The following is a 288,358-nucleotide window of genomic DNA, read 5'->3' on the forward strand; positions in this document are numbered from 1 at the left end:
TGGTTGAAAGACCTCAATGTGAGACAGGAGTCCATCAAAATCCTAAAGGAGAACACAGGCAGCAACCTCTTCGACCTCAGCCGCAGCAACTTCTTCCTAGAAACATCGCCAAAGGCAAGGGAAGCAAGGGCAAAAATGAACTATTGGGACTTCATCAAGATAAAAAGCTTTTGCAAAGCAAAGGAAACAGTCAACAAAACCAAAAGACAACCGACAGAATGGGAGAAGATATTTGCAAATGACATATTAGATAAAGGGCTAGTATCCAAAATCTATAAAGAACTTATCAAACTCAACACCGGAAGAACAAAGAATCCAATCAAGAAATGGGCAGAAGACATGAAAAGACATTTTTTCCAAAGAAGACATCCAAATGGCCAACAGACACATGAAAAAGTGCTCAATATCGCTCAGCATCAGGAAAATCCAAATCAAAACCTCAATGAGATACCACCTCACACCAGTCAGAATGGCTAAAATTAACAAGTCAGGAAATGACAGATGTTGGCGGAGATGCGGAGAAAGGGGAACCCTCCTACACTGTTGGTGGGAATGCAAGCTGGTGCAGCCGCTCTGGAAAACAGTATGGAGGTTCCTCAAAAAGTTGAAAATAGAGCTACCATATGATCCAGCAATTGCACTACTGGGTATTTACCCCAAAGATACAAAAGTAGGGATCTGAAAGGGTACGTGAACCCCAATGTTTATAGCAGCAATGTCCACAATAGCCAAACTATGGAAAGAGCCAAGATGTCCATCGACAGATGAATGGATAAAGAAGAGGTGGTATATATATACAATGGAATATTATGCAGCCATCAAAAGGAACGAGATCTTGCCATTTGCAACGACATGGATGGAACTGAAGGGTATTATGCAGAGCGAAATAAGTCAAACAGAGAAAGACATGTATCATATGACCTCACTGATATGAGGAATTCTTAATCTCAGGAAACAAACTGAGGGTTGCTGGAGTCGGGTATGGGGTGGGAGGGATGGGGTGACTGGGTAATAGACACTGGGGAGGGTATGTGCTCTGGTAAGCACTGTGAATTGTGCAAGACTGTTGAATCTCAGATCTGTACCTCTGAAACAAATAATGCAATATATATTAAGGAAAAAAAAAAAGAAGAAGATAGCAGGAGGGGAAAAATGAAGGGGGGGAAATCAGAGGGGTAGATAATCATGAGAGAGGATGGACTCTGAAAAACAAACTGAGGGTTCTAGAGGGGAGGGGGTTGGGAGGATGGGTTAGCCTGGTGATGGGTATTGAGGAGGGCACGTTCTGCATGGAGCACTGGGTGTTATGCACAAACAATGAATCATGGAACACTACATCTAAAACTAATGATGTAATGTATGGGGATTAACATAACAATAAAAAAATTTAAAAAAAAAAAGAAATAAATAAAATCTTTTAAAAAAATCATTTTTTTCTTTCTCTGCTCCAGTGTAGATAGTTTCTATTGCTATGTCTTCAAAACCACTGAATTTTTTTAAGGGGAAGGAATAGTTTAATTAATACTATGCAGTGTATTTTTGATCATGATTTTCATATAATTAGTGCATTTTATTTTGAGATAAGTATTTTTTTTATATCTAGAAGTTCTGTTTGGGCCTTCTTTGTATTTTTCCATTTCTCTTCTCATTATTTTCATGCTTTTCTTTACATCCTTGAGAATATTCATAATATTTAATTATTTATTATACCTGTTTTACAGTACTTATCTGATAATTCCATCATCTCTATTATTTCTTGGAATGCTTTCATTGATTAAGTTTTGTTCTTGGCTATGGGTTATATTTTCCTGTTTCACTGCATGCCTAGTAAATTGTGGTTGAATGTTAGGTATTTTGGATTTTTACTTTTTTTTTTTTTTTACATTTTTGAGTCCTAGATTTTGTGTTATTTCTTTAAAGAGTTCTGCACTTTGTTCTGGCATATTGGTAAGTTATTTACATCAGTTTTATCCATTTAGACTCCTTTTAAGCTTTTGAGTTAGGTCTTTTTTTTTTTTTCCCCTTTTGAATCAGATCTTGAAAGCAACTTTACTTCAGGGCTAATTTAGTCACTCTACCAAATCATGACTGAGGCCTCTAACAGATACTCCTTGCATTATGAAATCTCTACATTCTGGCTGGTGAGAATGCACATTATTCCCATCTCTGTGTGACCTCTAGAAATAATCTGTTTACCGTTTCCTGGTGGCTCTTTTCTTGGCCTCATGGAGTTTGGCCACCACTGAGGCATACGGCAGAACTCAGCAAATGACTCAGGTACAATGCTCTGCAGAATTCTGGAATTCTTTATGTGTACAGTTCCCTCTTCAGCATTCTGATTCACAAATTTCAGCCACCTCAGCTTTCTGGAACCATAATCTCTGCCTCCTCCACTCAATTGGACTAGTTGGCTCTGCTTCAGTTTCCTCTCTCTTCACTGGAATTGCACCCAACACTTCACCTTGTATCCTATTTATTGGAATTTAATCCTGTTAAAACACCTACATGCAAAAAAGGCTGGGAAATGTAGTTTTTATTCTGGGTGGCCCTAGCTCAGCTAAAAATCAGGAGTCCTGTTATTGAGAAACAAAAGAAAAACAGATACTAACAGATTAACAGCAATCTTTAACATAAAAATCTTCTACCACCAAGTGAAAATAAGTAGTATTTTACCTTTTGCAAAAGTAGAATATTTCTTTTTCCAGAAGTCTATTTATTTTCATTAACAGATTGTTGGGTATGACATCCAGTTCAGATAAAGCTAATGGATTCCATTTTGAAATCCCTGAGTTGTAAAATCTTAAGAATATGAAAGAATTCAAGATTCTCTTAAATCAGACACAAATTACATTTTAGTTAAAGTAGTATTCTATCAAGTTCAGGTATCTTTAGAGTTAAAGGAAAATACATCAACGTATCATAGAAGAGAAGGAAATGCAAAAACTATTCAACCTGGATAGAAGTTGGGAGTTTATCTGAGTTCACAGATACTATGTAATAAGTGTTTGGAAGACCAATATCTTTATAAGCTTTGCATCCCATGACATAGTAAATCTTAAAAAGGACTCAATAATCAACAAAAAGACTCATAAAAGAATATCTGCAACAACTTTATTCATAATAGCCAAAACCTGGAAATTGTCCAGGATCCATCCACAGGTGAATCAATAAACTGATGCGTGTATACAATGGTACCTGCATGCTCAGCAATAAAAAGAAACAAACCACTGAGATGTGCAATGATAGGGATGTATCGCAAAAGCATTATCCTGGATGAAAGATGCCTTCTGTAAAATAGTACATGCTGGAAAATTTCACTAATATAAAGTTCTAGAAAATGTGCAACTACTCTATGGTGGAAAAAAGACAGAAGTGGGTTGTCTCTGTGAGTGGAGGCAGGGATTGAATGTGTTGGGGCACCAGGAAACTTTCAAGGGTTATGATAACATTTTATATCTTAATAATAGTTTTGATTATATAAGTGTAATCATTTCTCAAAATTCAGTGATTATATACTTAAAATTTGTGCACTTGATTGATTATAAAAGTTACATCACTGCACCAATATTGAATTCTAATTAATGTTACACCTGCTGAAGTATTTAGGGGAAATTCATCGATGTCTACAATTTACATTAAAATTTACCAGTACAAAAATGGATTGATTGATGGATAGAGACATGGTTAAAAGATAAGTATAGAATAAAACAAGCATAGTAAAATGTTAATAGTAGAATCTTCATGGTTACATGAATGCTCACTGTACAAGTCTTTTAGTTCTGCACTGTGTTTGAAAATTTTTATAATATGTTGGGAGGAAAAATGAGTATGGAGTGTAGCTTTGAGGTAAACATTTAGCTGGAATTTTTAACAAAAATAATTTCAGTTAACCAGGATTGTATTTGTCTTCTTTAGAGTGTATGAATGTTTTAAGCTTAGAAAAAAGCATATAAAGTTTTAAATAATCAAAATTACAGTGTTAGCATTTCCAGATTGAAAATATTCTGTTGTATTTTGTATTTAATATTGATGTAATGTCTAGGAGAATTTGATCTAATAAAATGACAACCTTGAAACTCCAATTTAAAATATGTAGTTAAGTAAATAAGAAAGACTTCTGATTTTAAACTAAAATCTCAGTAAGTTTAGCTTAGTATTGGAAATTTATGATGTATAAGAGTTAAGTGCTCCATCAGATTTTGTTGTTGTTGTCAGGACGATTGAAATACATATACTTTAAAACAAAATTAAACATGTCAAATTTATAAATGCAATTTGAAGTCTGAATATTTAAACACTGTAACTAAATCTATAAACATAACCAAACTGAATTCAAAAATACCTTCAAAGTTACTAATAAAATTTGCTAGACTTATAAGTAGAATAAGATTTATAAATGAGTTTAAAGTCCATGAAATTGCATAAGAAAAACTTATTTTAAGTGTGTCAAAAAGCTCATTTCTATTGGAAAAAACCTCACCTCCAAAATATTTTTCAAGGACTATTTTGTCTCACAGAGGTAGGCTGAAGGTAGTTAGCTTTTCAGTAGATTTCTGATAGCTTATAAAAGATATCAACCCAACCCCCAACAAGGCAATCTTTTAAAGTCCATTGCCTATATTTAATAAGCAAGATATTCCAGGACTTTCATGAGGAGTTTAACAACATAGCTAACCTCAAAATCACTGCTACTCAATGTTATCAAAAGTTCAGGAAGAGCAGTAATATTTACTAGGGGTTGCCAGAAGAATATGTAGTTTCTCCTGTCTTAGAGGGACCCTCTCTAGGATTAAGACAGACCATCAGAAGGCTGACCTTCATTCTTCCCTCTCTACTCATTTAGTATCATAGAACTCCTTTTAATAGACTCATTTTTGAGATTATGGCATCCACTTGCATATATGTGCATTGTGAGGAGCAAATCTATGACATTTGGTGTTGGATACAATTTTCTTGATCTAACCAAGGACCACATCCATGGTGTCATGCAGGCTTTCCTTGCCCAGGGACCCATGGGAGAAAATTCTTTGGGGACATAGAACTGGGAATAGTTGAGTCTTGACCCTGTAAGTGTTTTATGAATCAGGTAAATAGTCACATCTCCTCTTTGTGTTGGCTGCTAGAAAGTTCAGAGTCACATCCATGGTCTTCTGAAAACTGTGCTAATCTTTGTAGAACTGGCCCATCTATTGTAGAATGATCTCCTTTCTTTTTTTTTTTTTTTTCAGATTTTATTTATTTATTCATGAGAGACAGAGAGAGATGCAGAGGGAGAAGCAGGCTCCCAAGGAGCAGAGAGCCTGATGCGGGACTCGATCCCAGGACCCTGGGATCATGACCTGAGCCGAAGGCAGACGCTTAACCATCTGAGCCACCCAGGCGCCCAGAATGATCTCCTTTCATTTTATTTTACTTCCTGATGCTTATTTTTATTTCACTAGATCACTTTCATTTGTTTTTATCTTGTTCTGTCTTAATGCATTAATAGGTATAAACAATTACATTTTCTATAAGTCTCTCCAAATCATTCTTAGAACAAATAATAGAATCAACAAAATCCTAAAATTCATTAGCAAGAGGAAAATTTTAAAACCAAAGAGAAGAAATGCAGATTATATGAAGACAGAGGGTCCAAAGATGGTTAAAAGTGGATGAAGATCACCCAGGCACCCCATCCCTCCCACCTCCCACCACTCCAGCAACCCTCAGTTTGTTTCCTGAGATAAGAATTCCTTATATCAGTGAGATCAGATGATACATCTTTCTCTGATTGACTTATTTTGCTCCTCCAGTTCCATCCACATCATTGCAAATGGCAAGATTTCATTCCTTTTGATGGCTGCATAATATTCCATTGTATATATATACCACCTCTTCTTTATCCATCCATCTGTCGATGGACATCTTGGCTCTTTCCATACTTTGGCTATTGTGGACATTGCTGCTATAAACATTGGGGTGCACATACCCCTTTGGATCACTACATTTGTATCTTTGGGGTAAATACCCAGTAGTGCAATTGCTCGGTCGTAGGGTAGCTCTATTTTCAACTTTTTGAGGAACCTCCATACTGTTTTCCAGAGTGGCTGCACCAGCTTGCAGTCCCACCAACAGTGTAGGAGGGTTCCCCTTTCTCCACATCCCCGCCAACATCTGTCGTTTCCTGACTTGTTAATTTTAGCCATTCTGACTGGTGTGAGGTGGTACCTCATTGAGGTTTTGATTTGGATTTCCCTGATGCCGAGCAATGTTGAGCACTTTTTCATGTGTCTGATGGCCATTTGGATGTCTTCTTTGGAAAAATGTCTGTTCATGTCTTCTGCCCATTTCTTGATTGGATTATTTGTTCTTTGGGTGTTGAATATTGGCTGGGTGATAGACATTGGGGAGAGTATGTGCTATGGTGAGCGCTGTGAATTGTGTGAGACTGTTGAATCACAGACCTGTACCTCTGAAACAAATAATACATTATATGTTAAAAAAAAAAAAAAAAAGAAAATAGTAGGAAGGGAAAAATGAAGGGGGGCAATCGGAGGGGGAGACAAACCATGAGAGACTATGGACTCTGAGAAACAAACTGAGAGTTCTAGAGGGAAGGGGGGTGGGGGGATAGGTGAGCCTGGTGATGGGTATTAAAGAGGGCACATATTGAATGGAGCACTGGATGTTTTATGCAGACAATGAATCATGGAACACTACATCAAAAACTAATGATGTAATGTATGGTGAGTAAGATAACATAATAAAAAAAGAAATAAAAAAAAGAAGGCTAGCAAAAAAAAAAAAGATGAAGAAACCCATAAAAATGGGTTGATTCATTGAAAATAAATTAGGAAGATGCCTTGTTTCTAATTGTTTTCTGGAAACGGGTTGGAAGCTGAAAGTTTGAGGAGGCAGGAAATATGTGGAGATTCTATAAACCTCTCTTCTTTGACACAATAACCACTTCTCATTATTCTGTGCACATGTCATGTTTCAAAATGTCAACAGAAATGCCAATTTTTTATTTTCTGGTGTTTGAGGAACAGGGCACCTTTATTCTAAGTTCTATCTGTTGCTATGAAGTTTATTTTCTCTCTCTCTGTATCTCTTTTAATGAATGTATATGTACCATATTTATTTGTATTGTTTCCTTTGTCTTCCTGTCCTTTACCCTTTCAAAATTTGAGATGTATGTGATTTTTTTCTCTCTTTAATGTATAATTCTTCCTTGACAGGGAGCTTCAGGCAGTTATCTGAAGGCTACTAAGCACAGGTGAGAATTTATGTATGAACCTGTTTCCTGAAAACAAAGGGAAGTGTGTTGAAGTCCTTCTCACATTTCTTGAGTTGTCCTTACCAAGTTTTCAGAAACTTGGCGGAAGAGGAGGGACCATGATCCAGTTTGCCATAGGTTTAGACCCCTCCAGTTCAGTGGTTGCAGAATGTGGTTCAGGATCCCCTTGGCATCAGAATCACTGGGCTGCATGTGACAAAAGCATATGGCTTTCGGCCTTGAAATCCCAATCTCTAGGAACTTGGCCTGGTAATCTCCATTTTAATAAGCTCCCCAGGTGATTCATACCCAAAGTCAAGTTTGAGGACTCCTACTCTAGATTTATCCATCAACAGAGGCCACAAGAAAATGACCTATGTAATAGAATTCTGTTCTAAAATCTATTCTCCTCAACTATGGATAAGGTAACTTCTTTTAAATGTAAAAGTTATATAAGTAATTACAGAATGGGATTTTAACTAGTTGAAGTTGAGAGAGATAGAGAGAACACTGAAGGGATTTCAAAAATACTTTGCACTTGATCATTCATTTGGAATGTCTTTCTATACTAAATCAATTGTTGTTAATTTTGACTTCACATCAGCTTTTTTAAATGCTATTGCCTAGGGCACACTCCAGAACCGTCTATTTGGAATCTCTGAGGGTGGGACCCAGATATTCGTACTCCATGAGTATGAGTTAGCTAGCTAAAGACCATGGTGAAGATTATTGTCAAGATTGCAGAGGCAAATCTAATTATTAAGAAGAAATTGGGTCTGAGAACAACATACGAGGAGCAAAAATTTATTGAATTGGAGATCCTGGTCTATCTCCTATACTATAATCTCCATCATCATCTCCAAAATATCTTTTTCCATCTATATACCTTTTCAAACTCCAATTTTCTGAGACTCTTAAGGCAGATTTTATAGCTCATTAAGATATCCTAATTTCCCAAGGTCATAATCACACCAGAAAGAGATTTTATGATTTTCATGAATAACCATATCCTCATCCAGTTATATTCCTATCACAGAAATACACACACACACATATATATATACACACACATACACACACACACACACACAAACACACACATATATATATTTTTTTTTTTTTTTCTTAGTTCACTATACCCACTTTAGCAGACAAAATTCAAATCCACTGCAGGAGGCTCGGGCGATGTGTCAGATGGGTAAGATTCCTGTCAAGGATCTAATGACCTTAACGAGCTCAACAGTATAAAACTTGAGTGGGCGAGGATTCAGCACAGAATGCCCAAGTAGCTCTTTTCTCCTGGTGTCAGGATGTCACAGCATTATAGCTGAGCTGTGGCTCGATTAATTGATTCAGAACGATTCCTGTTGAGCAATTGTCTTCACTAAAGGAATGTCAATGCAAGCTGCTAGCAACTGTCACTTTATATCAAATATGAATTATGCTGTACAATGGGTTCAGGTGCTCATATAAATTGACTGTCATAAAATCCTTGTGTGTGATAATTCAGTGAAATCATCTCGTTCAGCTGATGAAAACAAAGGAGCAGAATAGTGACAAGGGAACGGAGGTGATAACCTCCCCACTGCTGACAAGAAAAATAATGTCTAAAGACTGCTACTCATTTATTGCTCACTCAGCTTGGTAATTAGCAGCCCCTCCCCACCCCTGCCAAATATTCTTGGGCATAGTGAAGATGTAATGAGAAAAGACACACACACACACACACAAAATCACGTACTTTAGGTGTGAAGTGATTACAATCAATTATCAATTGTATCAAAATAGATATCAAGACGTAATATTGACCCAGCAATCTTCACTTCTAGGAACTTACCCCAAGCAGCTAATACCACAAGTGCAAAAAGTCATATGCACAAGACTCTTCCTTATAACATTGTTTAGATTAGGAAAAACTGTGAAACAACATAAAAGTTCATAGCAAAGGGTTGTGTATAGGCCATGTGTCTAACGATACTAGGAAAATATTAAAAATTATCGTGACCATCCACAAATGTATTAACATGGAATGATGTCCAATACTGACTACAAAGAAAGGTTATAGAACAGTATGAATAGTTGTGCTATATTTACATAAAACTACACGCATATATCTACGTGTGTATATAAGACTGGGAAATGCCTGGAAGAATGTTCATTGAAATTTTAATAATAATTTCTCTGAATGATAAGATCTAGGGTAATTTTTACTTTCTTCATTGTACTTTTCCATGTTGTTTGAGTTTTTACAATGAACATTCAGCAATTTTGCAAAAATAATAAAGCTATTTAAAAAGAAAAGAGCATGATAAACTATATGTGAGTACAAACGAGGCCGAGGAATTTGAAAGAGTGCTTATGATTACACCTCCATTCAGAGACAATAATGATGATGATAGGTGAATTGCATAATAATCATGTCTGATAGCAAAAACATTAATTTACAATTTATAGAGAGTAGTAATATGCACTCTGCACCATTAAAAAACAATAGTAATTCATGGACTTGAAACTGAAATTAAATAAGCAATCATGAAAGCAACTTGCTAGCAGATCACACTGGGGACAATTGGGCCATTTTTGTGAGAGAAATAATACCTGACACCTGAGAAGGGCAAGGTTGGAGTAATGAGCCTGGTTTCACACAGTTCAGGAAAGTTTATCTCTGCCAAGGAAAAGCTTTCTGGAAGAAACAAATGTGAGAGGTGAATTGAAAAGTGTGAGGGAGACAGCTTGCTGCAGAGGAAGTCAAATAGAATATTTCATAGAGCCCAAAGGAAGGAAGAAGAATATTTTTGCCTCTGGATTTCCGAAGAAGAAATGTGAAATGTGTCTGTATTCTGTCGTTGTTGGCAAAGTCTGCAGCCGAGCTCTGTCAGGCAGTCATACTTCCCCTAAGATGCCTTGGCAGGTTCTTTGTGTAGAAACTACTGTGGGAGAGAGCATCCTCAAAAAAATCACAGAAGCACATCCTTTGGGAGGTTCATGTTATCTCTTTTCAGACCACTGAGATGGGACTGAATGCACTAAGGGAATGTCTTGTGCTAGGGTATAATGGTCTTACAGAAAAGCCGAGTCCTTGTCCACCAAATGGGGTTACTTCGAGGTTGTCAAGCAGTTCTCTTTCCAGAAGAATCCCCGGGCAGTCCTATCAGCTAGAACCTGAAATTCCTTTAAATAGTCATTTCTTTTTGTGGGTGTGATTGCATTTCTCGACAAAGGTCAGCCAAACAGCTATTTATCACTCAGCAATGACTCATCATAGGTTCCATGATCAGAAAATAGAATACCTAGAGACTGGGATGTAATAAATATATTTAATGAGGTTGAATGCCCGTAGCCAAACTCTTTGGGGTGTTACCTGGCTAAGCGCATTGCGGAGCTACCATGGCAGGTAGGTATAGCCAAGACTGGTTTTTAAAAAATATGTACTTTTTAATATATAAAATGTATTTTTAAATTTGATACATATATAATGCAAGTTTGCTCAGATGTTGAAGACAGACAAATTACTTTAGCATCTCATAACCAGGCACAACACTTATCTCAGTTTGTAGCTATTTCTTTTGTATATTATTATAGTTGTGATCATGTATTCTCTGCCCTCCCCTCCAGGTAATGAGTTCCAAGAGGGTGCTCCCAGCAGCACCTGGCCCAATGCCTGGCCCATAGCAAGTGCTCAGTGATATTCAGTGAGTCATAGTGAACAGGACCCCAGGCAAAGACCAAATAAATATTCAAAAAGGAGGAGGAGTTGAGAGAAAGAATTTGGTGGAAAGAAGCATCTCAGGGTAGTAACCTACTTTACAATTTTGTCTTGGGTTTAAACTACACAACAGACATATATATCATCCTGGGGTTTTCAAGACCACAGTCACTTTCTCTGCGTGCATTGCTTCTAGTTTTTCCAGCTGTGCACATTCGACACAACAATTACCCTTCTGCTATGAAAAACCAGTGAATTCACTTTACAGAGTAGAATTCCAAAAGGTCAAAGTCACGGAAAATATGCATCAGTTCAACAACGGTGAGACATAACTTTCCTTTTAGACCTTTATTAGCTATGTATCATCTTTGAAAACATTCCTTTTCCTTCCTTCCTTCCTTCCTTCCTTCCTTCCTTCCTTCCTTCTTTCCTTCCTTCCTTCCAAATCTTGTTACATTATTTAACAGTTTCCTTCCTGTATCTCAATAACACAGGTATCAATTTTTTGACACTGTGCATCCTCCATCAGTACCAGAAAATAAATATTCCTATACCTAGCATATCTTTATTCCCTGCTATATTATGGGTAAAATGATGCAGGGAGGGGTGGTAAGGGAGCTATCAAGATGTTTACTTTATCATTAGTCACCCTTCCCAAAATACAGGGAGTTATTTATTTAACAAATATTTACTGATTGCGTACTATGTGCCGGGACCCGGCTCTTGACACTGAAAACACTGCTGGGGACCAACCAAAGTCCCTGAGTGCTAACATTCCAATCCACTCAGAGCTAGTTTTCTCAGGATTGAGGTTCATTTCTTATATAAAAGTTTGTTCAAATGTGAAAAGTACAACAATCTCTTTGGCATGGTGCAACTGGATCTTATTTACATTTTCCAATTCAGAGATTAAAACAATAAAACGAGCCCCTGTCGTCATCAACTAAGTTACTAAGTTACTTGTCACCATGCTCTGGACAGGAGACCCATTTTTTTAACCCAAAGATGGGTGAGAACAGGATTTGTAGTGACTCTTCACAGCCTTTTAGTGGAGAGCAACTCAGGATGCCCTGTTTCCAGAGCCAATGGTGGAGAGGAGGCTGCCGACGTTCTAGTTCCAGGGATGCTGTCGATAGGAGAAAAGGAGACATAGGTAACATTGCTTCTTTTAAAATCCTCACTCTTACCTGCGGAGTTTATCCTGAGATTGTAAAACCGGGGAAAAGAACAAATTGCTCTAAGTGTCTATCATCTGCCATCCCTCATTCCCTTTCACAGCTTTCAAAAGGAAAAGGAGGACTTAATATTTATGGCCTCAATATTCTCCATCCCTGGCTTTTAGGTTTGAGCTCCCCCAGAACGAGACCCTGAGAAAAGTCATTGAGTTCAAATGGTTAATTGGGGAGGTGCTCCCAGGACACACGGTCAAGGGAGTGAGACTTTGAGCTAGGAAAGGAGAAGCCAGCCAGCGCCCAGGCACCTCCCGGTTACCTCCCAGTTACCCCCAACCTGGAGACCTGGTGCTCTGACCGGGGAGGGAGCTAGGTATTCACACGCTGTGGGGGAAGGTCTTCCAGCTCTGTAGGAACAGGCCTGCCCTTCCTCACAATGGAAGGCATGGTCTCTTTTTCTTCCCCTCAGACGGGGCTGGCTGATGACTTGCTTTTACCAATAGAAGGTGACAGAAGTGAGTTTGGGCAAGTCCTGAGCCAGTAGGAGATCCAGAAACCTCCATTCCATTTCCATGCTTGCTAAGGAAGCCGACTGCCGTTCTGGAAACAATCTAGGCTCATCCACTAGATAGTGAGCCATGTGTGAAGAGGAAGAGGCCACTTGGGGGAGTATCCAAGTGCCAAACACATGAAGGGGGTCTTCCTGGGCCTCAGAGCCCTCTAGCTGGGGGCTGAAGGCAGCTCAGCAAGTGACCCAGTGTAGACCTAGAGACTGCCCACCTGCGCCCTGCCCGAATTTCTTACCTCCAGAATCATGAGAATTAACCAAAAAATGTATTCTTTCACCAAGTGGCTGGGCATGGGTGCAGGAAGCATAGCTTTCTGAAACATACACTAAGTTCAGTGGGTCACTGGTTGAGAGTTGTTCCCGGCCCTTCTGGCCTGTTTCATAAGTGGACTTAGAGAAAGCCCCAGGAAAAGAAATACAGGTTCTGTGGCCTAGGGATGCTGGGCTAGTGTGTGCTAAGGTCACAAAGGTCCAGGAATGTGAGTAGGGCGCCGACAGTCTCTGCTACACCCGGACACTCTCCCTTCCGGGCATCCCAACATTCTGGCAAACTGGGTCTTTTACCTTTCCTCCCAATCCAGAGATCTCCCCTGCTTCTGTTGTCAACACTTATTCCTTCCAATTGGCCGGCTGTGATTTCAGTGTTCCAGGCAAACTCTTGCTTCCCTGGAGATTAAGATCTACCTCCTCCTTACACCTGATCCCCGAGGCTTCTAAGCTCCACATTCCTTTCCCCAGACACTGAAACTGTCTATGTTAATCGGCTTAAGGAAGAATAAATCCTAACTCAGCAGAAAGTTGTGTATTAGGTAATGTGGAATGTGAGTTTGTGCTTTTGTGTGTGTGTGCACTTGTGTGTGTGTGCACTTGTGTGTGTGTGTGTATGTGTGTGTTGTATGTGTGTTGACAAAGCAAAGAATTACAAAGAAAAAGATACACACTCTTCTCTCAAGAAGTTCAAAGGTTTAAAAGAGACTGACTTCCAATCAGGAAACAGTTACCATCCAGCAACATCGTCAAGATCAAGTCCTTCTACAAACGTGCTGGCCTACTGGATAAAAGTAATGCTCCACCTCAGATGGAATGCCGGTTATTTTCCTTGTTTTTCTATCGGTAGCAATGAGGTCACGCAGAGGCCCCGGTCTCTCTCCTCGTTGCCCGGGTAATCAAAAGCATGTAATTAAAAGCTGGCTGGCAACAGCAATGAATGTGATTCTGTGACCCAAGAACACTTTTTTCCTAAGCAAAGCTCATTAGGCCACATTAAATTCACAATAGGTTTAAATTCACAAAGTGTACACTGGAATGATCCTAAGCGGAGGGTTTTAAGCAGAGTTCCTCCTAGGACGGAGGGGGCTTAAGACCTGTTTTTGTTTTTTCTTTTTTAATGTGAGGAACCTGAGTAGAGATTGGGTTTTCTAACACACAATGCAGAAAACCCGGTGGGGGTCCTACTATATGAGGCTGGTGGCTGGGAGGAGAGAGAACGGTGAGAAATGGGTTGGCTCAACAAGACCTAGATTGGAAATGCCTTATTGTTGGATTCCATTCTTGTCTAGAAGGCAAAGCCAAGTTGAGTTAATTTAGTATTTTCTATCACCCGAACAGGTGGTTCAGGTCCCTGGATCAACGGATGGGATATATGTGATTTAAAACAAAGCCAAACAAAAACAAAAACAGAGGACTTGTCCATTCACCTCTGTCACTGAGACAGGAACCTCCATATTTCCCTTTTCAAGAATAAAATTACAGAGGGAAAGAAGCTATGCCAATTCCACATAGATTTTAAGAAGTAGACCCAGACTCTTCGGTTGTGACCAGGCTTTGGAGCGTCTCCCTAAACTCTCTCCAAAATGCTTGGAGAATGAAAGCCCACAAGTGGCCTCTGGAGTTTTCCCAGATGCCAGATGTTTGCCCGGAGGGCAAAAGCGGAGGCAGGCCAGTGGGCCGAGCAGACCCAGCAGCCTGCGAGCTCTCAAAACCGGGACAGCAAGAACCCAACCTGCAAGGGACAATGGTGGATTGCTCATGGAAGCCAGCAGATAGGGCTCAGACCCTCCAGGGAATGATCCTGCTTGACTTGGGGCAAGTTTTTAAAACCCTTTCAAACCTGTACGTTTCCAGCTGAATGAAGAGGACCATAATAGGATCCGCCCTGCAGAGGCATCCACAAAATACTTTTGCACAGCGCCTGTGCTCTTGCAAGCTGTCCTCGAATGCTAACCGTTAGTATGGTCATCATCAGCAGTCTGCACAAGAAGTGCGAGGGGTCCCTGACATGATGTGCTCTCAGGGATGCTGGGAAATGTCCCCACATGCCGAGATTTTTCCCACTCAGCCCTCCTTGATGCCTGAAGTCTCTTCTTAGAGAACTTCTCCAGTTTCTTAAAAATTGTTCTTTCTTAAAAATGCAACTTAGCAGCTCTGAGAGTAGCTTGTAATGCCTCCTCACCCCATGAATGTATTGTGTGCCAAGACACACCCCATCCTGAACTAAGTGTCCTGAGTTCCTCGGGCTCACATACTTCACTGGTAGGGTGTGTGCGCACGCACGGTTTTGAGGGGGGCGACAAACTCCCAGTATATTCTGGTGCAGAACACGATATCATGCGGAGGTGCTTCACCCGTGTGTGCAAAAAACGGGGCTTTAGGAGTTCTTTGAGTCTCCTGAAATTAGATGCACAGTTGTGGTGAATTTGTATGCTTTGGGGCTAGGAGATCCATAGCTTTCATGGATTCTCAAAGGGCTTAATGATTAAAGAACTGTTGGAAACGGCAATTTGGAACCAGCCCTCCCAGCCACCTTCAAGTACGGTGATCCGCCGGGGGTCTGGGGAGACCTCAGAGTGTGTTCCAGCTGTCGAGGGTGGATGCGTGGACAGCCAGATAACCTCCAGGGCCCTGGGTGCTCTGGTGTATCAGTGTGACTGAGCAGATGGGTTGAGAGCCAAACCCAACCCTGTTGACTCACAGCTTGCTTCTGGAAGCTGCCTTGGAGTGAGCATGCAGATCAAGGTTCTAGTAAATTTCTCATCATGGGGAGGGCTTGGCCTGGGGGGGACAGTGAAACCTCAGGGCTCGTAGCCTTGCTATAAACCCGGGCCTCAGGGGTGCTGAGAGCTAGGGGAGGGGGGCACACTCGGGGTTCCTTAAAGTTTCTTTCAGTCCTAAAGTGAAATCATTCTAATGATTCCGCATTGAGTATTTCTCCCTCCCTGAAGCTTATATAATTTGGGGATAGAGCTGCCAAGTAAAATACAGGACTCTCAGTTAAATGTGAGTTTCAGGAAAACAATGAATAATTTTTTTGTATATATATATCATCTATATATATATACATATATACACATACATATACATGTATATATATCTTAACTACTTCAAGGGACATACATATACTTTGTAATTATTTACTGTTAACTTGAAATTCACATTTAGCTGGGAGTCCTGTATTTTTTTTTTATTTTTTATTTTTTTGCTAAATCTGGTATAATGGGCTGAATTGTGTCTTCTCAAAATTCATACGTTGACGTTCTAACCCCCTGAGGCTTCAGAATGTGACTTTATTGGAGGTAGGGTCCTTAAAGAGGTAATTCGGTTAAAATGGGGTCATTTGTTGGGCCCCCATCCAATACAACTGGTGTCCTTACAAGACAGAACACGTACAGATGGAAGACCATGTGAAGACACAAGGAGAAGACAGGCCTCCACAAGCCAAGGAGAGGGGCCTCAGAAGAAGCTAGCCTTGAGCTTGGACTTCCAGCCTCCAGGAGCATAAGCAAATCAATGTCTGTTGTTTGAGCCACGCGGTCTGTGGTATGTTATGGCTGCCCAAGCTGACGAATACATCGGGCAACCAACCATATTTGGAGAACACTCTAAATAAAAGAGCACAAAATTATAAATACAGAATTAAGCCCAAGTGTGAATACTTATTAGAATAAGAAAAGAGATCACAGCAAATTACTAGAGACGTGAAGATTTGAGTTCCTTTTAGGCAACTGGAATGTCCGATGGTTCCTGGAACTCACCGAGACCCCCCCGATGGGAGAGGCTCTCAAGCCTAAGCTTTCTTAGTACCCCAGTCCATTTAAATCTGCCCGGATGTTTACCCTGACCTCTTCTAAAGCTCTCTCTGTTTACTTCCCTGGTTTCGCTCGCTTTCACAGCAACCTCTCAAATTACACAATGGGGTATTTTTGGAGCTCTGTCCCTCCTTTTATTGTTTAGTTTCTTATCTCTCTTCTGAGGGTAAGAGTTTTAGCTCTTTGATTTCGTGTAGAAATGGATCTTAATAATGTTTATAAAACAGCATAAGTTTTTTCACATTAGAGCTATTTTTAACACATCATATTATTATTTTAATTACATGGGTAGCTTTGGTAATTTCATTTTCTACATTTTATGAAGTCTGGAAAGAGAAACATGGAATAATGTAATTTTCTTTTACATAAGGAACTCTTACAGAAACATTTAATTTTGGCTGTAGCTGACAGATTTATAAAGATATGAGTGTATATAAATACATATGTGCATGTATATATTTCATATCTTTCTGAATGCCACACAGAATTATCCTAAAGTGCAACTAATTACACCAACTTGATTGCCCAGTGGGAAATCAGTTAAGTTAGACAAAATTGTTCTGTCACAACCATGTATAAAAATTCTTTGTGGATAAAATGTATGTATATTTAAAATATCATATAGGAAGGGTCCATAGAAAGCATTTCTTTTTCATTTTGAATTTAAAAACACTAGGTTCAATCTTTTTTAATTGAAAGAAAGTGTTTTTGAGCATTATTGTGTAGATTTCACATTAGTATGGCAGGCAATGACTTTGAGCTTGAAAATCTTAAATCTCTCCCTAATAGGGCTAAAAATTGGCTTAAATGCAACATGATAGAAAAAAGTATGGGGCATCTGGGTGGCTCAGTCAGTTGAGCACCGGGCTCTTGGTTTCAGCTCAGGTCATGATCTCAGGGTCATGGGATCAAGCCCCAGGTGGGGACTCCACACTCAGCAGGGAGTCTGCTTGAGATTCTCTCTCCCTCTCTCTCTGCCCCTCCTCTCACACCTGTGCAAACTCTCTCTTAAATAAATAAATAAATAAATAAATAAATAAATAAATAAATAAAATTTTTAAAAAGAAAATAAACAGTATAATGAGTATAAAGGAAAATAAAAGTAATTTAAGATGGACAATACGTGCAGTGGGGGAGGAAGAGGAATGCAGAACAAGATAAGCAGAATGAAATTAAAAAAGAATCACTAAGGCTTTCTCTTACTGAAATAGTTAACAAGGGATAGAATTATATTACTGTTTAATCTTTAGTTCTACCTTTCTTTTTGAAAAGAAATTGAATGCCCAGTAGTTATTTATATTATTTTAAGGTTTTCACTTTTTATTTTTGCTTTAAATTTATTTAGCAATTTTTGAGAAATGGTCTGAAGTAAGTTCTGATATATTAATAGATGCACAATGGTTATTGAGTCAAGTAGCTCACCATTCCAGCTATGCCAGTCTTGGAATAGAATTTGTACAGCCATTTGCTTGCTTTTCCCCTCCAACACATTAGAGATATTACATTGGTGTGTGTGTGGTGTACGTGTGTGCACATGCATGTAGTGGTGGTGGTGGTACATCAGAGTGTGCATTCGCAAGCATGTAAATTGTGCAGTGAAATGAGTAGGGCTGGTGGTGATTGCCCCATAAGTCTTATAACTATGTCAGGATATTCATCTTACTTTTTATTGTATAATTTATAGTTATAGTTAAGAATCAATGAGACAAAAGGCGGGCATGTGATATAATGAGAACTGGGCATTATATAAGACTGATGAATCACTGACCTCTACCTCTGAAACCAATAATACATTAGATGTTAATTAAAAATAAATAAATAAATAGCAAAAAAAAAAAGGATCACTAAGGTGAAATAACTCAATCAGAGGAAGACAATTATCATATGATTTCACTCATATGTGGAATTTAAGAAACAAAACAGAGGAGCATAGGGGAAAGGAGGGAAAAATAAAACAAGGCAAAATCAGAGACAAAACATGAGAGACTCTTAGCTTTAGGGAACAAACTGAGGGTTGCTGGAGGGGAGGTGGGCGGGTGGGATGGGGTAACAGGGTGATGGGCATTAAGGAGGACACATGATGGAATGAGCACTGGGTGTTATATGCAACTGATGAATCACTGACCTCTACCTCTGAAACCTATGATATTGTATATGCTAATTAATTGAATTTAAATAATAATTTAAAAAGAATCACTAAGGCTTTCTCTTACTGAAATAGTTAACAAGGGATAGAATTATATTACTGTTCAATCTTTAGTTCTACCTTTCTTTTTGAAAAGGCAGTTAATTGAATGCCTGGTAGTTATTTATATTATTTTAAGGTTTTCACTTTTTATTTTTGCTTTAAAGCAGCTAATCTCTCATGCAGGTAATTATGCAGGGATCTTCCATGCGGATACATTTAATGCTTGTGATTTTTTTCCCCTTGGAATTGGATATGCAATTGCTGAACAATTGTTATCCATAGATATAACTTCAGCTAGGGGGAAGTAAGCAACAAAGAGTGCCTTCTTATGGTCCTTTTCCTTATTGTCTGACATGATATTCTACAGCTCAAAGTCACCAAAATAGCCCCGTCTTCTTTTGGGAATCATATCCTTTTACTTGCTATGCTGCTGACGTGTTTGTTCTTTCCCTGAGCGTGGTTACCCCAAGTTTGCTTGGTTATTATTCAGTAGCCACTTGTGGTTTGAGGCCACAGCATTTTCAAAACTCTTCTTACTTATACTTATTCAACTTGCTCTAGAACAGATTCCTGGATATCCTCTTATTCTCCGGCTTTGCACAATATATCTTAGCTTAAATTAGTTGCCGTAAATGGTACTTCACAAAAAGGCTTGTACGTATATTTAGCTGAAGGCAGGGGTTACAGAATACATTTTCCCATCTTTTGGAAGCAGGGGAAAACCTCATTGAGAGGGGACTATTTGCACATGAAAAGATATGTTTTTTCAATAACCTGTCACAAAATGAATGCACTATATAGCATTTGAGCACTAAAATGAGCATTGCATTTAGCAGTAAGAGAAAGTGGGCTGTGTCACACGGTGATCGTGAGTCCTTTCTGATGGGCTTGCCCTCCCCGAGGGCAGGAGTGACAGCTGATGCACCTTTGTCCCCGACGTCTAATGCATTATGTGGCACACGGAGTGGGTGCTCAAAACACTGAACTCAACCAAGTAACCATCAATCACCCACATTGAGCACAAATTGTTAAATTAAAGTATATATTGTGCTCTGCCATTGGCAGAATCCTTACCCAAGCATGAGTTAAGTCTCCAGCTGGATCCTAACTATGTCCTCACCTTCCCTTGTCATTTTGACTCGCCATCAGCTTCTGGGATTCCCCATTTTCTCCTCTCTCTCTCTTTCTCTTTTGATCCACCCGCTACACTCTTCTGGCCTGAAATAGTCATTTCCTCGTATCTGGGCTGATAAAATAATTGCAGAGATTTTTCAGGCAATTAAGTCAATGGGTACACTCTAAGTATTGTGCCGGGTTTTCTATAGCCCCACATCCTGCTATTTTTAATTTGCAACTATACAAGTCCATGACATGCTGGAATTTAAGGAGGCTCATTAGCCTACAATGTTTACTCTGAAAATGGTTGTTGTCATTGAAGAAAATAACCTCCCCCACTTCACAAAGATCACAGCCTCGCTTTATGTTGCTTCAGGATATAGCATCAGAAACACACCCCTACTTTCGGGGCAGGAACAGAATCGAGGTCTTCAGTCCTTTCCAGACACCTACGCATGGGCGACAGTGGGGCTGATATAACTGTGAGCAACAAAATACACAGAGATATAACCTGTGTGTCCCACATTGGAAGGTCTTATGTGCAGAGATGTCTTAATACTATGTACCACTGCACCACCATCCCCAACACACACACACACACATTCCGGCATGCGCACACACCATGTTCTCCCACAGGCTTTATATTATCCACAAGGTCAATGGCAGACTTCTTTTATACTTAATCTTCAGTACTGCATACTCCATAAGGGATGTTCATCCATAGGGGACATTTATTTGACAAGCTAAATCCAGCTGCTGGTCCATGACATGCCATCCCCAATGATGGTTCAAAACTTCCCATTTCCCCAAGTGAACCATGTCCCCAGGTCATGGATACATGACACATGTCACTCATTCTACTATCACTTGTACCAATTCCTAGATTCCTTTTTTTTTTTATTCCCAGAAGGTGCAATCTTTTTGAAATAAAATGTTGCCTGGCAAGAATAAACATGAGACTAAGTTAAGTTTATGAAGATTATTTAACACACATTTGCAAAAGACTTCAGATGCAGCTTTGACATTTTCTTCTTGAACATTCTAAAAGCTGTATTAAAAATCACTATTGGTAAGTTTTGTTCACAAAGAAAATTATTCCAACATATCTCTACATGAAATCCTGGCCATAGGAGAATCAAGAAATAAGATGGGAGAGGATGGTTCTCAAAGGGTGTACCAAGGATCTCCACAACGTTTCAGGGGACCCACAAGATCAAAACTGTTTTGATAATAGTATCAAGATGTTGTTGACTTTTGTCAATGTCATTGTCCCTTATGTGGACAGTGATCCCACCCAAAGGCTACATGACCTGTGATATTGCAACCTACTCATTTGGCTGAACCCAGAAGCAGATATGAGAATACAACATTTCTATTTTTTTTTAAGATTTTATTTATTTGTCAGAGAGAGCACAAGCAGGGGGAGCGGCAGGCAGAGGGAGAAGCAGGCTCCCTGCTGAGCAAGGAGCCTGATATGGGACTCGATCCCAGGACCCTGGCAGACGCTTAACCCACTGAGTCACCCAGGCATCCCCAACATTTCTACTTTAAGCCAGACATTAAAGAGATTTGTAAAAATGTAAAACAGTGCTATTATTCTCCCTCTATATTTTTATTTTGGAAAATACAGTTATTTTTCATACAAATATGTTAACTTACATTGATGTAATGGTTTCTTACCATTATTTTAAATGAATCAGTAAGTAAATATTAAAAATATTTCCTAGTTTTAATTTCAAAAATAGTAAATATTGATAGATACAACTCACAATTTAAAAAGCTCTTTGGGGTCATCAATCATTCTTAAGAGCATAGGTTTCCTGAGACCAAAAGGTTTGAGGAGGGCTAAACTATGCAAATGGCTGGGTACATCATCGTCAGCTTGTAAATATTCTCCTCTAAAAATCATTGCTCAAAACAATGTTTCAAAAGATGTGTTTTGGGTGCTTGGGTGGCTCAGTCAGTTAAGCGTCTGCTTTGGCTCAGGTCATGATCCCGGGGTCCTGGGATCGAGTCTCGCATTGGGCTCCCTGCTCAGCGGGGAGCCTGCTTCTCCCTCCCCCTCTGCCTCTCCCCCGCTTGTGTGTGTGCTCTCTCTCTCTCAAGTAACTAAATAAAATCTTTAAATTTTTTTTCTTTTTTTTTTCTTTTTTTATAAAAGCTGTGTTTTGTGACTCAGAGGGGGGTTTTCCAAGTAGAAGCCTCTCCATTGGCTATCAGCAGGCTGCACCTGGCCTGGGTTCCACCCCACCTTATCTTTAACATCCTCTGTAGCTCCCTTTAGGCAAACAAAGTAACAGTGGGTTGGGGGGCCCACACGCCCCCCGACATATTATTCTTGGAAAAGGCTTGCCCTGGGTCCTGGGCCTCCTTGAAACTTCAGCAGTTTAGGCATATGCCTCTAACAGGTTTCTACCTTCTCTCTGCCTATCTAAAATGCATCCTATTTAAACTCTCCTGGGAGTAAAAGTAGCTATCCAAAATACATATCTGTTATGATGGCATAAGAATGACCTGGAACATGTTCTAAATACAAAGCTTCCAGGCCCTAGTCTAGATCTAAGGAATCAATAGCACAGGACTGAGAAGAGCATGTTTTTTTCCTTGACAAGCTCTCCCCATAATCCTTACTACAGTCTCCAGGAGGTCACTGTTATGGTGCAGGTTGCCCAGAAAAGATAGGAAGGCCTGAGTGTCTCGCCTCCAGCCAGGAGCACCAGTCAGCATGTGCCTTGAGACAGGGAAACCCCTGGCTGGGGCAGCACCCAACACTTACCAGTGAAGTCAGACTTGGATGGGGCACCCAACACTTACCAGAAGCCCAGGCAAGAAGTGAACCAGCTGCTGTAGAGCTTTGGGGGGGGGGGGGGTGGAGGAGGATTTGGGTTTGGAATGATGACTGATGGAGAAGGAGAGAAAGAAAGGGGGATGAAGTATCAGGGCAAGAAGAAGAAAATTCCAGAAATGAGGGCCCTAGTGCTGAACTATGATTTTCCCACCATGATTTTGCTTAGAGCCTGCCCTAAGCCTTCGTGGGGTCAAGACTCAAAGCAGACTTGACAGGCACAGACAGTCCAGCTCTGATGAAGATCCTCAGAAAAGAGAAACAGAAAGAATGTCAAAAGCCAGAAAGAGGGATCACATAAATGAGACCTGGAAAGATCACATAAATAAGTACTAAAGTGGACACAGGAAAAATCAGATCTAAAGGCTTTTCAGGGGCACCTGGGTGGTTTAGTCGGTTAAGCGGCTCAAGTCATGATCTCAGGGTCCCGGGCTGGAGCCCCGTGTCAGGCTCCCTGCTTGCTGGAGAGTTTGTTTCTCCCTCTCCCTCTGCCTCTCCCTCGTGCTCTCTCGCTCTCAAATAAAAAAATAAAATAAAATATTTTTTTAAATAAATAAATATAAAGGCTTTTCAGCTCCAGCATGTGTTTGGAGAAGGAAACCGTGTGTCTGCATGTTCGTTCCGCGGAAGGGGGCGGGGTGCAGGAAGCAGAAGGCAGAGGACCAAACGCACTAGGCCTGGTTATTTACCATTACGCATTGTGGGCACATTATAAAAAACCCACCTAGAAACAAGTCAAGGGTTTATAGCCTTTATTAATCTTTTCTAATCTTAGCGCCTCCGATTAAAGTCAGTGAAGCTTTGATACGAAATAGTTTATGTATACACAGGGGTGACATCTCCTATTGTTTCACTTGTCCTTATTTGTAAGTTTCTTTCAAAGAAGCCTTTGACTTTGTATCTCTTTCCTTGGCTACTTCTCTATCTAAATGCCCTGCGACCATGTAGGCCACTCCCCTATTGACCGTTTTGAACATAAACGATTACATTTCAGCGAAGGACTAATGAATTTGGGAGAGATGGGGAACAGGGTAAAATCTGATCTTTGGGGACAATTTTTGATGGCCTGAATACTTTCAACCTTCACCTATTTTTCTTGCACAAGAAGAGACCTCTCTAGCAAGTCTTACTCATGTCTTGCAACACATTTACAAGTTGCAATGTGTGTGGCCCAGAGTACTTTTTGTATCACAGGCAGCTTTGATAACGAGCAGAGGTAGGAGGAATTCACTTCAGCCAAGTCTGCAGAGTGCCTTTGTGAAGCTCTTCACTTTCTTTGCCTTAACCTTCCTCGTTCTCAAGATAAGATGGGAAAAGAAAGGAAAGAAAAAACTATTTACCTCATACAGGTCTTTCAGAAGATGGACTGTGGCATTACAGGATGCTTCATGAGCTGTGCAATTTTGCTGATTTGTGTATTGTGAATTCATGATTTGCTGGAGGGTTTACTAATCTTTGTACCTATGCATCGAATAGATAGTGCTCAATAAACAGTGAAAAAATATTTAATAAATCACATCAACTTCCATAATGGTATTGAGGCAAATTAAAAATAAAACATGTATCTTGTCAACATAAAACTCAAAGTATCAGCAAAAATCTTGTGGGAGAAATGGAGAATGGCATTAAGATATAGTTCATGCTAATCAGGCCATAAATGAGACTCTGAGCATCCTGGTAGCCAAAGTAAAAGAAAAATTTGCCAGCGTACATCAGAAATAGGGATTGTGGGTTCAGAGGTGTTGGGTCCTGGATTTTAATATATTTCAGTAACTAATAAATATTTTATTATTATTTTATTACATTTCAGGAATTTTCCAATTATACTTACACATTTTTCTTGAGATAATTAATATTGATCCTACAGAAAAATTACTCTTTTATTTTTGCATACACTGGGTGCTTGTAGAAACATGGAAAATATCAAATAATCTTATGACAAAAATAAAAATTAGGTTTTTCCAAAATGAAACTTCTTTAGCCTTTCTCGTTTAGAAATGATCACCTTACTTATTTCACTGTGTTTGGGATTATAAACTTTACACATCAAATGTGCCTAAAGTAAATCAAAAGCCTCCCCCAACCCTCTACCAATGAAACATACTTAAGAACAAGATGAAAATGCCTGGAGTAGTCAGGTGGACTGATATTAAGAGTAAACACCAACATTATATATGAGGAATTTTTAGCAAGCAGGGAACAGAGCCATTTATGAAGACTCCAATGAGGAAAGTATCTAAGCATTTCAATGAACTAAGAACTCTGGTTTCTAGAGGCACCTGGGTGGCTCAGTCAGTTAAGTGTCTGCCTTCAGCTCGGGTCATGATCCCAGGGTCCTGGGATCGAGTCCCACTTCGGGCTCCCTGCTCCGCGAGGAGTCTGCTTTTCCCTCTCCCTCTGCTACTCCCCCAACTTGTGCACTCTCTCTCTATGTCAAATAAATAAATAAAATCTTTAAAAAAAAAATTCTGGTTCCTAATTAAGATTTGACAATCATATTGTTTTTCCTGTTTCTTTGAGCCTCTTGAACACATACAGGGAGTTAGAGACCTGGACTCCAAGATCGGTAAATGATCACCTGACAGGTAGGGGGCCATTCACCCAGTGATGCCTCAGTTTTCCAAGCCTCAAGACAAAGATTATAATACCTACCTCATGGGATTATTGTAAGAATCAATGCAAATAGATGAGATTATGTATGTAGACAAACTTAACAAACTTTATATGAAGATACAATTTGGGTCCTATGGATTCCAGCACTGACATCAGTTAATTTGTCAGTTGGGAAGTGGTTGATTTTTCATAACATTGTATGTGTGATTGGTTGAATTCATGTAAAACTAACTTCATCTACTGCTAAAACCCACTTAATATTTTTTTTTGCTTCATAAATGTGTACAATTTTTAAAAATTTATTGAGTTCTGTGGCTCAATGTTCTTACAGAACTTGATTTTATATTTTAAAAGCTCTCTTTCTGCAAGAAGCGTGAATTCACAGTGTCTATCTATAGATTTAATACATATTTATCGTCACACAGGGTAGTTCTATGTGTGATGAAGTTCTACTTCTTTTCCCAGATTATTATTTTCTTGACTTTATTTACATTTTGCCTGGATAATCATATCTATACAGTTTAATAGTTCAAGTGATTGCACCATGATTTTGAGATTTTATGAGGAAAGCTGGAGTATACAATTATGTTTTTAAGTTAACTGATTTGACCATCCTTGATCCAAAGCAAAACAAAAACCACCTGACCTGCTAACTTTTCTGATGGCTGAATCAGCTTCTCTAGAAGCAATCAATCAGCAATGATCACATTTCAGATAAACCTCAAGACTGAGATGTCACCAAGGTGATTGGGAAGAAATAATCAGCCTGCACAGACATACAAAAACAAACCTTTTGAGTAAAGGCAAAGACCCCAGAGAGGCTCATCCATTCCCGTGGGCATCCTAAGCAGAGTAGTGCTGGTTGTGATGGCGGGAGGAACCACACGTTCTTCTCTGGTCTGCCACGATGGCTAAAAAAACAAGGGATCCACTGGCAATGAGGTGGAGTCATAAACTGGGACATGGTGTAAAGGACTGGAGAGCGCCCAATGGCAGGAAAGCAGGAGAATGAAGAATTGCCTAATCCTCAGAATATCTGACCAGGTGCCGCAGGGAGAACAAACACTGCAGTCGAGGTATCCGGACACGATGGCCATAAACCCTGCCTAAGGCTCTTCCCTTCCCAAGCACCCGCTGACCTCTTTTCCTAATGACGCTCTCTACAGGGCAAAGGGTAGATGGATCAATATACTACTGACCCCTCATTTCACTCCTTGATTCTCTTCCAACTAGGGAATAGAAGCTGGGATTAAAAAGACTTACTTTAGTATGGTATTTTATTTTCTTTAATGTATTTGCCTGTGTCCAGCAAAAACCTACACCCTATATGGAAAAATCTACACCCCTAAATGGAAAAACCTACGTACATCATTTCTTGGTCTGCATGTATGACTAAAATGTGTGACTTCTGGAGCCAGTTCTTTTTATGTGTATAAAGAAGGCAGAGATTAATAATAATGCTGACATACACATGCAGCCTGGTGCCAGAGTGTGCAGATTGAGAATTTTTTTTATTTTTATTTTTAGAGAGAAAACGTGCAAGTGGTGGAGTGGGGCGGGTGGGGGAGGGCAAAAGGAGAGGAAGAGAGAGAATCCTAAGCAGGCTCCATGCTTAGCATGCTGATGAGGGGTTCAATCTTTCAACCCTGAGACCATGACCTGAGTGGAAATCAAGAGTGGGACGCCCAAATGACTGAGCCACCCAGATGCCCCTGTTTTTTGATTGGAGTTATTAATTATAATGTGCACAAAATCATAGGAGGTGTTTCTTTGGCAACAGAAAAAGAAAAAAAAAACATTATTTACAGTGTTGTACAAAATCTTAGTCCCACCGTTTATAAAGATCACAAGTTCATGAGTGGATACTAGAGATTCCTAAGGAATTCCCTTATTATAAGTAGAACTCATCTGTGAATCTTCAACAACATGGATGATGAGAGTATATAGTTTGGGTTCCAGGAGTCACTGAAATGCTAATCTTATGAGACTAATACTATCTAGTATTACTATGAAGGTCATAGTAGTACTCATAAATATCTTATTTGTTCTCCTACTTTTTCCAATTAGGGCCACACAATGGATATAAGAGGAAATGAAGTATGTCACTTCTAGCCAGAGCCATGAAAAGGCCTTGAGCAATTCTCCACTCTCTGCAAATCTACAGGTTTAGAGAAAAGTATGCAGCGGTGGAGATAGAAGTAGCCTACCCTGCGAATGAATCACGGCAGAGTAGAGTCTCCAGACCCACAGCAGACATTAGGTGAGTAAAAAATAAATGTTCACCATGTTAAAATGCTGAAATTTGGGAAATGCACGTTTACTGCGGCCTAGCCCATCCTGATTAATATAGATAATAATGGATTTTAGTCTTGGGAGCTAAATGAAGGTCTGTGTTAGACTGTTAACACTTTTTCAATCTTTTCATGAGAGACTCAGCAGGATATAGAAGAATTGGCCAACTTCTTCTGTAAAGGACCAGACAGTAAATATTTTAGACCAGATAGTCTCTTCACAAGTACTCACTCTGCCATAGGAGTACATAAGCAGCCATGACGATATGTAATGAGTATGGCTGTGTTCCAATAATACTTTATTTATAAAAACAGGTAATGGACAGGATTTGGTATACTGGTCATAGTTTGCTGGGCCCTGTGATATGGGACCTCCTGTTAAATGTAGTTATGTTGAAAACTTGGTATATGAGTTTCTTAGGGCTATCTTTTTTTTTTATTGTTATGTTAATCCCCATACATTACATCATTAGTTTTAGATATAGTGTTCCATGATTCATTGTTTGTGCATAACACCCAGTGCTCCATGCAGAACGTGCCCTCCTCAATACCCATCACCAGGCTAACCCATCCTCCCACCCCCCTCCCCTCTAGAATCCTCGGTTTGTTTTTCAGACTCCATCGTCTCTCATGGTTCGTCTACCCCTCCGATTTCCCCCCTTCATTCTTTCCCTCCTGCTACATTCTTCTTTTTTTTTTTTCTTTCTTAACATATATTGCATTATTTGTTTCAGAGGTACAGATCTGAGATTCAACAGTCTTGCACAATTCACAGCGCTTACTAGAGCACATACCCTCCCCAGTGTCCATCACCCAGTCACCCCATCCCTCCCACCCCACCCCACACTCCAGCAACCCTCAGTTTGTTTCCTGAGATTAAGAATTTCTTAGGGCTATCTTAACAAAGTACCACAAATAGCGTGGCTTAAAACAACAGATATTTATTCTCTCACAGTTCTGGAAGGTAGAAGCCAAAATCAAGGTGTTGGCAGGGTTGGTTCCTCATGCAGGTTCTGAGGGACAATCTGTTCGAAACCTTTCTCTCAGATTCTGATTTGTTGCTGATGATGCTCGGCATTCCCTGACCTATAGATGCATCACCCCAATCTCTGCCTCCATTTTCACATTGACATCTTTTCTCTGGATGTGTCTGTCTTATAAGAAGTCCAGTCATATTGGATTAAGGGCCCACTTTTCTTACTCCTTCCGGTAGGACCTCACCTTGACTAATTACATTTGCAATGACTCTATTTACAAATAAGGTCACATTCTGAGGTACTGCAGGTTAAGGCTTCAACAAGTCTTCTTGGGGTACACACAATTCAACCTGTAACCCTTGGTTACTTAAGGAACACATTTCACTTAGTAAACTGTCAATGATACGTGAAATTAAGAAAAGCTCATAATCAGAAATCAATTCATGAATTCTCTTGACAAGACTGAAATTTTAGGTATATTATAGAGCCATTAAAAGAGAAACTGTGCTCATAATTAAAATAATAAATAGAGTTTTGTAATGAACATTTACAATTCAGTATTATTGTTCAGGATCCTACGTTTTCCAAGTCATTGCTTAATGCTTAAGATGAGAAAATTAGATTTGATTTATATACTTTATTTCTTGTGACTGTTATTAAAGCAGAGGATTGATGAAATGATTATTCCATCTATAAGAATTTATTGAAGACAAAACTACAATTTCCTTGGCAGATTTTGTAAAAGAAGCACACAGGTGAGCAATCAAGTAAGTGCTTTAGATGGTGCAGGAGAGGAGTTCAGAAGGAGAGACCCCCTAAGTGGCACCTTCCAGGAGGATGCAGTACCCAAGCTGGGCTGGAAGGGTGGCCAGGGTTTAGATAGATGCCAGAGAACATCTAATGCGGGCAAAGACAACATGATGTGTCATGGGGAGGAGGATCAGCCTGATTTGAGGTCGCAGGGGCATATTGGGAAATACCAATAATTCTAACTGCAAAGAGCAGTTGAAACTGATAAAAGGACCTTGAATGTCACCCTAAGAAGGGTTTACATTACATTCATGAGCAGTAGGTTTCTAAGCAAATAATCAAGTCTGTATGGTGTAGTACACAAGATAAATAAGGCAATGGATCAGTGAGGAATTATCTAGGCATTATCTAAGAATGTCTAGGGATTACCAAAAAAAAAGGTGGTAGATTGTGGCTGGGTAGTGGGGTAGAGTTAGAATGGTTCATAGGAATTTTTATACATTTTGATGATTGGAGTTCTGAGACTGAGAAAACCATGAAGGAGAAAAAGATGAGCCAACATGATCTCAAGAGTGAGGGAAAAGAGGGAAGAGGCAGATGTAAACACGAGGAAGGCAGGCAAGACAAATTCTAGCTAATTGCTATTAGAGTGAAGACTAGTTCATTAGTTCTACTTGATTAGTCAAGATAGGATGAGGTAGCCATGGTTACATATAATTCCCCACATTCCAATAGCTTAGCACAACAAAGATTTATTTCTTGTTTGTGCTACGAATCCAGGGCTTATTGGAAGGGACCTCTGTTCCACAGATTTATTCAGGTATCAAGGCTAAAGGGCATTCCACCATCTTGGGATGCTGCCATTTCAACATGGAACAGCACAAGGGGAAGAAAGAACAAGGACAACTCCCACCACTCTTAACTGCCTTCAGCCTATTTGCCAGAACTTGTCACATAGCCAAAATACAAGTTAGGCTGGAAAATGTAGAGAAGCTGTGCAATATCCACTAAGCATTGCTGTCTCTACTGTCTCATTTTCTCTTCTTTTTCAAAAACAGTTATCTATGAATTTCTGTACTAATGTTGCCCTTAGTAAAGGGATTCTATTTCTTTCCACATATTTTCACTAACAAACAGCCAGGAAATACTCGTGTATTCTCAACCGTAACCATTGCAAAGGGCTTTCACGAGCATCTTGAACAATGGAGACAGAAAGAAAAGGAGAATGTTAAAATCTGCTAATTGTTTCTCTTCAATGACTACATTGGTTCTATGGGTTTGGGCTGTAATGTGTACTTGTCACATCAGCTGCCCCTATAACTCCTGATTGTGTCATCATCCATAGGGTGGTTGTCATTAAAAATACCAACATGGAACTGGAAGAGTATGTATATGTAGCAGGATGTTAAATGTAACTTTTTCTATCTCGGGTTTAGAAAAAGACGCCAAAGACGGAGCAAAATGCAATCATTGCCAAACATCCATGTGCTAGAACAAGGCGCTAGACATATGCAGGTATATTAAGGGACTATGAAACTGGTTCTTCTAGCCTTAGCCCCGCGAACACCTTCAGGCTATATGAAGAGGCCAAGAATTCATTCCCCAGTTGAAGAGGCCAATAGTGAGATTTTCTCTGGAGAGAGTTTTTGGTCTGTCGTGTGTTTCCCTCTTCAAAATGGGGAAGGAGAAGAGGATGCTTCCCTTTACCTCAAACCAAGTAAGGGGGTCTTAAAGAGACATGCACAAAGAACACGGTTCTCGTGGAGTTTGGTAAAGTGACAGACTAACATTTGACTCATGCCCTGAGAGATCTAAAGGAAAGAGTCTGTGGTTAAAGAGGGAAGCACTGGGCTGTCAGAGGAGAAGACTGCCATCAGCGGGTTTGCATATAGATGGAAGAGTGTGTATGTGTGTGTGTGTGTGTCTGTGTGTGTGTGTCCCATAGACAGACGTGGAACCTGCAGAAGTTCAAGCCTGAATTATCTTTGAAAGGACTCTGCCTAAGAACATGTCTTTCCAGGGACAAGATAATCTTAGCACAGAAGAGGCTAGAAGCTAATCAATGCAGAAGCTGAGAAAAGGAGTAGGGAACAAGAAGCCAGTTGGAAAAGCCATCATCCAGGCTAGGGACCGATGAGTGATCCTCAGAGATAGAGAGGAATGAGAGGTAAGGAGGTCTCTAATAAATCTCCAGCCCCTCAGTGGAAGAATCAGCATTTGGAAACTCTTAGACCCAGAGGTCACTAACAGATGATAAGAGTACTAAGCTAGTGCAGCTTTCGTGTTCTTTCCTCACTGGGTGCAAACTCTGGAGGGGCCCAAAAAGCAGCAAGGAGAGAGAGGAGAAAGGAAGACAGAGAAGAAACTTTCATCTACACTGCACTGCTCTGACTAAATTAGACCTCCGCTGGGGGAGGAAGAGGTTTCAAACTGGTTGAGTAATCAGACCTGAACTAGGGAGGAAGAAAAAGTTTGAAATGGGTTGAGAACTTGGCATTTTAACATCACACTGGCTGGACTTCCTACCATCCGAAAGAGGACTCGTCACTGTCTGAAAGAGGGTGAAAGGTCTGGGTCATGGTGGTGTTTCACCAAGGAGCAAGAAGACAGATCCACAGAGCAAAGTTTGCAAAGCAGTAGTGAGGAAAAGTAAAGTTTCTTATTTCTTGGATCCTACTTAGTCCTTCTGGTTCAAAAAGTCTGTTCACATTAATCGCTCAGTGAACACTAGTAAGTATGGCAGAGGCTTGTAAATACACAGTTAGTCCTTGAACCTCACAGATTTGAACTGTGCGGGTCCACTTACACACAGATCTTTTTCAAGAAATACAATATAGCACTGTAAATGTATTTTCTCTTCCTTTTAATTTTCTTAACAACATTCTTTTCTCTGACCTGCTTCATTGTAAGAATACAGTATATATTACATTTACAAAATATGTGCTCACTATATTCTCAGTAAATCTTCTGGTGAACAGTAAGCTATTAACAATTAAGTTTTGGGGATGTCAAAAGTTATACACAGATTTTCAACTTTGCAGGGGTTTGGCACCCCAACCCTTGTGTTGTCCAAGGGTCAATTGTAGTTCATATTGTAATAGAATAAGGAATAATTGTGAATTGCTTTTGCTGGTGATTGTCTTGATGGGTGGTTATGTTTTTAAGAATTTAAAGTGTTTGCAATCAGTAATCCTTTAATTCAAAACTATTTAATTGAGGTCCTATAACTGGGTACCTACAGTACCCATAAATTGCTGTAGGATATATGGAAGGTCATCATCCTACTTTTTCAAAGCTTTTACATATTAGTGAAAGTAGACAAAAAATAATCTTAACAAAATGGGATAAAAGTTATAAAAGGAGACCATAGACTGTAATATTAGAGCAGAGAGTAAGGATATTTTACCTCTCAGAAAGATCTAGAAAGCTTCCCTAGAAGGTGATACCTAATCTGATGTTTGATGTGTTTATTTAACCATTAACCAGAATGGGTTGAAAAAGAGTGAGATTATTCTTGGTAGCAAAACAACTCAGCACAAAGGCATGCAACAGGAAAACCCAACTTTCTCAGGGGCAAATTTGCCCACATAATTATGGTACCAAGTACCATTGGCTGATGGTCGTGAATGGGTCTAGAGATTGTTCGGAGTCTAGATTGGCAACAGACCTATGTGACATGGTATGTAATTGGAGCTATCTTTCAAGCCATTGAAAGTGTTTAAAATATTTTGGTTTTGCTCTTACGTTTATACATGTGTTTTAAAAAAATAAACAGTATAAGTCTTTTAAAAAAATTATCTATAATTTAACTATCCAGAAAGACTACTAAATATATTCTGGAGTGTTTTCTTCCATTATTTACACATTTATAAAATTTTTATTTTATTTCAATTTTGTAGCCAATAGTTTTACCTTAATATTATTCTGTGATTATTTTCCAGTGTTATTGAATAATTTTTTAAAGATTTTATTTATTTATTCGAGAGAGAGAGAAAATTAGCAGTGGGGAGAGGGGCAGAAGGAGAGGGAGATGCAGACTCCCCACTGAGCAGGGACGCAGGGAACGGATATGGGGTTCCATCCCAGGACCCTGAGATCATGACCTGAGCCAAAGGCTAGACGTTTAACTGACTGAGCCACCAAGGTGCCTCTCACTGAATAATTTTTGACAACATGATCTCTAATGAGTGACCAATATTATATCAAATGAACCCACTATTTTTTATTCAGCCATTCATTTACTCTTAACAGTTGGGTTGTTCCAAATGCTGCAATTGCCATCCATATTTACACATCTTTCAGTGCATATTTATGCCTTTAAAGACACAGTCCAATAAATTAAATTGCTGAGTCAAAATAAATTCTGTGGAAGCTACTATTTACACATTTTTAGATTTGTTTCCACAAAAATTGTGCTAATTAACACCCTCCTCCCTTGCTCCTGTAGCAGCGTAAAATATTCTTTGTTCTTTTGTAGGTTTATCAATGGGACAAATTATTTGCTTTTATAAGTAATCTCTGCTGGTTTTGTAATAAAGTAAAATTTTAATAGACATTTCTATAAATAATCCTTGGTAAATAATCTTTGTTTAATTTTTAAAATAAACATCCACTGAAGAAATGTTGGGGATTATAGAGAAAGGCAAAGAAGAAAAGTTATTTCCTATAATTAAAGCCTGGTAACATCTTGGTATATACTCTTCCAGTTCTTAACTCTCTAAATGTATTTAGCAAAATTGAGACTTTATTGTATCTGAACTTACTTATATTTGGTCTTTTACATATAATCCTGTAGAGCAAGTGGGCCATCAGATCTTTAATTAGACTTCATAACATGGCTTCTAAGAACTGCATGACTTTCCCTGGTATGAGTGGGCTGTTGTCAATCTCCATTCCTGTCTTGGAAGTTAGGTTGGTTTTTATCTTTCATCTTTATATGAACATTTTTTTACGTGAGCATTTTTTTTACATGAGCATTTTTTAATACCTTTGTGAATACCTTGAATTAAATTCTAAGACAAATTGCTAAAAATGCAAACGTTGAGTAAAAGGATTTGAACATTTTTTGTGACTTTTAATTCATATTGCCAAGTTGTGTTCCAAAAAAGATGCGCCTGTGAGTAGTGAATGAGAGGTCTTGCTTCACAACATTAAGAATGATCAATATTTTAATTTTTCCTATTTGACAAATAACAACGGCTTTGTATTTGAATTTGCCTTTCTTTGATTATTTATAATGTTAAATATCATTTTATGTCTTATGGAAGATATTTATTTTTCTCTTATTTGGAGGATCTGGTGCTCTTATTGGTGATGGTCAAAGCCTTTTTCTGTACCATTAAGGTATTATCCATTTATCCATTATATTTATTCATACAGTCCTTTTTTACCCAATATTTCATATTTCTGAGTTACTGGATTGCAAATCTTTACTGGCTATAGTACATCTTTGATATGTTTTTCAGGACACATACAGGTGTTCTTTCTGAACCCTTGCCTAACTAAAATATCCTTTCTGCTGCCATCACGTGTGAACGACATCTTGCTGGCATGTGGAATTCTTGGGCTACAAGCTTTCCCTCACAAATGCACAGTGTCTTCTGATACACAGTGTAGTGGAAAAGAGTATGCGTGGCTGGTGGTTACTTTGATGTCAGTTTGCCTGGGCCATGGGGTACCCAGATATTTGGCCAAATGTTACTCTGGGGTTTCTGTGAGGGTGTTTTTGTGATGAGATTAACATTTGAATTGGTAAACTGAATAAAGCAGATTGCCCTCCCTGGTGTGTGTGAGTCTCGCCTAATCAGTTGAAGGTCTGAATAAAACAAAAAGGCTGATCACCTCCCAAGTAAGAGAGAATTCTGCCTGACTGCCTTCAAAATGGAACATCAGCTTTTTCTCACCTTCATAATCATGTACACCAGTTCTTTATAAGTCTTCCTCTTTCTTTTGATGATAGATAGATAGATAGATAGATAGATGATAGATAGATAGATAGATAGATAGATAGATAGATAGATAGATAGATAGATGATAGATATAGAGATGATAGAGAATAGAGAGAGATTCTGTTTCTCTGGAGAACCCTGGTTAATACATCACGTTACCTAGAATTTTTTTTCTCTGTTTCCATGGTTTTAGAATTTGTTTCATCTGTGAAATTTAAAAATATAATCATAAATAAAAATATAATCATGATACCTAGGTGTCGTGTCTTTTTTTTTTTTCCAGTCATTCTGTTTGGAACACGACATGATCCTACTAGACAGGAAGTTGAAGGATCTATATAGTAGTTGTTCTCTGTGGAGTATAGTACAAGAGAGGTCATCTGCGGGACGCCTGGCTGGCTCAGTTGGTTAAGCAACTGCCTTTGGCTCAGGTCATGATCCTGGAGTCCTGGGATCGAGTCCCACATCGGGCTCCCTGCTCGGCAGGGAGTCTGCTTCTCCCTCTGACCCTCCCCCCTCTCATGCTCTCTCTCTCTCAAATAAATAAATAAAAATATTAAAAAAAAAAAAAAGAAAGGTCATCTGCTAGGAGAAAGGAGGAAGGTGGTAAGGATTTTAAATTCTGTGACTCAGTACTAGGCCTTTAAAGTATACTTCCCCCGTCTGTCTGTCAATCCATTTCTGTCGGTTACAACACTCCTACTCTCCTAGTTTGGTCTTGACCTTCCACTGCTTGGATTCAGATGTGACCTTCAATATGAACTTCCAACCCTTAGCATTTAGCAATTACCAATTGTTAATTTTTCATATACTTAGGTCCTCTTTACCCAGACTTAAGCATAGGAATTAATTTATATTTACCTTTCATTTAGTAGATTTTGGTAATATTTGTCCTCTGATTTAAAGTGAAAAGACCAACAAATATTATTCATAGGGCAAAAATACACTTGCATAATTTTAAAACACACACTTTCTTTGGATCACTGTTGATGATAATCAAAATAAACTCCTATTCTAGGCTGATTATCAGGCTTTGTCCTTTAAAATATATATTATATATATAAATATATATAATATATATATGGATTTGTTACAGACAAGGAGAACATAAAAGTAAAAATTGGAAAATGTGCCTATTCTAACATAAATATTTTCCCAGTGATTTTGTTAGGGATATAAGAAAGCATACAATTAGTCCATTGACACTGTAATTCCATAGTTGAAGAATTCTGCCTGATTAACTACAACTTCACTTACCAATAAATAATTAATAACATCTACTGTGTGTCAGGCACTGTGTTATGTGAAATTTATCAGTAGTCTTATACATATAAATTTTTTAATTTATGGCACAAAATTATGCTACCTGCACAATACATAATAAAATCACATATTCTTGTACTTAATTTAGTGTTCTTTCAGTTACAATGAAATTACTGCTTTCCATAAATGATAACTATTCTTCAAGACTGCTAGAGACTTAAGCAGGTATAATCAATATAACTCTTAACTCACCTAAGCCATCTCTTGCAGATTCTCTCTTCTCATTTTGTGAGGGTTACTTTTGCATACTCATTATCCCATATTATGTACAGTACAATCCACAGGAAGGAGTGTGCATATATCCATGCATATCCACACTTCTGGGAAAATTCTGAGGTCCTCCATAATCCTATAGCTATCAAAGTTCTGTGCACCCACAATGCCCTATGTTCTCTAGCTGTCTGTTCTTACGTTTCCTCATATTTATTCAGCTTATTTTTGTCTGTCCACTTTACGCCTCACTTCTGGGGGTCTGTGCCAGCATCTATCTGTTTCCCACCCACTTACTTTTATGCAATCATCAGTCATTCCACCCATCAGTCAATAAATATTTCCCTCGAGCCATGCACATTAACTCTGGGTCTAGAGAAATCAGTAAGGCTTAGTCTTCCTTCTCAAGAACATCCAAAGACAGTCACACTGGGGGATAAGGGATTCGGGCTTCAACATATGAATTTTATAGGGACACAATTCAGTGAACAGCAGGTTATAAAATTCCTTACCATAATTTTGTTTCTATAACTAGATTAGTTTTAGTTAGCTTCGAATAGCTTCAAGTTTGCAAGAAAAGGAATGCGTGATTATTAAATAGTACCTAGAAGTCAAAATAACACTGTTTTAAACTACCAGCTGCCTAGATAAATTTATTGAGCAGCTCCCCACTTATTTTCCAAAGCTCATATGCAGTGTCTCAGTTAAATTTATTAATCATTTTATTCAAAAACAGGGGTCTTTTTTTTTAAGATTTTACTTGTTTATTTGAGCGCAAGCACTAGCGAGAGAGAGCAACATGAGTGGGGGGCAGAGGGAGAGGGAGAAGCAGACTCCCTGCTGAACAGGGAGCCTGACGAGGGGCTCGATCGCAGGATCCTGAGATCATGACCTGAGCCGAAAGCAGATGCTTAACTGACTGAGCCACCCAAGCTCCCTCAAAAATCGTTTTTGATAGAATTTCTATGGCCATGATTGATGGATTTGAAAATGTAACACTATAGCTAGACTTGCTCCATACCGTGGCATAGTCACTGTGGCACAAGAACGTCCCGAAGACACGAGATAGCGACTTTCCTACCTTCCTCCCACCTCGGCCCTAAGTACACGGGCCAAATGCAGCACACTGGACACTGCTTGGTTTTCCAGGCTGAAGTGTCTATTAAGGATCTTTAGGAAAGCTTGTATCAAGAAAATGTGCATACTTGGCAACCTCTTGCTCAGGCTCAATAGTTTTTTTTTTTTTTTTTAAGATTTTATTTATTTATTTGAGAGAGAGAGAGAATGAGTACACAAGCAGGGGGAGAGGCAGAGGGAGAGGGAGAAGCAGGCTCCCCACTGAGCAGGGAGCCCGACATGGGACTCGAACCCAGGACCCTGGGATCATGACCTGAGCTGAAGGCAGACACTTAACCGACTGAGTCACCTAGGTGTCCCCAGAGTCAAATAGTTTCTTAATCCAATATAAACTATGGAATGTCCATGCTCATTAGGTGTTATAAGTAGACTCTGATTGTCTCACTCTTTATCTCTCTCGTGTACATTTTGTGATTGTCTTACATCCCATAATAGAAACATTTATTTATTTATTTATTTATTAAGAACCTCCAATGGTAACTTATTTAATAAGGAATTGTGCCATTGTGACCCACAGTTCAGTCCACCTGCAGTTGGGAGTAGCAAATGTGCTCTTGTGGATGTTGAAATTCATCTTAACGTGGGCCAAATGTGCTGGGAAACCAAATGAAATGACGTATAGTGGACTCAAGTTTGTCAGGCCACCTAAACAAGGAGGGAAAAAAGGTACATCAAACTTAAGGAATATACAAACCCCTTTTCAAAGAAATAAATCTCACATGCTTCCGTATATACTTAAATTCTTTTCTAATGTTATTTAATTATTTGTAGACATAAAAGTATGTATAAACCCCTAAGATTTATATCTTGAATTCATCTATAAAACCAGGAAAAAATAGTAATTAAATACAAACAAGAAATACAACATCAATAAAATTAAAATTGAAATATTTTTGCTAGGTTGCGTGCTGTTACGTTAATTCGCTACTTGTAACCTGACCGTATGACTACTTGCTATGGCAAAGGATTGCCTTTTTCCCTGATTATGAATATTCTGATGGTTTATATTTTATAATGATATATTCATAAATATTTTCCTTATATTTGATGTCAAAATATGTATTGCATAAATAATAAAAATGTACATAATCACACATATTTATTTATTATATAAGCACAAGTACAGTTTTTATCATAACAATTACATCTTATAGTTAGTTTTTTTAATTATAAAATACCAAAAAGCATTAAATCAATTAAAATTACCCAAACATCTAATACCCAGGGATCAGCCCAGTTTAGCGTATTTCTTTTCTCTTGTTTTAAATGCACGATTGTGGAGGGAGGAAACAGGAAAGCAGGTCAATCTATATGTGAACTTTAATACCCCATGCTTTCAGCTAGGGTGATCCGCCATCTCAGTTTGCGTGAGGCTGGGGGTTTCCTGGGATGTGGGATTTTCAGCCCTAAAACCAGGGCAGTCCCAGGCAAATGGGATGGCGGATCACCCTACTTTCAGCCTCCTGTTTTGTTCCCAGCCTCCTTCATACTGAAATCTGCATGTATTTTAGGCTGTAGCTTCTTTCCCTTTCCATTATCAGTCAACATTCTTCACCCAATTTTCCAAAGTTTGTTGAGAGCACTTACCTTCCATGTGGCCCCTTCGTTCTCTGTTGTTGAAAGTGGAGGACTAGGTTTTATCTGAACTCCATTACTGCTACTTTAATGGGCTTTCAGGTGTGCTCTCCCCACCATCTTCAACAAGAAGGTGCAAGATGTTTTTGAGTTTCACATGCCTGTACAGCCTTGGATCAGGGATGACTCAGCCCCAGCTCCAATTCTCTGCGACTTGGACTTTACTTGCCCTGAATGCATCACCTGCTGCCTCTATTCAGTTGCTTTTCATGATCAAAGAAGAACTACTTGGCTCTAATGTGGTCCTAAATATAAATAGAAACACTGTGTTAACATAGGAAGTTTGGTTATTAAAAAAAAAGTCATCCAAATGTTTTTGAGCAGTCATTTTTTACAATATCACTTAAATAAACACACATAAAAACGTGGTGCTTATAAAAAAAACTTTTGAACCCCCAAGAATATATCCACAGATTCTGGAATGACTTCTCATAGATCACTTTAACCCTGTATGTTTATTCATATTTGCAGGGAGCACCATTTTAAAATATGGAGAAAATTATGATTGTGATTTAGATTTAATTTGAAATATGTTAGAATCTTGGCAAGTCCTTTTTAATATAAATTGGATAAGGCTCAGTCACTCAGGCCTATATCAAAGAAGAGTTTTCTAAGAAACATTCTAAATAAGATCGGATGATAAAAAGGTAGAATGTTCGCCTGACTTCTCATCCCCATGATTTTAATTCTTGGGTGCATTTTTCTTTTTCCTTTCAGGACTTGAAATAGTACCCATGTTCCCTTCCTAAATATTTTCTTTTTTTTTTTTTAAGATTTATTTATTTATTTTTAGAGATGGAGAAGGTGCAGAGGGAGAGAGAGAACCTCAAGCAGACTCCACACTGAGCATGGAGCCTGACACAGGGCTCGGTTTCATGTCCCTGAGATCATGACCTGAACTGAAATCAAGAGTCAAAAGCTTAACCGACTGAGCCACCCAGCCCCCCCACCCCCGGAAAATTTTCAATTGATTGTGGCCTATCAGCTCTAGCTCTTTTAAAGGTCTACACTTATCATTGACAGGTAGACCAATTTTACAGATGTTTTTACCATAACTTAATTCCTTGTTTCAAGTATGAAATGAAAATTAGAAGATTAGTAATAGAGTAAAATTTATAGGACATATTTTATTTATTTTTTAAAAAGATTTAATTATTTATTTGAGAGAGAGAAAGATAGCACACGCATATGCCCTGGCATGGGGGGGAGAGGCAGAGGGAGAGGGAGAGAGAGAATCTCAAGCAGACTCCCTGCTGAGTGTGGAGACTGATGCAGGGCTCGATCTCATGACCCTGAGATCATGACCTAAACCAAAATCAAGATCAGATACTTAACTGACTAAGCCACTGAGGCGCCCCAATAGGACCCATTTCAGAATGTCATTTAGATATACTCTGGGGACTCTTCTTTTCTCACCATGAGGCCCACTGATGTTAATGTGAGTATGGAAACAGTGTAAGCAATTGGGAACCCTGTAAATTTAAAGAGAATCTTCCTCATCTTCACAGAAATGAAAAGAGAAAATGTAATCTATTTAAAGGACAATTTTCTGTTCATTTTATTATTATTGAAAATATATGTATTTGAATCAATTTGTTACCACTCCATCACAACTCTTGGTTTATTCTTCAAAATAACAGTATCTGTTTTTCATCTCAAGCTTATTTCTATTGTTATAAACATTTTTATTTCATTGGAAAGAAAAGAAGTCCTCTGAGAAATATTGTTTGCTCTCTATAAATACGAAAAAAAGTTCAGTAAAATTCCAAACATGAAAAATTATGTTTTCTGAAAAAGATTTATTGTAATGTCTTCTGCAATATGAAGATCTTTAAGGAAGCTACTACTCATTCAGTGGTAAAAATTTTTATTTCATGATTATTTAAGCAATAAACCCTTCAACATTTTATAAGATGGCAATTTCCAGATTTCATTTTCAATAAAACAACTCGGAAATAATTTTCAGTTCCTTAAATCACACAAGGCAAGAGCATATTTCCCAAATCTCTAATATAATGCCCATAAATGTTGTGAGTCAGAATAAAGATTTGTGACTAACTCCTGTTTCCAGAGTGTGGTCTTGGTTACAATCCCTCTATAGACTTATCTCCATTTAAATATTTGATTGTAAAAGACATGAAGTTCATGTATATCAAGTGCAGATGGAAAGAGAAAATTTTCAGAAGGGAGTTTTCAGAACTATGGAATTCTGAAACTGGGGAGAAATCGTTACTTTAAAGAAACTAAGGATGATCTGTGAGATTAGTGTGGATGTATAAAATCTCTAACTTCACCTGGGTCCCTATGCTTCTCTCCCTCTCAGAGAAGAAGAATCAGAACCTACTCTCCTGCTTTGTTGAGCTTCCTCAGAGTCCAAGACTGTGACCCAATTTGCCATTTCCTAGGGCTTGTGTGAGCCAAGGCAAGGATGAAATGTGTTGGGAGTCTGAATGAAGACTTAGGAACTAACAAATTATAATTCTCAACTATATTATCTTACTGTAGACACAAGAACTCAACAGAGCATCCCTAGGCCATGAGTTGAGTTCCAAGTTGATTGCTTGGGATTTGTTTTCTCCACAGAATTAACATTATAGGTAGAATTTAGATGTTTAATCCAAAACACATATATATTGTATTGGTAACAAACTTTAGACCTTGACCATCACATGTGACACTGTTTACCAGAAAAGAAGCTCCAAAAGAAGTTACAATTCCCAGTTGCTGTGGGCATATCTTTCCCATTGCCATCTTGACAATAAGTGCAAACTCCTCTTGTCCAGTCCAGCACTGGGCCACTAGAAGAAGATCAAGAACTCAAGACATCGTTAAAACAGAGATCCCAAATCTCCCTAGCACAGAGGAGATTAAACACGGAAGGGGTTTAATGATTGGGGTTTAAACATATGGTATATAATTATAAATTTTCAGGCTTAAAAAGTAAGCAGTTTTCAAGGATTCTTAATATTCTGTTCATCTCAATTTTAGCAATATCAACCCCTGTGACTGAAACTCAGTCACAAAAAGACAAGAGGTTGATGATACTTATGAGAGAAAAAAAGGAACAAAATCCTTTATGTCAACTTCATATAACAAGATCTATAAACTTTAATGACCTCAGAGGATTTGACTGTGTCCATAATTGTAGAAATTAGATACAGTAATGGAACACTTGGTTCTTCTCTTTTCCCGAGGCCATCTTAACACCACATGAGTGGTGTGCTTAATTTTTCTGGCCTTTGGCCATGTTATATACATAAGCCATGCTGACCGAATGTCTCACTTTTTTAGCCAGAATGCTCTCATTTATATAGCAATAGTGGAAAAAAAAAGTGAATTAATGCTTCTTAGCGGTTACCTGACATTACATTTCCTGTCCTTTCTACACCCTCCTGCGAAATATACACAGTGTTAAAACTTAAAATTCTGACATTTATAATTCTCTTCTTCTCATAATGTACTTCTTCCCTTTGGCAAATTCATCTCTAGGGGCCTGGGTTCTCTCACTCATAAAATGAGGGATTTATATACCAAGTAATATCTGAGAGTTTTTCTAACTGAGAAAGTTCATGGTACTACTTATGTTTATACTAGGATTGTACAAATACACAAATATATTGTGGATAGTGAGAGCTAGGTTTTCACTTCTGGGGGAAAAGGGGTATAAATAGGGAAAGGGGGACAATACAGTAAACTCTGGTATTGGATGGAAACTAAAGGTGTTAGTATGAATTCATGGTTTTTGATATATATACAGATGAATAGACAGAAATGCAGTTATGTACCTGGGTTATTATAGAGACATATATTTTCTGCTTTGTCTGCTGAGAGGACCTAGAAGCAATGATAAACCCGTAGCAATTAGCACACCTAGAGCCCAGATAACTAGTTCAAAATACTTGTCTCTATTAAAAAGGAGCCAAGGCTCCTTGGAGAAAGTGTTGATTTCAGGACTGTGACAGGGAACATACAACACAAGCCCAGAACATCTTGTGGTACCGAAAAGTAAAGACTTGTTTGAAAATGATGGGGCTATGTCAAAAGAACACTGGAACCAATTTGGAAGAGCTTCCCAATGGCCAAACCTGGAATAATTTGAGTGAAAAAATAAACTACAGTATAGGATGATAACCTATAGAATAAAAGAAATATCCACAAGTCCAGACTCCTATCAGTCAGTAGGGGAGCAGAGACTACTCTTCTTTACAATAGAATTCCAACAATAAATATCAAAGAAATGAGGAAGAGAAAAACATCCATTATAGGCAAACACCAGGGCCATGGAATGATGCTAAAATTAGTGGGCAAAACCATGATGAACAACTGCATAGCCTTAAAGCATCTCCCAACAAGATAATTACTAATTACAATGGGAAAAATCCTAATTTTACCATGGGGAAATCAGCAGATACCACCTTGACCAACTGGTCAGAGTTAACACCCTCAGTAATAAGATATATTGACATGATGTATCCCCTGATACGATGCACTGGGAAGGGCACAACCTCACTTCTGCCTTCTCACCAAAAATGCAGAATCTCCTTTTCCTCCGGTGAAAAGATTAGGTAAATTGAGGGGTATTCTAAATAATGACTGACCAGTGCCCTCCAAAAAGGTCATGGTCGTGAGAACCAAAAAAAATATTAAGAAATTTTCAGATTGAAGGAGACAAAGGAGACATGACAATTAAATACGATGTGGATTTAAGGATTGAATCCCGGACCAAAAGTGTCAGTGAAAGGGCGCCTGGGTGGCTCAGTCAGTTAAGCATCTGCCTTCGGCTCAGGTCATGATCTCAGGGTCCTGAGATCAAGTCCCGCATCGCTTCTCCCTCTGCCTGCCTCTCTCTCTCTCTCTGACAAATAAATAAATAAAATCCTTAAAAAAAAAGTCAGTGAAAAAATGACATTTGAACAAGGATTGTGATGTAGTTCGTTGTATGGTATCAATGCTGATTTCCTCCTTTCAGTGATTGTACTATTTATAGAAGCTAGGTGAAGGTATACAGGACCCCTTTGCAACTTTTCTGTGAGTCTGAAATATTCCAATTTTTAAAACTAGGAAAAGAATATATTTATAATAACTTACAGATTTTAAATATAATGACATTCATTTAACAGATACCCATTGGATGACTTTTCTGTACCAAGCACCATGTTAACAGATGTCTAAGAACGCACAGCACATCATAGTCACGCACACAAACGTTTCCAGTTATCTTAAGAAATCCTTAATAACTAATATTAAGATAAGAGTCCCTATTTTTCCAGAAATGAGGACTGAACATCTCTAATTATAATGATGGTATTATAACAAAAATAATAAAGAAGAAACGTGTTTCAAATTAATCCATGAAGTCTATATATTTCTAATTTAAAAATCCCAACAGAATTTTGTAAGGCATTATAAATTAATCCTAATGTTCATCTAGAAGATAAAATATGTGAGAATCTCTAAGGAAATTTTAATAACTTACTCTAATAAATATAAAAACATACTTTAGGGGCGCCTGGGTGGCACCGTTGGTTAAGCGACCAACTCTTGGTTTCAGCTGGGGTCATGATCTCGGGGTCGTGGGATTGAGCCCCAGGTGGGGCTCCATGCTCAGCAGGGAGTCTCCTTGGGGTTCTCTCTCCCTCTCTCTCTGCCCCTCTCGCTCATTCTCTCGCTCTCAAAATCAATAAATAAATCTTTTTAAAAAAACATACTTTAAATCTATAGTAATTAAAGTGGTGTGATAAGAACACAAGAAGTAGTCAATGGAATGCTAAAAGACCAGACATAGATTTATCTATCTAGGAAAATTTAGAATAGGATACTAATGATATTTTAATCTAGTAGAAGACAAAGTTAACTAGTCAATAAATGACTTTGGGATAATTAAGCTTATTTATTCATTCAACAATTATTTAAATGCCTACATGGGGTTTTTTGGTTTTTATTGACATAATTGACATAAAATATTATATTAGTTTCATGTGCACAACATAGTGATTCAACATTTGTAACATTGCAAACTGATCACCACATTAAGTCATTTATCATCTGTCAACATACAAAGTTAATACAATACTATTGACTGTATTCTCCATGTTGTACATTCATCTTTATAGTTTATTTATTTTACAACTGGAAGTTTGTATCTCTTGATCCCCTTCACCCATTTATATCCCTCTTACCTCCCTTTCCTCTGGCAACCACCACTCTGTTCTATCTATGAGTCTGGGTTTTATTTTCTTTTATTTGTTTGTTTTGTTTTCTTGGATTTCACTTATAAGTGAAATCTAAAGATATTTGTCTTTCTTGGTCTGACTTGTTTTACTTAGCATAATACTCTGACGGTCCACCCATGTTGTTGCAAATGGCAAGATTTCATTATTCTTTATGGCTAAGTAATATTCCATTATATTTTTATATATATGCCACTTCTTTATTCATTCAGCTACTGACAAACAGGTTGTTTCCATTTCTTGGCTGTTGTAAATAATGTTGCAATGAACATAGGGGCATATATATCTTTTCAAATTAATGTTTTCATTTACTTTGGATAAATACCAGGAAGTGAAATTGCTGGATCCTTTGGTAGTTTTTTTTAAATTTTTTGAGAAACCTCCGTACTGTTTTCCATGGTGGCTGTACCAGTTTGCATTCTCACCAACAGTGCACAAGGGTTCCCCTTTCTCTACATCCTCACCAACACTTGTTGTTTCTTATCTTTTTGATACTAGCCGTTCTGACAGGTGAGAGGTGATTATCTCCTTGTGGTTTTGATTTGCATTTCCTTGACTATTAGTGATGTTGAGCATCTTTGTATGTATTTGTTGACCATCTATCTTTATGTCCTCTTTGGGAAAATGTTAATTCAGATCTTCTGCTCATTTTTTTTATCAGATAATTTGTTATTTTGTTATTAAGTTTTACGAGTTCTTAATATATTTTGGATATTAACCCTTTAACAGGTATATGATTTGCAATTATCTCCTTCCATTCAGTAAATTGTCTTTTCATCTTGTTGATAGTTTCCTTCACTGGCAGAAGCTTTTTAGTTCGATGTGGTTGTGTTTATTCATTTTTGCTTTTATTGCCCTGGCCTTTAGAGTCAGATCCAAAAACATCACTAGGACCCATGTCAGGGAGCTTATTGCCTAGGTTTCCTTTTAGGAGTTTTATGGTTTCAGGTCTTACATTCTCTAATCCATTTGAGTCCTTTTCTTAGTATCTGGTGTAAGATAGTGGTCCAGTCTTATTCTTTTGCACATGACTGTTGAGTTTACCCAACACCATTTACTGAAGAGACTATACATTCTCCATTGTATATTCTTACCTCCTTTGTCACAAATTAATTGACCATATAAGCGTGGGTTTATTTCTGGGCTCTCTGTTCTGTTCTACTGATCTATGGGTCTGTTTTTATGCCAGCACCATAGTGTTTTGACTGTTGTATAGTTTGAAATCAGCTTTGTTTTTTTCTCAAAATTGTTTTGGCTATTTGGAGTCTTTTGTGATTCCATACAAATTTCAGAACAATGAAAAATGACATTGGAATTGTGATAAGAATTTCATTAAATCTCTAGATCGCTTGGGTAGTATGGATATTTTAACAATATTAATTTTTCCAATCCATGAGCATGAAGTATCTTGCCATTTATTTGTGTCTCCTCAATTTCTTTCATCAACGTCTTATAGTTTTCAGTGTACAAGCCTTTCACCTCCTTGATTAAATTTATTCCTAGGTATTTTGTTCCTTTTGATGCAATTGTAAATGGGTTTCTTGGTTTCTCTTTCTAATAGTTTGTTATTAGTACACAGAAATGCAACCGATTTTTTGTATTTATTTTGTCTCCTGTAATTTTCCTGAATTTATTTATTAGTTCTAACAGTTTTTTGGTGGAGTCTTTAAGATTGTCTATATATAGTATTATGTCATCTGCAAATCGTGAAAGTTTTACCTTTTCCTTACCAGTTTGTATGCCTTTTATTTCTTTTTTCTTCCCCTAATTGCTATAACTAGGACTTCCAATTCTAGATTTAATAAAAGTGTCTTTGTTCCTGATGTTAGAGGGAAAGTTTCAGATTTTACCCATTTAGTATGATATTAACTTTGGTTTTGTTATATATGGCTTTTATTATGGTGAGGTTTGTTCCTCTATACCCACTTATTTGAGAGTTTTTCTCATAAATGGATGTTGAGGGGCACCTGGGTCGCTCAGTCAGTTTAGCATCCGACTCTTGATTTCGGCTCAGATCATGATCTCTGGGTCATGAGATCGAACCCCACATCAGGCTCCACACTCAGCAGGAACTCTGCTTGGGATTCTCTCCCTCCCTCTCCCTCTGCCCCTCCCCTCCAGGCTCATGCTCTCTCTCTCCACTCTCTCTCTCAAATAATTAAATCTTTAAAAAAAATGGATGTTGAAATTTGTCAATTGTTACTTCTGCATCTATTGAGATGATCATATGATTTTTATCTTTTGTTAATGTGATGTGTTATGTTGATTGATTTGCAGGTGTTGAACCATCCTTGCATCACTGGAATAAATCCCACTTGATTATGGTTTATGATCCTATTAATGTATTGTTGAATTTGGTTTGCTAATACTTTGTTAAGGATTTTTGCATATATGTTTATCAAAGATACTGGCCTGTAATTTTCTCTTTGTTGTGGTGTCCTTGTCTGGTTTTGGTATCAGAGTAGTGGTGGCCTTGTAAAATGAGTTTGGAACGATTTTCTACTCTCCAATTTTTTTGAAGAGTTTAAGAAAGATAGGAATTAAATCTTTCAGTGTTTGGTAGAATTCACATAAAGTTGCCTGGTCCTGGACTTTTGTTTGTTGGAAGGTTTTTGATTACTGATTCAATCTCCTTAGTAGTAATTGGTCTGTTCAGATAATCTATTTCTTCATGATTCAGTTTTGGAAGATTGTATGTTTCTAGGAATTCATCCATTTCTTCTAGGTTGTCCAGTTTGTTGATTTATGATTGTTTATAGTAGTCTCATGATCGTTTGTATTTCTGTGGTATTAGCTGTAAATTCTCTTTCATTTCAGATTTTATTTTTTTGAGTCCTATCCCTTTTTTCCTTGGTAAGTCAAGCTAAAAGTTTGCTGATTTTGTTTATCTTTCCAACAAACCAGCTCTTAGTTTCATTGATCTTTCTATGTCTTTCAGTCTCCATTTCATTTATTTCTTCTCTGATCTTTATTATTTCCTTCCTTCTACTAACTCTGGGTTTCATTTGTTTTTTTTTTTTTTTTTTCATTCCTTTAGATGTAAAGTTGGATTGTTTATTTGATATTTTTCTTGTTTCTTGAAGTAAATCTTTATTGCTATTACCTTGCATCTTAGAACCACTTTTGCTGCATCCCATAGATTTCGATATGTCATATTTCTGTTTTCATGTGTTTCTAGGAATTTTTTTTATTTCTCCTTGATTTCTTCAATGATCCATTGGCTGTTCAGTAGCATGTTGTTTAATCTCCACATTTTTATGGTTTTTCCAGCTTTCTTCTTATAATTCATTTCTAGTTTCATTGTGATCAGAAAAGATGCTTGTTATGATTTCAATCTTTTTTTAAATTATTGAGACTTATTTTGTGACCTAGCATGTGTTCTATCTTGGAGAATGTTCCATGTGCACCTCAGAAAAATGTATTCTGCTGCTTTTGGGTCAAATGTTCTGTATATATCTATTAAGTCCATCTGGTCTAAAGTGTCATTTAAGGCTTATGTTTCCTTATCGTTTTCTAAATGCCTGAATGTTTGAGAAATAGGAATTAGATCTCTAACCAATTCCATTTACAAAAAGCAGATTTCCAGTGTAATAAGATAAGTAGGTTTTAGTCTATAAAAATGGTAAAATAAAATACAGAAGAATAGTTTTTATAATCTTGGATTGGGAAAGACCTTTCCACATAGTATAGAAAATCTATATGCCATAAGGGAAAAATTGAAAATTTTAATTTCATAAAATGTAAAAATTTTTGCACACACACACAAAAGATAATGGCAAAGATATATGCTCAATTCCTTCATGAAAAAATAAATACAAATTAAAACAACAATTTTATACTTTCACCAAATTGGCAAAAATTTTTCAAGATGATTGATGTCCAATGTTGATGGTTAGATAGAGGTGAAGTAAAGAACTCACATAAACTATTGATGTAATAAAATGCACAAATCTTTTGATTTGGCAATTTAATTTCTATGAATCTATCAAAAATACTCAAATATGTACACAGGAAGCATGTATAGGAAAGATCATTTGAATTGTTTGCAACAGCAAAATATTAGGAAAGAACCTCAATATTCTTTAAAAGGGAAATGGGTAACAAAATTATAGAACACCCGGACGTTGAAATACTTTCCAATTATTAAGAAAGAATGAGATAGTGTTTACCTATAAATATGGAAAAATCTTGAGGACATTTTATGACAAGCAAGTTGCATATCAATTGATATAGTATGATTTTATGTATATAATATATATGCAGATACATAAGAAGATGAGAGAGAACTTACATATTTTACTCTGTATTTGTTTCATATAATTCTTGGTTTGAATTTTTACATTGGGAATCTATTCATTCATGACACATGTAGCTAAAAATGTAAAGTGAAAAGATAAGATTCCTTATGATTTAGAGCAGCTCTATGTAAATATAGTTATTTTGTCCAACTTTTAAGGTCACACTTAAAAAGAAAAAATGGGCTAAAAGTAGAATATGGAACCAAAAATATGTATTCCTTAGATTAAACGAAGTGATAGATTTTCTTGGTAAAGCTCGAGAATGTGAATGATTTCATTCTAAACACAACTCATTGAACTATAGATCAAGTAGATTGCATCTTATTTTGGAGGATAAGATAGGGAGAGAGCACCCAGGGTTCTACCCAGCTCTGGTTAATAGCCTACTTATTTTTACAGTGTGTGCTGGGGAACAGGATAGCCTGACTCCTAGAGTTCACTCAATCAGAAAGGAAACAGAAAAATGAATTTCCCCATCTGAATACATTTCTTGTACTTAATGGAAATACATGTTAAGATAAATAAAGAAGAAAAGCGGATGTGAGGTCTACAAACCCAGGTGTGGAGAAACTGCTAGGTAACGTGAAAACTAAAGAGGAAGACTACAGAGCCAACACAAAGCTAGAGGAGATATTTGAGAAGCAGTGAATGAAAGCTAAAACAAAGAGTCATACCACTTTAAAACAAGTATTTGAATTCTGATAACATTAGTAAACTGATGGAGGAAATATAAAAATACACAATTTCCCAGCCAATTGTTTAAACCAGAAACTGGAGGTCATATTTTATATTTCCCTTCCTTCACCTCTACATCAGTCCTTATTACAAGAAAAATGATTCAATTGATCCAACTATCAAAGTATCTTTCAAGTCTGTCCACTGCATTCTACCTTCAATGCCTCCAGCCTGGTGTCACCACTGTCTCATCTTACCAGAACAACCACCATGAACTCCTAATTCTTCCAGCCCACCCCCTTGTCCCTCCAACCCATTCATATAGCAATCAGGGTGATCTTTTAAACACTTAAGCAGTCCTGTCCCTTTCTGTTTGAGAGTCCTTACCTTACAGCGCTGCCCTGCAGTGACCTTGAAGACAGCAGAGACTTGCCATGCCCTCTCCATCCCACCCGCCATCCTCATTCTTCTTGTTCACTAAGCCAGTTTTGCTTCCTTTATCTCCTTGCATCCCTCCCCAGGGCAGTCATACTCACTTTCCCTAAATTTTTGCCTGATTGAGTCTTTCTCATCATTCAGGCCTCAACTGAAATGATATTTACCAGTAGATGCTTCTGAAGCATCTAAAGTAGCCCTTATGTCCACACTTTTGGTCTCTGACCTTTTCTTTTATAGTACTTCAGAAATGTGTAATTATATATTAATCTTAGTGTATGCCTGTTTAATGTACATCCTCTCCCCCACCATATAGATTCCAAGAGGGCAAGGATTATGTCTATCTTGTTCTCTTCTAAATTCCCAGTGCTTACCCTAGTACTTAGCATGCAGTAGGTGTTCAGTAATTGAAGAGGTAAACAGCCCAACATAATCACATCCAGAAATATTTTGATAGGACAGATACCTAATGAGATAAAGATTAATAGGAATAACTATTATTCATGTGATTTAAAGATAGAAATGATATAGGGATAGATACAGGGCCCCCTAAGGAGGTCATATGGCCTCCCAGACACACAGAGAGTTAGAAGTCAACATGGCCGCCATGTTTGCTCTTCACTTACTGGGTCTAGAAATAATTTTTCAGTGCATCCACGGTGATTAACAACTGATTCATACTGAATAAACCCATGACAGATTTATGTGTAGATTACAATGCCAACTCATTAATTTAGAATAAAATATATAACTGTCAAGTCAACCTGATCCTTAGTCTTTGTTTAGCTCAATAACTCCCTATTAGAGAGAGATGGATAGCTAAATTATATGCAAATGATAACTGCAGCTCAGAAAAGATTCCTGGGCACAGCTACTTATGCAGCTGAAGTACTATCCTTTTAGACTAAGTCACCATTACCTTACACCTGGATTCTTACAGCAGCCTCTTAACTGTTCTCTACATTTATCCCTCTAAAATCTATTAAGCAAATTGCAGCCAACGTGTTTCTTTAAAAACATTCATCCAATCACCTCATTCCTCTATTTAAAACCCTTCAATTGTTCTCTTTACATTAGAAGGAAATCCAGCTCCCTATTCATGGTGGCTCTGTGTGTTCTGGGTCCTGCCACCTCTCCAATCTCATTGGATGCCCCTCTCCCCAGCACTCTAGATGCCCCAATACACTGGTGTGCTTTCATACTGACAGACTGAGTATATAAATGAACAATGGCCAAGCCATACATAAAAATAGAACTCTGACCAACAGCCTGCAACAACCAGCCCAGGAAATCAACTCATTATCTACAGTAACCGGCCTAGGAAGCTGGCCTGCTTTCTATGAGTCAGACTTATAAGAAGTCAGACCACTATCTCTAACAACTGATCCAAGAAACCAAACAATAACCCCTCAACAATTGGACTGAAATTACCAGGACTTATTAATAACTGATAACCTTTGTGTCTCTGCCGAAACATAAGTGACAATGGCTGACTCCCTTGCTATAGCAAACTTGGAATAAATGACTTTTGTTTGTTCTCTTTGGTTGGTCTTTGTTTATTTCCACAAGACCCTTCACTGTAATAAGCTGCTTCCTTTCTTGGAAACTTTCTAATCCTGTTCCATTTGCCTGAAATGCTTTCTCAATCCTTCAGATGGACAACTCCTTCCTGTTTCTTAGATTTCTGCTTGTATATTGAAGACAATGTCTCTGATCATTCTTTTTAAATACTCCCATCCCAGATTCTTTTCTTTTTTTTTTTTTTTTTTGGTTTCATTATAGCACTTACCACAACTTGCAATCATTTTGTTTATTTTTCTAGTTAACCTGTATTCTACCTATCATCCCTACCTATCATCACTTAGAATGAAGCTTTATGAAGATAGAGACTCTCTCTCTCATTCACTCTGACCCTTGAAGACCCTAGAATAGAACCCAAAAAATAACAGGTACCAAAGAAATATGTTGCATGACTGAATGGGTGAATAAATGTTTGCACACCTATAGGAAATGTAGACCCAGGGTAAGAAACAATTGTGCCTAGCCCCCCATTAAAATAACTAGATGTTGGATGAGTCTATGGTGCTGCACTTTTGCTGGCTTCCCTTAGACCCAACTTGATACAGAACATCCCACTTCAGAGCAGAGGATGAAGGAGAGGCATGACCCAAGGATGCATAGCTGGATCTCAAAATCTCACCAAGTCTATGAATCTCAAACATCGGAGTTGTCTAATCCCTCTAGCCATCAATTATTAGATCCCCCAGGCCTTTCCAGAATCCAACTGTCAATGTCAGCTACTCCCATGCAAGCTGCTAAGACAAAAGGTTGAATTTGGTGACTTAACAAGCCTTGTTAGGCCTTGCCTTTGAGGGCATTTTCAAATTAAGCCACTGGCCACAACTTCATTGTAGCCAAGCCTATCAGTCAGAGTTTATCAGAGAAACAGAACCAAGTGGAGAGAGAGAGAGAGAGATGTAAAGATATAGAGATATACAGTTGACCATTGAACAATACAGATTTGAACTACGTGGGTCTAGTTAGACATGGATTTTTTTCAGTAAATATAGTGTAGTACTATAAATGTACTTTCTCTCCCTTACGGTTTTCTTAATAACATTTTCTTTTCTCTAGCTTACTTGTTGTAAAAATACAGTATAGAATACATATAAACATACAAAATATGTGTTAATCTACTATTTATGTTATTGGTAAGGCTTTGAGTCAACAGTGAGCTATTAGGTAGTAGTTAAGTTTTGGCCGGGGGTGGTGGGGGGAAGTGGTGTCAAAAATTATACATGGATATTTGGCTGCATGAGGGTTCAGTGCCCTTAAACCCCACATTGTTCAAGGATCAACTGTATATGTACAGAGATTTAATTTTGGGAATTGGCTCATGCAATTGCGGGGGCTGGCAAGTCCAAAATGGCAGGACACACCAGCAGGCTGGATTTCTGTGTGAGAGTTTTAGGGCAGAATTTCTTCATCTCCGGGAAACCTGTTTTTCCTCTTAAGGCTTTCAACTGATTGGATGAGGTCTACCCACTTTATGGACGGCAATCTACTTTACTTAGAGTCAACTCACTGTAGATGTTAATCACATCTACAAAATACCTTCATAGCAACATCTGGACTAGTGTTGGACCAGACACTTTGGCACCAGAGCTTAGCCAAGTGGATGCATAAAATTGACCCTCTCATCAAGGTTTCAACTTAAATTCCTCATTTTTCAAAGTAAAATTGTGTCATCCCTCTACTGAAAATTGTGTGGGCCTTGCAATTGTGCTCAGCTTGAATTCCCACTTCTCTACTGTGACTGAAAGGCCCAACCTGATATGATGCAGCTCTCAACTCTTGCTGTCCTACTTGTCACTATCCTATGGTCACTCTATCCTTTCATCACCTAAGTCTTGGCAAGTTTTGGCAATTATAAATTAAGCTGCTAAAAACATTCATGTGCAGGTTTTTGTGTGAACCTAAATTTTCAACCCCTTTGGGTAAATAACAAGGAGCATGATTTCTGGATCATATGGTAATAGTCTGTTTGCAAAACAAACAAACAAAAAAAACTGCCAAGCTGTCTTCCAAAGTGACTCTATCATTTTGCATTCCCACCAGCAATGAAGGAGACTTCCTGTTACTCCACATCCTCGTCAGCATTTAGTAATGGCAGTGCTTTGGATTTTGGCCATTTTAATAAGTGTATAGTAGTATCTCATTGTTGTTTTAATTTGCAATTCCTTAATGCCATATGGTATTGAGCATCTTTTCATGTGCTTATTTGCCATCTGCTTATCTTTTCTGAGGGGTGTCTATTCAGGTCTTCTGCCCATTTTTTAATTGAGTTGTTTATTTTCCTATTGTTGAGTTTTAAGAGTTCTTTGCATATTTCGGATAATAGTCCTTTATCAGTTATGTCTTTTGCAAATTTTATCTCCCAGTGTGGGGTTTGTCTTTTAATTCTCTTGATGGCCTGTCTCTGGAGATATTTTTGGTTGTCACAATTTGGGGGCTGCTCCTGGCATCAAGTAGGTAGAGTTCAGAGATGTTACTAAATGTCCTACAATGCACAGGACAGTTCTTCACAATAAAGAACTGTCCAGCCCAAAATGTTAACAGAGCTGAGGTAGAGAAGCCCTGACCCAGATATTTTCTTGGTTGAGATGGATGACCAGACTGTTGAAGTCACCGCCTGTGGTGGAGCCCCATGAAGGTAGGAACTTTGTTTTGTGTTTTTCATCTCCATATTTCACCATTTCTGTCAATGAGCATTTGATGAAGTCTTTGCAGAGTTTTGAGCAGAGGAGAGATATAAGCCAACCTAGTTTTTTAAGGGATCACTCCAGCTGCCAGGTTGAGAAAAAACTATAAGGGGAGCAAAAGCAGAAGCAGTGAGATCAGTCTGGAGGCTGTTGAGTAATTCAGGCAAGAAAGGGTGATACCATGACTTTGGTGGTAGCCATGAAGGTGGTGGGAAGTGGTCAGAATCTGGATATTTTCTGCAGATAAAAACCAAAAACATTTTCTGAATAATCAGATAAGAGAAGTGAAAGAAGAAATGGAGTCTGTTATGAACTAAGATGGGGAAGCCTGAGAGGGAGCTGGTTTTGAGGTAAAGATGGGGAGTTCATTTTTGGACATGTTGATTCAGAAGTCTTTATTAGACATCCAAGTAGTGACAGGTCAAGTAGGTGTTTGTCATAATAAATCTCTGGAAATATGCTTGTGGGAGCCATCAGCGTGTGGAGAGTGAAGCCATGAGATGGGAGTAAATCAATAAGGGAGTGAGTGTGAATAGAGGACAGAGCCCAAGGCTGAGCCTGGGAGCATCCTAGCAGGAAGAGCTCTGGAGAAGAGCAGGACCCGGCAAAGGAAACAAAGAAGCAGCCATGAGGAGGGCAGAAGGAAGACACAAACGAAGGTGGAATCCTGGAAAGTGAGTGAGGAAGTGCATCAGGGTGCAGTGATCCATGGTGCCAAACGCTGTTGAGACAACAAGTCAAATGAGCCAAAAACTGGCCACTGGCTTAAGTAACATGGAGACCGCTACTGACCTGAATAAGAGGAGTTTCAATGGGGTTGTGGGATGAAAGCCTGGTTGGATGGGCTAGAGAGGGGCTGGAGGAGAGCAGTGGACGACAGTGAGTAACAATACCTCGAAGAGTTTTGCTGCAAAGGAGAGCAGACAAATGGGACCATGGATATGAAGGGACAAGAGAAGTCTTTCAATGGGAGGAATTACAGCAGAAGAACCCAGTAGAAGGGGAAATGATGATGAAAGAGAGAGAGGAGAGAATTGCTGGAGGAGATCAGAGCAGATGGGATTGTGTGCAGGAGAAGGGTTGTCTTTCCACGGAGCTTGGCTAGTTCAGCTATGGTGAAGGGCAGTAACAGCGTGCATAAATGTGCTACCTATCACATTTGACATGCTCGCTGGGACACTGCAGAAGGGCTGGCTGCCTTATAGGGCTGAAGTAGGTGAAAGTCAATGTTGTTGTGAAACTTGTCCCTCGGTAACTTCAAATGTTCCTTTGTTAATGCATTCAGAGATCTGTTTTGGAGGTGACCATTTCCTTCATGAAAAGGCAAAGGGCGTATATGTTTCCACGTTGACTCCCCCAGACAGACAGACACCCCAGTGGCATTTGAAGCAATCATCTAGGACCCTCTCTGTGTCTGGCTTCTAACCTACTTCTATCCCATTTCCATCCTGCCAAGCTCCTGCCCTTTGCTTTGAACTCAAATTTTGGCCCTTTCTCTGGCTCTTTGGAATTGGCACTGCATTCTGGTTTCTGGTTGGGTTTCAGTACTTCCTACTAACTTTGGCTAGGACTCATCCCCTTAGCTCCTGGCTGCCTTGAGCTGCATGACCTGCTATTTCCAGCTCTTTGAAACCGAGTCCCTGATTTGGCTTACTTGGCTAATGCCCCAGCCTGGATCTTCTTTATCACCCCTCAACAGGGAATAGATACATCCAGTGACAGCTGGGATTTTGTGGTGAAAACAAATTCAAAACAGCAAAGTGAATTACCACTGATAATATATATATAGCTGTTAAGTATACTGTGGCCCAGGCTCATAAATCAATAACAGCTGAAAGTATCCTATTGATGAAACAAATCCATGGGTTGCAGTGGTAGGCAGAATTCTAAGATGGTCTCCCAAATTTCTCACTCCTTCCTAAATGTTTGCATCCTGCATAGTCTCTGGAACTGTAAATAGGATGGATTCCACTTCCTGTGATGAGGTTATGTTATAAGGCACAGTTGACTGTTACAAAGGGAGATTATCCAAGTGGGACTGAAATAGTCACATGAGCCCCTTAAAAGCAGAGAGTTTTTTCCAGCTGGTCTTGAAATAATTTGGAGATTGAGAACACAAGAAGGACCCCATAGACAGGCTGTTGCTGGCTTGAAGATGGAGGGAGCCAGGTCTCAGAATGACAGGCAGCTCCTAGAAACTATGTACAAGTCCCAGCTGCCAGCCAGCAAGGAATTGGGGACCTCAGTCCTACAACCATAAAAAAATGAAACCTGCCAAAGAGAATGAACTTGGAAGTAGATTTTTACCCAGGGCCTCCAGATGGGAGCTCAGTCTGGCTGATTGATTTTGGCTTTATGAGACCCTGAGCAGAGAACCCAGCTATGCCATGCCATAGTTTTGACCTACAGAACTATGAGCTGATAAATGGGTATTGTTTTAAACCTCTGAATTTGTGATAACTTGTTACACATCAACAGAAGACAAATGCAAATGTCATAGACCAGTAGCGGTGGGTGCTTAGCAATTGGCTTTAAAAAAATTTTTTTTAAGATTTATTTATTTGAGAGAGAGAGAGAGCAGGGGTGAGAGAAACTCAAGCAGACTCCATGCTGAGCACAGAGCCTCAAATGGGGCTTGATCTCAAGACCCTAAAATCAGGACCTGAGCCCAAACCAAGAGTCAGACACTTAACCGACTGAACCACACCAGCACCCTGGCAATTGGGTTTTGAATGCCTTTCCAGACAAAATATGTAGCCTATGGAGAGGAACTCCAGAATGTTCCTGCAATTCTGCCTTTATTCTTTACTTCAAACCCTCAGTCCCTGTGGGCTTATTTCCTTAGTTAACACTCCCTCTTCTCTCTTAGCTGCTCTGTTACCTGAGATGGACATTTGACATGTTTGGGCTTTGGTTTCTCACATGGATGCTGCTATTCCTTGAATCATCCTTGATTCCACACAAGACCAGAATAGCTCCTTACCCTCAACCACCCTTTTTCTCCTTTCCCCACCCCAGGACAGGACTAATGTTCCTTAAACTCTGAATCCCAGTACACTGGATCAGGCAGTGGGGGAGGTAGATGGGACTGCTCAAGCCTCACTTTTATAGAAGGAAAGCATTGCAAATATGCAGTCACATTGCAAGACCTAGAACTCCAGTTTTGGTTTTTGCATTAGGTTCATTTCTTCCTTACTTTGAGAGGAATTAATACCAACAGCATTGATGTGACAGCCCAAAATGGTGACATTGGATGTTCCAAATTTAATTTTTTTCTTTACTTTGGATGTTTTGAAATGACATAGAAATTCTTTAGGTTTCAATCTAGAAATAGACCTTTAGCTATTCATAAAATCCTAAAATTATAGACTTATGTAATCCTAAAATTATAAAATTAATGGTTTTTCTAATCCCATTGGGCTATGCTACAACTGGACCTAGGGGAGAAGCCTCTAAACTTGCTATAGCCAAGATCAGCAAGGTACTGAGAAGGGGTAGGTAGAGCTTGGGCAGGAAACACCATAAGAAGACAAGGCTTTAGGACTTCAATATCTCTAGGAGTGGATAAGAGAGACAAGGGCTGGATTAGGCCAGGCAGGAGGAATGAGAATAGGGGTATCATGCCAAATTGGGGTCCAATGTTAAGAACTATTGAGCTGACATATCAGGGTCCAACAACAAGTGGATGGAAAAGCTGAAAAGATTGGGTACCAAGGGACAATTAGGGTGGAGAACCTACAATTACTGAGTTTTTACATTCTACCAAGGCTCATCACATGGTTTTTGCATCTGAATTTTCTTCGCAACTGCCTTATGAGATCAGGTACTACCATTTCCATTTTACAAATGCAGAAATGGAAACAACTCAGAATGGATAAATGACTTCTCTTGGATCACATACATAGTAAGATGACAGAGTCGAGATTAGAACTGATTTCGATTGGCAGCACCCCATCATGCTGCTTCTTGATGGTTCCTCCCTTAACAGAGGCACCACTGAATCCATGACAATTATAACTTCGATCCAATAAAAATTTCTTGAGCCCCTACTACATACCGGGCATGATACACAGTGCTAGAGAGATCTGCCTCCCGAGGCTCTGTTGTTCATGGGCTAGTGGGAACTCATTATAGAATAGCACTGATGGGGAACGGGGATTTTTGTGAGCTCTATGAATATGGGAGCAGTAGCAAAGACATTTCAGGCATACTGAATGCCTGCCATGCTTCAGACACCCCGCTAATCCCAGAAATGTCACAGACAGCAAAACAGTCCTCCTAGTTCACGACTACACCAGTTTCTTTGCTGTTCTTGCTCTGGGGGAAAGCCTTTGCAAACTTCAGGATGGTCTTTAAATGGTCTCAAAATCTTACCGGAGGTATCCTGAGGACTGTTCCCCTCTAAAAGTGAAAATAGACCAGTTGGCCTGGATGGGATCAGCAGAAATAAGCCAAGAGATTTCCAGTAAATACATGGCTGGGGAATTTGGGTAAGCTCCAAGCCCAAAAAGCCTCTGTCAGAGTCATTGGAAGAAAGCAGGGATTGTAACTATGAACGTTGGAGCCTAATCAATAAGCCTCATCTAGACAAAGGTGTTTAAGGAGAAGATGATCTGACTGGAGCTTAACAATAGGATATTATAATAGAGATCAAGAATTTGTTCGTGTAAATCTACTACTGCCAACGAAAACAGAGAGTCAGACCTCTTACAGAAATAATAAGCCACTGGGAGACAAGAGTGACTTTTTTTTCCTGACCCAAAGGAGGTCTTTCTTAAAATGATCTCACTCTCTTTATTTCTAATTCTAATCTTCTGATTAATATGTTGACTCTGGTATCAGAAATTGGGGTCTGGATTCCAGACAAATTATTATGTGGGAAGTCTTATTTATACATCTGTCATTTATAAGTTTGATTAACATAAGACAACCTCAGAGAAGTTGAATGGTCAACTTACAAAAGATCTTACAAGATGGTAATATCTAGGCATGGTCATTTCCCAGGGTCTGGTCCATAGATCTGGAAGAACTGGAGAGGAAAAGAATCTAAATTTTGAAGCTAAGGACCAGAACCTGGGAATGGGGGATGATGCCCAGTATTACCATCTCAGTGACACTTTTGAGAGCTTGTTCTGTCCCTTTCTATGATATCTTCGTGACTTTGCTAATTGCAAAAAGCCCTAAGAGAAAATTCTTTTAAGGTGGGGTTACTAGTAAATAATAGACCATGACTGACACTGACTTCTTTCTTAGCCTCTTTAGTGTTCTAGAATATCATGAGGCTTCTTGCCCTGGAACCTGCAGGTAGAATGCAACTCTTGAACGTTATGCTGGTTGATTTGTACAACATCTTCTTTTTTACAATGGTCTTTCTTCCTAAAGAATTGGCTTTCCACATCCTTGAATTTGCAATCAGGAAATTGAATCTATCCCCAGGGAGCCAAAGGCAGAGTTATCTGTGTTGATCTGCAAAACCTCTGAATGATGTTTTTCTTGTATCCTCCTGACCTTATTCGAAGCCTGCTGTTTAGAGGCAGTGTTTATATTAGAAACAACTGCTTTGATATCTCTGGCAGGGAGTGAAGCTCTCTTACTGGCTACAGTCTTCCCTTGGGTGCCCACAATGAATAATTTAAGTGGCATTTTGGGGGACATGCATTCTAAATAGAAGAGTGATCTGAAATGTCTTCCAGATTTCCATGTTGATGTAATTGACTACAACACAAGAGAAAGGCTTACAGGCTCTGGATTCCATTTCATAGGTATAACTGATGGAACTTATCCACAATATGCTTTTTAAAAATCTTTTTTTTAAATTGTGCTAAAAAACATAAAACATGAAGTTGACCATCTTACTCATTTTTAATAATACGGTTCAGGGGTGTTAAGCATATTCACATTTTTGTGCAACAGATCTCTAGAGCTTTTTTATCTCTAGAGCTTACAAATCTGAAACTCTGTATCCATTGAACAAATCCCATTTCCTCCTTCCCCCAACCCCTGGCCACCTCTATCCTACTTTATGCTTCTATGAATTTGGCTACTTTAGATACCTTGTATAAGCAGAATCATACAGCCTTTGTCTTTTCGTGACTGGCTAACAAAATGCTTTTGATCATAGCACTACTTCCTAACACCCGTTCCTCAGCTGTGCATTCCAGTCGAGAAGCAGCAGAAGATGTTATTTTGTCATCATGGTAATAGTGACCATGGACTTCAGTGCTGTTCAATGCGCTAACAACGTCACGTTTGGGATCTCGGTTGGTCCCCACAACAGCCCTTAGCAGTAGATACTCTGACTACCTCCATGTTACAGATGAGGACACAGGGCTGTAAGACTAGAAAGGTTGAGTCACTGGTCACGCAGGTAGCAGGTATCATTGTCAGCATCCACAGCCAGCTGCTCAGACCCCTCGGCCTGCACTCTGAACCACTAGACCACGCCACTTCTCAACGGTGTCTGTAATTTGCCAGAGATACAATGACCTTCTCTTCCAAATTTCTATGTTATCTCCTTGAGACAGGATAGATGTTGTTCAGATGAGTACCCTTGTTATGCTAACATCCAATTTTGCAGTATCTTCAAAGCAGTCATCAAAAAACAAAGTTTACCCAAATTTTTTCAAGGAAGCTTAATAGTGTAGGAGATGCTCCAGATCCTCCATGCATGCACCCAAGCTCATCTGTATCAGCAGTGGATGGTTTCTGGGCTCCTGACAGCTTCTCCCAGTTGTTCTGAGTGACACTATCTCTGTCGCCCAAACTATGCCGGCTTGTCCAACCAGCACGCAGCGCAGCTGGGAACACTGGGGCTGTACCAGCAGGGATGAGAGTAAGCTACCCTGGGCATTACTCCTCCCCTGCATTCCTTCCTCCTACCATTTCTGCCTGTCCCACTGCTCTCATTTGCACCTCCTGGGATGACTCCATAAATAAAATAAAATTCTTCTCTGGGGTGTGCTAGGGAACCCAAACCAAGACATGTAGCAGACCCTTAGCAAACAATGCCAGTTACTGCCCAGTTTGTGGTTTTTGCTGTTGCTGTTTTTAAAAGAATTGCATCCTCAGACCAGTTGTCCGTTGGAGTATCGAGGGATGTGCAGCACTGACCATGGGACATTGGGTCAATATGACTGGGCTAGGAAGTATAGAATTCACAAGGAACTGGCCGGCCTTGTACAATAGTCCCTGGTACACAGAACAGACACTGGATCATTTTAAACAACAAACAGCACAAATGAAATTGGAACTGAAGCGTATGTGTCATTGTTGGCTCTTTACAGAATAAATGAAATGCAAGCTGAGCAAATCTAAAAGGCAAATCATTTCCTCTCTCTTGGAGTAAGCCACCTGTGGGTCTCTGTTTACTGGTACTGAGAGCACCATAAGTGGTTATACAATGGGTCTCTGCGTATTTTCTCTGTATGCTACTACTGAGCTAGACCCAGCATTCAAGGGAAAATAAAACAGTAAATGCCTGGTACAAATCGATTTTATTAAAGAAATATTTCTCTCCATCAAAAGAGAAATAACCACGTTAAACTCATTAGGAAACGGTGAAAACATTATTTTGTCACGGTCCTGAGCAGCTGCTTCTAGTCTCAAGGATTAATTGGAAGTCAGGCAATCTTAAACAATCAAGCAAGTACCCTGTTGAACATCACCTTTAATAAGCCATCATATGCAGGTCACCCTATAGAAACATGGCATCCAAACCTCCACGTAGCATGAGAAAGAAGGCGCTTTCATGGTTCAGGTCTGTAACCTATGCTAAACCCATGAAGTTTGGCTCAAGAAACTCACAAACAAATATCAACGGCTCAAATCAAGTAGAATAAAGTGATTCTAGAATGAAATTTAGTGCTTTCATTTTCTCAAAATAAGTTGGTTTCAAGAGGAAAATATGAACAATGGAACAAAAACAAAGACAAGTAAAATATGGGATGGTTCCAAGTGATAACAGAAGTTTGTTTTTTTTTTTTCATTTTCTTCGGTTTTTTTTTGTTTTGTTTTGTTTGTAAGAGTCAAAACTGGATAGAAAACTACCACAGCATCATTTGCACTGAGAAATTTCCCTGAATCTCCTTCTGCCATGACAACAGTCGAAAAAGAATTACGAAGAAGAGTAGGATTAATCAAAAGGTAAAGTCAAAATGAGTGATTCTCTTCCCTTCCATGATAACAGTCATTTAAAAAAACAATGAAACAAAAAATGCTTTGAGAAAGAAGGGAGTTAGGAGTTTCCTAATTTAGTTTGAAATGTTTCTATTGGAATGAAGTCAGAAGCACTCGCTTTGTTTATCTACAGACTTATCTATCTCTAGGTGTGTCAGTCTTATCTATTTTTAAAATAGAAGATTATTTAGCATAAGGATTGTGCCTTACTTATACGCAACACAGTGAAATTAGGTGTATAAATCTGGAAACAATTTTCTTTGCACTGATCTGAAGAGTTACTGACTAACCCTCCAACATGCAACGCTGAGTCATTATTGGAATGCATGTGTTTGAGAATGTGGATGTTCTGAACACATCCCAACTTGAAGGGGCACCGTCCATAGGCCTGGATGACACTCTGAGGTGTCACCTACCACTGAGCGAGGCCTGCCCATATAGCGGAGAAGGATTCCAGTAGAACTTTACCATGGACAACCACCAGGGAACAAACCATCATATATATAAGGCCAGTTTTGTCAACCTCTGAGTATTGATATTTTAAATCCTTGAACTTTATAAAAAAATAATTTAATGTGACACCATTTGAGTGTTTAAGGCAATGAATATAGGAAGCGTTGGAAGTGAAAAATGGGAATTCAGCTTTTTCTCAGTGAGCTTACACACCAACAGAGAAGACATATTATCCATTTTTTATGGAAAGTAGTAGATAGAGAGACAGAGAGAGAAAGAGAGAAAGGAAGTTAAATAATCTGGAGGTCAAAGTGAAAGTACAAAAGAGAAAAGGATCTAGAATGACTCCTGGATTTCTGGCCCAAGTTACTGTGTAGCCATTTGCTGAAATGGGAATAGGAATGCCCCACAGGAACAAGGATTCAGCGAATCATGATGAGCTCAATTATGAGTTGCTATCAATGATTATGAAGATGGTGTGGAATCTGTGGCTTTAAAATGTCCCTAAAATTGACATGTTAAAAAAAAATCATTGAGGGGCCCCTAGGGGCTCAGTCGGTTAAGCGTCTGCGTTTGGCTCAGGTCATGATCTCGGGGTCCTGGGATAGAGCCCCACAATAGGCTCTCTGCTCAGCAGGGAGTCTGCTTCTCCCTCCTCCTCTGCCCCTCCCCCTGCCCATGCTCTCTCTTTCTCTCTTTCTCAAATAAACAAATAAAATCTTCAACAATGTCATTGATGTTAGCGTGCATTTTTGGCATTTGGCTTGTTATAAAATGCAATGAAATCTAAAAAAAAAAAAAAATGCAATGAAATCTGTCATACACCACACACATACACACATTCCCACATGACTCCTGTCCAAAGGACACTGTATGTGTAGTTCAGCACGGGGAGCTGTTTGTCCCCTGAGAGCACAACACAGCTGTTCTAACTTCCCTGTCTTCGCAGAACGTGGTCATCTCGTCTGTGGTCAGAGGACCATCTATTTACTGCCTCTCTGACCACCTTCAAGCTGCCACCAGGGCTAAAGCAACCACTTATCTCTTGTTCTCTCTACTGAGTTTTTTTTTTTTTCTTGCCCAGTTCCTTGGCAGACTTTTATTGTTTCTCAGCCTTTAAACCAACACAGAAACAAATACAAATTGGCCTTTTCTCAATGTGCCCATCAACCACAGGGCTCCACGGGACCCGTGGCGGCCACGGCACCCCCACCTCTGCTCAGTGAGTTGAGAGGGGTGAGCCGCGAGCCCTCAGCCCCTGCGATCTTGCCTCCGGAGAGTGGGCTGGGCGGTTTTGTCCTGACCATTCCCAATTCCAGTCATTTCAGAAGTCTGAAGTTGCCTGCTGTCTTGACTTCTGAGAAACAGGCTAAAGGCAAGCTTGTTCACATATAAAAGTTATTTTTTTTTTACCTTAGCTCCTGCCAAGAAGTTCTTGAAATGATGATTTTCATGCCATAACAAATCTGAAAAAAATAGCAAATAGATCTTACACTCGCTTCCTATTATGAAGGGATTTGGATGCTGTGTTCATAAGGCTGTGTTCTGAAGGCAAAGAAAAACCCTAGAAGGTTTTGGATAGGAGATGACAGCCTGCCTCTTTCTCTTGCTCCTCTCCCCTGAGATGAAAGAAGCTAGCTTAAGAGATTTCAGCCTGAGATGCAAACACTATGCTCCGGCCTCCATTGTTCCTCCCAAGTGGCTTCACTGCGCCCACGGTTTCCATAGGAGTTAAGAGGATGACCACTCCAGAGGACAGTAAGACTGCGCCCACGGTGTTTTGTGGCTGTTGCTGTTGTTCATTTCATCTGCAGCAGATCATTCCCTGAGTGTATGATGATCATCCATTTCTCTGTGTTCTTCCCCCTTTTTCTACTTCCTGTATGCCTCTCTCCTTCTTAGTGGACACGTGATATCTTACGCCTTTGCCTTTCTGGCCCTTTGGAAAGCGTTCTGACTTCCCTGATCTCAGTGGTCACGTCACTGGTTAGATACCTCCATTATCGTTCCTGGCATACAGCATGTGGTTATTTTATGTGACCGCCACATGGACTTGCTCTGTTCATCCCCAGAAAGTCGCTAAGGGACCTGGCGCTTCTTAGACTCAGTAAGCATTTGTGGAATACGATGGAACTCATTGGATTAAACAAGGGTAACTTGGCTGATATTTTTCTTTCTTCAAGCATTTCAGCCACCGTGGGGTAAAGCAGTATTACCAGCATTTTCGGACCAGAGATGGTAGACAATGAAATATCAGAGAAGCATACTCCAACTCCCTAAATTTCAGCATTTGTACCCTCCCCCCCACAAACCAAATGATAGGTAGTAAAAACAGAAAACCAAAGGGAGTATCTGGGATTTATCCAAAGCAAATATCAAGAAAAGAAATAAATTACTGATGGGGGAAAAAAGAGAATTATCTGTATGCTACAGCTTCCAGCTAATTCTACTTTTTCCAGAATCTGCCTTTTTTTTTTTGGTATGGGGTTCTTTCTTCTGCATATCACAGGACAACTCTTGGTTAGGCCTGTCCCTCCCTCTGCTGTTAGACACACCTCTGTCTTGGCCACGTAATTAGTTTGGTTGCTGTACACCTGGTCCTCTGCCTCCCATTTCTGATGGTCTCTGATGGTCTTTTTCTGCATGTCCCTAAATTGCATTTTCTCTCATTCGCTCTCTGTGACTTTGTCAATTTCCTCTGCTCTTTTGAAGTATTATTTTCTGTATGATAATTGGCCTTCTTTATTTCAAATTGACTAATTGGGGAACTCCATATTTCTATACATCATTTTGAATACTGAGTTCAAACATCATTATAGCAGAGTCTACCAATTGCTTTATATATGCTGCTTAAAAAAATAATGCATTTGCTGGGGGGCCTGGGTGGAGCAGTAGGTTAAGCATTGACTCTTGATTTTGGCTCAGGTCATGACTCGGAGTCCTGGGATCCAGCCCTACATCGGGCTCCATGCTGAGCATGGAGTCTGCTTGAGATTCTCTCCCTTTCCCTCTGCCCTCCTGCTCTTCTAAAATAAACTTGAAAGAAAGAAAGAAAAAGAAAGAAAGAAAGAAAAGAAGAAAGAAAGAAAAGAAAGAAGAAAGAAAGAAAGAAAGAAAAAGCAAGCCCTTGCCAAAAAATAAAAGTAAATATGTGAGGTGATGATATATGAATTAACTCGATGAGGGGCTTCCTTTCACACTGCATATGTATATCAAATCATCACCTATACACTTTAAATACTTTACAATTTTATTTGTCAATTTTACCTCAGTAAAACTAAGGGAAAATAATACAAATTAGTCAAGTAATTTTAAATTTTAAGAGCACTCAGTACTCCTTATGTTTTAATGAACAATTATAAGTAATTTTAATCCATTTTTTCTAATTTTACGTTCGCATTTTTACATTATTTAGTTTAATGAAAGCTCTAAAATTGATTGAGTCCCGCAAAACCTGGATCCCACCCCTGGATGCATGCTTAGAGAATTCCTTTTGAGTATAAACAATTGATTTTTCATATCAAAATCTTTAATCTAGCTGGAACCTATTTTAGATTATGGGACAGGGTGGGAAATTTGCCTTTTTTTTCCTCCAAAATGGTTAGCCAATTGTTTTAACCATTTTTAAGTAATATGTATTGTTTTCCTATTGCTAATAAAGATCATCTTAGCATATATTAAATTTTTAAGTATGGTTGGAACCCAAGAATTTTTATCCTGTTTTACCATTCTATTTCAGTTCCACTTTTAACTATTATATTTTGATAATGTATTTTGAAAAACATGAGAGGAAAAATCTCTTCTCAGGCTTAGTTTCGAAAATGTTCATGGTTTTTGCAGTTTATTTTTGTTGTTGAACTTTGATATCACTCAGTCGTGTGTTATAAAAAGAAGCCCATTAGAATTCTGATATATTTGTATGTAACTCCACAAAAAACAATAACAATATTGAGTCTTCTGATCTAGCAACATTACTTTTTTGTAGTTGCCCTTGGAAAATGTTGTAAATGTTTTCCTATGGATCTTCTGCATTTCTAATTAAGTATATGTCTAGGTAATTCACACTTATTGTCGCTGTTGTGAAGGGTCTTTGGCTTGGTTATCATTGGTTATTATTGGAAACCTGTTTTATAGTTAATAGGTCTGTGGTGTGTGTTTCGCAAATGGCCGTTTTCCTAAGCTTTCTTATTTATTGGTGTAATTTTTCAACTGCAAACTGGTATCTGCTTGATACTTTCTTTCATCTGAGTATTTTACAGCCTATCTAGCTTTTCTCATTATATTGGCTAAGATTCTAACATCACAAAATAGCAGATAACTGTTTGTATCAGTATTTATGACTTTATAGGAATACCTCTGAAAGAGAGAGAGAGGGGGAAGGAGGGAAGGAGGGAGACACAGAAAGACCCATCTAAGTATCTACATATTTATTTGCGTTTGTATTTGTGTATGTGTATGTGTGAAGAAAAAAATATATATATATGAAACATTCAAGGAATATTCTTTCTACTTTCTTTAAATACATTGTCAAACATAGATGATGAACTAAACTGGGTATTTTTGGAGGGCATCTATTGATATGATTTTTTTTATCATTTGTGTCTATTACATTAATAGATTTCTTGCTACATGATCCTTGATTCTAAGAATAAACCCTACTATAGTAGGAATTTGTTGTTCTTTTATTACATCTAGATGGATGATATTTTATTTAGGATTTTTTCTCCTCTATAATCATAAGTGAAATTTAGCTGTAGTTTTCTTTCATTGTGATAATTTTATCAGGTTTTGGTATAAGGTTAAAATAAACTGGGAAGATTTCCATCTTTCTTTATGCTCTGGGACATTTTAAATTGCAAAAGAACTCTATAATTTCAGAGTTTAAAATAACATCCATAAAATCATCTGGTTTTGGCAAATTTGGGGGGATAATTATCTTTTTCAATTTTATTCATGATGGATCCTTTGCATATTGAGCCAAATTTGGTTATTTATATATTCCATGCTGACAATCTATTTCTTTATGATATTCTAACTCAGTCACATCAAGTTTCATAGATAAGTGGCTCCCAATGGTTTATCCTTGCACCCTAACAAGTAAATATGCCTGAGTAAGCACCCCAATATACTTATTTAATAATTTCACATATGTACTGCTTAATATATTCATGGGTTACATTCATTATAAAACAAACTTGGTAATAGAAAAATTTTAAGATTGAGATAAAGGTGAAATACACTATTTAAAAGTAATTTTTCATTTTTGTAGCCCAATAAAAATTTTTTTTGTAAAAATAACCTTTTTGTGCCTCTAAAACAGTCCATTTTTTCAGATTTATTGAGATTTAATTGACATATAATGTTGTATTAAATTTGTATACGATGTGTTGATTTGACACAACATTGCAAAATGATTAGCTAACACCTTCATCACATCACATAATTATCATTTGTTTTTTGTGGTGAGAACATTTAAGATCTATTCATTATTAACTTTCAAGTATGTAATAACATATTATTAGCTATGATCACCATGCTGTACATTGGATCCCCAGAAATCATTCATCTTATAACTGGAAGTTTATACTCTTTGATCAACATCTCCCCATTTCTCCCACCTCCTGGCATGAAATAGCCTTAATATTTTAGTAAGAGTCATGTGATTCAATAGCTTTTTTGTTATATTTTAATCTTCATGTAATACATTGTGATACAGGGAGCAAACACTTTTTTCTAAATTCAATTTGCTTTGATTTTTTTTTAATGATTTATTTATTCTGGAATTTGCTAACTATTGACATTTTAAAAATAAAATGTAAATCACATTATATCCAGTGGCATCCCAGTGCCATAACCATTTGATACCTACCGCCATCCATTTTTTAAATTTATGAATCAGATTTTATTTAACGACAGGAATCTGTGCTTCATCCTTTTTTCCTTGGATTTACATTTCTATTCTGCTTCCACTACTCCCTCCCCCAGAGAATTTGTTTTAATATATGTTTATTTTTGAAACTCTACATTTATCACCATTATTTTCTACAATAAAAATATGCACATAAATTGAAAGTTTAATTTTATAATTACCTGTGAATGAACATAAGGCTCTAAGTGTTAATTGCCTCTTGGGTAGAGCTATCATTGCAATTGTTAGTAGTACATAATTGGTCAAAACAACTTAACTATATTACAAATTTCCATAAATAATCATTAAACAATTTTTTTTAATCATTGGGAAAAAAACGCTTAACGACATGAATAAGGTTGGGTTATTTTGCTATATTGAAGATAAATATTGCTTATGGCTTCGATGAGACAGGGCTCACAATTCTATTTATATATTTCATGTTTCTAGACGTCAGCCCCGAGAAACCCTGTTCATGTAAATAGACAGGAATAGAAGTTTTATTTTAGCAATGCTGTTCAATTTGTTTAACCACTTCTGGATTATATGCCAAAAAGTCACCCACTGATGAAATTACTTTTAATAATCTATCTTTTGACAATTCTAATTCATTCTTCAATTTTGTTGAAAGCCAAGAATGGATGTGTTACCCGGTCATTAGAGTTCATTCACTTAGGCTTTATTGAGATCTACCAGATGATTACTGTATGAGTCAGCCTTTGCTGTATAACTAACAAAATCTCAGTGGTATATAACAAAAAGTGGTTATTTCTGTCCTTGGCAAGTATGTAGGTCAACTGGGGCAATTCTGGTCTGTTCTGTGTGTTGCCTTTCGGGGTCTAGAATGAAGGCGCAGTGAGCGTGTTCTCCTCACGTTAGTGGGCATGATGTGTGCATCTAAAAGCCTGGGCTCAGAGTTGGACAACTGCCCCCTCTGCCCACATTCCATTGGCCAAAGAAAGTCAGAAGACCCAGCCCAGTTTCATTGGGGTGGGATGAATAGACTTCTCATGGATGACATATGGGGTTGGGGGAGGGGGGGAGGTGAATGTTTGCTGACCAATGTAATCTACCATGCCTATTCTTTTTGTTGTTGCTTTTTGTTTTGGATTTAGTTTTTTCTTAGTGGCAACATGTTCAAAACAATATATTAAAAAGTATTGGTAAATTTAGAAAGGCATAAGGGAGGCTTCTGAGACACTAGCCATGCTCTGTTTTTTACCTGGGTGGTAAAAAATACACAGGTGGGTTCAACGGGTGGTAATTCATTCAACTGCACACTCGTGACCTGTACGCTTTTTCTGTAGGTGTGTTATGCTTCAAATAAGAGCTTATTTTTGAATGAGGAGTTGAGAAAATTCTTTTTCATTTCAGAACTTTTTCAATACAGTATTTTTATAAAGATTCTTTTTACCCTGTCACAACCTTTAAATATGTATTTTATTAATATCTCTAGAACTATAGATTTAGAGCATTCAACTTGTGGAAAATGTCTGCTCTGAAACTTACTTAGCAAAGCCATTCCATGTTTTCAAATCTATCAAGTGAATCAGATTTATATTTATTTTGCATCGGAAAAACATTCTCCACATTTTTCAGTTCAAATAAATATGTTAATATTTATTTCAAGGAATGTTTACTTTTAAAAAATACTGCAAAGTAAACTATGGACTGTCTTGTGATATGGTTTACTAAAAGTGATTAAGATTAAAATTGGGTAGATTCAGTATGACAAATTCATCCACTTTGTAAGTTAAAAAACAAGAATAAATCTATACACTTTTAATATCTTAATTTCTAAGAGTACAGTGCAGTGTATAGCTAAAATGATGTTATTATGAAGGGAGAAATATAGTAAAATCATGGTATCTATTAAACGTTGTACACGTGCATGTATTTAGACTTTGACATTGGTTTTTAGAATAATTAACTAAAAATCATGTGTAAAGATCCAAAGTTAGCTTCATTAATTTTGTTCACACTATAAATAAACATTTCTACATTTCATGAAAGAAGGTTTATATATTGCTAAAAAATTACTTTAGAAGCTATCTTATTAATTTGAAATTTTGATGAAGTAGAAAAAAGTAAAATCATCTAGAAGATGAAATAAATATTTTTAAGGTATGACTTGATATAACAAGCTTTAACCAATTATTGAGGAATATATACCAAATACAAAAAGAAAAAAAAAGTATAACTCAAAAAATTTGGACCCCAGTTCCTTTTAAAGCAAATAGTACCACTGATCTGCACCTGTTCTTAGATTATGCTTTTTTTTTTCTAGTCAGTGAGTCTTGGAGATGAGTGTTGAGAATAGCCAAAGAAAGTTGCTTACCTTTAAACAAATAAAAGAAAAAAGAAACAGTCATCTCAGCAACAGTATGTCTTACCAATGTCCCCTTTGCTTTGCCCCCTCTAACCTTTTCCTCAGAGAGCAGTGCACTTTTTGACAATCCTTTTTAGAAGCAAGAGGAGAGACTGTAGAAGACAATTAATATCCATCACTCTCCTCTCCCTGGAAGATCGGATTTCAAAACAATCTCCCATGAGCAAAAGACTCTTATTTCTGACACACTGGCTATACCTTGAAAAAGAAATATGTATGAGAGAGGAAAAAACTAGAAACCCCATAGACTTTTATTGATTCATAGACTAATCATAAAAGGAAACTTCCAAAAACTAGTATTTCCACAAGTCCCTTTGGTGTCCTAGAAGCCCCGGTTGACAAGAGGCCATGCACTGCCACGGGGTAAGTCTTTCAAGGTAGTCTTGACGCTGTTCACTGAACCTGTCCAGACTCTATTTTCCATGCTCATGGTAGACTCAGTGAGACCAACAGACTAGTTCTGGCCACTGCATTGTAAAGGAAAATGATGTATAGCCTTTCCAAGCAAGAGCATTAAGTTCCACTCCAAGACCTTCCAGAGTTCTCCTTTCTTTCTGCCATGATGATTAGCAACCTTCCATCCGCTGACTTACGGGTTCACAGAGTGAGGACAACATGATACAAAGACCCAAACCTCCCCTAGTGGGAAGTACAGCGTAAATGAGAAATAAACATCTGTGTTTTAAGCCACTGAGATTTTGAAGTTTCCCAGACCATCCTAACCAATTCAACTTTCTTTTGTAAAGTGGGACAAGGCTATTTTGAAAGGGGAGATAAGAAAAAAGAAACCTACATTACACCAGGGAAGAGGATATAACAAAGTTGTTCTCTGTATATTGTGTCCTTTAAACTATTCACATTGTATCCCCTTTAAAAAGTCTCTACTTAGCCCAGTGTGAAGACCCTGGGTTTAAAAAAAGAAAAAAAAAATTCTTTTAAATACTTTGCCAAAAGGCAACTGGGGGGAATCTCTGCAGAACACAAAATATATTCATAATAATTCCTCAACTCATTTCAGAGAATTGTAAGGATTCTATTATTTTAAATAATTTAGTCTGAATACCATTTAGCTAAGTATATATTAGCCAAATATGTGCCAATACACTGAAAATGAAGAAAAGCCAAGGACATCAATATCAACACTTCAACAGGGTGAAACCTTGACCTCCCTTCACCTATCAAGATGACACAGGTCTGACATACAGACTAAGTGAGGGTCCACTCTAAAATATGAGCTTTTTTATTAGGAAAGTATATTCGCAAAATTTTAGATAAAAAAACATAAAAGTAGATTTTCCATGATTTTATTTGCAGATCACTATGGACCATTCCTTTGGATGCATCCACCTCACTTTAGAAGAGTATTCTTCCCAATTTAGAGGAGTATTCTCCTCAATTTAGAGGAGTATTCTCTTCTAAATTCGAATTAAATCTCTTCTAATCTGTGGTTAAATACTCTTTATTGTTAGTAATTATAGGTATTTGTACTTTTGTTCTTATTTTTCTTAATTGACCTTTCCAGGTATTTACCGATTTTGTTGGACTGTTTAAGAAACAATCTCTTGTATCAGTCAATTTTTTATTCTTTTGATTTCTTATTACACTTTTACATTTAATAATTATTTCTATTCCTTTTCTTAGGTTCCTTTTGTTGTGATATTAGCTTCTGGAGTTAAATACTTATTTTTGTTTGTTTGTTTTATTCTTTGTGGTTTAGTGATAAAAAAGCGTTTAAGACTTCAGTTGTAAAATGAATAAATTCTGGAGATCTAATGAACAATAAGGTGACTGTAGTTAATAATTCTGTACTCCATACTTGAAATCTTAAGAGAATAGATCGTAAGTAGTCTTACCACACACACACACACACACACACACACACACACGCACACACACAAAATGGTAATGATGTGAGGTGATGGATGTGTTAATTAGTTTGATTGTGTCATCATTTCACAATGTATATATATATATATATATCAAGTCATTACATTGTATACCTTAAGTATATAGAATTCTTACTGGTCAATGATATCTTAATAAAGCTGGGGGCAGGAAGCAATAAAGATGACTTTTTCTTTTTTTTAATATTTAATTTTTTTTTGAGAGAGAGAGAGTGAGAGCTCATGAGCAGAGCGGGGGGCAGAGGGAGAGTGAGAGAGAGAATCTTAAGCAGGCTCCATGCTCAGCGCAGAGCCTGATGTGGGGCTCAATCTCATGACCTGGTGTTCATGATCTGAGCTGAAATCAAGAGTCAGATGCCCAACCAACTGAACCACCCAGGCACCCCAAGATGACTTTTTCTCCTCAGAGTATAGCTTTCGTTGTACTGATGATAAATGTTTTCATTATGGTCCATGACTAAATATATTAATAATGTTTAAATCTGTGTTTGCATATTTGATTTCTTTTTTTTACTCAAATGTCACTTAGAAAGGTGTTTTAATATTTTCACTTAGTTGGGTTTAGAGGAAGAAAGATTTGGGGTTTTGTTTTGTTGTGTTTTCCAATTTTAAATCTTGAGTTACACATACAGTGCTGTCATCACAGAATCTACTTATATCACTTCTGCTTTGGAGAATTTCTTAAGATTGTTCTGAGTTATTGATTTGGGAAAGAGGTTGTCATGGGTTCTGGATTTGGTATTTAATCTGTAGTTCTTTCTTGCTCGATCTAGGAGTCACACAATTTGTAACAAAGAAAGTTCCATGACCAATCTTGAATTAGCTGCACTATGATTTATTGAGATCACTCTCAAAGAAAAACTTCCATCCCCAAAGAACGAAACACAAAAACACCATCAGCAATTGTACGGGTTCTTCTACGTCTTGGAACAGGACAGGATAGCCCCTGATTTCCTTGGAATCGTCACTCTAGTTGAGAAAAACAGTAGTATAGACGTTGTTCCCGTGCACGCCAGGCCATTTTGTTTTGCTCGGAGTCAGTGGAGGGTGGGAGAACGGGATAAAGTCTTGATGACTAGTACCTCAGAAGTGATGGTACAAGTTAGTTGTCTCACCCACATGTGGATCATAACTCCCCTGCTATGACCAGGGTCAGAGTGGCCTGGGAGATGGTACAAGACACACAGGACATGAATATTCTCAAAAATAGCTCTGCTGAAGGAAATAAAAATACAAGCTCTCCAAAAACACCTGCTCAAAAATTTCTTGAATTAATGATAAAAGTAATTTTTATTTATTTATTTATTTGGTCTATTTTGTACCAGTAGGATGGAAGAAGTTGAGGTCCTTCTTTACCTAACATCTAACCTGGGAGAAGGAGTGTTGGCTGAAGAATCCTCTCATTTCCTTCTTAGCACATCACTACAGGGACCTGCTTCACCATGACTGATGTCAGTATTCTGCCATTCTGTGGGTACTAGAAAAGTAGGGGTATTCTCTCGTTCTAAGAGGCAAAGTTTTATTTATATTTATTAAATCATCATTGCTAATTATATTATTAGATCCTTCATCTTCATACTTACATTGTTGTCTCCTTGATGGTATTGCTTGCCTCAACTCAGAGACTGAGTTGAGAATTTTATTTTGATGAAAACAGTAATAAAAGTTATGTAACAGATAATGGAGTCAAAGTCAAAGTTATGAAACGGATAATGGAAAATGGAAACATGTTGACTTCAGCCCTCTCCAGTCCACTCCTCGTGAAGTGTTAACTCAGTGTTAGAAGTTCTGGGGTATGTTCTTCCATATCTTTTTTACAAATATATACAAACAAATACTGAGGTTCTTTGGGGTTTTTTTATGGGATTATGCTACAGATATTAATTCCACAATTTTCTTTGAAGGCGAATTTTTCTAGTATTTTTTATGTGTATATTTTATGCAACACCATTTACGTCTAAAAATTTATGACTTTGCAAGTTTTATTGTACCAGTATAAAAGAATCTATTTGGGTCCCACCCTATGCTTATTATCATAAGTTGATATTTTTAACAGTTTTATTGAGACATAATTACATATCATAAAACTCATCCATTTTAAGTGCACAATTTAATGAATTTTACAAAGTTTTGTAGCCATCGCCAACATCTGACTTCAAAATATTTTCATCATACCAAAAAGAAACCACATGCAAATAATTCCCCATTGCCAGCCCCAGCTTTAAGCAACAGCTAATGTAGTTTCTGTCTCTAATTATTTGTCTGTTTTTTGGACATTTCATATAAATGGAATCATACAATATGTATGGCTTCTTTTGCTGAGCACAATGTTTTTGAGTTTAACCATATTGTAGCCTTTACTGTATTTTGTGCTTCTTTTATTGACAAATAGTACTCCTTTAAATTGATCTTTGCCTAGACTATATTGACCCATTTTTTTATTTTCACCTTTAATGAATTGTGTTCTTGTAAACAATAAGATTACATTGTATCCTTTTCCAATTTGACAATCTTTGTTTTTTTTAACAAAATAGTTTAATCCATTCACATTTTTATTTTGATATAGTCCCTTGCTTCTGTCATCTTGTTTTATGCTTTCTGCTTTATATCTGATATTTACTGTTTTTTTTCTAGAATTTTCCTATGGAACAACGTTCCCTTTTTTTGTGTGTGTTTTGGGTTTTTTTCCTGCTAAACATTGGGAAAGTATGTAACCTACTTCAGTTTTATGAGCAGTTTCCTTAAAGGTGAATTTGTATTTTTCTATGTTCATGAGTTAGATTGGCCTGTAATTTTTTGCTCATACTTTCTTTGGGTTTTTGTTTTGTAGTCAAGGCTGTTTTAATCAAGGTTTCATCATCATAAAATGGTGAATAGTCCTTCTTTTTCTATTCAAAAGTTTGGTAAAAACCAGTGTCCTTTTGTTTTTAAGTTATTGAGAATTTTCCTTATGGGAAGGCTTTGATTGTGGGCTAAGTTTCTTTACTAGAAAAAGGACTATGCAGATGTGTTACTTCTCCTTGTGTATGTTTCATATTTTCTGTAAGAATTTGGCCATTTCATCTACATTTTCAAAAGTGTTGGGGTAATGTTTTTCTTTTTTTTTTTTTTAAAGATTTATTTATTTTGGGGGGGAGGAGGGGCAGAGGGAGAGAGAGGATCTTGAGCAGACTCCCCACTAAGCATGGAGCCTGACATGGGGCTCGATCCCACAACCCTGAGATCATGACCTGAGCAGAAATCAAGAGTCAGACCTTAAGACTGAGATGTCCTGGGGTAATCCTTTTCTCAATGTTCTCATAATCATTGTCATTTTTCAGAATTGAATTATTTTATCTTTTTTTTTTTGGCTCCTGACATTGGTTAATTCTGCCCTCTCTCTTTTATTTCAAAGAGCATTTAGTTTCATTGATTTTCTTTTTAGGGTGTTTGCTTTCTATTATTAATATCTGCTCTACTTTTTCTTTTGTTATTTCACTCTAATTTTATTTTTAGCAAAAGGTTAAATTCAATATAAAAAAAGATCTGAAAATGAGGGCCCAGTGATATTAGAGAATAAACAATGCATTTGCATTTTTTTTAAAAGCAATTATACAGGAAACTCCAGGGAAAGGCCCTTGGGATGGGGTGAAAGAGTGGCATTGGGACACTGAGGACAGGAAGGGACAAGGACACCTTCAAAGGAACTCTATGGAGCCTGTGGAGCCATGGGATCAAGGGATGGGCTGCTTGCTGTGCTTTTCCCCCTTTCTCCTTCTCTCTCCCGCCAACTCAGGCCAGTTTGCTGGGAACTCATCTCTTGCATTGTATCTCCATTTGGAGAGGCTCAGAGGAGGAGGTGTCTATTCAGCAATTCAAATCTTTGGATTTTTACACTGACTTTTAAGGTCTGGGCTCTTAGGGAACTGTTTTGAAACCCTGAAGGTGAGGAGGGATGACTGGTCCAGTGTTACAAAGGACGTACTGGGATCCAGGGACTCTTACTTATCCTTGAGACAAGTCCCAACCCAAATCTATTTCTGGAAGGAATATTTACCTTTCCTCATCATTCATTCACAAGCCTTCTGGTCCAGCTGGGGCAGAGTAGGGGATATGGATAGAGTTTGGGGTTGCATAGAGATGTTTTATGTATTTCCATGAGAGTAGGTTCTTGTCCTTCCACCAAAGATTAAGCAAAACAAGCTTGCTTAAGGCAAGAATCTTTAAATGGCAGGTCTTCCAACCCTAGAGTGGGTCAACTGAGTGTCTTCTTCACTGGAGAAAGGAAAAGTTAGAGCTCAGGCCTGTCTTTGTGTTTGTGCAAGTACCAAAAATCTTCATGACTTCTATGACTTTATCACCACCCAACTACACCCCCTCTTATTGTTATTATTGTTTTAGTTTAACTTAATGTTCACTAGTCTAACTTCTTAAGGTGAGTGTTTAGCTTACTGATTTCAGCCTATATTATTTCTAATTAACTTATTTTAAGCCATAAAGATTTTTCTTTTTTTTTAGAAAGAGAGAGAGAGAGTGCATGAACAGGGGTGAGGGGAGAGGGAAGGGGCAGAAGGAAAGAGAAAGAATCTTAAGCAGATTCCATGCCCAGCACGGAACCCAACCAACATGGGGCTCAACCTCACAATCCTGAAATCATGACCTGAGCCAAAATCAAGAGTCAGATGCTTAACCAACTGAGCCACCCAGGTGCCCCAAGATCTTTCTAAATATAGCATTAACTGTATCCCACAAATTTGATGCACAGTATTTTATTATAATTTCCTAATCTTCATTGTGATGTCTTCTTTGATCCATGTGTTATGTCAATTTGTATTCCTTAATTTCTTAATTTCCAAACACATGAATATTTTCTATTTATCTTTTCAGGTTGTTACATTTAATGGTACCGAGTCAGAGAAAATTCACTGCATGATTTCAAGCCAAATGTCTCAAGTCTTACCCTATGGCCTGCTTGATTGTCGAATTTGGCAAATGTTCCCCATGAGATTGAAATGAATGTGTGGTCTACAATCGTTGGATCCCGTGTTTTGTATGTGTTCATCAAATCAAGTTTTTCAGTTGTATTGCTCAAATTTTCTATGTTCTTGTTGGCTTTTAATCTGTTCTATCCGATATTGAGAGACATGCTAAAATCTCTGCATATGATGGGAGATTTGCCTGTTTTGTTGTTCTAGTTCTGCCAATTTTCCCTTACATATTTTGGGGCAGTATTTGGGTACATGTAAATTGACATTTTTAAGATCCTCCTTATTAATTAGAATGTTCTCATTAAAGCATACACTTTGTCTCTAGTAAAGAGATCGGATTTTGCCTTCAAGTTTCATTTGACCAATATTGTTCTGGGGACACTAGCTTTTTGGGTTGATAGTTGATGTGGTGTATTTTTCTCTATTATCTTATTTTCAACCTCATGTTTTAAATGTGTTTCATCACAGCTGTGAGTTACATTTTTATTTAGTCTAACATCTTTATCTTTAAATTGGGTCATTTGGTCCATCTCACTTGATGTAATTACTAATATATTCTTTCAAATCCACCACCTTATTGAGTGCTTTCTTAGTTGCCCATCTACGTATGTTCCTTTCTATGCTCCATTTTTTTTTTACTTCTTTTGGACTGATTATTCTTATTCTTTGATTTCTCCTCTATTATTTTAGAAGTAATACACTCACTGATTATTCTTTTAGTGATTAACCTCGGGATTAGAGCAGGCATTCCTGACTTACCAAAGTCTAGTACTAACTTACAACTTTTATTCTTTCAGGAACTTGCAAGAACATTAGAACACTTTAATTCTATTTGCCCTATTCTCAGACTCTTCGCTTTTCATTACTACCTGCTCTTATTTGAGTAGACATGATATATTCTTGGATCATACTGAGAATACAGATCAGAGATTTTTAAAATAACCTTTTGTTTCTTGCAGTAAATAAAGAAGTTGTTGCAAAAGAGGATTTACTTTATTAACTCAAATTCATCCCTTTCTCTGAACTTCCAAGTCTTTTCCTATGTCTGGATTTTTATTGTTTCTTATTAGTTCTTCCCTATGGAAGAATGTATTTGTCCAACATTGGTAATCTAGATGCATTTTGTTGGAAGCTTGGTAAGTTGTATAAAAATTGGAAGCAATTATTTCTGTCTTCGAATGTACACCCTTCTTCTATATGACTTTGCAATTTCTCCTATTAATATTTGGGGTCTATTTTCCTATTCCCCAATTTAGGCTGGCCTTTTGATTTGCTTCAACAAGCAAAATATGGCAGTCATGTCCCAGATCCAAACCAAGGCCTCATGAAGTCTTGTGCATTTGGTTCTTTCTCTTGAATTTGGCAGAACCACCAAATAAAGATCCAGCTCTCCTGCTGTAGGAAGCTAGACCACGTAAGGAGATAAGGCATCCTAGCTGAGGCCATCCTAGAGCAACCAACTCCCATCCGACCCAGCAGCTGACCATACGCACAAGTGAACCCAGCCAAGACCAGAAGAACTGCATAAATAAGCCCACCAAACTGACCACCTGTGCTATCATGGGCTAAATAAATAATTACTTCAAGCTATATCATTTTGGGTCGTTTGTGATGCATCAAAAGCTAACTGACATAAGTCCCTATTCAAAACTTTTAGACTCAGAAGAAAGGACGAAAGAAAAAGTTTAGATTTTTTCATGTTTTAACTTTGGTGGCTAAAGAAGTCTTGTAATCTGTGGGGTAGGGAGATAATCCTATGGATGGGGAGTTCCACCAACTGGCTAACACTGCACGATGCTAGCTGATCAATAAGGCTTGGTGGGCCTTATTGTCAACTAGTAGTAATAAAGTGGTAATCAGGAGAAAGTTGATGGGCCAGTAGACTGTTTTGATAACATTGTGGCCACTGCTCGAAGATCAGAGAAAGCCCACAGCCCTCTGGGTAAACACCCATAGCATAAAGTCACTGGAAGGTATATATGGAGATAAAACTGGCTCAAAGAACTAGTAAGTAGACCATTCCACAGAGCTTACACCTCTGCAGTGACCTGAAAGATAAATGACACCAGAGAATTTCAGACAGTTATTTCAAGCCAGCAGCAAGAGAAATGGAGAATGCTGAATCTTGTTTGGATAGTAGGTGGCCTTGGGGCAACCCAACAGAAGAATAACTTTCTATTGATAAAGATCTCACAAACAGTTTTGTATAGTCATTATCATGACAAGTTATCCAATAGCAAATAATACATCTATCTGATTTGACTAAAGGAATGCAAGAACCCAATAAAAAGAACAAAATAATATGGGAAACTTTCAGATGGTGATTCTTTGTGCTGCAAGCACCTTAACCCTGAGTTATCCCTACAATGCAATCTAGCAGAAAAGTCTGACAAAAGTATGTAGGCACTCGTTCAACAAATTGTATTGAATGTCTATTATTGTGAGTAGTCTTAAGAGATATAAAAATCATCATAACAACTCAGATATAGGCTCTTTCCTCAAGAAATAAGTAGATAGTAGGGGTTGAGGCAAGTATTTTAATGATGGTAATATAACCTCAGAAGTGATGGATACCATCTGAAAGTGTGAATTCCACAGGAATTCAGTGGAAAGTAGGATCAGTCAATGCTTATCCAAGGGACATCATCTGATCTTCAAGGCAAAAGAGAATTTGCATTAGAAGTGACTCCAATGAGAGGTGGGAAGAGCTGGAGCCTATCTCAATATTGGGACATCAGCCCAGACACTGAAGAGGGAACCTTAAGTCAGAATCAACAGATCTTGTATTTAGGAGACAACAAGAAGTTTGGCAACACCAAGCTGGTAGTGGAAAGCTAGCTGTGTGACCCAAGAAAGTCACTAGGTCTTGGTTTCCATTTTTTCACCCGTGAAATCCATCTGTTAAAGTCAATGATCTCTAAGGTTTCTGCCAGTTCTAAAGTTCTGTTGGGCTTGGAACGAAACACTGTAGTATTTTAAATCATTAAAGAGAGTTGTGGTCATAGTTTCAGTTGTACAGCCTATTGTTGGTCATATCCTTGATTTATTTAACATCAAGTCCTTGTTTGGGAATGCAATAGCTAATTATAACACCAAGACTATGGGAGAATATGATTTGCCTTCCAATAATATATTTGACAGGAGCTCTAGGAAGGCTCTTTGGTAAACAAAACAAAAACTTTATGCATTAATAATGTGTACAATGGAACTTTAGAAAATGTATTTTGGAACTGAATTGTTAAATGCATCTATGAAATAAGGATTAGAGGCTGTAGGAAGCTGTACTTTTAAATAGCTAAATAAATAAATAAATAAATAAATAAATAAATAAATAAATACTTAAAAAATACCTTAAGTGTAAAAATGACAGAAAGAATGAAAGAAAGAAATGAAATTTTTGTTGAAATTTGATCATGCTAAAAAAGGAAGCTTCAGAACTTGTTCATCATCTTTAGTTTTGCCTGAAATAAGAAAAAAATCAGAAAGAAGTGAAACTTAGAAGTTACACTGAATAGAAACTGAGGTCCATTTGCGTACATAATGATTTAAGAGCCCACCCTCACTGTGGCAGTCTATAAAATCATAAAAATATATTCAAACATTATTTTCAGTACACATAATTTTAAATCTTTAAAAAGTATTTTAATGGTATTTCTAATACTTCTAAAAGTTTAATTGAAATCTACATTGAAATTCCAGGGCAAAACTTTCATGGTTTAAAGTAGTGGTCATCATCAAGATTATCCTTCTAGACCATCTCTAGATCTACAAGACATTATGAAGTTCATAAGTGTATTAAAATAAAGGGTGATATAATTTTACATGTCCTTTGACTCCTTCCTGGACTCTGACTGGGGAGTCTGTTAGTAAGGAATCTCAGGTTAATGTGTTGTCATTTTCCATAATGTGTAGGTTATTGATTTTCCTTCACTCATTGTCACCGATCCATATCCTGAGCAAAAGAGCTCTGACAGCAGATGGAGGAAAAGAGTAATAGGAAATCTCTGATAATCAGAAATTCTACGCTTGCCAAAATGGGTGGATTAACCTGTACTAGGTTGCAGGGTAAATTCCTAGAGTGGATAACCTAGCATTTCATTCAGACACAAGTAAAACTTGATACGAAGGAGCTGGACTCATTTTTTTTTTAGAAAATCAGACATATAGTTTTCCTATCCTAAAGCATATTTGTGTCTGCTGGCAGACAAGTACAGGTAATTGCCTCCAGGTGTTTGCCCCCAGGAAGTCATTGAAATTCGGTGCTAGTAATGGTTGTTTCCTCAGCAGCAAAAACTAACCTGCAGGAACCTCATAGGCACAGGTATATTTTAGAACAGCAATGCCGGCCTGGCTGAAAGAACATAAACCCAGAAGGCCCAGTTTAACAGGGAACAGACTAACTAAAATAAGAATCAGGACATACTTTTTAACTATTAACAACAATTTAAGACTTTAAAAATTTGTTCTTGGGCGCCTGGGTGGCTCAGTCGTTAAGCGTCTTCCTTCGGCTCGGGTCATGATCCCAGGGTCCTGGGATCGAGCCCCGCATCGGGCTCCCTGCTCTGCGGGAAGCCTGCTTCTCCCTCTCCCACTCCCCCTGCTTGTGTTCCTGCTCTCGCTATGTCTCTCTCTGTCAAAAAAATAAATAAAATCTTTAAAAAAATAAAATAAATAAAAATTTGTTCTTGGCTTTTAAAAAGTTTTAAAATTTGTGGGGATTTTTTAAAATTTACTCACTTATGGTAACTGCCTAGCAGATTCCTCCCATCCCCTGCAGAGGAAATGTGAATTACAAGAATAACTACACTTTTCTTTAAGTTCTCTTTTTATGGAATCTCATGTTCAAAAATAACTCATTATTAAAAATTAATCTGGACCTTTTATCCCTTGTGAATAGATACCCTAGGACATTTTATTAAAGGGGGCAGATAAACTATTAGCATTTAACTCACCTCCTCTGCTCAAATGAAAAACATACTTTTTTTTTTTTTTCAAAAGACACAAACCAACAAAGACAAAATAAACAAAAATGACAGACTAGAGTTACAAAAATTTGGAAGCTTGGAGCAGACTTGGGAAAGCTAAATTCCTAAGCCAGCTGCAGGGAAAGCTGAGAAGTAGGCTAATCTTTGGGAAAACTTTCAAGTAATGATTCAGGAATGGGCATCATCGGTACCTCTGGAAGTTGAAAGTGGGGTGGTTTAAAAAGGAGCTGGGCCTCCAGATTCCCTCCTCTACTCCATGCAACAGGCCAACTACACACCCCAGCAGATGACTGAAGAGATGTATTCCTGCAGACAGACACATGGAGGGAATCATACTAAAAACAGGGGGAGGGGGGTGAGCCTACCTAATGAGTGCTAAGATTCCCAGTATTTTTTGCCCTTTCCATTTAGGAACACTGGTAGACACACACACACACACACACACACACACACACACACACACACACACACTTCCAAGTCAGTAATTGGAAGTCTTTATGGAATTTAACCAGCTTAAGAGAAAAGATCTGAAAATAATGACCTGGAACTCCCTAAGTAAAAGCAAATGGAAGACGATAAGAAAAACAGACATGTCCCAGAGATCCAACATCTGTATGATAAGAGTTCCATAAAGAGAGAACTGAGGAAAGAGACAAGGGGAAATCATCAAAGAAATAATTCAGTACTCTCCCAAACATGAGGATGTAAGTCTTCAGATCAAAATAAACCTAACACCAGAGAAAATAATAAATCTACACTAAGATACACCATCGTGAAATTTCAGAACTCCAGAGATAAAAAGAATATCTTATGAACTTTCTGGAAAGAAGAGACTTCATAAGAAGAACTGAAATTCAGAATGGCATGAAGCATCTCAGTAGTAATGCTGGAAGCTAGGAGACAATGAATTAATGCCTTCAAAATTCTGAGGAAAAATTACTTCCATCTTAAGAATTCTTCTCTACACAAAGTATAAATTAAGTGTAAAGGTAGAATAAAGACATTCTCAAGTATTTTGAGTCTCTAGTTTTTTGTTTCCCATGAACTCTTTATTAGGAAGACTCTGGAGGATGAGCATCACCCAAATAAGGGAGTAAGCCAGGAGAAAACATAGGGTCTAAGAAATGGTGCCCTACTTGAGAAATAGGAGACAGCAATGCCCAGAATGATGGGAAAGTGATCCCCATGGAAACAGTGATACGGGACACTAAGGGTGACTCTTCAGAATGCAAGTCAAAACACTCTAGGAGAGAGCTATTCCATAAAACCAAATTAATACTATATTGAATGAGCTTGAATGCATTAAGATGGCATTTACCCATCTTAGATTGAATTAATAAGTACATGGGAAGCCAAGCAAATATAAAAACTAGGCAATTACTTTCACCAGGGTAATGAAGAAAAAGAAAAGGCATTAGATGGTTTAGCTGTGAATGGTGTTCATAGTACTGCATGTGGTCACGGTGATAATGTACGTGTAAACACTGTTGATCCAAGCAAAATTATAACCTACACGGGGCACATGGGGGTGGCATTGTAACTGTTGGTGCTGCAGGATAGAGGGAGTAGGGATGAGAAAGACATAAAGCTTCTTGTTTCAGAGTTAGAAGTCAAAGATAATGTCTAAATTGAAGTCCAAATTGGCAACATGCTTATGTTATATATATATATATATATATATATATATATATATATATATATATATACACTAATATAAGTATTAAAGAATTGGTTGAAATAATTGAAAATATTTGTGTCTAAAGAGCAGGAAAAACAGAGATGGTAGGAAACAGCTTTTGTTCACAACATGCTTTATAACTGCCTGACTCTTTAAACTTCAGTGAAAAATTGTACATTCATTTTTTTAAAAAAGAAAAAAGTTCAGGTTAAAACATGTATTCCTAAAGTCTTTGAGAAAATCATTTCAGGAGATATGGCTAAGTTGGATCACTTATCTTACAAAGATAACACCTGTCTACTTCTTAATTCCTTCATATAATCACACTGTGAATGAACATTTATTAAGGTGACTACCTTGTGCAAGACACCATGTGAAATGCCATGGGAAAAGTAAACAGGAAGGACTACAACATGATTCTCTTCCTCATGTTGTTGGCCAACAAGAAAGATACTTGAAACATGTTTTTACATGTTTATAGGAATAGATGACAAAAAGACTAGTGTGGAGGTAAAGGAACACCATATTACAGGACAAAAGAAACAGGATCAGAATTTGCCTGTTAGATGTGGCAAATTGAATTGATCATTGAAGGAAGAGGTAGCCCAGATAGCTAGTACTCACATGAGCAAAATTATGAAGAAAGGAAATATTTCAGCAAGTTTGGAGAGTTACAAATCATTCAATATGATGGAGGACAAAGAATGACAATGTGAATTCCAAGAGAGCAGGGATCTTGGGTTCCTTATTTGTCACTATGCTCTCAAAAACCTAGAACACTGCCTGGCACATAATAAAGACTCAAAAACATTTGCTCGATGCATGGCTTGATAAGATTGGAAAGCTAAGTTAGGAGTTGGTAACAGATGGTCTCGATGCCATGTTAAGGAACTTAAGAGTTTAGACTGTGAGTAATAAGCAAATATTTGAGGAGAGGATTATGGGTCTAATTTTGATGGCTGAATTCAGGATAGATTGGAAACATGAGAGATGTCAGTTTAATTAGAAATGGAAAATAAATGTCTGATTTCTATCCATTAGCCACTAAAATAGAAAGGAAGAAACATAGAGCAGTTATTATAGAAGCTAGCCATGATTTTATAGAAATTACCAAGTTTGGGGTCAGGAAATCTGAGTTTAAATCCTGTTCTCCGTCATTTAAAGTGTGAGAAGTCATAGAAACTCTTTAATGAATATGTTTCCTTATTAGTAAAATTAGGAATTAAAAAAACAAATCCTTCACCTGTTGTTGAAAGGGTACCGGATACATTTCAAGGATATGTAAATGCATGAAGGCAGTGTAAATTGAGGACAAAAGAAGAGAAAACCGTAAGATGGGGGACATAAAACAGAGCTGAGAATGAAGCTAAAAATCCCCCCACGATGATTCACAAAATTATAAGAGAGCATGTTGTAAACTATGAAGAGCTAGACAAGTAAGAGGTGTATTTAACCTACACCATTTCTGATGTACTGGGAGCTTGAAAGATATTGCCATGTATACAAGGAAAGGGCATTACATGGACGCACAGGCAATGGGTGTAGATGAAGCTTTTATGTTTAGAGGTCAAGAGGAAACTAGAAACAAGATATTCACTGGGCTGAGAAACTGAGTCCAAGTAGAGCTTTTTTGAATGGAGATATTTGAACAGATTTGTAGCTGGAGAAAGAAAAGTCTATGGAATACGAGAAAGAGTAAGGAGAGGGGGAAATGTATGGGTTAAGAACTGCAGGAGATCAAAGGATGCACAGTCAGTGGGGAAGCACATTGGCCTTAAGTGGAGAACAGATTCCACTTTCTCTTTTTTTTTTTTTAAAGATTTTATTTATTCATTTGAGAAAGAGAGAGAGAGAGCACAAGAAGGGGGAGAGGCAGGGAGAGAGGAAGAAGCAGGCAGCGGGGAGCCTGATGTGGGACTCTATCCCAGGACCTTGGGATCACGACCTGAGCTGAAGGCAGATGCCTAACCATCTGAGCCACCCAGGCGCCCCAGATTCCACTTTCTCAAGAGAAAGAGAGCAGTAGGGCAGAAGGTGCAGTATCAGGGGTAAGGGGCGTCTGGTTTTAATAGTCCTTTCTCCACAAGCTAGTCAAGGACTTCTGCTAAAAGCAAGGTAAGTGAATGGGTTGGGGGAGGAGTTAGGAGTTTAAAAGGAGCAGACAAGTTTCCAGTCCTAGAGGGCAGGGCTAGAGACCCAGCTATGCGAGGGACTGTCAAGTGTAAATAATAAGCACGCTTACTGAGACCAACGAAACATATTAACATATTGCAACTACAGTTTATATGACATATTATGCTTTTTGAACAGTTGTTTTTTAAAACATACAATCTCACTCGTCTTCATAGGCAATCACCATATTACAGAATAAGAAAGTTGAAGGTAAGAAAGAAATAACTTGCCCAAATGACAGGGCTAGTAGGTTTTTGCCTCATATTATAAAAATATCAATCGTGTTGGGTCATTAGTGAGAGGAAATCATTCTTTTTAAGTTATGAAATGGGTGTTCTTTCTTGGATAATTCCTTGGTCAGCAAGAAAGTTGAAGCTTCACAAGTCGGAGGTAAAGTCAAGATCACCCAAGATATTGTTTGGGTTAGAGAGAGCGAGAGAGAGAGCACGAGCACGAGCAGGCGGAGCAGCAGAGGGAGAGGGAGAAGCAGAGGGAGAGGGAGAAGTAGACTCCCCGCTGAGCAGGGAGCCCGATGTGGGACTCGATCCCAGGACCCTGAGACCATGACCTGAGGCAAAGGCAGACGCTTAACCGACTGAGCCACCCAGGTGCCCCTAAATTTTATTTTTTAAGAGCAGTTTTAGGTTTAGCAGAGAACTACTTCTCCTTGCATCAGTATGGTACATTTGTTACAATTGATGGACTGATGTTGATATGTTATTATTAATTAAAGCCCATAGTTTACATGAGTGTTCACTCCTCATGTGGTACAGTTCTATGGGACCCACAGCTTTTAACTACCATTTTTAATCACCTCACCTACAAAATAGTTTTGATTTATTAATATTTAAGTTGAGGAAAACTCTCAAAGGATCAAATGAACATTTAGATTTTGGATTTGTGGTACTGCTTCTAGCCAGGACTTCAAAGCGGTCATAGGAAAGACCTTTTGTTTAAAAACAAAACAAAACAAAAACACCTTTTTTTTTGTACTACCTTCTGAAAATTTTCCAATCAGTACTCTCTAATTATACCTCGATGTTCTCTAAGAGAAGTAATATAAGAAGACAGTTTTAATTTTAATTTTTACTGAAATACAGTAACGTTGGGGGAAATTAGCACATAATTCTTACAGATATAACAAAGTTCTATAGTACAGAAGGAAGGGGCCAATGCACTGATCAATTTTGTTTTCAAATCAATATTCTGCAGTGAATGCAACCACATCTTGCATGTCTCAGATTGAAAAGAGCCTAGAATACATAATCTAAATATTGCAACAGAAGATCGTTGAAGGTTTGTCTATATCGAAATAGTATGCAATTTGGACAATCCATCTCAAGGTCATAATGAAAAAGAATGAAAGAGCCCATAGTAAGAGAATGGATTAAAGAAAATCTAAAAAAGTGAGGTCCATGATTAAAGTTTATATTACCACAAAGTACCTGATTAGAAAATTCACCAGTTTTTGAAGTGGAACCAACAAAATCATAGCTTCTTTTTTTTAAAGATCTTATTTATTCATTTGAGAAAGAGAAAGCCAGAGAAAGTATGAGCAGGGGGGAGAGGGAGAAGCAGGCTCCCACTGAGCAGGGAGCCCACTGCGGGGCCTCAATCTCAGGACCCTGGGATCATGATCCAAGCCAAAGGCAGATGCTTAACTGACTGAGCCACCCAGGTGCTCCAAAATCATAGATTCTTTAATCTAGAATGGACTGTAGTGAGCTGGTCCCACAGAGTCACTTTACAAATAGAAACTAAAACTCAGTGAGATGTCAATGTTAGTGATAAAAGGTACCACTTAACTATGTTTTTCACCAAAAGGAAAAAAAAAAAACCTGGATACAACAACTATGGATAACATCCAGAGTTGGTTATTAATTAACTGATTAATGAAGGAGACTAAAGAGAGGGCTATATAGAATAATAAGATAGAGTTGTCTATTCTAAACAGTATAGACCAGAAGATAGAAACCTAGAAAAAGTAAAACAATCATAGCACTTAGAGTTGCAGACGTGATAACCTCTCTTACTGAGAGTATGCCAATTTCCCGTGAGCCTGTTCAACCACTTCATGAAATGATCACAGAAAAGGGACAATTTAGCGAGATCTTAGAGAACTGGCAGGGTTTGGATGAGCAAAGAGGAAGAAGGCAGGCATTCTCTGTAATGACAATGGTTGGAAACATGGAAACTTTTTGCAGAAACAGTGAGTGGAACCATATAGCTGAAATGTGAAGACATTTTTTGGGGAAGCGGCTGACAGTAACACTGCAAATGTGCATTTGGGTCACCGTGTGGTTTGAAAGCAGCTAGAGAATATGGACTTCACCTTGTAGTTAGCAGTAAGCTGCTTGCTTCCTTCAGCAGGGGAGTTACATGCTCAAAGCATTATTTTTAGGAGATAATTAGGGTGGTGTGCCTGATTAAGAGAAGTTAGGAATGTTTGGACTCCAGCCCTATCTTTTCCAAGTTGTTGCATTGATGGACAACTGTGTTCTCTCTCCAGACACCCTCCAATGTTAATATTGGCAACACAGAAGTACCCCTGGATTAATCTACTACTGAGCAGCTTTTTATTAAATGTAATATAGAGTGTACTTGCTTTTCCTTTTTGGCAATCTTCTGAAGAAGGGTGAGGAAAATATTTTTAAACCTATCACATTGGCCTTTACATTTAGGGTAATATTGATGAAATCCCAAATCTTCTAAATGTGGGAGAAAAAAGCAAGAAGTTGATGTTGGGAAAACAGGAGGTTGTTGGTTAAAAAAAAATTGAGGGAACTAGAAAAATGTGGTTGGAAATGATGTCAAAATTGTGGGTTATGGGGGTTGTAAAGAGCTAATCTGTTTTTAGTTAGAGAATCTATATTCAAAACGCCAGGTGTCAGGGCAATACAGCTAGAGGAAAAAGGACAGGTATACAATTCACAGACTTCATAGAACCTAAAAATAATATTGTTCTGGGTTTAAGAATAAGCCATTCACTCCAAATTCAGAAGCAAAGAAGAAAAAGAAAAGCTAGCAGCAGAATGGGGAATAGTTACAAGTACGGGAATAAATGTTTGCTTAAAAGGATCCAGTTACAAAGTAAGTGAAGACAGAAAGGAGGTGTAATGAAGATTTATGGGAGAATAATATAAAGGAGACATTGCACATAGTTAAAGGATAAAGAGGAAAAGCTAGTTTGATAGTTTTATGGAAGTAGATACATTCAAATTACTTAATAAGCACTCTGCTCTTCTGTAAACCATCCCTAGAAAATAGGTTATGATTATCACCCCATTGTACAGATGAGGATACTGTAAAATGCTCCTTAGTATTTTAGCACATTAATCTTAGCTTGCTAACTAGCAATGTGATAATTTGGCTGTGATAAGAAACATTAAGGTTTCTTTTTTTTTTCTCCCTAGGATCTTTAGTTTAACCCAAAAGAATGATTCCTTTGACTTATCCACCACACAACTGGTCAGTATTCCATCATGACATCCCAACACTGCCATATATTTTAGATTACCAGAAAAATCAAGCACATTTCCTCAAGGAAATCTTCGTAGCAAGAAATCCATGCTATTAAATCACTTGCTAATATTTCTGCAGCATCCTAGAATTTTTTATTTAAGTACTGCCCAAATTTATTCTGGCTTTCTTTGAATTTGTGAGAACGGACACAAAATATTTTCCTGTGATGTATTGCAGAATAACAGCTTGGCCTTTTGGGACTTTGAATCATAGACCACTGTCATAAAGTAACTTATGTTTGAAAACTTTTTGGAATAATAATAGGTTTGGGACCATGCTTTTTATTTCTAAATAAGAAAATAAAAGATTTCTCAATAAGAAATGTCATTAGAGATTAGAGTGAAAAAAATTGTTTTAATGGTATCAAAACAGATATAAGATCATCAGTTGCTCAGAACCTATGCTTAAAAGAAATGGTTATTGAGACAGTCAAAAAATACTTTTGAAGCATATCCAGAAGCTAAACACATTCCTTCCCCCAATCAAACTTTAGGGTCCAAGAAACTATGCGTTTAGAATAAGACAAATACGAGAAGAACTACTGTGAGGAAAACGTCTGATTTACCTTTCTGGAAATCATTTTATTTTGTTGCAGAGGGGTGGACTGTGGAACTTTCTGAGAGAACATGGTTACGAAACTGTTGTGCGATTAGAGCTCAGGAGGGAGGGACTGTTTTGACTCTCTTGTTACTATGTGAGCGCTGGAATTTTGCAACCAGAAGGCTCCACAACAGTTGGGAACGACAGTTGTATGAGTAGCAAGCAGAAGACAAATGTGTGTGTCCTGTTACTCCTGTTCTGAGCACTATATACCACGACTGTGCCAAGACAAGATTTCCTGCTTGCATCAATATTTTTTATAATTATCAAACCTCCTGTGCGTAATCCATTAATAGCAAAAAAAAAAAAAAATCTTACACATAATATCTACGCCGTCTTTAGGTTAGACAGCCATCTGGTTAGCTGATATTCACTATGCGCACACACACACACATATACAGCCTTATTTAGATGCCTTATTATAATCCTTGTTACATATCCAATTATCTACTATAAACCAAGCTCTATCTCCTCTTGCAGAAATTAAAATAGCTGAAGTTTGGGGCGCCTGGGTGGCTCAGTCGTTAAGCGTCTGCCTTCGGCTCAGGTCATGATTCCAGTGTCCTGGGATTGAGCCCCACATCGGGCTCCCTGCTCGGCGGGAGGCCGGCTTCTCCCTCTCCCACTCCCCCTGCTTGTGTTCCCTCTCTCGCTGTCTCTCTCTGTCAAATAAATAAAATATTAAAAAAAAAAATAGCTGAAATTTAAAAAGCACTCAAAACATGTTAAAGTTTACTATGAGCTGTTACTGTCCTCTTATTAGTGGCTTTCTCTTATCTTTCATTCGCTTGCTTATGTCTTACTTGTGTATTAATATTAGTTTCATTTTCCTTAGCCTCTATACATTTCGTTCTGTCTATTGCTCTTTCTCCAATTTACCCCAATTTGGACTTTGGCTCTAGATTCCTGGGTTCCTTTATATTGATACCCATAAACATTTTGGCATAATAGGAACCACCACGAAAATAAGATCTCAATAAACTCAAAATCATAAATTAAACCACGAGCTTTTGCAAACAGAAAATTAAATGAAACAGTGTAGAATAGTAGAGCACTGAGTTTAGGGAAGGAAAAACTGATGGGTTGTAGGGTTGTTTACCAGAAGCAATTTAATTGCACAATTTCATTCAATGAGCAGGCATCCAGAGGGAACTTCTTAGAGCCCAACAAGGTATTTAAAAAGCCAGGAGCTGGTGAGTTTGGGACCTGGTCAGGTCTGGGGTAACAGAGACATCAGTGTGGGATGCAAACATTTGGAGTCAAACTGTATTTGGAAAAGGAGGGCACTTGTAAGCTGGGGGTGGAGTTGAGGGGTTGGCAGTTAATTTACAGAAAGGAAAGGCTACGGATAACCAATGATTTAGAAGGGAAACGTGAAATGCATTGAATGCTCTGTTGAATCCTGTCCTGGAAGCTGGTTTATACACCTCGTATCCCCCTGTGCTGATGCTGGAATTTCATAATTATAGATATGATCTCTATTAAAATGAAGAAATGCTAGCGATGACATATATTATATATAATATACATATATAAATATGATATATATTTAAACTTGAATTATAAAATACATGTAGGAAAATATAAAGTATATTTTTGTGGTAAGCCCCACCTGCTTACCCGGATCCTACACTGCAGCAGATGAGTGAGCAAAGGAAAGACTCAGTGGGAGGCAGGGTGGTCTGGAGGTTCAGGATGTGATCTTTGCTGCAGATGGCGAGAGTCCTTGTGAGACCATGCGTGGTTGTACCTTGGACATGTTATTTAACCTCTTGAAGTCCGAGTTCCTTTGTAACAGGTGGATAACAATAGTACCTATATAGCAGGTTATTGTTTTTTTTTTTTTTTAAGATTTTATTTATTTTTGCGAGAGAGCCAGCACGAGTGGGGGTAGGGGCAGAGAGAGAAGCAAACTCCCTGCTGAGCAGGGAGCCCCCCCGCCCCATGCCAGGCTGGATCCCAGGATCCTGGGATCATGACCTGAGCTGAAGGCAGATGCTTAACTGACTGAGCCACCCAGGCGCCCGCAGGTTATTGTTATTTTAAATAAACTTTACTTTGGAATATTTTAGATTTACAGAACACAGGCAAAGATTGTACAGAGAGCTTCCATATACCCTCACCCATTTCCCCCCATTGTTAACATTTTACATGATCTGTTTGTCTAAAATGCAAGTACATTTACTCTTAATTCTAGACCTTCTTTGGAGGCCACCAAGTTTTTCCACTGATATCCTCTTACTATCCCAGGATTCTATCCTGGGCACCATGTTACATCTAGTTATCACATCTCCCCCATCTCCAGAGACTTATTTCAAGATTTGAAAGGTAATAAATGTTTAAGCACACTTGGCAGAGTGTGGGAAATGCGATAAAGAACTGGTCAACATTTATGTGTGTTGCAGTTATAACTAAGTGACAGGCACCAAGTGCTTCAGAAATACCAACTTATGGGGCACCTGGGGGGCTCAGTTTAGTGTCCAACTCTTGATATTGGCTCAGGTCATGATCTCATGGGTCATGAGACTGAGTCCCCTGCTGGCTGGGCTCTGTACTCAGTGGGGAGTCTGCTTGAAGAATCTCTCTCCCTCTGCCCCTCCCCACTCTCTCTCTCTCAAATAAATAAATAAATCTAAAAAAAAAAAGAAATACCAACTCATTGTCCTCATAATAATTTTATGATGACACCAATTACATCCACTTTACAGTTGAGTAAACTGAGGCACAGGAAGGTTAAATAAATTGCCCAAGATCATGCTTCTGGCAGAGCCGGGATGCAGTCTAGGCTTCTAATCACCAGGTTATCTTTCCCTGTGAATGTTTAATACATGTTGTTATTAGTAGCAGATTCTGAAACTGGTGGATTCTCTCCAGGGCTGTAAGGGTATTACTAAGAAATTCTTTCCCAACCCCTATTTCTCACTAAGAATATGCCTGATTTTAACCCTATTGAATTCCACAATTATAGCAACCCAGAAAGAAAAGGTATGGAACGTGGATTGAATTAGCCAGGAACACTCAGTGAATAGCTTTTCCTATAGATCACATTTTTTTTAACCCTTGCTCGGCCATATTTTTCTTAATTTTAGAGACACACACACCTACCTTTCTCTCTTTCTCTCTCTTCCTCCTTCCCTTCCTTCCTTTCAACATAAAAATGCACAAGCCATGAAACCTCAATCAAAACTATACCAAAGGAGAGACATTTTTTAAAAATATGGGCATGAAGATTAAGAGCAAGCAAAGGCAGTGGAGTGGCTGGTGGGTGAGAATCAGGGAAGGATGTGCAAGGAGAAGGACTAGGGTGCAGAATGAAGGAAGGGTTGACTGGGGGTCTCCAGTCAAGCTCTGCCAGGAGCCAGCTTGACCATGTTGTACAGACACATGGCCCCTTTATATTTCCATTCCCTGGTCTACAAAAATAAGCCGATCCCTTTTAACTATATTATAGGACATCGAGTCCAGAAATACAAACATTCCAAGTTGTTTGAATGAAAATGCAAAAGTAGGAAAACAGTAAAGTTGGCATGGAAATCTTGGTAACCAAACTGAAAGATGAGCTGGACTCAGTCTACGACAAAGCTACTAGTTTGGGGCCATCTTGAGAGCGGGTCCTGCCACCAATAAAGCAAGATCTGAAAGTAACTCATCGGATTGCATTCGGGTGGAAAGGAGTTACAGTTTTCTTGCTCATTTGTTCAACAAACATTTATTGCAACACTGTTCCAGGTGCTGGGGACTCAGTGGGGAACAAATCAAGCCCCCTTCACCCATGGCCCTTATATTCTAGTCGAGGATTGAGAGATAACAGACAAGGAAATCAGCAAGATAATTCCAGAATGCCGGATGTTGTAAAGGAAATGAACAGAGTGATGGGATGGAGAGTATGGGGTAGGGAAAGGGGTATCCACAGTTTAGATAGGCTAAGACAGAGAATGCTTCATTTATATAAGTTCAGCCTGTGAACACTATGGGGAAGATGAGACTCTTAAATCCATTGGCAATCAATAAAATGCCTTTATTTACAAGACAGTAAATGTGTATACCAAAACAGCTTTAAACTGACTAGAAATGTTAAAAAGTAGAGTACACAACTATGTTTTAAGAGTTATTTAGGAGTCATTCTTCCTGGAAGGAGGAGATGAGCATGAAGGCCTTTGGCCCTCTGAGGCCATGATCAAATCAAGCACACCCCAGTCGGTCTCCCCTTGGATAGAGGAGGCTGCAGTCTACTTCAGAGCTTTTCCAATTCCCCGTTTTCCCAGGCAGCAGCATTAGTAAAATAGTGAGTTATAATAGTAGCTAACATTCATTGAGCCCTTTGTTATTTCCAGACTTTACATCTAGTATTTCACTCAACCCTACGAGGAAGGTACTAGAACTTAAAGAGATGAGCACAACCTTTCCCACAGTGTCCTCTCTGACTGGAATGCAGGTTTGAACCCAAAGCCCATGTTACTCATTTCATCTTCAAGCACCTGACAAGACGGTTTCCTAGGTGTGTACGAATTCGCTCTGCATTTCCATGTAAGTCTGCTGTGGACTGAACTGTGCCTCCCCGAACACTCTGGATTCATACGTTAAAGCCCTACCCTCAGTGTGACTGTATTTGGAAATGGGGTCTTTGGGAGGTAATTAAGTTAAATGAAGTCATAAGGGTAGGGTCCTGATCCCATAGGATTAGGGTCCTTCTGAGATACTAGAACGTTCACTGGCTCTCTCGATGCGCACATTCGGAAGAAATGTCACGTGAGGACACGGGGCAGAGGCGGCTGGCCAGCTACAAGCCAGGAAGGGAGCTCTCACCAGACACCAAATCAGGTGACCCTTGATGTCGGACTTTCAGCTTCTAGATCTGTGAGGAAATAGATTTCTAAGGTTTGAGTGGCCCAATTTACAGTGATCTGTATAGCCGTCCCAGCCGATGATACAATGTCTTAGATTATTGCACTTGTTTGTATCCACATTGTTAGATCATGGATAAAGTCGGACTATTTTGCTCATAGATAAGAAATTGAATGCCAGTGCCTTTTTCCAGTGTTCCCCAGTGTTCCACTTGTGGACACTGTTTATGAAGAATGGTTTTAGGAACTGCAAGTCTCACTCCCATCAGCCACTTCTAGTCTTCCTCCACCCCTTTAGCAGATAGTACACCAAATAATACTCAGTACACTCTTCTACTAGTTGGCATTGACCTAGGTGCTTTTAAATGACGTTAGAGACCAGGTATCTTGTAATAGCGTATCCTGTAAGGTTAATAATATTGGCATAAATGTGAATGAAATCATCCTTAAAAGTAGACTTGGTTAAAATTAGTAATTTTCTCTTCTCCCCTTCAACCATCATACCATTCGGACTTCCCCATTTTCATCACACAATCTACCAGCTTCTCAAAACTTGAAAATATGGACTTTTTTTTTCCATTTCTTTTTCTTCTTTCTCCACAGATGTAGATCATGATAGAGCTATTGTAATGTTTTTCACAAAATATAATCTTCAAGCTTTAAGCATCTCAATATTCTCTGGGCTCCAAGCATGTACCTACCACGTACTAGCTCTGTGGCTGTAGGTAGATTATTTGGCAATTCTAAGGCTCTTTTTCTTCATCTGTAGTATGGGTTTATAGTGAGGATTAAATGAGTTTACACAGGAAAGACCGACAAGTCATAAATTCTCAAAAACTGTCAATTACTAGCACCACCTTTCTGTCCACTATTACTCTGGCTGCTGATACAAGTACTATTATTACCATCGTTACTGATACAAGTCTACTATAGCAATTTCTGTCCATACAAATACTACTTTATTACTTCTGCTGGTAAAAATACTACAGTGACAGATCCTAAATCCATCAATGACCATAATTTTTCTTAAAAAGATCAGTCTCAGTCCAGATGTCTCCAAAGAACTACCAACTGTAGTAACATGTCCAAATTCCTTCCTAACGATGCCAGAGAAGGCTTTTCCCGGGTTGTCTGTTGTCTCCCCATTCTGTCTTCGTAGCTCATTACTAGGACAGCCCAGGTATATGTCTCTCATCTGCATAGTTATTAATAGCTTCCCTTTCCCTCTCAAGTGTCCTGGTTTGGATGCTACATTTACAGGGCCACCCTACTTGTTTCACATTTGCAGTGACTTTCAGCTCTAGCCGGCAACACCATCACACACAGTTCACTTACTCACCTTCAAGCTATTTCCCTTGCCTGGAATGTGGTTCTCAGACCATTGCCAAATCATGAACTTTCTCTCCTTCAAAATCCTACTGAGAACTCACCTTCAGGATGGAACTTTCTCTGATAATCCTGCCCTCCACCCAATCCAGAAAGCTCTCAGCAAGCATGTAAATAACTCTGTAGAACTTTAATTGGCTCTGTTTATAAGCTTCTTCTTGTATCTTTTTTTCCCTCTAGGTATTTTTTTCAATGTGTTTATCCTGTCTCCATTAATTTGTAAATTCCCAGAGGGCAAGGCTTGAACACAGGTTGGTGTTGGCATAAAGTGGATGAACAGTTAGGGCTGAATGGCAGACAACAAACCTTCTTGATTACTAATCTGTTAAAAAAAAAAGAGAGAGAGAGAGAGAAAAAAACCAAAACCATCCTTTGTTAATGCTTTGTGATGGCCTGAGACCGCTAATCTAATGTGAAAATATATCCAGTTTCTGCTAGTGTCCAGTTAACTAAGATAAAATCAATAGTTACAACCTTTCCATAATGTAAGGGGGGAGGGCGCGGACATATTCTGATCTATAAGAATGGGCATGAACGACATGTTATTATGGAGATTCTTCAGAAGTGTATCCTTGTCGCTTCAAGGCTGCCGGTCCATCTCAGAAGGGAAATAGTATTCACTTTCAAAACAGATCTAAAAAGCAAACAAAGCCTCAGAAAACATACAATACCACCTTGTTCTAAGTTTGCGCTGAGAGGGGAGGGGAAATGAATCTAATTTAGAAGGCCTTTGTGCGTGTGTGTGTGTGTGTGTGTGTGTGTGTGCGTGTGCGTGTCTAACAGATAATACCACATGGTCCAGCTCTCCAGGATCGCGGGAATCGTGGATTGTTCATTTCGGTCCAGGTAACAAAGGATAGCCCGGGGCAAATGGTCCTTTCTCACTGCGGGGGGGGGGGGGGAAGGGGGAGGGGTTGTGGGGGGAAGAAGTGGAAATCCTTTACCGTGACCACCTGCTTCCCTCTCTTCAAACCAGCACATAAAGTGCCAAATATCTGCATATCATTCGCGGCACAGAGCCCACGGTGTAAACCAACGTAGGCGGTGCACTAGATAACATCAAAGCCCCAGGCAGGGGCCAGAAAGGGGGGGGGGCAAAAGCAGCCGAGGGAATGAAGCGCCTCCCCCTAGCATTTCCTCTCACGCCCACTTTCAACCTAGGAGGCTTTTGGTTTCTGCTTTTGTTGTTTTTAAAATTAAAAGTTAAACCCAGGAAGCTTTGGATCAGACTTTTGCGTTGCAGTTCGGGTAAGTTTTCTCTCGGTTCTTTTGTCTGGCGTCTGGCTCGGCAGTAGCCTGGGCGTGGGGGCAGAGTTGGCAGAGCGAGCGGGGGCAGGTTTTGTCGCCGGGTCGCCCCGAGGAGGAGGGGATTCGGCCGGTGGACGGGAAAGCCCGGCGCGCGCGGAGGGCGGAGGGCGGAGGGCGGAGGGGAGGGACGGGCGGCGGCGTGACCCGGCGGCCGGCGGGGAGGAACCTCCGGGATCTCCGCGTGGCGGCGGCACTGCGGGGCCGCGCGCAGGGCGGAGGGCCGGGGCCGCGGGGCCGCGCCAGGGGGGAGCCCGAGCCGGGCCGGGTGGCCGCGTGGGAACCGGGGCTGGGGACACGCGGACGGCGGTGGTGGCGCGGAGCCCGAGGATCGCGGCGGGACGGTCGGGTCCCGCGACGAAATCCCAGGGTAGACTTGTGTCCTCCCAAAACTGCTCAGCAAGGAAAATGTGTGCAGAGCCCTGCCATGACACTGCCCTCGCTTGAACCGCACTCCCGGAGGGGGAGCTCCAAAGCGTTCACACAGCCAGCTGGGATGCAGCTAGAGAGAGCTAGGGCCCTGGGAACCCCTTTCTTCTACTTTTTTTTTTTTTTTCCCCTCCTGAGTATGATCACCTCCCCCATTGTTAACAGAATTTTTGACAGTTCAAACTGTTGTTCACCATTCACATTTATCTTCTGGTTAAAAAAAAAAAAAATCTTTCCCCCCACATTCCGATACCATTTGAGAAACTGTATTTAATTTGCCATAAAGCAAGTCGAAACTAGCTACTTTACCGGTTAGCTGGATTTCCCTTCGTTCTGATAAGTAGGAAGTTAGAACTGCAGGCAGAATTAGGAAAAGAAATTGCATTTAGAAAATTCGAAACTAGGAAATAGGAAACTGTTCCGTATTGCATATATTTCAAAGGAAAGTTTAATATTGATTTACCACTCAAGAAAGTTAAGTTGTGAGTCGTCTATTTAAGAAAAAAGCTCTTTAACAAGCTGAAATGGCAAAATTAGCTATTATAACTCCAAATTGCATGCTTAATCTGTTAGAAAGCGCACAACAATGCCAAATCCCATATAAACATTGTGTTCACAGTGTGTATTTGTTATGTTCACCAACCACTGGGTTAAAGATATATTCATTCAGTTAGCATTTTGATTTAGCAAGTGACACCAAGGAGAATTAATCATTATCAAGCTACCTTAATCTTTATCCTCTGACAGATTAGATATACTTGAACATTTAAATGAGTGTTTATCTTTTATTCAAATGCCCAGTTGGGAAGTTACATTACATACTTTTTGTGATTGCAATCCATTAGATATCATTTACTTTTACAAAAGACAGATGATTACATCACATTGAAAATTTAAAGATTGCATTATTTCATTGACAGGTTGGAAGTATAGTATGCTAAACAACATCATTTCAAATTTAGACAGTTGTTGGGTGATCTTTGCTCTTACGACCAAATTTAGTTTTTAAGAGGTATATTCCCCCCTTTACGTGACTTTACTTTTGGTTACAAGCTCGCCTTTTTAGAGTATTCTATTTTTAATCATTCCCATTTTGGTGCATTAAGCTTTTCTTAGCTCAAATGAGCTAGAGGTAGGATTTCCTCAGGGGAATTTTCGGGGTCAACCCTAGCAGGAAAAGCCTAGATGTCTTTATGGAAGCCCCAGGGAACAAAACAATTCAAGTTTGCACAGATGGCCCGCGTAGTGGATGTACGGTCGTTTAGCATTTTTATTCCTTAAAAGGGGAAAGCAGTTTGGTTTAATCTAAGAAATTCTTCTACATCACATTTTTTGTTTTGCTTTATTCCTCCCAAGTTCAACGTGGCTCCTTAAACCAGTCACTTTTGCCTGCTTCTTTAGGTGTACATGTGGAATTTCTGAGTCCCCTGTTTCTAATATTCTTTAGTAGTTCTAACCCCGAAAACCTTCCTTACCCTGGTCCAGCCCTTCCTGACTGACTTCCATAGATTACCACTTCTTGCTTCCTCTACTGCTTTCTAGCAGCAAGGGTCAAACTCTGGTTTATGATAATTACTCCCTCTTCCCCCTTTCTCTTCTCCTCGGCGTCCCGGGAGCCAGGTCCGCTGCCGAGCCTCGCACCTCCCTTTCCGACCCCAAAGACCCCTCCTCTCCCTGCCCAAAGCTATCAGGCGGACAGGCAAGGGTTAACTGCGCTGGCAGCCCCGGCTCTGGGAACCACCAGCGGGCTTTGGAGCGGCCTCTGGAATAACCTTGGCTTTCCTCAGTCTTTTAATAGAACATCCGCCACCAAGAAGTGGTTTCAGTTCAGGGTTAATAATATGTCCCCTTCCACCCTCCAAACCAACACCCCGCCCCCCTCCCAGTTTTTTTTAAGTTGTTTTTCAAAGTTAATGAGTTTCAAGTTTCACAATTACTTTCCCCTTCCCTCAACGCGTTGCTGAGGAAACCCCCTTGGGGTCCCCCCCCGCCCTCCCGTCTCCTTTCCCCTCCCCCATTCGGCCCGGGCGGGGGGCGGGACTGGGAGACCCCATGACGTCACCGGCCCGGCCCACATCCTGCTTTAGAAAGTAAAGAGACGGTAAAGAGAAACTACCGCCCCGCCCGTCCCCGCCCCTCTTCCCGGACCAACCGCCCCCAACTGCGCGACCCGGCCAGGCCTTCCCCGGGCCGCGTGACCGGCTGGGCCCGCCCCTCCGCCCCCGCCGGGCGCCAGTCCCCGAGCCGGCGCGACCCCGGGCTCCCGCCCCTCGCGTCCCTAACCCCGCCCCTCCCCCCTCGGGCCGCGCCACCGCCTCCTCCCGCCCCCCCTCCCGTCCCTGCGGCGGCCGGGCGGGGCGGAGCCGCGGGGCGGGCAGCGTGGGAGGGGGGGTGGGGGGAGGCGCGGTCCGGGGCCCGCCCCGCCGGGGAGACCCGGGGCTCCGGGCTCCACGGGAGCCCCGACCGGGGTACCCCTCCCATCCCCCCCCTGCGCCGGGCTGCCGGCCGTGCCTGTCCACTTGGGCCTCCGAGCCGGCGGTGGTGAACCCCCCCTCCCCCGCCGAGCCCCCGCTGGGGGACGCCCCCTCCCCCGCCCGCGCGGCGCAGCTCGCGGCCTCCCCGCCTCCCGCCCCCGGGGATCCCCTGCCGCCCCGCCCACCCGCGGGAAAGCCTCGGACCTTCGCCCTCCCTCCCCCACGCCGCCCGGCCCGCGCTCCTCCCGTCGCCCCTAAAGACGCTAAACGTGCCCTACTCTGCCCCGGGGAGAGGTAAAGCCCGCGCCCGCCCTCCGCGCCCCGGGCCCCAGGGCCCCGGGGGCCGCTCGCCCCGCCTCGCCGCCCGGCCCCCCGCCGCCCCCTCTCCGGCGGCCGCGGTCATGCCGCGGCCCGGGGCGCCGGCGAGCGCGGCCGCCTCCCCCGCCCGGCGCCTGCGGCCCCCGCCCGCGCGCCCCGCGCTTCCCCCCCGCCCCCCGTCCGGCTCCCCTGTTTAATATTTCAGCGCTGGGTGGTGTGAGTGCCAGTCGCCGGCCTCTAGTGTGGCTGCTGTTGGGGCGGCGGCGGCGGCGGGGAGGGGGACGGAGCCCGGGGGCCTGGAGCAGCAGCGGGAGGAGGCTATGTTTGTGTTTGGGGTTGTCAAGTGAAGGAGGGATCCCGGGCGCCGCCGCCGCCGCCACCGCGCGGGGGTCGCGGAGATTCCGAGCTGCGGCCGCCGCCATCAGCAGCGCAGCTCCTGGGCCGGCTGCAGCGGCAGCGGCTCCGCCGGGCGTCCTGGCAGCAGGTTCGGCGCGGGCTCGGCGGCGGGGGCGCTGCAGCTGGGAGGGCGGCGGAGGGGGGGTACCCGGGAGGGGGGCAGGACCAGTTCCCCCTCCGCGGGCGGGGGGCGTGCGGGCGCGCGTGTGTGTGTGTGCGTGTATGTGCAACCGCCGACCTTGCAGAGGGGATGGCTGCGTGCGGGAGACACTTGCCACTTCTAGGCGCCCTCGCCGCGCGCGAGCGGCCCGAGCTGCGGTCCTGCGAGGCGAGCAGGTACGGAGGGACCCAGCCTCCTCACCCGCGTTCCAGCCGCAGACGCATTTTGCAAGAGGGTGGGGGGTGAGGGAGACCAGGCCTCGGCTTCCCAACCTCCCGGCTTTGTGGCTTTCTTTTCCTTTCGTTCTTTGCTCTAAGTGCCTGTTTACTCCCAGCCACCTGGGTAGTTTCTTTCCGGGGTGGGAGTACGCGCCTGCAGCAGTTGGGAAGTGGGCGGTGGGTTTGGGCGCGGGTCGGCTCAGGCTCGCCTCGGGGTCGGGCTGGGTAAGGAGTTGCAGCTGGAGAGGGGAGGGGGCGGTGGCGGAGCCGGCGGCGAGGAGGAGTGTCAGGGCTGCCGCGCTCGCCTCATCCCGTCCTCCTCCTCCTCCTCCTCTTGCTCTCCGCATCCACTCCGGGCTCCTTCCTGAGCTGGCACTTCCATTCCCCCCTCCTCCTGGCATGCGAAGCGCTTTGTTCAGTGCAGCGTTGCAGAGGGGTTTTCCCAGGCTCCGCCCTCCACATTCATTCATGTTTTTTCTCCTTGCAACTGTCTTTACGCTTTTTGATCGTGTCATGTTTTTGCTCCATGTAGTATTTATTTCTTTCCTGCAAAGGAACGGTTTATTACTCGTCCTAGTCGCTCTGGTGCCGCTGTCTTTGCATGTACTCATTTCCCCTCACAAGGATTTAAACATGGGATGGACAGCTAAGGACAGTGGGTAGGCAGGGAGCGGGGTAGCAGAGAGCTGTTACTGATTGGGAATTTGCGTATTTTATATTTATGCTCCTGATACAGGATCACGTGATTATATTACATTCAGAGTTCACGCTTTAAAAAGTTCCAAATATCGTGACCATTTAAAAGCTTTAAGTTTAACAAGGAATGTAGTTAAGCAGTCATACAATTTATTTGGCCCTAATGTCTCTGAATTCTCTATTGAATCAAGCTTCGTGAATCGGATGGTGGATGTTTTTAATGCAGGGAGTTAGGAACCATATCTTATAGATCATTTAGTGCTGTGGTAAAGTATATGGTATTTGGGCATCATTTCTTATTCTTCTCTATGCAGTTAAAAAAATTGCAAATAATTTTGTGCAGTGCCCACACATAGCCTTATCAGGGGGTAAAATAACTGAAGTTAATTGTAGCCTTTTTCTGTTTCTTCTCTGCTGTAATGAAATCATAATTTTTTTTTTTAAAGATTTTATTTATTCAGTTGAGACACAGAGATAGCATGAGCAGGGGGAGAGGCAGAGGCAGAGGGAGAAGCAGGCTCCCGGCTCAGCCAGGAGCCTGATGCGGGCCTCGATCCCAGGACCCTGGGATCATGACCTGAGCTGAAGGCAGACGCTTAACCATCTGAGCCACCCAGGCGCCCCTTGAAATCATAAATTTCTAAAACCTTATACAGGGATATTAGATCTAGCCTTTCCCATATAGGCTTTCTTAAGGAGAATTAATATTTGAGTGTTTTTGTGGGCCAGGCAGTGGGCATCTACATTGTTTAGTTTACACCTTACAACAACCCTGTGAGGTGGATACTATTTCCTAGTTTTACAGTTGGGAAATCTGATCTTCGGAGAGGTTAAGTACCTTGAACAAGGCCACACAGTAAGGGATAGAGCCTGGCTTTGAACCTAGTCCGGTTTGACACCAAAATATATAGTCATGACTTGTGCTGTGTGCTCTACAGCCTCTTGAATAAAACCATAGAATACCCATTACCTCTGCTGAGGAAGTAAGCACTGAGAATAACTGAGTCATGTGGTGCCACATTGTTTAGTTGCTGACCATGGGCAGGTTAGTCAACCTGTCCCCATCTCATCATCTTATCTGTAAAAGTAGATAAATGATAGCTATCTTATCAGTTAATATTAAGATTGGATTAGGTAATGTGTAGAAAGTTACATAAGCACCCTGCAGGGGCTCAGTAAGTATTCTCTCGTTTCTTCTACAGTACTGGATATTACAAGTTTTAAACAAAGCATTGCTATCCCAAATTTCATGCTTAACATCATCAGCTTTATTCCAGGAAATTAAAACTAAAGTTTTAGCTCTAGGCTCCATGAGGATCTTGTGGAAGAGGAGACAGAGGTGGCTGATTTGGGAAGAGGATGATCAGGTTTTGAATTACTATTGTTTTGGCATATTGCATTTCCAATCACTGTTTTTAGAATGTATAAGTCAGGACAGACCAGGTCATGCTGCAGTAACAAATAACTCCCAAACCTCAGCCATTTAAAACAACAAAGGTCTGTTTCTTGTTTATGCCACATGATCATGGTAGGTTAGCAAGAGCTCAGCTCTGTGTTGCAACACTCACTTGTCTGGAACAGTGCCTGTCCCATGGCAGGGGGAACAGAGAGGGCCAGACGATTTTGCTTTGATAACAAAAGGTACAGCCTGGAAACAGTGCAAGTCTCCTCCACTCACAGGTCATTAGCCAGAACTGGTCCACATTGTAACTAAACACAGCGAGGCATAAAGTATAGTCCTGGCACAAGCCTAGAAGAAAATACTAGAATAATTGGGGAGCAGCTCCAATAGCAACCACATATATTAACTGAATTAATTCAGTAAAATAAGGTGAATGAGACGTGGTCCTTATTCCCAAAGAGCTTATGAACCGGCGGCCGTATTACATACAGCATAACGCTTTTATGGCCTCATGCTATACTTTAATTGTACCTTGGGATGTCACTTTTAAAAAACACAGTGGAGTGAATCTTTTTCACTCTTCTTCGATGAAAGTACAGTGATTTTCTTTTTCTGTTTTCTTAATGAGAAAGCCCAGAGAGTAGCAAAATGAGATGTCCTACGGTTAATTAAAAGTTAGTAAGTAAGCTTTTGCAGGTGTCTCTGGCTTGGTTATCTTTTGTTGGGTTTCGGTGAGTGCTGAACTAAGCCATGACTTTTGAAGTGTCTTTTTCCTTTGAAGGTAGTAAAGTGTAATTTTTTTTTTCTTTTTCAGCACATGGATTAATTGATGGATGTTGAGTTTATGGAGCTTCCTTTTTGTGACCTGCTCTCCCTACAGTTTCTAAGAAGAAAAAGGGGCCCCTGAATCAGAGAAGATGCCTCGAACTAAACAGATTCATCCCAGAAATCTAAGAGGTAGGGTTCTTCATGAAACAGAAGTAAGGTTTATAGTAAATCTTACAATAAAGTATTTCTTGGGTGGCAGGAATGGCAGTTTGCTGGATGTTGACCCTGGTCCACGGTGAGCGCCCGGAGGGCTCCGTTTCTCTCATTCACTTCCAGTTTTCCTGCACAATTCCCGTCTCTCAGGAAATGTTTCATAAGTATTTGTTGAATGAATTAATCGAATTTGACAAAATTACAGTGCCCTCCCAACCACTAGCATGGGTATGAAAGTGAGAGATTTACTTTCTTTTAACGGAGACTGCATTTGCCTGGAAGAATCTGAAATGAATAGTTGGATATTCTTTGCCAACATGATTTTGTTTTAACCCCTCCCCCATACCACTTTTGAGATTTATTTCTGTACAACTCTATACATTAGATTATCAAGAAGTGAAGAGAGTTGTAGTTGACGTTAACTCAGACCATTATTTGCAGAACTCAGAGGCAACATGACCTATTTTCCATGAGGAAGCAATCAGTCAAAATTACACATGCTCTATACATTTCATGCAAAGGTGAAAAATGCGTGTTGCTCCTTCACTGTGAAGAGAAATTTTAATGTTAGGAAAGTAAGCGTATTTTAGTTAATTGTTTCAAGAGATGTATGTTGTTCTAATGTGTTACATCAACTGGGGAGAACAATTATCTTTTATATTCAAGTTTAGTAGATAAGGGTATAGCAGTGCTAAGCAAAGAACAGTTACAGCAAATATAAACCCCAATGGAGTGAAGTATCTTAACGACATATTTACTATTACAGAAAAAAATTCTCAGGCACATGCAAGGCAAAAAATAACTTAAAGATCAAACAGATTAATTGGGAGATGTTTCTTTGTGAAATAAAGTTGGCCACTGTGGGGTGATCATTGAAAACGTGGTCAATTTTGTGGTCTCCTCGAATCTGAAACAGTGTGTGTTTCCTGTCTAAAAAGTACTGGAACTCTCTGCTGGCATAGGTGGCTGCCTCGGACCAAGTTCAGATTGATGATTATAGCACCGGTGTTCAATGAGGTGAGGATTTAGATGGAGAACATTGAGTCTTGTGTGTCCCAAGTCTGATTTTTCAGAGTCCTATGGAAAATGTTGCGAATTGACCAGGTATTTGCCTGTCTTTCTCACTAGAACCTGAGCTCCCCAAAGTAGGTCCTTTTTCTCATTTACTATTAGAGGAAAGCCTTCACACTCCTGGGTGTCAGCTGAGGTGGGCATTTGGAGTCCTGGGCCCGGCTTTTATAATTCATCTGTCTAAAGAGGGTGCAAAAGGCAGCCTGGGGCTTGTGGGTGCCTTAGCTTAGCACAGGTCCTGGCAGCTAATAGGAGCCTAGATATTTGTTGAAATGAATACATGATTGATCTTACAGTATTATTTATGAGGTTGTAAATAGTAAACATTTTTCATATTTAAAATATATACAGGCATACCTTGGAGTTATTGTGAGTTCTGTTCCCGAACACTGCCATAAAGCGATTATCGCAATAGAGCGAGTCAAATGAATTTTTTGGTTTCCTAGTTAATATAAAAGTTATGTTTACACTGCTGTGGTCTCTGAAGTGTGCAGTAGCATTGTTTTTTAAAATGTATGTACTTGAATTAAAAAAATAGTTTCTGCTAAAAAGTGCTAGTCATCTGGGCTTTCAGCGAGTTGTAATCACTGATCACAGATCATCGTAGCAAATGTAACAATAATGAAAAAGCTTGAAAGATTGCAAGAGTTACCAAAATGTGACACAGACGCATGAAGTGAGCAAATGCTGTTGGACCTGCTAATCCCAGGGTTGCCACAAACCTCCTCTAATTTGTAAAAGACAGCATCTGCAGAACGCAACAAAACAGAGCACAATAAAACAAGGGGTGCTTGTACTTTCTAATATTCTAGATCACACCGCCATCCAGAGAAATGCAGATGTTAGGCCACAGACTATTTTCCTGTCTGTACCAAATGTACAACCCACCAGGTCGTTGAACTGTTCCTGTCGCACCGTTCTAGGAGGTAGGGATAAAATGATCCTCAAACCTGGACCCTGAAAGAGCGTAGAGTTGAGGATGGGAGACGGGTACACGTGCACCTGTGCTCGTGTGATGAGGGAAGAGCAGAGGTATGGAGTTTCCGCAGAGGTGGGGCGTCATACTCTGTCCTGATAGTGGGGCCGGGGCGGGGGGGCAGTTTGGCAGGGGCAGCGTGGGAAGGGAAGAGAAGCAAAGGTATCATCTGAAGTGGGTTCTTAGGGCTGAGAAATTATCCACGAAGCTGATAAGACAGGGTGAGTGCATTTCATCTTGGGGGAGGAGCTAATGAAGTGACTTGGGGAATCCAAGCCAGTCTAAGTCCTTCTCCATTACTGAAGCATACAAAGTTCCGTTCAGGGGACAAGAGGGGAGGGAGAGGGTAGGAGACTGGGGCCGGAGAATTAGAAATCTCATCCTGAGGGTCCACCAAATCTGACCCTAAATTTCATACGCAGAGCTAAAACTTTGAATAGGAAAGCTGGCTTATTTTCCAAAATTAAGGTGTTTTTAAAGTTTTCTAAGAGAATTTGAAATGAGTTCGGTTCTGGCCCATCACTGAGAGTTTCAAAGTCGCTTCACTAAGGCAGTAATGACTCAGGCACCGAAGAGCAGATCAGAGTAGATTAGCACAACACAACCTACCAAAGCCATGTTGGTGGGACCTGCAGACTGGCCAGGTCCAGGGGTGCAGGGATGGACTGGAGGCTTGGGCAGCCCTTGATGGGAGAGGCGTATCTGAGCCAGGGAGCTTGCTCAGCAGAGAGGGATGAGGGCGAGGCTGTTCCTGTAAACAGAGGCACACAGGCAAGGAAGTGCTAAGGTGTAACACTTCTAGAATTTCCTCTTCTCTTCTAAAAATATATTTGAGGACTATATCCCTGGGCACAGGTTGGGGGTTAAAGTAAGCAGATATGTCCTGAATTGCAATTCCTCTGTTATTCCTGAAGAAACTGATTTTAATGGTTAAAAAAAAAAAAGTAAGCAAGTAAACATTAGCTACTAAAATGAATTGTTTAGCATTGATTTTGTGTCTCCCTGTGACCATTGAAATATCATGTTTGTTTTGCCTCACCTGTCACCCACTGCTCTGACTTGCAGAAGACCTACCGCGTAAGTTAGCTATGAAATGGGGAGAGAGGAAATCAGAAGACCAGAAAGCCAGGCACAGCCCACCTTGCTCTGGTGAGCACGTTACTCACCCTGCTTTAAGTGCATTGCTTCTTTTCCGGGCTTCCTTGGAAAATAGTCTGTGAAGTATTTGTCTTGTGTTTGGTAATTAAGTCAGTAATAAAAGATTTATACTTAAACTCAGTTATATGCTCCTTATGCTTTCATGGCAGTTTTAACTCTTAAAATACAATCTTTCTTGAATTTATTCTGTTCTTCAGCTGGTATTGGTGTAGTCCTAAGGCTATGCCAAGCTGTAGGGTAATCCTATTCTAACTTTCTGGAATATAAATTTTATTTGGGGGAAAATATGTATACACACTTTGTGTGTGTGTGTGTGTGTGTGTGTGTGTGTGTGTGTATTCATGTATTAAAATATTATAGAAGTCATATATGAATATACAAAATTTGTATGGATTTAAATGAGGCACGTGCATGCAATGCTCCTGTAGAAGGTAGAATTTACACTTCTCTGCTGTTAGAGGTTCTTTAGTGGAAAAGCATGAGAAGTGATATGTTAAGGGCAAGATATGAATCTGGGGCAAAACTGAGACAGAGTTAGAACTGATGGGGAATCTGTACAGATTATAGGAGTGGGGTTTGTTGAATTCTAGTGTCTTGACCCTTGGTCCTATAAACCAGATAGAACGTTTGTCTTTGGCGCCTGTCTGCGCAAAGCAGATGGGTAGAGTTTAACACTGACGTATCTTTTTTTTTTTTTTTTAAGATTTTATTTATTTATTTTGGAGAGAGAGAGTGGGGGGAGGAGCAGAAGGCGAGGGGCAAGCAGACTCCACGCTGAGTGCAGAGCCTGACACGGGGCTCGATCCCAGGACCCTGAGATCATGATCTGAGCCAAAATCAAGAGTCGGATGCTTAACCGACTGAGCCACCCAGGGGCCCTTCCTGACTGACATATCCTTTGTGAGGGTGAATGAGAATTTCTGAAGAGCATGAGGGAAACACTTGGTGTTCAGAAGCAAGGCTTTGTATGTTGTCGTAGGTTCCCTGAAGAGGGGCTCTTGGCCACTATGTGGCAGACTCCGGGGCTGGAGCTCCCATGTATGGTCCCGATGAATGTCCCAGCAGGGCAGTGCCCCCGTCGCCAGCAATCATTCCGTTCTGATCAGCCATCTCCCCCGCTTTCCCTGGCCTTTGCTTGTAATCAGGTAACGCGGATGGAAGAAACGGGGACTTGCTGGGGTTCCATGTCAGTCCTCTTAAGAGAAAAGGCTGTTTTTCTGCTATGCCAGTCATTATTGTGAATGTGTTTTCAAAACTTTGGGGGAAGAAAGAAAATTTTTTAGTTGAGTTTGGGCTTAGGGTTTCAAAGACTGATATACTTTAAGGTTGGAAGTCAGCGTAGAAAATACCAAGTGTTAACCTTTTGCAAAAAGGTGAAGTTTTTTTAACCTCTAGCAAAACGTATTTGGGGAATTTCAGTGTGGCTGTTTTTCATTTTTATTGGTTGAGTGCGTTTGGCTCCGAACACACTGCTTTATTATAATGTGAGAAGTAAAGGGTGAGGTCCACACATGGGATCTGTGGATGCCCATCACCTTGTAAGATGAAGTTCAAAGTCCTGAGTTTGGCTCGGACACAGTTTGGCCTTCTTGTTCTCCTGTGTATCTGGTGAATAATCTGCCATTTCAGGAACTCAGCATGCAGATCCAGTATTTCTGTGCTTGCTTTTCTTTCTGGAAAGTATTCCTTTCCCCTTCCCATTTGTACTCTGTTTTCTTATTCTGCATGGGAGATATCGCTACCAAAGAAGATTTCTCTTCACCTTTGAGCTTTTACCCCGTCTCCTACCTTCTCCCCTGCCACCGTGCCCCCCAGCATACATCTCCATTGCTTGTATCTCCAGGTTCCTTACCGTGCTTCTGATACTGCATCATAATTATCCTGCAGATCTATCATCTTAGCTGGGTATAACTTATATGTCAAAAGAGCATGTTTTAGTCACCCATCCGTGTTCAACAAATACATATTTGCATTAGCTTATTAGCAAACTAGAGGGTTAAAGATGATTTGTACTCTCGAAATTTGCTTACACTTCCCAACGTTGATTAGCAAATGCTTCTTGTGATATTTGGTAGCCTCTGATTAAAAAACCTGCTGTAATATAAAATTTTAATCGCTTAAACCAAGTCGTTATGTATTAACTTTTGTTTTACATTAGTTTTTGTCCTAGGAGTCCTCAAGTTTATCTTTTTGGTACGTTTAATTATCATAATGGTAAAGAGTCTGGCCTCAGGTTATCACTGGCTAGCTGTGTGGCCTTGAGCAAGCTGGGAGTGTTGGTTTCCTCCTCTGCAAAGTAGAGATAATGTGTGAAGATTAGGTAATGTGGCAACATTTAGCATGATGCCTGACACCAGGTAAACGCGCAGTATAGAGTTGTCACTTTCTCTAAAAAACTGGTTTGTGCCAAACTCTTGGATTGCGCGTGCTTTGCAGAGGCCACCCGGAAGCGCGGTGTGATGCTGCTTCATTGTGCTCAGCATGAATTACCGATGGGTCTTGTGGTCCTGGCGATCCAGGGCTTGGGATGTGGAAGAGAGCCATCGCTGCAGAAAAGAACTTGGGAAGGACAGTTCTCACCCAGAGTGCTGCCTCCTCAGTTTGTCCGTCTGTACAGATTCAAACCTTACCTCGTGTTTTGAATCTAGTTCTCAGGAAACTGATTGTGAAGTCTTCTGTTTTATTGTGACGGAACTGCTTTTAGAAGCGTTCGACCTTCACGATCCTGTAGGATGGAAGTGATGCACTGTAGCCCACACTTGTGTTTAGGTTCTAAGGCGGCACCGCTCTCTGTCCCCCGTGCCCCCGTCTCATGTGGGACCTTGGAAACCCAGTGGGTTTTCAGGAGTAATCTGATGAATGTGAATATTTTCATTTGCTATCAGTGCATAGACCCACTCCAGTGACTTGTTTTATCAATCACCTGTCGTGAAGAAAATCTCTGTTTTCTTGTTCTGTGGGGATGGTCTTGTTGAGCTTATGAGTAGGATAAGTTTAGTTTTGAAGATTTTTATTTACTTTATTTTTATTTATTTTCAAAGATTTTATTTATTAGAGAGACTGTGCAAGAGAAAGAAGGAGCTGGGGGGAGCGGGAAGAGGCAGAGGGAGAGGGAGAAGCAGGCTCCCCGCTGAACTGGGAGCCCAATGCGGGGCTCGATCCCAGGACCCCGGGATCGTGACCTGAGCCGGAGGCAGATGCTTAACCTTAAGCCACCCATACGCCCCTAATTTTGATGATTTTTAGATGGAATTCCAGCTGTTCATGCACATTGTTTTTCATCTTTGAATGTCAAGTCAGCAGTTCTATGTTGACAGCCTTAAGATTTGAGAAGTCAGAAATCTTGTAGGGTAGGGGCGCCTGGGTGGCTCAGTCGTTAAGCGTCTGCCTTCGGCTCGGGTCATGATCCCGGGGTCCTGGGATCGAGCCCCGCATCGGGCTCCCTGCTCAGCGGGAAGCCTGCTTCTCCCTCTCCCACTCCCCCTGCGTGTGTTCCCTCTCTCACTGTGTCTCTCTGTCAAATAAATAAATAAAAAATCTTAAAAAAAAAAAAAAAAAAAAAAAAAGAAATCTTGTAGGGTAAACAACCCAGGGCTTATTAAAAAAAAAAAAAAAATGCTGTAGGTGACTGCAGCTAGGAAGGGAATAAGTAAATAACTTACGGTTAAGGTTTTGATGGTAAAGTTAAGAAAGATTCTGAAGTTATTAGCAGCTATCACGTAAGTAGCTGTTAGTTTGTCTGACTAGGATAAAAATAGGAGACTAGATTTCATAAAGCCAGCCTCCCATTTGTTTCCAGATCATTATTTTTCAGCTCATATTGAGAGCTTATTTGATGCTTTTGGAATGCTTATTAACATTAACCAGATGCTTTTTTTCTGTTTAAAAGCAAATATAAAATGTAATAATACGATTAATCAGAGTAATGATTTTATTTTCGAACATCTTTGCACAAAATGTGTTCTGATGAGGTATAATTTTATCTTATCATAGAATAGGAAAATACATAATGTGTATAAAACCTCCTATTATATACATACATTTTTAAGCTCCACATTTAGGATGCCGCGTAATTTGAATACGTCTGGGACAAAGTTGGTTCTTGTGTTCTCTGAAAGAATATTTTACAAATAAATGCCTTATTTTTTCATTCCAATATTCATTATTTTAAGACATTTTAACAGTACTCTTTTGCATGTTAATTACAAATGGTGCTCAGGTATTCCTATAAAGCACTTGGTACTTATGATGTTAACCACTATTCACTGCAGGGCAAAAACTTGTAACCAAATAGTGTCCTTTCTTCTCAATACTCAAGTCATTCTTCAGAAGGAAGTTCTTCTTGACTATTAGGCTTTTATTTTGGGGCTTTTATTTGGGGTAGCACTGCATTAACTTTGAATTTTTAAAATAAATTTAAGTAATCTTTATACCCACTGTGGGGCTCGAACTTAGAATCCTGAGATCAAGAGTTGCACGCTCTACCGACTGAGCCAGCCAGGCGCGACTTTTTTTTTTTTTTTAAGATTTTATTTGAGAGAGAGAAAGAGAACAAGGGGGGGAGGGTCAGAAAGAGAGGGACAAGTAGGCTCCTCACTGAGCAGGGAGCCTGATGCAGGGCTCCATTCCAGGACCCTAGGATCGATCCCCCGACTCTGGGATCATGACCTAAGCTGAAGGCAGATGCTTAACCAGCTGAGCCACCTAGGTGCCCCCAGGCGCGACTTTTTAAAATAAATTTAAAATGTAAGGTTCTTAGAAATTTTCTATGATGAATTTTGTTCTAGAAAATATTCTAAGGCTGTGCTGCCATGCTAAAGTACTTAAAAAAAAAATACAGTGATCATAAACTAGTTGGCTGCTAAGTAATTAACTAGAATAGCAGTCCTTTAAGTGTGAAGTGGAACCAGTCAAAAGTTATTCCTGCTTAATTGATGCCAAGCTGGATTTTTATGGTACTTGGGTATTTATGTGCATATGGTATTACTGTGTGCCTATATGGTTAGAGTATGAATTTACTCAAACCCACTTATTGCTCTGCATTTGGTAGTATGGTTATATGTGCTTATTTTCCAACTCTTAATAAGATTCGCCAGCGAAGAAAAGGACCAGATCAGCATGTAATTGCTTAATATTGCAGTATTCAAATAGAAATTAAGCATTCAGTTGGGGCCATGTTTGATAGTTTAAAAATAAGTAAAACTGAACTGAGCTGATACATAGCACAGGGACCCAGAAGGTGGTTGAACAGTGCCAGAAATGTGTCTGGGAGTTCTCTCTTGCTGGCTTCTTATACGCCTCTCCCAGAGAATCCTTACAAATTCTACAGGGGGAAGGACAGCCCGGGGAAGTCATTCAGTTCATCTTCCTCATTTTACAGATGACAAAGTTGGCCAGAGAAGTTTAAGTGAATTGACTTTGAGCAGCTTATTTGTATCTTATTGGAGATATTTGTGGAGGGGTCTTTAGAATTTTCTTTTTTAAATCATACTGCTTCCCATAGTTATGTTTAGTTGTGGGCTGGCGGCAAGAGGGACGTTGTGTTTCATCATTTTTGTGGTAAAAAGAGCTAACCTGTCCACAGGTCTGTGTGCTAGGCTCTATTCAACATGCTTTTAATATCTTTGTTCATGTAATCCTTACAACTGAGTGAGAGAGGTGCTATTATTGCTCCCGTTATGTAGACATGGAGGTGAGACACAGAGAAGTTGCTGGTTGCCCAGGGTCCCACAGCCAGGGGTCGCCAATGCCTTTGCTCTTGACCATCATGCTTATACTTGCTCATGTTGATAGCAGAGTCTTCCTGATTAGTACGAGCTTGCAAATGCCCTCCATCCCAGTTACAAGATAAAGCTTGTCCAGCGCTGCACATAGAGCAGAGGTCACTCAGAAGATCAGAATTTGAAGGACTTTTCTTTTCCCCCTCTAAGTCTTTAATTGTTGAGATTCATTTCAGAGCTGTGGATATATGTATTACTCAAAGCTAGATTTGCTGTTACAAACAGAGGAATTTTCAAGCTCTTCAAGAGGGAGAGAAGAGGTGTTCCATCAAAGATGTTTGCTTGCTTACTTACTTAGTAATATGTAGTTGAAAGTAGAGGTATCTTGCTTAAAATGGAAAATGGTTTTATAATTGTTTTTTCATTTTGAAAATTTATCTTTTGAAGTGCAGTTGACATACAATGTTATATTAGTTTCAGGTGTTCAACGTAGTGATTTGACAGTTCTAGACATAGCCCAGTGCTCACCTTGGTAAGTGTAGTCACCATCTGTCACCATACAACCTTATTACAGTATTATTGCCAGTATTTCCTATGCTGTACTTTTCATCTCTGTGACTTGTTTCTTTTATAACTGGAAGTTTGTACCTCTTAATCCTCCTCACCGGTTTTTCCCACCCCGCATGCACCCCCCCTCTGGCAACCACCAGTTTGTTCTCTGTGTTTATGGATCTGTTTCTGCTTTTTGATTGTTGGTTTTGTTTTTTAGATTCCACATATAAGTGAAATCATATGGTATTTGTCTTTCTCTACCTAATTTCGCTTAGCACAATACACTCTAGGTCCATCCATGTTGTTACAAATGGCAAGATTTCATTCTTTTTTTATGGCTAGTAATATGTTGCATATGTATACCATATCTTTATTCTTCTATGAGTGGACACTTGGGTTGCATTCATATCTTGGCTATTGTAAATAATCCTGCAGTAAACACAGGGGTTCGTGTATCTTTTCAAATTAGTGTTTTTGTTTTCTTTGGGTAAAAATCCAGCAGTGGAATTACTGGATCGTATAGTATTTCTATTTTTAAGAAGAATGGTAGTAGTTAAATGGGAGTCTCAGACTAACAGTTGAAATTTTAGACATAAATCCTTAAAAACTATTTCTCGGAAAACTAATGTGAAAACATTAAAATTTAAGTAAGATATAGAGGAAAACATTTTGTAATTTTTCCTCATAAGTAGGTACAGAAGAATATAGAAAAAGTATGCTATTTTAGATATATTTGGACTCTTCTAGAATATAGATGTAGTTGAAGGGCAAATGAAAGAATGAAAGGGAGACTATTAGTCTTCCATTTAATTTCACAAACAGTGAAGATGCTAGTATGCTATGCTTAGAAATAAAACCTCACACCTAGCCTTCTAAGGGTTTTTCATATAAATGTCTCCAAACATATGAAAAACATCTAAAGGCAATATAAAGCAACACATTTAAGATTAATATGGAACATTGCAGTATGGAACTCTCAAAGGGAAAATGAAGTAAAAACAAACTGGTTGAGATAAATCAATCAGAAAATAACTTCTTGGAGGAGTTAACGTTTTTCCAAATGAAAACCTGGATGAAGCAGAGTTTTGAGATGAGCTTTTAAAGAAAGGAAGGATAGATTGGTAGAGAAAATAAGTTGTTTTGAGATTGTGCTGGAAGATAGAATGGGGAGAAAATCATACAGGAATGGTTCTTGGTCTAGTTTGCTTGATTGGAGTGAATTTCTCAATGGACTTGAAGCTTTAAGGAAGAAGAGTAAAGGAAACTTTGTAGGTTTGACATGTGTAGTTTATATTTATAGTAATTATAAAATCACCAAGTTGAGTTCTTCTATAGTAAGTTGAGTGTTTATAAAAGATATGTCAAAGGCTACAGACTGTCTTACAATATTTTGTAATTTAAAGATTTATTTATTTGAGAGAGAGCATGAGGTGCACGAGTGGGAGGGGCAGTGGGAGAGGGACAGAGAATCTGAAGCAGACTCTGCACCAAGCGTGGAGCCCGACTCGGGGCTGGATCTCATGACCCTGCGATCACCACCTGAGCCAAAACCAAGAGTCAGACGCTTAACCGACTGCACCATCCAGGTGCTTTGAAATTTAAAAACAACTTCCCCACACAGAGGATTTTTAGAGCAGTGAAACTACTCTTTATGACACTATAATGGTGGATGGATCCGGGTCATTACACATTTGTCCAAATCTATAGAATATACAACCCCAAGAGTGAACCGTAAACTGTGGACTCTGAGTGATGATGTGTCCATGTAGGCTCATCAATTATAACCAGTCTGTCGCTCTTGTGGGAGATGTTGGTAGTAAGAGAGGCTGTGCGTGTGTGGAGGAAAGGGGTATATAAGAAATCTCTGTATAGTCCTCCCAATTTTGTTATGAACCTAAAACTTTTAAAAAATAAAGTGTATTCTAAAAAAACAACACCTCCACCTAGGGTCAGTATGATTTGTTGATATCCAGGAAAAGGATGATAGGTTAAAAGAATGAGGCAGTCTCTGTGTCTCTGTCTCTATTTCAGAAAACCATCTTCATGCATATGAACAAACCAGCAAAAGAATAATATATGCTCTTGAGCAAATAACTTGAATTTAGTTTCTTTCTTGAGAACAAGGCATGGGAGTGGGCAGGTGTTGGGGGTGGGGTGATGTTGATCTGTAAATTTCTTTTTAGCTTTAAATAGTGGTTATTCTAAGTCAAGGGTCTGCAAACCACAATCTTATGGTCAAATCCAGTCTTCCACCTGTTTTTGTAAATACGGTTTTATGGCACTTGGCCACACCCACGCATTTACATATGTCTGTTCCTGCTTTCCTGCTATAGCGGAAGTTGCAAATGGCTCAGAAAGCCTAGAATATTTGCTGTCTAACCTTTTACACAATTTGCTGATCCTTGTCTATGAAATCGGGGGGAACTGGATTATTTATGTTTGGGAATGAGTAAGAATGTTCCATCTATCTTTAGAGGAATGTAGGAATGAATAATAGGGGAACTGAGAGGGACTGCTTTAGTGTGTTAGGGTCTGCTGCCTGCCAGGCATGATAAGGGAATTCACATTCGTTTGGTTCTAAGGTGAAGGGAGAGCCTTAGAAGTTGAGTTGGTCCTGACAGAAAGATTTAATTGTTCTTGATGTTCCGATGCCAGGATCATGGGTCTCCACTCAAAAGGCCTGGGTCATCAGGGTCCGTTCTGTCAGAGCACTGTCCTTCTTCCAGCTGTATTGTGTCCATTAGTCACCTCTATATTTATAATTCACACTGGTAGAAAAATATCATAAGCCACGATTCCCAGTGCTGTGGGCAAAGCCACCACACATTTTGTGAAGGATTGTTCCTCAGAAAAATGGTCGCTGAGAGGCAGTCCCGCCCCTTGAGAGTGGTGTACTGAGAATGGGACCCGTTATCTGCGTGGTAACTGCTATTGACACATTAGGCCTGACAATTTGTACTTCAGTTTCGGGGAACACAATTACATTTCTGGATGTCTGAATTCTCAATATTACCTACACCACCATCTTTAATCTCCCAAGTAATTCTTCATTTCTGATGGTTTTGGGTTAGTGGAATGAGAGTGGGTACGGAAGATATTTTTATGTTCTGGTTTTGTTTTACTTTATTTTGCTTAAGTTTAAATACGTTAAGGATGGGCTCAGTCGAGTTCATAGTAACTATTTGAATAGTTTGAGAAACACTTTTGAAAGCAATGCTGATTCAGGGCGCCTGGGTGGCTCAGTCGTTAAGCGTCTGCCTTCGGCTCAAGTCATGATCCCAGGGGCCTGGAATTGAGCCCCGCATCGGGCTCCCAGCTCAGTGGGGAGCCTGATTCTCCCTCCACCTCTTCCCCTCCCCACGCTTGTGCTCTCTCTCTCTTCTCTCACAAAAACAAAGCAATGCTGATTCTCCACAGACACATTGGAACATTAGCCTTGTTATTGTGGTACCTGCCAGTGTTAGCATGTGGCTCAAAAATGGTGTGAGATTCAGTATGTTAACACGTGACCTTTCTCAGTGAAAAGCAGAGCCGTTGTGGTCATGAAGTGGAGTGAAAACAAAGGGCCACGTTGGAAGCCTCTGCCTGGACTTCCGTAGGCCCTGCTGGGATGGGTAAGACACACTGTAGAGTTCCACAGCTCTGCCTCTGTCTCTCGAGAAACCTATAGTTGAAGACACAAAGACCATAATGGCTTACACGTGAAAGTCCAGCCAGCTGTGCGAACATTTGATGAGTGAACATGGAAATAATATTCAGTTTACATATGTATGTGTGCCTGCATAGCAGAGGGGTTACGTGCATTATTTGGCCTTCTATCTGTTGATAGTTTAGGTTGACCTGTTACATTTTGGTGGAATTAATGCTATATGAGCAATGAGTTACATGCTTCCCATTTACAGTAACGTCTTCAAGAATATAGAGTTTCGTTACATTTTCGTGGAAAGAGTGCATTTTTCAGTCTCTAGACAGTAGTTTATTGCCTCAGAAACCACTGCGCAATATATATATCTTTTACAGCTTTTCAAGATATAATTTATTTATGTGCAATAAAATTCACCCATTATGAGCGTACAGTTCAGTGAAATTTAGTAAATTTACAGAGTTGTGCAACCTTTACCACAATCCAGTTTTAGAATATGTTCATCACCCCCAACATTTCCCTGAGCCTGGTAGGAGTCAGTCTTTACATTTGCCTTTTCTGGACCTTTAATAGAATGGGATCACACAATTTACGGCCTTTTATCTCTAGTTTCTTTCAATTAGCATAATGTGTTTGAGACACACACTTACATTGTAGCATGTATCAGGGTTTTTTTTTTTTTTTTTTTTACCTTTTATTGCTAAGTGATATTCTGTTATATGAATGTATCACCTTTGATTTGTCCGTCCAGGTGATGGACATTTGGATTATTTTCAGTTTTTGGCTATTACGACTAATGTTGTAAGCAGCAATGCCCAAGTCTGCAGTTAGCTGGAGTGTCCCATAAATACCACCTAAGTCAGGTTGGTTGTTAACATCTGTTTTACCTGACATAATTATAGAGATTCCAGCTCTCTTAGAATTGCTGTTTGCATGGTATATCTTTCCCTGCCCTTTTACTTTGAGCCTTTGGATTCTTTGAACCTAGGGTTTGTCTCTTGTGGACAGAATCGTGTTGAAATTGCTCTTTTTTCAGCCTGACAGTTTGTCTTCTATGTGGTGTGTTCATTCCACTCACATTGATGTGCTTATTGTTGGATATATGTCTGCCATTTTGTTATTTCTTTTCTATTTGTCTCATACTTTTTTTTTAAGATTTATTTATTTGAGAGCGCAAAGGAGAGAGAGGAGAATGGGAGCAGGGGGATGGGGGAGAGTCGGGGGGGAGGGAGAGAATCCTCAAGCAGACTCACCACTGAGCGCAGAGCCCAACACAGGGCTGGATCCCATGACCCTGAAATCATGACCTGAGCTGAAACCAAGAGTCGGATGCTTAACAGACTGAGCCACCCAGGTGCCCCTCTTTGCCTCATACTTTTGTTCTTCTGTGTGTCTCTGCCTTCTTTTGCATTAAATAATTTTGGTATACAGTTCTGATTTCTCTGTTGCATTTGTTGTTTTTACTATATTTTTGAGTAATTTTCTTAGTGGTTGCTCTAGACATTATAATATGTCCCTTAATGTATCCCTGTGTACTTGAGAATAGTACTACTTGAACCGTGGTAGAACATGGAAACTTTGATCCAGTTTGTCTCTGTTTTTCCTCCTTTATTGCTGTTCTTGTCAAAAATGTTTCATCCTTTTATGTTATAACCCTGGCAATGCAGTGTTAAATTATAGCTTTATACAATCTTATGTTTTTTAAAACATTTAAGATAAGAAATGAGGAAAAGTAGTAAGAGTCTTCTATCCACTAATATCTTTACCATTTCTGACACTCTTCATTTCTTCAGTGGATTCAAATAATCTTCTGTGTTACTTCTGTTCAACCTGAAGGACTCGATATAGCATTTTTTATAAGGTGGGTCTTCTAGCAGCAAATTGTCTTTAAAAAAAAAAAAAATCATAGAATGTGTTTTTTTTTTTTTTCCCCTCCCCTTTTTCAGTTTTGAAAAGTAGTTTTCTGGCTATAGAATTCTTAGTTGATGGTGTTTTTCCCCTTTCATCACTCTGGACCTTCCACTGCCTTCTGGCCTCCATTGTTTCTGATGAGAAGTCAGCTGTGTGTGTGTGTGTGTGTGTGTGTGTGTGTGTGTGTGTGTGTGTGTGTGTGTGTGTTGTTTTTCTCTGTGCACAATGAATTTTTTTTGCTTGCTGCTTTCAGTTTTTTCTTTGTCAGCAGTTTGAGCACTTTGTGTTTAGGTGTGGGTCTCTTTGTGTTTATCCTATTTTGAGTTGAAACTTGGTTATGGAGTTTATTGGTTTTGTTTTTTTTTTATCAAATTTGGTAGGTTTTAGGGCATTATTTCTGAAGATTTTTTTTCACTGCTTTCTTTTTAAAGAAAACTTGGTGTCATGTCACACGCCCATGAGATTCTGTTCATTTTTCTTTCATCTGTTTTCTTTCTGTTCCTTAGACTGGCTAATTTCAATAGAGCTATCATCAACTGTACTGATTTTTTTCTTGTGCCAGCTCAAATTTGCTTTTGAACCCCTCTAGTAAATGTTTTATTTCATTTGTTTTACCTTTCAACTCCAGAATTTTTCATTTGGTTCTGTTTTTTATAATTTATATCTCTTTATTGAGGTTCTCTATTTCTTGAGTTATCATCATATTTTAATTCTTTAAGCATGGTTTCCCTCAGTTCTTTATTTATTTTAATTTTCTGTTTCCTTCAGTTCTTTAAATGTGTATATCATATAATTGCTACTTTGAAGTCTTAATCTGTTAAACCAAACATTTGGGGACACTAGAGACAGGTCATATTGACTGCTTTTTCCTGAGTATGGGTCACACTTTGTCTCTCCTCATGTCTCTCAAGTTCTTTGTTGAATATTCAACACTTCAGGTAAAAGATTGGAGCAACTCTATTGATTCTTGTCACTTGTGTATTTTGTTGTTGCCGTTGTTGTTCTGTTTGTTTCTTTACTAACTTGCCTGGATTAAATCTGCAAAGGCTGTTTCTCCCATACTGTGTGGCCGCTGATGTCTGTTCAGGCTTGTTGTTGTTCGTTTGTTTTCTTGTTGTTCTTGAAGCCTAGTTTCCTAGGGGTCAACCTCGTGGCTCATAGTTATGTGTTCAGCCAGTGATTGATCCGAAGTTGACCTCGAGTCAGCAGAGCTTTCACTCTGCTGATGGATCTGTGTGTGGTCTGGGGAGCACATTCAGATTTCAGGGAGTTCTCACGTCTGCCCTGGCTTGTACTTTCAGCCGAACCCCCTTGCATCTTCACTGTGTGTATAGGTGTAGGTTCCATCATGAAGGAATGTGTGGGTGGCATGAGCCCACTCTGGTGTCTACGATGCATATGCAGAATCTCTGGTCAACCTGGGATATCTGTAGAGAGTTTATCAAGGGCACTGTGGTTCTCTCACCTCCCAGAACTCCTTGTTAAATCTCAGCTAGTTGGCTGGTGTCTTGCTTGCCCTGCATAGGACCTTAGCTGCAGACTAGCAGAGCCTCAGGCCTTTGTGTTCTCCTGCTGATGGGATTGCCCCTCGGACAGTGCTCCCTATCTAGTCGGCCTGGATTGGCGGTGGCCGTGAAGCTGTTGGATCTCGCAGCCCACCCTCCCATTGAATGACTGCACTGATGGAGCTGGGGGCCAGTGGATGGGAACCGCACCAGCGGAAACCATGTGGGCTCGTGCTGCGCTGGTCCCGCCTGAAGTTCAGTACTTCTCACAAGGAAACACTTGTCAGTTTGTGATTGGCTGCGGTTGATTTCCAGAATGTCAAACTGGTGGTTTCTGGGTTTGCCTGGCTTCATAAGTTGTGTTTTGGGGAGAAGATCTGCCTACTTCATTATTATATATATATATATTATATTCAATCAGGATTGAATCCTGATTCTGTGATTTACCAGGTCTGCGATTTACAGAGTGCTTTTTGACCCCTGTGAGTCTGGGTTTCCTCAACTTCAATTGTGAATAATAATACCTACCCAATGAGTTTTCCTGGAGATTAAATACACCATCCGGGAAACATCTGGAACGTAGTAGGTATTCAGTAAATGTTAGCCTGTGGTTGGGAATGCAGTTTTGGTAATTTTCCTATTTCAGATTATCTGCTTCTTGCTTTATCTAGCTTTGCTTCCTGAGATTTCTTTTCCTTTTATGGAATAATTTTGGTACTTTATACACTACTGAAGCATACAGTGTGTTTTCCTCAGAGTACATTTTGGTTGAATGCTCTTTCTAGATATCCAAATATTTCACAATGATTTCCTTTCTAAAATCCAAATTTTATATGCTTGTAAGTGGCAATGAAACTTTTTATGACCATTTTATGGTGTCTGAGCTCATATGTAGAGGATTACCTTTTGGGGAGGTCTATAAAACAAAAAAGTGGATCATTATCTAGATGTTCTCAGAATATGATTGGAGGGGGCAAGACAGAGTCTCTAGTAGAGATGATCAAAGACTTTTAGAGAAATTTTTTTGGATCTTGCTGGACCACAGCTCACTCTCTTCAACTTTGGAGGCTCTCTTCTCTGATATTTAAGTCCATAGGGAGGAAGTGGTGGTTTTAGTTGCACCATTAGGTTGTAATGTCATTTTTGGTTTGAGAGAGGATATGGTTGGACTAAGGCATATCCAGAGCCTTTTGTGAATAGCCATACTTTCCTATGATTTCAAAGCTGAGAAGTTAACAGTTCCTCTTATGTAACATTTTACTTAACTGTCAGAGCACCCTGTGCCAGAATAGTTTGTAATGCTTTTAATTAAATTTCTGGGTCACCTGTGTGGCTCAGTCGGGGTTAAGCGTCTGCCTTCGGCTCAGGTCGTGATCCCAGGATCCTGGGATCGAGCCCCACATCGGGCTCTCTGCTCAGTGGGGAGCCTGCTTCTCCTTTCCCTCTGCCTGCCCCTCTGTCTGTCTCTCTGCCTACTTGTGCTCTGTCTATATATGTCAAATATATAAATCTTAAAAAAAAATTAAGTTTCTAGACACTGCCTCTTCTTGGAAGCATTAATTTTCTCCCGAAGAATGTGTGTGTTGTGGACACTGTGTTTATCACGAATAATTCTTGGAAAATAGACTACTTAAGGGGCACCTGGGTGGCTCAGTCGGTGAAGTGTCTGCCTTCGGCTCAGGTCATGATCTCAGGGTCCTGGGATCGAGCCCCACATCGGGTTCCTTTCTCAGCGGGGAGTCTGCTTCTCCCTCTGCCTGCAGCTCCCCCTGCTTGTACTTTGTCTCTGTCAAATAAATAAATAAATCTTTAAAAAAAAGAAGAGAAAGCAATTAAACTATAAGTTTCACAATGGTGACATTGCAGAACTTAGACATACAGGAAATCAGGACGCAGAACTCTCTCTTGGAAAGTGAAATCAGGAAGTCAGGTACAGGGTGGATGGGATTATGCAGATGTTTTATAGGAGTCACCCTGCCCTTGGAGTTGCAGCTGTGTGCTACCAGGAGCGAGGTCTGATCCGGCAACTCACACATGCATGTAACATGCATGATACAGCCAAGGTTCTATAGTTAAATCATGGATTTGTCAACATTAAATGGTCTTTTAGCACCTGCACCTGTTGCTGGAATACAGCGTGGAGTTACACATGCATGTTGCTTCTGATACGAATGCAGGTCTTGAGGCAGATCTGTAACAGGTTTATAAAAATTATGACTTCTCTTGGGCTTTAAACAACAGTATTTATGATAAAAATTGTAGAAGAGTTTTATTAAATGAAATAAAGGTTTAAACTTTTTATTCTGTGTAGATTGGATATTTTTTCTCGTGCACTCAGTGAACATTTGGTAAGTAAACCATGCAAAGCGCTGTGCCCTGTGAGTGCTGTGGAGGATACGAAAGGGACTCTGTCATAAATTTATGCCAGCCTCCAAGGTCCTGCATTTCAATAGGAGCAGTAAGACAAGCCCCTAACCGTAACAAGTCCCAGGTGCTGAGTGCCATGGGGTGAGTAGAGCTACCAGGAGAGACTGGGAAGGGAAGCAGTGCTTTCTGGTTGGTAAGAAAGCTATCCCCAGCCTCTCAGAATTCTCTTCACTTGTTCATTTCAGACCAATTCTCTGAGTCCCCATTTTAGGGCACAAGACCTGCACATACATTTCTGATTTCCCTTCATCATGAAAGCTGGAAAGAGAGGCAAGAGGAATTCATGGGTGAGAGACTTGGTGAAGGAGCATAGCTTGGACCCTTGGGGTGGTTTCTCCACTTGAGCGCTGAGCCAGGCTGCATGCGGCATCTGACCTGACCTGGAACCGGAAACCCCTTGCAAGTGCAAGATCCCACTCAACGAAAAGGTCCCCGAGAAACAGCTCGAGTAAGCTCAGGGGCTGGACACATGCTAGATAGATTTGGGAAAAATACCATTTGTGTGAATCAAGCTGTTGGTACCAAATGTATGAAGAACTACTGACACCTCATGGATGTGGATATTATTATTTTTAGTTACATAAAGTGTGTATGCATATGTCGCAGAGTCTATCTGCACCTGAGTATGGACGCATGTATGGTCTTGGCTCAAACTGATCTGTGAGTTTAGTCTGTGACAGTGACAACTGTTCAGTATATTCCTAAGTTATTTGAAAAATAAAATAAAGTTGGAGTATATCTGTTGAGTAACAGCTTAATCTCTCCCAAGGTATCCATATTTTTTTTTTATAGAATTCCACTGATAGGACTTACAGAAAGTGGAAACAAGGTAGCATGTAAATAATTCATTATCCTTTTCAAATTTATATGCATTATTGTTTTAGGAAAGAATCACAATCATGGTTTTCTTTTTTAATGATATAATAAGGACAGTGCAGAGAGGTGGACTGTGAGGACTTACTGACAGGTGAATCTAGATAAGTCTACACTGAAAAATTATATATAGTTCACTTTACTTTCCATGTGTCCCTTGCTCTGTGGACTTCTATGCGTATCAGCTAAGTTGGTTGTTTCCAAAGTCAATTTCTAAAGTGAATCCTATTTGCTAACATTTGTAATTTTGGAATCATCCTATACATACGTGAACATCCATAAACAGGGGAAGATCATTAGAAATTAACTCGTTGAAATTAACGAGTAGGTGCTTGGGGGGTGGGAAGATACTGAAATTTCACCCCACAAAGCAAAATAAATTTTAAAGAGTGGACATATAAAGAAAATCAAAATATAAGAAGTATAGAAAATGGAAAAGAATATCCCAGACCTCTGGAGAGGTTACATTCTCAGGTTTGGAGAATTACAACTCAGAAATAAAAAGCATAGCAGATCTAAAAAATGGAAGGATTTATCTCAGAGATGGTAATTAATATTAAAATGGTAGCTTATTCTAATATATAAGAAAAGGTGGTAGGTGAGTGGACAAATTACTCTCAGTAATAAAAAGGAAAAGTAAAAACTGTCTGGAGATAATTTTTATTTACCAATGTATTTGATATTTTTTTAAGAAAAGCATTCAGGGTGCCTGATCTTGGTGGAACAGGTGTAATCATTTGTTGTTGGTGACGTGGTGGGGCTTTAAAGGTTCTTATATTCCTTATGTACTCAGTTTATACTCCACATAAACCCCCTTCACCCAGGTATTCTATTTCTTGAAATTTATCCCAAAGAAATAATTTGTCAGAGGGAAAAAGATATCCCAGAGATACTAATTTTACTGTAATCTTTAATAGCAAAATAGTAGAAGTGACTTGAATGCCCTTTAATGTAGAATAGTTAATTGATCTTCTATACCAACAGACTTGAGAAGTGATAGTTTTGAGATCCTGTGGAAACAAGAAAAATGCTTGCTGTATGTGAAAATATATGTCTAGTATAGAATACACAATTATATGGCCTTTGTGGATATGCTTCTGTTGGGGTGACAGCAGTATGAGAATTTTAAACCATTTCAGATGTTGAGTGAGCATTTGCCTCGTGACTCTCGGTTTTGTTTGTCAGGCTGTGTTGTGGGCCCTGCTCTTGACCCTGGGGATGTAGAGCTCCTTGGGTGATGGTGTATGGTCGTGCAGATAGACCCTTACACAGTGGACAGTACAGTTTGAAAGAGTGGCTTGCCAGAGGTGATTCGTGAGCTGAGTCTTGGAGAATGTATAGAAGTTGGTCGAGTCATCTGGGAGGACGTGATATGAGCAGCAGTGACAGTTTGAATAAAGGCGTGAAGTGTGAGTCATGGGGGAATGTGTGTATTTACAAAGACTGTCTTATTTCCAGGGTAAAGTTAACCGCGAGGAGTGGTGTAGACGGCGCAGCGTGGGTGGTGAGGACTGGGTCTTGGAGGGTGTGTATGTTACTAAGGATGGAAGAGGACTCTTGTGTTTTCACCTCATGCAGTGTTTTCTTCTTTGAGAGTACGGTACACATTCTTTGTTTCGTTAGTCGTGCTGCATCCTATAAATGTTGAATATTTTTGGTTGTCTGTACAGTAAACACAAGTGAATGCACAGAATCAAAACGGGTACTCATTTGTGTCAGTGTCTTTGTGTATTTAATACTCTGGTCATTCATACATTGACCTGTGATTTTCTTGAGACTGTACGAGAATCGGTGGCAAAAATTAAATTTTCTGACCCCTGATCCGTGAAACTATATTTCCTTTCTAGTTTATTGCTGCAGGTTATAGCTGAATATGAACATATTTGTGGGTAATGTAGTTTTGTTTTTTTTTTTAAAGATTTTATTTATTTATTTGACAGAGAGAGACACAGCGAGAGAGGGAACACAAGCAGGGGGAGTGGGAGAGGGAGAAGTGGGCTTCCCGCGGAGCAGGGAGCCCGATGCGGGGCTCGATCCCAGGACCCTGGGATCATGACCTGAGCTGAAGGCAGACGCTTAATGACTGAGTCACCCAGGCGCCCCGTGGGTAATGCAGTTTTATGTGGTTAGAAAACAAGTTTTATTGAATATTATGGGAAAGAATTTTGTGTATGCAAGAGGTAGTAGCAGTGTTTTGCTGCTTTTTTTAAAAAATCTTCATTATAAAATCTAAGTGATAAATCCTGACATTAATTGTTTTTCTTTGTCTTTTTTATTTTAAGCATCTTGTATAGGAAAAATTAAGGAATATGATACATTTCTGAGGACATCAACACCATACAAATTCTTTATGTTTAAATGTTTTGATCTATTGATGTCTTTTCAGTGGAAGGCAAATAACAGTAGCTGTATTAGAGCTTATTTAATGCTTTCATAAAGAAGCACAGATATTACAATTTCTTTATGTGTTTTTTTTTTAATATTTGAGGACTGTATTTTGGTATAATTGGTTTCCTTTTTTTTTAACCCATATGTATGTTTTATGCACTTAAAAGCATATGGAACCCAGGTGTTTATTGACTGATGAATGGATAAAGATGTGGTGTGTACACACACACACACACACACACACATATACACACAGTGGAATATTACGCAGCCATCAAAAGGAATGAAATCTTGCCATTTGCAACAACATGGATGAATCTAGAGAGTATAATGCTAAGTAAAATAAGTCAGAGAAAGACAAATACTGTATGATTTCACTCATATATGCAATTTGGAAACAAGGCAAATAAAGAAAAAAAGAGAAAACAAAAAACAGATTCTTGAATACAGAGAACAAACAGATGGTTAGCAGAGGTGAGGTGGATGGAGGGAATGAGTGAAATAGGTGAAGGGGATGGAGAGTACCCTTATCAGGACATCTGGGTGGCTCAGTTGGTTAAGTATCTGACTTCAGCTCGGTCATGATCTCAGAGTCCTGAGATCGAGTCCTGCATCGGGCTACCTGCTCGGTGGGGAGCCTGCTTCTCCCTCTCCCTCTGCCCCCACTCCTGTACTCTCTCTCTCTCTTTCTCAAAAAAAAAAAAAAAAAAAAAGAGTACACTTATCACGGTGAGCACTGACTAATGTATAGAATTGTTGAACCACTATATTGTACACCTGAAACTAATATAACACTGCGTGTTAATTATACTTCAATTACAAATAAAGTTAGGTAGAATTCACCATGGAAAAAAAAGAAAAAAGCATTCTAAGAAGAGGTCCATAGATTTTACTCAACTGCAAAGATGTATATAGCGTTCATGAAATGTTAAGAACCACCCCCCCAACCTTGCCCTGTCCCCCTAAACCCCAAAGCCAGGAAGGGAAGGGACCAGGATGAACTTTAGAAATGAACAAATTTCTACTCTGTGAACCTCTACTCTGCCTCTTAAGAGCTCTGTGGCTGAGGCATTTAGCTTCTGAGGTTCATCGTCCATTATAAAGTATGTATGATACATCTATCCCAGGTTGGTGATGAGGATTAAAATAGATGCTCTATTTCATATGCCTGGCAGGGTAACCTGTACCTAGAATAAACGTCGTTACCTCTGGGTCCTCTTACCGGAAACTAGCTATGTGTCCTTGGGCAAATTATTTGTCATTTCTTGATCTTGTGTGTTTATTGAAACTGAAAGGAGTTAGACCTGTTTCTGTTTCATCGAAACAAGGAATCTGAGACTATTTCAAAAATCAGGATTGCCCTTTTTCAGATTGGAATACTTGCTCAGCTGTGCCGAAGAGCACTAAACACCTGTCTTCATGTGGGGCACCCTAAAGGGAAGCAGGCATAGACGCGCCTGCATGGACAGGCTTTGTCTTTTGTTTCTGTGCCGCCGAGCTTTTTTCTTCACCAGTTTTCCTTCAGTAAGTGCTGGCCAGTCCCCTTTGGTTGAAACCATGCCTGTTGTCTCAAGTATCAACGAGATCGATGTGGAAGCTATCCTGGTAAACAAGCCTCTCTTTGGGGTTGGCTTACAGGAATCCTCCTATAGTTCTAAAAATGGTATTTCTGCATTTTGTAACTGGTAACCTGCTCTCCCTAATCTTCATTTCCAGTAGCTTTTTAACCCCCGTTTAGTCCATGGATGAATCTAGAGGGTATAATGCTAAGTAAAATAAGAGAAGTTGGTTAGATTGGTTGATGGTGGGGTGCATGGGTGGGCAGTTGGCAGGCTTGCAAAAAAGTACGATTATACAGTGAGGGTTCGTGATGGCAAAGTCTAGAAACTCAGAGAAAGGAGTTCATTGGAAGAATATGGGATGGTCCACATGATTGCCACCACAGTGGATATTTGTGTTTAATAGACAGGTAGGAGGCTGTGTGTGCAGCCAGAACATGGGAGATCATGGCCGAGGGGTGGAAGGAGGGCCTGGCCGCCCACCATCCAGTGGCGGATGCCCCAACTATGGGATGAAGATTCAGATGCTGAGCAGCTAAGAGAAAATACAAACAGAAAGAAAAATGAATGTTTTCTACTGCTGGATCCAGGAGTTGTTGAAAGTGCTTATTATTTGTGTGTTTGAGTGTGCACCTGCTGTGAAGATGCATGCACATGCCTGCTTTGGGAGGGGAGGGGACCCAGGGCTTTCATCAGGGGCCTAAAAGGGCCTTTGATCCCAGAGGAACTAAGAAATGCGCTATAATAAAGACATTTAACTGTGTTTGAATCTTTGCTTTTCCACCAGGTGGTGCAAATCTTTTATGATCACAGAAGTTAATCCTCTTAAAAGATAAGAAAAATGTAAAATTAAGTCATTTTCTCGTAAGAGTTTAGCTCTACCACACAAGAGTGAAGGATCATTGGTCTGATGCTTGCCTTCCTTCTGTCTTTCATAAAGAAATCTGTGGATATATAACTTCTAAAATACTGACTATTGATTTAAGCTAGTCATAGATTTTTGAGCCTATCCTGCATCCACTATTTTGTTTTGCTCTTTCTAGAAAGAAATGATGACTCCTGGGAAAAAGTGGTAATATATTCAGTATGCTGATTGTTTCATTCAATTTTATAACTTTTTGCTTGATACAGAAAACTTGTATGATTTAAATTTTTGAAGATAAGAGTGCACCATGGCAGACAGGTCAGGTATTTTAACTGTCTCGTAATGTAACCCAACTGACAAGTAGAATTGTAATCAAAACAGGAAGGTAGGCGGCTGAATCGTACAGGTCCCTCGACAACGTTTTTCATTTGTGAGAGGTAGAAATAACGTCAGGTAGGATCTTTGTAAGCCAAGTGTAAATATTTCATTGCTGGGATAAAGATAAGAATGAATTTTTTATTTGAATATGTTTCCAATTGTCTTAGAAACTTGGGACTATTTCAGTTTGGACATGTTTTGAATATTTTGGGGGAAAACTGAATACACTTACTAAATTTAAATATTATATACATAGCCCATTAGCAGAGTTGCTTAAAATATACATTGCTAAGATAAAATTTTTAACGGTTCAGAGGTCGTTTAACATTTGAATTTGGTTATTTAATAGTTTGGATGATTATACCAATGGTTAGCTAGTTAACATTTTAGCTTATCCCTAACAACATTTAAAATACTCCAAGCCCACTGGATACCCTCAAGGTCCCTGCAGTGTGTCTAGAGTTTAGGTGAAAACTTGTTAAATACAATCTTTTTTTGATAATCCTTGTACCTCTACTCTGTAGGAATGATCCAGAACAGTGCCTCTCACTTTTTTAGTTCATTATCCCATTAAAGAGAAAAATTAAATTGATCATTAATTAACGTTAAATTTCGGCCTAATGAGACACATTAAGTACTAAGAACTAAGATTTTGTTACAAACTACTGCAGTAAACACCCTCCTTATGTACGAGGATCTACTTACTGGTTTATCTTGTTTAAACAAACTTAATGTGTTTGTTACTTCTCTTGACCTTCCCTCTTCTTTATACCCTTTACTCACTTTCTCTCTTAGTTGTTGGTCTTTTGCTCTTCCCTTTGAAGGAGGGCTTTCTCTGTTTGGGAGTCGTAGCACTTTGTCAGTCATACCATTTTACAAATGTTTCTCTCAGTCTATATTTTAGTTCTGTTCACGGTACCTTTTAATTATACAGAATTTTAAAACTTTTATATAGTCCAATCCATCATTTTTCCTGTTCTAACCTGCCGTGACACAAGTATTCTTCTGAAGTTTCTTCTACTATTTTTAATAGAAATACCATATTTTATTAATCCTAAGATGCACAGATTTTTTTTAACTCCTTCACATCTCAGGAGTTGTTTTAATAGCGTGTCATAGTTTAAGTGGTGGTGTGTTTTTCAGTGGCGTACAAAACCACAGTTTGTGTTATGACTGGTGCTTTGAATTCAGTATAATGACATTTCCTTTTTTTTTTTTTAAGATTTTATTAATTTATTTAAGAGAGAAAGAGCACAAGCTGGGGGGGAGGGGCAGAGGGCAAGCTGACTCCCCGCTGAGCGCAGAGCTGGATGTGGGGATCCATCCTAGGACCCTGAGTTCCTGACCTGAGCAGAAGTCAGATGCTTAACCGAGTCACCCAGGCACCTCTGTGACATTTCTTACGTTTAGATCTTTAATTTATTTGTGGTTATTTTTGTATATATCGTGAGGTAGGGAGTCTGTTTTTTTTCCCCCAGAAATAAAACCAATTTGTCAGGATTGCTTATTAAATGAAGCATCCTCTTCTCTCGAATTGCTGTAATTTCCCATATACAATTGGCCTCCTGGCCTGGGTTGACTGACTTACTTATTCCTGTGCTGACACCATACTGTTTCAGTGGCAGTAGCTTTTTAGTGAGTTATAAATTCCGAAAGATAGGTTTGGCTTCACTATTTTTTTTAAAATAACATTAGTTAAAGTTTGCCTTAAATACCATTAATTTCAATTCCAAAGGCTCTGTTTTTACCTGTTCTCTTAATGTTTTGGTGAACTAGGCAGGCGTTGCATACGATGCTTGCATGCTCATGAGTGCTCACATAACAGTGTCTCCCATTTCACTGGGGCGATCGATGCTTCTATATCCAGTGCAAGACAGGTTCCCCGTGAATCGGGTGCTCCCCAGTGTTTCCTTGCTGGATTCATTAGTGGCACTTCCAGAAGTCAGTTTAACTTAGAGACGGTCCTAGACGTTTTGGAATTTCTGACAACCTCTGATGTCTGTCCTCTAAATGCCAGTGGCATTCCAATGAGTATGCCAAACAAAAATTCCCAGAGTTTTGCTTCAGAATAATCTGAGGGGTGGACCTTGGGGGTGGCCGGGGAGTGTGGATAATTGTTAAAGGTGGGTGAGAGTAAGAATACAGGGTTATAGCATTTTATCAATTTTTTTTATATATATTTGGAGTTTTCCATATAAAGAGTGTGTGTGTGTGTGTGATGTCCCAAGCATGTAAATGATGCATTGTGCAGGGTGACCTGCCCCCATTGAGACCGCTACTCTAAAGCCATGAATGGAAGCCAGGGAAAGTGTGTTTCGGGCTTCCTGAATAAGAATGCTAAATGAATTTGCTCTCCCCACAAAACATTGTTATAACGAATAATTGGGATCTGTATTAATATTTTCTTACTCTGGAGGGTAAATTTATGGGCTTCTTTATGAGCTGGTCAACACACCAACACGTGCCACTTTTTTCCTAAGGGAAAATATATTCTGATTGCTGAACAAAACGTTGTCGGGAACAGTGGACTACTGAGATCACCAGGGGGCTGAAACATGGTGTGGGCCTTGGCTTCTAGTTTTCCATCTCTGTCCCTACCCTGGTCAGCAGATGGGCATTTTCTTAGATACCGCGGGTCAGAAGTGAGATTGGGTGCACGTGCACGTGGATCCCACAAATCCATCACGCATCACAGACAAGCAGCTCGGCCCTGGGTCCTTGGAGCCTCCGTGGGTAGATGGAGTAACAGGGCAGCTCTGCTCCTACCTTAGCATCGGCTGCAGACATGTTAGCTTCATCTGAAAGGAAGGGGGAGCGTGTCGAAAATATTTGACATGTTGAGGGAAATTCATTTGGTTCGTAGACTTCCTTTAACATGTCATGAGTCAGGCCCATTTTTCAAGGTGCTGTCAGAGTGGAAAGGTGGCCCAGGGCATTGCACTGACAGCTCCAGAAGACAGTGTGAGTAGCGTCCCCTGGGGTGTGCAGTGAGCACAGCCTGGACCTCTCCTCCGAATTTCTTTTTTTTTTTTTTTTTTTTTAAAGATTTTATTTATTTATTTGACAGAGAGAGAGATAGCGAGAGCAGGAACACAAGCAGTGGGAGTGGGAGAGGGAGAAGCAGGCTTCCTGCCGAGCAGGGAGCCCGATGTGGGACTCGATCCCAGGACCCTGGGATCATGACCTGAGCCGAAGGCAGACGCTTAACCACTGAGCCACCCAGGCGCCCTCTCCTCCGAATTTCTTCAGTCAACTCCTTTGGAGTTAATGCTTGCTAGCAAAGCACGCGCCTCTATGTAAGAGATGGATGTTGGTGCTTGACCCATGCAGGCCTCGGAGGGTGTGTTAGTGGTGTTTGTAGTGTGTAAACACCTTTTTACAACAGATCTCAAACCTTATTTAACAGTTAAAAGCACATTATCATTTTAACAGTGCGTGCTCAGTAAAGGCTTTCTATAACATCTGTAATGGTGTAAACATGCCTAATAAAATTTTGATTACAACATTTATAAGCATTGGGAAGCCATGCTTTACAGTCATCTTTTAAATTCTACCAATTTGAAATCCAGTAATTTATATTTTTAATGCTTAAAGTTTCTTTTCATAAGTGAATGTGATTTTCAACAGTGTTAAGTAGCTTTTGATAGAAACACTGACTGAAGATGTGAAATACATGTGATTTAAATAACCCAGAATTCACTGGGGAAAGATTTTTAAATAATTTCAGGAAAACAGAAACTAGAAGAATTTTACCTTGGTTGTCCTATCTGAACTACCTTGGTAGATTTTATAGACTTTTAAGATTGTGTTCAAAAAAACTTTTTTCTGTGTATTTGAAACACTTTGATATTATAAAGTTGACTAGTAGTTTAAAATTGAACCATGGAGTAATAGTATGTTGTATAGGTTATTAAGGATAATGGTCAGCATTTATTGAGCTCTTACTGTATTTCCGGACCTGTCTTAATCTCATTACCTCGTTTAATCCTCCCAAAAAGTCCTGCAGCACGTTGGTATTCTGTTGTCCCCATTTCAGAGAAGGGAAGACTGAGGCATAAAGGAGCCAGAAGCCACAGGCCTCACAGGAATCACGTGGGAGACTGAAAGTAGAATTCTGGTCTGTCTTCCCCTTAAACCTCCTCTTACTGCCACGGCGCTTCGAAGTGCAGAAAGTGCTGTTCAGATCCTTGGCGCCGTAATTTGTAGATGACTTCATAGTAACATAATTCTGAATGCCTTTCAGGTATGTGTAAGTCTTACCCGTTTGGGGACATGCTGGTGTCAAGTGCAGCCTCGTGCAGTGATGTGTCAGGTCCCAGAGAGGCGCTTTGCCAGGATCATTGTCAGAATCAGCAAGGTGTGCCCTTGGCCAGTGGCCTCACAGTGCTGGGGAGGGGGACGCTCAGGAGAGCGGGGAGGAGCCGGGTTCTCTGGAGTGGGAGCTGTGGGGCCCGGGCGTTGCCACCTCCCTGCGCGCCCGGCTCCGGGGGGCAGGTGCCTGGCAGCCCTGACAGCCCCAGGCAGCGTGGGTCCCTCAGCCACCTGGGCAGAGCGTCTGCCCACAGACACGGCTTCCTCCCGCGCGCTCTCAGAGCCAAGAGCTGTTGCTGTCGTGCAGCGTGGCCTCTCCCTCACTTCCGCTTTGGCGGTGGCCTTGTCTGAGGGCGCTCCTTCCTTCTGTTTTCGTCGCTAAGTCTGTGAGATTCGAGGTCATTCCACGCAGGCCGCCTCATTCTTGCTGCTTGCACCAAGGCGGGGGCATCGGAGCCAACCGCTCGCTGCGGCCCGAGATGCACCACCTGCGGTCATGTGGACCCGGCTCCTCAGCAGGCCAGCCAGAGAGTCTCAGACCCCGCTCGGGGCTCCAACACTCTTCCTCTCCACAGTGCTCTCCTTGCTTTTAAAATCTGGGTACGCGAGCAGTTTGCAGAGTTTAGGGATGTGGCCGGAGACCCTCTGTGCTTGCCTCCTGCTGTCCCTAATTCAGCAGTTAGGATACACCTGGAACCTCCTGTGGAGGAAACATGGACTTTGTGCCCCTGGATGTTTTCAGCTTTTTCCAGGCTTTCTGCTCGTTAAGCTGATGTCCTCGCGTAGAGTCGTGAATTCTAGGCACCCTGAGGCCCAGTGGTGAGAGCGGGGGTGGGGTGCAGAGTGTGCGACTGGCCGTGGGAAGGCATCTCAATGTTGTTCCTGAAAACAGCCTGTCAGAGGGGCCTGAGAGTCCAAATTTTTCCACATCTTTACATAAGAAAATGAAAATTTGCTTGAATAAAGAATTATCATATGTTTTGAACTTTGTCACCCAGACATTAAATGATCATTTAGTATTTGGGAGAGATGCCTTACACTATCAATACTCCATCTCTCTACAAACATCTCCTGGTCTTCCAACCAAAAATATCCACCATCCCTCCCAAAATTCTTACCTTTTTTTTTTTTTTTTTTGGTAATCAAGATGTTACTTGTGATTCACAGGATATTTCAAAACATGCATGGTGAATTTATTGTTATTGGAACCTGGATACACTCTGTATTCGAAAATCCACTATAAAAGTCCAAAATAGAATGTTTTTCAAAAGACCTTTCCAGTTGAGTTGAAGAACTCTAGAAGTTAAAAATGGTTTTTTCTCTTTTTAAATACTATTTAAGTAAAAATATCCTCAGCCTCTATGAAACTGGTACCCGTGCTTGTTTTGTGATGCTTTCTGCCCAGATGCTGGCTCGCCTTTGAGCAAAAACGGTGAAGCTGTTCTTTCTGCTTGGGAACATTTTGGTATTATTTTTCTCACCACTAGTCTGCTCAATTCAAACCAAAAGCAAACTTCAAAGTCTTTATGTGATATCTACTGAACATGCTGACTGCTTACTGCATTTTAATGCAGTAATGAAGAATTTCAGTATAAAAAAATGTTAAAATAACTCTTCATTGTGCATTGTAAGATTTTGGATTCTAGCATATAGTCAACTCCTGGTTATCCACAGGAGAAGAGCAGAGGTGAGACTAGAGAAAAAGGTGTGTGTGTAGGGAGGGTGAAACTCCCAAAGCATTTATAACCAGAACACTTCGTATGCGGTTTAGATGATCAAATGATAGGAGCACCCATGAAATAGGTGTTAAGATGTAGAAATCTTTTGGTATATGGAAATTTGGGTTTAATGATATTTATTATGTATTTTAGATGAAAGATGATTTAGGCACACACCCCTCATCCCGAGCAGCCTTCTAGCTGAAGTTTTTCTCTGTGCCTGCCCTCCTCTCTCTCCTACTCTTTCTTGCTCTTTAAGATTTGCTTGGGAGTGCGTGGGTGGCTCAGTCGGTTAAGCATCTGCCTTTGGTTCAGGTCGTGATCTCAGGGTCCTGGGATCGAGCCCTGAGTCGGGCTCCCTGCTCAGCGGGGAGCCTGCTTCTCCCCTCCCTCGGCCCCTCCCCCAGTTCATGCTCTCTCTCTCTCTCTTTCTCTCTCGCTCTGCTGTCTCTCTCAAATAAATAAATAAAATAAAGATTTGCTTGACAGGTGGGTCATCACCTTGGGGAAGAAGAGCTCAGTGGTATTTGACCTCCTCAGGTAGCTTGTGGGGTGACCAACTTGGTTCGTGTGTTTGGTGGAGCAGGTAGGCTTCGTACACATCATTGTGCCAGTTAACTCTGCTTGAATTGATTGCTTCTTTTTAAATGACTATAGAACTTAAAAATCTCACCAGTGCTTTTTGGTCTATGAACTTCATCCACTTCTCTGATCACAAATCGACACAATTAGCCAAAGAAGGCATTTTCCTGTTTGCTCACTCAGGTAATAAAAACCACTTCTGCGTAGGAAAAAAAAAAAGATGGAAGTATGATTTACAGATGATTCAAGGTTATTTAAAAACAGATGGAATTTGTGGATTTCGAACTGATAAGTATATGCTTTCCTGGCAAGTGTGAGTAGTTTTGTTAAATAAGCTTCCTTTTTCTCACATGCCCTATTTGAGATCTCAAACCATATTACAAAGCTCTAGTATTCAGAACAGTATAATATGGCATAAAAGCGACACATAGATGAATTGAATGGAATAGAGAATCCAGAAATAAACCCACACATACAAGGTCAATTAGTTTACGGCGAAGGAGGTCGGAATAAACAATGGGGAAAGGACAATCTTCTCCATAAATGGTGCTGGGGAACCTGGGCAGCCACATGCAAAAGGATGGAACTGGATTGCTTGCTATCTTGGACTGTGCACCGAAACCAGTTCAGATTGGATTAAGGACTTAAACATAAGACCTGAAACCATAAAACTCCTGGAAGAAAACAGGCAGGCAGTTTCTTGACATTGGTCTTAGCAATGAATTTTTGGATCTGATACCAAAACAAAGGCAACAAAAGCAAAATGAACAGGAGGGACGACATCAAACTAAAAATCTGCACGGCAGAGGAAACCATCAACAAAATGAATAGGCAAAAAAAACAAACAAAATGAATAGGTAACTTAGAGAATGGGAAAAAATATTTGCAAGTTATGTATCTGATAAGGGGTTAATGTCCAAAGTACATAAAGAACTCATACAACTCAGTAGCAAAAAACGAAACTATCCATTTAAAAAATGGGCAGAGGATCTAAACATTTCCCCAAAGAAGACATAGAGATAGCCGACAGCTACATGAAAAGGTGTTGAACATCAGTATTAACAACAAAATGCAAATCAAAACCACAGTGAGATATCATCTCAAACCTTTTAGAATGGCTGTTTTTTTTTAAAAAAAAAAAAAAAGATTTTATTTATTTGAGAGAGAGAGCACAAGCAGGGTGAAGGGCAGAGGGAGAAGCAGACTCCCCACTGAGCAGGGAGCCTGACGTGGGACTCGATCCCAGGACTTCGGGATCATGACCTAAACTGAAGGCAGACACTTCACCGACTGAGCCACCCAGGCACCCCTAGAATAGTTATTATCAAAAAGACGAAACACAAACAAGTGTTGGCAAGGATGTGGAGAAAAGGGAACCCCGTGCACTGTTGGTGGGAACGTAAATTGATGTGGCCACAGTGGAAAATAGTATGAAGGTTCCTCAAAAAAATTAAAAGCAGAACTGCCATTGATCCAGCAATTCCACTTCTGGGTATTTATCCAAAGAATATATAAATTGAAAAGATCTGTGCCCATCCATGTTCACTGCAGCATTGTTTACAATAGCCAAGGCATGGAAGCAACCCATGTGTCCATTGATGGATGAATGGATAAAGAAGATGTGGTATATAAATACCATGGAATATTATGCAGGCAAAAAAATCACATGAAATCTTGCCATTTGCAACAACATGGTTGGACCTTGAGAGTATTACGTTAGGAGAAATAAGTCAGACAAAGACAAATACTATATGATCTCACTTATATGTGGAATCTTAAAAGAACCACAAAACAGTGAGTCCATACACACAGAGAACAGATTGGTGGTTGCCGGAGGTGGGGGGTGGAGGTGGTCAAAAGATACAAACTTTTTTATTACAGAATAAATAAGTCATGGGTTGTAATGCATAGCAAGGCTATTATAGTTAATAATACTATACTGTATAAATGAGAGTGGCTAACAGAGTAGGTCTTAAAACTGCTCATCACAAGAAAAAAACTTGTAACTGTGTGGTGATGGGTGTTACCATATTATTATGTTGACCATTTGACAACATATATATGTATATATCAAATCATGTTGTAATATATGTCTAGTGTATCTCAGTTAAAAAAACTTAGTAGGTAGGGGCGCCTGGGTCGCTCAGTTGGTTAAGCGACTGCCTTCGGCTCAGGTCATGATCCTGGAGTCCCTGGATCGAGTCCCGCATCGGGCTCCCTGCTCGGTGAGGAGCCTGCTTCTCCCTCTAACCCTCCCCCCTCTCATGTACTCTCTCTCTCTCTCTCATTCTCGCTCTCTCAAATAAATAAATAAATCTTTAAAAAAAAAAAAAACAAACTTAGTAGGTATCTAAGAAAAATTATGATTTATTCTTCCATTTTTGTCTTTATTGTTTATGTGTGTATATACATATATAATTTATAGGTAAAATACAAAAATGTAGGCATATGTATGTATGTGTACACTGATCTGTGCTTTATATTTCCAGAGGAAAGGAAACTCACCTGATTATACTTTACAAATGAATATACAGACTGTAATTGTTTTTGTTTTGTTTTTTTTTTTCCCGTGAGAGGGGAGGTTATAAGGGAGGATGGTACACGAGTGGGTATTTCTAAAATTGTTTCAACAGAAGGATTAAAGTTTTTGTTGTTGTTATTTTTTTCCCTTCATAGCTCTTATTTAATGTGCTTTTTTTTTTTTTTTTTTCCTTTTGGCTAGCTTCTTTTTCCATAATTACACTTGCCCATAATTATGCTTGAACAGTCTTGGGAGAGAAACTCTGTGGCTTTCTGAAAAACTGTTCTTTCATATAAACTTGCCCAGATGAGTGATAGGAGGAACTGTCCTCTCTGGTTTCAAAATGAGTTGAAGCTCTGTGTGGGGGACTTTCCAAATGAGTAAAGCATGCCATGCTGTGTGGTAGGCCAATACAAATCGAAGGGACTACAACAGCTGTTGCTAACTTGTGAAACATGCCTTTGGGTCAAAAGCAGTATTTGGAAACTCTAACTTCTATTGGTACACAGCATTAGACGCATAAGGAACCGTCTTCCTACGGTAACAAAACTGTGATGTATCCATTCAGATTATGAAAGTATTTATTCATTCCCTTTGTATTATGTTTCCTCTAGTGAAGGCACAAACCAAAATCATGAAATGTATCTTATTTCCAGAAGCGCCGAAAGTGGGCAAATACATCTTTAAAGGGCTTCCTGGATATAGCTTTGTACAGCATGTTGTAATATTTGAGGATTTATGTTAATGCATTTTAACTTTATTAAATGCTGTTTAAAAAGCAAAACAAAACTAGTGTTCTAAGTGCACTGCCTATCATGCGTGAAACAGTCTGTCTGACCCTTACGTGTACAAAGTTAGTTTAATTTTGTTTTGTTTTTTTTAAAGATTTTATTTATGGGCGCCTGGGTGGCTCGGTTGATTGAGCGACTGCCTTCGGCTCAGGTCATGATCCTGGAGTCCCGGGATCGAGTCCCGCATCGGGCTCCCTGCTCGGCTGGGGGTCTGCTTCTCCTTCTGATCCCCTTCCCTCTCGTGCTCTCTGTCTCTCATTCTCTCTCTCTCAAATAAATAAATAAAATCTTAAAAAAAAAAAAAAAAAAAGATTTTATTTATTTATTTGACAGAGAGAGAGACAGTGAGAGAGGGAACTCAAGCAGGGGGAACGGGAGAGGGAGAAGCAGGCTTCCCGCTGAGCAGGGAGCCCAATGTGGGGCTCGAACCCAGGACCCTGGGATCATGACCTGAGCCGAAGGCAGACGCTTAACAACTGAGCCACCCAGGCGCCCTAGTCAGTTTTAGAAATTTGTATTTGTGAAGAGGGGAGGGAGAGCTAACGTGTATTGAGTATCTTCTCTGTACTGGTACATTCCATCAGTGATCGCTTTTAGGAATTAAAGCCATCTTGGGGGGCGGATGACTTTTTTTTTTTTTTTATGATAAAGTTGAGGTGTGAGAATTAGAACCTGTGCCCACTGTCACACGGCTAGCAAGTGGCAGAACCAGGGATTGAGCCTTAGTTTGTTTGAAAAGAAAACCCTTGCTATTCCCAGTGCACCCTGTTGTCTCATTTACTTTCTCTTCTTGTCCTAAAATAAAACCAGAGGATCTCATTTCACCAGATTAAAGCTAGGTAACTACTTGTAAGCTAGAAATTTTAGTTGATTTAACCTTTGATCTAACACTGCTTGCCAAAATGCTTAGGAAATGTTACCTTTTGAACACTTTCAACAAACGCTCAGACACTAATTTCTTGGAGTGTGTGTGGGGCGTGAGGATTCTCATTGGCACAGGTTTTAAAGTAGTTTATTTTCATTATTGGAAAACCTGTACAGTTCTTGTCACTGGACTCTGTGTCTATTATACTTCATAGCATAATTTCCCCCTAGATCAGGAGACTTTCTGTGCAGCGGCTTTAATTTATGTCCCTGTTTTGGGGGAAGATCTGAAAGGATATGTGTCCTTACTATAAATGACGTTTCAGAATAAAGATTTGAAGACAAGATATAAAATTTTTATAAATTTCCTAACTGCTTGTTCTTTTGTATGAGGATATGTTCTGAGGCATGTCTAGCCACATTTTGCGTGCTGCTGTTTAAACATTAAACTGTCCTGTCGGTTTATGGTTTGTTTAAGAGAAGAATGGGGTTTTTCTCCTGGTCAAGTTAGATGATCAAGGGTAAAAATAAGAGAAACAGCATAGAAATAAACTATTTCTATGATTATAGAAATAGACCATGACTAAACTATGTTGTAAACTATGGGAAAAAGACTATCGTGGGCAAACATTTTTAATTATAATTAACCCAAATGTTGGGATATAACAGAAGAACCTAAATAGGTACTTGCAAGTCTTAGGGACAGGAGACCAATGGAAATATTCTAAGGCCCTGGGGAGACGGTGTGAGGGGGTTCTCAGACTCTCTAGCCTTGAGGGCAGAATTGACTCCCTGTCGTGACCGAAACCAGAGTGTTGGTGGTTGGAGAATGTGTATGGAGGTAATGTACTGATTCAGCCAGGATATGCTTGGAGAGAAAAGAAAACACCAATTTTCCTCGTCCAGCCTTATCAAGCCCCAAGCAAAACAAGAGACAACATAAGAACACGAGGGATAAATGCACAAGCTGTGTTACATGGTGTCTTCCAGCCTTTTCCAGAATAAATACTATTATGATGAACATCTTGGTGCACAGTGATTGTTACGTATTTAAGAGGTTTTTTTTGGTTTTGTTTTGTTTCAGTGAAGAATCTCACAAGTAGGATAACCAGGAGAATGTACATTTTCACCCTTCTCCATGTAGAGATAGGACCTACAATTTGTTAGTATCAGAAAAAATGGGTTCTCTTTCTTCTCTGTTTCAAGTAGAGTCTAGTGTACTTGAACGCTATTAGCTCTCACAGCCCGTGGCTCTCAGCAACGTACAGAAAGCGTCTGCTCTGTATTCAGTTACTTTACTCAGTCAATTGTGATGCCAATCTGAGGTACCTGGAGTATTATATTTGGAGTCTAGTATTTAGTTGAATTTACTTATGAGTGTGTAAATAATTGGATTGATACCAGTGTTTATGCTGTGGAAGTTAAGATATGAAGAATAGAATATGGTCTGTCTTCTCTCCCCCTCCTTAGATGTATTTACCAAAAAAAATTATTAATGTTTTTTTGCAGAAAATTGGAAAGATCCACATACTCAAAAATTATAGTCACTCGTAACTGTAACATCCAGTGATAACAGCTGTCAATTTGAACATATAATTACGTATGTATAAATTTTAAAATGCAGTTGGGATAATATATGTTTTGTAGTGTTCCCCTTTGATTATATCTGCCATTAGTGTTTTAAAATGTCATTGAGGGCGCCTGGGTGGCTCAGTTGGTTAAGCGACTGCCTTCTGCTCAGGTCATGATCCTGGAGTCCTGGGATCGAGTCCCACATCGGGCTCCCTGCTCAGCGGGGAGTCTGCTTCTCCCTCTGACCCTCCTCCCTCTCATGCTCTCTGTCTCTCATTCTCTCTCTCGCAAATAAATAAAATCTTAAAAAAAAAAAAAGTCATTGAAATTCCTTATAGATACCAGTTTCAAATGTGACTCCGTGCTATTTTGTCTCATGTTAATTTGTTAGACTTAACAGTCTCTTGCTGATGTATGATTAGTTTGTTTCCATTTTATTTATGGAATAAATAAATTTATTTGTGATCATGGAACCCTTTTTTCCACTTTTATAACTAACATGCCTGATTTGATGGTGTAACATATTACTTAATCAAAAATGTCTTGCTTCTTGTTCATTAAAAAGTCTGAGCATTTGGGGTGCCTGGATGTCTCAGTTGGTTAATCATCCGACTCTTGATTTCTTCTCAAGGTCCTGAGATCGAGCCCTGCATGTGGGGGCTCCGCGCTCCACGGGGAATGTGCTTGAGGTTCCCTCTCTCCCTCTCGTCTGCCCATACCCCCTGACTTGCACAGGCTCTCTCGTGCTCTCTCTCTCTCAAATTAAAATTTTAAAAAAAGTCTGAGCATTTGAGAACCTAATTCAAGATTGTAATATTCCATTTTTGTGTTTATCCTGTAGTAATTCTAAGAAAAAAATTCTTTGTGTTTTAAATACCTGTTTTAGAAAGTTGTCTTTGTTAGCTTCAGTTTGATCTACTTTCATTCACACTTCCATGAAATATAAATTGAGCATCTTTGTGCTGGGTAGTCAGACTATAGGGCAAGCCAAGATGGTACAGGGTTCCTGTTCTTACAGAGCTTACTGCTTGGTTGGAAAGTATAATATTAAATAATTACCTAATAATCGGGGGTGGCTCAGTTGGCTAAGCATCTGCCTTCGGCTCAGGTCATGATCTCAGGGTTCTGGGATCGAACCCCACATCGGGCTCTCTGCTTAGTGGGGAGCCTGCTTCTCCCTCTCCCTCTGCTTCTCCTCCTGCTCATGCTTTCTCTCTCTCACTCTCAAATAAATAAATAAAATCTTTAAAAAAATTACCTAATAATTAAATGATTATAGAATTGTACTTGTAATAACTGTTACAAACCAAAAGTTACAGTGTAGCACCAGAACATCTACTTGAGGAACTGGTAGGAAAAGACAATTCTTCAGTTAAAAGCATTCTCATTAATTGTATTATCCTTTGTGCCTTCTATTTAAAATAGAAAGCCTCTGTGCTTTATCTGAGGAGCTGCCACAAACCGGAGGATACCATGTAGACCTTTTATTTATGTGTTTTGCTCTCACCAAATATCCAGTCTGGAGGAGAAGAAATCATTAATCCTTTTGGTTGAGTATTTGACTTCTGAGCTGGAATTTTCTTCTGAGCTAGCAGATTTCAGGGTATAAGTTGAATTCTTTTAGCCAGCATTGTGGTTTCCAAGCATGAGATTTCATCACCATGATTAAAAACCATTGGCTTGCTCACAAAGCAAGTTAAGCACAAAATAAGCAAAATGATGTAAACATGTGCCTAAGACTCAGGTCCTATGAGGCCAGTGCTGTTTATGAAGTTAGTACAGTGAGACATGGGAGGATATTGTACTTCATTTAGGGGAATTGTACTTTGTGAAATATTCATGGAAAGGGTGAGTTAATATTTGGTTCATATACATTTGATTTCTCAGCAGTTTAGTTAGCGGAAGTCAGATATTGGATGAGAAAGGCTGTAGACAGTTGATCTGGGGTCCAGGTTAGATTCAGCCTTGATCTGATGCCCAAGTTTGGAAGAAAAGCTGAGATACAAGGTGATTAGTTAATAAAGAAACAGAAGTGAAGAATACAGAGCTGAAAAATCAAGTTAAATGCCCTAGGATTTATTTGGAGGTAAAGTAGGATCTACAAAGTGCTAGTAGGGTAACTGGGCAGGATGAGAGGATTTGAAGAGGAAGGAAGTGTCTCGAATTTACTTAGCATGTTGTATGGAGCCTTAGCCCCCAGGGAGTGTGGTACTCTTAAAAGGAATAAGATATTAATACCCGTGTGTCCTTCACTTCAATTCACAGCTGTTTACATCTTGTCACATTTGCCATCTCTCTCTCTCTCTCTACTATTTTTGGTTTTGTTTGTGGTGTATTTGAAAGTACTTTAAAAGTACTTACTGATTTTTGTAAGTTGACTTTGTATATGGCCACTTGACTGAATTCTTTCTTAGTCATTCTTACCAATTCAGTTGATTCTCTTGGATTTTTCTAATTAGATTCTATCAGCTGCAAATGAATGATTCTGTTTCTTCATTTACAATTTTCATACCTCCTAAATTTTTTCTTCATATCAAATTGTCCAGAACCTCTAGTGAAGTATTAAGTAGTTATCACTGGTAGAATTCTGTCGTTAACGGGAATGCTTCCTATAGTCCACAGCTGAATACAGTGATTGCAGTTAGCTTCTGGTGGATATTCTTTACAGAGTTTTAGAAATTATCTTCTAATCATAACTTTTTGGGTATTTTGCTAGGAATCGGTATGGAATTCTTATCACTCCAAATTGGTTTCCATACTTATGTTGTTCCTTAATATGTCTATGTAGTGAATTGTAGTAATAGATTTTTCTGTTGTCAAACCTGTCCTTACATTCCTGAGATAAATTCTACTTGGTGATGACCTTTTATTCATTTAATATATTTTGGTATTACATATATATAAGATTTCACTTATTAATTTGAGAGAGAGAGAATGGGGGAAGGGGCAGAAGGGGAGGGAGAGGGGGTCTTCAGCAGACTCCGCACTGAGTGTGGAGCCCCATGCAGGGCTTGATCTCATGACCCTGAGATCACGACCTGAGCAGAAACCAAGAGTCGAACCCTTAACTGACTGAGCCACCCAGGGGCCCCTGATGCTACTGTATTTTAGGTAGATCAGTGAATATGGACGTGATTGTGCCTAATGAATTACAGATCCATTTAAAATATTGCTTTTATATATTTTTATCATTGATATGCTTCTTACATCAACAGATAGTAAAAGTATAGCTACTATTACAGGGAGGACTACAGAATTATTGGTTAAAAAGAGGAGACTTGAAGTGGTTGGGAATTTGTAATCTAGATACTTAAAAACAAATCTCATACTCCTCCTTGCCCTCCTTCTGGTAGTTTTGCATAGGAGTCTGTTATCTACAAGAGGATCTCGATGTTAGTCTGGGCGCCCTGCAGCGTCACCCACTAAAGGAACTTTCAAAGGCTGTCTCAGTTCTCCTTTTATTTTCTGTTACCTACGACTCAAAAAACTAAGGATTGCATTATAGTCTTATGAAATAGCTCATTGTAAAGTTTTACTATCAGTTGCGTATCTCCTGACATTCGCGCTCTGGGACATTTTTGTTAATACTGTTTCCTCTTATGCTCAGGGTTGGTTAAGATGCTCCTTTCTTGAATATTTAATATTACAACTTTTTCTAAATAGATTAGAATGGTGAATATAAAATTTAATTATTCTTTGGAGGGTGGGGGGGGTTGGTACTTCTTCAGAATCCTTCCTAAGAATTGATCATCATTATTCGGTAACTGTAGGATATGCAGGATATTAGGCTTGGACATGAGAAATCCCTGAAGCCAGCATGTAGAGTTGTCATGTCTCCTTAGTGTGGGAAGGAAGGAATCTAGATAATTAGATTTATCCTGATAACTGTTATGTCTGTTTAAAAAAAAAAATGCCTCAGTCTTTGGGAGGGCTAGATATATTCCTTCCCCTTTTTATAGCATCCATTAGGCTGTAAATGCGGATTTCAGAAAGATCATTTTTAAAGCCAACATGCTGCTGTAAAATGTAAGGCACTTTGATCAGGGAGCGTTTGCCGATGTCAGTATTGCCAGTGATTTAGATAATGGCCATTTGGTTCAGAAAGTAAAAAAATAGCCTTGACTTTTCCATAAAAATAGGAACTTACAAAGGAAACAATGCATATTGAGTCCTGAATAATCATAATGGACAGTCTCTCTCTCTCTCTCTGTCCTTCTCTGAGAAAGCCAAATTATAGGATGGTTAATATCTTAAAGGATTCTTGTCTCAAATGCTGGCATGCCCAGATACAAAGGGGACTTGCTGAGATGCTGGCTTGGTAAATGCAACTCAGCAAATCAGAATCGTCTTTGGGTCCTCAGTCATGTTATGTAAGTGGTCATACTGATGGATTTTTAACTCTGATTCTCCTAAGTTGCTTTCCCATCCATTAAACGGTGGAAGGTGTTCTACAATGCAAAACAAGAAGAAGGCACCGCTGTTACTTTAAGAAGGAAATTAAGTAGGGAGGGAAAGGGGGGATGTTGTGACTGCTGACATTTGTGGCCTCATTTCATTTGCCTAAGAGGTGGACCGGCTTCTCTGTAGCTGCGGTTGCCATGGAGAGCTAGTGGGGGAGGACTCCCAGGACCCAGCCTGAGAGCGCGACTCCGACTCAGAGCTGCTCCAGAACGTGACGTGGAGGGGCAGGGAGCTCAGGTGTGCCAGCTCACGGGGGCTGGCTGACCTGCCGTGGCTGGTGACGTGACTGTGCACAGACCCCTGGGCGTGACAGACATGTGTGTGGACGTGCCTGTGGATGCTGTGTGTGAAGGGAAAGGATTGTGATGTTGTATGTATCCCCACCCTTCATACGATTGCTTACACGCGAGATGTGATTAGAAGAGTTTAAACAGATCTAACCCAAATGTACACCCTTGTTATCATAGGAAACTAACTTCGGTTGGCATGTTTGCATATAGATAAATGACATAAACAGTAAGTCAAATAAATTCCGATGGGAATAATAACACTCAGAAAAATCTAATATGGTAGATCAAACTGCAGCCAGAAATGAATGTGTTACTAGCCCGGAGTCATTAATTTACAGAGGAGAGAGAGAGCGGTGTAGCTAGATAATACAGGAGAAATGAAAACCATAAAAGTTGTAAGGATTCTTCTCCATTAACAGGTAGAAGAAAATCAGTTGTGTGTTTTGTAGGTGAATATGCTTGATCTTAACAGATGAATTTTAGGGATTTTGTCATCAGTGTGTTTTGGGGGGATAGTTTCAGATCAAATAGAGAATTGTGGTTAATGAGTTTGTAGTGTGATCATTTTAGGACTTTTTTTGTTTTCTTCACAGAACTGGTAAATTGAATCTGACGATATATTAGTCTTTTGTTTTCTCGTGGTTATCATTGTGGAGGATGCTTTTGTTTAAAAACAAATGTGATTGGTAAATTTTAACTAGAACTACTGTTTATAAAGTATTTCTAAATAAATATATGTTTCTCTTAAGGAAATCATATCATGTGTTAAATTCACCAAGTTTAAAGAAACTTGACTTCTTAATTTTCTGGTGAAATCTGAATGAGAGCTGAATATTAATACTGTTTTATAGTAGTTGAATCAGAAATGGCTTAGGTGAAGAATACATTGTAAGGTTGTTACCGTCATTGACTGCTTAATGCATGGTACAACTTAATTTAAGAATGACCACTAATTGCCTAATTTAGTCCATGAAAGAAATGCCAAACCAAGTGTTCTTGTTTTTTTTTTTTGTAAGATAGCATTATTCAAATTTATACACAGTGTCATACAGAGTGGTACACGGTGCTTCTGAAAAGATTTGTAAAATATACAAATTTATTACGGAATTTACTTGGAAAATGTTATTTCAAGTTAGGGTACTTCAGAAATTGTTCTATAAATATTTATTGGAGATTATATATATAAAACTAGTCCTTAAATGATAACCTTATTTGGCTTACTAAAAATTTCTATTTCTTTTGTCTTGGGAATATTGTATATTAAAAATACATTTCCTTACTTTTTAAGGATAATATCTAAAGACAAAAGTTCGTAAGTTATTAGGTACAGATATTGGTGAATTTGACATTTTCATTATTTTTCTTAATTTTTAAATTAATTCCAAGGTACGCTGATTCAACAAGGAACCGAAAATTTGTTTTCTTGATCACTCATGCAAGTCAAAGGGCTATGAAGTATAAAATATTTGCGTATTTGTTAAATAGTAATAAATAATTTTTTTTCAAAGATTCGTTTACTATTTTAGAGAGAGAAAGAGAACATGGGATGGGAGAGGGGCAGGGAGAGAATCTCAAGCAGACTCCCTGCTGAGCGCCGTACCCAGCACAGAGCCTGATCTCAGGACTCTGAGATCATGGGTCAGAGATCAGGGTCATGAGGTGATGACCTGAACCAAAACCAAGAGTCAGATACTAAGCCACCCAGGTGCCCCAATAGCGTATCAAGTCCAAGCTGAGGATTATTCTGAACATTTCGCCTTGTTGCCTCTTCTCAGTCTTGTGCAACTTTGTGAGGTGGGTGTTGTTTTCTTACCCATTTTACGGATGAGGAAACTGAGATTTGGAGGATAGAGTCACTTGTCAAATATCACAGAGATAAGAAGTGGGGGGGACTAGTATTTGAACTCATGAAAGTTGGTAACCACCACACTTTATTGTTTCTTGCATGTGAAAACTATAACCTGGCCTAGGGAGAAAAGCTTTGCGTTCACGTGTCCTGGGATGGAACCCTAGCTTTCCATTGTGTTAGCCAAGGGACAGAGCAGAGGTTATACATGTGAATAATTTCAGTGCTAATGTGAAGGCTGCTCCCCCTGACCCCCATGGTCGTAGTTACTTGCCAGCATGCCTTATTATTCATAATGTTAAAATATAAGATAGTAATCAAAATTATATTTTATTCTGTTTGGAAGCAATGGAGTAAAAGAGGATTAAAGGATATGATTAAAGTACTACTGAACCGCTTTTCAGATATCCTTTCAAATACGTGTCCATTTACACAGCAGGGTTTCTCGGCCTTGGCACTGAGGACATTTGGGGCTGGATCCTCCTTTGTTGTGAGGGCTGCCTGCCCTGTGTGTCATCAGGATGTTTAGCGGCATCTCTGGCCTCCACCCACTAGATGGCAGCTGCAGCGCCTCCCCTTCAGTTGTGACTTCCAGAACTATCTCCAGACATGGTCAGAGGCCCTTTGGGGGACAAAATCATCCCTGGCTAAAGACCACTACTAGAGATACAGAGGGGTTAATCAAGTAAATAAACATAATATAATTACAGAGTGTGTTGAGGACTTTAATGGAAAAGACCAAGATGCTGTATGTAAGCAAGAATAATGTGAGGGAGCAGGCTGGTTGTTGTGGGTGTAGCTGCACGTGGAGTGTGGGTTGGCCGACAGGGAAGGGCATGAGAAGACATGGAGGCCAGCAGAGGCCGTGGCGGGGGTCGCAGTGAGAGGTGAGGGCCTGCACCAGTCAGTGGGGGTGGACAGTTGGGAGAGCTTCCTGGAGGGAGAATCGGAAGATTTGGGGTTTGCTAGAGTATTACAGTGCTGACAACAAAGAGTAAAGAACCAGGAGGGTTTGAGAGGTGGATGCTGGGCAGTGTGCAAGAACCTCACCAGCCGAGTGAACCCTCTGTGTGTCTTTGTGGCCATGCGTGGGATTCACCTGTGTTTCTCAGCAAAGTTAGGAGTGACTGAACGTCCTAGACCTTTGTGAATATTGGAAACCACGAGTGTTACGTCCGCGACTGCCAAGTGAGTGCATATTTAAGACTTGAAGGATCTGCCTTCCTTTACAGGTTAGATGTGATCTTGAGAAATGGGAGATCTCCCCCTTTGGCCAGTGGCGTGCCTCTCTACACACTGCTGCTGCTTCCTGGGCCCCTGCCCCCCGCCTGTCCCTACCCTGCTTTCCGCCCTTGGCCCCAGAGCTTTCTCCTCGAATGCAGCCACTTGTAGAGTGAATAATTTTTTGGACATCAAGTGATTATCTTGCTTTTGAGTCACAATTTTGAAATTTGCAGATTTCTTCAAGCAGCGTATCTCTGTAGTGGGCACAGTGTACACCATCAGTTTCACAAAGGGTGAGGACACGACATCCCAGGCCCTTTCTGTGGTACAGCATTCAGGGAAACCCGGTGGAATTTCTCTCGTCATGCAGCAGATCACCTCAACAGGCTGTTTTCTGAGGCCGTTTTAGTAAATAAGATCGTAGGAGTATAATTAATGATTAACAGTAACTTTTGTTAATAAGCGTAGGTAAAGTCACTCAGAGTTGTAATTACACTTTAAATGCTAGAATTCAGAATTGTAATGCCAGTTACCTCAGCAGTGGTGATAAAAGCTCTCCCCCCACCCCCACTAAATTGTATTGTTGAAATTGTGTGTAGCTGAGTGTGTCTGTCCGTGATTTCTACGATAGTAAAGTAGAAATTCCTTTTTGCGCCAGAACTGAGGCCTTGCAATTCATAGGTCTGGCCTAGGGGAGGCAAAAAGGAAAGAAAAGAGAGAAGCCACCTTGCCTGACAGCTTCACAGAGTCTTCATTTCTTGGTTTTCATTTCCTGTCCTCCACAGTCCCCACTCCAGTTCTGTTGATCAGCTAGGTCAGCCAGTGGTCACTTTATTTTTCTCTGGGAGAAGGACTTTTTCACCTCGATTTTCCATCCTGAGTCATCTTCCCCACGGGCCTTAGTCTGTTCATTCGCTCTGACAGATACGAATTCAGCCACATTGGAACACATGCTGTGTTTCTAGAGTTCTGCGTGTGCCGCGGGGATGGGTTTTCCTCTCTGCAGGTAGCTTAACAATCGCAGAGATGGAAAAGAGGCTTCCACATAATAGAGAATTTAAGGAATAAATGAGACCACTAATAACAATGGGTAAATGGGGTACAATTGAATACCATTGAAGAGATACTTCATTACAGACAATCGTATGGAACAAATCAAGTTCTGTAGGCTGTGGAGGAAGGGCAGAAGCTTTCTTTGCTGGATTTATTCGAAGTTTCTGAGAGTTGGGCGAAGCTTGGTGATGAAACATTGGTGAGGTCTGGATTCATACTGGGGGTCAGGGTGACAGAGTGACTGTGGTAGACCTTTCTCATGGAGGCGATGGTTTGAGCATGATTCGATACAAGCATGAAAGAAGCAGCCTGACACACACATAGGTACTTAATGCGAGAGGAGCTGAGGCGGTTAGTGTTGGTGCGTGCTGGAGTGTCCCCCTTGGGGCTCAGGAGGGGGCTGCAAGAGCCTGCGATATTCTAGTTCAAGCATGAGAGAGGATGAGGCATTGCCAGCTCAGGCCGGACGCTGTTTTGACATGCACAGAGTCCAGTCGCATGGAAGCGGTATGGAGAGTAGAAGTATGGTGTTAAGAAGGGCACATTCTGGAGGCAGTCTGCCCTGATTCAAACCTGGCACTTCTCATTAGCTCTATGAAGTCGGCTTCTGTGGGCCTCAGTTCGCTCCTCTGTAGAGTGGAGGTTGAGGGCAGTTCCTTCCTCCCGGGTGGGTTTTCTGTGAGCATTGAATGGGTTCGTGCACGCAAAGTCCTTAGCCCAGCATCTAGCCCCTAGTGAACACTTATATTTTCGCCGTCATTGATAGCTTTTTCCCCAGTAATCTCTGAAGGAGGGTCAGGGCTTCCAGGCAGGTGTAAGGGAAGCACCTGGAGGCGGTTCTCCGAAGGAACACCCATGAGTTCGCAGCAGTGATGGGGGAAGAACAAGCTGTGTGCATTGTGGGCATCCCTTAAAAAGGCAGTGTTGCTCATTCAAGGGGAGGGTTTTCAGGAGCAGGGATTCTAATGATGGGTTGGAACAGGTCACTTACGATGTCTCCATTGGTTTTAAGAAATGTGTATGTGTTAATCCTGTTTTGCTAGTTTATTATAAACATATGTTTTAGAGAGTTTAAAAAAGAGTTAACCTTATTAGCTGTCCAAAGTAATTATATCGTGGTGGTCTCTCGTGTGCTACAGTATTATAACTGAAAAGAGCTATACATTTTCTTAAGTTTAGTGATATTTTAGCGTGTTTTCACCATGATTTGCCTAACTGGGTCTATATAATACAGTAGCCTCTAAAGCAAATGACCACAGTTGATAAATGACTAAAAAGCTATTTTTGGCTTGACTAGATTAGATCCATACATATGAAGTTACAAGTCTAATTACTGTTATTTTTGGCCAGAGCCCTTGCAAGTGTGGGAGTTAGCCAAGTACTTCCTTTGTGAAAAAAATGACATTTGTTCATTGTTTCAATTGTGATGATTGCTTAAAGTCTATGAGTTGTGTGTGTGTGTGTGATTGCATTATAAAGATTTGGATTGGGAATTTTATACATTGTAAAATTTATCATAAATACTGATTCATGGGGTACATGGGTGGCTCAGTCAGTTAAGTGTCTGCCTTCGGCTCAGGTTTTGATCTCAGGGTCCTGGGATCGAGCCCCATGTCTGGCTCCCAGCTTAACAGGGAGTCTGCTTCTCCCTCTGTCCCTCCCCCTGCTCGTGCTCTCTCTCTCTCTCAAATAAATAAATAAAAATCTTAAAAAAATAAAAATAAATACTGATTCAGAACCACTTCAACGTGCAAAGGGTCCAGTGCTCTCATTATCTTATATGAGATGTTATTATTCAGTAACAGTGAAGACTACTAGAGGACGTAGGCATGTATGCATGTAATGGTGTGTGGGTATATTTCAAATAAAGTAATATGTATAACAACATATATGTAACACAAACACATACACATCATCCATTATACACATCTACATACACAAATCAAAACTGTATGAACTGTTGTTTGACCATTATTCAGGCCAATAGCCTCAAACAATCATTTGAGTTTATTTTCCTAAAATATAATTTAACGTAACCAGTGGATTTGATGATGTATTTTGTAAGTGTTACTCATTTCAAAATCAATTTAGGGAATGTCTCTCTGAGTGTGTCAGCCAGTAAAGCTAACTCAAGTTCACGATCGGCCGTTCACTCTGTGGACCCCACAGACGACCACCGGTGCATTTTTGCACTTCCTTACCATTCTGTATTTGTAATGACCTAAATCACTCAGAAGTTAATACCTTTCACATTAAATATTATGGCATAGAATATTAGTAACTGGAAATAATTGTATTTTGTACATTTCATCTCTTATATCTGTGACATTGTGCAAAGTTGGGAGCTTTTGTCAAACGACTTCTTGAATGGAAAGTTACTTTACTAGTCTAGACCATTTATTCACTTATAGCACAGAAAAAGATGGTAAGGATTGTTTAAAACATGTAGCTAATCCAAAGTTTGGAAATTTTGAAAGGTTACTTTTCTTGTGGTTATCAAATTTTTAATTCTTGCCCGCTTGCGAGTAGCTTTATACAGTACAGAATGGTTAGGATTTACGGTACTTGTCTGATGCCAGGGTCCAGGTGATTGGGCAGTTGACCTGCTGTGTGTCGAGCACTGTGCTTGGAACTCAGGGCTGACCAGCACCTACCTGGTCTCTGCCCTCGTGGGCCGCTGGGCTAGTGAGGAAGCCGACTTCAAGCAAGCCTACCATGAGCCCACTGCTCTGGTAGGACAATAGAGGGTGTTAGGGATTGCAGGAATGCATAGCGGCCCCTAACTTGGTCTTCATAAACTACAAAATGTTAGGGTATTTTGGTTTATTTTGACTCTAATTCCCCCTTAAAGATTCTATCTGTAGTTGATGAGTAAAATTGTTAAGGTTTCACCTTATTTCTCTCCCTTCTACCACCTACTTACAATTTTTCATATCCTTTTACCTTCTGCTTCTTGCTGATGAGGGAATTACCCTTTGGCAAGGATGCAAATTGGACTATTTTGAGGTGAAAAACAGACTTGTTATCTGACCTCTGAGTATTTTGCCTAACGTGTTGAATCGAGTTAAGTTAAAGGGAAGTGTAAAGAATAGTGTGTTGTAATACTTAGAATGGTATTATTGCCATTCAGTAAATGTTAATGTATCCTCAGTTTGCAAGGAGGAGACTGGCATCAGTGACTTTGACAACATGGAATAATAGAAAGTTTAAGTGAGAATACTGAAACAAAATCTGAGTGCATGCGTTTATGTTTAATATGTGTACATATGTAATATACATAATATATGAATTTTTTAAGCATGTAAGTAAGTACTTATATACTGTTAGAGAATTGAGGCATTCAAGTTCTGGTTTTGATTTGGCTACCCATACTTACACACATGTATGTACATATATCTTTATATATGCCTAGATATGTAAATGAGTAATACATCCTCAATATGAATCATACATACAGTTTCTTTTTTTAAAGATCAACTAGTACAAAAGCATGTACTATAAAAAAAAAAATTGTCTTTTCTCCCTTCTCCTGCCCCTGTTCTTTATCCTCATACTAAGAGGCACCCAGTCATAGTAATTTCTTTGTCACTTTTTCAGAAATGTTTATGCAGGCATGACAACACCATTTTTTAAAAACTGGGGGCGCCTGGGTGGCTCAGTCATTGAGCGTTTGCCTTCCGCTCAGGTCATGATCCCACGGTCCTGGGATTGAGCCCCGCATCGGGCTCTCTGCTCAGCGGGAAGCCTGTTTCTCCCTCTCCCACTCCCCCTGCTTGTGTTCTCTCTCTCGCTGTGTCTCTCTCTGTCAAATAAATAAATAAAATCTTAAAAAAAAAAAAACTGAATTATATAAAAACAAAAGAAAACTGAATTATATAATGTATGCTAGTCTGAACCTCTGATGTTTTTTAAATTTAGGATTCTCATACTCCAACAAGTCATTGCCCAAATCCCTAGAATTGTAAACTGAAATTGAAAGCAAAAGCCATACTAGTAGGAGAACATCTACTAGTGAGCTGACTACTGATAAAATTTGGCTCCACCCAAACCTCCTGCAGGATTTTAGGTTGCCATTGATTCCCATCCTTTCAGTCAATGTCTGTGTCAGTTTATTGCTGATTTTTTAAAATTTTCTCACTCATAATAGTATTATTTACAGAATATGTATTTGAAATAGTATGAGAGCAAAGTACTTGCAATGTTCTCTAGTGACTAAACATGCTAAAAACACAAACCAGAATCCTTTAAAACAAACATGAAGTCTAGACTCTTAGTTCCAAGTCTGTATGTCCCGCCTTGACCAGTCAGTAGAGTTCTGTTTAGCTTCCCTTCAAGTATCTCTTCTGGAATAAGCCCTTATCCCCTCAGACTCATGTTCCAAACAAATAAACCATTTTTTGTTCTTTATTCATTTGGTCATTGATCGCTGGATTCCTAAATGTGAGGAGAATGTCTGTCTGTCATCATCTCTGTCATCTGTGTACGTGGCTAGGTGTGGACCGATGTCGGGAAAGCAGGTCATTTGCCTCTGTGACGCGTGGTGTGGCTCACCCAGCCAGCAAACCTGAACCTTCCATGTCACTTGAGACTCTCTGATTACTTTCCTGATATGTTAACTTTTCACCACATTCTCCTTTCACCCTGCATATTTACTTTCTGCCATGCCACACCTACTCATGGTGCCCCACATGCTGAGTACTTATTCCTACTTTCTTCATGCTCTTCCCTCCCACAAGTTTTTTCACTTCCCCTAGAATTATTTGAGCTCACATTCTGCCAGTACTTAATAGAATGAAATAATTCGTTATTTCTTTAAAAAGAGAGGATGCTCTCAGTTTTTCAAAAGATCGCCATAGCTGATAATGTGCTTGCTGTTTGAAATGTGTACCAGAAAATAGGTTGGGAACAAACCATCTATTTCAGTTTTGTGTTTTTAAAAAAATAATCATTTCAATCTAGTGTCTAAGACTTTGATATAATGTGAAATAACTTAAAGGTATTAAGATTCAGATTTGTATGAGTTCATTACTTAGGGCTGACCTTGGGCCTTGGGGGCATTTTGAGATGAATAAATGTTTTTGTCATATATTTTACTTCTGTGTATATTAGAAACCTTATAATATAGTGTTTTATTTTTTGCTTTAATGGTCAGTTTGTCTTAAAGAATTGAAGAAAAGAGAAATACAGTCTTTTTATTTGTCCTGTCTCTCTTCCTCCCTCCCTCTGTCTGCTTCTTTGTTATAAATCAGGGGTTTGCAGATTTTTTTTGGACAAGGACCAGATAATAAATATTTTAGGCTTTGTAGCCTCATATATTCTCCATTACATATTCTTCTTGTCCTCCCCGCACTTTTTTTTTTTTAACATTTAAAATAGTGCACAGGCCTTACAAAAACTGGTTGTGCTCTACATTTGACTTATGAACCAGTTTGCTGGCCTCTACTCTAGAGACATATTTTTATCTGTTAATCATTTCCCTGCAGCTTAAAAGTTCTTCAAGTTCTTCAAGTTCACCACTTTTAGCGTTGCTTATATTAGTAACACATTTTCTCAACTTTTGTTTATCTGAAAATATCTTCATTTGCTTTCATTTTTGAAGGATAATTTTGCCAAATGTAGTATTCTAATTTGACATTTTTTTTCTCTTCAGCACTTTACTATTTATTTATTTGGTTGAGAGAGACAGACAGACAGCGGGCAGAGGGAGAGAGAGAACCCCAGGCAGGCTCCACACCCAGTGCGAGCCAGATGAGGGGCTTGATCTCCCGACCCTGAGATCACAACCTGAGCTGAAATCAGGAGATGGATGCTTAACTGACTGAGCCACCCAAGTGCCCCATCTCTGTAGCACTTTAAAAATCTGTTGCCACTCCTCCCCCATATTCTGCAGTTGCACTAGGACATGCCAATGTGGTGTTCTCTTTGGGGTCCTCCTTGGGGTTCACTGAGCTTCTTGGATCTGTAGGTTGATGTTTTAGTCAAATTTGGGAACAATTCAGCTATTATTTCTTCAGCTATTATTTCTTCCCAGTTTTCTCTCCTCTCCTTCTGGGACATTAGTTACATATATGTTAGATTACTTGATACTGTTCCGTGGGGCATTAAAATTATGTTATTTTTCAGTTTTTTCCCTCTTTGCTTCAGTTTAGATAATTTCTTTTGACTTGTCTTCAAGTTCACTATTTTTTTCTGCTGTAGTGTTTCATCTGCTCTTAATACCATCCAGTGAATTTCTTTTCAGATACTGCATTTTTCTTGATACTATTTCCACTGTTTTTAGAGTTTCTATATATATGTTCTGAAATTCTTCTATTTATCCTTTACAAGATTCATCTCCTTTTTGTAACTTTTTGTCATGTTAATAGTTAATTTAAATTTTTTGTCTGCTCATTACAACATCTTTGTTATCTGTAGGTCTAATTCTTTTTCCTGACTTCTCTGTAGCAGTTTCACGATTCACCTTCTTCGTAATGTTTTGTCGTATAGAGAAGAGTGTGGTTGATACGTTTTAGAGGTCTGGATTCCGTCATCTTGATCTGAAGATTGTTTTGTACTAGCAGATAGTTAGGTTACTATCAGATTTTCTGAAACCTGTGGAGGCTTTTCAGAGTAGGTCTCTTTGATTTGCGCTGAGTCCAGGATGCGATGTTAATCCTAAGGCATGGCCTTGGAAACACAAGGTGTTTACCTGGCTCTTCTAATATGACAGGACTTGAATTCCAAATTCGGTGTCCCCGTATTCATGCCGATAGCTGTTGCTGTACTTTGCTCGGTTCTTTCATCCTGGTCTTGGGTTGCTTTCCCTCGGGTTCCTTGAGGTCTTACCCTCCATACAAGCAGTTCAAGAGTCAGCCAGGGATTTGAGGGGCTTGTTCACAGATTCCAGACTCTTTTCTCTGAGGCTCCCTATGGGTTTTCCCCCCACACTCACTGTCCAGGTGTTGTAGCCGTTCCAGACTCTACCTCTGTCTCAACCCGGTGTGACTGGTGCTGTGTGCTTGCTCCGTTCATACTCTTCGCGGACTGGTGATTGCCCCTCAGGAAACAGCCATTGAAAAGTGGATCTTAACATTGTTTGCGTCTTACCCTTCCAAGGTCAAATCCCATCCAGATTCTGTCTGCTCTTGGTCACTCTCTAGTACCTTCCTTATTTTTTGTTTTTGTTTGTTTGTTTGTTTTTTTAAACAAAACATTGTTTTTGTTTTTTGTTTATTTAATACTTCATCATACTTTTATTGTATTGACAGGGGAGTTAGTCTCCTTAAGCCACTCTGACATTACCAGAAGCCAGAAATTAAATTCTTGCTTTCAGTGGAAGATTTTTATAGTATTAGTAAGATGATTATTCAAAGAATTAAGAGACTCTGGGAAGCCTTCCAAGTCGGCATAGTAGAGGAATAAGATAGTCCTCTGATCCTTTTGGTTCATGAGTTTGGTGTCCCAGGTTGACCGGCAGCTGGTTGTAAGGGAGCTGGTGAAGAACTCACCGTGCAGTACTCTCCACTACACACTGTTGGAAGCAAAAGTTAAATGGATTATGAATTGGGCATGTACTATGAGAGTTTTGCTTCATGTTCTTTCTTCCTTTTGCTATAGTGAGGTTACCATTTTTTACTGTATATTATAGGTACTAATACATTGATATATCTTACTTGATTAACGTATTTTCATTTCCACTAGAGCCTGGGCTCCAAAGGGAAGACACTGAAGCTAGATCAAAGCTTTGCACAGGGTAGGTTCTAAGGATGAAATGAAATGTACTGTGCCAAGCACAAGGCCTGATGGACTGAGAACAGTGATCAGTGATTTTTTTTTCCTTTGCTATCTACTCTCCTCTGCTCTGTAAAGAGTTACTAAATATAATGGGACTGGTAAACTAAGAGAAAGAACAGATTATTTATTACAATTACCTGCTTTTCCCCCCTTTTTTTCATGTGGCTACATAAGAATAGTTTGTACTAGTAAGAGCTACATTGTTAAATTATTTGGGGAGAAATTTAACAACTAAAAAAATGAAAACCTGTTTTTATCACTGTGAAAATATACCTTTGAATGCTCACTTAGAATGCAAAAGAATAGTAATAGTGTAGATTAGGCCTGTGTCAGAAGTTCTTAACCTCTGTGGTCCCTGCAAAAGTGTGTGTGTGTGTGTGTGTGTGTGTGTGTGTGTGTTGCTGTCTAGGAGATGGTACACAGTGGTCATAAGGATTTTTTTTTAATAGAAACATTTTGAAATTTTATTTTTTTAAGTAACTAGCTTTTTTTTTTTTTTTAAGAAACATTGAAAAAGTGATAGATCAATACTGGAGTAGGAGGAAGATACTCTAGTTAAAAAAGACAGTGTGTCTTTATAGTTCTTATGTCATTTCATTTTAAAAAGAGTGTGTATGTGTGTGGGTGTGTGTGGGTGTGTGTGTGAAATAACCTGGAATCTGATGTGCCAGCATGCTAACAGTGGTTAATTTGTGTAGTTGAAATATTGTTTTATTCTTGTACCATAGATTTTTGTTTAAATTTCAAAACCTAAGTAAATCTCACACTATTAACTGATTCAAACAGAGAAGACATTAAAAGATACAATGAAGTATGTGTCTTTCTCATGTGGACCGCTTTCCTCAGGGCTGGCTGTGAACACCAGCAGCACATACAAAAGCACACACACGTGCACACATTCGTTTTTATATTCTGACACAAATGGAAATATACTATATACATTGTTTTACTCCTTGGGTTTTGTTTTTTTGTCTTTCTAATTCTGGAAAGTTTTCTCATCTTTAAATTCTTATCTTCCCCCTGCCACACCCAAAGGAATTAAGAACACTGGATAGCATCGTTCTGGAAATCATTTTCTTTTCTTTTTGATATCTTTTTCAGCTTTGGTGTGTACAAACCTGACTCCTAGTGGTAGTTCAGAAATTATTTAATTTCCTCTTGGCTCTGATTATTTCTGGGGGCAGTGACCTTTATTGAATGCCTACTCCGTGCTGGGCCTGTAGATACTTTGCTTCATTTACTTAACATTGTTATATATCATTTCTTGCTTATGATTATTATTTGAACTATAATGCTGTGACAATACATTAATAATACTTTGGTAATCTTTTAGTTTTTTAAAAAAAATTGGCTTCTTTTGTTTCTTTTTTAGACTTTGGAATGTGGAAGCTTTATTTTCTTATTTTCTAAAGATTTTGTTTATTTGAGAGAGTTTGAGAGAGATAGCATGAGAGAGGGAGCACAAGCAGGGGAAGAGGGAGAGGGAGAATCAGACTCTCCGCTAGCAGGGAGCCTCACACGGGGCTCGATGCCAAGACCCTGAGATCCCAACCTGAGCCAAAAAGTTGCTTAACTAACTGACCCACCCAGGCGCCCCAATGTCAACATTTCTTGAATGAATAATGTGTTTCAGGCAAAATATTCACATGTTAATTTCTCTGTCTCTCCTTTTCGCAAGAAAACAAAAGACAAAATCAGATAAAATGATTTTAAATACAACCATGAGAGGTGGCCACCTGTGCATTAGATGATGAGTGTGTTGTGTCTGCTAAATTTGTGGTAAGCATACAAGCGAAAAAAAATTCTTGTTTCTTTTTTCATTAGAATGCAGTTAACTGCTTAATGTCATATAGAGAGAAGCCTTTTCAGAGTCTCTTCAGTATGGTGTACTACTGCCTTGGAGTTTGTCTCTCCAGAGTTGAATCTTGCTGAAAGGATGCTGGGTATCAACCACTAGGCCAGGGCTCGAACCACTGCACCCATAACATCCAGACTCACGAGTGGGGGGCCTCCATGGGCAGAAGGGGCCAGTACAGTGGTGAGAAATCCAGTGGCAGGTAGTTGGGAAGACCGCGTCATAGCTCTTTGCCAGGTATATAGTAGAAAACCAAAATATCAAAGTATTCCTTAACGCCGGCCTGACATCCAATTAGAATTCTAGAAGAAATGTAGTTGTACTTTCTGTTCAGTCTTGTGAGTCTCTAAATACTCTTCTTCTACCCAAAGGGGGTTTGGGCAGTTATTTCTAATACTGCTTTTCTTCTTCCCTCACATTTCTAGTCTTCATCTGCCCGCGCCCCCATTTTCCTCACTTCTTAGAGAATATGAATTGATTTGTATCTGCAGTAATTGGAACCAGTGGAACCAGAAATCTGAAACATCAAACTTTCATTTACCCCAGCTCATAGTAGAGTTACCACAGTTGCGGGCATACTGTGAGCATTAACTGTTCCTGATGAGGAAAAGAGTGGTGAGTGGGCTTCCAGTGAGGGTTAAGGAGGCGTCCCAAGAAGAGCCCCCAGGCATATAGAAGGCGGGCAGCCTGCCTTCCCTCAGATACAGTTCGCTGTGCTTCTTCGTTTCTGTGCCCTAGATCATAGCAACACCGTGCATTTAAGTCCTTCATTTTGTTTTGTTTCTTTCTTTCTCTCTCTTTTTTAAATAAAAGGCCTTTAAAAAATTATAGGGAGAACTGTATGTGTTATTGAGATGAAACAGCCTGAAAAGCCAGAAGAATTCTCTTCAGACTTTGAGAGCCTCACCTCTTGGTTCTCTCTCAACCATCTCTACATTAACAGGCTTACCCCTGAATTTGGGGGGTGGGTGTGTGTGTGTGTGTGTATGCATGGGGGTGCACACATGTATGTATATGTGTGTGAATCCATTACTGGGTTAGTGACTCAAGTGCAGTGGAACCTGGCATTTAGCCTCTCAGGATAAGAACGCTCTGTCTTCCTAATCCTGTGTCTCCCCATCATAGTTACCATGACTACCTGCTCCCATTCAGGGCATCAGAAATCATCAAGTGGGATGAGGAGACCAGTGTTGTCATACTCTAATAATAATATCTGAACCAAAACGGGCCATGTATTTTAATGTGATAATTAGAAAACCGTCTTGATCCATGTCAATTTTTTAGCATCTTTACACGGGAGCTTCTTATGTTTAAATAGTTTTTGTATTTTCAGACATATGTTTTTCAGCTGGAAATTTATTTTCTAGTTTAGGGCTCATGTTGGTAATAAATAGTCGATCTGTCTGTGATATGCTTATTAAGAACGTCTGCGTTGACTTTGCATGTTAGCAGTGTCCTTGAATTGGACATCCTTACCCATGAAGCGTGCCTGGAGCTTTCCCTTCCTCATCTTCCCTGGTGTCTACCAGAGGTGATGTTGCTGGCCCGGCCCTGTTACCTGATAAAAAGTGGCTCCGAGGAGCCAGCTGATAAGACTTTTTCTCCCAACTCCTTGGGTTTTACACAATTTTGAATCTTGACCCGATAATATCTGTAATTTAGAGAACACTGATTTTCAGGTTTGGCTGCATATTAGAATCACCTGGGAAACTTTTAGTGCTGATTTGATTGATAGGGGCTGCAGTCTTCCTACCCAGGTTTTTGGTTTTTTTTATTTTGTTTTATTATGTTATGTTAATCACCATACAGTACATCATTAGTTTTTGATGTAGTGATCCATGATTCCTTGTTTGCGTATAATACCCAGTGCTCCATGCAGTACGTGCCCTCCTTAATACCCATCACCAGGCTAACCCATCCCCCAACCCCCTTCCCCCTAGAACCCTCAGTTTGTTTTTCAGAGTCCATAGTCTCTCATGGTTCGTCTCCCCCTCCGATTCCCCCCCTTCATTTTTTAAATGACTCCTGTAATAAATGAGCAACAGCTAGAGTTTGGGTGTTTTTGGCGACTTATAAAAGAGCGTAAGCCAGGAGCTAGAAGGCTGGCACTAAGGGACTCCACCTTGGTCTACATTGCTTTGGCAGCCATCTGAAGAAGGAGCTTTTCATCAAACTTAACCTCCTTGGCCAGACTTCTCGTGGGTTCTGAAACTGTGTGAGCTTTAGGAAGGAGACTTTGGGAGTTTGCTTTGCTTTTTACTTCTTAGGAAATGTGTGCTCAACTCTGAAAACCAGTGGCCTTCCCAGCCCCCTGTAGGGGTAAAAAGGTATAATTACCCCACTATTAAAAGTATTTTGCACACGGTAGCCTAACACGGTTAGTTCCCAGCTCTGCTGACGAAGACTAAGGAACTCTCTGCAAATGAAACCAGATGATATGTTATTAAGAGGCAAAAAATAATTTAAAAGCCTTAGATGGTTCAGTGGTAACCTATTCACTGTGTGTATACATTTTATTTCCATGGTCAGCTTTGATATCAAGATGATTTTCTTACAGAAGAAACATGGCATATGGTTGATCCATATTTTTAAAAGCGTGATGGAGCTTTTACTTTTCTCTCTGAACTCTTTTTTCTCAGTGTCACAATGGAAACATGCTTTCTGAGAAGGGCAAATGAACAATTTTGCTAAGTCTACGAAGGTGTACCTTTATGTATACGTAAAAGTGTAACAAGGCTAAGCATTTCACAGTTGGAGTTTTCTTGTGGTATATTTTTGTTCCTGATCTTTGCCTTTCCTTGACTCATTACCATATTAGATTAACAGATTGTTCATGTCCAGTTAACCTTTATCTCTGCCCTACTTTACCTGTAGCCAAACTCTGGATCTTTTTCAAACCCGTGAACCTCTTATCGGAAATCGATCATGACCTCCGGCCAGATTTGCTGGCTTCAGACTCTCAGCTCCTGTTCTCTGCCCCTGTGTTCTTCTTCTGTCTTCTCCTTTCCCAGTTCCTTCCTAGCCACTGCCCACTGAACCACTGCCCATCTTGTGTATTTGCCCGATCAGATGACCCATCCTCTAGGACCTTCATCTCACCGAACTCTTTATCCTTCCCACTGGAAAAGTCCAAATTTGGCATTCCTTCTCCATTTCTTCATCCAGGTTGCCAGACTTTGTTAGGATAAATAGCACTGCTGTGCACATTGGAGCCATCCAATATCCGTGGGTTTGCACTTCACAGATCCCTAGTCACTGTTCATCAGTGCTTTTATTTGTACTTAAAATAGATCAGCTCTTCCTTTCCCATCAATAATTTTTGTCTCACCATAGCCAGTCTTGAAGATCCCTTACAGAAACACTATGCTCCTTTTTCTTTGTACACAATCATGCCTCTTATCTCAATAAAATTGAGGCAGTTGGATATGCATTCCCTCAAACTCATCCTTCCCATCAGTGGACTTTTCACCTGACATACCATCTCTGAAAAACACACCAAACAACCTTCCCTTGACGCTGTGTTTCTCAGTGGCTCCCCAGTTCCCTCTCTTCTTCTCCGATGAGTGTTTAGAAAGACAGTTCTGCTCTGTTCTCTTCTCTACCTCCCATCCCATCGCTGTCTCAGCCCTCTGCCCTCCAGCCTCCCCCACCCACTGCATGCTTTGCAAAGCATCACAAGGACCTCCTAATGGCTCGATCCAGTGGAAGCTTTTTCAGTCTTTACTGATTGCATCATCTCCTGATTTGACAGTGAAACACTGTTCTCGTGACCTCTGGGACCAAAATTATTTCTGGGTCTCCTCATTTTTTTCAGCCATTCCTTCCCCCTCCCCCCCCCCCCCCCCGCCCTTTGCCTCTTTCTTGGGTTTCCTTTACCTCTTCCTTAACAGCTGAGGCTGCCTCTCATTCCCACCGGTGGTTCTTAACTGGAAGGAAGGCAACCCATTAAAGCCCTTGTCAAACCTCTTAACATTTATATAATCTGGGGCCACCATTTCTGTAGCTATTGATTGGTTCAGTAGGTCCTCCTTCCAGAAACCTATAATATAATGGTTTTATAATATTCTGTCATATGGAAGTACCGTAATTTACTTATTTCTCAAGAATTCAGTCAACAGGTATTTATTGAACACCTACTTTATGCCAGGTACTATAGATGATGTAGTTTTTTTTCCCTAGTATGAAAAGCACTGTGAAGAATGGCCTTTCCCTCATTCCTTGTATGCTCTCAGTCTAGATTTCTAGGACTTTAATCACTGTATTAAGGATGAGCTGGTTTTCAAAGATCTTAACACCTGTGGCCCAGTCACTTCGTAGACTAGTTATGTTTTTGCTTCCACCAACTCCGTGGTATGGTTTTAACTGCTAGATATGTAGGAAGGTAGTTTCCAAATAACGTATCCTTAGACCTGCACTCTCCATGTTTGTTTCCAAACTGCTCTGAGCTCCTGACAACACTGTTTGGTTTTCTTCTCTGCCTTCCCAACCTCCTCCCGGTCCCCTACCTGAAAGCCCTCAGTTTCTCTCTGCGGTGGGATCACTCATCTTCTGTTTGTGTTCAGCCCTTGTGTCTTTTCCATGGACGTGTTTCAGGACTCTTCTATGGCCGGGACAGCCACCCCTCCCCGTTCTGCATTCCCCCGAGCCCCCTGTGGCTAGGGTCACATCCTTACAGCATGTGCAAGAATTGCTAGTTTACCTCTGAAAGTTCCTGCACGCGGGATCGCTCAACTTTGTGTATCTTTACACCAGCACGTGGGAGCTAATAATATATTCCCAACTGAATGAACCCTGTGTATTAATGTTTTAGAAATGATCCCAGAAAACCTGGCAGTAATGAATGCTGCTCTGGGGGCAAGAGCACCATGCTGGGGGTGCAGATCAGAGGTGGGACCGGGTCAGGTCCTCAAGGAAGTGATAACAAGATTAGTGGCCAGTTTCTTTGTTTTAGGGTGTTCATTAGAATAATACTTGGCTAATATGGTGAAGTCTATACTATTTCTATTTATTGTTGAGGATTTTTTATTTGTTGTTTTTTTGTTTCGTTCTTACACTAACAACAGATGTGATTTAGGGGCGCCTGGATGGCTCCGTCGGTTAAGTGTCTGCCTCAGCTCAGGTCATGATCCCGGGGTCCTGGGATCGAGCCCCATGTCAGGCTCCCTTCCCAGCAGGGAGTCTGCTTCCCTCTCCCTCTGCTTCTACCCCTGCTTGTGCGTGCCCTTTCTCTCTCTGTCAAATAAATAAATAAAATCTTTAAAAAAAGGAGATGTGATTTAATCAAGTACATTCTGTACATTTTTTAAATTTCCTTTTTCCTTCTCCTTTGTCCTATTGCTGTTATAAATTAGAACAACATGCTTCCTAATATTGAAATACCTTTGCATACTTATTTTATACCCTACTTGAATGTGGCTTTCCAGACTTTGAATATACTTCTTTTAAAAAAAATTTTTATTATTATTATTTTTATTTTTTAAGTAATCTCTATGCCTGATGTGGGGCTTGGAATTTATGACCCCAAGATCAAGAGCCACATGGTCTACCAACTGAGCCAGCCAGGCGCCCCTGTACTTCTTGACATAGATTGTTAAATCAGTATTCACACATGGGACTTGCGTGTGGTATTGATTTTTCTGCCCATTTGGTCACATTTTGGTATCAGGGTCCTATCAGCTTTATAAGATGACTTAGAACAGCTTTTATGTTATCCTATGCTCTGAAACAGTTTAGGAAATGCTTTACTCTTCAGAATCAGAAAGAATTTGATCACAAAACCATCTACGCCTGGAACCTTTAAAAGTAATTCTAGGGGCACGTGGGTGGTTCAGTAGGTTTAGCGTCCGACTCTTGATTTCCGCTCAGGTCACGATCTCAGGGTTGTGAGATCGAGCCCCGAGCCTCACATTGGGCTCCACCCTGAGCATGGAACCTGATTGGGATTCTCCCCCTCTCACTACCTCCCCTGGCTCCTCTCTCTAAATAAATAAATAAATAAATAAATAAATAAATAAATAAATAAGGTAATTCTATGTTATTCTCTGGTAACTTTCTTAATTTCATCCATAGTTATTACGCCAGTGTAGTTTTCCTCTTCCTGGATCAAGTTGAGTAATTTTATTTTCTGGAACTTTTTACTAATTAATCAGAATTTTCACATTCATTAGCACAGAGTTGAGTCTCTGATTTTTTTTTTTCCTGTTTACCTCAGATAGTATTTTCCAATTTGAAATATTCTAGTCTGGATTATCATTTTCAGCATTATTGTACAGTGTCATCTTCCTGGAAGACAGGAAGTCCAGAGGTACAAAGATGTATGGCACCTAAATGTAGGCTTACTTAGCTGATTTAGTAGTTAACACCGGGATAATTTTCATTTAAAAGAGCACGTGTAAATGGTTATGGGTATTGGATGCGTTTTTAACATTACGTCATTGTCATATATTTAGTCTTACTGAAATAGCTCGAGCAGCTAACAGTAAGAGTAAGGAGCTTGTGCTGATGGGTAATGAGAGGACGTAGGAGTTATGCTTATTTAGTAGTAAAAATAGTACAGTCACATATGGTGATCCTTTTTCAATCAGATGGTATCTCTTTCAGTAAATAGAGGTGCCTTTTACAGTTCATTAGGATCTACTTCATAAAATTTTACTCTTAGCCTTTCGGCTTTGTGCTGTTAGGGCTCAGTGGAGAGGGAGAGCCTGTGGTGTTAGAGCAGGGGTTACAGGTGCCGATCCGAAAAGCAGGAGAGAAGGACGAGCTCGTAAAATTAAGGCCGATATCACTTGTCATTGAATGGAGTAATAAATAGTTGATTCAAGTGTTTTCAGGGTACCCATATGGCTTCCCACATGTTGAAATCATTTGTAATGTGAAAGAGGATAACATGCTGGGTTTTTAAGTGGAACCACCCAGTGCCAATTTTAAATCTGTGTACAGGTATCCTTCTCTTTTCAGAATGCACCGATGCTTCCATGTCTCGGCAGGTTATTGTCAGCATTGATCCAAACAGCAAATCACGCAGGTCCATCTTAGTGTCCTTATGACTAGTGATCACGAGCTGTGTTGCCACAGGGACACGGGGTTCCACATGCAAGGTTTTTGGTGGTGGCACAGAGAAGGGAGTGATAGGCTGTGAGTAAGGGTGTTAAGAGAAGGTTTCCCGGAGGAGGCGAATCTTGAAAGGATGCCACCAGGAGAAGGGACAGGGTGGGATCTGATGGAGCCTGCAGGAGGTGGGGCTGAAGCAGGAAAGAAAGCAGGAGTGGGGATAGGAGGGAGGCTGAGGACCTTGTTAGCCACACGGTGGAATTCAGACTTCATGTTTACCTTGAAATTGATACTGAAATGATCACTGAAAGGATAATCTGTGAGCCCCTCCAGGAAAGCCATTCTGTTTTGTTTTGTTTTCCCATCTCTAGTGCCTCCTGTTGTACCTGACGCAGGGTAGACATTCAGCACAATAAAAACACAGCTTTGGTTGAATCAAATCCTAAGGATTCTGTGGGTTGGTCCCCAGAGCTGTGCTGTCCTGCATCCTGAGGCTCTCAAGGAGTGGTGCAGAGGGAGAACCCCACACTTCACCATAGGGTAGACATGGCCAAAGAGCAGGAACTTAACCATGAACCTGTATTTGAAGAGTGCTTTATGGTTATTAATGATTTGTTTTTAATCATTCAGTCTTCTTCCCAGAGCCCTAAAAGAAGGGTTGTTTCTTAAGGGCTCTAGGACTTGGTTTTTGTTTTTGTTTTTGCTCAGTGGTTTCAGATTACATTTCACGAAGAAAGAGACTTTTTAAAATTATTTATAGATGATAGAAACAGAATATTTTTGCATCGTTTTCTTATACAAACAAAAGTTTTTATTTTTTTTACAAACAAAAGTTTTTAAATATGGAAGCTGTTGTACAAGATTGTTCATAGCCTTTACCATTAAGAAACGGTTTCTGTGCTTTATTGGAGAAGAAAATCTATAAAAAGTTGTAAATTTTTAATAGTTGCAGAACCAAAATATGACTTACATGATTAGTAAGTACCCTCTCCCTTCTCCTGGCCTGTTACTCTTCCAGCCACAGGCCCCTCTGGGTCTTAAAAAAGATTATGGATCCATTCATGTTGCCTTTTCCAGGTGATAGGTCCTCCAAGTACATTGAGTAAAAATTGAATTAATTAGAATTCCATCTGAAATACAGTAGGAACTCATTACATAAGAATGCATTACTCACTTTAGATTTACCAACATGGTGTGGGCGTATCTATTTTTATCTTTAAACAACAGCAACAGAGAAACTGTAGTTTATTTCTGAATGTGTAGTTCTCTGAGATTGTTACCTCAGATAACAGTGACACTGGGGAGGGGGTGATAGAGATGGCTCCGAATCTGAGATCCTATTCTAAACAACAGCCCCAGCCCCCCAAGCCAAGGCTTATAATAATGAGATCCTATATTATTGCCGGGAAGTGTTAGCCTTGGTAAAGGGAAAAGGGTAAAAAAATAAAAGGTAAAAAAGATGTGTAGGTAACTGCTGCTTATATCTGGTTCAGAATCCAGCAGTGGGTCGTAAAATCAATGTAGCTGGCTGGGCAAGGCCGCATTTTTCATTTTTAATAGGAAAAGATAGAGGATGGAGTGTGGGTAAGTTTGTTTCTGAATTACGTATACACATAATAGTACACATGTATAATTGGTTGGAATGTAAAAATAGATTTATTGCTCTAAGTCATAGTGAAAAAAATGATAAATATTGCTTTAAATACCAGTAAATTGCCTTGTCTGAACCAATTAAGTACGTACAATGTATGACCACTTTCTCTGTGATTTTGGAGTGTCTTTGAAACACCATGTTTTACCTGGAGAATCATAGAGCATAGGTTAAATATAAACAGGACTTTTTTTTTCTAAAAATTGAAGCAAAAGCTTTGAAAATTGGCTGTTAGAAGCCCTGTACATGAAAATTGTATTTACCTATTGAACTGGAGCCTTAGGTAAAAGCATTTAAGTAGATGCTTATCCCTTACATAGATGTCCTACATCTGCTGATTTATACACTGTTATTATGAAGAGAAAAAGGCAACTTAATTGAAAATTTAAGAAGAAAGAGTAGTGTTTTGTGATCCCATGTAAATTGAGGTCATTTTTGTAAGAATTTGTTTGGTTAACGTGCAAACAGAAGGTAGCCCAACCTCCATATACTGAATAGTAACTGTTCTTTAAATATATGTTACATCATGAGTTTTTGTTGCTTTGAGCCACAATTGATTCTATTAATAAACAGTTGTTTTATTATATAATGCCAAATTATGCGTGCATAAATCTTAAACACAGTCATTACTACTGTGAATATATAGAATACGTATATATTATTTATGATTCTTGAGTTTGGATGAACTGCTGGCATAGAACTAACAGTGTTTTTTCCTTTTTATGTTTCTCAAGAGCTGTATATTTAAATTATATGATTTGTTTCTTTATATTTTTGCAGGTCTACAGTGTAGTTAGTATATTTTATTTTTTAAAAAAAGTGGCCCTTGCCCTTTTGTTATTTATGTTAATGTAGATTTCACCCTTGCATTTGGTATTTTTCTCTTTGAAGTAAAATTACTGCTGAGGCAGGTTCCACTTTCTACATTTAATAAGAGGTTTTTTGTTTATTTTGGGGTTTTTTTTTTTTAGGACAGTTTCCAGTTTCAGTTGTCATTTCATGAGAAGTGATTAAAATTTATAAATAAGAAAAATTGTAATATTTCTACGGGTTATCTCTACTTATACGTCTCATTCTGGATCTGAGAATTAGCAGCAAAGAAATAGGACATTGCTGTGGGGATATATTTGTCAGGATAAAAACTTACTTATTTTTGACCAACGCTGATAGCATCTAATATTTCAGACTAGCTTGTCTCCTTTATTCTGCTCCTCCCACTCTGCCTTTATTTTGTAGGCTGGGTGGTCAATATGCAATTAAAAGAAGTTTGGTCAGTAAATTGGAGGTTCTCTTGAGTTTCTGGCTTTCCCGGCAAGGTTGACGGGAGAAGCAGCAGGTGGACCAGGGTTCAGAGGGCCTGTGGTGGGATCTGCGTCTTTTATTTGTTTGGAAAAGGATGCATTTCGGAGGTTCATCTGTGGCCAGTGGTGGTGGTAGGGGTAGCTTTGGAAACCATTTTAGGGACTGGGGGTGGATCCCCAAAGGCATAAATGACTGAAGTACCAATATTTTGAAAGCTTTTAAATGGTACTTCCATGGACTAACTATAACATTACATAATTATTGGTTGTGTATTCATTTCAGTACAAAATAGTTCCCTGGGAATTTTGTAGCTTCTGCCGTTATCACGAGCACTTAGACCCCTGTATTAAACTTGGAACTGGTTGTTGTCATGATCATCAAATAAGGTGCATTCTTATAAAATTTAAATTAATTGTTAGCCAAGGTAGAACACGTGCTGCTTTTACACGATCCAGTGGTGCTCAGAGCCTCAGATCTAAGAGCTGTCGGCTCGGGGCCCCCACTTGGCTCCCTCTCCCATCTGCTCCTGGGGAGCCTCCCAGGGCCTTGTTCGGTGTCACTTCCGGGTTACACCTGCTCCTTCAGAACTGGTTCCAGTGTAACAGTTCTGTGGTCAGTACTTGGAACATAGGATGTCTTTAATGCAGTTCGCTGCCCTCACACTTCATAAATGACCATCCTGTTACCAAGGCTTGGCAAGACGGGTAGGTATTAATTAAAGCTACTCTTCGGCTCCTCATTTCATTTATTTCCCGGTTCTTCCATGTTTGGCATAGGTCTCAGGCCATCTGTGAACTTGGATTAGACTTGTTTCTAAGCCAGTGGGCGTTTGTTATATCTCTCTAATAAAATCCTTGTTGGGCATTTGTATGTCTTCATAAGGAAAGTTTTATTTTTAGGTACTTTTAGGCACCTAGACATTTTTTAACGATAGTTCAGTTTTGAAATGCGCTCATTATTTGCATTATGGAAACATTAAGTGGAAGTGGTCCTTGTGACCAAGACATGATTGAAAGAAGAAATTCAATTTTAAAATGAGGGAATAAATCTATCATTATTTTGACAGTTTACACGTATTTATTTCACAAATAATTCATTCAATAAATATTTATTATTTATCAGTCACCATGTATAAGTAGTATGTTTGTTTTTCTGTATTCTTATTTGTGTATGATGAATTGATTTGTAAAATTTCTTTGTTTTTCTTAGACAAAATTGAAGAAGCACAAAAAGAACTTAATGGGGCAGAAGTGTCAAAAAAAGGTAAATTAAACTCAACTGTAATATAGACTGTATTCTTAACAGTGATTCCTATACAGCTGCCTTATAATCACAGCCTTACTAAATCTATCACTGTAAACATATCACAAAATTAAAAATCACCTTAGACTAACTGATGCCTAAAAGTATACGGGCTCTGCTTTATGAAATGCTTTAGCTATGTAGCATGTTCTGTAACTGTTTCCCATGTATTTATCTATTGCTGGTAGGATTCTGAAAGATTGTTGCAGTTCTTTTGAAAGTCCTGTTTATGAGACCGTCCCATAGCAAAAAAAGTACAAATATAATGACTAATGATGGCTGTTTACACATATATGTGCCTATGTGTGTTCTTGTGATGCAGTATTTTTTTGTAATGACAAAAGCCTAAGACAAATAAAATAATATGAATGCTAGTCAGTGGGAAAATAGTTGAATAAATTGTAATACATTCATATTTTCAGATACATTATATACCTTTTTAAGAAATGTTATTTCAGTTGATGGTGATGATTTATTGCTGAGTGAGGAAAGTGAAATTGCACTATAGCTTATAAAATATCTCAGTTTCTTTGTTCAGTCAAATGACAAAGGTATACGCATGAACACATACATATTTACATGCATACTCGTACATATGATTATACAGGGCTGGACAAAGTTTGCAAGGACTATGCACAAATATATAATGGTGGAAGAAGGGGCTGAGGAAGATTAACTTTTATTTATGTGGCTTTGTGTTTTTTATTAGTTATAATGGTTATTATTTTGTATAAAAAATAAAAAGTTTAAAGGCAAAAATTGATTGTCATCATAGAAAACACACTGGTTACTTTTCCAGGTAACAGGAAAAAATACATTCACTATAAACCAGCCAGTGCAGAGGGGAAAACAGTGTGAGGTGGATAGTGTTCTAACCCTATATGTTAATGAGAAAAATTGATTAAAAAGACATAATTAAATCTCCCTTTGTAGCATTTATATTTCATGATTTATTATTTCCTTGTCCTCCTTAAATCTTCTTCTTCTTCTTCTTTTTTTTTTTTAATCTGGTTAGGTTCCCAGCTAACTAGGTGTCTTTAGTAGAAATATTTCTGGCTATGCAGGTTCTTCATCCCTTGGGCCAACCTATGAACCTTCAAGATGGTTTGGGGGTGGTTTGAATAGTTAGGTTGTGATGTGCAGCAACCTTGAAGTGTCTCCTCCGTTTTCCTTTTCTCCCACTCCCTTCTTCCCTGCAATCTGGAAAGTCCATAACAAATAAGCATAGTTAATGACATTCTTGCTAAAAAGTCTAGAAAGAACAGAGAAGTTGCTGTAGCCATGCTGTCCCTTCCAGTGGTTGACTAAAGATCCCTTCCCCCATCGCTGTAGACAGACAGCATTTAAGACACGCAGGCTGTCAGAGATCTTTTACATCCAGTAATGGTTTAGAGCTGCTTCAAGTAGAAAAATAAATGTGTGCTTGTTTTCCTTTTCCTTCTTTCTCACTCCAGTGGCAGAGTTTTAAGAACAGTGAACTAAAGGCCTGATAGGAAGGAGGAAATGAAACAAAGGTTCTAGAAAAAGAAATTGGATAATGAGGTTCAGAATAATCTAGTGGGCTACATTTGGCAGGCTACATTTATTTAAGACCTAGGATGAATACCAAGTGAGCATTGTTCTGTGCAATTCACTGCCTAGAATTACAACTTGGCTTTCATTTTTACGTACACATTCTGGGCAAATTAAAAATAAAACAGCTTTTCCCTCAAATATAATTAAGGAATAATATCAGTTTGTCTTTAACAATATGAGATAAAATCTTTGAGTAATAAAAGTGTTAAGATTTCTCAAATCTTTGCTGAGCTGCCTATTTTATTCAAGGAAATTGATTTCTTCAAATAATGTACTTTAAAATTTTCTTGTTTATTATTTTTATTAAGACTAGTCACCTAGGACAGATCACTTTTTCACTATTCTTTCAAGATGCTTTTGTTCTTTCCCCCTGAAAGTTTGACTTTTTCTTCTACATCTGGTTATTTTTCTACAATGCTCATGGTTCTGAGGCTTTGCTTCCATAGAAGATAGTGTAGTCCTTAACTTATCTGTGGATCTTTCTCCCCTTTCCTTTATTTTTACCATTAGGACAAGTAACTAATTTATCTTCAGAAGCATCTACGTTAATGGCAGGCCCTTACAAAAAAAATTTTTAAAAATAAACCTTGCTCGTTGATAGATTTGTATTGTTTTCTAACATTTTAAGTAAGGATTAATCTGTTTTATATGGTGGCAAAGAAAGTGACTTGGCCCATTACACACCAATAAAATAAAGAAGGATACTGAATTATGTATTTCTTTTATTCTTTCTGCATGTGAATGAAAATTAGATGACTTTGATTTATTTTGATTTTAATCGGTTTGGGGATAAAGAGAACATGTAACATTCACATAATTCTCTATAATGTCATTATATTCTTCCTTACAGTGCTCTTTACTTGTTCTTAACATCCATTGTATTTGACACTATTCCTAAAATTATTGCACGGGTTTAAATAAAATAAATAGTGAATGTCACAGATGTGAGAATGGAGTATGTTATAAAATAAACTTAGGAGAAATAAATAGATCAGTTTCTCAGGAGAGCTTTCATGTGCTTTCTTTGTCTAAGTTTTAATTTTAATAGTTTAAAATTTTTATCATACAATATTTGATACCTATAAATTAATAGATGTGACATATAGCATAAAAATAACATCGTGCTCTTTGATTCCACTACCCGGTGTAAGTAAGAACTGGTGCATTGTCAATACTGTTGCATCAACCTGCATGCTAGGCTCTGTTTCATCCCACTGTCTGCTCTGTTGAGGTATTTACCTCCTCAACTTTGTGTTTATTGTGTTAATGCTTCATGAAAATAATTATACTTTTTAGTTTTGCCTGAGTTTGAGCTTTAAAAATAAAATTACATTGTATAATTTTAACAGCTTTTTCACTCAACATTGTTTCTAAAATGTATACATGTTGTTGCATGTAGCTATTTCTTTTTATTGCTGTAATAATGTTTTATTCTGTGAAACAATATGTGCCTCCATTCTCTTGTTGATGGATTTGAGTTATTTCTACCTTTTTGCTGTCACAAACAGTGCGACTGTGAATATTCTCATATCCTAGTGCACATCTGTGAGTTTTCCAGGGCATATAATAGGGGTATAATAGTGTCTAAGAATTCATTTTGTGCTTGGAATTGTCAACCCTTTTATTTTTTCTAGTTGGGTAAAAAATAGTATTTTGTCCTGCTCTCGATTTATTTTTCCCTAATTTGTAGTAACATTAAACATGTCTTCATTTGTATTCCACCTTCTTGAAATGCTTATTAGTATCTCTTATGCATTTTTAAAATCTTTGTTTTTTCTTAATATATCTTGGATAACAGTCCTTTATTCATGTTACGTGCTTTAATTTTGGGCTTAATTTTTTACTTTATTTAAAGTGCCTTTTAGTAAACAAGCTCTTGATTTTAATATTACCAAAGTATTAGGCTTTTTTCTTTTATGATTAGTATTTTTTTTGTTTGGGGGATTTTTAAACTTATTTGCTTGTCTTATATTCTTCCCTACCACAAGGTCACGCATATTTTTTTCTCTATTTTCTTCTTTAAAAAGCCTTTCACATTCAGATAAAAAAAAAAAATCCATCTGGAGTTGATTTTTTTAAAAAACATAGTATCAGGGTTCCAGTTTTGTGGGGATTCTTTTTGTTTTGTTTTTGTTTTGTTTTTTGTTTTTTTGTCCCTGAACATGTATTTTTTAAAATTTTTTATTTATTTATTTTATTTATTTGAGAGAGATAGCGACAGAGATCATAGGCGGGGAGGAGAGGGAGAAGCAGGCTCCCGCTGAGCAGGGAGCCTGACGTGGGGCTTGATCCCAGGACCCTGGCATCATGACCTGATCCAAAGGCAGATGCTTAACCGACTGAACCATCCAGGTGCCCGGTCCCTGAACGTGTATTGAGTGGATTTCCCTTTACTCTCTGTTTCATACTAATTTTCCTTATATGTATGGGTTTGTTTCTTGGCTCTCTGTTCTGTTCTGTTTATGTATCCGTGGGTTAATATCACAGTGTATTAATTACTTCACTTTATGTTTTTTTTTAAGATTTTATTTATTTATTTGAGAGAGAGAGAATGAGAGAGAACACATGAGAGGGGGGAGGGTCAGAGGGAGAAGCAGACTCCCTGCCGAGCAGGGAGCCCGATGCGGGACTCGATCCAGGGACTCCAGGATCATGACCTGAGCCGAAGGCAGTTGCTTAACCAACTGAGCCACCCAGGCGCCCGACTTTATGTTTTAATATACAGTATAGTAGGGCAAATTCCTGAAGTATTTTGACTATGTCTTGTTTTTTGCTCATCCATTTAAATTTTAGAATCAACCTTTAAGAGAATATGTTGGGACCTTGTTTGGGATTACATTGAATTTGGGGCAAACTGTTGTCACAATTTTCAGGCTTGCTTTCTATAAAAATAGCATATTTTTGATACATGTGTTTTCTTTAATGTCTTATTTTTTCCATATGGGTCTTGTATTTATTTTATTGAATTTATTTGTTGGAATGTTATTTTTTTGCTTACTTCATTGATTGTATGTATATATATGTGCAATTGTTTTCTAGTTCTTGTTGACAAATAGAAATGCAGTGTATTTTTTTGTATATTCATCTTGTATCCAGCCACTTGGCTGAATCATTCATTCTGAAAATTTGTCTGCAGATGCTTTAGATTTTCTTGTAAACAGTCATATCAGCTGGAAGTAATGAAAGTTTTGTTTCTTTCTTTTTTAAATCATTGTTCCTTTATTTATTTTCTTGTTTTACCCAGTTGGCTTAGTAAAATATCAAAAGAATGGTAGTGTTGGCATCCTTGACTTCTTGATTTTAAAGGGAATGCTTCTAATATTTCACCATTAAAATGTTTGAAGTCTTTTTTTGGGAGGCTGGGGTCATTTTTTTTTTTTTTTTAATAGCTTAAGGAAGTTATCTTTTTGATTTATTGAGATTTTTAAAAGAATCATAAGGGCTCTTTTTTTGATCAAATGTTTTTCTTCATATGTAGAGCTGATCTTCTGGTCTTCCTCCTCTCCTTCTAGTGTTTAAACTTCACTTGCATTCTTATAATAAAACCAATTTAGTCTTGATGTTTGTCTTTTTAAACACACTGCTAGATTTAATTTGTTAATATTTGTTGAAGAATTCTGTATCCATGTTCAAGAGACAGTGGTTTTATTTTCTTATAATTTTCCTTCCCTGATTTGTCTCAGAATTATACTAGCTTAACAGAGGAGATCTGAGAACTGTCCTCCTGCTTCCCATGGATGTGATTAATATTGGAATGATAGCTTTATAGGAAGGTCTTATTATATATTTTGACTTTCAAGAGGGATTGAGGGTAGATTTTTAATTATCAAATCAGTGTATATAATAACAGGGTTCTGCTCAAGCTTTCTTTTTTTTTTTCAATCAGATATATATATTTGTTACAGTGGTATACATTCTGTCAAGTATTCACATTTATTGGCAAAAAGTCATTGGTGGTATTCTCTTAGTCTCTTTCATTGCTACTGGATTTTTTCATTGTTAATTTTGTTCATTTGTGCTTTTTCTCGATTAGTCTTGCCAGAGGCTTATCTGTTTCACTTCCTTATTGTTATACCAACTTCTGATTTTCTTCATATTGTATTGTCCTTTTAATTTCAAAAGTTTTGCTTTTTATTATATTTTTTCCTCTTTGGGTTTATTCTGTTATCAAATTTCTTAAAGTTGGAATTTGGGCTAATTTATTTTAAGCCTTTATTCTTTCCTACTTGAATCACTGAGCTATTTTATTACTTTCTGTGTATTGCTTTATTACATTGTACATAATGTCATATTTGTTGCTTTCACTAATTTCTATGCCAGTTGTTTCTTTGACCCTCTTGACAGAATTTTTTTTCCCCCACATTGTTGGGGATTTTATTTATGTTTTTGTTAGTGATTTCTCACTTCATTGCATTCTTACATTAACTTTTTTTTAAACTAGTTTGTATTTCTAAAACAATTCGCTCTGTTTCTGAACACCGTGTAATCAAAACTTTCAGGGAATGTCCTACAAAAATGCTCCTAGATTTTATGCTAGAAATTCAGAATTCAGCACTTTCTAAATTTACCGTGTTACAAAGATTAAATAGCTGAAGTTGAAAGATGTCAAAGAACATTACCCCCAGAGAGTACAAGCAGAAAGTGGTATGAGGAGGTTTTAAGTCCTTGTCTTGGACTGTGCTGTTCTAACATTATCCTGCATTATAACTGGATGATTGCTGTGGTCCAGTGGTAGTTGAATCTGTGATAGTCCTGTTCTAAATTACCCGTTGAGTGATGAGATTATGATAGCAGTCACCTCCTTTAAAAACACTGTGATAACTCAGGAAAAATAGGATTCAGCCAGTTGGGTCTAGAAAAAGGTGGAGATTGTAGGTCAGCTTGCTTTGGAATGTTTCACAGTAATTCACAGCAAAATCCTGAAATCGTCCCTGTAATGCCAGTACTTTCCTTCAGCGTGGTGGTATCACTCTGACCTTTTAAACTCCAGCCCCCAGAAAGTTGATTTATGTAAACAATAATTTCTGTTAATCATCCATTTTACCCTGTATACAAGAGTAATGAGGTCCTAAGACACATGTCTGTGTAGGTTATGTGGCTTAAGAAACATGGTAAGATGGGCGCCTGGGTGGCTCAGATGGTTGAGCGTCTGCCTTCGGCTCAGGTCATGATCTCAGGGTCCTGGGATCGAGTCCCGCATCGGGCTCCCTGCTCCTTGGGAGCCTGCTTCTCCCTCTGCCTCTCTCTCTCTCTCTCTCTGTCTCTCATAAATGAATAAATAAAATCTTTAAAAAAAAAAAAAAAGAAACATGGTAAGGAATCTGCTCTGCTGATTAGCTAGTGGTTTTAGACTTGCTCCGAGGAGGCACTTGACAAGTAGGACTTTTGTTAACATAGGCGTAATGTATGCCCGGGAATTACCCTCCCGTTATCTGGGGAAGCTGGAGGGAAGTTAGGTTTCTGTGTAAAACTAGCCTGCGTAATTCTGAAGTGAGAGTGACAGACTAATGAGCAGAAAACTAGATTGTGGGACTCTAATTAGCGTGTAAATAAGAAACCTAGAGTTGGCTCACCTACTTTCCTAAACATCTTTTTTTTTTTTTTTAAAGCTTGCCAGGAGAACAATAGGAGTACGTTTGCCAGGAGGACAAAAAATACTCCCATGTTTTTTCTGTTTTAAATACCACACATGCTATTTTTAAAAATGAAGGCTGATTTGTGATACTATTTTATGTTAATAAGGTTATGCTTGAATGCTAAAGACACTCTCTTCCTTAAAAATTCTGCTAAGTATACTTAATAGAAGGGTTTGTTCCTAGATTAGGGGCGATGAAGTCCTTCCTGAGTAAGACTAAAATTGAAGTGGCATTATGGAAAATTTGGGCTGATTTTAGTAAATTAAAATAACAATGCAATCTAAGGGAAGATTAAAATTTTTTAAAAATAGTCTGGGAGCAAGTTTGTGCACTAGCACAAAACTTAGTTAGCATCATCAAAATGCAATAAATCTGGAAGGGCATTAACAATTTACAAAATGAAAGTTCCCTGCCAGAGGAGAGGCCAGCATAGTCTTTCATTGAGATGTCCGAACTTCAGAGTATTTTAAAGGAATGAAGTTTTATTACTTTAGTGTATAGTAATACTTACTAGTTACGTATGTACTCTTGACAAGTTGTGGTCCTTAGGTTTATAAATTAATTGCTGGGAAATAATGTATTTAGATGAGCAAGTCAATGGATGTTTATTTTAAATAAAAACATCTATAAATTCTACTTTCTTCTTAATAAATGCCCTAAAAAACTCATGTTTTTCTTGTAAGGTTGTTAGTTCATTCTTTTATTCAATAAATTTGTATTATGCGTCAGCCATTCTTTGTAGCCCTGGGAAATAGGTAGGAAAGAAAAAGTCTAACCCCTAAAAGGATAACTTTTAACTTTACTGCTCTTGCCCAAATTATCGTGAAATCTGAATTGATAAAATCAAAATCCATGAGGTTTTATGTAGACTGTCAGCAGTGCCTAGCAAATTTCCCTTAGGAAAACAGCAACAGATTTTCTGGGGTTTTTTTTAGGGGAAAAAGTCATCTTCTTTTAATGATTTATTTCTTGGAATTTTAGATTTAAACGTTAAGGTTTCATGAAGTATTCTGAGTATAATGGAGGATGCTAATTTGAATTATAGGAAGATTAGTATTGTTTTAATTATTTGTTCAGTGTGTATGACTTAAAGGTATCATATGTCAATCCTGTCAATATTTTGAGATTTAAAAATACCAAATCCTAAGAGATGATTGCCTTTCAGATAGACTGCCAGCCATATAGAAGATGATTTGCACAATGATAAATAACATAAAACATTTTTTAGTACATTAGTGTAAAATAAATGTCTTTAAATATTCTGTACTCGTGGTGTTTAAACGCAAAAAAAAAAAAAAAACTAGGGGCGCCTGGGTGGCGCAGTCGGTTAGGTAACCAACTCTTGATTTCTGCTCAGGTTGTGATCTCAGCATCATGAGATCAAGGCTGCGTCAACCGCTGGTCAGGCTCCGCGCTCAGCGTGGGCTCTGCTTGGGATTCTCTCCCCCTCTCCCTCTGCCCCTCCTGCACTGCTCTCTCTCTCTCTCTCTCTCTCTCTCTCAAATAAATAAATAAATAAATCTCTTTTTTTAAAAAAAATGCAGAAAAACTAACACTTTGTTTCCCATAAAATGCAAGAGGCAAAATCCTTAATGTTTTACTGTTAGAAAATTCTGTTGCTGATTACTATCTGTTGAGGAATCATTCATTAAATCTGAGACTTAGGTAGTTAAGATTTTTATTTTATAGGATTCATAGGATATCACAGGCTTGCATTCTTTTGCACTTTTATTGCATATTCCATTGACTTCAAGATGCTGTTGATTGTGAGATGCACAATGATTTCATGCACCATTTAGAAAGGGAAAGTCACTGCCCATTAAATCATGACACAGTGCTCTTATAATTGACTAGAAGATGAATCCTGATTTCAGGGAGATTAAAATGCTTGAAACATGTTTGTTTGAGAGTCTACAGAGTATGTACTTACGTCCACTGCTTCATTTTGTGGTAAGAGAGGTGAAGTGGTTCAGATGGTGATGTGTGGATTTGAGCTGCTTTGAGGACAGCATCCCTAAGAACTGTGAAAAACAAAGGAATGGATCTTTTTCTGTTGGTTCACTTGGGAATTCATCGGAGAATGATAAGAGGACAAAAACAGGTTAGGTTCAGCTTACTGTCTTTGCTTCTTGGGTAACTGACCTCATACATACACTTCCGTATTTTCTATGTAAATAATGTTTCAGGGTGACTTAAAAGAATAGTGTGTTTACTCTTGATTTAGTTAGGCATTTCTCCACTTGGCTGCTGTGATCTCTGTGTGGGGCAAAAGGAACAAAAGGGAAGTGAGCTCAGGTATCTCTTGCCTACAGAGAGACTTGTTCTTCTCTCTTCCACAGATGAGAGAAGGCACTAGACGTGTGGCATGAAAGTGAGGCATATAATTCCAAGGAAGAAGAATAGAAAATAAAAGTGAGGGGAGGCAGAATCAATTGAAAATGGATTAAACAACTGGGAGAAACTCTGGAAAATAAATTTAAAAATTAAAACAAGAACAGTTTTGGAAATCACAAAGTATCATTTCACCCAGATATGATATTCTTTTGTCAGTTTCACGATTCAGAGTGTGTTTTATTGGGCTGGGCTGCATCTGAGAAGAATTTCAAATTTTGAAGGATAATAACTTAGAGTTTTGTCCTGAGCACCAAGCAAAGAATGAACTCCTTCCTTCAAGAAAAGATTTGGAAGCCACAAATGAGATTCTGTGGATGAGTGAGGGAAGGTATGAAGAGGGCTGAAGAATGTTGAAATGAGAACAAATGTAGGTGGTGACGTCTGCGCAGAGGCTGATGTTGAAGTGGGGAAGCAGATTCGAGCAGACTGCGTAACAGGTTGTGTGGGGAGTGCGGCCCGCTCCCTGCACGGGAGCAGGGAAGGGGGCTGTTGCTATGGGTATGTTGATTTCTGCAGGCCTATCACCTATTAGAAACTGTTTAACAAAACCCCTTCATGGCTTTCTGTGGCTCTTGGCATGAAGACAGTGCTCCAAAACATGGCGCCCGTGAGACCTCATCTCACTAAGCTACGCCCCTCATCTGCTCACCCAGCCTCACCAGTTGGTCTCCTGTGATTCCTCCAGTTCAGTTTTGCCCACTGTCTCCCCTCACCCCCCACACTTGGCTCCAGTTCCTGGTGCATACAGTAGGCATTTGGCAAATATTCGCTGAATAAATGAAGATGGGTGGGTAGGTGGATGAGAGAGAGAAGAATGGCTTCCTTCACATTACAGGCAGGACTTTTAGACAACATGTACTATTAATTTCTTCTATTTTTTTTTTTTTTGAGTGTGGCTACGTAGATATTTTTTATTTCTCCTGCTGTAACCTAGATGGTATTATCTGAAATAATTTTTTTATTATATTAAATTATCTGTATAATTTAATTGTATATATCTGCAGTGATGTACAGAACTCATTTATGTATATCTCCCTAACAAAAACAAAAGCTTTCCTCTAACCCTAAGGGACTATGGACAGCTACTGCAAAGGAATCCTTTCTCGTGACTTTATCTAAACAGTATGACTAAACCCATTCTTGGTATACTTTGGTAATATAATTACACATTAGTTAACCTGGTGGGAGGTTATGATGTTCTGAATGAAAATTTGAGGATTTCAGACTTCTGAAGGTTCAACACTACAACCCCAAGAGCCTTTGTGGTAGAAATGGTTATCAAATAGATTTCATACTTTCTTGTCTTGGTAATAGCATTAGCCTCAATTTAAACATTTTTTCTTTTTTCTTGTTTAAACTCAGGGTCAGTCACGTGCTGGTCCCTGGAGGAAAGGAGGGAACAGTTGACGGCATTTGCAGTTTGGTGAAAATACTCCTACCATGGCCGATTCCAAGCTACTGATGGTTGTGTAGCTTACAAAATTCTTAACTATTTAATAGGACGGTTTTAAGCACATATTCCTCAGAGAATTTATCACCTTGCTGTATTTTTCTTGTGGATTCAACCATAGAAAGAGTAAGACCTAGAGCGACATGGGCCCCAGTCCTTAGTGTAGAATTTTCTTAGAAAAATCGCCAGGGTTTTTGGGCTCTTTCTTGTGGAAGGGAACCAGAAGGATACCAACCTGAATGACCTTCAAGGCTGGGAAATCTGACTGTCTTGTAAACTTATTATTTGAGTGGAAGGCTGAATCAGCCTTCTACCAGGTGACCTTCTTAAACCTGCAAAAGTACATCCAGATATTTGGTTTGATTTTCAGTGTCAGCTCTTTTGTTAGCAACACTGAGATTTTTATCTTACGCTTCTCCAGCTCACTATTTTTGCACAGGCCATATCATTACACATTAGAACAACTTATAAAAATAGAAAATATACTTATTTAATCACGCCTCATCTCAGTTGTTACTTTTCTACCTTCTTCGATAACCTAGCTATAACATAGCCAGAGAGGATGAGTTTCTCTGAGGTGTTCTTTAGAAGTAAGGAAAAGTACTTATCAAAATCGTAAATAAGGTTACTATAACAAATCTGTAACTATATACTCGGGTTCCTTTTTTAGTGGCATCTTGAAAGACATAAGTTATGTAAAGTAATAATTAGAGCAGTATTTTGTTGGAGTGGACTATTTGTGAATGTGATGTTGTATAACAATAATATGACAAAAAAGGGGGAAAGAGAATAGAGCTATAGAGGCATAACATTTTCATACGGTACTGGAATTAAGTTGGTATAAATCTGAAGTAGACGCTGATAAGTTAGAACATAAGGTAAGCCCGAGAGCACTACAAAGAAAATAACTCAAAAAAAGTAGTGAAAAAATCATTGAAGAAATTAAAATGTTATGCTAGGAAATATTCACTTAATATAGAAGAAAGGAGAAGTGGAGGAACAAGAAAGGTATAAGCTATGTAGAAAACAGAATGCAAAATAGCAGATATGAGCCCAGCAATGGCAATAATAACGTTTTTTACATGGAAATTGATTAAATAATCCCATCAAAAGGCAGAGATGGTCGGACTGGTTAAAAAAACAAGATCCAACTATATGCTGCCTACACCGAGACGCACTAGATTCAAAGACGCAACTAGATTGAAAATAAAAGGCTAGGAAAAGAAATACATAAACAACCAACATAAAAAAGCCAAGTAGTTGTATTAATAATAGACAAAGAGACTTAAAATATAAATAGGGGTGGGGCGCCTGGTGGCTCAGTCAGTTAAGCATCTGACTCATGATTTCGGCTCAGGTCATGATCTCAGGGTTGTGAGATCAAGCCCTGCATTGGGCTCCACACTCAGCAGGGAGTCTCCTTGAGATTCTCACTCCTCTCCCTCTGCCCCTTCCCCCCTCCAAATAAATAAATAAATCTTTAAAATAAATACGTGTGTGTGTGTTGTGTGTGTGTGTGTGTGTGTGTGTGTGTGTGTGTGTGTATAAACAGGTATTTTCTAAAGATAAAAGAGTGAATCCGTCAGGAAGACATAACAAGTTAAAAACACATATCTACCTAACAATAGCACCCCAAAACATGAAGCAAAACTGACAGAAATGAAGGATCAAGTAGACAATTCGTCAGTGTGGTTGGAGACTTCAGTACCCCACTTTCCATAATGGACGGGACAGCTAGGCAGAAGGTCAGCAAGTCAATAGAAGACTTGAACAGCCCGATTAACCTGCTGGACCTAACAGACATCTATAGAGTATTCCACCCTACAAGAGTAGAACACACATGTTCTCCACTGTGCATATAAGATTCTCCAAGATAGGCCATAACTGAGGCCATGAAACAATTTATCAGTAAATTTAAGAGGACTGAAATAATACCAAGTCTGTCTTCAAGCTGACCATAATGCAATGAAATCAGTGACCAAAAAAGTATACACACTTGAAAAGTTCTTCTGATCCTACATAATCCCCCAGAGGAGAAATGGCAGTCAGCAAAGCAAAACTTTTATGTCCAGATGATTTAGAGACTTTCAAAAACAAGTATACTATGAACATTGCCATGAAATTGATAGAAGGATTCTACATTAGATTATCTATCCATGAGGAAGGTAACAAAGGCACAGGCCACTGGGAATGCTTTCTTTGAAACAAAAATATAGCTTGCTATAACAAATTTTTAAGGATTACATTTCTTCCAAAAGAACAAAAAGTTGTTCAAATAATTAAGCAAGAAAGGGATTATACAGGGAAATGTATTTGGAACAACAGTCTCGTTGTCCTCCTTTTGAATAAGACAGAGCATTTTAGCAGCTGAAACTTTTTGCAGAAAAATAAACTTGTCACCCAGTGTCATTACCTTGTCATTTCTTAAGGACATATTTCTAAAAGAGATTAAGTATTATTTTATTTTTATGTTAATTTAATACTCTATTCTGATAGTGTTCAGTCTATTTAAAATAACAGTTTTTATTTTATATTCTAATAAAATAGAATGTTAGAATAATGTTGGCTCTTTTATAAACTTATTACAAGACATCAAATAAAATACGTGTTTATGATGTTTTTATTAGAAGTGTATTAAAAATTTGGTTTCACTGGAGCTAAAATAAAATACTAGGGTTAATTCCAGCTACTCAGTATTATAGGAAATAAATATTGTAATACTGGTTGGGCCATTTTGTTCTAGTGATATAATTGCAATCCATGATGAAATAATATAATAATAATAGGATGTTGATGATATAATAACATTATCATTACCATCAACAGTAGCAATGGTGGTATTAGAACAGAAGTGGAGGTTTCAAGCATCACACTGTGCTTCCTACATGCGTTACCCAAATAATCCTCGCAGCACTGTGCAGTCCCGTTACCTACACAGTAAAGTACATGTCTGAGGTCGCGGAGCCGGTGATGGGTAGGACCAGGACTTAAAGCCAGGCTTCCCTCTGTTAACTGAGTGGACGGAGTGGGAGAGTACGAAGAGTCTAGGCCAGTTTGTGATCTTAAACAGGTGCACGAATGTCCATGCTCTGCATGCTGAGATTGGCCTAAAATATTAATTATGTTGATCTGACAGGACTCTATTGATTATATTGGGTAGCTTTCCTTATATTTAATCATCTGGAAAGGTTACTTGGAAGTTTGAGTGCGTGGAAGGAGAGGACCATATGCAGGTCTTATATTCTTCCTCAGTGAGAGGTCTGTTCAAGTTTTCACCTTGTTGGATCAACTTGATTTATAACTTGTTACATTCTGTATGTTATTCAAGTTTCCAAATATCATAAGATGGAATATAATATTCTCTTCTTATAATTTTGAATGCTTTTTCTGTTTTTTTTATCATACCCTTTTTCAAAACCTAAGAGCTTTATTATTGATTACACTGATTTTTATATTTAATTAAAATTTTCAAAGGTAAGTATTACTTACTCTACTTTAAAAAAATTTTTAGGGGCACTTGGTTGCCTCAGTCGGTTAAGCATCTGCCTTCGGCTCAGGTCATGATCTCAGGGTCCTGGGATGGAGCCCCGCATCGGGCTCCCCGCTCAGCGGAGAGCCTGCTTCTCCCTCTCCTTCTGCTGCTCCCCCTGCTTGTATGCATGCTCTCTCTCTCTCTGTGTCAAATAAAAAATAAAATAAAAAAATAAAAAATGTTTTTTTTAAATTTGATTATGTCTAACTTTATTTTTGTTTTTATTTTCTTTTTTCTATATTCCTACCATCTTATTTCTCCAAAATCATGTATTAGCTGCTTAGCGAATTATCTCTTATGTATAAAAATGTCCTACAGCATTCATTTGCCGTTCAGTGGTTAATTACACAAATATTTGAGTACCTATTTTGCCCATATCTGCTAGATTTTGATCTATATTATTTTCAGATACCTTTAAATAAGCAATTATCTGTTAGGTTCTTAATTTGTTAGTTGAACTGGTTTGGGGTTGAGTATTTTATTACATGTTTATGAGAATATATTTGTGCATGATGAATTTAAAAATGTGGAACTTTAGGTGACAGATAGTAAGGGTCTCCTGTGCCGTCTTTATACTCCAATCCCATAGTGGGTTTTTTTTTTATTCCAATATAATTAACATGCAGTGTTATGTTAGTTTCAGTGTATAATATAGTGATTCCACAATTGTATACATGACTCAGTGCTCATCACGGTAAGTGTCCTTTTAATCCTCATTCACCTATTTCACCCTCCAGTGTTTTTAAATTAGTTTTGAAACTTTATGTATGAAGGTTTTCTTTTAACCAAGATTTATAAGTTAGTATGTCTCTATTTTATGACATTTTCTTTGTGTGTTAAAACCTATGTGTTTCTCTTTCCTGACTTTTTGCTACGTCCTAGCCTGCTAATGAATTCCGACCCTCCCCTATAATTCTATTTCTCTGTCTTTTGAAGAGTTTTTAATGTATGTTGTTGCCTCTCTATAATATTATAAAAGCTTAGTAATGTTGTCTCTTGCATTGTTTAAACCTTTAGCCCGATGATTCGGGGTCTTAGTTGGGATGGGAGTGGACCTCAGATTCCACTTAGCATTCTATTCTTGCATTTCTTGTCAGGGCTGAGGTTATTGTTCAGGAATGCTGCTGACCTTTGATGGCTTTCCAGTGTATTCTTCCATTAGGAATATTAACAAGGCCTTTGAACCCACTTTGATTGGTAGAACTCCACTCACATTTCACTGAATGCTCCAACAGCTGCCCCGGTCTTCTGCTCGAGGTGGCCCTTAACGAGGCTCGGTGACGCTCTCAGAACTTGCTTTTGTGCCCCTGCTGATGCCAGACTTCTGGAACTTCCCACCGTGGGGCTTGTTCTTCCTCACAGGGGCTAGCCCACTTGCCCTGCTTTGGACTCACATGCTCTCATTATCGTGTATTCGGATTCCATATGCCTTCTTATTTTTCACACTGTTGCTGCTCATTTTGCTTTAGCCACATATTAATCGCACTTTTCCCTCTTTGTCTTACATCTCCAGTTTCCCATCCAGGATAATTTTATTTTACTTCAAGAATAGTCTTTAGTTTTCCATTAGCGCAGGTCTGTTGTGACAAATTACTTCAACTATCATTTATTAGAAAATGTCTCTTTCGTTTTCATTCTTGGAAAAATGCTTTTGCTTAGTATAAAACTAGAGTCTTCTAGCTTGGCAGTTTATCTCCTCGAGCACGTTGCTGCTGTTGAGATTGTCACTTGTGAGTCTAATTATTGCTCGTTGGAAGGTTGATCTGTCTTCATTTTAATGTATTTTCCCGAGACTTTTAAGATTTTGGGCCTCGTCTCTGCCTTGCAGTTTCACAGAGAGGTGAATAGGTGTGACTTCTCTGTATTTATCTTGTTTGTGTTCCATGGCACTCTTGAATTTGTAGAGTCCTGGGTTTCATTCAGAAGGGCCCAATTATTTATGTCCTCACCGTCCGAGATTCCAGTTCCAGTCTTTTCGACTCATCCTTCGTTTAGAATGTCTCCATTTTGCCACCTTTTGTCTCCGGTACTGTATTCCCTGTTGTTTCTCTTGACTCTTCTCCCAGTTCCCGGTAGTAATCTAAGCTTAAATCCATCCATCTAAATTTGCTCGTATTTTTCCAGTTCTGTCATTTATATTTGGCTTTTCAAACACACTCGCTCTCTTTTTATACTTTCCCATTTTCCTCTGGAATTTTCAATATGCTTTCAATATGAACAGCATTAGTACTTTGATTTTAAAGTCTCTGCATATCAATTCCAATATATTGGACCCTCATCGATCTCTTTGTGATAGTGGTACTTTCATTCTTTTCTTAGGCACCTGGTTGTCTTTGAATAGTTAGACATTCTATTTTAAAAATTAGTGAAATGGGTTTGGAGCCTAAGTTGACATCTTTCTCCAGAGAAGATTTTGATTTGCTTCTACGAGGCTCTTAGGAGAGCTAACAATCCAATAACTTAATCCGGTTTTGGGGTCTTTGATTTTTCTGGTCACTGGAAGTGAGTTGCTATTCATTTGAAGCTTGCTTGGTCTACATCCAGTTCTCTCTTATTTCTAGAATAAAGCCCTTCAGGCTCTCAACTGGGAACAGGTAGATTTCCATAGGGACTCCATGGATGGCATGCTCTGGATTCTGTCATTTATACCCTTAGCTCTTTTAGATTGTCAGAAGAGCTGCTCAGCCATTTAGCTGCTCCCTCTGGACAAATTTTCCCTGAGCAAAAGGAGCCCAAATGCTGAATTCACCTTTTTGGACTTTTATCCTCCCCTAGCTGTTGCGGCCCACTATTCACTATCTCCCTACTGTTTCAGCATCTTCAGTCTGATAATATTTATAATTTGTTTAGCTATTCTGTTATCCTCAGAGGAGTATCATTTGAATTAATTACTTAATTCCCCATTACTATAAAAGTTCTTTATATATTTAGAGTACCAACCCGTTATCTGCCTTATATGTTGCAATATTTTTCTTTTTGTCCTTTGCTTTTTTCATATATAAAAGAAATAAAATCTTATTTTTAAGATTTTATTTATTTATCTGAGAGAGAGAGAGTGTGTGGAAGTGGAAGGAGGGAAAGGAACAAGCAGACTCCCTGCTGAGTGTGGAGCCCGATGCTGGGCTTGATCCCATGACCCTGAGATCATGAAGTGAGCTGAAACCAAGAGTACGACACTCAACCGACTGAGCCACCCAAGCTCCCCAAGGAGTCTTTTATATACACTCAGAGTTCTTCCAGAAATCACTTCTTTCTGTGGTTTTGTTTCTTACATTGAATTAATGAACTTAGTGTGGAATGTGGTGTTTGTTCAAGATATACTTTCCTTTTTGGTTCCGTGTGTGAAACCTGCGTATTTAAAAACTGTATCATCCTTTACCAGGATTTTGAAATATGCCACTTTTTTGTATACTAAATGCATATATACGATGCAATCTTTGTATGGGCTTTCCATTTAACCATTAATCTGGTTTTGAGAAAATATTATTTAATCATTTAATGCCTCTCCATGTTGGTGTCCTTATATCACTCTTTTTTAGAATTTTATTATCTAATTTAGAATATTCTCCCAAATGAAGATTAGAGTCATGTGACATTAAAAAAAAAGAGCAATTTTTTTTTATTGTTTGAAATTGTATAAAGTTTAGAAATTTGAAAAGAACTGAATTGATATCTACAAAATATTCTTTCCAGGAGCATGGTGTGTTTCTTTGTTTTGTAAGTCTTTTTTTAATCATATCAGAAAACTGTTTAATTTTTTGGTATGTTTTGAATACTTTGTGCCAAATTTATTTCTAGGCATTTTTCTATTTTTGTTGCTGTTACAAATAGAATATTCTTGCCATTTTATTTTCTAACTAGTTATTTTTGGTACAAGTGACAAGATTGATATTTTTATGTTTTTGGGAGATATCTACCTTCCTGAGCTCTTTTTAGATATACTAGATTTCTGGTTATTTCTCATAGGTTCTCTAAGAAACCATTATATTATCAGTAAATAAGGCTACTTTCTTCCTTACCATTATTTATATCTCATTTCTTTTTATTGCTGTTGCATTAGCTAGATCACCTAGAGAACTGATTAAAAATCAGTGATCATGGCAAAAATCCCCTCATTGTCCTATTGTTCAAGAGAGATTTCTCTAGTGTTTGATTTTGAGTGTTGTGTATCGTGGGCATGGTAAATATTTATTGAATTTTCCTACTTCTCTAAAGTTTTGTTTTGATTTTTCTGATTTCTCTGTGACTTCCTCTCTGACCCCTAGGCTATTTAGAAATATGTTGTTTAATTTCCAAATATTTGGGGGTTTTCCAGATATCTTTCTACTATTTATTTCTCATGTAATTTTGTTGTGGTCAGAGAACGTACTTTGTAGGTCCTTTTAACCTTTTTGAGCAGCAGACCATTTTTAAATTTAAGGTCACATGTGCCCAGTGGCTACCTATGACTGCATAACAAATTACTATGAACTTAGCAGTTTAAAAAATACTTAACAGTTTTGTAGGGCAGAAACCTGACATGGTCTCACTGGGCTATAATCAAGGTGTTAGCAGGGCTATGTTTCTTTCTGGAGTCTGTAGGGGAGAATCTGTCTTTTGCTCATTCAGATTTTGGCAGAATGAAACTCCTGTGTCTGTGGGTCTGAATTCCTCCTGTCCTTGCTGGCCTTCCCAGCTTCTAATGTCCACCTTGTTCCTTGGATCTTGGCTCCCTTCCTCCATCTCCATAGCCAGCAGTAGCTGGTCAGGTTTGTCACACTTGAGATCTCTCCCTCTCTCTCTCTTTTTCTCTCTCTCACACACATCTTCTTCTGTCAGTTAAGTTTGAAGAGGTCCTGTGATCATCCAGGATACTCTCCCCATTTTAATGACCATAATCTTACCACGTCTACAAAGTCCCCTTTGCATATGTAAAGGAACAAAGTCTCCAGTTCCAGGGATTGGGGTATGGACATTTTGCAGAGCTATTATTTTGCCAAACACACTACCATATTGGAAAATGCAGGGTCACACTGCATTATATTTTAGAGTGATGGAATTTTAAAAATTCTTCTTCAGATGTTCTTTTATTGTTAGCATTTTCAGAGTTCTTTATATATGTAGATCCAAATTAAGGTTTTAACATTTCAGTACAGGCCAGCTGGCAATGAATGCTCTCAGCCTTTGTTTTTCTGTTAAAGTCTTTGTTTTGCCTTCATTTTTGAAAACTGTTATCTTTTGATGGAGAATTCTGGGTTGGCCATTTATTTTTTCTTTCAGTAGTGTGAAAATGTCACTGTACAGTTTCTGTTGAGAAGTCTGCTTTAATTTTTATCTTTGATTCTCTGTGTGTAATACATTTTTCTAACTTCTGGGTACCTTCAAGATTTTGTCTTTATCTTTGGTTTTCAGCACACTGAATATGATTGGTCTAGGTGTTTTTTCCTTTTTTCTTTCTTTTTCTTTTATTTCTTGTTTTTTCTCTCATCTTTTTTTTTTTTAAGATTTTATTTATTTATTTGACGGAGACGCAGCGAGAGAGGGAACACAAGCAGGGGGAGTAGGAGAGGGAGAAGCAGGCTTCCCACGGAGCCGGGAGCCCGATGCGGGGCTCGATCCCAGGACCCTTGGACAATGACCTGAGCTGAAGGCAGACGCTTAATGACTGAGCCACCCAGGCACCCCTCATCTTGCTTTATTCTTACTCTTACTCATCCAGTTGGGGTTGTCTAAGCTTTTTGGATCTATGGTTTGTTTATTTTTGAAAAATACTTGCTATTATTTCTTCACTTATTTCTACTACGGTATTCTTTCTTTTTCTTTTGTGATTCCAGTTATACATTAGATCATTTGATATTGTCCTATGGGTCTTGAATGCACTGTTCTTGTTCTGTCCTATTTAGTTTCCATGCTATTTTTCTTCTTTGTATTTCTGTTTGGTTAATTTTTATTGGCCTATCTTCCTTAGTTTTGTCAGGTCTACTAATGAGTCTGTAAAAGGCTTTGCCTGTCTCTATTATTTTGTCTTTTATCTCTAGCATTTTCATTTGACCTTCTCTGTGTGTGTGTTTAAATTCCCATTTGTGAATGCACATATTGATTAGAGTTATTTTAATTCCCTGTCTGAGAGTTCTGGGATCTGAATCATCCCTGAGTCTGGTTCTTCTGATTGTTTTGTCTCTTGGCAGTGGGTCATCAATGTCTGCATCATATTGAATTTTGGATATTGCATGTATATAACAGTAGTTACTGAGGTCAGTGGTTTTTAGTGGTTGGAAATGGGCATGTTTTTCTTCTCTCAGGTGATCAGGTGGGGAGTTGAAGCGGTTTGTTCAGGAGTTGGGCTGGGTTTAGATTTTGGTGTTGCTGTGTATATCTTCCATGTGCCACCCCGGCCTCCAATTATTCTAGTGATGACCTGCCATTTCCTTGTGCTTATAGAGGGGCTGGGGGTCTGGACGGTTTTTTCTCAGTTTGGTGCTCCATGCTCAGCTTTAGCTGCCTGTGTCGTTGTGGGAGTGGCGGTCTCCACCTTTTTACCTGTCCTAGCAGGTGGACTGCTGCTGCTCCTTCCTCATTGCCAGGCTGGTAGCGGGGGCTGGTGAGGATTGCTCACTTGTCCTGCTCCAGCCTCAGTCTTAGACAGTTCCTGTGCTTCCTGACCATCTCTCGTGGTAGCAGACCTCTCGTTTTATTAGTATGGGATTTTGGTCCCAGGACAGTTTCCTACTTACCCTGGGAGAAAGGGTTTCTTCTTCTATCCTTCCCCAAGCCGCAGTGGGGTTTACATGGGTGACACATCTGCTGCTCTTTGCCCAGTAGCTTGAAGTTTAAGGTTTTTGTTCCACATGAGAGAAGCTCTGAGGGCCCTGGGCTCTGTGCATTTTCCAGGAGCTGCACCTCCTCTCTCTGGTCTCCCACCCCGCCCCCTGGGTGAGTACCTGCTGGAGGCTCACGGGAGAGAGCCTGGGAGTGAGTGTGGACTCCCCCAGGTCTAAGGCCAGGCCAATCCAGCCCATGCTCAGCCCTTAACAGTTTGTTATAGTTTTAGATGATATTTTCTTGCTTGTTTGAATAGCTTTCATGTCTTCCTCCACATGTCCTTCCCTGCTTGGCCCCAGGTGAGCCATTTCATGCATCCCTGCATGGAGTTCAGGCTTTGGTTGCTCTGTGACCTCAAGTTCTGATGGGCTCAAGAGAAGTTGTGATTTTTGTGATACCTCTAGCTTTTTTATGTTATTATGGTGGGAACAACATTCTTTTCAAGTGTCTACATCTTGAAGCAGACTCATCTAGCTTTATTTTTTAAAATAAGGAATGGATGTTGAATTTTATTAAATATCATTCACCCTTATTGAGAATGGTCATGTGAATTTCAAAGTTAGTCTTCCTGATGTGATGAATTATATCAGTAGGTCACCTGATATTAAATCCATCCCTTATTTTCTCTTACTTGAAGAATTTTTTCACTAGCAAATATTTCTTTGATAACCTATTAAGGGTTGGATACATAGAGATGGATAATAAAGTGTCTTAGAGATTTGTATTCTGATCAAAAAGTAGAGAAAAACAACATGTAAATAGATAAGTAGGGCACTTTAGATTGTGATTTAGATTAGGAAGGAAATGAACGGGGTGGGTGGGCAGTAGGAGTAACTACTTAGGTAGGGTGGACAGGAACAGCCTAGAGTTAGGCTCTAAAGGTTGAAAATGGTCCAGTCGCTTAAAAGAGTTGAGAGTAGGGAGGGCTTTTCAGGAGCCGGCAAGTACACATTCCCAGGGGCAGGAAGGAGACGGGCCTGGTGGAAGATCAGAAAGTTCACTCGTGTGGCTGAAACATAGTGACTACGGGGGAAATGTTATGAAGGGAGGTCAAAAAGGTAGACAGAGCCAGATGGCCATGCCATGTCTTTAGCCAAGTTGCATGTTTGAATTACCCGAGGGAGGGGAAGAACGTGGAGATGAACTGAATGAGGCTTCCTGTTGCTTGCTAAGTAAAAGTCGTCGTTCCCACATCCACGCGGTAGCCTCCCGATTACAGACACTCCTCACAGGTAGTTCAGGTTTGGGTCCAGACCATCGCAGTAAAGCGAGTATCTCAGTCAAGTGAGTCAAGTGAATGTTTTGGTTTCCCAGCACGTATAAAAGCGATGTTTACGCTCTACTGTAGTCTAGTAAGCGTGCAGTAGCATTATGCCTAAAAAAAACTTAAAGATATACTTAAAAAAAATACTGTATTGCTAAGAAATGCTAGCCGCCTTCTGTGCTCTCCGTGAGTGATAGTCACTGATCACAGCTCCACCGTAACACATGCCACAATAACAGAACAGTTTGGAATACCGCGAGAATGACTGAAATGGGACACGGAAACGGGAAGTGCGAAACGCTGCGGGAAAAATGGCACCGATCGACTTCCTTGATGCCGGGTTCCCATAAACCTTCAGTTTGTCAAAAAAGAAAAAAAAGGCACTCTCTGCGAAGTGCAGTAAAGCGAAGCCCAGGGACACCAGGTGTGCCCTGTGTGCCTCTGGTACAGTTGTTTATCTCCTATTAATGTGTTTGTTATGTCTTACAGTTTCAGTCTCTCCGTGCTGACTTTTCCTTCCTGTGTATGACCACACCCAGCACCCCCTTATCCCAAAAGAACCTTCCATGTCCTTTTCTTCCGCTGATACTGACTCCCTGCCTCTCTCCTTCCCTTCACAGCGACTTCTCAGAAGGTGTTCTGTGTTTGCAGGCCCTCCCTTCCTCCCTCCCTCCCTCCTTACCCTCTTGTGACATGGTTTTTAACCATAACAATGTCCTCCTGATCCCAGTGACCACCAAACCCAGCACCCTCCTGTTTATTCTTACTTCTCAGAACGGAAGATTTAAAAATACACTATTGGCCACATCTTCCTTCTTGGAGTCTCTAAACCCTGACTTCCCGGGCCCTTCACTGTCACATGTTTTGTTTTATCTTTCTTATTACCCCTTGTTTCCTTTCATTTCTACTTCACCCTAAATAGAGGGATTACCCAAGGTGCTGAGTCAGACTTCTCTGTCTACCGTATATTCTCTCTGGCTTATCCTTTATGTCCTTTTACAAAAACAGCTCTCTCTGTGTACTCCCAAATCTGTGCCTCTAGCCCAGACTTCTCTCTAGGGAAAGAAAAGAATATGCATCTATATTTAATAGATCATAATTTTCGTATTGCTATGTAATCTTTGTAATTATTTTAAATGGATGTGTAATGTTATGTTAAGTGCCTCTGCTGTAATTAGCCTAACCATTTCTCTGTTGAAAATTTCTAGTCCTGGATTTGCAGCTACACTTTACAATTCTACACATGTATATTGAGTTTGAGATTTGGTGGGACAGAGAGTGAGTTGCTTTTTTTTTTTTTTTTCCCCTCTCACAAACTAGCTCAGGCCTCCTAGATAAAGATGGGAAACTCAGCAGAATCTTTGGCAAACCTTTCTTAGGCTTTCTTGCTTTGGATCAGCTGAGAGGCCCACTGTCACTACCTGAGTTCAAGGTAGCATTTTCACCCTTGCATGAACTCCTGAAAGGCCTTCCACATGGTCTCTGTGTCCCCGGTCTCCTTACTCTCTGCTACAACATGCTCTCTGTTGTTAGAGCACAAGTCGTCCTTGTGTCCCCAAGACTCCGAAGACCCTGAAGCTTTTCACACTGACGTTTCTCTGAGTAAATCTGAAAAAAGAGATTCACCTTCAACCAAGGCAGGATTTTAAACATACTGTTAGGTTGTAGTTCCTAATACCTACTGTCAGCCTTAGGAATATTTTTTGCCATATTTAACTGGCAAGGCAGATGCTCTCTGGAGCCAGGAGATGTGTTTGTTTTCATTCTGTTATTCTCTAGAAGGAATCCTGGAAACCAGCTGATGGTGCTGTTCTACACTCCTTGGTGTTCTTCAAAAAATATAGGAGCCCTGATGGTTCTCAGGCTTGTGCCTTGGGAAACACGGTGCTGGTGCCTTAGCTACAGAGAACTTGGGAGCTGTTTCTCTAACCATTCACCTGTCCCAGGTCAAGTGGCCTTGGTGATCTTTCTAGGCTGTTCCGGCCACCTACCTGATGGAGAACTGGTTTTTAACGAAGCCCATCAGATCAAGCTTCCAACAATGGCAACGCTGCCAGTTTTGGTCTGTCCCCTCAGCATGATTCATCTGTGTTAATGAATTCCTGTTTGGATATCCGACCTGGTGAGGCCTCGGGGCTTTTGCCCGATTGTCAGCCATTTCCAGGAGCACACCGACCAGGACACGAGTTACAGCAGTTGGTTGACTCCATTTTTGAGCCTTTCGCACCCTTTCCCACCCGGGCTCTGTGTTATCACCGCGTAAGGAGAGAGGGTTGTGTGCAGCAAGCATTTCCAGGCCCAGTGTTAGTAAAACACTGGCATCCCCGGAACCATATGGTAGCAGCTGTGAAGCAGGGTCCACACTTGGGGCAGAAGGTGGGCCTGTGTGCTGGCCGGTGGAGAGTGGGCATGTCATCAAGGCACCGTCCTTCCGCTGCCTTCCACCACTTGTCCCATGGTCTTTCTCCCAGATCCTCCAATTCTCAGCTTAGTCTACCATAATAACAAATTGCCTTTAAAGTTATTGCAAAGCACACGTGCTGCTGGTAAAAGCTTTTTTTACCCTTCCCACCCTCTGCCCCAACTGTACTTCTGCCTTGAGGCATTCTGGCCTGTGCGTCCTCTTCACTCGGTGGCCCACAGTAACCGTATACCAGACATTGTGGCCGTACCACACTGATGGCGGTGCTCTCTGCTGTAGGTCGGGGGGGCAGGAGAAAATAACAACTGTCACTCGCCGCTGGATCGATTTGAGATTAATCACAATGAAAAAACTACCCTGGGTGCTTCATTCTTGAAGACCCAAGGGTCTGCCGCTTCGTTCTGCTCCACGCATTGGTTCCCACAAGGAGGCTTCTATCTGTAATTCCTGGCCAGATGGCCTAGCCGTCCGCTCTGTGCGCTCCTGCCCCAAATCTTGAGAACCAAAGGGGGGAAGACAACAGTCAGTAGTGAGGCACACAACTTGTTTGAATTCCAGCTCTAGAACGATAGTGCGGTGTTCATCTCAGATGGGCCTGGTACCCTCCCTCTCTTGACAGTCTCTCTGATCCCCCCACCATTCTTTCCCTTCACAACAACAATGACAACAAAGTCCTTAGATTTAGAGACTGATCCAACATGCAGAGTCATCCCCACCCGGGATGGAATGGGCTTCATCCCTTCAACAAGGAGAGGGGACCCTGTTAAAGGAGACCTGACAAAATCTTAGAAGAGTGACCACAACTCAGAAAAAGACTGTTAGGAACATACTCTCCACCGAAGGGAGGTCAGCAGTCAGGCTGGCTCCAGGCTTTTCCACTTTAGCATCACTGCCGGATAGCAAAGGAGCATGCAGAGTTTTAAAAGAAAGAATCGAGGGGCGCCTGGGTGGCTCAGTCGTTAAGCGTCTGCCTTCGGCTCAGGTCATGAACCCGGGGTCCTGGGATTGAGCCCCACATAGGGCTCCCTGCTCAGCGGGAAGCCTGCTTCTCCCTCTCCCACCCCGCCCTGCTTGTATTCCCTCTTTCGCTGTGTCTCTCTCTGTCAAATAAATAAATAAAATCTTTAAAAAAAAAGAAAGAATCGATGTATTTAGCACCAAGTGTTAGAATTCAACTAGAGAAACCAAGAGTAAACAACTATGCAAATAGAATGTAAATGTTATACACTTTGACAAAAGAGAGAGAGTTGGTCTTCATCTAAAATTGAAACTTGTAGTTCAGAAAATCTGTTTAAAATATGTTTTTTAAGTCTTAACTTCAGAGGAATTTTTTAGGAATGTAGTGTCTCTATAAAGAAATATGGATTTAAGTGTAGTTTTTCCTTTATTTTCACTTCAGCTTCATTTTAAGTACAAAGTTAAATTTTACTCTTTCTGTTTAAGACATACGTAGGATCGTGTATAGAATCCCTTTAAAACTTGGTGTGATATTTCTGGGTGTTTTGCCTGTGCTCGTTGAATTTTCGCATTTTCCTTTGGAGTGCCAAACATTGTTGCATTTTTTTTTTTTTTTTTACAAATAACTTTATCTAAAAATAAAAGCTTATTCCAAAACCTATGTAAAACATAACAAAATAAACCCATCTACCAACCAAGCCTCTGGCTACATAGGTCTTAGATGGGGTTTGGCATGGGCAGATTTTTTAGAAATCTCTTGTGTTTCTGAATGTTCTGACAGTTTGGAACTGCTCCTTCAGCAGTTTCTCTTCTCTCTTTTTATATGTGTTTTGACAGCCCGGTGGCTTTCACCTTTCTTATAACCCACCTCCATGCTTTCTCGAAACAGTGGGAGAAACCACTCACCCCAGATGACGAGTTACGATTTTTCATTTCCACGTGTTTGCTTGGCATGGCTAATAAGAGGCAGAGAGTACATCATTAGCTTCATTACATTCATCCTGAAAAGGGAAAACCAGTGGGAAACATCGTATAAATGAGTGGATCAAAGCATAAAAACGATTTGCTCAACATCATTTCTTATCAACAAACCTGATACTTTTTTCCCCCTATTTTCTTAGCTCAAATATTTTAGTCACAAGGCACCCCCCCTTTTATTGCTCTTCTGATTCGTTAGCATGTTAGTAATGTATTTTTTCATTAAGTTAATCTGTGACAGCACATAAACTGATAATCACAAAATGACTAGGATATTTTTTATCCTATGTAAATTTTATCTTCAGTTAATATAAAGTGGTTATTATGGTGGAGACATTTTGGTCTAATATGAACTTCAGATACATATATTGCAACAGCTATTTGAAAATAATCAGGAATTCGAGTATTTGACTTTTGTACAAATAAATAATACGAGCTTGAATAATTTTTGTCTGTGTGCCCAAGGATCCAGCAAATGGAAACAAATGAAATTATCGCAAGTAGTCACTACTCAAAAATAAAATAGTTGGCAGAGATTGTGGGTGGTTGATGCCATTGAAATACTGATTTACTTCCAACACAACCAGAAATGAAGGTGGTTTCATCCCTTCTGTCCTGCAATTAGCTCTAGTCACCTTCCTGCCATTAATGAAAAAGAAACCTAGCCATTGAATATTTTGCTCAGTTAAAATGGTGATTTTCTTTTTAAACTAAAGGCCATTGCAACATTATGACTTTTAAACTGTGTTGTTGAAGAACCACAAATAAATAGATTTTTTTTACTTTCATAAAGTTTTTGTTCATTGGTAAAATTGCCAGATTAGCAATTCTTCATGCTTCTACCAGCTAATATCTCATGATCATCTGAGGTATGTTTGTTCTAAAAATCATTATATTTCTCACAAGAATATCAATATTGCATATTTTAGAACAATACTCCTAGAAACTTGCTGAGGAGATTGCCTTAAAAGATACTAAATGTGGGGCGCCTGGGTGGCTCAGTCGTTAAGCATCTGCCTTTGGCTCAGGTCATGATCCCAGGGTCCTGGGATCGAGCCCTGCATCGGGCTCCCTGTTCCGCGGGAAGCCTCCTTCTCCCTCCCTCACTCCCCCTGCTTGTGTTCCCTTTCTCACTGTGTCTCTCTCTGTCAAATAAATAAAATCTTAAAAAAAAAAAAGATACTAAATGTGAGAAGACAGTCAAATACCCAGCATTAAAAGGTTGAATTTTCTTTTGTGGGGCAGGTCTGTCAGTCTGTTGTGTAGACAGAGTCCTCAGCTGTCAGTGTGAAGGGGAGGGGTAATTTAGTTTTTGAAAGATCTGGTTCTAGGACCTTGGTGAGAGAGGTGGTCAAGAGAGAAACACAACATTCCGGAAATGTACACAAAGGTCTTTGCCTGATTGTTTCAATAGATTTTGATTGCCAACATTCTTAAAATTGCCAGAACGTTCGAATGCAGTGTTATCCAAAATAAGCTCTCCTAGACTACCTTTTTCAGTGTCATAGCACTCTTGTGATTGTAATCTTAATTTTAAAAATATGTATATAGTTAGTATATATACCATTTTACCGATTGATATTTTTAATTTTTTTCTTAACAGAAATCTTAGAGGCTGGCATTAAAGCAACTTCAGAGTCACTTAAAGGTGTGAAACGAAAAAAGATTGTAGCTGAGAATCACCTGAAAAAAATACCAAAATCCCCACTGAGGAATCCTCTTCAGGCAAAACATAAACAAAATACAGAAGAGTCCTCTTTTGCTATTCTTCAGAGTGCTTCAGAGTCTCACAGGAAACAGAATCCTAGTCCCGTAAAAAACGGGAAGCAGTTTATGAAACAAAATGGAGAAACACCTGGGGTAGTTGCCGAGGCCCCTAAATCCGAAGACTTGGTCTCCCCAAAGAAGGCTTTGTTTCTGCAGCATGCATCTGAACTGCGTAGATGGGGATCGGAAGGCTCCGACCCCGCCAGGTTAGACTTCCTGGATGCAAAACGTGACTCTGGTTCTTTGTCAAGTCAAACCAGGACTGACCATAGTGAATGTACCTCCTCCACTCGTAGTCCTACTTCTTCTTCTTACACAAACACCGCATTCGATGTCTTACTGAAAGCAATGGAGCCAGAACTGAGCACCTTGTCACAAAAGGGCTCGTCTTGTGCAGTTAAGATAGAAAAACTGAGACCAAATAAAACTGTACGGCCCCCTTCTCAGTTACACAGCAGCTCAGTGGAGGCCCCAGATCAGACTCCGCAAGAATTTGTTTCTGAGCCGCGGCCTTCTCCTTGTACCTCATTTGCCGTGCACGTATCTGTTGCTCAGAAGAACGGGCAGATTCAGCCAGTTTCTCATTCACATAATCAGCACGAACACTTTGTTTCCGCACCTGCACAACAAAATCAGCAGCCTCCAGCGTGTTCAGGTTTCACGAGGTCACTGGCGAATCTGCAAATTCAAGAGAATGCCAAACTTGAACAAGTTTATCATATAGCAGTGACATCATCTGTGAGTCTGACTTCACCTTCCAGTAGAACTCAGGTTACTCCTCAAAACCAGCAAATGGATTCTGCTTCACCGATGTCAGTAAGTCCAGCCCATTCTACACAGTCAGCCCCCCCGCCAATTTACAGTTCAACTCCTGTCGCCTCTGTCGTTAACCACAGCGTGGAGCAAATGTGCAATCTTCTTTTGAAAGATCAGAAGCCCAAAAAACAAGGAAAATATATTTGTGAGTATTGCAATAGAGCTTGTGCAAAGCCTAGCGTGCTTTTAAAGCACATCCGCTCCCATACTGGCGAGCGGCCCTATCCCTGTGTGACCTGTGGATTTTCATTTAAGACTAAAAGCAATCTGTACAAGCACAAAAAATCCCATGCACATACTATCAAACTGGGTCTTGTCTTGCAACCAGATGCTGGTGGTTTGTTCTTGTCACAGGAGTCTCCCAAAGCACTTAGTATCCATTCAGATGTAGAAGACAGTGGGGAGAGCGATGAGGAGGGGGCTGCTGACGAAAGACAGAACGACCCAGCCTCCATGGACCTGCAGCCTGTGCAAATAATGAAAATGATATCAAATTCTGAAGCTTTACCAAAATCAAGTTCCATTCCCAGCAATCCAGACCACGCAGCGGGTGACTTTTCACTACAGGACAAAGCTTCAGAATCCCAAGCTGTGACGGAGTTACCAAAAGTCGTGGTCCACCCTGTCAGCGTGTCCCCTATAAGAGTTGACAGCCCAAAGCTTACGGACCCCAAGCCTGAACTGTCTAGTGCACAGAAGCAGAAGGACCTTCAGGGAACCAGTGTCCTGTCCCACTCAGCCTGGGCATCCTCCCTAGAGACTGATGAGAAGTCCCATCAAAAAGGGGACCCGAGTCAGCCTGAAGGAAAACAAGAACCACACATAGGAACGGTACATGCCCAACTACAAAGGCAGCAGGCTACCGACTGCTCCCAAGAGCAACAAGGAAAACTTCTGAGTCCTCGAAGTTTAGGAAGTACAGATTCTGGTTACTTTTCACGTTCTGAAAGTGCCGACCAGACGGCGAGTCCACCGGCTCCCTTTACCAGAACGTTACCCACCATGGAACAAGACTCAAATAAGAATAATGGGCCCTCTGCACGTATCAGTACACCAGCATCCTCGACCCTGTCAACAAGTGAGAAAGCATTGCTTCTACCGGGTCAGATGCGCCCACCCTTGGCAACAAAAACACTTGAAGAACGGATATCAAAGCTTATCTCCGACAATGAAGCCTTGGTAGATGATAAGCAACTGGATAGTGTTAAGCCACGGAGAACCTCTCTCTCACGACGAGGAAGTATTGATTCCCCCAAGTCATACATTTTTAAAGATTCTTTTCAGTTTGATTTGAAACCAATGGGACGGAGAACAAGCTCAAGCTCTGATATACCAAAGTCCCCTTTCACCCCTACTGAGAAATCAAAGCAAGTGTTTCTTCTGTCTGTACCTTCCCTTGACTGTTTGCCTATTACAAGAAGTAATTCTATGCCTACCACAGGTTATTCAGCAGTACCTGCGAGCATAATACCTCCCCCTCACCCACTGAGAGGGAGTCAGTCATTTGATGACAAAATTGGCGCTTTCTATGATGATGTCTTTGTGTCGGGACCTAACACTTCTGTGCCCCCCAGTGCGCATCCCCGGACCCTCGTCAGACAGTCAGCAGTCGAAGACTCTTCAGCAAATGAAAATCACCTTCTCGGTCCTGGACAGTCCTTGGATGAGAGCTATCAAGGATGTGGTGCCCCTAGTGACGCCGTATCAGCAAGGAGCAAGTCCTCGGCACCAGGCTCGCATTTAGAGAAGAAGAAGTCCCATCAAGGGCGAGGGACGATGTTTGAGTGTGAAACCTGTAGAAACAGATATAGAAAACTGGAGAATTTTGAAAACCATAAGAAATTTTACTGTTCGGAGTTGCACGGACCAAAAACAAAGGTAGCTGTGAGAGAACCTGAACACAGCCCCGTGCCTAATAGCACACAGCCTCAGATTCTGCACTACAGAGTTGCTGGTCCCACAGGGGTGTGGGAACAGACGCCCCAGATTAGAAAAAGGAGGAAAATGAAAAGTGTTGGAGATGATGATGAACTTCAGCAAAATGAAAGGGGGGCTTCTCCAAAAAGCTCTGAAGGCCTTCAGTTTCAGAATTCTCTGGGCCCCACTTCCACTCTGTCTAAGCATAATATTGCAATAACAAGTGACCAGCAGCATAGAAATATACAGTTGCAAACCCCCCAAATCCAACTGGTTGCCAGAGGCCCCGACCAGACCATGGATCCAAAGCCATCCGCCATCACGGAGCCACACCTAAGTTCAGCTGCCCAGGACAAGACAGAGTTGAAGAGGCATGGAACCGGAATCTCAGTCATTCAGCATACAAACTCACTGAGCAGACCCAACTCATTCGACAAGCTTGAGTCTTTTGAAAGAGGTTCCCCAGTTTCCTTCCAGGAGCTGAATAGAACAGTGAAGCCTGGGCCTCTGAAAGTAATAGGAATTTCCCTAGAGGAAGGCCACCCTCCTCAGAATACATCTCACCCTCACCAGCCTGTGCTATCATCAGACGCTCTGAGAGGAGAACTTCAGGATAGTTTGAGAAAGAGTTCAAATGAACGACACGTGTTAGGACAGCCCTCCCGACTAGTCCGGCAGCACAACATCCAAGTCCCAGAAATTCTGGTCACAGAAGAGCCAGATCGGGACCTTGAAGCCCAAGGCTACGATCAGGAAAAATCAGAGAAGTTCAGCTGGCCTCAGCGTAGTGAAACCTTGTCAAAGTTGCCAACAGAGAAACTGCCACCCAAAAAGAAGAGGCTCCGTCTTGCCGAGATGGAACATTCTTCAACAGAATCAAGTTTTGACTCCACTCTGTCCAGGAGTCTAAGTAGGGAGAGTAGTTTATCTCACACTTCCAGTTTCTCAGCTTCATTAGACGTAGAGGATATTTCTAAAACTGAGGCTTCCCCCAAAATCGATTTTCTAAACAGAGCAGAGTTTCTCATGATTCCAGCTGGCACGAATACCCTTAATGTTCCTGGAACTCACCGGGAAATGAGGCGTGCTGCCTCAGAACAGATTAGCTGCATGCAAACATCCATGGAGGTCTCTGATTTCAGAAGTAAATCATTCGACTGTGGAAGCATAACTCCACCTCAGACAACACCACCTGTTGAATTGCAGCCCCTGACGTCCCCTTCTGGCATGGGGGTCACTGGGCATGTGCCTCTCTTAGAAAGAAGGAGAGGTCCACTGATGCGGCAGATATCTTTAAACATAGCTCCAGACAGTCATGTGTCTCCTGTGAACCCACCCTCTTTCCAAACAATTGCTCTTCCCGGTGTGAACGCTGCACCCTTTCAGGGCCCTCAGCTCACTAATGCATCTTTAGCCGAGTTTCCTGCAAACACTTTGCACTCCCAGGCTCAAGTTAAGGATCAGCGAACAGAAACTTCCAGTTCCACCTCTACTAACATCTTTCCTGTTCACCAGCTTTTTGGTATCAATTTGTTAAATCACATCCACGCCCCCCTTAGCCACCAAAACACACAGATGTCTCTACAAGTGTCTACACAGAGTGTCAAACCAGATGCAAGTCCCAGTTTATGTGTATCTTCTAAAAGTAAAGATTGCTTTGCCCCGAAGTACCAACTTCATTGTCAGGTTTTCACTTCAAGCCAGCCTTGCTCTTCCAGTCCTGTACTTTCTTTGCCAAAGCAAGTTCTTTCAGATCCAGTTGGAGTTGACCATCGTGGGACTTCATTAGCATTACCAACCAAATTAATGGATGCCATGCCTAATTCATGTGTCCCGCCCCCACTGAAGCTCGGTCCCCTCGGTGGTCAGGCGCAGAAGGTGCCAGCATCGTTTGCGTTGCCCGTGCATCTGCAGAGTAACGTTCCAGCATACTGTTTTGCCACTGTGACACCTCTGCCACAGATCCTGGTGACCCAAGATCTCTCCAACCAGCCAATTTGCCAGGCCAATCGTAGCATGGTGCCAATCAGCGAAGAACAAAATTCCATGCCAAAATTGCAAAAAGATCACCAGAATGCTTTGCCAAACCCAGCGAAGGAACTCGTTTGTGAAAATGCGTTTTCAGAGATGGGCCAGAATTTTTCTCCATCAGATTCCCTGTCCATAACCCAGAAAACGTCTATGGGTAGACTTTCCCCCCAGCAAGAATCTTCAGCTTCAAGTAAAAGGATGCTTTCCCCCGCAAATAGTTTAGACATTGCCATGGAAAAGCACCAGAAGCGAGCTAAAGATGAGAATGGGGCTGTTTGTATGACCGAGATTAGACCCTTTGAGCCATTGAGTCCAAGACCTAGTGAAGGTAATAAACAGAAGAAACCCATTTTAGTGAGGCAGGTTTGTACTACAGAGCCTCTTGAGGGTGTGCTATTGGAACAGGATATTTTTTCTCCACCTGAAATGAGTAGTGAGGCTGTTAATTTGACAGATGTTTTACCAGCTGATAAGTTGTCATCTGAACACTCTAAGTCTTTAGCTACAGAACCTAGAAGTGAACTACAAGAATTTGAAAAGATCAAGTCATCCACATCGCTCACTCTTACTGTGAGAAATTCACCTGTCCCTGCAGAAAACATTCACATTTCCCCTTTGGAATGTGCAGACAATAGCCAAGAAAGGAAGTCTCCAGGGGTTAAAACTCAAGGTGACAAAGAGAGCATCCCAGAGCGAAGTCAAGCTACGACCAGCACACTTTTAGTGTCTGACTCGGGAGAGACACAGCAGCTGCCTTTCCCCAGCCTGAAGACCTCAACCAGCTTTACATGGTGTTACCTACTGAGGCAGAGGGCATTGCATTTGCCTCAGAATGACCAGAAAACTTCAGCCTACACTGATTGGACAGTTAGTGCCAGTAATCCAAACCCACTTGGTTTGCCTACAAAAGTTGCTCTTTCTCTCCTTAACTCAAAACAGAAGACCGGAAAATCACTATATTGTCAAGCAATAACTACCCATTCCAAGTCAGATTTATTGGTCTATTCGAGCAAGTGGAAAAGCAACTTAAGCAAGGTATTTGACATATCATTTATCTTCAGAAATAGTTTGTGCAATGTCTTGATGCCTTTAAATGTTTTAATTGGACGTTGTATCTTATATCTTAATTTTGAATGACAAATTGTGCTCTGTAAGTATAAAGTTATCTGAAAGAAAGGATGATAAGTTTACCCTGGAAGTTATGCTGATAAGGGTCACATGGAATCCTTTGGTGATTTTATCTTGAAACATTTTGAAAATAACTTGCCCTGAGCTGAATATTTAAGTCCTTACATAATGGTACAGAGAATCACGGTTTTACTTTCATCTTTCTCTTATACTGAGAGGAGATTATGTTTATGCTTTGTTCCTGCTAAGTGCAGGGGAACAGAGGTGTGACTTATCAAAGAGTGTTCTATTTCGTCTTGAAATATAAGCAGAGAGCCATTCATACTTGTCCTCCGTGCACCTGACTCCTCTCCCCTCACCATGCCAGTCTCAACTCCCGCCCAGTGTTGGAATCATCTTATTACTAGAGAGAAGAGTCACAGGATAGCTGACTCAAGACGCTGGATAATTAAGTTGATTTGGTCAAGACGTAGAGTAAGGTCATAAAACTATAACTTTGGGTTCTTTGTGGAATCCATTTTAGTAGAGTTGTTGGCTTTATAAAATGGGAAAAATAATTGAAGTGAGAATAAATAGATAAAGGGATCGTGTTAGACTCTGGCCAATCAGAATTAGAGATTAAGTCCTTGACCTCCACAGATTCACAAGCATATAATACAGGTTCCTAGACATATATATGCTTATCAGTAAGGAAATACTTCAGTATCACAGTTATAATGGAGGTATATGCAGTTTTAAGAAGGAAGTCTCTAACTTTGCCAGTAGGTTGAGGAGGTATGGATACAGGGAAGATATTCCAAAAGTGGAGATACTTTAGCTGAGTCTTTAAAAAAAAAAAAAAGAAAAAGTAGGAATTTTTTTTTCAGGTAAACAAGAATGAGAAATTTTAATAGTTTGCTGAAATGATATGGAAGTGAGAAAGAACTTGGTTTGTTTTAAAGAACCCCGAGGAGTCTGCCATGGCTAGAAGGTGTAAGTTTGAATCACTGATGTGCCTTCAAGTTGGAAATACAGGGAAAAACCAAAGAATTTGCATGGTGGTAGAGAGAGATTGATCCTTTTTCAGCGAGGGAGGGTGCATCCAAACCATTCAGAATTTAATTTTTAAATGCCCAGACTTTACTCTAAACCAACTAAATCATAATCTTGGAAGATGAGACCTGATGATGAGAATTTAAACAGAGCTTCATGAATGTTCCTGTGCCTATAGAAAAGTGACTATTCTTCAGTACCAAGTGCCTTGGTAGAAATGCCTCTGGAAATTTGGAGCTAGGCAAGGACTCCCGGTGGAAGGTGTCAGAATTCCTTGGTGCTTTGGTGTAATTCATGAGCTTGCTCAGAGAGGAAGGAAGGAATAAAGGGCTCAGGATGGATTTGGGGATCACTACTACTTAAAGGCTTGAATGGATAAAGAAAGCCCACCCAGGAAACTGAAAGAGGTTGTTCATAGAGGAAAGAGGAGGACTAGGAGAAAGTGGGATCACATAGATAAAGGACGAAATTTCAAGGAAAGTTACTCAGATGGAGAGGTCAAATAAAGGTCACATAAAAATGAAGAACATGGTTCCTGAATTGAGTGGTTCTAATATCGCTAGTGACTTGGGTTGTATGGGCAGGTGGTTGTGGAGGACTGGGTGCTGGTGTTAACTCGCAACCCAGATGGTAATGTAAATGGACAGGAAGGGACAGGTGATTCTAAGAGAAATAAGGTATCAACAATATAAATAGCACAGGTGGTCAAGCATATAAAGACTAAGGAAGGGATAAGGATTTTGGGGTGTTGAGCTCATTGGTAACTGGTGACTAGAAGCCTGATTTGATAGTAAGAAAGTGAGCAAAAGGTAAATGGGAATTAGGCGTTGAAAAGAAGGTGAAAAGTAGAATTGGCGTTAACGGTATAAAGTCAAGGAAAGGTATGTGTATGCATTCCAGATTGTGGGGAAACCCGATGTGTTTGCCAGGAAAAGAAGAGCCCGATGCATTTGTTTGCCGGTCAGGGTCCATGTCATTACCCCCTCGCACTACCTTTCTTTCAAAGCCAGCAGCTTTGCTTTAGTCCTGGCCTTGAGAGGACAGGGGCTCCCCAGGGTGCTCTTGCTGAGGTTGCGCGGGCCCTCCATCCGTGGTGCAGGCTCTCTCATTGCTTGCTGGTAATAAGTCAGGTCAGTACAGAGCTGTCTGCTTGAGGATGTGGTTTGTAAAGAGGGCCCTTGATCAGAAGAGTTGTGCCTCAAGTTGGATTTGGCCAGAGGATGGGAGTTTGAGCCTTGGCTGTTAAGCTTGACCTTGGACAAGCGACTTCACCCTGAGAGTGGCTTTCCTCACTGGGTCTAACCCCTGTGCTGCCCGCCTCACAGGATGTGTGAGAATGGCAGGGGCTGAGAAGGGGGACGCTGTGGAATCCTAAGGTGCTGTCCTATAAACTTTCCACAGGAAATGCACATACTGTTTATAATTTTGATGTTTGTTACCTTTTCCTAGAGACATAATCATTATCAGGCCACAGCCTGACTTCTGACCTGCATGTCTCTCACAGTTATCAGCATTCAGGAACTTTTGAGAAGATACAGAGAGGAAACATAATTATGGCTTAAAATGATAGGAGAAGGGGAGATTCTTGGGAAATGGGGCTTCTGCTTGACAGAATGCAGTTACAGTGCATTCCAGTGAAGGGGGTGTAGTCCTGTTTCTCAGGAGTATGAGACAGTGTTATACCAAAAAGGGGACCGGGCTCCTTCCCATCTCCAAAGAATAAAGCTCTTTAAGAAATAAAGTGTAGTGTGAGCGGTTGGTCAGTGGATTGTGGTGGGATTTTAAAACAGCATACGATTCGTCTGGTTGCTGTGGGCAAACAGAGAGACTAAAGCTGAGGGAGGGGAGAGAGCAAATGACCTATAAACATGTTATTTCCTCGAAATGCATTCCATTAAGTTAACTACATGTACGGTTCTCTGCCATGTTTTAATTTCCAAGTGAAACATTAGCATGTTTGTGTTTTCAGTTTTATTAAATTAGTTTCTCTTTTTTTTTTTTTCCCTTTCAGAGAGCATTAGGTAATCAAAAGTCCACAGTAGTTGAATTCAGCAATAAAGATGCCTCTGAAATTAACAGTGAGCAAGATAAAGAAAATTCCTTAATCAAAAGTGAACCAAGAAGAATTAAAATATTTGATGGAGGGCAAGTACAAATTTTACTTTTTAAATGTACATTTAAACATACTTTTTAAATGTACATTTGCTTTCATGTGAATGAAGACTTACCAGTGCCAATTTTATATAAATGTTGCAAGGTTTCTCAGCTTATTAACAGAATCTTCATGGCAAAATATATGTTAGATTGTCATATTAAATAATTCCATTTGATCAAGAAAATATTTAGGAAGCATTGTAGGTCCTAGGAGGCAGCTAAGAACTGTTTTCAGAGTAAACTCTGGGTTTCACATAGATTTACAATAAGGAGTGCCTCAGGAAATCTGTTGTCAGACGAATTCACTGCCTATTTGATGCCTTTGTGTATTTGGTAATGAGAAAAACACATTGTAAAAGCTGATTGTAGTTCTGGCGAAGCCAGGAAATATTTCAGTACTTAGAGTTGTTGTCATTGAATTTAATAATAAAGAAAACTTTTGCACCAGTGGTTTAGAAGGAGGGAGTGCTATGCTAAAATTAAACTTAGTATCGAATAAGGTTGCTTGATTAGAATTAGCTATTAGCATATTAAGTGTTGATGCAAAAACCTGGACTATTCTGTTACTTATATGTGCATAAAATTTGTATTGATTGAGTATAAAAATTGTGACTTGCTTTATTTTGTAAGTTGAATTCTAATCATCAGTATTTTCTCAAAGACATAGTATCCAATCTCCCTATTTATTTTTTTTTTCTTTAAATTAGATATAAATCAAATGAAGAGTATGTATATGTCCGAGGCAGGGGAAGAGGAAAGTACATATGTGAAGAATGTGGAATACGTTGTAAGAAACCTAGTATGTTAAAGAAACACATACGGACCCATACAGATGTCCGCCCCTACCACTGCACTTACTGTAACTTCTCCTTTAAGACAAAAGGTATGAGATGACATTACTTCATGGTCCTTTTTATACACATTGAGCCCCAACTTTACATACTCTTTGACCAAGGATGCAGCAGCTTGAATTGACTAATATAAATACATCTTGCCAACATGGTAGTCTTATTTCTTTATCTGTTTCTAGACCTCTGAGGGAAAAAAAGTTTTCTTAATTATACACTTTTACAATATATATAATAAATATGACATTTTAAAAGGAGAAACTGCCCTTTTTTATTTTACTCCCCAAGTTAGAGTTGCATAACATGATGACTAATACATTTCAAAAATACTTTGGGGCCGAAGAAGAGAAATAAATTTTCATGATTACAAGTAAACCGAAAAAGATTGAAGAAAATTTTTAAATAATAACTATAGTAAACTTATAATGACTGTGTTCATGTTTTATTATCTAATTTTAGGCATGAATAGCCATTTCTCTTTTTTCCATGATGCTTTTTGTTCTTCACCCAAATTCTATTGAATTTCAGCTTCACAAAATTTCTGTTGTACTATTTAAAGTGCACATAACTCCGAACTAGTCATTAAAGTTATATTTAGTACTCTTTGTACTCTTTATATGTTTTTATTTAAATTGTAAGTCTTTATTATAGTTAAGGTAATTTTGCCCTCTTCAGATTCCCTGCTATATATAATGAGTACACTACTTATAAAATAATGCTCACTTTCTCCATTAGGCTCCTTGCTCGTGATCATTATATAAAAATATGTTACTTGAGACTTTAATTTCCCATACCACCCTTTAAAAACTAAATCTCTCTAAAACAAATCAATGTGATCATAAAATTACCTGCCTGAAAGTGCAACATCTGTAAAAAAAATATTTAATTATTTTTTTTTACAGAAACTTACTTTTATCCCTTTTGAGTGAACATTCACCTTTTTTCTGATTATATAGGCTGTCTTCAGGGTTTTTGTTTTAAAGATTGATCAACTCTTTAGCAAAATTTATTTCATTTTTTGGCTAGTATTTATTGATATTTAGAGAGAGTTATAATAAGTAGCAGCTAAACAGCTTCAAATTCACTCTCTTTACAAGCCAGTAGTCCCCTAAGCCAGAATGATAGAAATAACAGCAACGGGACTGTTCTTCGGCTAGCTTTGAATGTTACTGAAGAGTTTCAAGACATCATGAGTGATTGGGAGGTTCACGGTCTATAGTCCTTTCATTGGGATGTGGATTCTCCTCCTGGAAATGGAGAGTGGGTTTCAGGATGCTCCTCCTGGCCGTGTGTGCAGGCGGTGATAAGAGAAAGTGCTTTGATCTCTTAACCCAATATATTGCCCTTTCACTGGTTTTGATCCTGTGATTAAGAAGCATCAGTTACTTTCCAATATGAGACCAGGAGACCGGAAAGAGGCCAGTGTTACTAATAAAAGATTACCAAGTACAGAACAGTGTTGCTAAATAGAAGAGGCTTAAGGTATAATGTGTAATGGGTATTTCTCAACAGAAGGAGGAAAAGGAATCAGGATATTCAAAAAAATTATATTCATAAAATAAGGGCCATAGAGGGAGGAACACTTAGGTGTGGAAAACCAAATGACACTGCAGAGACTTCTTGGCAAAGAAAAATACTCTGAATCACCAAATAGTAATCTTAGTGAAATAACTCAACACGGCATCACGTCACGTTTTAGATAAATGTTTCTTAAAAGGCTGACAGAGCATAACGACCCCTGAAGAGTGAGCGTGCAGTCTTCTCAGTGTTCACGTCCTCCGCCCCTCTGATATGCTGCTTATCTGAATTTACATTAAATGTTTTGTTTTGTCAGCTAATTCTTTGGAATTACGCAATAAATACGCATTTGAAGAAAGCTACCCTCGCTAAGGAGACTGGTGAAGAAAATGCTAGAAATTCAGTCTTTTCCTCTCCCCAGCATGACAGTTCTTTATTTTACCGGTCAGCTTCCTTGTAGAAGGCTGCCTTCTGTGACTATCTGTAAGACAGATACCATAGTATCTTCTAAAGGTAGCTAACTAATAAGAGACTTGTTTTTAGATGAGGCTCTAGGTGTTGCCCTACTGGATTTACTTGGTTGTCCTAGCCGGTGCAACAACTCTCCTTCTCATCGGCTGTGTCTGGTGGTAACAGAAATAGTGATGTAATGACAGTGCTACATAAATACGGGTATGCAGAGAGAGCGAAATGCTGCCCAGTGAATGCTCTGCAGTGCGAGAAAGTGATGCTTCCCATGGTAATGCCTATAAATCTCTACTTTGTCATTTGTCCTCTTAATTTATTTTATGAGGACATTCTCCAAAGAATTTTAATTGATTTGTTTTCACTGTTTAAAGGTCAGTCAGCAGAAACTGTACAGTGAGCTCGCATCTCTGCAGGATTTACTATCATTTATGTTACAGAAAAGCTAGGCACTCTGTATGTTGCCATCAGAACCCAAAACAAAACCTCACATGCCTTCCAGAAGATTTAGATTAATCTTTATTAAATCTGTTAAAAAATTTACTTATTAAGTTAATGCCCAAAGTTCATGGCATTGCTAGGGGATATTTCCATCTTAATATGTATATTTTGCATGTTAAAATGCAGATTGTTTATTTTAACTTATTTAAGAAGTAGGCTGATAATAAGTAATAGCTCAAGTTATGAGAAAATGTGCTTATTAAAAGCTATATTCCCAAATTTGCCTGATTACAATTATCCATTAACTTCTGTAAGAAGCAAATAATGTTCTATAGCTGTCCATTTAGGGAACAAAAGCACTTTAAAAGAGACTATTAGTGGAACTCATAATTTGGTTTGTAATAGTTATTATATTAGAAAGTGCTTTGACTTGTAAGTGGACATTTCAGCCATATTCAGATGGCCAAGCCATTTTTGTTTACAACTTTTTAATGTGAAAATTTTGAAGCATATAGAAAAGTAGAGATCTGTATAATGAACGCCAATATACCAACCACCTTTTACTAATCATTAACATTTTGCCATATTTGCTTCATGGTTGTTTTTTTTTTTTTTTAAGTGTATTTAAAGTAAGTATCTGACACGGCCAAGCCATGTAAGCCCGGTGTCACCTCTAGAATTACAGAAGTCAGAGTTTGATGGGCCTAGACATTATCTGGTCCAGGCACCCTCTCACACTTGAGCCCCCCTGAAGCACAAAGCTCTGGGTTGCTCTGCATACTGACTAGTGGAAGAGTTGGCTTGAACAAGTGTGACCAGGTCCGCGGACTTAGGGCATTTGCAGTGGTCCTGAGGTTCTGTAAATAGAGCCGTGTCCCCGGCCCTTCAGCCACTGCCAGCCCAGAGTTGAGAGCAAGGACTCAGACATTCTTAACTCTTCTAGATGCTTATTCTCAAATACTAGTTTGCCCCTGCTCACCAAACTAGGTCTTTAGATTTTGTTTGTGTTCTCAAAAGAGATGCTTTTCCCTTGTTGGCAGTTTTGTATGTGTATGTGGCATTATCCACTCAAGCTGCTTGGTATCCTTAGAAGAATCTGAGCTCTCCCCCTGCATTCATAATCACTTGGGACAAATGTGCCCAGTGGTTCCCAGTTAACCTGATAATACTTAGCTGCCAAAGGAAATACCTCTTTAGAGATACTATTATGAGACTTCTAGTCAATATGGTGAAGGGAAATTAATGTGGGAAATTCTTTCTCAGGTTCCAGTGAACAGAAATTCTGTTTATGACATAACAACCAAATGTAGTTTTTAACAGATAGTCAAGCTTGAAACTTAAAAAGGCAAATTCCCAGGTAACAGAAATAAAAAAGAAACTCAGTGCTAGCATAATAGTGAATAGACATTTAAAAAATAATAATGACCAAACAAATAAATAAAACTTAAAATTAAAAAAAAAAAATCATGGGGACATCAAAGCCAGATATATTCCTCCAGCCCTGGGGTTTTAATGTCAATCCTGGAATGGAGTCCGGGGCTTCTGACATAAGCCTGGCCCTCCTGCCCAGTGACTTTGGACCATGTGGGGAAAAGGTACCTGCTAAAAAAGCAAAACCCCAGACCTCTGCCATAAAGAAATAGATAGATAGATAGATAGATAGATAGATAGATAGATAGATAGATAGATAGTCTAGAATTAGTGGTCTGAAACCTTAACTCCCAAGTAGAAGCAATTGGAAAACTGACCCAAGAGATGTTTCTACAATCCAGGGTCCTTAAGACTCCATGGGAAACAGTCTGGCTGAAGATAAACTTAAAATAAAAACTACAAAGCATGCAAGGAAACAAGGTACCATGGGGGAGATCCAGCAGACGCAATGTGGGAGGATTCAGACTCCAGGAACCATAGATCTTAGTGCAATCCCAAAAGGACTTTAAACTAAATGTAAACTGTTCTCAGAAATAAATGAGGATGAGAGAATAGAAACCAAAGGCAAAAGTAGACATGATCCAAGTAGAGGAGGCAGATTTGAAAAAGAGAAGTTATTAGTAATAAATAGCAAGGTTATTACAACATATAGATACCAATACTTTCGTTTGTCCGAGTTTTAGTCTTGGAATTGTATAACCACAGTCTGTGCTTTCACTTGAAATAGGAATGGAATTTGCCAGTGTTGACAAATGCAAGAACAAAATAATACTACGTAAGCTTAGTAAACATTCTTTTCCCTTAAGGAAATCTGACAAAACACATGAAGTCCAAGACACATAGCAAGAAATGTGTGGATTTAGGCGTCTCAGTAGGTTTAATAGATGAACAAGATACAGAAGAATCAGGTAAGGCTTTATTCCATATTTTTCATAAATGCTATTTACAATGTGCTATTTTTTTGCATCCATATGCTTCTTTTCATTCTCACTAATACTTCCTAGTTCTTATTGTCATTGCTGCTTATTTACATGATGCAATAGCCTCCTAATCAGTTTTCCCATCTTTAATTTGTCTTCCTTCCCATCCATCCATCCCCACAGATGTTCCTCTTCCTGAAGCATGTGTCTGGTCATATTACTGCTCTGCTGCAAGTCTTTCATTTAGCCTCCCAAATAAATTATGAGCCGCTTGACCTCACATCTTCAAAGTCCATTATAATCTGGTGTCCACCTGCTTCCTCACCCTTATTTCTCATTTCTTTCTTTCACCTATCCTAAGGCTTAAATTTCCTGCTTACATGACATTGATCTGGCTCTCTACCTCTCCAACCCTCCCTTAAACCGCCCGCCCCCCCCCCCCCCCCCGCCTTCAATCCCCATGCAAACGTGGCTCCCTGTGTGCACTGGGCAAAATCTTCCTTTCCTTCAAGGTCTAGCTCAAATCCACTGCTGCCATGAAGCCTTCTCTGATTTTCCCTTCCCACACTGGGGGAAGCCACTTTTCCCTTCTCTCAGCTTCTGTAGTGTTTTATATTTTAGCGTTTGCTCTCTGAAAGCATTGAATCTCTTTCTGCCTTATTTTTGGATTATCTACAACTGCTTACCTTACCTCCTCACTGAGACTGTTAAGCATCTCCTGAGCAGAATTGATGAAGGAGTGATGCTTCCTTCACCCGCAGCCCATGGTGCCCTGCCTCGCACGGAGCAGCTGCTCTGGAAATGTTTGTGGAATAAAACATTTCTTTGCATCCCCAAAATGTTTGTTATTTTTAAAGAGTTAACTGGTTGTTTTCTTAACAATGTTCGCTCAACAAATATAAGTGTTTATCTCTAACCAATTTTGAGGAAAAATAAACCTGTTCATCTGTTCTGACTCATTAGAGAGTAGAATTATTCTTTCGTAAGACTTTTTTTATAAGCCAAGAATTTATCAACCAAGAGATCTAAGTTTTCTTTAAAAAGTTGTCTTTTTTTGAAATATGCCCCAAATTAGACCTTTATTTGCTTGCTATGTTTTAGTTAATATGCATTAGTTTGATATCTAGAAAATTTCCAAAGAGAAAATGGTGAGGACACCATTGAAAATATAGGTAAAAAGTCAAACGCGTTTTAGTCCGCCTGACAACCAGTAACACACTAAATGAATCACCCTGAATTTTTTTCTAAATATGCAAAGGAAGTGACTCACATCTTAAGTGGTGCAGCTGATACGATTCAGTATTTTAAGCACACAGAAAGGATTGCCTTTAACTCTTTGGGGAATAAACTGATAGATTCTTGATAGAAGAAAAAGATAGTCGTAACAAATTTAGGACAATAAGGAGCTTTTTAAAGTGTTTTAGGCACCTTGATGCTTTGATACATTTTGGGGATGGCAATACCAGGATTTAAAAGTGCCTATCACATTAACGTAGTGTAACTTTTCTGTCCTAGGAACATATTTATTAAAAGCTGATTTTTTAAATGTCAGAAATTGAATTACACACTTACACATTTAATAGAATTATTTATAATTCACTTCTATTGTAAACAGCTTTTATTTGGTTTATTTTCTGCTCTTAGCAGTCATGCAGTAAATTAACTACCACAATGAAGCAAAGAAAAAAAATTTTTATTTGCCTTATTATTTATTTGCTTTATAATTATTTGCTGTATTGTTAATTGTATTGAGTCATTCAGAAGTAAAAAGCTAGGAAGAATGAATAACAGTTTCAGCAAGTTTATTATTACCCACAAACTAGAAAAGGAAGAAAGTAGAAATGCGAAATACTAATGTCTGAAAAACCTAAGTGTAAAAAGTATTACTACAATATGTACTCATTTACATGTTTTACTTCTTTAGGAAGATGTCTTATAAAAATTAAGTAAAATATCTCTAGAGTCCTCTAAAGTTAAAAGAAGGTAGTGTTTATATCCTAAATTTGCATAGGAAAATTAAGTGTGGTTTCCATTAATTATCATGTATTGTTTAAATTGGCTGACAGATGGACTTATATACCTATCCATTCTTTTTTGTATTTCTCAGCTCATTCCAGAAGCACTTGAAGCAGGTTTTAGATTATAACTCAAACTTGATAGCCTAATTCCCTATTCAGATCTTCTGATAAAACTAGGTAGTTTTACTCATTTTTCTCTTGGTTAAATTTTTTTTTTAATTACTGTAATTATGGGTAGCGTACTCAGTTCTTTCACAGTTTTGATTGAATAGTAAATTGTAGCATCTAGGTGGATTTTGCCAAGTGCTGTGGCCATACGGAGGCCTAGTAATTCTTTATGAATATGCCAACAAATATATCCTACTTTTGCTTTATTATGGGCTTGGAGTGTAGGTATAAAAGTAGTAAACATTTGTCGTTTTATACCAGTGGTCTTCTTTTCATTATACTATTTTGTGCTTTTAAAAAAATATTTTGATTTTTTTTAAATACAAAAAGATTACGAAGACTTTTATTACATGCACTCATGTATTCACACCGGACTTGATTATTATATTTTCTCGTATTTGCCTCAGGTCTTTTTCATAAATTCAGTGTATTTTGGAAAAAACCAGCCAAGCACATCATTACACATCAGGTCACCTTTGCCGGTCACTCTCCCTCCCAGAGGCAGACACTAACTGTGCTTTTCAGTTCATTTAATGCACGTTCATATATCCATGAACAGTATGTGTTTGGTTGGTTTGTGTTTTGAATTTGCATTAACAGTACCACCTTGTATGTAGATGCCTAGAAAATTAATTTTGCTTTCTAATTTTAAATTGTTTTCTAGAACAATTTCTGTCTCTGCACATCCTTGAATGTATACTGTAAGAATTTAAATTTTGCCCAGTTGGATGAATGAGAGCCTGCTGTCTTTGTGTTTTCTTGATTACTGTCCTAAGGTTGTGTCTTATTATTCTTTGAAAAGAGGTTCCTCTTCATTAAATCAGCAGTCGTTAGGGATGGGGTCTTGCTTAACAGTTCTTCAGATGTCTGTGTTTTTCGGGGAGAAAGCCCAGAAGCCTGCAGTAGGATGCTGCCTGTCTGGAGGGGGTCCTGTTTTCTAGTTGAACACTGGCCTCCACATGCAGTGCCCAGGGCTGTGGTGGCTGGTCTCTTTTCTTTTCTGTCTATACCCACTCACTAGGTAATCTCATTCCGTTTTCTGACAGTAAATACCACCTGTCTGCTGCTGATTCCAGTACCCACTCCAAACTGGCACATCCGTCCACCTGCTCACCACTCCCACTGGCGAGTCTAATGGGCACCTCAAGTTGGACGTGCCCCAAACTTCCGATTCACCCCTTACATCTAAGAAGCACACTTTCCCGAATGTCTTCTCCCATCCTTTCAGCTGCTAGTCCAAACATCTTGAAGTCATCCTTGGTGCCCTTTGCCTCTTCCTTTAAAGTGTGTTCAGGATCCCCTGTGTGTGTGTGTGTGTGTGTGTGTGTGTGTGTGTGTGTGTGTGTTTCATGGAAATAAAACATGAGGACAAGGATTTTGTGTTCACTGCCCGATCTCTGGCTTCTTAGGATGGTGGCTGGCAAGTGATAGGTAGTAAATAGTTGTTGATTTAATGAAGGACTGGGGGAAAAAATGACCTACAGTCTGTCAGAAAATTCTTGATTATTATTAGTTTTAGAATTGGACATGTTAGTTTTCCGTTAAATCCCTTCCCTAAGATCAGACGGTAGCTATAATACGGCATTTAATGCCTCTACCCGTGAAGATTACTTTAAGTAACACAGACACAGGTGTTGTCAAAGCCATGACGACATTTGTTCGTTAATTTGTTAGTTCTTGGTCATTAGACGAGACGGTAATTCAACTTACCTGACTACTCCTTTTTTCCATCCTCGGTGATGATCACTCCAGATTGACGAAGATCTGTTTTTCAGTAGTTCCAGAAAAGAAAATTTGCTTCTCTTGTTGAAGTGTTCATTCATTCATTTAGCCCTTGAGCAGCTGTAGGTGATGTGCACGGCCGCTGCCCTCGGGCTCAGGGGCTCCCTGCCTGGGCGGCGGTGTTGGCGCGAGTCAGCCTCGGCTGGGATCGGGGCAGGAGCAGGGATGCCTGGTTGGTTGCAGAAGGATGACTAAGGATGTCCCAGAAGAAAGGGAAGGGACTTACTTATCCAGACATTGCTTTATTTGAACAAGTATCGGTGAGGAGGAGGGGTGAGGGAGGGCAGCATTCTGGATCGAGAGGGTTGCTTGGGCAAAAGCCCTGAGGTTAGGGGCAAGGAGCAGGTGCTAAGCACGTAACTGGGACAGGATGTGAGAGTTGGACAGGGTGCATACCTGATGGGGGCCACGGGACAGGTCAGACTATGCAAGGGAGCTTTAGCCCAGGAGCGGTGGTTCCAGGTGTCCACTCTACTCACTTGTCCTCAGATGTAATCAGAGCCGCTGCTGTGGCAGTTTATACCAATTTCTTGATGATGTGACACTTGACAGCCAGTATTTCTTCGGTATGATTTTTCTAGTATTTTTATTCTGTTAAACATTCCATAATATGTAAAGTGTTCCTTTGATTTAAAAAGTTTAATTCCATAAGGATGTGGTAAAGCGTAGCAGTTTGTTACAAAGTGTCTCACTTTACTGTCAATTTCCTTTCCCCGGGAAACATACAAATTATTAGAAATACAGTTGTAGATGAAGTGGCTGACTTTTAAAAAAGTAGGAAGGAGAATCAATGTTTTCAAGTATTGCAGTTTTAAATTCTGAAATGTACACCTCCACCTCCTGCTAGACTGAAGCTCAGGGGTCTGAGGCTGGTCAGTGTTGAGTGATCTCTGCCAGCTTCGCCTCTCTGCCCCCTTCTTGCTCACTGAGGTTTCCCGTCCCCCTGGTCACACAGTCTCCCCCGTGTAGGGATCAGACACATAGTGGTTCCTCGGGAGACTTTAGATGCCTCATAGGATCCTCTGCCCCTCTCGACATTCCTGCCTGACCATGTGTTCTCCATCTTCCTGGCCCACTAGATGAAAACGAGGGGTCAGATTGTATCGTGTGATGTAGGATCTTTGCACACAGAACTTGCTGTCTTCTCTTTAATGGTGAACAGTTTTATCAGATGCTTTTGTGGCACCCTGCGATCTTAGTATCATTTCTCAAATTTGTGATCTAGCATAAATCTGATACTAAGCCCTGGTGCGGGGTACTGTCAGAAACCACACTGGGCATCCCGCTGCCGCATGTCTCCAGTAAACACTCAGGAAAAGGCGGAGGTCTGGCTGGCAGGAAGGTGCCGCAGTGCCACTCACGGTTAGCTTTTTTACCTTTATTTCAGAAAGGTAATGATTGCAGTGGCTTTTCCGATGCCTTTCATGCCCACACAGCGGCAGTTGTCCGGGGATAGCCGGTCTAGCCCTGTGAAAAGTGAAAGGCTGAAATAACTCAACTCCACCAGCTGACTGTCCTTTGTCACCGAGCTTTGCCTAAACACAGTTGAAATTTGTCACTACCAATGCTGACAGATGATAGATGCCCACTAAAGAATATAGTGATTAAGAAAAAATTAAGTAGCCAGATTCAGAGACTCCGTGTCTTTGGGGAAACCATTCCTCTAAAATGTCAAGGCTTGATCAGTATGAAAATTTGTGACATTGTCTTCTCTAGATACTGATTTAAGTTCCTATGTAATTTTGATCGCCACACTGCGTATTTCCTCGTCTAACCGTGCGGCCGCTCTGCAAGCAGTGGAGTCCTACAGTACCTTAAGGAGGACGATTAGAGGGGCACCTGGGTGGCTCAGTCAGTTAAGCTGACTCAGGTCATGATCTCAGGGTCCTGGGATCGAGCCCCACCTTGGACATCTAAGAAATGGGGTAGATATTTTTAAAGGAAGAAAAAAATAACCCACAATGTTGTTGTTTGGGAGATCTGATTCTAAATGCCAGACTTTGCAGAATAGCACCCAGAAACCTATACCAAGGATAGTGCTTTTAGGTTACAGGGAAAATTTGGGGGTTTGGTCATTTAATTGATCTTCTCTATAGCACACCAAGGTATATCACCAGGAAATACTATCTCTGAGCTTTCATTCATTCAACAAAATTTATTAAACACTCACGAAAGGCCAATGTTACTACATAGTATCTCACCAAAAAAAATTTTTTTTTTTTTTAAGAGAGTGTGCAGGGCGTGGAGGGTAGAGGGAGAGAGAGAATCTTAGGCAGGCTCCATGCCTAGTGCAGAGCCAGACATGGGGCTTGATCTCATAATCCTGAGATCGTGACCTGAGCTGAAATCAAGAGTTGGACGCTTAACTGACTGAGCCACCCAGGTGCCCCCAGAATATTTATTTCTTAAATATTATTACCATTTGGTAATGTCTTAGCCAGCTTATGGCTTTCTGGCAAAAATCCAAGGCTTCTTAATACTGTATCTAGTTATTCCTTTATGTCTACCTCATTTTGTCTATTTTCTACAAAGGTTTACTCTGGGTTTATTTCTCCTTAACTTTAGTATTTATTTTCCTGGCATTATCTTCAATCTTTTTTGTTTAAGTTATCTTAAACCCATTCCCTACTGTGCCGACCAGCACAATACTCAGAATGTCCTTCACTGGGGTCATGTGCATGTCTCTGGTTGCTAAAGAGGACTTGTTGAAGGTCACTGTGAAATGGTGTGATGAAGGACCCAAGACCCTTGATTTTTTAAATTCCTTACTGCCCTTAGCAACAGTGGGCTGCAAGGCTACCCATTTTATCTTTCAGCCGATGAATTCTTGGCTAATTTCCAAGTGGAGTAAATTTACAGATGCTAGGAACCATTTACGTTGAATGAAGCAGGAGGAATTATAAGTTTCTCTAAGCCAGCCGTTAAAATGTGGACATTTGGCATTTAAAAAGAAGTTTCCATTTAGTTTAAAACCAGCAACTCAAGCTGCAATTATAGTAGTATGTGCTCACGAAAAGTCTCATCCCTCCAGCCAGCCGCACGTGGTGCGCATCTTCTTTTTGCCGGGCCAGATGACACAGTCTCAGGAATTTTGTCCCTGTGCTCTTGGGGTAGTAGTGAATACTTTGTTTTCACCTTTTGTGTCACAAACCGTGCTGCCGGCTATTTGCTTTTCATGCCTTGATCCAAAGAATGTTTTTGTCAACAGTGCCGGGCCTCAGTGCTAGAATGTTAATCTGCTGCCGAATGGGGAGAACCATCCAGTGTGGCCAAGTGCAGCTTCAGACATGGTTCTTGCTGGGGTACAAGTTTGGGGTACGGTGTGTAAGAGCCGTGACGTTAGATCGCAGGATTTAAAACCTGTATCACATTTGCCCTTAAAATTAAATGAATTTTTCTAAATGAAATTCTGTCGACATGAAACCTGTACAGTGTGTTTCTGTCACTGGGATTTTCAGGGAAAACAGAATTGCTTCTTTTTAAGAAAACGTTCCATGCACAGTACGAAACCATAATAGCTCTGGAGATTTCTACATAAGATAAAGAAGTGTCAATATCATTAACGAACGACACAGATACGAGTCTTTTGGTTTTACTTCCCGAAGCGAACGAACGTTAAACTTTGGCCCCTTACATTCTTAATGATGTTTTCACCTTTTAAAACAAGCAAAATAACAACAACTTATTACTGCCATGGTTGTGGGCTTTAAAAGAATTTTTTTTCCCCCAAGTTGCTGCTGTTTGTCTGGATCTCCAGGTACTGTTTCTAAACTTGTGAGCCAGACAAGCAGGAGCATGCGGATCCCAGAGGGGGTGGTGGTGGCCGCCTGTGAATCCGATTCTTCCAGCAGGTGTCACTGTGGCAGCGATGTGAGGGCAGGCTGCAGTTCATCCGACCCATGCTGGAGTTGGAACTCCATCTTCAGGGAAACTGGGTGACAGAAGCTTATGGAAACGTTTACTTTTGAAAAACAGCGGTGCCGCATCACCTACCTCTTCTTTCCCTCACAAATTTAAATTCACAGAAATTAAAGGCATTAATTTTCCACTTACATAAATTTTTACCGAGTATTGGAAAAATTTAGGAGCAGGGAATGTGTCCAGGAGGACGTAAACGAAACAGAACTTGTAAGGGCCACGCATTTATGAATTTGTTAAGCAAGTGTGGGGTTTTTTTTATGTCTGTTCTAGAGGCCCTGGGGGACGCGGAGGGGTAAGCTACAGCCTTTGCCCTCCTGGAGTGTTACAGTCAGTATGTCACACCAAGAGAACAATGGTAGGAGAATAGTAGGAAGGCCGTGCATCCCATTGGCGTAATGACAGGACTCCTAAGTACATGAAAAGCTGGTTCCAAATTTTGGCTTTGATGCTTCCTAGCCATAGAGACATCTCTTAACTTCCTTGCTAAGAGGAGTTTGATATCACTGCTGTCACCGTGCCTGTTAGATTGAAACAGGATAGTGGAGTATGGGTGTTGGCCGACTTTTCCTGGAAAGGGCCTGATAGTGAATATTTCAGGTCTCGTGGGTCATACAGCCTCTGTCATGACTACTAACGTTTGTGGCTGTGACCAAAGGCTGCCTTAGACAGTTTGTAAACCCCTGAGCCTGCTACGTGCCAGGAAAACTTTACTGACGAGAACAGGCAGCGAGCCTCATGGTTGCCAAGGTCGGATGTAACAGGAACTCCGTGCAGCACGCTGTGGTAGTTCTTGCACTGTGTAACGTGCTACAGCAAAGTGAACAATACCACAAAGTCCTAAATGGTAAGTCTTTGGAGTAGGTAACAAGTCTCTGGTCTCGCCCTTGCCAGCTGGTGATCACAGACAAGTCACTTTTCCTTTCTTCGTCTTCTGTCAGCATGATTTCTGAGGCCGTAGTAATAGTGTTCTTTGGGGGTAGGAGCAGGGCTAAGGGGACGGTGAAGTTATATGAAAGGACTTTTATTAACAAGAATCCAAACAAGAGAACAAGAGTTGGTGGGCTCTGCCTTGGCGCTATGGGTATTTGAAAGGATGCCATTGTTGTCCATTCATTTCAGCTATCCATTTTCTCTTTTCTCTGTCACCCTAGAGTATCAACCCTGTTTAACAAGTATGTGATGATCCAGAGTTCATTTTCAGGTTTCCAGACTTGGAAACTTCCCCTTCAGGAGTTTCAGGACTCAGCACATGCAGAGATAAACATTATTCTCTCCTTGTCCTGGAGAAGGAAAGCTACAGCAAGGAATCCCAGCCCTTCAAGCTGTAGGCCTGTGGCTCTGTCCAGGGAGAAAGAAAGGTCCAGGGAAGCCACCCTGTGGGCCTTCCCACCCATCATACCTCCAGCTTTGTCTGAAACTTGGCATGATCAAGGCAAAATCAGATTAACATGGAGCCAAATAGTTTTACCCCCTTCCCCATTAAACAATATATGGTGTTCTTTTTAAATCCTTCATGTAAATTGAGTGTGTGTGTGTGTGTGTGTGTGTGTGTGTGTGTGTATACATATACACATATATATATAATTTAAAGATTTAAAGATTTATACTGTAAGTATTCTTAAACTTCCATAGTCACTATAAAATGCAGTGTATTTGTTGTGAAATTAAAAAGGTTGAGTTATTAGCTTACATTCTTCTTGGGGATTGCGTTTTATATGTTCTGCTATTCATAATCAAATAATTACATGAAGCTTTTAGTTTTTGTATCTATAAACATTCAACTCATGCATATTTATAAGCTGGTTTAATTTTGATAATTTACTATTGACCTTTCAGGTCACTCTGTAGTTAGATTTTTAAAATAGGACATTTGAATGTGGAACATTTAGCAGAGACTCAGGAGCCAGACAAAACCTGGGTTTGAATCTCAGCTCTGACACTTGTGAGCTATGGGCTTGACACTGTAAAATAATTAACTACAATTTACATTTTTTTTAATCCTTATCAGAGAAAATACCCTGTCCTTAACTACTTGTTTTAGTTATGATCAACTAGTACTGGTGTGTATGTAGCACAAAGCCAGATTCTCCGCGAGTCCGGGTGGCCAGAACCATATACGCAGCTGACTAAGAGATGCAAAACTAGGTACAAGATACAAGGTAGGAACAGTTGTAGGTGCTAAAAGCTTAACACATGTATGTAGGTTATGGTGTATTGGGGAGAAATTTCCTGTGCTTTTAAATTCACCAAGAGGAGCGTTGGATTTGGTTTCAAGGATTAATAGTTTCCTATTAAACAATAGGAAAGAGAAAATTGTTTATCAGAAAGAGAAGTCTTGGTGAGTATAAGAACAGCAGGGAAGTGGATATTGTGCAAGCTTATCTGAATGAGACAGAATATTGATGTCGAGGGAGTAAAATAAAGACCCTGGAGCACTGGCAGATTGTTTGTTTGTTTTATGCAGCTTTCCAAAAGATAAGTTTAATCTTAACAGAAAAGCTGCAAAGCGCATATAGAGAGTCCCTGTATACTCTTCACCCAGCTTCCCCTTATGTTAGCATCGTGCAGAACTGCAGAACGTTTGCCAACACGAAGAGATTAACTTCAGCTCAACGTTAGTAACTGAAGTACAGAAGTGACTTGAGTTTCACCACTTTTTCCACCGATGTCCTTTTTCTGGCTGAGGGTCTCCTTCAGAATCCCACATGGCCCTTGGCAGTCATGGCTCCTTAGGCTCCTCTCATGAGTTCCTCAGTCTCTCTTGTCTTTCATGACCTTGCCATTTGTAGGGAACACGGATCAGTTATTCTGTAGAATGTTCTCAGTGCGGGGTTTTCGGGTGTACGCTCATGATTGGATTGAGGTTGGATTAGGAAGGTTAGAGCGATTGTACTTGTGGCAGTCTTACCGTATCCGGAGGCACGTTACGTCAATAAGTAGTATTGGTCAGGTTAACCTATCTCACTTGGCTAATCTTCCAGGACTTTCTGCTGTAAACTTACTGTCGTTCCCTTTGTAAATATTAAATGTCTGTGGGAGATACTTTGAGACTATGCAGATATCCTGTTTATACACTGGTGGATCTTGCCTAGGATAAGTATTACTAGGGTGTTCTAATTTATTAATTGGAATTTTTCTTCAAGGGGAAGTTACCATTTCTCCATGTGTTCTTTCATCCTTTCATTCATTTACATCCATATGGACTCAAGGATATATATTTTATTCTTTGGGTTATGAACAGTCTTACTGTTTTTTATTGTGTAGCTCAAGTTCTCATTCACCGTTGAGAGCTCTTTGAGGCCTGTTCCTGTGCCCTTTTGATGGGCCCCATCTTTTTTTTTCCTTAAGAAGTTCCTTATTTTCTCGCACACCAAGATGTTCCAGCCCTGACATCAACCATTTCTCCAAGGACTTCTGGTTCCCCCTACTGGAGAATGGTATTTAGAAACCAAGATCTCACTAGGTGGTGTGTTCATAGCTACTGACCTGTCACTGCTCTGTCCTCTGTCACTGGGTAGAGCTAGGAAGCATATGTACATACGCTAACTCCTACTTACACATCTGTATTCATTTCTGTATCTGGGGGGGGAGCATGTACACACACACACACTCACACGTATGCCATATACATGAATGAAATATGAGTCCATACTGATAGTCCCAGTTCCAGTCCACACGGTTGATTCTAGCCTTCTCTTTTTCTGTCCCTGGCAGTGAGGAACCTGGTCCCCATCTACGCTGTGTTTGCATATTTGTTCAACTCTAGGATTTTTTTTAAAGATTCATTTATTTATTATAGAGGGAGGGGCAGAGAGAGAGAAAGACTCTCAAGCAGACTCCCCGCTGAGCATGGAGCCTGATGTGGGGCTTGATCCCAGGAACCATGAGATCATGACCTGAGCCGAAACCGAGTCGGAAACCCAACCGACTGAGCCACACAGGCACCCCTTGTTCAACGCTAGTATTAATGAACCAGTTTCAGAAATCCTAACCCACCTGCAAAAGAAACAGATTTACACTTACAGTCAGTGTGTGTGCAGTTTGTTTTGTCTTCGACCTTCACCTCATCCGGTCAGAACCCTCACCCAGGGTGGACCTTTCTTCCCACCCCTTCAGAGTGGTTGTGCGGTTCACTTGTACTTCAGATAGGGTCATCTGTCTCAGCTTGCATTCCATCTTGGGTACATCCCACATCCTGGCTGATTATGTTTCTATTGACATACTGTAAAGTTCACTTCATGGCATTCAGCTCACTCTATGGTGGTCTTTGACAAATGTGTAGAATGGTATGTCCACCCCCACAGTTCCATACTGAGGAGTTCCATCACCCCCCCAAATTCCCCTGTGCCATTCCCTTATAGACAACTGCTTCCCCTACCCAACAACCCCTAGCAACCACTGATCTCTTTTTTCCCTATAGTTTTGCCTTTTCCAGAGTGCCGTATGAAAGGAATAATAGAATGAGTAGCTTTGGGGGTCTGGCTTGTGCTTTCTCTCTATCGCTCTGTCAAATAAATAAATAAAATCTAAAAAAAAAGAAATGTGATTTGCAATGTTTTCTTGCAGTCTCTGCTTGTCTTTATTCTTTTTTGTAGTGTTTTTCTCAGAGAAAAAAGGGTTTTTTAAAATATTAATGAAGCCCAGGTTATCAGTTTTTTAAAATTGTGCTTTTGATGTCGTATGTAAGAAATCTTAGTCTACTCCAAGGTTACACAGATTTTCTACAGTTTTCTTGAAGAAGTTTTACAGTTTTGTATTTTACATTTACATTGAGTTATTGTATAAGGTGTAAAGTATGTGTCATTTTTTTATATGTGGATGTCCATTTGTTTCAGCAACATTTATTGAGAAGACTGTCCTTTCCCCATGGAACTGCCTTTGTCAAAATTTAGCTAACTATATTTGTGTGGGTTTTATCTCTGGATTCTCTCATCTGTTGGTTCCTATATGTCTGTCCTCCTGCCAATACCACACAGCTTGGGTCTGAGTTCTTTAACTTCTTTTCTTTTCCAAAATGGCTTTGGCTATACTCGTTTCTTTTCTTTCCCCTAGAAATTTTAGAATCAGGTTGTCAATATCTGTAAAATGCTTATGAGATTTTTAATGGAATTGTATTGCATCTATAGATCAAATTGGGGAGAAATCCTTTCTTAACAATACTGAAATTTCCAGTCTATGAATTAAGTATATCTCTTCATTTATTTCTTCATTTATTTATTTCTTCATTATTTCTTTATTTATTTCTTTAACTAGTATTTTCTAGTTTTCAATGTAACAGATCCTTTTTTAAATTTATACTTAGATTTCATTATTTTGGTGCTATTTTAAATAGTATTGTAGCTTATTTTTGAATTCTAGTTTGTTCATTGGTGGGTCATAGAGTTCTTAAAAGATTTTTTTTAAGATTTTATTTATTTATTTGAGAGCGAGAGATAGCGAGAGAGAGCATGAGTGGGGAGGAGGAGAGAAACAGGGTCCCCACTGAGCAGGGAGCCCAACACAGGGCTAGATCCCAGGACCCTGGGATCACAACCCAAGCCGAAGGCAGATGCTTAACCAACTGTACCCCCTTAATAGATTTTTTATTATCCTTTTAACATCTATGGGTTTGTAGTAATAGCCCCCTTTTCTTTCCTAATGCTGGTAATTTGTATCTTCTTTTTTTCTTAGCCAGTATTACTAGATATTTATCAATTTTATTTATTTTTTTTTTTTCAAAGACCCAGCTTTTGGTTTCATTGACTTTCTCTGCTTTTCTTTTGTCAACTTCTTTATTTCCATTCTTATCTCTGTTATTTACTTTCTGCTCCCTGCTTTGGGTGTGATTTTTGTGTTTTTTTTTCTAATTTCTAAAGGTGAGAACTCTGATTATTTATTTAAGACCTCTCTTCTAATAGAAGTGTTTGATACAGTAAATTTCCCAATAACCACTTCTTTAGCTGCCTTCCACAGTTTGCATGTTATATTTTAACTTTCATGTAGCTCAGAGTATTTCTGACCTTTCTTTGAGACTTTTTCTTTGACCCAAGGATTATTTAGGAATATGTTAGGTAAATCTGGAATACTGGGGGATTTTCAGGTATCTTTCAATTATTGATTTCGAGTTTCATTCTGTTTTCATCCAAAACATACTCTGTATGACTTGTATTAATTTAAATTTGTTGAGGTTTGCCTTGTGGCTCTGAATATGGTATATATTGGTAAATGTTCCATGTATACTTATAAGGAAAGCATATTCTGTGGGTTGGGTGGAATGTTCTATACCTGTCAGCTGGGACAAGTTATTTGATAGTGTTTTTCAGGTCTTCTGTGTTCTTACTGATTTTCTGTATACTTGGTCCATCAATTACTGAGAGTGGAATGTTGAAGTCTTCGACTATAATTGTTGACTGGTTTATTACTTTTTTCAGTTTTAGCCTCATTTATCTTGAGGCTTCATTTAGTTGCTACACTTTTAGGATTATATGTGTTCATAGTGAGGCAACCCCTATATCATTAATATAATGTTCCTGTTCATTCTTGATAATATTCTTTGTTCTGAAATCTACTTTGTCTGATATTAGTATACTAGTTAGTTTTTCCAGCTGTAATTTAGTTAATGTCGTAAGGTATATCTTTCTCCGAACTTTACTTTCAATCTATTTATATTTAAAATAGGCTTCTGGTACACAATATGTATACTTGGCACTTGCTTTTTTTTAATCCCATCTAGCAATTTCTCTCCTTTAATTCGTGTGTTAGACCATTCCTTTTAATGTCATTTTTCATGTAGTGGAATAAAATCTATCACCAGCTGTTTTTTTATTTCTTTTTTTCTTTCTGACTTAATTGAGCATTTTTTATGATTTTGTTTTATCTCCTCCTTGACTTGTTACTCATACCTTGTTGTGTTCTGTAATTTACACTTGTTATATTTTATCTCTTCCTTGACTTTGTTACTTATACTTTTTTAAAAAATGTAGTTGTCTTCCTTCAGATAATGCTACATTATTTCACAGGCAGTGTAGACACCATAACAGTGTGTTGCTTTCCTCCTTTCCGTCTGTTGTGCTGTAGGTTTGTACCTTCTCCATCTACGGTTGCTATAAACACACAGCACACTGTGACTGCTGTAGACCTTTGATTGTCTTTTAGAGAAAGCAAATAAAACTTTAGAGAAATAATTTTATCTTTATCCTATTTCTGATGCTTTCATTTTTGTGTGTATGTAGATCCACATTCCTATCTGATACCATATCCTCTGTGCTTAAAGAGCTTACGTTAACATTTATTGTCAAGTAGGTCTGCTGACAATGAATCCCCTCAGTTTAGGTTTTTCTAAGAAAACCTGCATTTCTGCTTCATCTTTGAAAATTATTGCCAGTGAGCACAGAATTCCGGGTTGGACCATTTTCTTGTTGTCATTGTTACTTTGTTTTTCATTTGTAGCATTTCATTTCATTCTCATTCATAGTTTCCATGTCTCATCTGAAATTCCCACTGGACATTGCAGGTTGTCCACCTTTCCCATTAGAGCCTTTAACACATCACTTATTTTAAATTCTCTGACATGTCTAGTGTCTGTATCACATCCAACTAGTTCTGATTGCTTTTTCTCTTCTGAGTATGTTGTTTTTTTTTTCCCTGCCTTTTTGTATGCCTTGTAATTTTTGTTGAAAGCTAGACATCTTGTATAAGACAGTGGAGACTATGTAAGCAGTCTTTCTGCCTCCTAAGGGGTGTGCCTCTCCTGCAGGGCCTTTAGTGTGGGTGTTAGAGTTTCTCTAGTTAGGAATCTGACAGTGTGTGAGAGATTTGTTGTAGCCATGGCAACTCCCACAGCACCAGAAGCTTCAGATTCCTATAGAGATAACGTGTCTTTGGGGGGTTGGGTGGATTATGAGAACAGTGCCTGTTTCAGTCCCAGTTTTAGGTCTTCCCTTTGTACTGTGTCTCAGTGAGAGTCACTCTCCACATTCCTGTTCTTCTCCTATCCCTTGCCCAGCAGTTTTGGGCTGTTATCTTGTCACTTAGAGGTCCTAGCTTGGCATTAAGGGGTGAAGAGGAGGACAGGAAGCCACCTGTGTTCTGATTCAGCCTCAGTCATCCACATGTACCAGGTTCTTAGGTTTCTGGGCTGTGGCCCTTGTGTTCCCCCACCACTCCCTCAGCTCCTGTGGTAGACTCAGCTGGTAATCTTGTCACTCCTCAAGGAGTAGAGCTGTGTTTTTTCTCCTGTTCCTCCCACTGCAGTAAGTCTTCACCAGTGTCCTGAGGGCAGCAATGCTTGTGCCCTTCTCTTCACAGCGTAGTGTTTTTTCCCTAGTGGGGAGAGGGGGTGTGGATCCAGGTGGAATGTCTTGCCCCTTCTCTATAGCTACCACTCCTGTCCCCCAGACCTGGATCACAGTGGATACTGAGCGCTCTTTTCTGTGAGCACTTGAGTGGGGTTCATGGCATCGAGCCTGCAGGAGAGCGTAGCTTCAGAGGATTCACACAATCCTGCCAGACCATAGTTGGCTCTAACCAACCTGTCAGCTGTTTAGCTGAATTCCTCTGCCCGTGTCCCATTGCATCCACTTGAGATGATGCAGGCTTGGTGTCTTCTCTCTTCCTGCACACACGGTCTCTGCTTGGAGCTTGGACTCTTTGACTGACTAGGACCTCGGCTTTACGAGGAATATTGAAAAAGTCGTAAATATAAAAGTAAGACTGTTCTCTTTTAAAACAGAGTAATAGTTTTTAAAGTAAAGCAAGTTTCATCCTAGTTAGACTCTGTAGCAGGGCTGACCTCTGATGAAATCAGCCTCCCTCTCTAGTCACCTGTTCTCCTAATCATCTGATGTCTTCTGATTTTCTTCAACTTTCCCCTTTAAGAGAAAAAAAAAAATACCAAAAAATGTCTGATTTGGCACTGTTGTGGCAAACTCAAAACAAATTGGGAATGACTCTTCAATTTTAGAATTTCAAACATCAGATAGGGTTGCAGAGAGGTATCTGTGAGGCAGAAGGCAGGGCAATTACCCCAAAATCACCCATTCCATCTCTAGCATGGGCACTTGGTGGGATTCAGTAAATTAGTGTTATTTTATAGCAAAACAGAAGCCTTAAGGCAAAAAGCAAGTGAAATCATGTTTTAAAGTAGCCTACATGTGTATGTTTTGCCCTTGAATGTTTTAATTCTAAAAGTAACATGTACTTGAGATAAACAACTTAAAAATTCTAATCCATTCCATCTTCTTGAAATAATTACCCTCAAATGTTTTGGTGTCCATCCTTTGAGACTTTTCTCTAAGAACTTATCTTTGTAATATACAAGGAGTAGTAAAGTAAATTAATATGCAGACCATTTGGAATATGCAAGAAATAAACCTCTTCAAAATATATGTGTAAAAGCAAAATGTTAAAAAGTACGTATAAATGCAGAATGTTTCAAAGCTAAGCTGAATACAATGTGATGTCTTCTTTATTATGGCTCATGACAAAGAATTGGGGTAGAGATTTTGCATTCATCTTCCTCCATTTAACTTTTTAAAGTTCATTAGCTTTCTAAGGGAAAGCACCTTTAATTTTGTAAGATTTTTAAACAGGTAAAGTTTTAAATCAGGTTCCACATGAGCTTATGAAAATTTTGAAACCATTTGAAACCTGGACCTTCTTGAATATTCTTTGTTAAACGCAGTCCCACATGAGTTTATGAGGCTGATATGAATTACTTTTAGTTAACGTTCCTCTTCCTGTGAGGAGTTGAATTAATCATAATGAAAAAATGATGGGAATATTTAGCACCTCTCTTAGTAAAAAAGAAAAGAAAAAGTAGAAGTCTTAAATATTAAAGGATATTACTACCCAGAGGACAATGGAAACATGTCTAAAATACTATTCACTTATTAATTCAAATATTTGATATAATTTTTTTTTTTTTTAAAGATTTTATTCATTTATTTGAGAGAGAGAGAGAGAACAAGCAGGCAGAGAGGCAGGCAGAGGGAGAGGGAGAAGCAGGCTTCCCGCTGAGCAGGGAGCCCGATGCGGGGCTCGATCCCAGGACCCCGGGATCATGACCTGAGCCGAAGGCAGCGGCTTAACCGACTGAGCCACCCAGGTGCTCCTTGATATAATTATTAAATAAAATTATTTCACTTACAAATACAAATGGCATCAGGTTTTTTTTTGTTTTTGTTTTAATTTGTCCAATGAAAAGGAGATACAAAGAAGTAGAGAGAGCTCAGGAAGAATTGTGTTGAACTCTGTCAAATTTTTGTATATCTTTCAGTCTTCTTTAATAGTTGAGGCCTTTGTTTCTGATTTTCTTGATACATTGCCCTTGCCTGCGTACTCTTCTGAGGTCCATTTCATGTTCTGCATCCCTAACAAGTGTCCTGGCCATGCCGCTCTCTGGCAGCACCTCCCCTCTCTGATTCCTGACTGACTGACCTATTCTTCCCCTCGCCGCTCTCCTCGGCTAACCTTTGGGCTTTTTGTGGGTAGAGCCCTTGTCTGTTCTATTCCTCACAGCATTGCTAAGCTTATAAAAAATAATAATAATAAAAGGTTGCGTTTGTCCACATGCAAAATATTCTATAACATAGCCCCCTGGTTGTTTTTATTAGATGAAAAGCAAAGATTTGGTTTCGAGCGGTCTGGGTATGACCTTGAAGAATCGGATGGCCCGGATGAGGATGATAATGAAAATGAAGATGATGATGAAGACAGTCAGGCTGAATCTGTCTTGTCAGCAGCTCCCTCCGTTACCGCCAGCCCGCAGCACCTTCCATCTAGAAGTAGCCTCCAGGATTCTGGGAGTGTGGAGGAGGACATCAGGATTGCCGACTGCTTCTCTGGGGTGCACACAGACCCGACGGATGTTCTGCCCAGAGCCTTGCCTACCAAGATGACCGTGCTAAGCACAGTGCAGTCAGACCATAGCAGGAAGACAGAGTCCCCAGCGAAGATCAGGCAGCGTGGTACAAAAGACGGAGAAGAACCAACGACTCCCGTAGACACTTCTCAGTCCCCCGAAGCTGCACCCAGATCCCCCTGTCACCAGATGTCTGTAGACTACCCGGACTCAGAAGAAATTCTGGGAAGTTCTGTAGCAGGAAAGACTATCACTTTAACACAGGTAAATGCTTTGTTGTTGGTTTCCTTCCATTTACCCTGTTAAATACGGGGATTCTAATGACTTAAGAAAATAATATACTTAAATTATTTATTTCTGGCTAAATCAGTTTGTTTAGGCTTAATTTTTTGTTTTATTTAAAGGCAAAGGACATTTATGTCTTTTGGCTTCTTGCTGGGTATTTTAATAAGAGTTCACATACTGGATCATAAATCTGTGAAAGAACCAAATGGATCTTTAAAAATCTGTTCATTTGAAAAAATATGTATGTGCCCCTTGGGAATATGAGCCTTGGGACCTATTTGTCCCCGCGCTTACCCTGAGTTCTTTTTCCACTGGCATTGATATGATGGATTTGCACTAAATTATCCAAACATTTTGCAGTTTGCCCCTGTCGGCATGACAGCTACCAGTTTCTGTGGCAGAGTTGGTGTGACCCAAATAATGTACCAAGAAGTTCACTTTGCTTGAATGATCAAATTGTTGTGGCAGCTTTAGAGAGCTTCCTGCCGGAGAACCAGCTCAGGGCCAGACACAGGCCTACGGAGACACGACCTACGTGTGCTGTGAATGGGTCTCTGCTTTTACCCCTGGTGCGGCTCATGAGGAATGTTTAAATCTCTGATGAATACATTCATCTCCCTGACACTTGTCTTGCCTGGAGTACGGATTGACGATGGCCATAGGATTTATTTCTAAATGTGGCAGATTTTGGTTTGTGAGGTGACCCTGGAGAAAAATAAAGACTGTGCAAGCTCGGGTTTCTAGAGACTACTCTAAATTAATATAATTTAACTGAATTGCATTAATACTTAAATTATATTTGATATTTAAATTAGTATATGCGTTAATGTAGCTCTGTAATGTAGATATTATCAAGAAAAAGCTAATATTTAGGTGATAATCTTGGGTGGGAGGGAGATTGGCAAGATTTGTCCCTTTTCGTGACTTCCAGATTTGGTCACCTGTGCTCTCCGCTTCTCTAGCCTAAAATCACCGACACACCTGCCAGTGCCTGGAAGTCAGGTTTTCAGTAGACATTTCATAAACTTATGAATGAAGGAACGAGGGAATAAACAACTGCAGACTTTTTTTATTAATGACAACCCTTTATTTCAAAAATGAGTAATCCTCCAGTTGATTTTCCCTTTGAGTTGACATTCATAGCTAACTAATGTCGCAATTCCTCAATAACCCCTAATCTCTAAAATAGGGTAGAGCTGGTGGTGCCAGCAAGAATAACAATACCAACAACAGATACAGAACAACAGCAGTATAATTATGGCTGCGTCTCAAGGTTAGTTTCTGTATAAATGAGACAACACCCGGGGAATTTGTTCGAAAAATGCAAAGTACTGTACAAAATGTGTTGCTGTTATTTGTATAGAGATTAAAGGTATAATGGGTTTTTTAGTTGGCAATTTGTTTCTTAAAATGAAAACCTCATTTTCAGCGAGCTTGTAATTCGTATACAAATATACGTGCTTCCGCCTGGTTGGGAAGAATAGATTTTATGCCAGCAGTTTAGCTCAGTGACTGAGAGGGCCGTGCTGTAAAAGGGTTTTGTCTCCTGCCTTTCAGAGCGCAGCAGCTGTAAGACTTCCTCCTCCTGCAGCCGCGCGCAGCCCTCAGACAGCAGCGGGGGTTCCTTCGGGGGCCTCGCTGCAGCCTGACGCTCAAGAACAGAAGCAGCAGGTGACCCTCCAGCCGCCTGCAGGCCTGCCCTCCCCCCAGACCCATCTGTTCAGCCACCTTCCTCTGCATTCTCAGCAGCAGTCCAGGACACCCTACAATATGGTTCCGGTCGGGGGGATCCACGTGGTACCTGCCGGCCTCACATACTCCACGTTTGTACCCATCCAAGCAGGGCCAATGCAGCTGACGATTCCGGCCGTCAACGTCATTCATAGAACTGTGGGCACCCCCGGGGATTCCGCCACGGCAGTTTCGGGCACCACACGTGCCGCCGGAGTGGCCGAATTAAGCGGCGTCGTGCCATGTATTCCCATTGGCCAAATCCACGTGCCGGGCCTTCCGAACCTCAGTGCCCCAGGCCTGCAGCCGCTGCCCTCCCTGAGCATGGAAACCGTCAATATCTTGGGCCTCGCCAACACCAACGTGGCCCCGCAAGTGCACCCCCCGGGGCTCGCCCTAAACGCCGTGGGGCTGCAGGTTCTGACGGCAAACCCTCCCTCGCAGAGCAGCCCCACCCCTCAGGCGCACATTCCAGGCCTCCAGATCGTGAACATCGCGCTGCCTACCTTAATCCCCTCGGTCGGGCAAGTGGCCGTGGACGCACCGGGCGCCCCCGAGATGCCACCCGCCCACAGCAGAGCGCGGGAGGCGCCGCCCCAGCCCGCCTCGGCGGCCAGCGCCCATCCCGGCAGCGGCAGCACGTCTCCTCAGGGGTCTCCTCAGGTCCAGCGGGCAAATGCAAAAAAAGTTCCAGATCCCTCTGCCCCCGCAAGAGCCCCGGCCAGGCCCGATGGCTCCAGTAAAGTGGACGCAGGGAAGGCCGCCTCGGTGAATCATGTGAAGCCCAAGCCTGAACTCGCGCCCGTGCAGGGCCAGCCGGCGCCCGCCGCCGAGCCTCCACTGCCGGCGCGTCCTGAAGCCTTCCCGGAGCCCCCCGGCCCGCAGACCCCCTCCCCGGACAGAGCGGCGCCCAGGCCCGCAGCGCGGCCCCGGAGGCAGGCCAGCGCCCCGTTTAGCGACGTGAGTAGTGACGACGACGAGGACAGGCTCGTGATAGCGACCTAGGGGCTCTTTGGGGGGGGGGGGCGGGCTGGTTTGGTTTGGTTTTTTGGTGGTGTTTTTTTTTATATAACACTTAAAGGTTTCTTTGAAAACCCTCCTTTCCTTAAAGCACATTTTTCTGACATAAACTCATGACTAATCTTTGTGCAATCATGAACTTTTGACCAATAATTGTTGTTTTGTGTCCGCTCCAGCCATTTTTGTACATGTTGTATAGACACTTGTGCCTTTTAGGAGTTTATGTTTAGAAGCTGTACAGATTGTTGAATATCTATATACATAAAATATATATTATATATGTATATGAAAACCAGGTAGTTATTTGTGTTTAGAAAAAAAACCTGTCAAATAAATCAAATGATTAAATTATATGTTGCACTGTTAAATATAAATTTTTATGGCTGTGGGGCAGAGTTTCTGTGTATAAATTAGTATGTAAACTCCATATTTATTGTATTCATATTCGTCTTTGAAAATGGGTCTGTCCTTCTTGTGTAAGACAGTAACTTTACACTTCAGACAGATTTTCTGTGTCATGAAATGTTTCAGTAAAATATTGTTTACTGACTTTACCATTGCTGAAGTCGTGCCTTCTTTATATACCCAATATCAGTATTCGGAAAAGAGCCATAGGTCACGTGTGGAAACCACCCTTAGTTTTGAGAAATGGGGGCTTTACTGGTGTTACTACTGTGTGAAACTCAGTGAAACCCATACAACTGAGAGGCCTATTTTTCTTATTTGTGAGCATTCATTTTATAGCTATTAACTTATAGAAGGTTCGGTACTTAGGAACACTTTCTGCAAATACGTATAGCATACAGCCTGGAATGGGCAAAGTTCCTAAATGCGGGTGTGACAATTTCTGGTAAACATAAAATAAGTTAAAACAATTGTCCAGAGAACTTGGATGAGGCTCGGCCTGTGAAACCGGTTTCTCAGGCTCTGCCCTCAAGTCTGTTTATTAGCCACCGGCTCTTCTTTCCCTCATAGGAAGTCCTACTGATTATGCTCAGAGAGCTCTCCGGCCAAAACCAAAACGCAGAGGGTCCAAGATTTACAGAAGAACCAAACTCAGACTTGTAAATTACTTATGTGACTCTCTTTAGAAATGATTATGTCCTGTCCTGGGAGGCTTAACCATCCTTACTCATTCAGAAAAAATTCACAGTTCCCATTGCAGTGATTTGCATTATCACTTAAGCATTACACATGCTAGATTGTGAGAAAGTGTTTTAATATTGAAATTGAATACGTAGCATATCATTAAGGCGATGTATTCAGATTTTTTAAAGGTCTCCTTCATGGGGATACCAAAGGTACCAGGCTGGTCAGACAACAGACCGTTGGGGAAGTATTGGAGACCTGCTGCTGGCCAGCCCCTGCTTTCCATGACTTTGGGAAGGGCACCCGCTATCTTGGCCTACATGCCCTGAACCTAAATTAGGATCTCTAGAACGCAGTCTGGCCCCAGCAGGCTCTGATGGGTCTGTGATGCTTTTGATGCATGCTTGAATTTTTATTTACACTTACCGACAGATTAAGTAACAAAATTCTCAAAAATTAAAAAAAAAAACTATTTTATATTCCAAGATAGATTTGAAAAGAATTCTAGAAACTTAAGAGAATTGCATTGCTCTGTCAATATAGTTGTTGAAAATGAGGTCCATTATCCATCAAATTTCTCAAAATTAATGTTTTAACTTGATGTCATGCTTTCTATTATACTTTTTATGTATTTTGCCTAAAATTTTAAAGCAGTATAGCAAACATTTTTATTCTAAAATCATATTTTAGGTATGTGTAACTTCTCTAAAATCAAAAGTAATGCTCAAAATTTTGGGATTGGGTTGTTTTTGTTTTTTTTTTTTTAGTTTGTATAGATAGAATTTTCTTAATTTGAAAAATTTTCTACATTTAACCAAATACCAAATGTTGTGATAAACTTGGATGCTCCCTTAAGAATTTCATAATGCTCTAATATATCTTAAGCTTCTTTTGTAGTCTTGACTTTTCAAGATTCATTAAATTATACACATACCTTTAATATTAGTGACTTTAATACTTGAGTGTGACATTCAAATAGTTTGCTAACATTTGAGATATGTAGCTAAGTGAGAAACCCAGGTCTGGGCCATTATATTTTGAAATAGTCACATAAACAAAATATAAAGGAATAATTTTGAACACTATGCAAAGTCATCTTTTCCCATGGAGCACTATTATTCTTAAATATAAGTGACTTTCAAATAATGCAACCCAGATTGCTGATGAGCCTACATTTTACTTTTATTCTTTTGAACTGTCATGAAAGACCCAGGTCACTAGAGAACTAGACCACAATGACCATGGCAAATCCCCGTGGTAAGTTCTTAGCTAAACAGGTGAAAAGCATAATGTGAGACAATTTCAGTATCTCCTTGTATGAACCCATTGCAATGTCACTCTCAGAAGTGTTGAAAATAGCTAAAGAACCAAAGGTCTGGTTGGCACCTGGTTGGGTCAGTCAGTAGGCCATGCGACTTTGATAGCAGGGTCTCAAGTTCAAGCCCCATACTGGGTGTGTAGAGATTACTTTAAAAAAATAAATAAAGCTCATCTAATAAAACTTATTTAAAAAAAGGTCATCTTTCTAGTTTTTAAAGTTTGGTGTATCTGTTTTGTGAAAATGTGTGGAATTAACCTAAGTTAGTGGCATTCAGGTAACTTGTTTTCATTCCCCAAGCTTTAGGCTTTTTTTTTCCTTTTTTTTTTTTTTTTCTTTTTTTCAGAATGATAATTAACTGATAATATTTCACAAAGAGATTGTGTTTCTCTTCTTTTTTTTTCCATAATACAGCCATGACTTTCATTTCATAGGAACTGTATAAATAACACTCTTATTAGATAATCTCTGATCTGAATTTTAAATGATAGGGCTTAACAGGGCTTATGGAGATGTCCATTATTTTTGTTGGAAGACTGTCAACGTATTTCTTGATGCATGCATGGGTCAAAATATAACATCAGTGGTTCTTTACTTTTCTATTTTTAAGCTTACATTTTGAGATCAAGTGTCGGCAACACAAAAGGTGACTTTCATTAATTTTGTCTCAAAACTATAAGTTCTAAACATGGGATACTAAATCTAAGGCAAGAATCTTCTTCCACACTGGTTTCTCATGACTTTGAGTTATCTATTTAATATTCAGGGAAGTTATGTAGTTAATATTCAGAATTAATACATATATATATTTATTTATAGTATTTTAATGACCTTGACTCTCTGCTATCACTACAAAAAAAGAACAAATTTAAAGCAAAAATGGTAAAATATTTTTCTCTACAAGTTTTATAATCAGAAAGTCATGAGTCCCTTACCGCTATTGGGTTCATCTAGAACCTTGCATATACAAGGTTCTGTGGAAGGAACTGTAGACATCAGAGTTAAAGCAGAGATATAACCTGCTCCAGGGTATTCCCTGTCCCCTGAACCAGTCTCAGGCCTGAAGAAGACTCAGGCATCCCAATTCCAGCATTTGTTTAAAGTATCAACCAACTCCAATACAATGGAAGATACAAAAGAAATCAGAAGGCACACTTTCTACCCGAAAGGAGCATGCTTGCCTAAGACGTAGGCCATATAAACTAGAAAATAATACTAGACCACACACATCTTAGAAACCACAGGCTATAAACATTTTGAGAGGTAAGAAAGTTATTAAGTAATGAAAGAACGATTTGTGTATGTTAGGCACTGCTGTATTTTGAAAGAGGAGTGGGATTTGGGACTTTAGAATAGAGATAATGCTAAGCAGTAGAACAGAAATAGCTGAGATGACTATGTTACTTAAAAATTATGCCTGGGTAGGGGGAGCCTGGGTGGCTCGGTCGGTTGAGCATCAGACTCTTGGTTTCAGCTCAGGTCATAATCTCAGGGTCATGAGATCAAGCCCCGCATCAGGCTCTGGACTTAGCACAAAGCTAGCTAAAGTTTCTCCCTCTCCTTCTGCCCCTACACCCACTCTCACTCTCTCTCATAAATAAAATCTTTAAAAAAAAAAAAAAAAAAACACGTTCCTGGGAAGCAGTCTAAGTGGAAGAGAAGATTCACTCGGGCTTTCACCAAATATTTAGCACCAACAATGTAGAGAACACTTTGGAGATACAAATTTAATGCCAATAAGCGTCTACCCTCTAGGAGCTTAAGTTCTGGTAGAAGAGTAAGTGTGAGACCCAGAGTATCTCAAGAGGCACGAGTGGAAGAGTAGTTCCCCTTTATTGGTGGTTTCACTTTCTGTGGTTGCAGCTGCCCGCCGTCAACCTCAGGTGGAGGTGGAGGCAGGTGTCCCTGCATCCCCCCCCGCCGGCGCATCCTCAGCAGGTGAGTGTAGCCTAACGCCTTGCCACGGTGCCTGTGTCACTCACCCCACTCCATCGCATCACACATCATCACGGGAAGGGTGAGTATGGTACAGTAAGTTATTTTAAGAGAAAGAGACGACATTCAAGTAACTTATAGTACATTACAATTGTTCTATTAATAGTTACTGTCAGGGCACCTGGGTGGCTCAGTCAGTTAAGTGTCTGCCTTCGGCTCAGGTCATGATCTCAGCGTCCTGGGATCGAGCCCCACGTCCGGCTCCCTGCTCAGAGGGGCGTCTGCTTCTCCCTCTGCCTCTGCTCCCACTGCTTGTGCTCTCTCCTCCCCACTCAAATAAAGTCTTAAAAAAAAAAAAGTTACTGTTGATCTTTTACTGTGCCTCATTTAAACGTTAAATTTTATCATAGGTATCTATGTATTGGAGAAAACAAATAGAGGGTTCAGTACTATCTGGTTTCACACGTCCACTTGGGGGAGAGTCTTGGAACATATCCCCACAGATAAGGGGGCCTACTGGACAACCAAGAGCATTGGTGCATCTAAGGGGGAGTTCCTGGTTAGATTGATCAGAGAATGCTTTATGGAGCACGTGACATTTAAGCTTGGCCTTGAAGGGACTTCACTAAGCAGAAACAATAGAAGGGAAAGACATTATGGACAGAGGATGTGGAGGGCAACCAATATTTATCACCGCTGTGTGTTGTTTGTAATCTCACTTAAACCCAGGCAGGTGTTATTCTCCCATTTTATAGACAAGGAGGCTGCATCTCCCATTGTTTTGAATCTTCGTCCTGCTGGTGCAGGAGCTAGTATTGAACCCAGGATTGCCTGACGATGGTGTTGCACAGAAGCGAAGATACAGGAAGCGGGAAGAAAGAGCAAGATGGAGCAGACGATATTTTTAGTGGTTTAGCAAGCACCCGACATAGCCATGGTGATACTGTGGAGAACAAGGGATGGAATTGAAGATGATTAAAAGTGTGTGGGCTGAGGCGCCCGGGTGGCTCAGTCGGTTAAGCGTCTGCCTTCAGCTCGGGTCATGATCCCAAGGTCCTGGGATCAAGTCCTGCATTGAGCTCCCTGCTCAGCGGGGAGTCTGCTTCTCCCTCTCCCACCCGCCCCCCCGCTTGTGCTCTCTCTCTCTGTCAAATAAATAAATAAAAATTAAAAAAAAAAAAAGTGTGTGGGCTCCTCTATGAAGGGGGCACTCCCTGGGTCAGAGTCATTCATGTAGGGAAAGGAGTGTCATTTTTTAATGGGTAAATAATTTAGGGGAGGAACTGGCAATAACAGGCCAGAGAAGTGAGGAGGAGAAGGAAGTAATACAGGGAGCATGGAAAGCCAACACACTTGATCGATTACCAAGCTGGCCACAGTATTTCTTCTTAATTGGTGGACTCAATAAAATTACAGGAGACATTTACTGATCATGCAAACAGATGAGGATCAGTGTCCAAGAAGATTGGACCAACTGGAGAAATGGGCTGGATATAAGACAAAATTTCACAGGAAAAATTAAACTATTTCAAAATGTAGCCGTTTCATTTATACAAAGTTCAGTATATGCCATTCTTATCCCCCCCCCCCAAAAAAGCATTGTCTTGGGATATTAGAAATACATTAGTTAGACCCACATGCAAAAATAGCCACGCTTTGTTCCCTCGTGGACAGAGCACCACGGGAGTATTATTAATAACTGTGACTTCTGGACCCCAAGCTTGAACAATATAGAAACAAATGAGCACATTTTGAGGCCATCAGGCCCTGAGGCCAAGCCTTGGGAAGGGCCTTCCTGAGAGGGCCCAGAGGTAGGACTACCTGGACATCATGACAGCGAAGAAAGCACTCCAGGAGAGTCGTAACAGCAGAAATAATACAGAGTGATCATAATGAATAATAATAAGAAAGAAAAGGGCGCCTGGGTGGCTCAGTTGGTTAAGCGACTGCCTTCGGCTCAGGTCATGATCCTGGAATCCCTGGATCAAGTCCCGCATCGGGCTCCCTGCTCGGCAGGGAGTCTGCTTCTCCCTCTGACCCTCCCCCCTCTCATGTGCTTGCTCTCTCTCATTCTGTCTCTCTCAAATAAATAAATAAAAAATCTTTAAAAAAAAAAAATAAAAAATAAAAAAAAATAATAAGAAAGAAAGAATAACAATAAAGTTGTCTTTCCAGTAGGGGAGAGAGAGTTTGGGGATTATGAAAAAAAAAAAGAGTAGGCCATTGTGATGGAAATGCCAGATCTCCATTACCTTTTGTGTGAAGCCAGGATTAGCCTCACAGCAAGCAGCCAGTGGGAATTCATGGCCCCCAAACTAAAACTCACATTTGCATAATAACCAGACAGAAAGGAATATATCTTCAAGGAAGATTGCAATATTAAAAATTCTAGCATTCCACCCATCCTTCAAGGTCTATCCGGACTAGCCCAGGGGAGGGCCTGCCGAACTATCCTCCCTTCCATTTTGTTCTGAAGCAAGTTTTACAAAAACACCATTTCCAAGCGCTTCGGTGCTGGGGACAATATCTGTTCTGGAAACATGCAGACACGGCTGAGAAGAGCCCCAGAAACTAGGATCAGTGACCCCAGCCACATTCCAACTGCAGAGAGAGGGACCAGGCAGGTGTTTCTCTCAAAGTCATGGATCAAGTTTTGCTTATTTTGTAGTTGGGGTCCTTTTTAAAATAAAAAGTCCCCATGACATAGAACAAAAGTGTTCTCATCACTATGCTTTTGTTCTCTGAGAAGTTAGGGTTGTCTCCTTCCAATAATGCCTGAGGTTACACTGGAAATGTAGGCTGTATTCCAGCACACTGAAGAACTATTCTTTTGAAGCTCTAGATTCTGGTAGGCATGGGGCTGCACGTTGGGGTAATGATGGAAGAATGGTAAGCTTTATATTTTATTGCCCCACCACCCAGGCCTTGTACCATGCTGAAAAGATGTAGCTGACTTAGGTTATTAGGATGAAACTCTAAATTAAAAGTGAACATTTCCTGGCTTAAAAAGATATGATAAATTCATTTTCAGAATTAGGTAAATTTTCTTACTTAATCTAATAAAGCATCCATACAGACAAAAGTTTTGAGGTCATCCATGGATTCCATAGAGTATTTTATGAACAAGTCACCTTATGTATAATGCAGTATTTCTAATTTTGATAATTACGACAAATATTATATGATGTTATTTCCATTTTATGGTTGAGAATATTGCCTAAGGGTTACAAAGTAGTGAGGCTAAGATTGAAAACTAGGTCTTTTTTTTTCCACTGTACCATGCTGCTTTTCAGTAATGATTTACAGTAATTGGGTTGTATTGTATTCATTTCTAGGTGAAAGTCTACTTAGTATTCATAAAACATCCCATTTAAATTTCTGACTGAAATGAGTACATCCAGTGCCATGCATATTTGTATAGATATTAGATTTTATAACCTTTCTATATGCCCTTTTTCATAATTGATATAATAGGAGCCATAAAAATATTTAGTGAGGAAATATTTAATTTAAATAGCAGGAGATAAAATAGCAATGTAAAGTGACAATCCTAATCAAGTATAAAACATGTAAATTTCCAAAGTATATTAGGTTTCAATTATGAGTCATTATTCAGAAAAACGTCTGTTACACATCTTATGGTGGTAAAAGCCAAATGAAAGGGGAAAGTTAAACATAGATTCACATTGTTTTGGATATAGACATGGTTTGAGCACAGCATACCATTATATTATAAAGTCTCTGAATCTGATCCTTTCAGAACTATTTTCAAAAAGAAATAGAGCAATTGTCTGTTACTTTTTTTTTTTAAGATTTTATTTATTTATTTGACAGAGACAGAGATAGCGAGAGCAGGAACACAAGCAGGGGGAGTGGGAGAGGGAGAAGCAGGCCTCCCGCCGAGCAGGGAGCCCGATGTGGGACTCGATCCCAGGACCCTGGGATCATGACCTGAGCCGAAGGCAGACGCTTAACAACTGAGCCACCCAGGCGCCCTGTCTGTTACTTTTGATAGAGAAGAAAATTATTTAAACATATTCTCCTGCAAGAGGGAGCATCAAATTATACTTTTAAAAATGTCTTAAATTATACTATTTAAATATAATGCAAAGAAAGCAAAGATTGGAATTTAGAAGGAAATGAAGACATTAATAAATTCTTTTTACAGAACCAGTAAGAGAGAAAAACAAAAATTGATCTCCTTAGCAAATGATTCCGTATCTCAGAATAAACCAATACAAGCACTATATAGAATTTACTCTTTCTTATTTTCTTCCAGATCTCACTCTTGGTGTCTGGATTATAGTAGTGAATAATTAGATACCTTTCATAATGTCCACGTACTTGTGGGTTTTATAAAGTTATAAAAGCCAATCGGCATTTGTTATGTAGTTGGTTTTGCTGGAGACATCTCTCATTCATTCGTTTTCAGTTACTTGGAAGACAGTATGTTTAGTTATTTATCTATGAATGTTGCCAAATGGGATCTAAGGAAACCATGTTAGGTGAAAGACAACAGGACTTTACATTCCTGGAGGTCAATCATGGAAAGAAAAGCCAGCTTTGAGATCAGTCAATTAGCCAGGCATGCTTAGTTTTCTTTGCTAATAGCAAGGCTTAGTTTTGCCCAGTAGGGTCAAATGTTAAGACTCGTTTTGATTCAGCAGTGGTATCCTTTGATACATTTAAATTTAGTCATTTGGGAACATCCTTATACATTCATTATACATCGAGACCTTTTCTGTTACTTCCACATGCATATTCACTAGAAATAGTTCTCCAGAAGTAGTTTAAGGTTTCATGCAGAGTCTGCTCATTTATAACCAACTATGTACCATCGCCATCATAATTATTGAAAGATCCAGTCTTCATTGAAAGTATATTAACTATTCTGATAAAATAACTTGCACCATGTCAGTCTACAAGGGGCTGCCACCTTTTGAACTCCTAATGTTGAGTATAAGAAACTGAATTTTGGAAGGTAATCTCTGAGGAGAAAAATAATTTTTACAACTCACCTTTTTAAAAATGAATTTCAGATCCCAATCACTAATGACTTCTTTTGTGAACGACCGTGAGGTGAAATGCTTCATAAAAGATATTTTCCTTTGTCTCAGCCTCTGTTGGAAATAGTTGTAAAATGTTTAGTCCATGGTACATCAATCCTCTTTGATGCTTAAGCAACCCTGAATGCCTTCAGGTCAATGCTCTGAAGGTTCTTTAAATAGGAGATAAAGATCAGAACTGACACAGGGACCCCAGGGGCCTAGCCTGGAAAATGTTTTGTTTGTTTTGTTTTGTAACTAAACAAATTCCTGCGAACTCTTTGTTGTCATTTTTCTAAATCCTTCCCAAAAAAGAGGGATTTGGAAGACAAAACAGCGTCAAAACATTTAAAGCTTCTTCCATAGGTAGAGTCATATATTCTTTCCAATTTCAGCTGAAATAGATAAAAAATTTCATGACAGACTTTTCATTATTGTCTCTTAGAAGCACCGAAAGCTTTCATGGCTACTGTTTTACTGTGGCCACTTAAGTAACTGCCTCTCCAGCATGTAGAATACACGTTGAATGTATTTGTAAGTGATTTGTGATAACGCTGAATGTATTTGTAAATGATTTATAATATAATGTAACTGATTGGTAAAATCTGCACATCTCATTAAAATTTTGTCCAGAGTTAGGGGGCCGCTTAGATCTGTTGGCTGGAGAATGATTGAACCTTAGTTTAATCTCGGCTTATTTCAGTGGCCAGTGATTACATCCCTAACTGCTGTGAATTGTCTCACAAATTTGACCAAATGGAGTATGAACAAGAAAGATTGCATATGCAAAAAATATCTCAAGGTTCATAAGCTACACATTGCAACAAATGATTAGCATAGATAGTATATGTTCTATAGTTTATCTGTTTATCAATACATTTTAGTGTGTATGGAAACAAGTAATCTTAAGAACAGATTGCTTAGGGGCGCCTGGGTGGCTCAGTTGGTCAAGCATCACACTCTTGATTTTGGCTCAGGTCATGATCTCAGGGTCATGAGATCGAGCCCCGTGTCGGGCTCCACGCTCAATACCGAGTCTGCTTGAGATTCCCTCTCTCTTCCTCTCTCTCTGCCCCTCCCTCCCACTCACACTCTCTCTCTCTCAGTAAATAAATAAAGCTTAAAAAAAACAAAGAACAGATTGCTTAAATTCAATTCCCAAGTTGACACTTTACCAGTTATCAAATTACTTATTTTCTGTTCCTCAATTTTCTCATCTATCATTTAGGGCAGAAGTAAGTACTCCCATGCTTACTGCAGCATTATTCATAATAGCTAAGATATAGCAACAACCTAAGTATCCATCAAAGGAAGAATGAATAAAGAAAATGTGATATTTATATATAATAACTATTATTATATATAGATATATATATATAATGGAGCCATGAGAAAGGAAATCCTGCCATTTAGCAACATGGATGGACCTTGAGGACATTTAAGTCAGACAGAGAAAGACAAATACTGTATGATCTCACTTATATGTGGAACCTAAAAACGCAGAACTTGAATAAACAGAGAGTAGAATGGTGTTTACCAAGGTGGGGGATTGGGTAGATGTTGTTTAAGGATATGAACTTGCAACTAGTAGGTGAGTAAGTCCTGGTGATCTAGTGCACAGCACAGTGGTTATAGTCAACAATACTGTGTTATAAACTTCAGAGTTGCTAAGAGACTGGAACTTAACTGTTCTTACCACAAAAAAGAAATGCTAATTATGTGACGGGATAGAAGTGTTAGTTAATGCTACAATGGCAATCATATTGCAATATATAAATGTATCAAATCAACACACTGTACACCTTAAACTTACACAATGTTATATGTCAATTATATCTCAAAATATAATTACTTATTATAATACTTTATTTATTATATTAAAAATATAGTAAGTATGCACTTGAAAGGGCTATTGGAAGATTAAAGTAGACAGTATGTAAAGACATTAACAATTTCTGGTGCATAGAAGCATCTGAATAAATGTTAGCACTGATTATTAAAGTTTTCAAGTGATTTTGAAGGCTTTGCAATAAGACAAATATCGTCATCCAAAAAGTACTCATGAAGCACCTACCATGGGCAAGACAATGTCGGATCTTTATCTATGCTATGCTAAAACCCCCTTGCACCATTTTTTAAATGCTGTGCTATGTTTAAAATGTTTTCTAACATTCTTGATTTGCAGGAAAACCAGACAAGGCAGAAGTAAAATGAATAAACCAAACAGGTTATTTCTAATAGCTTATATGAACTCTTCTCTCTATATGTTTGAAAAAGTGAAGTTATTCCTGTCCATTCTCAAGAAGATGGGCTGTTGGCCGGCAAAAAAAAAAAAAAAAAAAAGGTGTGTGTGTGTGTGTGTGTGTGTGTGTGTGTGTGTGTGTGTGTGTGTGATATTTTCAGATGATGAGCGCACTGCTCTTTTTTCTTGGTGGACTCTAGCAGGAAGTGGAGTCAGAGAGTTTTCTTTAAGGAAGATCCCAGCTGGGACAGCCATAGAGCCCAGGCCTGCCCAGAGACCAATGTTAGAGAACAATTAAACCTCCAGGAGCTGGGAGGAACCCAAACCCACAGAATTAGGCTGGTGCCTCTTAGCATCTCTCCTTGTGTTGGAATTGGGGCTGACTTCATTGCCTGCAACTTCAAGGTTACGCCCAATTGGGACAGGAGGCTATTCAAAGTAGATTGTTAAGGAGTGATTGGAAACAGCTGATTTGTCAGAGAGCTATATGGTTTGAGTCTAGGTCACTTTATTATTTTAAGTCTTGGGTGTGTTTTTAAGAATCACTGAATTTTAGATGTAAAAAGTGAACTTAAGCTAACTCCTCCAATCTCCCCATTTAATGAATGAGGAAAATGATGTCCAAAGAGGGTAAATACTCTACATCTTTTTTTTTTTTTCTTAAGTAGCTTTTCTTAAGCTGGGCGTGGAGCTTAAACTCATGACCCTGAGATCAAGACCTGAGCTGAGATCAAGAGTCAGATGCTTAACCAACTGAGCCACCCAGGCGCCCCCCATCCCCACCATTTTTTTTTTAATACTCTACATTTTTTAAGAAAGATACAAAGTGGCCACATTGACACTGGCTACCAGGGCAGGCTCCCAAGAAGACAGTGCCTGAGATTACTTCCTTCCTCCTCTGCTTACAAGCTTTCTAAACTCAGGAAGGTCAATGACCCTCCCTGTACCTCAATTTCCTGATCTAAAAAACGGGGATGATAATAATACAAAACTCAGAAATCAGCAGGAAGATCAAATGACATCTCATTAGGGTATTTGGTAACAAATCTGCCTCACCTATAATAAGCATTCAATCAAAGTTGTCTCATTATTATTTTTACAATTATACTTATTGGTATTATTTTGGGGAAACTAAAGTTAGAAAGAAACCAGAAGACAATGGCTGACAATCAAACATCCCTTCGTGCTCTGAAATTTTCACTCTTAACCTCTAATGAGCTGGCTAAATGATAAGGAAGAATATTGTATTTAGGGTTGTTCTTGTTTTTCATTTGTCCGTCTCCCAAGTCAGTATTCAAAGTACCTGAGAGGATTAGATTATAAAAGTTATGCTTGGAATTGTAAATGTTTTTAAAGAATTTGATTATTTTATAAACAATGTTTGAAAGAATTTAATTTGTTGAGCTTATGTTTTGGTGACTTAACTCGAAATGCTTAAGATGGCATTTAAAATATAATTATAAAAAGGGAAATTATAAATTTACTAGGAAAAAATATGAGATACTATTTTAATGACATGTGGCAGGAGAAGGCTTTTAGGTAAGGAACTAAAAACAAAAATCAGGAAGGGTCATAAATTCAATTTCATCAAAATGCAAAACTTTGGTTCAATGTAAAAAACATTAAAATGTTAAAAAAGACAACTCAGCTGGGGAAGGGATTTGGTTTATATATCTAACAGAGGATACTCACCCAAAATATACTTAAAATATTTTATAAGCCAGTAAGAAAAAAATTAAAAGACCCAGTAGGAAAATATCCAAAAAGTAAGAATAAGAAATTCATAGAAAAAATACAAATGGCCAACAAATATATTACAAGTCTTCACCTTCAACAGATATGAGAAAAGTGAAAATTAAAATGAGATTTTTTTTTTTTTTTACTAGATAGGCAAATATTAAAAACCTAATCACATCAAGTGTGGGCAGGGCTGTGGAGGGAGAAGTGTTTGGTAGAGGTCTGAGGTGATACAGCCATTGGGAAGAACAATTTAGCAGTATTCATTAGAACCAAAAATGCAACCTATGTCCCTCCCCACTTCTCCATATCAACCCTCAGTATGAAGGAACACATAGAGGAATACTCACCAAGGGAACTTGAACAGAAACATTGTGTGATTTTTTTTTTTTTTTTTTTTGCTATATTGAAAAATTATTTTTAAAAAAACTAAATATCCTTACATAGAGTGATGGCTACATCAACTAGAGCATATTCCTGCTCTGGAATACTCAGCATGATTAAAAAGGAAAGCATTAAATAGAGGAATAGATCTCCAAGACCTATCTTGAGATAAAAATAACCAGTTGCAGGAAAATTCATATAAGAGGTATAATTTACACCAAAAATATAAAAAGATATAACCAAATGGAGTACAGATGTTTGGAGCCAAATGTCTTTATGTAAAAGCATAGCAAAAGGCATGGAATGATGATACGTACAACTCATAGCACTGGACATCACTGAAGAAGAGTTGGGGATCATGGCAAAGGCATTTGGGGGTGGGCATTCATTGGGTGTTATGGCTCCAGCCAATATATAGACAGGGAAAAACAATGTCAGCTCTATGACGGATAAAGGCTATCATGGAGCGGATGGAGTAGGATGACAACCAAATGGGCTTGCTGAGGTCTTGCTCCTCCATCCCCGACCATGTTTACCCTCTGCACGTCCCCTCTCCTCTACAATCCAAGCCTTGGGGCCAGTCCACAAAAAGGGGAGTTTAGTTCTACATAACCTCATAATGGTCAGAGCCAAAGAGGGGAGTGAAGAGTCTGGTTCTTCAATCTCATAACCTTTTATTAGGATGGGCTCCACTTTACTTAAAAATGTAGACCAACGCTGCCCCACCATTTAGGTAACAGGTTTCTCCTTCACATCCTCTGGAGGAGTGAGTTTGGAAAGGATGGGACAGCAAGGTCAAGATTGCTGTTGTTGCTGCTTTCAATGTTACTGTTACTATTGTTCCGCCCTGGTGATGAGTGTTTCCCCTGACAGTGTTGCTAACAAGCAATGTTTTAATGCTTTAAAAAGAGGAAATGTACTCTTGCAACACAAGTAAACAAAACCAAAATTCAAATAGAAATTTACAAAGGATGTTAGTTAGCCTTTTCTCAGAACAGTGGTCACTTATAAGTAATGTTTTAATACTTCCAAGTAAAGCATATGTCAAAGTCACGTAAGAGAATGAAATTAAGATAGAAAACAAAATAGAGTGATGACATGAAATTTCTTTAAAAGGTTTGGAAATTATTTCTAAGAAATGTTAACAGGTAGAATTTCACTAAGTTTTATATCAACCCCAATATACATTCAAGATATTGAACAGCATTTTTGAAATAATAAATATTAAAATAAAAACTGTGTGCAAGGTATTCTGTTAATGTACTTTACGTGATTTTTTATCATTTAATTTTTTTTTTTTTTTTTTAGCACCATGGGGTCAGCACACCTCTTTAGTTAAGGAAACTGAGGCATAAAATGGATAAATATTTGCACAGGGTCCCAAAAATTTGAGCCCATTTCAATGCATATTTATCTCCCTTGCTCTTTACCAATATTCTCTTCCAGGTTCCAGGCCATCATTGGATAAGCTGAACATATGTGTTTTAAAATTAAAATAAATTCTGTTATTTTCTTGGCATATAAACTTGCAATGATTCACTAACTAGAATCTTCATCTACTGAGAGGAAAGAGTCCTTTATTCTTATAAACTATAATTGTAAGCATTCAATATTTTTAGGGGGAAAATGTATCTGTTTATGCTAGGTATTTAATAATCACCGAGAGATTTGCTCTGTCAGCTTCTCCAGAATTACTATGGTTTTCTAAATTTCTGAACAAGTAATTATAAATAGATGTTTTGGTATGAAAAAATGAGAACAATATTCAGTGTTTCCTGTATTTCATAAATACCATGTAACTTCCCTCCATGACAATTTCCATTTTCTGATATGAAAGTGTGCTAGGCCACACTCTGGGCTTAAGTCTTTACTGGAAATATCCACACATTCTTTTCCTCCTCAATTATTCAGATCTTCCTCTACAATGTCAGAAATTTACACAAGAGATTAATAATCTAATACATGAACATGTCTTTGTTTTCATTTTCAGCAAGTTTTTTTGTTTTCTTTTTGTAAATGCCATTTAATGCTGAGTGAGCTTGAGAGACTACATCACATACCGGCGCAAACAACATGTGACTTCAGTAGGCTGCACATAAGTATAAAGCAATGATGGCAGTGGGTGAGATTCATAGGCCTACAGAGATATGTCAAGGTAAGTGCTGATACACTGAATGTAGACTACTTTGTAATTCTCATTGTACATGTGTTTAGCTTGGCTTGTGAGCTTTCTCCAATCTGTTATTGCAGAAAAGAACTGAGGTAATCCAAAAGAAAGTATTTGGGGACTTCCAGTAGATAACTTGAGCCAACAGAAATACACCCAAATGCCAAAGCACTCCCTTGCTAAAGTCAGTATGTGAACATGTGAGTATTATTTTGAATGCCATTGTGCTAACACAAGTGTGTTAAGGTAAGAGTTTATATTTGTCAATGTGAAGATTTGGTTCTTCCCATGTCCTAAAACATGGAAGCTAACATCTTGATGACTCACCTTAAAATCCTTTTCTTCTCTTTTGATAACAATAATGTATTTTGCCGAACAGCCGAGAGAAGCTACTTTTTTATCTGCCAAAAGACTGAGATTATGATCGAGATTAAAAGCCAAGATATAGAAATGATGGAACGCATCACATCTCTTCTTCCAAAACTTGATTCCCCAGATAATAATCCCTAGGTTATTATCCCCAGAATAAGAATCCAGTTACCCTGTGGTTTATTCACAGCTCCTAAGATTTGGGAATTAGCCATACATGGATGCCCAAAACTCAAGCATGTCCTGTATTAACAAGAGGAAACAAAATTATCATACAAAAAGGAAAAACAATTTATTTTTATTTTTTTAGAGAGAGAGAGAGAGAGAGAGCTTGGGGGAAGGGGGAAGGCAGAGAGGAAGAGAGAGAATCTTAAGCAGACTCCGCACTCAGTGAGAACCCAACACCGGACTCGATCTCCCAAGCCTGAGATCATGACCTGAGCTGACATGAGGAGTCTGTTGCCTAACCAACTGAGCCACCCAGGCACCCCCAGGGAAAAACAATTTAAAATGCAGATTAAAGCAGATATTTAGAAATTTGTTTTAGGAACTTGACACGCAGAGAAGTCAAAGAGAAAAACAATTCACACATGATATCAGTACTATTTTTTCCCCATTTGTTCTTTGAAACTTCCCTTACATTTAAATTTTTAAAAAAAGGCCAAAAAAAAAAAAATACGTAAAGAATCACACTCTAAAATTGCTTCCTCATGCCATACCTCAGGGATGTGAAGTAAAAAGAAAGCATAATCAGTGTACCCATCTTTCGACTAGCAGATCATTGGCAACTCTGAGATCTATTGTTCTCCTTCCAACTAAGTAGCAAAAGTTCTGATCACGCATGAATTAATATGAAACAAGGTATTTTCATGGAGATGTCAAATGAAGTTTTCCCTTTAATTCAGGGCTGAAGGAAATGCCTGTTTCTTCAGAGAGGAAAGATGGCGCGCTGGACTGAATCCTGAGCCAGGGGCTGTAGAACATGGATTCTCCCCTCAATTCCGTCATTTATGTTCTTTGTGATTCACTCTTCTAGCTTCCTCGTCTTCCTTCTTAAAGAGGAATGCCTGTCATGCCCCGCTCAGAAGAGCTTTGTGAGGAAGATTCAAAGAAGACCTATATTAGAATCATCTAATAAAACAAGCCATGTTATCCAAGAAGATGTCATTACTAACATCAGAAACTCTTTGTGATTACTAACGAGCGTGACACGTGTGAGTGCTTCCTGTGGGGATGTGGTGTCCACTCAGATGGTGGCCCTCCGGAGTGACTCAGAAAAGGGTGTACATCTTAGCCCAGGAGACCTGATTTTTTAAAGGGAAGACGCAAGAAGTATGCCAGAGACCAAACTGCGATACAATATTGTCTCTGGGGGAGGTGGTCCCCGGATATTTAAAAAGGGAAAATTTATGTATTCAAAAGAAAATGGGCTTTCAACTAGAACAGCTAAGAGAAATGATTTTCTTAAAAATTCCTGGCAAGTTTTAAGCCAAAGGAAAACAAAAGAAATGTTAGGAGCCTACCAAGTCTAGTTTTAATCATTTTGAGAAGCAGAAAATCTTGAGAAGTAATGGATTCATAAACAATGGTAAAGCAAAGCTGTTGTTTGTACTGATCTTAATGCCCTCCGCAGGATCAATCAGGTACATTAAGCACTCAGAAGGCTAACTGAGAAAAAGAGAGAATGAGAGAAAGAGAGAGAAGGAAAGGCATATTTAAAGGGTATGGTTCTTCCGCAGAGCAAACTCTGGCTTCAGCACCCTCTTGTGTTTATTAAATATTCTTTGGAAACGTCTGGGTTGCAAGCTGCATTTTGGAGTTCTTGGAGATGTGCTCCACGGTGATCTTTCTGATAAAAGCCCTTAGTTTTAGATGAAAATGATAATTGAGATAGCTAAGTTTTAATCACTTAATTTAATCTTGTCCTGCTTGGACTCGAATTCAGATTTCCTGATTCCTAATCTTTTTGCTGCCTTTCATCATTTTTCGCATTTACAAGATATGATCATTTAATTATTGGACAGGGATTTCAACTCATTTTGGACCCTGTCTGGCCACCACCACTCAAAATTATACTACAGCACACATTTCCTATATACAGATATGGATCAAAAATAACTATATCTTAATAATTTTGTTATATCCCTTGAGATTAGTGATACAAAACAAAGGGTAGAGTGCTTATATTTTCCCATATGAATGAGAAAAATTTGAAATATAAATCACTAATGACAATAAATGACAGAGAATTTCAGATTATTAACTCAAATTACTTTAAGAAACTGTAGTGGCAGAGATACTAGACTAAAGCATGTTATTAATACGAACACACTGAGAGATAAAATACATAGATACATAGATACCTAGTCTTTGGGGATAGGGTGAGTCAGAATGTAAATGAGAATGAATAAAATTCTGTCAGGTCATTTGTTCTTGGAGACAATGACAGATGACATGACATTGCCTTTCTTTTTTGGCTTCAAGAGACTAGAGGCAAAGTATTTTTGGCAAAGATCCTAATTTTGGATCTCTCGAAGCCTTTGTATTGAGAATTCATATTTGTCTCTACTTTGTGGGCTGATCTGCGATCTAGAATGTTTAGATATCAATCCCGGTTAATAACACCCAACACAAACATAAAAAAATTCCTTATCTTCTTAAAATCATACATCATCACACTAAATATAGACACAAACTTCTCTGCATTTCACTCTTCCAGAACAGCCCACAAAGTATATTTTGATCTGTATTCATTGCCATCTGTTCATGTGGCATTCACAAATAATGCCATTCTGGCAGACTATATTTACATTTTAATTTCATTATGATTAGAATAATGAGACTATTGATGGTTTCTTCCATTTTTTCCCTTTTAATAGCCTCTTAAATATGAACTGCAGCCCTTTTGTGCATCAATCTGTTTTCGCAGAGGGAGTTTGGTGAGCATGCATTTTTCTGTTCCTGTGAAAGAGTTAGGGTAGGAAAAAAAAAATACAGACTCATAAGTTTAAATTCCACTAAAAAAAATCAAATTTTTATAAGTGATTATTTAATTGTCCCAGAACAGTAAAAAGTTCAGCTGGAAAGTGATACGTATTATTATTTTATTGCAACATTCAAAATCTTCCCAGGAGAAAGCATTACTTATTTAAAAATGAAAAGCAGTTGAGGTCTTCAAAATATTTTTATAAAATTTCTGACTAAAGTGTAAGGTGTGCATAAATAATATAATAAACACACACACACACACACACACACACACACATGAAATCCATACATTTAAAGTAAAATTTCTGGGATAAACGTTTTGGTGTTAAAAAAGAAGGAAGTTTTGGTTACGGACATGACCAAGTAACAGGTATTGGATATAACTACCTAAGTAGTGAGGGACAAAAGATAGGAAGTAACTGTTTTCACACATCAGACAATATACCACATAGGTCTGCCCTTCTTAAAAGAAGGAAAACACAGGGGTGTCGAGACATTCTACATTCACTTCGGCTTTCCGCCTACCGCGCTTTCCGAACTGTAGGACAAGGGAGTTAACCCTGATTGAGAGCAGTGATCTTGCTGGGGGGAGAAAACAGATGTCAAGAGATCAGGGCTGCTGAGACAGCTGTAATTTCTGGAGAAGGGGATCCAGAGAGGAAAAAAAGCTGCACAGAGAAGCATCTCTAGAAATCCGCACGTAATTTCCTTTCACTTTCACCAAATACGAACCTGCGCATGCTCAGAGAGGAACCCCACGGTCACCTGCAGAGAAGAGCTCCCAAAGGACCAGAGTTGCCCTGGGATGCTGGAGGCTCCACGGTGCAGGGAGGCACCAGCCTTCTGAGCAGAGTGGAGTCATTTCACTGGATAGTCTTCCAGGCATTCTGTTGACATCTCAGAAAAGCCGCACCTTAAAAGTAGGGCTAATAAGGTTGTTAGGGCTGATGTCAGAGAAGTTAGTACCTGTGCTCTTTTCTAGGATTTTTATGGTTTCAAGTCTCACATAGAGGTCTTTAATCCATTTTGAATTTTTCTGTGTGTTTGGTGTAAGAAAGTGGTCCCGTTTCATTCTTTTGGATGTTGCTGTCCAGTTTTCCCAACACCATTTGTTGAAGAGACTTTTTCCCACTGGATATTCTTTCCTGCTTTGTCGAAGATTAATTGACCATATTATTGTGTTTATGTCTGTGTTTTGTATTCTGTTCTGTTGATGTATGTGTCTATTTTTATGCCAATACCATACTGTTTTGATTACTGCAGCTTTGTAATTTAACTTGAAGTCCAGACTTGTGGTGTCTCCAGCTTTGCTTTTCTTTTTCAAGATTGCTTTGGCTACTCTGGATCTTTTGTGGTTCCATACACCTTTTAGGATCGTTTGTTCTAGCTCCGTGAAAGATGCTATTGGTATTTTGATAAGGATTGCTTTGAATGTGCAGATTGCTTTGGGTGGTATAGACATTTTAACAATATTTGTTCTTCCAATCCATGAGCATGGAATGATTTTTCCATTTCTTTGTGTTGTCTTTCAATTTTTTTCATCAGTGTTTTAGAGTTTTCAGAGTATAGGTCTTTCACCTTTTGAGGTAGGTTTATTCCTAGGTATCTTATTATTTTTGATGCAATTTTAAATGGGATTGTTTTCTTAATTTCTCTTTCTGCTGCTTCATTATTGGTGTAAAGAAATGAAGCAAATTTCCCTGAGGTAAGGGAAACAAAAGCAAAAATAAACTATTGGGACTTCATCAAAATAAAAAACTGCGCAGTGAAGGAAACAATCAACAAAACTGAAAGGTAGCCTACGGAATGGGAGAAGATATTTGCAAATGACATATCTGATAAAGGGTTAATATCCAAAATATATAAGGAACTTGTAAAACTCAACACCCAAAAACCAAATAATCCAATTAAGAAATGGGCAGAAGACATGAACAGACATTTTTCCAAAGAAGACATACAGATGGCCAACAGACACATGAATAAATGCTCATCTTCACTGATCATCAAGGAAATACAAATCAAAGCTACCATGAGATATCACCTCACACTTGTCGGAGTGGCTGAAATTGACAACTGAAGAAACAACGGGTGTTGGTAAGGATGTGGAGAAAAAGAAAACCTTGTGCACTGTAGGTGGGAATGCAAACTGGTGCACTGGAAAACAGTATGGAGGTTCCTCAAAAAGTTAAAAATAGGACTGCCCTATGATCTAGCAATTGCACTACTGGATATTTACCCAAAGGATACAAAAACACTAATTCAAAGGGATACATGCACTCTGTTTATAGCAGAGTTATCTACAATAGCAGCTATGGAAACAGCCCAAGTGTCCATCAACTGATGAATGGATAAAGAAGATATGGTATAGGGGCGCCTGGGTGGCTCAGTGGGTTAAGCATCTGCCTTCAGCTCAGGTCATGATCCTGGAGTCCCGGGATGGAGTCCTGCATCAGGCTTCCTGCTCAGCAGGGAGTCTGCTTCTCCCTCTGCCTTTCACCCTGCTCATACTCTCTCTTTCTCTCTCTCTCTCTCTATATATGTGTGTATGTGTGTGTGTGTGTGTATATATGTGTGTGTGTGTGTGTGTATAAAATAAATAAGCAAAATCTTTAAAAAAGAAGATATGGTATATATATAATGAAATATTACTCAGCTATAAAAAAGAATGAAATTTGCAATGACATGTATGGAATTAGAGAGTATAATGCTAAGCAAAATAAGTCAGAGAAAAACAAATACCACGTGATTTCACTCACATGTGGAATTTAAGAAACAAAACAAACAAGCAAAGGGGATAAAATGAAAGAGAGAGAGAAACCAAGAACAGACTCTTAACTATAGAGAACAATCCGACGGTTACCAGAGGGCAGGTGGGTGGGGGGATGGGGGGAAAAGGTGAAGGGCATTAAGGAGGGCACTTGTGATGAGCACCAGGTGATGTATGGACGTGTTGGTTCACTATATTGTACACCTGAAACTAATATTACACTGTGTGTTAACTAGAATTTAAATAAAAACTTTAAAAAAAAGCAGAGTCCTTTTTAGTTGTGTTTTTGTGGCACCTAATTCCTTCTAGTCGCACTTAACCACAGATAGTTGTTTTTCATTTCTTTATCTGTCTTGTTGGCTTGTTTAGTGTTTTTCTACACCCCTCCTCAAACTGTAAACTCCTTGAGGTACCATTTTTATTTTATTCTTTGGTCGATCAACACCTATGATAGTCAGTGTTGACACATTCCAACTTGGTTGGAATGGAAACATCTCTTGAATACATTCATTCACTCATGAAAAACCAAAGTTGTATAACAACAGAGTAAATGTCTTACGGATCGATATACAAATGTGGCCCCTATTTTTAGTATTTAAAACTCATGATGCCCAATATGTTTTACTTTTTTATACACAGAACTACGTACAGCTGGTATGCTCATTTGTCTTGACAGTCTCAGTGTTTTGATAACCAAATCAGAAAAAAAAAAGCACAGGAAAATGCAATTTTAGAAACGACTAGATGGATTAATAACTCCAGTAGTAGTTTTTAAAAATTCCCAGGAAGTGTAATTGTCAAGTGTGATTCTCAGCCACGTTTTCCTGTAAGAGGAAACTAAGAGGCAAGCTGATGTGTGCGAGATGCGGAGCAGCCACACGTGTTTAAGAGGGCTGTCAGTACACCGGCATCAATTTGTTGAAATATCTTCCATTGTCGACTAATTCCAAAAAAAACCAATAAAACATGCACACAAATTGACACTCCACATCATTTGATTACTTTTGCCAAAGTCCAACACAGTGAACATAGCTACAGGGCTATGTTTTTAAAAAGATTTTATTTACTTATTTAGAAGAGAGAGAAGGCGAGTACAGTGCATGGGAGAGCAGGAGCGGGGGTGGGGGGTGCAGTAGGGGGAAGGGGCTGAGGGAGAGGGAGAAGCAGACTCCCTGCTGAGCAAGGAGCCCAACATGGGGACTCCAGGGATCATGACCTGAGCTGAAGGCAGACGCTTAACTGACTGAGCCACACAGGTGCCCCTAAGATTTTATTTTTAAGTAATCTCTACACCCAATGTGGGACTCGGACTCACAACTCTGAGATCAAGAGTCACAAGCTCCACAGCTGAGCCAGCCAGGCGTCCCCATTGTTGTCATTTTAGGATATTATTCTCTAGTGTCTTTCTTTGATTTGCATATGATTTTCATAGATTTTTCGATGTATATGAAATTTCACTCTATGCATTTCGCTTAACGTGCCATTCTTATATTTTTATTGCTGCAAACTTTTCATAATCATAATTTCACTACGTATTTAATATGTTGCCCAATGAATGTAGTGTGATTTACTTTGGACTTTGGGATTGTTTTCACTTTTTGCTTGTATAAATAATCCTGGAGTAAACATTCCATGTGAATATCATGGTCACTATCCCTGGTAATTTCTATAAAACAAATTCCCTGTAGGATGATTACAGGATCAAATGGAACGAATATTTTTAATATCACTGACTCACATTGTCAAAGGGTTTTCTCTTCAAAGGATGTGACAATATCAACAATAGTGCGTGGGAAACAGTTTACAAGCTTTTATTCTCAATAGGTGTTGTCATTTAAAGATAAATCACTAATTTAATAGGAAAATAGCTCTCAATTGTCCTTTTATTTTGCATTTATTTGCTTATTCATGAGATCAAACATTTTCCAATTTGTTTGTTTATCTGATATCTTTTAAGACTAGATTAAGCCACTACTTTTTTTTTTTTTTAATCTTCAAGGCAAGCTAAGGCACTAAAGATGAAAGGCAAAGCAGAGCAGAGAGGAGGCAGAAATGGTTAGTGACCCCCTACTAAGGTGATGATTATTTCAAATGACATTCTCAGGTACATTAATATGCAAATTATGAGACAGAAAGGAAGCAAAAGCCATGAGATTTGAGCCCATAATATAGTAAAAAAACTACTTCAGACTGGCTCAGTTTTAGATCTTAAGGGACTTTTATCTTTTGTTAAAGCTTTTACAAACCAAATGCGTTGATGTAAAGGAATTGATTTAATATTAAAAGGAAGTATGAACAGCATGAATAGCTGCCGCGTGGTGGGTCTACAGCTATGTTGGGCAATATGGCAGCAGGTGCCTATCGAACGCGTGAAGTGGGGCTAGTCTGAATTGAGATGTACTGTAAGTACAAGATAGATGCCTCATTTTGAGGACTTCGAACACACAAAAAGGAATGCAAAATATCTCATTGATAATTTTTAAATTATTTACATGTTGAAATGCTAATGTTTGGGATATATTAGGTTAAATAAAACGTATCATTGGAATAACTTTGCCTGTTTCACTTTTTCTTATTTAAATGTGACCTCTGGAATTCGTATCGCATATAGGCTACATTGGCTGGCACAGGTCTAAAGTATCATTATGATCTCAGATTTTAATAAGGCCAATACAGAATTTCAGTGCTTTAGCCAGAGATCTAAAAGGGTATATGACTCAAGAGAGAGATAGGATGAACCACATAATTAAATTAAGTGAAGAGAATGGCAGCACATAAACCAATATGACCAGCCAGGAGGGCTCTGATGAGCTCAGATATTTATTCATAAATTCAGATTTTAAAGGTCTTACTACAAAGACAAACATAAAGGAGCAAAACCAGCTAGTGTCATGACTCTTCTATGGAATGAGTCAGATAAAGACAAAGCGCTTTGAAAACTATGTCCAGAACACAAAGAAGAACAAAGAAGGACAGATACTGTGTAGGAATTCAGGCAAAATATCACCATATGAGAGAGGGAAGATAGAATTATGCAGCTCCTATTTTCCTTCTGTCCTCACAAAAAGAAGAATGATCTTCAAAATGGAAAAGGGAGACAAAATCTCAAGAGGAAAATGGACTCAAGATAGAAGGGAAGACATTCAAGAATATCCAGGTGTTATAAATACACATTCACATCCAACTGCGGATAACTTTTTATTTCTGGGAGATGAAATCATTGGTAGTCTTTGGCACTTGTTCCAAAACTGAACTCATTTAGTTACTAGATTATCAGTTCCATGAGAGCATGGACACGATCTCTTTCATTCACTGCTGTACCCTCAGCGCCTAGAACACTGCCTGGCATATAGTAAGTGCTCAGTAAATATGTGCAGAAGAAGTGAAGAGAGAACATAGAATGGCCAGATAATTGAAATGGGAAAATACCCAGATCTTCAAAATGGGGGAAGTGAGGATTCTGAATTGTATAGATACCCAAGCATCATGCAAACAAGCTGTCAATAGTTTAAAAAATTTTTACAATCGATTAAGAAAAAAATTCACAATATGCCCATATTCTTCTAGAACTTACATCTAATTTCATCTACACAGTAATACATTTTTTAAACATTATTTTTTTATTTTTAAGATTTTTTAAATTTTAAAGTAATCTCTACATCCAACGTGTGGCTCAAACTTACAAGTCCAAGATCAAGGTCACATGCTCTACCCACTGAGCCAGCCAGGCACCCCCATACAATAACACAATTAATTAGTGTTACACATGTTTTACAGATAAGGAAACTGAAGCCCAAAGAAGTTAAGCAATTTGCCTAGGGTTCATAGAGCTGGTAAGCAGAAAAGTTGCCACACAGAATGCATCTATCTGGCTCCATTATTTTCTTATTATTTTCACTCTACTGGTTGTCCTTGGAATGGGAAATCATGATTACTTCGAGCCAAAATATGAACAATAAGAACACTTGTGTTAAATTCTCCTGGTTTCCTTTTTAATCAAATTGCTAAATTGATGCCATAGATAGCTGGTTTACACATTAAAAACAAAAACCAAAAAACAACAATAACAACAACAACAACAACAAAAACCCAGTGAAACCCTTATCCCAAATCTGAATATATAAAGAAGTTCCTAGTACAATTTCCTAGCTATTCGGGGTGAAACAGAGGTTCAGAAACTTATCCAAATAGCCAACCATTCACCTTTGCAGAAGGTTCTCATCCACTGCCATAAACAAAGGGTAATGAGATTTCAGCCGGTCACTTGATAAGGTTGCTTGTAATAGTCTTGCAACTAAGGCAGTTACAACAATTGGTGGTGTGTGGAACCACTGGTCCCAAGGAGAGGGAATTAATGGGTCGATGTGGAACGAAAGGAAGTCATGTTGCATAGAGCTCTGTTCTTGACCTATGTTAAAAAAAATTGGGTCCATGACTTGGAGAAAGTAATAACATTCCCATTTTTAGTTGGTCACACAATTTGATACCCATTCCTACACTCGGACAATTATCTTTTCACTCCCATTTACACAGACCCTCTTGGTCTGCTTCTTCTTCCTCTGGTAGAACAAGAAGGTGATGTGAGTGTCATGCCTATGAAAGGTGCGTTATATTTAGACATTTAATCCATGCACCTTTACGCACACCTTAAAATGAATTTTTGGCTCTTCAGCCCTCAAGAAAGAATCAAGAGAATCTTCGTCTGCTCATTCCTATCATTACTCCAAAAGGGACTTTTGGGTGTGGACCATTCTCTGTGGTAAGCATTCCAGTTCTCCTCTGTGGCCACTGGTCCTATTCTCCCTATCCCACCACTTCGGAATATCTCTGCTATTCGGCTATTCTTCCTGCTAATGGGAAATGGCGTTAGAGTGACTTTGGGGTTAGTTGCTGTCCCACTGACACAACTCCCTGCTCCAAATTACTCCCCCATCACCACTTGCCACCCCGTCACGGCTCTGAAGCTCTCTTTCCATTTTGACGCACGGCCCTAGTGGAGATACAAGAGGAGCCCTTATCCATCCATGGTAGAACCCTTTTCCCAGGCTCCCAGGAAAGTACCCTCGTTCTTAGTTAATCTCAAGCTGCCCTGCATGTCACAGTCCATTTATTGCATTTAATTAAGATTTATTTAGCTTTATGCTATGCTAGGAACTGACAAGATAATCGATTCTTTCATTTAAATAAGATTTATTGAATGTTTATTCTATGCCAGGAACTGAGCTCAGAATGAGGGATAAAAAAATGCATGAAGACATATTCCTTGCCCTTACAAAACTGTAAAGTTTAGAAAGACAGAGGAAGTAAGTAAATCAACCTCAATTCAGGGTAATGGATGCTTAGGTGCTAGTAGTAGTATATATGTAATGCTGGGCTCACTCTGAGAGAGGGTATCTAAATCATCCTGATGCGAGAGAGTTACACCAGGTTAATTTTTAAGTACAAGTTAGCTGTGTAAGTGAAAGGGATGTGGTGTTCCAGGGAGAAGCATCAGCATGAATAAGGGCAAGAAGGCCTGACCAGGTGGGGCTTTGGGAACTGCATTCTGTCTGGCGTGGGGGAAGTATAGATGAGGAGGGATGCGGCGGCAAACCAGGTGAGAAAGGTAGGTTGGCTTTGGATCTTAAAAGGTCTTAGGCTCTACTTCTTAACACTGTGGGGAGCCAAGGGACTGTTTTAAGCTGGAGTGCAACAGGATCTGATTTGCATTTTGGAAGGACTGCTTCTGGTGGACACAGAGGATTAAGACGGGTAAGGGAAAAGCCAAGAGGAAGGAAGGACCATTAAGGGGTTAGGTAGTGATAGAAACAGAAACTGGTGAGGGTCTTCACTGGGCTTCTGAAGAAAATATGGGTTTGAGAGTGATTTAGGAGGTAAAATGGAAAGAACTTCATGAAAACGTGTACTTGGGAAGGAGGAAGAGTGGGGAGGTATAGGGAACCTGCGTTTCTGGCTAGAGCTAGAGTTGGTTGGGCGAGGGTGTCCTATACAGGGAATACCCAAGAAAGGTAAGTGTAGGGGAATGACAATCGCTTCACTGTTGGAAACACTGAGTTTGAGATGTTTATGAAATGTACGGGAAGGATGTATATTAGGCAGTTGTCCTAAAGGATCTGAGGCTCCAGAAGAGTGGGTTGTCCAGAGATCATGATACACAGGGATGTGTATACATAGTGGCTGAAACACTGGGTTCTGACCAAATCTCCCAAGAAGCTGGTATAAAGTGCTAAGGACAGAGGATCAAGAATGGAACACTGGAGAAGGTTCATGGTTGGTCTTTGCTGTCTTGCTTTGTTTTGTTCAAATGGAGACTTTTGAAGAATTTTTTTTAATGGAGTAATTTTTTTCAGAGAGGGCACAAAGTATTCATCCATTTGTTTGTCGGTTCAATATTTACTGGAGGTAAAGCTGGGAACCAAAGATCCCTGCCTTCATCAGCTTGCATGATGGTGGTGACAAAAGAGAGCCAGCAGGAAATAAGTAAATGACAGAGCATGTTAGGGGGTGACAAGTGCTACAGAGAAAAAAAAGTCTACCTGAGGAGGGCAAGGAGAGCTGGTGCAGAGTGACTAAGGAAGAATTCCCTGAGAAAGTAACAACAACTTGGAGGAGGTGGAGAGAGCCATACAGATTTCTGGGGAAAGAATATTCTAGGCAGGGGAATAGCAAGTGCCAATCATCTGAACCTCAGAGAGCAGCAGGAAGGCCAGTGTGACAGCAGCAGAATAGTGAGGGCAAGGGTAGCAGATTAGACCAGAGAAGTACAACGTGGACAAAGCATACAGAGGCCTTTGAAAGAAGCATGGCTTTTTCTCTGAGTAGAAGGGGAATCTACTGGGGAGTTGCAAGCAGAGCATGGACAGGTTCTGACTTGGCTTTTAAAAGATCATTTTGATGGCTGAATTGAAGACAGACTGTTGGAGGCAATATTAGTCAAGGTTCTCCAGAAAAACAGAATTCAGTAGGGTGTTCATATACATATAATAGATTTATCGTAAGGAATTGGCTCATATGATTGTGGGGGCCCGCAAGTCCAAAATCTAGAGTTGGCCAGAAGGCTGGAGATGTAGGAAAGAGTTGAAGTTTGAGTATGAAAGCAGTTGGCTGGCCGAATTCCTTCATCTCTGGAGAAGGTCAGTCTTTTTTTGTAAGGCCTTGAACTGATTAGATGAGGCCCACCCTACATTACAGAGGGCCATCTTCTTTACTCCAAGTCTACTGATTTAAATGTGAATCTCAACCAAAAAATACTTTCACAGAAAATCTAGAATACTGTTTGACCAAATATGTGGGTACTGTGATCCAGCCAATTTGATGTATAAAATTAACCATCACAGAGTCCAATGGCAGCAGTAAGGAGACCAGTTAAGAGGCTGTTGTATTAACACAGGGGAGAGATGATGATGGTTGGCACCAGGATGTTACAATAGAGGTTGGGAGAAGTGGTCAAACCTGTATATCTTTGCATGTGGCAGTCACTCCACTGGAGTACAAAGACAACCAGAATTATTCCCTGAGGTCAGAGTCCTCATAGTTTGTAACAGTTATCAAAACTGCAATCACTTATTGTTCATGGCTCTTCAGATTACTTTATCATCTCCTTGGTTCAAATAATAAAGCTTACTACTAATACAGGATCATACTCAACATCTACAACAGAAAGGCACAGGAAGGAACCTACCAAGAAAAAGGGGTGCAGTCTTACCATCCTAGTGCATACTTGCTCATAATCCACAATAATCACGATGAGTACTATGAACTCACTAAACAAAACTCAGTCAACTTCGAAGGGTAGGTTAGCATCCTGATCAGGAGATAACACAGTGTACCTTATCAGGTTATGATTAAAATGATTTTCTCAGCATTGGCCTCCATCTTTTTAAGTGGGACACTGAGAAGCTAGAGATAATCTAAAGAAGAGCAACTTAGATGGGGAGGGAGCTCTTGAAACCAGGTTTCACAAATAAATGGGAACCATTTACTTAGTGAAGAGAAGATTTATTTATTCATTTTTCCAACAATTTTTTTAAGGCAGCACTTTTTTTTTTTTAAGATTTTATTTATTTATTTTTGTTAGAGAGAGAGAGGGAGGAAGGGAGGGGGAAGGGCAGAGGGAGAAGAAGGCTCCCTGCTGAGCAAGGAGTCCGATGTGGGGCTCCATCACAGGACCCTGGGATCATGACCTGAGCCAAAGGCAGATGCTTAACCGACTGAGCCACCCAGGCGCCCTCTTCAACAAATGTTCTTTTTGCCCCTACTATCTGCCAGATGCCCATTACATGCCTCGCCCAGACTGAGAGACACAAACACAGAAGTTAATACCTAACCACTGATTACATTATTGCTCATCAGACTTTGGGGGCCTTGCAGTTTACACACCTAGAAGAGACAGGTGTCTAGTAGATGGTCCGTCAATCTTGGTTGACTCATACAGGCTTTCTCATGGTCTTATTTGAATCTGGGCATTTCCAAACATGTGTGGTTTTGTTTTGTTTTGTTTTTTCCTTCTAGAAGTTCATTTCTACTCATTTAAATAAAATGATTGACTATTTTTTGAACGTGTAGAAAGCGTGGTCTGTAGTCCTGGAGACTCCCAAGATGAATAATTTGGATTCCAATGCACATAATTTCAATTTTCACCAATGACTTGGGGAGAATTCCTTAAGAGACTTCTCTAATCATGCATGCTTTCTTCTTCTCTTTTGATCCCAATCCTGTTCTAAACTTTTTATAGGTTGGTTTTATGGCTGTGTGTGGGGAAGGGTTCTCACAAAAATGACACTAAAAGAACCTTTTGCTGACTTGGATGATGAAAGGAAATGGGAAAGAAACCAAATGAGTTCCACCAAAGGTAGTATCCTCCACACTTAAGAAACCATTTTTCTGTAATTTTTATGATTTGGACAGACACTTTGATCTAAATCTCTATCTTCTAGTATTGCCTAGGAGTAAAAAAAATATTTTTTTAAACAATTTTAGGTATTACAGGGGGCAACTTTTATTTTCTACTATCTTCTACTGTAACTAAGCCCACGTTCGTTCTGTTCGTCTACAACAGGTCAATAAGTCAAAAGGAAAGATGTTGGTTGGGGCAAGGAAAGTGATTTTACTGGGGAAGCCAGCAAACCAAAGAGGTGGCAGACCACTGCTTCAGAGAACCATCTTCCCTCGGCATGGAATTAGAGCTTCTTTCATGTTAGCCAAAGGGGGAAGCAGGAGGGGGCTGGAGTCCAAAGGTGACTGACATCTGGAGACATCTGAAGAAGGTGGTCTAAATTCTTTGTTCTTGGTCAAGTTGGTCTTTGGGTACAGGATTCTAGTCGTGTCATTCTTCATCTTAAACATTGCATAGTCATTTCTGTATGAACTTTTTTATCTCTCATGGTGACGTAGGTTTCGGGTAAAAAGCAGTTTTTGCAAATCTTAGCTGTAACATGCCTACATGCAGGGCTAAGCAGAAGTTGCTAAGCTGTAGGTCACAGCAGCAAGGGAAATGGAAGCACTGTGAAGTCAGACATGCTAAGTTTCGCCCTGTCATATTAACATAGAAAATCTTCTCTTGCGTATTTTATTACTTCAAGAGATTTGTTCTATTTAATAACTTGCAGCGCATGTCTTATTTTCTTGCTATGTTTCCAGCAATTCAAGGTCATTGATTGTTTTAGGTATTATTGCCAGTTTTTAATTATCCCCTGTCATTTACTTAGGAAATTTCTGGATCATTTTTCTTTTGCCCACCTCTTCTTTCTTGCCAAACCTTCCATGTCAGGAGAGTATATTGCAGATCAGTGTTGGTTGAAGAAACAGGAGCTGGTACCTACCCAGAACACACAAATTCATTGTGATGTCAAGTTTAAAAACCTAGCCCATGGAAGGTAAATGTATTCTACTCCACAACCTGCATCGAAGACAATGGATGCCAAATCTCTCTCTGCCCTCCCTCCAGCCATCCTCTACACTGTGAACCCTGAGTTAAAGTCAGAAAAGTCGGAGTTACTAGAAAATTACCTAGAAATCAGAACTCACTCCCCTTTCAGTTTTCTGGAAAATGAAGTAATCCTCTGGGTACCTTCCCAAATCTATACTGTGAATGTGAGTATGTGCATTTACGAATCGCACCACCTGTGAAATGTACATGTGTGAACCATGACCCCAAAGAGTTGGCTTTCTAGATTCCAAAAAAGGGCATACATTTTCAGATGTCAAATGCACACTGATGTCAGGCGTCATTAATGGCAACATATTTCTGCATTTTGCAGTCCGTCTTCCAAACGATCTCATCCAAGAAGTTTCTCCCTCTTGCTCTTGATTTGGGTGGGGAGGGGGCAGGAGGGTCTGACACATGGAGCTTTGTTACTGAGAGCAGCACTTTGGAGCTGGAAATAACCTTATATAGCAGCATTGCTTCATACTCCCTGTGCTAGAAAGATCTGTATGGAATGTGGTGACTCTTCATACTGATAAGGGCATTCCACCCGGGGAATGCTGGGGGAGGGCTGAGGAAGGATCCCTGCAGCATGATTACCCATTAAACACTGGCTCTTGTTTCAGACCAGTGGAGAGTGGCAGCCAGCAGAGTTTTCATTAGTCATAGACACCACGACCTGGGCTTGGCCCATTTTTCTTTTAAACGTTTGGAATTGCAAGCCCAAATGCACTTTCCATGGTGTGAGTCTGCCCAATGTGCTAGTTTATTATTATAGGGGTGACAGAGGCTCAGAGCTACTCCCAAGCTATTGTTTTCCTTTGCTGAGAACAGCAGGAAGAGACCAAAAAAAAAAAAAAAAGAAAGCCCTTCAGGAAATAATGGATCTAGACTTTTGCCAGCCCATGAGAAAATGAATTGACACAAGGCTGAGCCACCTGCCCAGTGCCACCTGCCACTGAGGACCTGAGAGTGCTTCCGGAGGTGACTGCATGTCGAAGAAGTTTCTCTGCTGATCTTGGTGCAACCCTGGCTTAGAAAAGTGGTATTCGGGGGTTCAGAGAAAATCCTTTCTCTGCAAAAAAGGGTAAATGAAGGAGACAGGGTGCTCTTCCAAGCAGAGGACGAAACGGGCGAAAAGTAGAGTGGTTTTGTCACGCTGCACCTTTGACACGGGGTGCGTCCCAGGGGTCCCGACCGTGGGCTCCTCGTGGACCCAGCCTGGCTTTTCGGCTTCGTCACCAGCCCCAAGCAAGTTGCCTCCCTTCCCCTTCTCTTTCTCCTTTGCTGTCCTTTCCTCTCCCTTCCCCCTCCTGTTCTTCCCTTTCTCACTCTTTCTCCTCTGGCTCTTCTTCCTCAACCCCCAGCTGCCGCCGAGCACTTCCTCTATGCCGGGCGCCGTGCCCCAGGACAAGCTGGAAAGCCTGATGCATGGTGCATCTCAGTGACGTGCATTCTCCTAAAGATGAAGAAAAAAAGTTCCCCGGCCAAAATCATCTTGTTCTCCACCCAATCCTGTGCCACTTCCAATGAATTTTGGTTTCTGCATTAAAAAAAAAATTGCAATTATTATTTATGAAGCATGATCAAGCCTGGTGATAATCACCCAATCCATTGATTTAGCTATCTAGTCACAAAGCACTGGGATTCCGGCAGTGAATAAACAAAGACTCCATTTTCAGAAGCCCTGGGAGTCGGGGAGAGAAGCAATAGGCAAACAAACAATAAATATTATGTCAGGCAGGGATGAGTGACATGAAGAGAAAGGAAATAGTAGCAGGTGCAGAGAGAGTGGCCAGGTGGACAGATGGGTGTCTTCTGAGCAAAGGGCTGGAGCAAGTCCTGAGAAAGCTGTAATGGGAACAGCATTACAGCCAGAAGGAACAGCAAAAGGCAAAGGGCTGGGTCAGAGAGTGCCCGAGTGTCCGGGAAGAGTGGGTTGGCGGGAGCAGGAGAGATGGGGGGAAGTGACCAAAGATGAGGTCCCAAGCTGGCAGGGGTGAGACCTCTGACAGCTTTGGAGGCGGGATCAGGACCCTGACCTTCCCTCTGAGTCAGATGGGAAGCCAGTCAAATATTTTGAGCAAAGGTAGGTGGGGCATGACCTGCTGCACGCAATAGGGGGCCTATCAGGCCAGTTTTAATAAGCAGAAGGGGCTCAGCTGGTTTAGTCCTTAGGTCTTGGGCCAAGCTACCAATTGTGAAGCGTGCCCCTGCTTCTTGCTCGTTGTATCACTGAGGGTACATTACTTAACTTCTGTGTGCCTTCTGTGTGGTAACTACCTACCCTTTAGGTTTGTCGTAAGGATTATGTAAATTAGTATTTGTAAACTACGTATTTGTTACACATATAAAATAAATGTATTTTTAAAGGATCTTTTTTTTTTAAATTGCAAGATAGTGAGTTATGACTTACCTTTCAGCAATTAATACCAATAAGTTCCCTAAAGCCACATCTCCCAGATGACCAGGTCAGGATTTGTATCCAGGTCTGCATGACCCCGAGCTCATTTTACCACACTACACGGTACTTGCCTCTTTCCCTCGCCCCCCCCCCCACCCCCAAGCTGCTGGAGTCGTCATCAACGTGATAGTAACACTGTGTGTTGTGGGTTGAATTTTCTCATCCAAATTCATCCAAATTCCTGTATTTAAGTCCTAACCCCCAAGTAACTCAGAATGTGACCTTATTTGGACACAGGGTCTTTACCGAGATCTTCAAGTTAAAATAAGGTCACTAAGGTAAGTCCTAATCCAAGATGACTGATGTCCTTATAAAAAATGCAAATTTGGATACAGACACTTTTAGAGGAAAGCATGGCCCTGCCAATACCTCAATTTCAGAATTCTCACCTCTAGATCTGTGAGAGAATAAATGTTTGAGGGTTAAGCCACTCAGCTGTGTCACTTGGTTATTGCTGCCTTAGGAAACCAGTATGCTGTGTTTAGGTCATCTTTACTATTTTATACATTCAAATTAGTCTTTGCCAAGTTGCTAACAAAGGCACAGTGCTAGATCCTAGCCTGGAAAAGAGGCCCGAGTTTCATGAAACTTCATTGGTGTCCAAACCCTCAGCCCAAGAGGTGAATGAGAAGCTGTAGCAAATCATTTACAGTTAAAAGTGATTGCAAGTAGGAGTGATTGCCCTGGTCTCTGAGGTGCACTAATTTCCTCCGGTAATTAACCTGTCCACACCACCTGTTAATAAACCTAGGGGCTTGCCAACGTTGATCAAGTAAAATGTGAGGAAATTGGATCCCATGGAAAAATGTCCCATCAAAGTATCAGCGGTATTTTAAAAAATCTGTTCTGATCCTGCTGATATTTTTAAGGAAGACAGATCATCTCTGATGTGTAGAGATTGCTGGCACTTGGATAATCTGGTAGGGTACCTCACTTGGATTGCCCGTCGTGTGGCTTCATTTCAGCCTATGATCTTAATTCCTACAAATGATTGATGTAGCATGCACATCGAAAGGTAATGCATCTGCTGAAGATGGATTTAACCACACTCCACTCTTTATTAAGGAGATCTTGCCAGGGACCGTGTCTTTGTTTGTGTTTTTTAAACGTCTGTGCGGTACAATGGCACACAAATCCTCCATAAATATAATTTTCATCATTACACTTAATAGTTTCCCTCAACCTTGATCTCTTCCCATAGATTATTTAAATTTCCTAGTAATACACCCAAAGACCTATGATTTCCACTTATTTCCTGTAGCCTGCACACTTTTCTAGAAATACTTGGTGAACTGCCCTATAGCCACTGTGAATCAGCCTTAGAAGCTGACGGCGGCTACCAACTGAAAGTCTGATCCATTGTTCAGGCATTTCATAACCACTTCGCGGTCAAGACTCTAGATTTAAGGAGCCGGGTGTGGGAGACTACAGATCCTGATTTGAATTCCGCGATGTGGCCCACTAGCTGTGATTCAGTCTCTCTGGGCTTCACCTTCCTCAACTGTAAAATAAGGACGGTGGTAACATCTCTGTTGGGATTATTCCGAAAATTAATGAAATAGTATACATAAAGTGTCTGACACCATGCAAACACCCTTCAAATGGTTGTTACTGTTATCGTTATTATCCACTACAGTATGTTACAAAGTGACAAGCATTTTTAGAAATACCTTCTGAGGGACACCTAGGTGGTGCAGTCAGTTAAGCATCTGACTCTTGGTTTTGGCTTAGGTCATGATCTCATCGTGGTGGTGGGGCTCCACGCTCAATGGGGAGTCTGCTTCAGAATTCTCTCCCTCTCCCTCTGCCCCTCCCCCCCTCCACTCTCTCTGTCTCTCTCTCTCAAATAAATAAATAAATCTTAAAAAAAAAAGAAATACATTCTGAGGCCATGTCCCTCCCAAATAATAAAAAGAGGAACATAGCTATTTGGCCTCTTAAGCAATTGCTGATTATCTGAAAAAAAGGGAAGTCTATAATCATGATTTAAGTCAATGTTTCATTAATTAAGTCAATTTCATTAATTGATACTTCGATAGGAGACACAGGAGAGTAGTCATCAATTTCACTCCTTTGATTTACACGTTCCATTCGTTTACATGGGTGCTTTGTAGCACCTAATGTCTCTCTGCCTTTTGAGCAATTCCCCAGAAAAACAACATAACAGTGACCATGACAACAAGGAATATTCGTGTAGTGTTGCTGGAGACCGGTCACTATGCTGAGTGAGGACAGTGGCTCCCCGTAGTTCCGGTTACCTGAGGTCTTCCGCAATCCTGGAGCAGATGATTTCGCTCCTGACACGCCATCAGAAGGTCAGCGGGAGCCTGACGCTACATCACCGTGCCTGCGTCGGTCACCACCCCGCATCTCATCACATCTTCACATCTCAAAGCATCACAAGAAGAAGGACGAGAACAGTGCAATCAGGTATTTTGTGAGAGACCACATTCACATAACCTTCATGACAGTATATTCTTCTCATTGTTCTATTTTATTATTAGTTATTTGTTAATTTCTTACTGTGCCTGATTTATGTAGTAAACTTAATGATGGGTATATGTGGGTAGGAAAATATGTGGTGTACGTAGGGTTCTGTGCTAGCTGTGATTTCTAGCATATCCTGGGATTTTGGAATGTACCCCCCCCCCAGATAAGGGGTGACTACTCTATTTATTTCTTTATTTAAGATTTAATTTATTTGAGAGCAGTAGCAGGAGGAAGGGTGGAGGGAAAAAGAGAAGCAGACTCCCCATTGAGCAGGGAGCCCTACGGTGCGGAAGGGGGGGCCTTGATTCCAGGACCGAGATCATGACCTAAGCCAAAGCAGATGCTTAACCAACTGAGCCATTCAGGTGTCCCGGGGGATTACTGTATTTATATTTCCTCTTTTAATCGTTCCAAATCACCTTAGGGGGCACATCCACCCCCATTTTTCGGTTGAGGTGACTGAGGCCCAGAGAGCTTAGGTAACTCGCTCAAGGTCACACACAGCTAGTAAGTGGCGAAACACCAAAACTCAAAGGAACTTATGGAAGCCATAAAAATACATGTATCTTTTACCAAATGCACTGTGTATAATGAAATTTGGGCAAAAATCACAAAGATATGGTTTGCAGATTTAGCATTTTTCTTTTTATTTTAATATGACTTGCCCTGAGGCACTGAATGTATAGAGTAATGGTAGGGGTGAGAATTATTCTAATCAAGGACATAGTTCAGAGGGGGAGGGGAGACAGAAGACAGTTTTATAGTTAAACCCATGCGTAGTGGGTAATAGTTGAATTTGTAGGTTGACTGGAAAGTTTGCTTTGGCTTTTTTTTTTTTTTTAAGGATTTTATTTTTCCTTAAGTAATCTCTTCACCCAAGGAGAGTGTCGAACCTACAACCCCGAGATCAAGAGTTGCAAGCTCCACGCGCGGAGCCAGCTAGGCGCCCCTCGTCTGTGGCTTTTGATTGGGCCGAAGGCTCATCCTAAACTAAAGGGAAGGTCTCCAAAGAATGGTGTGATTTAGATTAAGCTTGTTCTTGAGCATTGGTTCTGGAGGCTTCATTAACAGTGTGAAAACCGATCCGCCGCTTGGCGCTCTTGATTAATGAGCACTCCCCAGGCTCTGTAGAGCATGAGAGACTGAGGAAGGCATGGAATTTGAGACAACTGACTTGTTTCCATGCAGAGGATAAATACTTACTAAGCACCTTGCCCTTTAAAAATAAATAAATAGGGGCACCTGGGTGGCTCAGTCGGTTAAGCGGCTGCCTTCGGCTCAGGTCATGATCCCAGAGTCCTGGGATCGAGTCCCGCATCGGGCTCCCTGCTCTGTGGGGAGCCTGCTTCTCCCTCTCCCTCTGCCTGCTTCTCTGCCTACTTGTGTTCTCTCTCTATCTCTCTGTCAAATAAATAAATAAAATCTTTAAAAAAAAATAAAAATAAATACATACATACATACATACATACGATTTTATAGCCATCAGTGCAGCATTCAAAAATGTGGAGTGGTTAATCTGCTGCTGCTTGGCCCAACCTCCCTCTGCTTTAGCCACCTTGGTCTTCTTGCTGTTCCTCACACATGCTGTTCTCTCTGCATGGAACATAATTCTCCCAGATACTCTCCTTGCTCCTTCCCTTACTTCCTTCAAGTTTTTGTTTCAATGTCACCTTCTCAACAAGGCCGTCTCTGGCCACCTTATTCAAAATTACAAACCAATCACCTCCTACGCTCCCTCAACACTGCTCATTCTCCTTTATTGCTTTATTTTTCTCTATAGTGTTAATCACCTCCAAACATCCTATATAATGCACTTATTTCATCAGCTGGCTTCTCCATGGAGCTCCATGAGGGAAGAGATTTTTATGTTATTCACTGATGTATACCCAGTATTAGAATAGTTACTCAAGAGGAATTTATTGAATAAATATATAAATAATACGATTTATTTATATGAACATGAACAGCAATTGAGCAATGTAGGTCAGATACTAAGTGCTTTACATGTGTTGACTTATTAAATATGCATAGATACGTATTTAACATATTACATCTGATAGGATGTAATTGCCTCATGCATACAATCAAAATATTCCTGTGTGGTAAAAACAATATTGATATTTTTCTCTTTATCGCATATTGTGGGAGTTTGAGAAATAGAGAAGTTCAGGAATTCATCCGAAGTCAAACAGTTGGTGATAAAGTCTAAAAGGGAAACCTTGATTCAGGACAAAGAAAGAAGTGTCTTCTCACTCAAAAAGGAGGTCATGGTAAATGGGAAGTGGTACCGATCAGACACTGATGATTAAGCACTCAGTCGACAGGAATCAGAGTCCCTGACTAGGGGGCCAGGGAGAGAAGGGAGAACACGGTCTGCAAAATAGAAAATGCAAACAGGAAGCGCAAAGATGGAATAAAAAAAAATCTAAAGTGATGCCACGGTCCAAACAATTCTTACCTTTCTTACCATAACTGGCAAACTGGGAAATGTCCTTTGATTAGCTAGCTGGCATCATTTTGAAGCAAATAATATCCTGGAAACACTAAATTTCAATCTCTGTTGCTTTCATGCTTCGTGATTCTTATTTATTACCCATTTTACCCTAGTTAGAGTAGTTTATAGTCGCTCAGATCAATTATAGTATAGAAAACATCAATAGCACTGTTCGATTTTTTTTTTTCCAAAGGAACAAGTCTAATGAAGAACTATAATTTGAAAGCAACAAGGGTGTGAAAAGTGCTGCTTTTATTCCTTCATGCATTTGTCATCTTCTGGCTTTTAGTTTGTTGGATACAACCTCTGGGGACAGAACTGAATAATTTGAAGATGGAAATAATATGCTTTTGTAAATTAAACACCACTGCCTGGGAGATTGATTAAATACAACTTAACTAAAACCTTATTATATATTCAGATTAAGTTCCTTGTCAATCTTTTTTCAGAAAAAAAAATATCTTCCTAGTTAAGGTGTGGTTTCTCCTGGAATAGACCTGTTTTTTAAAGTTTTCCTTCGATGGTATTAAAAATACCGTTTTCTGCTGTTGTTTAGAAAACCTGGGAAGTCTTTTTTTTTTCTTTAAGATTTTATTTATTTATATGACAGAGAAAGACACAACGAGAGAGGGAACACAAGCAGGGGGAGTGGGAGAGGGAGAAGCAGACTTCCCGCGGAGCAGGGAACCTGATGTGGGGCTTGATCCCAGGACCCTGGGATCATGACCTGAGCCGAAGGCAGAGGCTTAATGACTGAGCCACCCAGGCGCCCAAGCCTGGGAAGTCTTAATGCCTGATAAATGAATGCCTCATTTAGAAGCTACCTTTGGGGGCGCCTGGCTGGCTCAGTCAGTTAAGCTTCTGCCTTCAGCTCAGGTCATGATCCCAGGGTCCTGGGATCAAGCCCCACGTTGGGCTCTGCTGTCTGTTTCTCCCTCTTACTTTCCCTCTGCGCTCTCTCTCTCTCAAATAAATTAATAAAATCTTAAAAAAAAAGAAGAAGAAGAAATGACCTTTGCCTTGATATGGAGGAGGGAGGATTCCCTGGAGGTACGTCTGAGGATTATAATGAAAAAACCTATCTTATTCACTCAGGGGAAAGTACACAGAGTATCTCCAAGGGTCTGTACTCTACTTTCTTACAAGAATACTTGTATCATTTCCCATCACCACTTTGCGTTATATATATGTGCACAGACGTATATATTTATGTATGAATATATGTCTGTTTATATAAACATATTCATGTATGTGTATATGTATTTAAATAATGCCTAATACTTTTTTATAAAAATGGGACATTTTCATCATAAAGAAAAAAAATCAAAGAATGCAAAAAAAAAGTACAAAGAAGAAAGTAACCCCCACACAAAATTATATCCCCCAAAGGAAAAAGAGACATTAGTGTTGGCACTTGGTGAACATCATTCTAGGCCTATCATGTTGACCAAAATGCCTTCAGCAACCAAAAGGAACATCAATGATCAAGATGGTTTGGGTGGAAAACTCACTCAACCTTCTTCGTCTCCCTTGGTATTTTCCACATGGATATTGGGGAATGTTTCTCTACTTTCAGAAAAACCACAGTGCAGTGAAATGATAAATAGGAGCCAATGTTCTCTTCATTGCTAAAGACGATCAAGGGGTGGTGGGAGCCATGGCAGGCTGGAGAGGGATGCCCCCAGAGGGCACAGGTACCATCACTCAGATAGAATAGATTGTTGCCAAGTGGGAGTGTGGCCCCTGTGTTGTCAGGCCTTCAGATTCATTAGAAGATATGAGGCATTTGCATTTGTAATCGAACCCTCCTACTTTGACACTATTTTCTCAAAATTGTTTGAAAACTCTGTGCAGACTAAATGAAATATGGAATGTAGTCTGCGGACTGGTATTTGTTCTAGACCGTTTGATCAGTGTATGGACAAAGAGATTGGTAAAAAAAAAAAAAGTGACCAGCATATCAAATAATTGTTTCAAAATAAAATAATTCTGTCGAGGCTATTTACTTTTTAAAATCATGGTTAATTTTATTTACTCTTCACAGAGGAAAAATAAACCTGAAAGAATTGGCCGAACTTCATGAAGCACTTCTTCACCAACGAAAATGCCTCTAAACTCAAGAAAAATTTGATGAAAACTTTTAGGAGATTGGATACTTGACAGTTATAATTATCACTGTATTTTTAACTATATGTTTCAGTTTTAGACTATAATGGATTCACTTCCTACTTTTGGAAGATTTCAGGTCCTTAAATCATTTTTTTTTCTTTTTCTTGGTTTGTCTTAAGACTTTTTTATTACCCTTAGTCTACTTTTCTCCAAATCATGGAGTATTATGAGACTCTCATAATGTTGATGGGCCTTTCCTTAGTACCTTTTCCAGGGATGGAGATGTACTTAAAGCCAAGGCACTCCAGAATATTCTGTTTCTTTTCCTGACCACTAGTTTTTAATGTTTATGGAATAATGCTTTGCTTTTTCCTTATATTGTTTCTGCTAGAGAAATTTTTACCTTTTAAAAAACTAGAGTTGAGGGCGCCTGGGTGGCTCAGTTGGTTAAGCGACTGCCTTCGGCTCAGGTCATGATCCTGGAGTCCCTGGATCGAGTCCCGCATCGGGCTCCCTGCTCGACAGGGAGCCTGCTTCTCCCTATGACCCTCACCCCTCTCATGTGCTCTCTCTCTCTCATTCTCTCTGTCTCAAATAAATAAATAAAAAATTAAAAAAAAAAAAAAACACCTTATAAAAAAAAAATAAAATAAAAAACTAGAGTTGAGAACACTACATAAAAAACTAATGATGTAATGTATGGTGATTAACATAACATAATAAAATTTAAAAAAACAAAAAACCCCCCCAAAAACTAGAGTTGACTCTTGAACAACACAGGGGTTAGGGGTACAGATCCCCCTACATGGTGCAGTCAAAAATCCACATACAATCTTTGACTCCCCTCAAACTTAACTACTAATAACCTACTTTTGACCAAAAGCTTTACCGATAATATACTGATAATATTGATTTAACACCTATTTTGTATGTTATATGTATTATATATTGTATTCTTATGATAACGTGAGCTAGAGAACAGAAAATGTTATTAAGAAAATCAAAAGAGAAAATACATTTACAGGACTATACTTATTAAAAAACAAACAAACAAACAAACCTGTAGGTAAGTGGACCTGCACAGTTCTAACTCAGGTTGTTCAAGGGTCAAATGTAATTTTTATTAAATAGGAATCTGAGAAAGTGATTTCTATAATCCTATGTCATTTCACCATATTTACCCAGAAACCTTTCTCAAGCTTTAAAGCTTGTATAAATTTTACAATTTTACCAAAATTTTACCATCGAGATGTGTATGAAATGGCATGACTCCTAAAATCTATTCTCAGGTCCTTATAGGTGTATCATTAATTTAATAATCATATGCTACCCTATATCATGAGCACATTTACATGCTTGTGTACCCACACGTCCAATATAGCAATTTCCTGGGTTATTCAATAATGATGTCTCCAGTTGGATTTTTGGAATTCAGTATTTTTTAATTAATTAACTTACATATTTTTAAAGATTTTATTTATTTACTTGAGAGAGAGAAAGAGAGCAAGTCGGGGGAAGAGCAGAGGGAGAGGGACAAGCTGACTCCCCACTGAGCTCAGAGCCCCAGGTGGGGCTCCATCCCACCACCTTGAGATCAATCCCATGACCCTGAGATCATGACCTGAGCCAAAATCAAGAGTCGGTTCCTAAGCCAACTGAGCCACCCAGGTGCCCCTGGAATGCAGTATTTTTTTTAAAGCTAAAGAATCTTCTAGATCAGTTGATTTTTTTCATCGTACAGATGATGCAACTGTGGAACACAGAGATCAATTTGGAAAACTTTTCAGTGTTTCAAGGAACTAGAAAGCCCTCAGGCATTTTGCATATCCACTCCTCCCCCCCCCACCCCCGCCCATCTCTGGTGTTTAAAACAATGCCTAGTGCGACCACAGATAGATGGAATTTACGAGCTGTCTGCCGCCAGGAGCACTTGTGTTGAGAACCTGCTGGTGGGGCACAAGAGAGGCTTTTCCCATTTTCAGAGCAACTCCTTCCTGCCGCCGCACAAGCACGCTTACTCAGGGCTTACCGGGGGGTCAGGTGCTGGGTGTCCTGTGAGGGGAAAATGTGGATGTCTCCAGACTTGAAAGTGATCCCTGGATTAGGAGACTAGAGCTCCCGAGAAGGAACGGTTCTTCTACAGGTTGAAAACTACGTGATGTGTGTGTGTGTGTGTGTGTGTGTGTGTGTTCAACAGAACGATGTTCAGAGATCCCAGTCAGCCTACCTGCCCCTGTGTCCATACATTCTGCCTGCCCACCCGCCAAAACAGGTGACCTGTTCTTGGTCCGATCTAAATCCAGCCTCTCTTCCGGGACACTGTATCCATCTGTCTGACCGACCTAAAGGGTTTTCACTCTAATTTTTCCCCACCTCCCATATCATTATTTCCCTCCTCTCTGCCAGATCTTCCTCATTAGCATACAGACATGTTTATCATATTTCCATCTTATAATAAAAAAAGAAATTTCTCCTATTCTTGTCCCCCTTCTCCTTTATAGTAAACTCCTCAAGAAGTTATTTAAGCTGGGGCGCCTGGGTGGCTCAGTCAGTTAAGCGTCTGACTTCGGGTCAGGTCATGATCCCAGAGTCCTGGGATAGAGTCCTGCATCGGGGTCCCTGCTCAGTGGGGAGTCTGCTTCTCCCTCTGCCCCTCCCCCACTCGTACTCGCGTGTGTGTCTCTCTCTCTCTCTCTCGCTCAAATAAATGAAATCTTAAAAAAACACACACACATTTGCTACTATGTTGAGAATAGACTTGAGAGGCGCATATGGGTAGAAACAGGGATACCTGTTAAGAGCCATTGCATAAATTGAAGCAAGGGGGGGGCGCCTGGGTGGCTCAGATGGTTAAGCATCTGCCTTCAGCTCAGGTCATGATCCCAGAGTCCTGGGATAGAGTCCCGCATCGGGCTCCCTGCTCAGCTGGGAGTCTGCTTCTCCCTCTGCCTGCCACTCCCCCTGCTTGTGCTCTCTCGCTCTCTCTCTGACAAATAAATAAAAAAATCTTAAAAAAAAAAAAGTTATCTAAGCTGATTGTCTCCACTTTTTCACTCCTATCCGTTTTTACCCACTTGGTGAAACCACCTTTGCCAGACCATGGGTGATCTCCATGTTACCAAATCCAATGGTCAGCCCTCGGTTCTTATCAAACTTCCAGCAACAATTAAACCAACGGCCCTCCTAATGTTGGCAGGGTAACAGCTGTGTTGCTGATCCGGGGTACAATGTGGATCTTAGAGGTCAGCCCACTCGCTGTGGCTCCTTCTCAGTCTCCTTTCTGGATCTTCTTTTCCTTCCTGCCCTTTGAGCATCAATGGGTTCAGATCTCGCTTCTTCTCTATCTGCAGTCAGCCCCCAGGGAGATCTCATCTATCCCATGGCTTTTGAATACCATGGATATGGTGCCAACTCCCCAGAGTAGGTCTGTAATCCCTTTGAGTGACCCTGATATGTGTCACTGTTAACATCTCAGCTTGGATGTCCAATGGGAAGCTCTAATCTCACATAAGCACAAAACAGAATCCTGCTTTACACCCTCCCACCTGTCCCAAACCCACTTCCTCAGTATTGACTATGTCCAAAGATGGCACTCCCTTCCACTGTTTCCCAACAAACCTAGGAGTCATCCTTGATTTCTCTTTTTCTCTTACATCCCACAAATCTGTTAGCATGGCTTGTCCCAAATTAGAAAATATCTCCTGAATCTGACCCATTTGCAGAGCCTTCCCGACAACCATCCTGGTGCAAACCATTACCTCCGTCCCCAGCTACTCCTGAATACCTCCCCACTTCTACTCTTGATCCCACACAGTATCTTTATAGAACCAGACCAGTCTTTTACGTTCTCCTTTCCCCTTTTAACAGTATTTGTTGAGGTATAACATACATTCAGTAAGGTGTTCAAATCTTATGCATTCAACTCAGTTTTTACATCTGTATGTTTACCTGCGTAAAGGCCATCTGTATGAAGATAGAGAGCCACTTCCAGCACTCAGAAGGCTTGCTCCCAGTCTCTCCCAGGCAAGAACCCCCAAATACAATGATTCTTGTGGGGTCGATTACTATAGATTCGTTTTTCCTTTTTGAACTTCATGTTAGCGGAGGAATACAGAATGTGCTCTTTTGTGCTAGGCCGCTGGTACCTCCCCGCTAGGTTGGTGAGGATCGTTCGTTCTTTTGTACGTGGCTGTACCTTGTTGTTTTCCTTCGCTGTGTTATAGTCTTTGTGTGACCATACCACCATTTATTTACCAATTCTACACCTGACGGACATTTGGGTTGTTTCCAGCTTGGGTGTCTTGTTAATAAACGTGCCGTGAAGGCTCTCATGCATGGTTTTTGGTGGATAAAGCCATTTTCCTTTCTTGGATAGACACACAGGAATGGAACTGCTTGGTCAAAGCTGTATGTGTCCAGCTGTTTTGTTTTTTTTTTTAATTTTTTTATTGTTATGTTAATCCCCATACATTACATCATTAGTTTTAGATATAGTGTTCCATGATTCATTGTTTGTGCATAACACCCAGTGCTCCATGCAGAACGTGCCCTCCTCAATACCCATCACCAGGCTAACCCATCCTCCCAACCCCCTCCCCTCTAGAACCCTCAGTTTGTTTTTCAGAGTCCATCGTCTCTCATGGTTCTTCTCCCCCTCCGATTTCCCCCCCTTCATTCTTCCCCTCCTGCTACATTCTTCTTCTTCTTTTTTTCTTTCTTAACATATATTGCATTATTTGTTTCAGAGGTACAGATCTGAGATTCAACAGTCTTGCACAATTCACAGCGCTTACCAGAACACATACCCTCCCCAGTGTCCATCACCCAGTCACCCCATCCCTCCCACCCCACCCCCCACTCCAGCAACCCTCAGTTTGTTTCCTGAGATTAAGAATTCCTCATATCAGTGAGGTCATATGATACATGTCTTTCTCTGTTTGACTTATTTCGCTCAGCATAATACCCTCCAGTTCCATCCATGTCGTTGCAAATGGCAAGATCTTATTCCTTTTGATGGCTGCATAATATTCCATTGTATATATATACCACCTCTTCTTTATCCATTCATCTGTTGATGGACATCTTGGCTCTTTCCACAGTTTGGCTATTGTGGACATTGCTGCTATAAACATCGGAGTGCACGTACCCTTTCGGGTCCCTACTTTTGTATCTTTGGGGTAAATACCCAGTAGTGCAATTGCTGGATCATATGGTAGCTCTATTTTCAACTTTTTGAGGAACCTCCATACTGTTTTCCAGAGCGGCTGCACCAGCTTGCATTCCCACCAACAGTGTAGGAGGGTTCCCCTTTCTCCGCATCCCCGCCAACATCTGTCATTTCCTGACTTGTTAATTTTAGCCATTCTGACTGGTGTGAGGTGGTATCTCATTGAGGTTTTGATTTGGATTTCCCTGATGCCGAGCGATATTGAACACTTTTTCATGTGTCTGTTGGCCATTTGGATGTCTTCTTTGGAAAAATGTCTGTTCATGTCTTCTGCCCCATTTCTTGATTGGATTCTTTGTTCTTTTGGTGTTGAGTTTGATGAGTTCTTTATAGATTTTGGATACTAGCCCTTTATCTGATATGTCATTTGCAAATATCTTCTCCCATTCTGTCAGTTGTCTTTTGGTTTTGTTGACTGTTTCCTTTGCTTTGCAAAAGCTTTTTATCTTGATGAAGTCCCAATAGTTCATTTTTGCCCTTGCTTCCCTTGCCTTTGGCGATGTTTCTAGGAAGAAGTTGCTGCGGCTGAGGTCGAAGAGGTTGCTGCCTGTGTTCTCCTTTAGGATTTTGATGGACTCCTGTCTCACACTGAGGTCTTTCAACCATTTGGAGTCTATTTTTGTGTGTGGTGTAAGGAAATGGTCCAGTTTCATTCTTCTGCATGTGGCTGTCCAATTTTCCCAACACCATTTGTTGAAGAGACTGTCTTTTTTCCATTGGACATTCTTTCCTGCTTTGTCAAAGATGAGTTGACCATAGAGTTGAGGGTCCATTTCTGGGCTCTCTATTCTGTTCCATTGATCTATGTGTCTGTTTTTGTGCCAGTACCATACTATCTTGATGATGACAGCTTTGTAATAGAGCTGGAAGTCTGGAATTGTGATGCCGCCAGCTTTGCTTTTCTTTTTCAACATTCCTCTGGCTATGCGGGGTCTTTTCTGGTTCCATACAAATTTTAGGATTATTTGTTCCATTTCTTTGAAGAAAGTGGATGGTATTTTGATGGGGATTGCATTGAATGTGTAGATTGCTCTAGGTAGGATTGACATCTTCACAATATTTGTTCTTCCAATCCATGAGCATGGAACGTTTTTCCATTTCTTTGTGTCTTCCTCAATTTCTTTCATGAGTATTTTATAGTTTTCTGAGTACAGATCCTTTGCCTCTTTGGTTAGATTTATTCCTAGGTATCTTATGGTTTTGGGTGCAATTGTAAATGGGATCGACTCCTTAATTTCTCTTTCTTCTGACTTGTTGTTGGTGTATAGGAATGCCACTGACTTCTGTGCATTGATTTTATATCCTGCCACTTGACTGAATTCCTGTATGAGTTCTAGCAGTTTTGGGGTGGAGTCTTTGGGATTTTCCACATAAAGTATCATATCATCTGCAAAGAGTGAGAGTTTGACTTCTTCTTTGCCAATTTGGATGCCTTTGATTTCTTTTTGTTGTCTGATGGCTGTGGCTAGGACTTCCAATACTATGTTGAATAGCAGTGGTGATAGTGGACATCCCTGCCGCGTTCCTGACCTTAGGGGGAAAGCTCTCAGTTTTTCCCCATTGAGAATGATATTCGCTGTAGGTTTTTCATAGATGGCTTTTATGATATTGAGGTATGTACCCTCTATCCCTATACTCTGAAGAGTTTTGATCAAGAAAGGATGCTGTACTTTGTCAAATGCTTTTTCTGCATCTATTGAGAGGATCATATGGTTCTTGTTCTTTCTTTTATTAATGTATTGTTATCACGTTGATTGATTTGCGGATGTTGAACCAACCTTGCAGCCCAGGGATAAATCCGACTTGGTCGTGGTGAATAATCCTTTTAATGTACTGTTGGATCCTATTGGCTAGTATTTTGGTGAGAATTTTTGCATCCATGTTCATCAGGGATATTGGTCTGTAATTCTCCTTTTTGATGGGGTCTTTGTCTGGTTTTGGGATCAAGGTAATGCTGGCCTCATAAAATGAGTTTGGAAGTTTTCCTTCCATTTCTATTTTTTGGAACAGTTTCAGAAGAATAGGTATTAATTCTTCTTGAAATGTTTGGTAGAATTCCCCTGGGAAGCCATCTGGCCCTGGGCTTTTGTGTT

At 39.7% G+C, this 288,358-nt stretch overlaps 1 protein-coding gene across 6 annotated transcripts; it reads left to right on the forward strand.

Moving 5' to 3' along the window:
* The first annotated feature begins 99,717 nt into the window (after window positions 1-99,717).
* HIVEP1 (HIVEP zinc finger 1) lies at window positions 99,718-240,069 on the forward strand. Of its 6 annotated transcripts, none has more exons than XM_036115827.2 (9): window positions 99,718-99,950; window positions 106,915-107,057; window positions 174,181-174,234; window positions 202,886-208,848; window positions 211,985-212,118; window positions 212,835-213,010; window positions 217,637-217,738; window positions 236,232-236,743; window positions 238,322-240,069. In XM_036115827.2, exons 2-9 carry the CDS (start codon window positions 107,018-107,020, stop codon window positions 239,498-239,500), a joined length of 8,160 nt encoding a protein of 2,719 aa, XP_035971720.2. In that variant the 5' UTR covers window positions 99,718-99,950; window positions 106,915-107,017; the 3' UTR covers window positions 239,501-240,069. The 6 variants fall into 6 exon arrangements, with proteins under 6 accessions (XP_035971720.2, XP_035971721.2, XP_077911827.1 ...); XM_036115828.2 differs by lacking the exon at window positions 99,718-99,950 and adding an exon at window positions 103,121-103,204; XM_078055701.1 differs by lacking the exons at window positions 99,718-99,950; window positions 238,322-240,069 and adding exons at window positions 103,121-103,204; window positions 237,954-238,313.
* Window positions 240,070-288,358: the final 48,289 nt, after the last annotated feature.

Source organism: Halichoerus grypus, chromosome 9 (assembly GCF_964656455.1).
Source record: "Halichoerus grypus chromosome 9, mHalGry1.hap1.1, whole genome shotgun sequence".
Lineage (NCBI taxonomy): Eukaryota > Metazoa > Chordata > Mammalia > Carnivora > Phocidae > Halichoerus > Halichoerus grypus.

Coding starts and splice junctions, on each gene's coding strand:
- HIVEP1 (XM_036115827.2), top strand. CDS start 107,018: ATGCCTCGAACTAAACAGATTCATCCCAGAAATCTAAGAG. Junction 107,058..174,180: donor TCATCCCAGAAATCTAAGAG/GTAGGGTTCTTC, acceptor TGTTTTTCTTAG/ACAAAATTGAAGAAGCACAA. Junction 208,849..211,984: donor GGAAAAGCAACTTAAGCAAG/GTATTTGACATA, acceptor TTTCCCTTTCAG/AGAGCATTAGGTAATCAAAA.